Source organism: Podarcis pityusensis (genome assembly GCF_964106645.2).
Source record: "Podarcis pityusensis genome assembly, chromosome: 4".
NCBI classification, from domain to species: domain Eukaryota; kingdom Metazoa; phylum Chordata; class Lepidosauria; order Squamata; family Lacertidae; genus Podarcis; species Podarcis pityusensis.
Genome location: NC_138027.1, coordinates 83,905,906 through 84,130,215, shown reverse-complemented (window position 1 = coordinate 84,130,215; position 224,310 = coordinate 83,905,906). Strand labels below are relative to the sequence as shown.

Sequence of the window (224,310 nt, the reverse complement as noted above, 5' to 3'; positions counted from 1 at the left end):
ACTGCTGCAGTGTTTGAAACTTCCATTGTTCTAGGCACATTTTGTGACAGGGAATTTCGTCAGCATGAGCAGTTTCTGAGCTCTGGGCCCAGTACTGCGCCTAAGATTTCAGATTAAAACTGCAGAGTGGCAGCAAAGGAGGACCTTTTTCTGCCTCCCCAACTTCCAGCCAGTCTGGAGACTGGAGAAGAGACACTCTTAAGAGTATTAGGGGGTGGGCAGGGGAAGGACTAGATAATGTGAAAAATGAACATAATATTTTAGCTGCAGTTCATTCATTTTCAGCTTTGTATTCTTGTTATAAAAAAAGTGTGCCTAGACATTCTGTTGTTGCACCCATAACCTAGGTTTAAGGTGCCATTTAGCTCCTAGCTTTCATATCTCAGTGTGTAACACTGGGCTGCTGGCAACCAGCCTATAGTTGTTTACATCTTTCAGATCCAGGTTAAGTTTCTTCATGAGTGGCCTAATAACCACCCCCTTTTCCAAGGAGGAATTTACAACCTGCTGGACTTCCTCTTCTTGTTAGATGTGGAGGCAAAGGGTCAAGCAGACAGGTGGTGGACTATACATGGTCAGACACCTTGTTTATATCCTCAGGCCTCAGCAACTTAAAGTCACTCAGTAAAACTAGACCAGTCTGATTCTCTGGGTACCTCTACTGAGTTTAATGGGACTTACTTCCACATGAGTACAGGACTGTAGCCTTAGCTACCTGGTTATTTTCTAGCTTCTCTCTTCTACACGACCTCAGTTATGAAATGCATTAAGGCAAAATGATCATGAAATCTAAGACTTCTTGGGACCTAAAGTTCTTTACTTTTGTTTTTACAACACAGTTGCTTCTTGGAATGTTCTTAATAGACAAGAAAACCCAAGCAGAATTAGGAGGGAAGGCAATTTGTATGAAACACGCTCCTTAATTTAATGGGACAGAAACCCTGTATCCTCAAAGATGCAATACATGCTTTCTAGTGAGCATTAACAGCTAATCTGAGCCCCTCAATGCTGTAACGATGCAATCAAACAGCAGGTATCTTGTTTTATATTTTAAGAAGCAGTTTAAAGACTATTTGCAAATTCTAATGTGTGGAGCCCCAAGCTACAACAACTACCTACAAAGCATGGAATCAATGATTCATAATTTGGAAATAGGGATTAGTTAGATAAGTGTTTCTTCTGTTTTTGGCTGCAGTAACATTGTGGGACAAGAGTTGCTAGCTTGTTTCTCATCAATCTATGGAAGTGCAAGACTGACAAATGAGATAGCAGGCACTGCAATCCTGCCCTTAAAACAAGGAGAGCAATAGAGCAAATGTTATCCACTGACTTAAACAGTACATATTCACAAGTAGGCATGGTTAGGACTGCAATGTTAAGGTGCTTCCAGATGCTTCCTTTTCCCCAGTCACCACACATGAGGTGGTACACAACCACTGCACCACCCTGTGGCAGTGCTGCCGGCCACTGGGACTAAGGGGGCACAGGACAGAGTGGTGGTAAGGGCGGGTGAAGTACCATGCTTGCAGAGGTAAGCCTGAGTGGATGCACACCTGTACCTGTCACCACTGCAAACCTGGTGCTTCCCCTGACCTCATCTCTGCTCTGCCCCCTCCTAGTCCTAGCACCCCATATGGCCACCTCAGTTCAGAAGGCAGTGCAGTGGCTGTATTCCGCCGCAGCTGCTTGTGTAGCAAACGAGTCTTTGCACCTGCAAATAGGTTTTTTTATAAAGCATTTTTGGGGAGACCTTCTTCCTTTTTACAAGCTAATGTTTCCCTTCATAACTGGGGAGTGTCATGGGTATGCAGAAAACCCTTCTTTGTCTTGTTCTCCTGTTTTGACTACTCTGCTGTTTGGCAAGCGGCCACCAAGTTTGATATTATAATGGATGATGTTGTAATTACATGTGCTCATTTAGGACTGGCTCATTTAGGATTTAGTCCATTTGGTTCACTTAATTCATTTAGGGCTAATTCACATACAATTTTATAACCATTTGGCAAAAGACAGCTAAACTATGTGAGCTATTTCTGCCTAGATGTTAATTCTATAGCTCCCTTTCTCTTAAATAATTTTAGTTTGGTGTAGAGACAATTAGTTATCTTTATGTAGATCAGGGGTAGAGGACCTTTTAAAGTTTGAGGGCCACATTCCCTTCTGGGAAACTTTCCAGGGGCCATATGGCAGTGCTGGGTAGGTCAGAGGCAAAAGTGCACTTTTGTGTAGTAGGCTAGTTTTTACACACAGTCACACCCCTTTCTTTATCAGGATACATTCCAGTCAAGCAAAAACCCCCAAGGTGGGTCTAGAGGTACAGTCTGAGGCTATGACAGAGGAGGGTTTGTGACCTGGAGAGAGTCCTAAGACTCTATAGAAGTGATTCTATATGCAGAGAGAGAACCTATAGGAAGATAGTTTAACACAAACAAACTGGGGCAATTGAATTGGGGAAGCCATCAAAAAGCTACCTTGATCTCTTCAGGAGTGAGAACACTAAAAAGGGAACTCCCAACCATCACACAGTACAGGTAATAATTAGCAATGTGAGTGAGACAGGCAAGTGTGTTAATGGCAATGCTCATTTGCCTATGGTTTGAGTATTATAGCAAAACATATGATTGCATGCGTCTCATGTATATGAGTGATATGGAAAAAAGGAATAGCAAAACTGTCAGCCAGATTTTTCTTTGCTGTGAGTAAACAACTGTATATGTGTTTGCTCTGTGTGTTTGCTCTCTCTCGTGTGTGTGAAGTCTTCTGCTTTCATGCTCCAGGGATGACAGGCAAAGTAATTCTGAGTCTGTGCATAGAGCTGAAATTCACAACAGGTTTGTTTTGCTGATATCATAGATTCAGGGTGGCGATGGGGAAATAATTAGAATCTGATTTTCTAGTTTGCAGTTTCCTTTCTTATTCTTCAGTAAACAGATTACATAATTAGCAGTTGTGCTATCTGGAAACTGGGAATGGGCTTCTAATGGAAGAAAGCAAGTAGCAGTATTATTGTCTTTTAGCTGGTTATAGTTTTTCTTTTGTTTTTGCAACAATCTGCTGTGAATTTGCAGGTGTTCCATACTGTTCACAAATCAGAACAGAAAAACCACTACGAAGAACTGAGATATCATCACAAAGATTGGGATGGTCAACTGTGGTCACTACAGCTTTTATCCTGCACCTACATTTGTTCAGAAATCTGCAATGAGCCAGCCAGAGCATAAGAACAGCACTGCGGAAAATTCCTATGTAACATGAATGCTTGCCCATTTGGATGGCGTGCTGATATAGCTTTTTAAAGAAGAACTTTTTGGGAAGAACTGTAGCTCAATGGTAGAGTATCTGCCTTGCATGCAAAGGGTTTGAGTCTCAATCCTTGGCACCTCCAGGTAGGGCTGGGAAGAGACTCCTGAAACCTTGAAACCATGTTTGAAACCCTGGAGAGCCATTGCCATCAGTGTAGATAATTCTGAGCTAGATGGACTAGTCTGATGCAGTATAAGGCCACTGGCTATGTTCCTGTAAGTCTGGAGTCAGTATAAGGTGTTTTCAGTGTCTGTGTGAAGGATGCTGCTGGCCACCAGCTCCTCACCACTAGCATGTCCAGTGTCCACAACCATTTGTATATATATATTTTGTATGCATGCATAGTGTTCCACCACACAAGAAGGATCCTGGCTGTATTGCCAACACTTAGAAAGGTGGAAACTACAGGGCCTAGAATCTGATCTCTATGGAATTCAAATATACTACAAGATATTCAAAAGAAGAAATATTAAATATGGGAGGATAGCCAATTGAGACAATAAACAAACACCAAACAAATGTATCAGCTGTGTTGCAATGACAGAATCGTGCAGTATTTCCCCCACAGATGATAGAAATTTCAGAATGCCCTTTCCGCATATGTTCTCCTAAAATGGGTAAGTGACATATGCTATTTATCCCTGCGACAAGCAATCTCGCTTTACCAGTGCAGATTATCTGCTGGAAGAAAAGGTCACAAGAGTTCTGTTTTTGTGGCTCTGCAGTAATTTACTATAAATGGCTATTGTGCAAAGATATAAAATGAAGTGCTTATGATTATTTTCTTTAAATTACACTTATCTGGTAGATACCGTTTTCTTAAAAGCTGCCCAGGGTTGTGTATGGATAAGTGGATAACTTCAAGTTCATTCTCCAAACAAGAAATAAACACCTATACAGTGAGGTTCCTTTCAGGATATAAATAAGTACTCAACAAAGTTTTTAAAACTAGGTTTGAAATAATCAAGTTGCTTTCTATGGAATTACAATGGTGTTAAGTGCTCCTTGCTCTGACTTCTCTTCACACTAGAGCTAAACACAAACCATTCACTGAGTTTGGGTTTTTTTGGAAGTGTATTTCCCATTTCAATGATTTTCAGAACTGGCTGCAAACATACTTGTGTTGTTCTTACTCTGATTTTTATTGCACTCTTTCCCTTCCTATTCTTTGCTCACATAAAGTTGTATGTTACATTTGTACTCGGTGCATCAGGGTGTCCCAAAGTGGTTGATATTGACTCCCTGAGGTCAACGGAACTGACTCTTCAGATGCTCCTGGACCTCTTGGTGGCTTTCAATATCATTGATCATAGTATTGTTGTAAGATTGGGTGTTTGAACAGCAGAAGGTTAACGAAGCCAGGAGGAGTGCATAAACTTGGCCAACCCTGCTGACTATATCTTACAATTTTCTTTTGTTAAGAAGATCACTGGCAAAACAGTCAGCTGATGCTTTCTGAATGGCTAGGAATTATCTGGAAGGTCGCAGAAAGGTTGTTATGTGTACAGTGGTACCTCGGGTTACATACGCTTCAGGTTACAGACTCCGCTAACCCAGAAATAGTACCTCGGGTTAAGAACTTTGCTTCAGGATGAGAACAGAAATCGTGCTCCGGCGGTGCGGCAGCAGCAGGAGGCCCCATTAGTTAAAGTGGTGCTTCAGGTTAAGAACGGACCTCCAGAATGAATTAAGTACTTAATCCGAGGTACCACTGTATACCTTTTCCACCTTCCAGCTGAAGAGGATGTGATCTAGATTTGTGTATCTGTGAAAGGCAACAAAGGAGACAGACTGCAGATTTTAGGAGCATAGGATGCTCCTTTATACCAAATCAGACCACTGGTCCATCTAGATTTTTCTAGGCAGCAGCTCTCCAAAGTTTCAAATGAGTCTTTCCCACTCCTACCTAGGGATGTTGGGGATTGAACCAAGGACCTCATATAGATTAAACTACAGCCCTGCTGGTTAGGCTATGGCCCTCCTTGTTTTTGAGAGGCAGAGAGAATGAGCAAGGTGAGTTTACAGGGCTCTGTCAGCTACCAGAATCAGGGATGCAGGGTGTCTTCTGTGGAGGTATGATGTGGGGCAATGAATTTAGCTGGCTGTTGGGGTGTTTAAACCGTGTCTTCGCCTGTGCTCAACTGAAGGTGTTTCTGGTAGCTGGGTGAGGAATGATATTTGTGTGTGCTCTCACTCTCTCTTTACAGGGGCAGCCTGAAGCATTTTTGGCACCTGAGGCAAAAATCCCTGCTGCCACCCCCTACGGTGGGTGGACAAACTCCCCACCACACTGCCAGGTAGGGGAAAAGATCTCCCCCTCCTGCTTAGTGGCAAAGCTGGGTGGTGGTACTCAGGAGGAGGGAGGCGTTCCGCAGAGCTTTCCTGCTGGTCCATCTCTGCCCCTAGAGGCTGGGAGCAAAGCTAGGCCGTTGAATGGGGGTGCCTCCTCTGTCTGTCTCTCTACTATTGCAAATAGGATGCTGGACTAGTTGGGCCCTTGGCCTGATCCCACTATGTTCTTATGTTGTTTGACCTCTTCACCTACAATAAACCCTTATTTGGAGTTTTCCTTTATCCCTGCCTCCATTAGATATCCTACTCCAGTGTTTCCATGTGGCTGAAACTATTTAAACTGTTAAACGCTGCCAAGAGAAAGCTTGTACGTCTCTCAAGCGTGTTCTTGATATTCATTCTGCGTTGCTGCGATAGCAAAAAATCCCAAGCTAATTCTATTGGCAGTTAAACGGTTCGCTGATTCATAAAAAGCTTGTTTAAGAAAATGTTTGCTTGTGGCAATAATGGAAAAAAAAGGGCAAGTGTTCCTTTGAAACACAGCCCTGGGCACAGAGAGGGATGTTCTGTCTAGGGATAGAGATTGCCACTGATAATTGCCCATCTGCTTGAGTAGCCCTGGGTACTCGAGTGCAGAGCAACACAGCTTATTGTAGTAACACATTCATGAACTGCTAGACTAGCATGGACCAGGTAATGATCCAAGATGCACTGAGCATAAGAGACAAATGAGGGAATAAGATATTAGAAGAGAGAACTAAAGGTTTCTCTGTGGGCAATCCGTTCAGTTCTTGCTTGGGCATCCTTATTAGAAGCTGGTCAGGGTTGGGGAGTGTTTTCCTTTTCACTGGCCAAGAACATTGTCTCCCCCCCCCCCCCCATTTAGAAAGCTGCTCAATTCTCGAGTATGGAATAATGAAGGAACAAGCCACTGGAGACCTGGTGCATTTAGAATTTGCAATGCAGGCAGGGCACGGTGCCATTTTCCCACCTCACTGGGATTCATTTGGAGAGTCGTTTCCCACAGAACTGTCAGCCTGACACGTTGCGTGGCACCTACTTGCCCGGGTGTTTGTATAGGAAAGGAGGTAGGAAGCATATGAATCAGTGCCATGGCCTGCCAAGAACAACGAAGTAGGTACACAGCATTCGGCGGCGGGGGTGGAAAGAAAAATGCGACAGGACATCTAATGACCGCAGCGAGACAGGATCACTGGGGTTGTTAGAAGTGGGCACCCCGTGGCCACAAGTGACATCACCTCTGTGCCACGGTCTGCTTCAACAGAGAAAATCTGCTTCTCACAGCGAGAGGGGAAGAGTGCGTTAACGCCAATTTGGCAAATGAAGATGGACGTGTGGGTGAGAAGTTTGGAAGATTTGAAATGCAGGCATCCAAAGCCTTGTTTGCAGCAGATGCGCACTAAAGCTTCTTAAAGAACACTATCCAAGAGAAGGCACTGGGGAAATAATGGCTGAGAGAATGCAGCTTAAATTTCCAAGCCATGTGCTGAAATTCTCCGTGGACTCACTGGGGGGTAGATTACTAGACTGACTCTAGGCTAGTGAATGCCAGGAGTCCTTTATTTAAGAAGTGACGAAGAAGTTTGAGATTTAGCTGCTCCAGTGTGGAGCCTTGGGGAGGTGCACTAGAGTTGTCTGAGGCCTGGAGCTCATCACCTTTGAAATTAAAGGTAAAGGGACCCCTGACTGTTAGGTCCAGTCGCGGACGACTCTGGGGTTGTGGTGCTCATCTTGCTTTACTGGCCAACGGAGCCGGCATATAACTTCCGGGTCATGTGGTAACGCCGTTTACCTTCCCGCCAGAACGGTACCTATTTATCTACTTGCACTTCGTGCTTTCGAACTGCTAGGTTGGCAAGAGCAGGGACTTAGCAACAGGAGCTCACCCTGTCACAGTGATTCGAACTGCCGACTTTCTGATCAGCAAGCCCTAGGCTCTGTGGTTTAACCCACAGCGCCACCCGCGTCTTAGAAATTAAAATGAGCAAGCAAATAAACCCAGAAGCAGCTTGCAGTACACCTTGAGTGGTCACTATTCAGGACACAAAACAAATATCTTGATGAGGTGCACAAAATGGTTTGCATATCTGGACTGAGACAATGGCTTCCACAACAGGATGGTATGTGAACAGTATGAACTCGATAGGAACCTTTATTTTGGATTGCAACATTCTCTTTGGTTTTCATGCGTGTTCTGTTCCACGTTATACTCCAATGGTCTTTCTGATTTACGAAGACTGTTTGTGGCACATATCCAGGCAGGTGACTGAATTTCAACCATTTCCGTTCCCATAGTCATCATGACGCACAGGATGTGCTTCAGCTGATTATGGTCCTCCAGTGGTCACCAGAGTGAATTACAGCATCCAGCCAAGAAAAGTGCTATCTAAAAATGCCCAGTGACGATGTAGTTTTGTGACATTATGCAAATGTTTAGGAGTCGGACAAATTTTCTGGTTGCCAGCTGGGAAGGTGGGATAGATGGTACCATGCAGGTTGCTAATTCAGGTTATTCTTTCTGGTCTTATCTGATCCTCTCAGTTTCTTCTAGGCAGGCTTATTTGCCAGGCCTCAAATCTACTTGAAAAATGTGTCCTATGACCTTGGAGCTCTGTCTCCAATGAGTAACAGCTAGCAAGGAAGAAGGAAGTAAAAAGAGGCAATAGGAAGATCATACACCCTGCAGAAGACACAGGAGGATAAACCTGCAACCTTGGTAACTGTTATGACCAATTTTTAGAAGTCAGTGGCACCTTGATTTTTTTTTTACCCGTCTCTCAATAGTGGAGAATATGTTGTAGATTTTATAGCTTGACTTAACAACCTTCCATTTAAAAACAAGTGCTCTAATCATCAATTTAGGAGGTAGCAGTCTGCCAGGAAGCTAGTTCCAAGCAGTTTGTGTGCATTGCACTTTGTACAGTCCAAATGGCACATCTAGTAACTGCACTATAGTTTCTGGCAAATGCCGGCAAATGCATCATTATCTGGCCTTTGATACTTGAGACATATATATTTAGGACTCACCCTATTTTGTGGTTGTAAGTTGTTTAAAATTGTTTTCAGTGTTGTATTAAAACCAGGGTGTGCTGGTCCGGGGGGAGGTTACCGTGAGGCGTGGTCAGAGTCAGGTCCTGGGTCGAGGGTCTGGAGACTGTCCACCAAGGGCGAAGCGGGGTCCAAAGCAAGGAGCCGGGCAAGGTCGGGAACTCTGGAAGAACAGGTCTGGGTACTGGCAGAAACAGGTTTCCAACGACGTTGCTGCCGCAACCTGGGACCGGGCTGACTGGCCTTTATCTTCTCTGAGGCCAGGGGCGGTCCCGGCCCACAGGTGACCCGCCTCTCCTGGCCTTAAGGCGAACACTCCTCCTGAGAGAACCCAGTTCCCTCCGCCTCTCTACCCTGAGCCTCTGCAGCTCAGGAGAGGCGGGAGGGTTACTGGACCCAGGGGGAGGCTCACCTTCCCCTGACAAGGCTGGGAGAGGCGCACCTGTAGGCAATGGGTCCTCAATCACCTCTGGAGCCCGAGTGGATTCATCTGGTATCTGCTCCTGAGGATCCGGCACAGGTGCAGGTGCTTCAGATTCAAGGCCCTGCCCTGGCTCAGCCGGCCCTAGAGGCAGGGACTCCTGTGCAGGCTGGGATTCCTCCGGTTCAGCCTCTGAATCAGATTCCCAGGCCATCACACAGGGGGGAAGGTGGGTAATAGATAAAAACAAAGCAAAACAATGTGTTTGAAGGCAGAAACATAGTCTTCCAATTCAACCTTCATCCTGTCACTTGCCACCCCTCTCTGATGTGTGATACTGATGGGCATATTATGGGGCTAGTGGACACCCCTTATACAATCTTCATTAGCTGTTTGAATATCAACCTTCCTGTGAATCTTGGCTGATTTTTTTGGGATTTGCGTTATAACAGGAAAAAACACAAGGAGAAGAATATGGTGTAGTGATTAGATTATTTTAGGTGGCAAACCCATGTTCAAATCTCTGCTGGGTACTGATTAAGTTGGAGCAATCATAGTCTCACAACCTAACACATCTGAGGCACTTGTTAGGATCCTGAGAAGAAGTGGAGGGGAAATAGAAAAGAAAAGATGTGCCAATGGGAAAAAAAGGTCCCCATTTCCTGTCAGTCCCCTTTAAGATAGCAAGTGGGGAAACGAGATGTCCCGAAATCCAATAATCATCTGAATGACAGCTTGTATTTGGCACTACATAAAAAAGAGAGTTATTTTTTATATTCCACACTGCAAAAATAATTGAACTGACGTCATTACAAAAGCAGAGTCCTAATAGCTACATGCCTTTAAAGTTAACGTATGGTTAATGGCTGGGCCATCTTACCTCCTTGTCCTATTTTGTAGGTAATCTTTTCCATCAGTAATTGGTTCGACTAGCTAAGATGAGGGTGGCATTTCCAAAATGCCATCCCATTTATAGTTCAGAGCAGCAATGAAAGCACCGAAAATGTAGAGCTCTTTTCCTCTTATATCTGTCCTGTGGATAGAAGAAAATAAAGGGCTAACAGAAGAGCCGATCATTACATTATTTGGTATGCTTTTTTTTTTAAAAAAAGTTATGTACAAAGTGTCTAGAAACACTTTTACTCATTTTACATGCATGGCACTCAGTGAAATGCCAGGGGATTTGCATGAAAAATGAACTTGAGAGCCTGAAGTCAAGAGCACAGGTCTCAGTGTCGGTTCAGTGCCGCAACTTCTGATATGGTGACAGTTCTGGATGCCATTGCCAAGAGTTGTCCCTGGTGCGATATCGCTTATATTAGACATATCATGCAAAACCAGCTGGAGGAATCAAGTTTTTCAGCTCCATGCTCTGATCTTGAGCAGCAGACTTTTTGTGGGAAAGACAGCTGCCAATTGCAGATTTCAGTGGACACTGCATCAGTCTGCTCAGAACTATGCATATTGCCAACTATGGTAAGTAAAGGACTCAGGTGTTTTGTACACAGAACTGTATTTGCAAATTTGTATATACCCTAAAAAAATGAAAAACTGATTGAAATTCCCATAGAAAAAAAATGATGGGTCTCTGGAAACTCAGAATGAACTTGCAGATATTCATGGCACAAGTTCTTTGAGAGATATTGCTGGCACTTGTCTGTCTCGGGAGACAATGGAGTGTGCCTTTGGAGTCTCTGGGAGGACATGGCACAAAACGAATGCTTCAGATATGCTTCTAAAATGTCCTAAGTTGCTTTTGGAAATCTTGATATGTGAAAAATGCAAAGGTTCACAGAACGGTTATGTATCACTTTCGGTGCTGCATGCTTTACAGAGCTGAGACTGAAACCACTTGAACACTCTAGACTCATCCAAATTGTTAGGCCAATGTAACGAGGCAAGTGTTGCAAGTGGCAAACACTGGAGTGTGCAAGTCCTAGTTCAACAGAAATGCAACACTACAGAAATATGTTTTAACAAAAACCCTAGTGAAAAAAGTGAGCTAAAGTGAACAAGTGGAAATAATATATTTTGAAGTCATTGATACTGTATTTATTGAAATAAACAGGAGATTTTCTGAAAATGATGAAATAATCATTGCAGTGGCATCTGTTGCTGACTTGGATTTTGAGGAAACAAACCCACTTAGTTCCCCAGGAACCCTACTCCTGACAAAATATGAGTTTTCTCTGGCCAAAAACGTCTTATGAAAACAAATGTTTCAAAAAATCTACAAGCAAAGAGTGGCATTTGCAGATACATATCAACTTCTGGCTACTGAAAAGGCTTTTGCCTACAGCACGACCATCTGTGACTCACCATTTTCTTTAACCCAGACCAGCTGCAGAGACTTTTAGTGTTTAGCAAATAATAATAATATAATAATAATTTATTATTTATACCCCGCCCATCTGGCTGGGCTTCCCCAGCCACTCTGGGCGGCTTCCAACAAAATATTAAAATACAGTAAAGCATCGAACATTAAAAGCTTCCCTACATACGGTTTTTCTTCCATTTGAAAAAGAAAGGACAGCTAAACTGTTATTTTGACAAACTTACATTAATGTATCCCCCCCCTTTTGAAAAAGTGTATTGTGAGCCTATTATCTAGAAAGGGTTTATTTGCATGTTTCTCAAATATTTTACAAAATTAAGGACATTAATCTCATGGACTTCAAGAAAATTATGTATATTGTTCTCACAACCTCTCCCTTAAAACTCACCTTTGGTTGCATCCTTTAATGTGTTTTTATTCTGTTTCTTTACCTGTTGTTGTTTTGCACTGGTGTTGTGCGTTTTACAAGATTAAAACTGAGTTTCTGAGAAAGCAGATCCCACTGTTCTATCACTTCCTAGTTATGCCATAAGCTATTTTGTTTTATTACACCTTCTGATATTCCAGTTCAGTGTACTTAACACCCTTGTTTCTGATGAAGCATAAAGCATGCATCTCATTTAATTCCTGATGTTCACAATGAGTGTTCTGTTAACTCAGCTTTTATATAACCCATTATGTAAGTTAATTCTCACTTTGCACAGAGTAATATTCTTCTTTGCCAGTCACCAAGAAACGCTGCTTCCCAGCATGGCCTCAGGGCTGCACTAGTGCTTTCACAGTGAACACCAGCACCTTGAATGGAGCCTGGAAACAAACTTGCAGCCAGTTCAAATTGGGTAAAATTGGTATGATGGAATCAAAGTGTCTGGCACCTGGCTGCAGGATTATTAATATACTAGTTATGATTTATGGAAGCTTTCAAGTACTGGGTCACCACACTGAAAGCTTCCTACTAGTTCTATTCCACTGTCTACTCTCCTAAGTAAAATCTATGCAGTTTGCATTTTATAGGATTAAAAAATAATAAAGCAGTATACATTGGGAAAGAAAAGGCTGTGATGGCCTGGGACTCGGGCTCGGACTCAGAACCAGAGGGACTCAGTCTGCACCGGATCCTTTGCCTCAGGCACCATCTGAACCAAGTCTGGGGCCTGATCCTGAAGAGTCCCAGTCTGCACAGGTTCTCCTGCAACAAACACCAGCTGGGCTGAGTCAGGGGCCTGAGCCTGCCCTGGCTACAGATGCAGGGATTACCTCGTTGCCTTCCAGCTGGGCCATCACTTACAGCTGCTCCACTACCGGTTTGGTCAGGGGAGGCTGAGGTGGCCCCTTTGTCTAGTAACCCACCGACGTCTCCCGAGCTGCAGAGACTAAGGTCTGAGAGAAGGAGAGACCTGAGTACTCGCAGGAGGAGTGCTCGCTTTTGGGCGAAATGGGGAGGTGAGTGCCGGGGGATCAGGACCGGCCGCTACCCCAACAAAGATAAAAGGCTGTCGGACCCTGCTCCAGGTTGCAGGAGCAACATTGCTGTATGCTTGATCCTGCCCCTGTCTTAGCCTTGTTTCCTGCCTCGTGTCCTGCCGTGGCCCTGTCGGACTGACTCCTAGCGGAACCTTTGGATTCTGGACCGGTCCTGGACTGCGTTTCACGGGTTACCCCTGGGCCCAGCACAAAGGCTTTAAGTCTTTTGTGACTCGTATATGTAATGTCCAGGATCATGAGGATGGCTAAAAAGACATCTCTTTTAAGAGATGAAATCATGGCTCTGGTTCAGCAAGGCTAATCTTAGCTCTTATTGCTTGAGTACTTTCAAATCATATCCTCCAGTAGTTCACGGGTGAAAACAGGGATAATCTTGTGTACTTACAGCAGCGCCATTTTCACATCAAGGGCCAACTGCATATGTCTCCACTTCTCTCATTCTTAGGTGGAGAGCAGCTGCCTGCTATTTCTTTACTAAGGTCTGTACTTGTTTCTCATTCAGAAGAAGCTCATTAACTGATTGTAACTTTTTATTTTATTTTTTAAAAGTATGATCCAATTTAATGTCATGGCAGGCCTGGTTATAGTTAGTTTCAGCATCACAGCCAACCATATTATTTCTAAAAGATGACAATGATTCAATTTATGACAGAAACAGAGGCTTTACCAACCCTGCATAATAAGATACAGGACCACTCTCTCGGTAACTGTTAATATTATTATTATTACTTAACTTAATTTAATTTTATTATATTATATTCCACCCTTCTTCCAGAAGGAGCTCAGGACAACAAACACAAAATAGGTAAAACAATTAAAACATCTAAAACCAATTTCAATGCAGATGCAAACTTGGGAAGGTCTCTACCTAAAAGCTTTGTTGGCAGACGAAGGTCTTTTCACTAGATACTAAATCATATTTCACTAGATACTGTTATCATAGCGCTTCAAGAGAAAAGCAAATTTGGAGGGGGGGCACATGTGCGTGACAACAGAGGCGGTGGCTTGAGACAGGTACCTCCATAAGCCTTTTTTAAAAAAAAAAAAATCACCCTCCGCAATTCTATAGGGCTCAATTCTGCACCCAAACAGAAAACACTTTAGAAGGCAATGGTTCAGAGACAACTTTTAAGTTAAAAATTTTGCTCTCTGTGCAATATTAAAACTTACTTTGCCCCAAAGTTTGTGGGCCCTGGGGAAGGTGGGAAATGTGTAATGGTGCCTAATAGCAAGCCTAACTCCAGCGGAGGAGAAGCCTCAACATGTCCAGCCCTATCCCTAGACTGTATGGATCGAAAGCTTCCATGCAGAGCTTATTCAAAAATTGCAAGATGAGTTTTCTACCTTAGAACTGAAAATATAAAAATTAATAGATACCAACAATAAGGAGAAAAACAGCGGGAGAGGCCCTTGAGTTGATTCCGCACTCTCACAAGAGATATGGCTATTGCGTTTACTAATTCCTCCCAGAAGAAGAGAAGATTTTGGATTTGATATCCTGCTTTATCACTACCCTAAGGAGTCTCAAAGCGGCTAACAATCTCCTTTCCCTTCCTCCCCCCCAAACAAACCCTCTATAAGGTGAGTGAGGCTGAGAGACTTCAGAGAAGTGTGACTAACCCAAGGTCACCCAGCAGCTGCATGTGGAGGAGCAGGGAATCGAACCCGGTTCACCAGATTACGAGTCCACTGCTCTTAACCACTACACCACACTGGCTCAGAGAGATGCTCTGATGAAAGCAATCAGGGGAAAAGGTCCAGTGGAAATAGGATGCTGTGTTCATTTTCTGAATGACCTTAGTGCTGAGATTTTGAACAAAGCCACACATTCAAGCCAGCTTCCAGGGCTTCCCCTTCATGTTAATCACAAACATGGATGGCATAATACATAAAGCAACTGACAAGACAAAACTGTTTCATAATATTATCTTTACCGAATCACTCTCTCCTTTAGAATAATAATTGATCGAGGAAGATGCAGAAGATCTGCCTTTACGTATGCACCTGGGATGAATGGCAAGTGGCAACCACCACAAAATCTCTAACACAGGATAAATAGACCAAAACCGCTGAAACTAAAAACATCTGCATTATCAAGATTCATACATCCATATTTTTACAGGAAATGCTGAAAAACATTTGCTGCACCACAGTTCAAGATTGTGTTTGCATGATACGTTTCATTCTTTACTTATTGCAATATTGCCTGATTTACTGGCGCAGTAAGATTTAGCGAACCTTATTTAATCCCTTTAACTTTTCAGAGTATTACTGTTTATAGCTTGCAGGGTTGGGATGCAGAAATGGTACTCTTGGAGCCTATGTTACAGTCATGGCTGTAAAAGACATGCCTAGGCATTTGTTTTCCTCACAATTCGCAGGTCCATTGATGGTGGAATCCCCTTGTGGTATTTCTACAGAGCTGCTAATTTCTGGTTACTCCCACAGTGGACTTGGAAAGGGTATGGGGGTTAGTGGAGGGGGGTTACTGGGTTATGATTCTCATTTTTGTTCTGTTTCTTGCTGCTGTGCTATGGGAGACTTATAGACGCTTTGCACCGCTCGGTTCAGAGATGCTATCCAAAAAAAAATTCCCCTTGAATCCACAGGAGATATTAAATTGCTTACATTAAATGTGAGGGGTCTGAGGGATGTTATAATAGTGGAGGGTCTCTAACTAGTTAAAGAGTTGAAGGTCCTCTTTCTTCAAAAAACCCCAAGGTGTTAAACAAGATCCACAAGGCAGGTTTATTTTTGTTTCAGGCCAATGTGATGATAAACAGTTAACTCTGGCATCTATTTATGGTCCCAAATCAAACCAATATTCCTTTATGGCAAAGACCTTGAAAAAAACTTAATTCTTTCACTAAAGGGGAAATTATTGCAGCAGGAGATTTTAATATGGGCTATGATAATATGCTAGATAGTAGTTCAGCTTCTGAATCTAATAGTAGGTGAAAAGAAGATTCAGTAGCACTACCCAGGTAAGGAATGCAAATAATGTACTAAGTCCTATTTCTGGGAATGATGACAAGGAGGTGACCCGTGGATGCCAGAAGTGGTAAAGTCAATCTGTGTATAACCAAAGAATTTAATGGAACCATCCCAGCAGAAGAAACTTGGATACGCCGCATAACAGAGATGAAGGAGAATGAGAACCAGAGAGCGGCTGTTGAGGACAAGATAAGCAAAAACTTTTCTTACCTACAGACAGAGTCACAGTGGTAGCACATGGACCTCAGCCATGCCAAATCTGTACTAGCCATTGATCTCCTGAAAAATGGCAACAGCAAACAAGACATAAACAATAGTAACAAATACATGTGCCCTTGATTCAGTCTTATAAATATTCTGCATAGTGTATTGCAACAATCAAAAGTACAAGATTGTTGACAGCACAAATGGGTTTAATTTGGACAACATAGCATTAGCCATAGTGAGGAAGGGTGTGTCTGCTCATATATGTAAAATAGCAGGTGCTTTGTATTTGGCAAATATATTCCAATTGCCAAACCATTGCCAGGTGGTATTGTTAAAATCAGTTGTGAAATATTGGCTTGGTGCCACCATTGCTGCAAGGTTTTCCAAGTGTGAAAGAAAACACCAAATGTTCAGAAGCTGATTGTCCAAAACCAGCAAACGGCAGAGTACAACGGAACAGTACTCACTGTGCACCTACCAAGACTTGAAGTGAAAGACTAGTGATGTTACTGAAGTCACAAAGGAGAAACAGTTGCTGCAATCATAAGAAAAAGTCTATGGGAAGCGCTCCATGATATTGCAAAGGAGAATGAACTAGAAGTACACCTGTGAGAGGAACCCATCTGTGTGTAGGCAAGAATCTGCTTCAGTGTATTGTGCAATTTGGGAAGATACCAGTCCAGGTTAATACTGGTGACATGACTGATATACTTAGAGGTGATGTTGGTTTATTGGGGAGCCAATCAATCAGCATGAATGCCAGGGGAGACATCAACACCACAAGATGGCAGAATAGCTTTTCTTTTCATATATAGATAGATATAGATATCGATAGATATCGATATAAAGATATAGATATATATCAAAATTGATGAAACAAATCTATGAAGTCCAATCTATGAAACAAAGAAGTTATGTAATTATTTGACTTAACTATATATATATATATACCGTATATGTGTGTGTGTGTGTTTCACAAGTTAACTTCAAATCAAACAATTACATAACTTGTTTTATAGATTTGACTTCCCACCCCCACCCCCACAGTGTTTTTATTCAAATTCTTATATATCAAGCTCCTATTACAAAAATCCCTCTAATACAGTGGTACCTCGGGTTACAGACGCTTCAGCTTACAGACTCTGCTAACTCAGAAATAGTACCTCAGGTTAAGAACTTTGCTTCAGGATGAGTGAGTCCCCATTAGCTAAAGTGGTACCTCAGGTTAAGAACGGTTTTAGGTTAAGAACGGATCTCCGGAATGAATTAAGTTCTTAACCCGAGGTGGCACTGTACAATTATTTTATCATTTTTATTTCGCTGCTCGTATCTTGAATTCTGCCAGCAATTTCCTTTGATTATAATACTTTTTCAAATAGTCCACAAAAGGCCTCCACTCTTCTATTTAAAAAGTTCATCATTTTGGTTTCTTAATTTTGCTGTCAGCTTTGTCATTTCCACATAGTCCATTACTTTTAAAAGCCATTCCTCCTTCATTGGAACCTCCTTTTCTTTCCGTTTCTGTGCCAATAGTATTCTAGCTGCTGTTGTCTCACACGTTTAAATTAGGTAACTCTAAATCTTAAAAAAATACTTATCGAAATAGCGAATTTTGTCAAGGCATGTTAAAGCGCTCAAAATTAGAATGAAATTGGGGGGCGAGGGAGGGGGCAGACTGCTTTTGTGAAGAGATTTACTGCAGCTGTGAAGACTTCCAAATCTCTTCAGAGATTGCTTGCCATGAGGGAAAGCAATCTGCTTAGGCCACTTTTAATGCAGTCTCAACATAAAGAAAAGGGCTGCTCTGTAAATGGGAAGGGTTTCGAAGAGATGTGGGGAAAGAGGAGCAATGAAGACGACTTTCATTGAGCTTTCTCAACTCAGATGGCTTCACAGAAACAGTCTGTGGTGGCAGTTTCAGGCCTCCACACTTGCCATTTCTGCCAAGGACAGCTCCTTCTGAGGTGATTTGTTTGCGCAAGAGTCGAGAAAAGGCGGATTTTGATTTTACGATGGAGCTGGCGCAAAGCTTGGGTCAGCCATAGCAGAAGACTGCTGTCTATTTTTGATAATTCTCAAAATATTCTTTTTAAAGAGTTAATACTTTTCTTTGTCGTATGGCAGCTAGATTAATAAAAGCAAGATTCTGCACATAGCTAAGTCTGAGGGCATTCTTCACCCTCAGAACATTATGGACTATAGTTGTCATAGATATAGAACCTACTTGTCATTGATTTAAAATCCGGTTGTCCCACACTTGTTTCTTTTGTTACTATAATTGTCTTGTTTGTTTTACATCTATATGTACATTACACTTTGATGTTAAAAACTTAAAAGAAAACAATGGGTTCCATGGGGAATCAAATAGCACACTGTTGGAGCCGTAACGGCACATGGGAGAAATACAAAGATATAAGGAAGAATAAGTCATTATGCAATAAAAACAAACAAATCATTTGCCACCTGCTTATTTACAGTGTATAGAAACATACAAGTTTGGCAGTAAGCTTCCTGTATCCTTATGAACCTGGAATACAGAGATATTTTGGCAACTGAGCCAAGAATTATTTTCAACAGATGTTCCCAGTTAAAGCGTGCTATCTTCATGGAGACTCAATCAAAAAGTGTGTTATGATTTCCCCAATGTATTCTGTTTTCATTCACAAGCAACTTCAGTTGCTGAAAATACTTTTTAAAATAACTGACCTGTGTATATGGATATATGCATTCATATGTTTACATGGATTCTTGTATTCCTTATCAATTTTTAGAAGACTTTATTTCACTTGTAGTAAAACTTCATAAACATTAGCATCTATGTTTGCATTTGCCAGTTGAATCCAACATCTTTTTTATATTCATGTGAGGCCCAAACTCAAGAAAATAACATTGTAATCCTGCGTTGCCTGGTCCAGAAACTGCTGGTGCAATGGTTTGAGGTGGAAGAACTGGGTCCATAAATCTAATCTTCCCTAGCCATCTTTAAAAGGTTTCTGTTCCACGCCATGCCATGAACTGAGCAATCTAAGGTTGCTTTGTGTAAAGCCTAACAAATTCCCTTCTAATAACATATTTCCCAGTGGAGGCTATGAAAAAGATAATGATGGCAAAGATAGCAACCAAGTTGAGATACATGGAACATTATTACCACCATCGAGTTACTGCTTTTACAAACCAGTTTCCTGAGGCAGTATTGTGCTGTATGATATAAGGATTATTTCTGGTATATTGCTTCCCCTCCCGCCACGACAGAACATTCTGTTGTTATATATCTTATGGCAGCTATAAACAGGATTACACTTACTTTTACACAACCAGCAGTACTTCCAGAAGTATTTGTTCAATGTATTAAAGCACGGCTTCTTAGAAAAGTAAGAAAGCAAAGCCACAACAGACATTCTGAATGTTACTTGCAAAACAGTCCTAATTAACCAGTCAATGTTACAGTATCTCCAAAGCTTGTGATTGATTTTTCAGGGGGTTTTTATCCTAGTGCAAGAAAATGAATTCCTTCAGGAATCATAAGGACACAGTTATTTTAGTATAGAAATTGATATTTTGCCTTATCACCTCCATAGTGGAAGTGCCCAAAGCACCTTTGTGATGGAATGAATGGACTTTGGCCTGCACTGAGGGAGGAAAATGAGGTTAAGCAACCCAACTAAACCTACCCTTCCGTCACCAGTGCCTCCAGGGAGATATTTTCCACACTCCAAAATCTGGTTCCTCCTACTGTTTCATGACCTCTCGTAATAACAATAAAATATCAAGTTCTGCTCCTTCACAGCCTCTCATAATCATTTGCTTTTCTTTACCCTTCTTTATGGTTTTGTCTCCAAGTTCAGTGAGGGCAACTAAAAAACTAAAACAGACTAGACTAGAAGATTCTTTCAGGTAACTTTGGGACTTCTTATGAGCTGCAATATACCAAAAGAAAAGCAAAAAGCTGTGGGAAATAATTGTGGGTTTTTTTGTTTATAAAAGCCTTATACCTTTTTTGCTGAAGGTACTGTATTTGGGAAGATATCCAAAAAGTTCATGCTAAGGGCAAAGAGGTACCCCCAGCACGTAAAGGGTAAGGAGATTCTACAAGGAAACCATTCACTCATGCACAGGCCAGAAGTGTGAAAATATTTTCCTTCAAGCTGAACATAAATCAATAACCAGGTATGGTATGCAGGTCGGAATAAGAATGAACTAGCCCAGACAAAATATAGGACATGACTGTATCTTAATGTTCAGCATATCAATATTGTGCATGTAGATGGGTAGCTACAAAAGACAAATTTGACAGAATCAGGGGACCTTTTATGTTTTCTGTAAATGGAGATAGACTTTGCCGCCATTGCCACAGATTGCTTTACGGAGAGGATATATGCACATTTTGGCTCCTTGTTGACCTTTTTTAAAGGGCATAAGTGATATAAGAATATGCATGACATGTTAGTATCTGTTGTAGGCCTCTTTATTGTATATTGATTCTATGTCCCACCCCCCACCCCCGTACTCTAATGCTTCTTGTTTTGGTATAGTGTTCTATCCGTGTTTAAACTATTTCAATCAAACTATTTCAAAAATAAGAATGAACTAGCCCATTCACAATACCGGGATGCACATCAAACAAAAATGACTAGACAAAAAATAAAATTGAACCCCACCAGCCTAAAGTGGGGGAAATGCATGATTGCTGTTGCACAACTTCCTCTTTGGTTCATTTCAGCCTTAAAAGCCATCTCTCAGTTCACATAATGACTAGCAGCAGAGTTGCTTTCTAACTAACTAACTAACTAACTAAGCAAGCAAGCTTCCCTGAGGATTACAGTAAGTGCAGCAGAATTTCTATACAAAATACTAAGAAGCATGGAAAACGTAGTCCATTTAATCAAGGTCTTTTCTTTTTTTGGCCACATTGATTATGTGCTTTGTCTTGGAGCCTTTACTTTCTAAAGCCCTCTGTGCATCTGGCAGCATCACCAAGATCAGTGAGATCAATTTCTGGCAAAATATCTTACTGGTTATCATTAGGGCTGAATGTACCCCCTTCTACACACACAAGATTAGGCTTACCTTTTTTTGAGGTGGCTTAAAGTAAACCTGTTTCCAGCAGCAGCAATCTACCTTCAGCTCTGAGTTGCCAATGCAAATAGTAAATTTCCTGAATCAAAAGATAGCTATTTGTACCAAAGTGCTGCCAATTTTTCAACCAGCCCCTGTAGCGCTACTTCTAATGGGAGCTTAATCGGCAGGCATTTTGATATTTATGTCCAGCCTATGAAAAATTCACCTGCTGATTTCTTCAAATCACACTATTGGCTAGTATATTCTGGTCAGTTGGCAACATTCAGAGAAACAGCTCCCTGTTGGAACTTCTAACACATGTTGCTTTAGGGTTTGGCCTTCATCAGCAATGGTTGTGATGCGCTATTACTATAAGAAGAGCCAGCTTGAGTTCCAGGCATGTCAAGGCAAACAGGAAGCAGTACGGATTGTGCCAAGGGAATTGCAGGCTGGGGCTGATGGGAGATGTAGTCCACAACAGGACGACACCAGATTGGGGATGGCTGAGCAAGACCCATAGGCTCAAGTCAATGTCCTAATGCTGCTTACATTCAATCCAGGCTGAAAATGTGCTTTTAGCCTGGGTCCACTCTGTGTGGCGTGTGTGAAGCAAAAACCTTCTTTGCCATGCTGTGACTCAATCCACAGCTGGGAGGTTTTCCAAGCACATTTTGAAGCCAGTCTTCTGTTGCAAGCCTCTACTGTGTCTTTCAGGCCTGTGTACTGTGCAGAAGTTTAACAAACGAACATTTTCCAAACACGGGGATGAAATCAAACTTTCGCCACATAATAATTGAGTGGAACGGAGATGGTTGGCAAGATCAACTTGCCACGCTATTTAAAATTCTCCCAAACAAAGCAAACGTTAAAAGGTACAAAGTCGTGCATTCTATTATGTTCTCCCTAATCAAGATGCATTCTGGGAAGTGGTCAATCTTATTTACGATAAGAATATATATGCTGCTTAGATTTATTTAATAAGCAGCAACCAGTAATAAGGAAATAATAGGAAAATGATATACACCACAGCTTCTAGGGTCTTACATGCTTCAGCATTTATGGCAGCAGAGCCTGTGTTCAGGAACACAGGCTGCCCCTTCTCCTCTGTTCTTTCATCATATGGGAAGGAAATAACCCAGCCGAGCCACATGATATCCTTTGTCTAAGTGAAGCCCATCCAGGCTGATGATTAGTTGGGCTACTCATAAATAGGGATGTGGGGCGGGGAGGTGGGAAGCTGAATTTTGTTGTGGAGTTTTCCAACCAAAGTTTACAAAAATGAATATTTTAGAGGGAAATGTGCATGGAAAACAAACCAGTTTATATATTAGGAGAAAAATTGCCTGCATACAAAAGTGTGTCCATCAGAAGAAATTCACATGAAAACGCCGACCCATTTTCATGAGGACTCCTTTTAAAAAGTATAAATCCGTGAATTGCTTCAGAGAACTGAATTTAAGATTTAGAAAGCTGTAAAACTGAGGGGACTGAAACTGACAGCTCCTTCCATCCCTACTCATGAGCAAGCAGCTATTTTGCACACTGTAAAAATATTAACCAGAGACGGAAAAACAGCAGCCAGCTCAAAAGCTTAAAACAGTGTAGAAATAAAATCATACCCTGGGTTAGGAGAGAGAACAACCTGGCAGATCAAAACCAAATTAGGTGTTGGAGCTGCTCCTGACAACTGGCTTTGTCTTATACTCCTCTAGCCAAAATATCCTGGAATTCCTTTGCAAATTCTGAAAGAACAATTGCAAGGTTAATTGCTTGTCATAAATGTCACCCCAATTTTCCTGTAGGAGGGGAACTTGAAACAAAAGAAAACAGGGATGCTAAAGGACAACCAATCAGAGAGGAGAGAGAAAATGTTCAGTTTGTGGTGATGACAGGTAAGAAGAAAGGATGGTTGGGGCGAAATGGATAAATATTGAAAATGCCTTAACCCAGGCCCCAGAGAAGGATTGTGTTACATAAACATGGTTGAAATGTCCAGGTAAGAATGACTACAAAACCCTGTATGCAGATCACATATATGAAGCCCTAATCTTATTAGAACAAAGCTTTAAAAATGTTTTGCTATCATGAAGATAAAAGTTTTCTGCCTGTGTTTCTGCTTGCAGGAGTCCATTGTAAGGTAATGCTGGCCCTCTAGTGTTCAAAGGATGGAAATTTCCCATAGCAAAATTTAATTTTCACAAATCCAGAGCCACTCATACATGCACATCCTTCAGTGAATGACTCACAGCTGAACATGCAAACCTATATTGATCTGGGTGATATTATAGAGGGCCTTTTTGGTAGCAGCACCCTTCCTGTAGAATGCCCTCCTGTCAGATGCCAAAGAGATAAACAATTACTGTATACGATCTTCTGTAGACATCTGAAGGCAGCCCTTTATTGGGAAGCTTTTAATGTCTAATGTATCGTGTGTTCTTTATATTCTGTTGGAAGCTGCCCAGAGTGGCCGAGGCAACCCAATCGGATGGGTGGGGGAGAAATAATAATATATTATTATTATTATTATATAAATGCACTGGCTGTAGTATTTGGCCTGTTCAGTGACACGCACATTCAAGCAACCACTTGACAATGCAGTTATGAAGCAATGAATGCATGTGTGCTAACTCAACCACATATCAGCAGCAACTTGATCTTCAGCAGATCTACTCAGTAGAGATGCTACTGAACTCCCTCTTGTTGCTTTTTGGCTCAGAATGCAAAGAATGATGACTTATAATGCTTGCTTAAGACACAAGTCAAGCATTGCCAGCCCCTGAGTGCCTGAGATTTAAGGAAGCTCAGCTGAATTCTAGAAAAAGTTCCCTTTTGCTTTGCAAGACTTGAATAACGCAAGAGAAAGCTTTACACATGGATATCCAAGGCATGGAATTACACCAGGAAAGGGGTTACCCAAATGGCTTATTATTAACTCTAAATCCTGGAGATACAGACAACATCTGGCTGAATGTAAATGACAGGTCAGCATGATTTTCTGACATAGGAGCTTGAAGGATGTTTGGAGAAGAATTAAAAGGCTTAGTGCGTCGCCAGGCTGCCGACTCAGGAGCCAGCCAGGTGGGGGCCTCCAGCGCTTTGAATAGATGCTCAGCAGATGGCAGGTGCAGCTTTGTCCACAGAGGTGCAATCTCCTGTTTTCCCACCTCCAAACCTGCTGTAGCTTACAGTATTCCAGCTCTGCACTGTAGCAGATGGGGCCGGATGGTTGCTGTATAGAGATGGAGATGGGCTGCAGTTTCAGCTGATGGACACATGGGAGAAAGTCAGCTATAGGCCAAGGAGCAAAGCACAAACCCAAAGAGTTGCCTAAGATGAGTTTGCTGGATTTAGGAATGATGCTGCATTGTGTTACTGTCAGGATCATAATCTGGTACTCCTCCTTTGCGACCATGCCAGCTGGTAGGTGCTGCAGCAGAACAATTAGGAGTACCCTGGGAACTATGGTGCAGTTTGATATTCTTGATTTATGTTCTTATGGGGCAGGGAGCTCCTCTTTAGATGGCAATGTGCCTAACTTCAAAATGTAGCAAATCTACCCATCTGCGTTTGGAGCCCCCTCTACACATTTTGCTTCGTGGGGTTCAGAACATATTTCATTCATTCATTTATCTAAATGTTTATACATATCATAAATAACATTAAAGCGGTTTACAATATCTATACATAATAAAAACCATGTAAAAATTGAAAATTGGAGATAATCAACTAACCATTACAGATAGATGATTTTTTTTAAAAAATTACCTGCAATACTCTTGGTGGCATAGAAAGGTTTTCAGCACCTTTAAACAGGAGGTGTCTGATGAATCTCTGTTGGCCTAACATTCCGTAGGACTGGGTGACTCTGTTGACTGAAAAAGGAAACCCCAAACGACTGGCAAACTGCAGTAGCAAAATAAAATTGTGAAATACTGCCTTGAACCTGTGAATAATATGTAGCAAATCAATCAAGAATGAAAATGTGAGGAAAGGCGTCACTGGAAGCAACTGCCTTTTCTTGACACCGTATGGCAAAGGGCTAATGTTTGCCAGAGGTTGAAAAAGAACATTTACCATAGAAACAACTCAGAAAGGTTCTGCAATTCAGCACGTTATTGAAAGTTCAAGAAAACATATTTTATAAACCCAACAACCCTCCTGCTGTCAGCTTAGGTTTTTATTTTTATTTTTTTGTACAGACCTTAAGTTCAAATAGACAAAAAGGAAAAAGACAAAATGTTGTCCTCAAAAATGACCGGAGTGACATTTTCTGTAGATCTTTGCTGCAGTCTAGTTTAAACAACAGAATGCACAGACTTAAGAAAACAACATCACAGGGACTTCGACTTCTTCTTAATCTAAACAGTGAAATACACACACAGATGAGTACATCATAATGTGCTAAAGACCATAGCATTTAAAATAACATGTGGCCAAAGGGTAGACTGAGAATGGAAATCCTTCTATTGATTCAAATACATTTTGCATTAAAAGCAAAAGCAGGAGTAAAACCCAAAACAACTCTTATCATTCATTGTTGCTGGGTTTTTTCTTCGTTTTTGTCCATAAAGCTACTAAAGAACATGGACAATTTCCAGGTTGTTAAAGTTCCTGTTTTATTCATGAAATCTTATGTTTCTGGTGCGTCTTAGAAGATCCAGGCCAGGCCATGGTAGTGCAACATAATTTCCATAGGAAATAATGGTAGTGGCAAAGGTCCCATCCCAAGGTAGCTTTGGTTGGGAAGCAGATATAAAATCCTAAAAGCACTGTTGTTTGTATGAAGGTGTCAGAACCCTGCCATTCCCCCCTGCCTCTCACAATACATTTAATTGTATTGTAGAAGTAATAAGATGGCTATTATTCATCACTGTTTGGTCATGCTACCTGTATGACATGCAGCTATACTGAAGAAGTTCAGTGATTACTTTTAAGTGAAATCCAATGCTTGTGTGCTTGGAAGTATGACTCACTATATTGAGTGGGGCTTCTAGGTAAGTTAGCATACAATCGCAGCCTCAGTCATGCCAGAAAATGGCATTTTCTTCTTCTTTTATGACATTACAAAAATATGCTAAACGAATTAAGAACATGACTGAAGTTTGAAATGTTAAACCAACTCTTATATGCTGCACACTTGTGCTCAGTATTTCTTGAGTAACATAGAAAGTGGTAAACAAAACATACAAGGGAGTATTCCACTTGCTGGTAGTATTAGAAAATTAATTTGATGTTCGCTCCCAAACATCTCGCAAACTTTTATCTTGGAGTACCTATTATACTATTCTCAGTGCAAACGCAAGTCAATCCATTTTGTATTTATAAACCAGGCTATTTTAATTTTATATATGCAGTTGTATGGAGGTTATATATGCAATTGTATGGAGGCTGGGTGAGTTGCCTTTCAGAACTAGCCAAAATAGGTTCTTCATAAACTTGTTTGCAAATTAATTTTGCAAATACAGAACCAGAGCCACAAAAATGATTGATTTGTCTTTTTCTTCCTTTCCCCTGGACAGGTCATTTTTCCCTGTTGGTGGCTGGAACCTCATTACTGGGATTGCTCATTTTCTATTTAGCTGTTATAGGAGATCAGTGGCCAGTTTCCCTCTGACTTATTTTAAAGGTTTTTGCTACCTTTAATTCTCCCCTGGAGCTACTGTATCTTATGCATCTCTGTGTGGTATCTTGATGCATACTGAAATGTTATCTGCAGAAATTGTTTTATTTTTTTTAATTTAAAGGGATGGTTTTATTGTTTTTAGAGTTGTGCTTTATTCGGTTTTTAGCTTGTACACCACTTCAGTCGCTTCATGCTATTAAGCAATTTATAAATTTGTTTATTAATTATTATTATTATTATTATTATTATTATTATTATTTGCTCCTGCATGTTCTGTTTGCTGCCACTCCACACACAGGGTATCTTTAATTCAACAGACTTCCCATTTATCCAAGTAAACTGAAATTTAAAAACTGCCAAGTGTCTTGCTTCTCTAACATGTCGTCTGCATCCAACCCCTTATCAAACACAGTTTGTATCATAGTTATAAAAATTAAAAATGACACTTCCAGTGTACATAAGGACAAGGAACTTGATAAATGGCATAATTTATATGTCAGCATTGCATGACTAAGATACTTAAAAAATATAACAGTGATGTCCTTTACACAGTGAATTATCTAAACCAGGGGTTCCCAACTGTGGTCTGTTATTCCGGTGGTCCATGGCATGTCCACATGAACTTTTTATACTGATGCTTAATGGCATTTCAATTTCTTCTTTTATTTCTTATATTTTATTGTATTACAATAATAAAACAATATAAAAAACAAAAGAAGCAACAAGTGGTGCATGGGGGGGGGAGTTTAGGAACCACTGATCTAAACAATAAGGTTATTTAGTTTATTTAATAAAACTTATTTACTCTATAAGCAAGAGTAATCAAGCACAAAACCAGACTTTTGTGAGTAGGCTGCTTTTCTGGATGTGCTTCAAGTGATGTATAGGTGCTGCATCCTACATCAAAACACGTAGGACTGCACATAGGAGAATCCCAGCTTCTTCCTTCAACAGCCAGAGTCCTTAGTTCAGACAGCTACAAACACTTGTTTAGAAGGACCTACAGAGAGGAGACAATGAACCAAATCCAGGCTTTGACTGTCCTTGTTCCAACCTTAAGAAGTGATGGATGTTGATAGAGATTACAGTGCTCGAAACCTATTCAGCAGGTGTAAGGGCAGAACAGCTGTGCATTCATGTTCAGTTCTTCACAGTAACAATTAAAAATGATTATAAAACCCAATTAGTCATTTTCTGATATGCTAAAAGAAACTATCCTACATCTTGCATATTTTAAAAAAGCTAGCTATCTGCAAGTCAAAATCTGTATATTGTAAAAATGCTTTCATTTAGAATGAATTCCCTGCTGATCTCTACAGGCTGTTCATCAATATTAATACTGGTTAGGCAGAAGGCTAGAAAAAAAGAGCAAAAACAATGACATCGTACCCTATGTGATGATCATTTCCAGGCTAGGTTTAGTGTGGACTAGGGCAGAAGCAACACTTACACAAGTCCTCTAAATGCATACAGTGAAACTTCTCAAATATGAAACACTGGCTGCAATCAGGACTATTTCCTTAATTGTGTAGGATTGTACATGCCCTGTGAGGACTTGATTTCCCCCCAATAGCATCTTCCTTACAAACTATTTTGTTTATAGACAAAAGCAACACTCACAGTTAACAAAGAAAATTAATCAACCAATTGGCATCCATAAACAAAAGCACATAATAAATTATGAATAAATTGTGTTTGCCTGTCTGTCTAAAACAAAAGCTCTAATGTACTGAAACAATAAGACTCACAACATTTCCATACAAATATTTTCTTTGGGGTATTTTTTTGAGTTTCACAGCAAACTTCTCCCATACCACCCAAAAGAAAGTCCTCACGTCATCGCCTATATTTTTGAATTGTAAAGAACTGTGGCAGAATTGCATGCCCATTTTTTCGACAACAGCTATTGGTTTATAATCCCTCCCAATTTGGACCAAGCAACATCAATCCAGTTTTAAAGACCCACCAAATCTAAAAACCAGCTTGGGATGTGACATAGAGGGGCTGTTGAAAGACAGAAGGCCCTGCTGAGATCCGGGAGTTAAACTAATGATTCCTGGGTCTGAGGGAAAAACGAAACAAAACTGTCTTTGCTTTTTATGAACACTACCTTTTTTTGCTGTTTTCTCTTACATTAATAATCACATAAGGATTAAAAAATAAGTAAGTCGTATATCTTGTCAAGTTGAAGGCTTCTCTTGATATAAATGGTCAGTCAATAGGAACTGCAATTTAAAAACCAAGAAAACGATTTAATTCCAAAGGAATGTTGCATAAGTGTGATTTGAAATGGCATCTTTTTCCAGTCAGATATCAAGCAGGTCTTCACCACTCTCATCACTCTCCACAGTGAGTTGTCTTGTCCACCATTTCTTGACTTCTGATCCACAAGAAGCCACGTCTGACATGGGATTCATCTTGCACACAACAGACTTCATGGTTGTACGGCCACCAAACCGTAAGTTGACTGAAGACACTGAATGGCTTATTGGCTTTGGAGCTAGGGAATTAAACAGAAGACAACTTACTAATGCAGATATGTATCTCACTCTGTTATCTGGAGTAGTGGGGATGGTTCCATGCAAACCAAGAGCTTTTCACATTAAAAATGCATTTGAGATGCTCGAACACTACATTGTGTTGTAAATGCAAATTTACCTTGCATCCTACTTTGTTAATATACAGTAGTACAGAAGAGGAAAGAGAGCAATTTTTAAACCTTCAATTTATTTCAACTAGTTTAGGTTTCATGTACAAAAGCATTACAAATGTGGAAAAAGCAACAACTAATACCAAGTGCAGGAAAATATCCTAAGACTGAACTGATCTACTTAAAACAGCCCAGAATTGCAGCTTTGGCACACTTAAGACTCTTTATGTGTTCAGCACAGCAATGAAGCTCATGCTTAGCTTAAGTTACTGTTGGTTTTAGAGGCAGTAGCTATGTATATGGTTAAGCCTATGCAGGTCCATATTGCTTTGATGCTTAAAGGACCAAAAATTGCACACTCTTATTACTTTCCCTATGGACTTCCATTGTTAGGGACGCCATTGGAAGAGGTACGCCATAACTACTTTCCTTAAAATATATTTTGTTGAATGATTTACTCTAGCATATTTTGACCTAGGAGCTTCAGTTGGCTCCAATAAGTTGTGGATTTTTTTTAAAAAACAAATAAAAAACCCTCTGTATGTGTAAATAAATTAAAAAATTGTCCAGTAGCACCTTAGAGACCAACGAAGTTTGTTCTGGGCATAAGCTTTGGTGTGCATGCACACTTCTTCAGATACACTGAAACAGTGTGCATGCGTACTTCTTCAGGTACACCTAAACAGTGTATCTGAAGAAGTGTGCATGCACATGAAAACATATACCCAGAACAAACTTAGTTGGTCTCTAAGGTGCTACTGGACAACTTTTTAATTTATTTCAACTACATCAGACCAACATGGCTACTTACCTGAATCTAGAACCTCTGTATGTGTGTGTTTCCTCAATGGCATCCGGATCCTAGGCAGCATAGAATTATACTAACAATAATTCCCCCCCCCCCCCAGAATAATAATGGTGGTTGGCTTTGGATCACATTTGTTGTCTTACTGATCACTGAATTTGGAGTTACGAAATAATTACATTCTTTTCTCTACTCCTAGCCCCACCCCAGTCTTAAACACCGTGATGATTTTCCTTTCTTCTCCTGTAGCATGTGATTTGGCTAGCTTGTCTGAGAAATCTGGAATGACTGCTCTCTTCTGTTTCTAGTGTAGCTGTAGTCAGTCTGAAATCTACTGCTGCAGAATCCTCCAGTGAGGATGCAGCCCCTCTTATGGAACTTTTCTGAGTTCTATCAGTAAATAGAGCTCCAGGTTCCATTTAGAATTCTTTTTGGTGTCATTCATGACAATCTTCGCCTACCTGATGGCAAACGCCATTGTCCAAACTTCCGCTGAGGTTTACCACCATCAGTAGAGTCTTGCCGATATCCACCTCTGTCAGAGAGCGTTGGACTAAGGAGCTGTTGTTGACTACTCATCTGAATAGAACAAAAGAGAACAGTGTTTAAGTGCATAGTATCTGAAGCTTTAAAGATCTTTATTTTGTTGTTTCTGATTCATTAGAAAGAATTATGCTCATGGTATCTGGGAATATTTTAGAATACTTTATTCCGGAACACAATGAATATCCACCTCAGTCACTATGACACTGTTTACAGTGGGCTAATGAAGTAAAGGATGGCTGGATCTGATCCCAGTCATTTCGTATTGTGAAGACTGTAGAACTGGGAAAATGCAAAACTGAAACCACAGGCAAGGAGGAGGAGGAGGTGGTGATGGAGGAGGAGGAGGAGGAGGAGGAGAAGAAGAAGAAGGAGGAGGAGGAGGAGGAGGAGAAGAAGAAGAAGAAGAAGAACTACTACTACTACTACTACTACTACTACTATAGGGCTAGTTTCCTTAGCTCAGGATTTCAAAACAATGTTCTTCACAAAGTGACTCTTCTTTAAGTTTGTGTGTGTATCCAGCCACCCTAAAAGCTCTAGAATATTCCAAAGATGCTCTGCACAGGCACAGATTTTCCCATATTTGTGCCTGCACAGAGAACATGAAGAATCATGATTTATCTTAATCCACTGGCTTAGGCCAATACATTGAGGACCTGAGCATAACTGTACCTCAGGCTGTGTACTGTTATCCTGGTTATTAGCATTCATGTCTTCACTTGGTTGTGTTGTCTCAATGCTTGGTGGATTTAGGAAACGGCTAAGCTCCTGTTGTTGACTCTCTCGGAGACTATGGATAATGCTGCATGACTGCTGCTGTTTCTATAAAAAGATAATAAGTATAATTATCACTGGATCTTTTCAAACAAGTATTCTTCAAAAATTGAGATTTGCTCTTGTTTGCTCTACATTCCCTTTATATTATTCACAGTTACAGTGGACTTTTCCTTTGTAGTCATTTTCATAAAGCTGCTTACACCGTTTAATTTTATTTCAATCTGCTTTATGAGACTATGGAAAGAGACATTTAAAATAAAATGATCAGGGAGAAGAACTAAGCTTTTATAGAACTCATCTGGAGGCTATTGAAGTTAACTGGTTTCAGTGATTTTTAAATTAGACACTAGATAAAATTAACAAAGTGATAATGGAAACTCCCTTAGATAACTACAAAGTGTGACTTTCATGTTGTACCATTTTTATGTATCAATGACAGTGTGCAAAAAAAAAGAGGCAGAATGCATATATCCAACACTAAACATTATTGCGCTAACTGGAAAGATAAAGCTTTCTATGCTTGTTTGTGAGTTATAGGAAGAATTGGAACAAAATCCAAAATCAGAGAATTTTTTAGGATGGCACATTCCCCCCTTTTCCTTTACCAACTTAAAAGTGGAGTGTTTTCAGCGTCAATGAATACAAATCTGGAAAACAACTCTAATCCCTGCCCCCCAAGGGACGTATGTCTTTTTCCAGATTGGAAGAGAACATATTTTTAATGGTCCTCCATCAAATTTCAAATAAGAGAAAGCATTCTTTTTACAAGTATTTATTTGGGATCAGTGTTTTCAGCTATCATCATCGTCAACAACAACAAAATACAACTGAGAAGGAATTTAAAAACTTCATTTTCCGGACTTTCCATGCTTAAAGGCATGTCAAGACACTGTCACTGTAGACAGAAACAATTACCAGCTTTCCTTGCCTGAGTTGAAACTTGGTAAAGGGGCAGGGGAGGTAGGGGTTCTAGGACAGATGGAGGGCTGCTACCAAGTCATTATAAAACAAGTCAAAACTTGGAGCAGTGTTTAGCTTGGTTCATAATAGTGTGCAGATTTTTAAACTGAGGGAACCTGTCTTCTGAAACCCCCATTTCCAAAATATGCTGCCATCACTAATTGCTATGGTGATGTTGCAGTGGTCTCTGACATGGGCCTGGGTACATGGAAGTCATTAGGGTCAGTCACTCAGCCGTCCAAACTTTCCTTAATATTTCCCCAAGCAACCTGCTGCCTCCATTCACTGTTTTATAGAGAGCAAGAGGATTCTTCATTTATCTACTTGACTGTGTAATTTACAAGATGCATGTGGGGGGCAAAATCTGATAAACTACCAATTCTCCAGACCAGAAAACATTTGTAATTTACTAATCTAACCTAGTATTCCTGACTCCAAGCTTTGCACCAATGTACCAATGCCCCTCTCTGATCATACAGTCCTCATTTTTCACCTCACTCCTTTTAACTCTGACTTTCTCAACCAACTCCTGCCACCCATCATTCATATGATGGGTGCTTGTGTAATCTCACTGTATACAAGTTGTACAAGTGACAATAAAGTATTTCAATTATTTCAATTTCAATTATATCTTCACGCAACATTCCACCACACTCTCCTGATGTCACTCATCATCCTTCTGTTATAGTTATCTGCCTTTCCTTCCTCTTTCTCCTCTATTGTCCACATCTTAATTCTCGGCTCCTTGTTTCTTTTTTGATTATGTAAAGCACCAGTGACGCTGGCATAAAAATAAATAAATAAACAAATAAATAGCACACCTGTATTTTAAGCACTGCATGACTGAGAAGGCTAAGAAGCTTAAACAATGTTTTCCAAATAATTGACAGCTCTCTAGTACGAAAATAAAATGTAGCATGTTCTACACAACGAGGAAGGGTATGCTACATGCTTTCTGTTTTTTCCTAGTCAAACTTACTGCTCTAATGCGCTTCAAGCACTTCTTCAACCACATGCGGATAGTCTGTTTGGCTACTTCTTCTTCTATGGTGTATTCCAGTTGTTCCCTAGCAAGCAGTTCTTCCAGCTGAAGACTTTTTCTGATGTCAACAGATCTGTAGGAGAGCATGCTGGGGAAAAAATTATAATAAACAATAATAATAATAATGAAGGTTTCTTTTTAAAAATTGTTTTTTATAAAAGGAAAATAATAGCAGGTGTATCATATACTTCCTTTGAAAATAAGGTGTTTATTTTGCTCTTAAAGGGTCATCCGATGACCTGGGGATACATGGATTTATGATACAGTGAAAAGTGGCGAAGACATTATACAGCCAACCCCATTACAGAGAAGTGCATGTGCAATGAAAACAGGTTTCTGCACACAAGTATGTTCAACTGTGCAAGCTGCCCAAATCCTGCACTGGAGATATGCATCAGCATTCTCTGCTCTGACAGTACAGATTGGCTTTTTTGCGACTTCCTAAACCGGTGTCAGCTCTTATCATGATGCAGAAGTTCCCTGGATTGGGGTATTTTTAACAGGGAAAGTTCTTTCTTCCATGGAAGTGGTCATTGTTATATGCTAAATTTGCCTTCCTTGATAAAAAAACACACTTGATCCAATCAAGTTCACACAGCCAAAAAAGACAGCTGAAAGCTGCTGTTATTATATGATGAATATAGTAGTTTGAATTGGACTTCTAGATACACATTAGAAAAATCAGCATTGAGTAAAATCTGATATGCTCCTCAGTTAATATTTTCTATAAACCCTATAAACATGATTGTATTCAGGGCTTGTTTTCAGCTGGAACTCAGTTTTGGCATCTCTCAGGTGGGCATCATTGCCATTATAAGAGAACACGGGAGGCAAGTTCCAGCACCTCTTTTTCTAAAAATATCTGCAATTAAACTACAATTGATTTTGTGTGCCATCTAACATACCTCAGTACATCGTGGAATGTTACATCTCCCCCATTATGCAGCCTCTCCATTTCATAGCACATGTGCTTGAACAAAAGTTTGTCCTTGTCCAGATCCACCTCCAACCTTCCACGCAGCAACCTCAGCAAAAACTTGACTCGGAAGGTAGGAATCACTCCCTGAAAAGAAGGCAGAACTTCTCCATTATTGGTACTGGTCAAAACCTTCATGAGCTGTCACCAAAATAGCTAATGCTGCATGCATGGAGTGCTGCTTGTGCAACAGAACTTCCCTTTCCTCTCCCCATGTGTCCTTCAGATCTGTTTCCAGGGGGTTCTCCAACCCTCTGGAGCAGATTTTGAGGGTGCATAGGGAGATGTAGGGGAGAGGATAGAAGAAGAAAGTTATGCTGCGTAAGTGGATATCTGCTGTGCTATCGGGACACCAGTGTTGGATATGACCCATGAAGGAGTTCAGCCAAACTGTTCATTTTTGTAGATAGTGATCTATAGGTCAAGGGTGTAAGCCAGGGGTAGACAACCTTTGACCTCCCAGAAACTGCTCAATTCCAAGGCCCATTTGCCTCAACCAGCATGCCCTGTGGTCAGGAATAATGCAAATGTAGGCCATCAATATTTTGAAGGCCACAGGTACCCTGATTCTGAAGTAAATCTGTTAAGTTGTGGGTGAACATATCAGACAACACAGCGATTCTTCAGACAGCTCTTGTTTATTCACAGGCCAGAAAAGAACAGAACTGAAGGGTTCAGCCAGCCTGCTTATAGAGAGCTCAACTACAAAGCAACAGTAACAACTTTCTGTAACTATCCAATCACTAAACGTCACTTTCAATTCCTTATTTGCATATGCGGACCTGAGTGAAAACTATTTACAGTATTCCCCTGCTGGCCCAGGGTGAGAACTTCAGTACATAACAGAATCCATTCACAGTTCTGAAGCTCCACTGTGCTTGAGCACAAAGACTGAAGGGAACTGATGTTGGAAAGGACTCCTCTACTACCCCGTATAAAGTGAAATGGGAGCAGCTATTGCATTCCCTTCTGGAAAACTGATTTACTTCTCCTTCCTAGCAATTAATTAACAGAGCAGCAACTAAATAAGACTCGTGGAATTATAGTGAATTATGTTATTACCTCTCTTTTGTCATCAACCATGTTCCATATAATTTGGAAATGTCTAAGATCATTGTAACTTAAGAGCTGGTCTTCCTCCGTGGAATAAAACAGCGAGAAATTTTCCACAATTATAGCTACGGAAAACAGAAACATCTTTAAAATGACATGGGCATTAAACAAGGATATAGTCTATTAAGGAATTCATTTGTATTCATGATGTTGGCAAAAATGTACAAAATGCTATATTTATATTAATAGGTTTGCCTTTATTTAGACAAGTCAATCTAACAGTATTAGTTAGAATCTAATATGCTTCAATCTTAAATATGGAAGTGTTCTACTGGCTTCCGTGAACACTGAACAAACTCAATAAAAGCAAACCGAAAAGCCTTCTGCAGTGTTATTTTACATATGCACATACAAGGTAGGAATAATTTGTCTTCCAATAGACATCTTTTTACGAGTCAGCGTTCTTACTAAAACATATTTGCTCCTATATTGCTAAACCAATAACTTTATACGAAAAGAAATGGCAGCTAGGTTTTTCAAATGTTAAACAAGACTTCATTGTTTTATTGAAAGATTTCAAAAATTGGGTATGCTGATCTTCTAAGTACCGTATTGGCCTGAATATAAGCCTCACTTTTCCCCCAAATCCCGACTGTGAAAAGTTAAAGTGCAGCTTATATTCGCGACTTTACGGTATGCAGCCAGGAACGTGGGGCAAACAGCTCCAGGAACGCGGCAAAGCAATGCCCGCCCCGTGCGTAGTCCCCTGTCCTCTCCCCCAAGGCCAGGAAGGGAGAGAGCAAGGAAGGGGAAAGGCCGCCAGCAACGCAGTGCCTTCCCCCCCAGTATGCAGCCAGGAGCAGTGAGGAATGGAGTGGCTTATATTCGGGTATTTTTTCTTTTTTTCTCCCCCCCTTCCAATTTTAAAGGTGCTGCTTATATTCAGGTGCGGCTTATATTCGGGCAAATACGGTACTAATACTTAGAAAAGCATACTCCATATGCTGAAGTGAGGTCTTTCAGTGATGGCGCCTTCTTTATGGAATTTCATTTCCTAGAGAGGTCTACCAGGACAGTTGTTTAAAACAGATTCACATTCAGAAGGCTTCTGAAATTCCTGTCAGGTCTTTGTGGATTGTTTCAATGGTTTTGTTTGGCAGTCCAAAACTGATGCTACTTTTTAATTTTTCAGTTAGCTGATCGTTGCAGTCATGTTGCTAATTCAATTATTTTATTTATAGTTTTGTCCCCTCAGGGGCACCGAAGGCTAAATTATATATATATAGTACATATAATAAGTATGTTTGAAACATATACACTAATGGCTATTTGTGACTTACCCACAAGCAAATTTAGCATTATGTATGCAATGATGACATAAAATGAACAGAAATACATAAGAGCACCAGCATAGTTTCCACAATCTGTCTTCCAGTATGTTCTGTTATCTGGAGTACAAAAAGGAGGTTGAACCTTCAAAGGAAAATAATTAATTAATTCAAAGGGATATATGATTGCTTCTTCTTTTCTTTTCTTTTTCTTTTGCGACTAACCGACATATGCACAAGCATACACTTAAACGTTTGTATCACAATTAGGGAACAACGATGGCATTAACACGACAGCAAGAGCAGCAATAGTAACAACATTCTGAGGCGTATGTCAGGACAAGAGTGAGGGCCAAACTGGATGCAACAGCGGCATATCCGTGCGTTTTTGTTTTAAAAAAGATCTGCCCCTGTAATGTGGAAAGAGTGATGAAGGTCTCCATTTTTAACAGCGAAAGTGGTGCCCTGTTGCAGGGTACATAACCCCCCTCCCCCATGTCCATTGCATGCCTCCCTATCAAACCTTAACCTATTTTTCTCACAGCCAAAGGTGAAGAACCTATTTCATTTGTCTGACCTAAACTTCCTGCCATATCTCAATCTTTTCTATCTATATATTCACAGCTTTACTAAATAAACTGCCTCTACCCATATAAACCGCCCCGGACGCTGCATTCATCATCTGAGGCCTTCTTCGTGTGCCTCCTCCATGTGAGGTTCGGAGGGTGACAACAAGAGAACGGGGCCTTTTCTGTGGTGGCTTCCCAACTGTGGAATTCTCTCCCTAGGGAAGTTTGCCTGGCACCTTCATTATATATTTTTAGGCGGTGGGCTAGTACATTCCTCTTCAACCTGACCTTTGGCTGATTAATATTCTACAGCCTTTTAAATGTGTCTGTGGTAAAGGGAAGGGGTTTATTGTTTTGCTGTTTTGTTTTACTTATTTACTTGTTTTTATCCTCTATTTTATTCTGTGAACTGCCCAGAGATCTTATGAAGGGGGGTATATGAATCTAATAAATAATAAAAATATCTATCATGCCCTCCTTTAGCAGTCCTTTTACCAAAATAATAAGGCCCAAACACTTCAGCTTTTCACTGTAGATGTTACCAGCACCATGGCAGAAAGAGAAGCTGTGTTCCAAGCCCTTAATCTATATATGATTTGCAGCTGTAAGAGCTGGTGGTTTGAAATGAAAGCAGCACCAGTCCTGTGAATTAGCATTTACACACATCTGAGATGCAGGGGCAGATAAGACCGCAGAAAGAATTATATTAAATAATGTTTTGGCATTTATTGCAGCAGATCCAGTACTGGATTTAAAGGATAACAAATGTTTATCAGTTAGCAATATAGTCAACATATTCAGAAAGTCCCCCACTTGCTAGCAATTAATACAAAGATGGTGATATTTAGAAAGGCAAAATATATTCATACTTGTTGGCATTATCCACGGGTTTAAATGGTTATGCATTTATTCCTATAACATGTCAAATAAATACATGAATATTTGTGTGAATGACAGCTTAAAAAAAAAAAAGCACAGCACTGTTAAGTTACAAAGCTAGGCTGTTAGATATGCGGTGGTTTCAGTATTTATGTCTTGTTTTATAATTGTGTTCAATTTACCATGCAGTCATGCATTATCTTGTTCCAGTCTTCCCCAGTGACTATTCTGAAGAGTACAGTAATGGCCTTACCAGCTGATGAAAAGTTGGCATGCCTGTTTTTAAACAAACAATAAATTTTGTTCAGTGTGTGACAAGTGAAATTCAGCATTAAAAAACAGTAGATGTTGCGATCTTTTCCTTCTTTCCCTTACTTAGCTAGTCCTAAGCATTTTCCATGGTGACTATTAATTATAGTGAGAGGTTATATTGTGCCTGCTATATAGTAATCTACCTGATCTTCTCATTTCCAGAAGCCCAGCCTGCAAATTACTCCTACTACAGGAAATAACATGGGTACTTATACACAGAATGGGAGTAGAATAGTACAGCTGTTCATGCATTTTGTGTGCCCAAAACTAGACTGCACAAGCATGGATTCTGAGACCTGACCCAGAATCAAATTTCTTGAGAATCTCAACGATTCAACGAACATTCATGCTCAAACACAGCAATGCCACGATATCATTTACTTTCTGGTGGAGTAAAAAATGTCGTACCTGTTGATGTTCTCTCCATATTTTACAGTGCCAAATAAAACTACTCCTGCGAAAGCATAGCAAAGTAACAGCAGGAACATCCCTACTATGATGAAAAAGCTCTTGTACATGCTGACAACCACTGTCAGAAGCAGCATCTTCAGGGTCACCTAAGAGATAGAAGGAAAGCAATGGAAAATAACGTTTAATAATAGAAATGGGGCATAACAGTGACACAGCTGAGTAGTATTAGAAACCTGTAGCCAATGAATTGGCTGGTTAGTTCCACTCATATGTGACATCCAGCCCCTGCCATTTACTGCTTCCTGGCCCTCCTTGTATCCCTAGGATTGCCTGGTCACAATGCTCCAGCAACAATACAATTATATTTCTGCTTATATGCAGTGTTCAAAGCACAGCAGCACCGTTAGGGTCTAGAACTGACACACAGCAACCCTTTGCTCTCTGACCCATGGTGTTGAGCCCTCCTAAGGTACCTTCCTGCTTACCCTTCCTTTCCTCAGTCTTGACATCATTTGCTCCTCCTCCTCCTTGGCCCACTGACTACTCTGCATTCTTCCTTCATGCTCTTTACTCTCGGCTCCCTGCCCCTAGGGGAAGCAGGTGGCATAGTGGGTTAAACCACAGAGCCTAGGACTTGCCGATCAGAAAGTCGGTGGTTCAAATCCCCGTGACGGGGTGAGCTTCCGTTGCTCGGTCTCAGCTCCTGCCAACCTAGCAGTTCAAAAGCACGTCAAAGTGCAAGTAGGTAAATAGGTACCTCTCCAGCGGGAAAGTAAATAGCGTTTCCGTGTGCTGCTTTGGTTCGCCAGAAGCTGCTTAGTTATGCTGGCCACATGACCCAGAAGCTGTACGCCGGCTCCCTCAGCCAATAAAGCGAGATGAGCGCCGCAACCCCAGAGTGGGTCACGACTGGACCTAATGGTTAGGGGTCCCTTTACCTTTTACCCTGCTCCTAGCTTCTGGGACCTCTTTCCAGCCATCAGCCCCCCCCAACAAACCTATTCCTGTCTCTAGGGCATAGACTACCCAAATTGAACTGCAAATTTCTAAACTGCGCTATTTGCCAGGACTGGGATTGGGCAGAGTGACGGAACCCAGGGCGGGGTCAGGAGCAAGGGCAGTGGGCATGGGTGGTGTGTACACCTGTCATCTCATCGTTTTCCCACCCTCAGTACCATACTGCTTTAATTTGTTCATTGCAACAATATATAACATACTGAAAAGAATAAAGCAGCCAAACAAGCAAGCCACTTTTACTCACATGTTTCCCACAGATCGAGAAGAACCTGAAGACAATTACGCATGCCCCCATCATGTATGTGTAGGCATTCTGGAATTCAAACACAGAAGTTGTTTCTGCTTGGTACTACTTCTTAAATGGCAGCTTAAAATGCTAAGGACTATTGGCAAAATCTATTGGTGTTTCGCAACTTTCTGACTAGTTGCAGGACCTTAGCCAGACCTAGCAGAGTAAATGCAGTGTTCACGAAAGCAATTGGCAACTTGGCTGCAGGCAGGATGGACGAAGCATTAACCAGGAACTTGTTGTTAGGTGGACTATTTACAGGAACAGAACAGAACACGGATCTTTGACTAGCTCTCTCATACACTACTCACAACTCCTAAACTCAAACTTGTACAGTGGTGCCCCGCAAGACGAATGCCTCGCAAGACGGAAAACTCGCTAGATGAAAGGGTTTTCCGTTTTTTGAGCTGCTTCTCAAGACGAATTTCCCTATGGGCTTGCTTCGCAAGACGAAAACGTCTTGCAAGTTTGTTTCCTTTTTCGTAAAACCATTAATACCCAGGGTGCATTGCTTGAAGAGGCGCAGTTGCAACTTGACTTCGAGGAGCAACACATTGCACGTGGTGTGGTAGCCTTTTCTGAGGTTTTTGAGGACTTTGCTGATTTTTGAAGCTTTTCCAAAACTTCTTTTGCAGCTGTTTGGTAAGTTAAACTTTTAAAACTTTTTTGGGGGTTTTTGGATTTTGGGTTGGGGTGTTTGGAATTCAAGGACGTGGTGTTGGGGAGAGGTTTGCAAGAATCTGGGAGCTTGTGTGGTTTTTTCCTGCATTTTTATGATTTTTTGTGACCATTGGGGCACTCTGCTGTTTTTTTCCAAAAAAAATTCTGAGTTTGAATTTCTGTGTGGTGGGTGGCTGGGGGGACAGTTGAGGAGGGGTTTGCAAGAATCTGGGAGCTTGTGTGGGTTTTTTTTGAATTTTTATGATTTTCTGTGACCATTGGGCCATGTTGTTTTTTTTTAATTTTTTTTTTCTGAGTTTGAATTTCTGTGTGGTGGGTGGCTGGGGGAGCAGTTGGGGAGGGGTTTGCAACAGTTGGGGAGGGGTTTGCAACAGTTGGGGAGGGGTTTGCAATTTCTGTGTGGTGGGTGGGTGGCCGGGGGAACAGTTGAGGTTTTTGAAGACTTTGGTGATTTTTAAAGCTTTTCCAAAACTTCTTTTGCAGCCATTTGAGGATTTTGAAGACTTTGGTGATTTGCAGCCATTTCGTAAGTTAAGTTAAACTTTTAAAACTTTTTGGGGGGCTTTTGGATTTTGGGTTGGGTGCTTGGAATTCAAGGACTTGGTTCTGGGTTTGAATTCCTGTGTGGTGGGTGCTTTTGAATTTTTTGGGTCTGAATCACTGATTTTTATTTTTTTTCTGAGTTTACGAAGCTAGGAGCTGTGCTGCCATGGGACCCAAGAAGACTGCTGCAGAGGCCGGCGAGAGGAAGAAGGAGAAGGTGACGCTGGAAATGAAGAAGGAGATCATCCAGAAGCACGACGGTGGAATGCGTGTGACAGACCTCGCCAGGGAGTATGGCAGGAACCCATCTACCATCGGCACCATCCTGAAGATGAGGGAGAAGATCCTTGCAACTGATGCAGCCAAGGGAGTCACCAGGATCGTGAAGAACCGCCCAGCTGTTCTGGAGGTGGTCGAGTAGTTGCTCCTCATCTGGTTAGAAGAGAAGCAGCGTGCAGGGGACACAGTGACTGAGGCCGTGATTTGTGAGAAGGCCAAGGCCTTGCACGCAGACCTCATCCGGAAACAGCCAGGAACCTCAGGCGAGCCAGAAGTCTTCAAGGCAAGCAGAGGCTGGTTTGACCGGTTCAAGACGAGATCTGGAATCCATAGCGTGGTCAGGCATGGAGAGGCTGCCATTTCTGATGTTCCTGCGGCTGAAGACTTTGCCTTGGAGTTCCTGGAGGTTGTGAAGACGGAGGGCTACGTTCCACAGCAGGTCTTCAACTGCGACGAGACCGGGCTGTTTTGGAAGAGGATGCCCAAAAGGACTTTCATCACTCAGGAGGAGGCCAAGTTGCCTGGCCACAAGCCCATGAAGGACTGTCTGACCCTGCTCTTCTGTGCCAACGCAAGCGGCGACCTGAAGATCAAGCCCCTGCTGGTGTACCACTCGGAGAACCCACGGGCCTTCAAGAAACACAAGGTCGACAAGGAGCAGCTGAGTGTCATGTGGCGATCCAACAGTAAGGCTTGGGTCACACGTGTGCTGTTTGTGGACTGGGTCAATCTTGCTTTTGGCCCTGCTGTCAAACAGTACCTGCTGGACAACGACCTGCCGCTGAAGGCTTTGCTTCTGATGGACAATGCTCCTGCTCATCCTAAAGGCCTTGAGGAGGACTTGTTGGAGGAGTTCAGCTTCATCAACATCATGTTCCTGCCGCCTAACACCACGCCACTGCTCCAGCCGATGGATCAGCAGGTCATCGCCAATTTCAAAAAACTCTACACCAAGGAGCTTTTCAGGCGATGCTTCGAGGTGACTGATTGCACCACCATCACCCTGCGGGAATTCTGGAAGGACCACTTCGACATCGTCACCTGCTTGAAGATGATCACCACGGCCTGGAAAGGGATCAGCCAGAGAAATTTGAATTGCGCTTGGCGCAGCCTGTGGCCGGACTGTGTGGCACCAAGTGACTCTGATGCACCAGAGTCAACAGTGGTGCAGGACATTGTTGCCTTGGGGAGGACCATGGGCCTGGAGGTCACAGAGGAGGACGTCAGCGAGCTGGTGGAGGAGCACGACCACGAGCTGACCACCCAGGAGCTGGTTGAACTGCAGGCAGAGGCTGCGCAGGAGCAGGCCTCGCTGGAAGAGGAGGAAGCAACTGAGGAACAGTTGTCCTCCAAAGAACTGAGGGACATTTGCCTGAAGTGGAAGGATGTGCAGGCTTTTGCAGAGTGGAACCACCCTAACAAGCACGTGACACGTGACCTTGCGAACACTTTTGATACGAGGGTCATGTCGTCTTTCAGGGAGGTGCTGAAAAGGCGGATGAAGCAGCAGACCATGGACAGGTTCTTAAGCAAGAAGCAAAGAGTGGAAGAGGAACCTTCTTCGAGTGGTCCCCCAGAGTCTTAGAAAATGTAATGTACACTTTGTTGATTTTTAAATGTTTTTCCTGTCATGTTTAGAACCTTAATTTATTGTTCCTTCAGTTTTTGAAATGCTCTTTACAGTATGTGTGACTTTAAAGAGCACTTAATAAACTCTTATTGTACCAAATTTGGCTTTGTTTGGACTTTTTTTGACCATAGGAACGCATTAATTGGATTTCAATGCATTCCTATGGGATTTCGTGCTTCGCAAGATGAAAAATTCGCTAGACGAAAAAACTTGCAGAACGAATTAATTTCGTCTTGCGAGGCACCACTGTACTAACACACATTCCAGTTAGTAGGCCATTAATCATTATTCCCGTGAGAGAGCTTGACCAATCATGGAGCTGTCTCCATGCCTCTGTATCACCAGGCAGACTTACTCCTTCACATTGCCTTGGCTGTCGGCCAAACCCTAATTGACTCTGTGTGTGTAGCTGCACGTATGCAGATTCCCAACAAGGACTATTACTGTTTACATTTGATTGCATCTGATCTTTGGGTTGGGGGAAAGGGAGCGTTGATCAGTTTGTATCCCCCCCCTCTTTTGAATAAATAGTAAATAATAATAATAATGATAATAATAATAATACCGAAGCAGCTCATGAATTACATTTCAGGTATACAAACTATAATAGTCCTATGCAATCAGTTCTGACAAAAAAAAAAATGCAGTTTGCTGGAACTTACAGTTAGGGCAAAGTGGAGTATCACCCAAATGACTCCTAAAGACGTCACCAAGAGATCATAGCGATTTCTTCTGCTCTGCCAAAATCCAGCAGGTGACATAGCAATAATTTTCATGGTAACCTGTAAGAGAGGAATGTATATGTTATCACTTTTCTGTGAGCCATCATTCATTATGCCACCACACACCCAAAATTCTGCACTACAGGTAACTCACAACTTATGCATGTGTAACGTGTGCATTTTGCTTTATATGTTTGGCAAAAATGTATTATCCCCCCCGCCGCCAAAGGAGGCAGAAAGGGGACAATCACACCCTATATGTGATTGCTATCCACAGAATGTGACCCCTCATGAACGTTGAGAGTCACCTGTACCCAAACTGGGCGGTTATTGGCAAATCAGTATGAATCGGAACAGATTGAAAAGTAAAGCTGTTGCATGATGTCCAAAAGCAAAACTGACAAAAGATGCAATGTTGTAGAGTGGAGAAATTGTGAAATATATCACCTTACCTCAAGAACAAAAATGAAGGTGAAGACGACGGACATTGCTGCTAAAGGACCGGTAACGGGGTCTTGATCATCCCACTTATATAAAAGAAGAAACAGGGCTTTATAAAATATTTCTAAATTATTAAAAGAACAATAGTGCCTGCTGGGTCAGGCCAAAGGCCCATCTAGTCCAGCATCCCATTCTCACAACGGCCAACTGAATACCTATGGAAAATTTGCAAGCAGGAGCTGAGCACAACAGCACTCTCCCTTGCTGCAGTTTCCCACAAGAACAGTCGCCAGGGTTAGTAGACTTATCCTCCCTGAATCTGTCAAATTCTCTTTTAAAGCCATCCAAGTTGGTCATCACTGCCTCAGGTGGGAGCAAATCCCACAGTCTAACTATGCACTGTGTGAAAAACCGATTTATTTTGTTTGACTCGGACATTCCTATGTTCAGCTTCACTGGATATTCCCCAAGTCCTAGTGTTATGTGAGAAGGAGAAAAACTTTACCCACGTTCTCATCCCGTGAATAATTTTATATACTTCTATCACATTGCCTCTAGCCTTTTCTCTAACTCAACAGCCCCAAATATTGTATGCTTTCCTCACAAGGAAGTTGCTTTATCCTCTTGATCATTTTGCTTTGCTGTTTTCTGAACCTTTCCCAACTCTACAGTGGTACCTCAGGTTACATACGCTTCAGGTTAAAGACTCTGCTAACTCAGAAATAGTGCTTCAGGTTAAGAACTTTGCTTTAGGATGAGAACATAAATCGTGCTCCGGCGGCGCGGCAGCAGCAGGAGGCCCCATTAGCTAAAGTGGTGCTTCAGGTTAAGAACAGTTTCAGGTTAAGTACGGACCTCCGGAACGAATTAAGTACTTAACCCAAGGTACCACTGTAATCTACTGCTTTGCAAGATGTCGTAAGGAACAGGGCAAATACCTTAACAGATAACAACACAGACTGAGCCAAGACAAGCACAGCAATGGTTCTCTTGAAAAATGGATGTTGAGTTATATCATACATCTTGGCTCGAAATCCATCATTATCTGGGAAAAACAATTAAAAGTACACAGTTTAATAAAGTATATAATTCTTTTGTGTCACTCTCTATTTTCCTGAACTTTGTCTAGTTTGCATATGCACAATAATAAATCTCTTAGACCTTTAAATTTGGAACACTTTTTGAATTCAAATTCTGAACATCTGAAGCACATTTTGGGCTGAAGTTAATGCCCTTTCGCAAAATTTATAGGCACAGAACATTTTCACTTTACTTCACACAAACTCATAAGGGCCTCATGATTACAATTATAATGTGAAACCTACATTCCTGCGGAATTACGAATTCAAGTGAAATGGCTTTGATACCTGGGCGAGGTGGGAGATGAAGTGGCTGAGCTATCTTCAGTCTACTCTTGAGATCCTCCCATCGCCTCTGATCAACTGTCAGCAAAGCTGTCCCCTAAATGAACAAGAATAACAAAATCAAGTCACGTATTTGTTTATCAAAAAGCTGGTGTGTGTGTGTGTGTGTGTGTGTGTGTGTAACTGTACACGAATTTTACTATCCTATCTTTGGCCACCAAGAAATGGTTTGAACAAAAGCTTCTCATATTGAATCCAAAAGATACACCTGCCCTGGTACATATTTAAAAGATAATGGGGCCATAGTCCTGGCCCCACTCCTGAGCTTGGGTGGATCCCTGGCCCCACTTCTCAACATCTAGGCATAGAATATGGATGTTGAAGTTAAGGAAGCCTACATGAGAACTGGATACCCCATCGTACATTAGGACTTCTTAGGGAAGGGAATTCCAAAGCTTGGATGAATTAGATGAACATTTCCCCTGAAAATCCACTTGCCTATCCACAGAAGCAGGTCCTCAGTTAATAACTGGGGGAAGGTTCACACAGGAGAAGATGGTCCAGAAGATAGCAAAGCCTCAACCAGGCAGAGGGCCTTCTCAGTAGTGGTGCCCACCCTGTGGAATACCCTCCCATAAGATGTCAAGGAAATAAACAACTACCTGACTTTTAGAAGACATCTGAAGGCAGCCCTGTTTAGGGAAGTTTTTAATGTTTGATGTTTTATCGTATTTTTAATATTCTGTTGGGAGCCACCCAGAGTGGCTAGGGAAACCTAGTCAGATGGGCAGGGTATAAATAAATGATGATGATGATGATATCTATGACTTTATAGGATAACCCAGCATTCTCAATTGGGCACGGAAGTGAACAAGGAGCTAAAGCAATAGATATATACACTGTGCCACATTTTGTTCCAGCTGAAACTTGAGGATTCTACAGAGGTGTACCCAAGAATAGTCCATTATAGTAGTCTCACCCTAGTGCATTAGAATGCACTATCGTAGTCTAACCCTGGAAGTTACTAACTTCCAGGGCATATCAGTCTATTCCCATTGCATGTCAATTTCACAAGTGTTCCAATTCCATTTTGCCTTGCTTTGTGATTTGTTTTATTTATTAAAAATCCATATGAAAAATCCTTTTTACATGTGTTTTTAAACAAATATGTATTTAAATGTGTAATTCATTTCAATGCATTTCTAAACATCTTTTATCCCAAAATATATACTGCATTTCTTTTGAGACAAGAACTGTACCGTAACATTCTGAGAAGTGTGAAAAACAATAATCCACTGTGTACTCAGGAAGTACAAATTAGGTCAGTTCTCTTTAAAACATGGACTGAACGAAATTCTCCTCCACCTTTAGCAAGTGAATATGATGACTGTGGCCAGTTAAATCACCCCAGGAATGGGTGCAGTTGGCAGATGAGCCCAAGTTGGTATCGTTTTATACCTGCAATGTTATCTGAGAACTGCATGGCAGCACATGGGAGGTGCAAAGACAATATAAAAAAATTATTTCACGAGAAATAGAAAGCCTGCATTATTACCTTATTTTCATTGAAATTAGCAATGACGACTCCAACGAAAAGTGTTAGCCCAATCATACAGCCAAGAAATACAAAGACATGGATGTAGATGCCATGGATCTGTAAAGTATTTTTTTTTAAAAAAAAATGTTACTCATCTGTAGAAGAAGAAGAAGAAGAGTTTGGATTTGATATCCCGCCTTTCACTCCCTTTAAGGAGTCTCAAAGCGGCTAACATTCTCCTTTCCCTTCCTCCCCCACAACAAGCACTCTGTGAGGTGAGTGGGGCTGAGAGACTTCAAAGAAGTGTGACTGGCCCAAGGTCACCCAGCAGCTGCATGTGGAGGAGTGGAGACGCGAACCCGGTTCCCCAGATTACGAGACTACCGCTCTTAACCACTACACCATACTGTAGAAATTAAAGGAGGAATTAAAAGGTCTGACAAGTGCTGAGGTATATATACTCACGGGCCCCACACGATGAATGATAACATCTCTGACTTCAACCCATCCCTTTAAGGAAAGGACTTCAAATAATGCCAGCATTGCATTCCCAACGTTGTCAAAGTTAAAGTTCCGAGGGTTGGCCCTGTTAAAATATCACAGGGAAGGGTAGCAAAAATATATGCAGTCAAGCTCCCTAATTGTACTGAAAGAACTGACAAATCTCTTAGTAACACTAGTGAGTAGTTTAGAGCCAAACACACACACAGTCATGGAGACAATCATATACATTCCTGGGATATATATTTACATTTCTGATTCACTTATTTCCCTGGATTAAGTAGCTAACAATCAAAGAGGACAGTCAGGGATAAGAGTTCCATTTGACCTCTGAACACCTGGAAAAATAGACTAACAGTGCAATTTATGTACATCTGCTCCGAAGCAGACATGGTCAGCGTGTATAGGATCCCAGAAGATTTAAGGATGTGGATCCCCAGTGTCATATTTTAACCTCACAGCACACTACTACTAAGTGCATCAATATGTGGTCCATGGCACTGGAATATAACTGGAGGACACCAATGTATCAATGCAATAATATTATTTTTTAATTGTTGGATGCAATTTAAGTCTATTGATTACAATGCATCCACTTTGAGTATGACTTAGTTGAATATCAGCCTCTGCACTCAAGTCTTCTGTCTGTGCACTTTTCCTTATGGTAAATACATTTTCTTACACTGGCAAAATTGGTTCCTCACATTATTAGTGCTGTTGCTTAAAGTCTTTAAATTGCTTACACTTAGAGACTTGGATTCTGAAAGTATATGATTCTGCAAATATCACAGCATCACCAGCTGCTCCCATCACAGGGCACCGTTTCAATAGAATAGCATAGCACTTTCCCCTATCCACATACAGCTTCCCATGTTAAAATATTTGCAAAAATGAAACCTGCTTTAGAAACCCTGATTTCTAATATTAATGGAACAGAATGAAATAAAATTTCCACATACTAGTACTGGATGCTTCCTTGCAAGCCCCCTCACCAGGATAAATTTTACAATAGCATTTTGGAAAAGAATAGCAAAATGGCTACCTATGCTTACATTTGTAAAATAAGGAACAATTTTAAAGTCAGCACAATGGATGCCCACACTATATGTGGAAATGGCCATTACTTTCCAAGCACCTTCAGCCACAGACTCTACTATTAAGAAGAATCTCCCCTCTTATATCTTACGCCTTCAATTCATTGTGTGGGAATGGGGTCAACAGCGGGACAGAAATTCAAGCAGAAGGATCCAAGTATGATATAATCATCTATAAATTACTCTCTCCTTTCAAAATCAAAGGATCGGGTAACTTAACTTCCCTTGGCACATCTAACTCTTCTGACATTTAGGGATTTTGTCATAATATGCTTCTAAATCTATGTGGCTGCAGCTTAGAGGCCTACTCCCTCAATGACAAGGCAGAACTAATATATCCGGCATCTCTATTGCCGTTTTTATAGCCCTTGAAAATTGCATTGTCTGCTTCAAATCTTTTTATATGTGCCTAGGCTACATATACTCAGTTCCATCATTTTCTAAGCGTAGATAAACTGCTTAAAAACTTTGCTGCTTTTAAACAACCAGTACCATTATTTCCATTGTTTTTGCCATAATATTACTAAAATTATGTCCACATGCTCTCATGGTTGTGTGATTTACCACTAAAATCAAAGTGTAGGAAGGAGTACAAGTTAACTATCATGGAGCTAAGTCTTACAGTGTCCACTGCATATCTTAGATTACTAACTGAATCTTCAGAATAAATGCACAGGCCATAATATACCACTTACCAGACTCGAGGCACCCAAAATCCAGGCTTCTTTTCACCGGGTCTTAATTTTAGATTTAGATTTTTGGAAACACTTACATTTATTCGGAATATGCCATGGCAGTCTTCCTATAATAAACATAAAATAATGCTCATAAAAAGCTGCAAACAAACCAAAAAATATCCCGCATGACAAACACCAGGAAATTATGTCATAAAGTGAGCATAAGTACTGCTTTTGATTTAACTCAAGAAGTCAAATCCCTCATTAACCAACATCCCACTCTAGGCCGGCAAAGATAATACATTCATAAAAAGAGTATTGCTTATTTATTAGAGAGTATTGCTTATTAAAGAGAGAGAAACCTGTACATTTAGCAGAGTTGTACTTCCTTGACTGAACATGCATGCACTTTGTTGGCAACATCTGTTCAACAATAGCAATTACTTTCTTGGTGAGGTAGGGAAGGAATCCATACTCCTGCTTTTCCTCTCCACTCACTAACAGCTAAGCATGGGGCTATCTCATGTTTGATTCAGTATGCATTTTAAGCTGACTTGTCAGGGAACTGACATCGGAGCTAGAGGTGGAGGGGAGGCTCTCTAATGATGCTGGAGAAGGGCCCAGCAGGGAGAGAGGCAGCTCAGCAGATGGGGAAGCAATTCAGTGCAACACCAGGAATAAGGAGGGGCAGATGGGGGAATCTGCGAGAGGGCTCCCAGACTCTTCACCGGACACCAGCGGGGAGAGCACTGGTCCTCCGCTACCCACGCCCTCCCTGCGCAGAAGACTTCCGCGCAGAGAAAGTAGGAGGAGACTGGGTGTCAAACAACTTTTATGTTGGAAAAGGTTTAAGAAACGCCCACTGACGGATTCTGCTAGCGACTGAGGCAGCCACGAATTGAAGGGCTGTCCAGACAGAAAGGTTTAACAAGGCAACATAGCCAGGAGAGGCGGCAACTTACGCACGAGCAACCCCATACCATTATATGACTCTATCAAATTGAAACAATTATGAGAACCTTCAAAATTGCACTATTATCTGAAATTTTTGATGCAGTTCTCCAACCAGTGTTTTAAAAAATGCATATATTAGGGGGAAATGTGCATTAATATGAATATATTTGTGAAGAATGCATTATATCAGGAAACATACAAAAATGTTATATTGGAAGAAACCTGCACCTGAAAAAGTATATGTGTATGTGTGTGTATGAGACACACACACATACACACACACACACCACAAACTGCTGCAGAAATGTGTACAACTGAATTCAAGATTGGAAAAATGAGAAAATGAGAGAACCATTCCTACTAATAGCCTTCTTGGCAAAGCTGAGTGCATCCTCTGCTCACCAACCACAAATGTACACATTGCATACACTACTGCTGTGTGTGAGGGTTTCTAAATTGGGACCACAGAGCTGTTTCACAGTGGCAATGCAGGTCTGCCATTTCTCACACATAATGTCATATGTTGATCTCATGTGATGTATAGTCATGTTATCGGTAAAACCTCTGAGTGAACCATAAATTTCTGACACAATATAAAGCAGCTTCATATATACTTTTCCTTTTTTTGTACATTTTCTGTCATCCTTAAATGTCTCATAAACTTCCCCCACCCTACTCTAGAATGGAACCGCAGAAGCTAGTGGAATTTTGCCCATGTGCAAAGGAAGGAGATGCTCTGTACATGCTGAAGCAAGCAAAACTTGTTCTTACCCTTGCAATAATATGTGGATCGTTGCACTTAGCCAGCTTCCCAGCAAAAAGCTGAACTCCAAAGCTTGCAAAAACAAGCATCAATGTCAGCAAAAGAATGGAAACCTGTAGGAATAAATGAAAAGCAGTCCAACTTTATCGAAAACAGTCTTATATTCAATGTTTAAATCCTTTGTGGGTATCTTCTCTTAAGCCACCAGCCCTGACAACAGACTGGCACCAGTTGACCCCTGGACTGCATCTCCTCTTTAAGTCACATAAGGATAGTTTAGAGCAGGGGTAGGCAACCTAATGCCTGGGCTCCGGCTGCGGCCCAATCACCTTCTCAATCCGGCCCGTAGATGGTCTGGGAATCAGAACCCCAGTGACATGCCTCTTATTGCATTTAAATGCATTCCTCACTCCATTCAGGTAAATTTCATGACCTACATTTCATGCATGCAGCTAAACCTCTTTGCAATCAGAAACACAATCTTAAGAAGAATCCTGCTTCACACATTGATCAGCTACGTGTCTTTGGGAAACTCACAAGGAGGACATTCTTTTAAGTACACTTAGGTCGTCACAGCATGATAGAATACAAAGTTTTTTTGTAAGTGTTATGTACACTGCTTAGAAATGCCATGGATAAAGCGATATATAAATAGCTGAAATAAAATAAAAGGGCAATTTTGATGCATTCTCCCCAGCCTTTAACCAGAACTTTGGAAGGGCCCAATTATAGTATTTTTTTATTCCCCCTATTCTACGGAAGAGCTTATAACTAAATAGGTTTGGAGAGAGTTACCCAGTCTAAGAACAGATGGGATTTTAACCTGTTCTTATTAGGATGTAGTGAAATGCATTGACCATAAATCTATTGAACAGATACTGGTGAATGTAATACATTTGACTTTTAAATCTTTTATCGGAAGATTAACAAAATAAACAGTGCTCACTAGAAAGATTTCCTTGAAGCCGCTGAATAGTTCTCGGACAACCTTTCTCATCTGAGGCACCAACTTAAATATCCGAAGTGGCCGGAGACACCGTAGCACCATTAAGAGCTGAGCTCCTGACTTCGCAGGGACGTTTTGCGGCATCCAGCAGAGAAATATCAAGCTTACCTTTTGAAAGGTGGAAGAGGACATAGCCCAGGTATTTAAAAAAACATTTCACGTACTCATTTGCTAGCTTGGGCAGCTGAGGTTGAAAGTTAGTCTTAAAACCTTTTAAATAAAGTAAAATATCTCACACAGAACACCAGAATAAAATGCGATCCTAAGTATGCCGTGAGTATACCAAGTCTATAGTCCTACTGTGCTGGGGGCTGCCAAACCAGTGTTTGCACCAGCATAACACAGCTGCAATCCGGTAGGCAAAGCTGGAATCCTAAGATTAACATTACAAACAATAGTCGGCATAGTAATAATGACAGCAAGTCCCACAAAGGGAATGTCTTCTCCATAAGATCTAACCTAGCATCAATTTTAATGTGATTTCAGCACCAAGGAAATATCTCAGTATTTGCTAGGACATGTCAGCATTTAAGTAAGTTGCATGATTATAGTCTGTCTGTTCTACATTTCAGGATTCTGTTCTATTCGTTTCTTTTTTCAGGTTCTTTTTTTTGTTATAGTTTATTTCCGTTATTTTATTGTAAGCCACCCATGGAAATTTTACTGAAGGGCAACCCAGAAAACTTCAGTTTTTTTAAAAATCCCTGAATAATCACAATGATGCTCACAATGATGACACCCTCACATTAGGTACCAATTAACAAAGGGACGCAGGTGGTGCTGTGGTCTAAACCATTGAGCCTCTTGGGCTTGCCGATCAGAAGGTTGGCGGTTTGAATCCCTGTGACGAGGTAAGCTCCCATTGCTCTGTCCGTGCTCCTGCCAACCTAGCAGTTCGAAAGCATGCCTGTGCAAGTAGATAAACAGGTACCACTGTGACGGAAAGGCAAACGGCGTTTCCATGCGCTCTGGCACTTGTCATGGTGTTCCGTTGTGCCAGAAGCGGTTTAGTCATGCTGGTCACATGACCTGGAAAGCTGTCTGTGGACGAATGCCGGCTCCCTTGGCCTAAAAGGCAAGATGAGCGCCGCACCCTATAGTCACCTTTGACTGGACTTAACTGTCCAGGGGTCCTTTACCTTACCTTTACCTACCAACTAACACATGGCCATGATAGAAATGCCATGATGTTACACCAGCATGTGTTCAACACACCAGCATAACAGTGTGCCCTGATGGCAAAAGGCAACTGATCGGTAATCCTATTGCACTGGAGTAAAGGTGCAAGAAAGTCTAAATGCCTATTTGTGTACATTTCCTGACTGGTTGGCCATCTTGACTGCCAGCTTGGGCCTCAACCATACCCCAAATAATGGTCAAAGCCTGCAAACAGAGAAGGGAAGGGGCATTATTCCTCTCTTCTGCTGTAATTATTATCTGGATTTGTTGACCTAGCTTTTGTGAGAAACCTTTCTTTTGAGTAATAACATTTCATCAACACTTTCCATATTAAAATGGTATTTTGAGGGGTTGGAAGACATGTAAAGGTAAAGGGACCCCTGACTGTTAGGTCCAGTCACGGATGACTCTGGGGTTGCGGCGCTCATCTCATAGGGAGTTTCAAAAAGACTTTAATCTCGTTTTCTTGCAAGTGTGACCCATTGATGTCAACAGAATTTAGTTCCAAGATGTTCAAGAATTGGATATGTGTGTAGTTTTTTATTATTATATTATTATTATTTCATTTGGGATACATTGCTGTTACTTTCTGCGCTCCCAAATAATGGTGCAATGCAGAACAATACACGCTGAACTGAACTTTTCTAAATGTTAGAATTATTTAGAAATGGAGATTGAATGCCGTTTTTCTTCTTCTTCAAACAAAGTAGAAGAGGCAGAGAAGGATTTCTGAGAAAAGACCTCATTTTCTGACTGCAGACACGCAAGGCTTGAATACAAATTGATTGTGACAAATTATATTCATTATATCCGTGACAGTCTAATATCTACAAAATTTAATCAAGCTCACAATGTTTTCACTTAGAAGTCTTGTTCAGATATAGTGCTATGATTTTTTTTTAAAAAAACAGTCTTTTTTGATAATATGAACATTAAGTATTTATCTAATGCCATCTATACATAGTTCAATATTAAATATTTCTTTTATAAAAGAAATTACCATACTTTCCCGTCTATAACACCCCCATGTATAAGACGCCCCCTATTTCGGGGGACTGAAATTCCAGAAAATGGGGGGAGATGGCAAAAAGTTGTTGAGCTTTTTTGGGGGAGGATTGCCCAGAGTTGTTGAGTTTTTTTTAGGCGGATATCGCTCACCCCCACGCGTTGCAGTAGCCGCCTCCCGTCTGTCCCCTCGCCCGCAGAAGCTGCCAATTGCCTGCCCAATTGACACAGCGTCAGCCAATCAATACCACCCATTGACACAGCAACCAATAATACGCACAATAGCTGCTGACAGCTGCGGCAGCAACCAATCAAACGTCCACCCTGGGCACTACCCATGTATGAGACAACCCCCACTTTTTAGCATGAATTTTAAGGAAAGAATTTTAAGGAAAATAACCTAGTCTTATACATGGAAAAGTATGGTACTAAGTGACAAGGACTACGTTGCCATGAGGTAAGATAAGATTCGTATTCTAAAAGCTATCCCCAAATGTAATCTTTCCCCACATGTACTCATGTGCTGGGATCTGCTTTGCAGGCTCTTCTTCAAAATGCCCCTGCCAGTTGAGAAATATGAATGGCAACAAGGGAGATGAATTTCTCTGAGGCGGTGTCCTATTTATGGAACTCAGTCCTCTGGGAGGCTTGTCTGGCACCTACATTATCCTTTCAGGCCAAGTGCATAAAGCTGAATGCACACAAGTTAAATGTGAATAAGTTGTGAATCTGTTATACTAACAGTGCAACTGAATCATACATTTGCATATGCATTTCTTAAACATTTTCAGGTAAACAGGTATTTATGTACCTATGTACAACTGAAAGTACTTTGGAGTTTAAATGTAAACTGCAGGCAAACAATATGTACAAATTGTTTTTAATTTCTAGTGTGGATTCTCATTCTTATTAGATGAAATTATTTCCCCATAGTTTGCTTGTTTTTTTTAAATCAAGACTAGCACAGAATATTAGGCACGTTGGTAAAAAATGCCCGAAGAGCAAATACTTACAAGGTATATAAATATATCCATGACACCCCCAAAGTCTCTTATGACTGCCGTTGGAGTAAAAAACAAGCCATCAGCCATAATCTTCAAATTAAGTTCAATGCTCATGAATATTACAAAAACATATTCAGCGATCTGAGAAGCAAAGGGAAAACCAAATATTAATTACCCCTGAACTTGAAAACAATGGGTTCTTTTGTACAACAAATTACTTCCATATAATTACCTGAAGTGTTGGTGCATGCATCACTCTTCGAAAAGGAGATTCGAACATCATTGAAATGCAAGAGCATATAGTGACAATGATCATTACCCAGTCCAGATACGTAACCAATCCCAGCAAATCACTGCAGAATAAAATGAAGCATTCAGGAGTTTCCAATATTAATGGCAAATATCTATTCAACATATGGCATGGATGAGAAAGGTAAATGAAGAACATCTACTACAATTTTAACATTTTACAAAATCATTACAGTGACATATTAACAAACAGATATTTTCTAGAAAAAAATTAAGTTTAGAAATCATGCACACAGATATAGCAAATGTAACTGGACAAGTAGTAACATTTGTTTTTGTTTTTGTTATGCTTACTAAAGTTGATGATATTTGGTATTTTTCACTGCTCCAGTAACAGGGTCTGTTTTAGAGCTGTAACAGAGGAAAGATGTTTTCAGAATTTGCAGTTCAAGCTCTAAGAAGCCATGTAATTATGACACACATATGTCAGAGAACAGATTCCTGGATTTGTGTTTGAATTTAAAGCTTACTTAAGGTCATTTTGCATCAAGTTACTACTTAAGTTATTTCATCTATGGCATGCCAGGACTAAGAAAAAGTTCTTCGAAGTTCTTAATTCAATTACAGAAAGCTAACAGAATTCAGTATTAGTTTAGATCTTGGTTTAGTTTTGAGACAAGATGACAAAGGGATTGATGGATGTGATAGATGTTAAAAAAATTAAGAATGAAGGGATTCCACCCTCCCCCATAACGCGGTCATCACACAATGAAGCTGATTGATAGAAGGTCCTTGTCTGATAAAAATAACTCTTTAAAAATGGCTGCATTCACACATATTAGCCACAGCTTACTGTGCATGTGCCAGTTATACCTGCTTTGCTTCTCCCTGTTACAGCTGGGGAGAAATAAACCATGATCCCTGGCTTAGCATTTCATCCAAGCTAGGAATAGGTGCTTCAAGTCAAACAAACTACACGATAAGTCAAACATGGTTTGTTTCATTCACGTGCTAACAAGGCAGCACAAAGCACCCCAGGCAGACAGATAACTATGGTTTACCGTTACATGCAAACTGGACCAATATGTAATACATATGGAACTGTTTTATTGCAGCCATGGCAATAGCCACTTACTTAGTTAGATTTAAAAAACCATTACACTCATTCATGGAGGGTAGGCCTACTGATGGCTATTGGCTGTAATATCTAAATGGAACCTATATGCTCAGAAGCAACATGCCTCTGAATATCAGATGCCAGATTGCGGCAAATGACGTAATTGCTGGGAACTTTAAGAAGTCTAGGCCCAGGTCTAGTGTTATCTTATGTACGCATGCCCCAACAGTACCATGGTGAGCTTCCATGCTCACACCGTAAGTTTGCACTAACCATGTGATGTGGTACCAAAGTAAGGCCCTCCATTGCCATGAAATGGCAGTGGAAGAATTTGCAATGGGATGCCGCTGTGCTATGTGGTGACTGCTTGCAGGTGTTATAGCATAGTTTTAAAAGTGTCACCACAAGGAAGTGGCTGGAATGAGGATAAACAAATGAAAAGTTACTCAGCCGAACCCTATTACTTGATGTATGAGCTTGTGAAGTAAAACACAGAGCCAAAGCGGAAACACAAAGCTGCCACAAAACACTCAGATACATACGCGTTGAAGCGAGCTCGCACAACCACTCTGCAGAAATTTCTGAATCTGTGTTCACGGCCAACGATGAACAGAGGCTTATCAAAATAGGGGTGGTTCTCTCGTAACTCTTCTTCCTGGACTTTCCTTTCAAGAATGGGGGGGGGGGGGGAAGGGACTTGTAAGATATTCATTCACAGGCAAAGAAGTCAGCAGGAAGGCATATAAAGCATATATTTTGTTAGCTTATAGCAACAAGACCATTGTGGTGCAGTAGAGAGAGGGTTGACTGTGAGCCTTAGGAACCTTCTGCTCATCTGTGGCAACCACAGGATGGCTTTGGGCAAGTCCCTATCTCTCAGCCCTAACTGGCTGTGATCAGGAAAGTATATACTCTCTACAAGCGTGTATCAAAACCGCAGATGGCAAGAATCTTCTTAAAAAAGGACATTCGTCCCTTTTTCACACATTAGAGGAATACATCTAATGCCAGCTGTGACTGTTGGGTGCATCATCTGAAAGCATTCTTCTTGCTTCTGAAATACTGTTTTTGGCCCTAAGCAAATCTGTTAATCAACTGGCAGAATAATCCAAATATCTGATCTGTCATGCAAAAGTCTCAATGGGGTGGATATATCCTTCCACCCATCCCTGTTCAGTTTTGCCAAATGCCACCATTGTGGGGGTGGGGGAAGCCCCACCAATGAACAGCAACCTAATGCACCTGCTTAAAAGGTAGGGGGGCAGATGCTATGGCTGAAATGAGGTGTTTCAAGGGTGGGGCTGGGCCAGAACAAGAGCCAATGGATCCTTTGCCAAATCTGCTGCCACTATGAGCTAGAAACGAGCCCGAAATTGGCTTCTTTGCCTCACCAGCCTGGGACCTGGTGTAATGAAGGGGCATTTCACTTCTCCTTCTGCCTTCTGGCCTGGCTGGTGCAAGTGCCCCTGGCTGTACCCCTCTATCAGGCCTCACCACTACCAGCCAGGGGTTAGGATTATGACCTCAACCACTCAGATTATTAATTTATGAAGAAACTGGGGTACGGTCCTAGTAAATATATTCAATTTAAGAAAGCGGTAGAAATTTAAATTCCCTAAGTACCTTTTCATTTCTGCCTGTTCCTTCTTTTCTTGGATCATTTTTATCTCGCTGTCTTCTCTCTGTGCATTTCTGTACCTCACTGTATTAGAATGCTAGAAGAAGAAGCATTTTAAAAAAACAAAACAGTTCTGTATTTTACCACACAAGAACAAAGCAAGGCAATGCGGGTAACTGCATGTAGCTTATATTTTATTTTCAAAAACTATGGTACAATGAGAAGAGTTTCTTACTTAGTTTTTGAGAAAATTCACAACTTGATTAGTAATTATGTAGATTCTCCACTTTATACATATTAACCAGAGCTTGTCCAGCCAAAATGAAGCATCTTTACATCCCATTGATTTCAATGGAAGTGGTAGGCATAAACCTCTACCATACATATCAATGGGACTTGCAAGTGCTAGGCTTTATCAGTTCACAAATTAATGCACTAAAAAGGAACACTAATATTACAGTGTTACAAAATCGTTATTGTAGAATTTGTGATTTGTTATGACAATTGTTTTTCTTCAAGATATTTTAAATTCCACTCCATTCTTAATTTTATTTTGACTTACATCTTGCGTTAGAGTTTCAAGCGATTTTCCTCTGCTGATTCGCTGACTGTTGGAGCCATGTCTTAGTGACCTGAAAAAATAACACTCTTTTGGGTGACAGATAACTGAGATCAAGTGTCGATCCTTACGTGATTACTATTATAGTGCACCAAGACAGTGTCCCTTGCAATCAATTTTTCTTTGGTTGCATCAAAAGCTTTTAAATTTTCAGCCTAGTCTAATCTACTATCAGCTACTTTTTTCTCTTGATTTTTAAAATGGATGATCTGAATGTCACAGAAGCTAACTACATTTGAAATAAAAAGCATTTTCTCCCCTTTGTACGTCACACTGATTTATCATTGTTATTGTCAAAGAAATATGGAGATTAGTTATTTATGGAGCTTGGTTTTCATTTTCATCTGTCTGATATAATCCACCATATTGTAAAATGCAACAACTGTCTTTACCTGCGTTCTTGACGTATATGATGCTGGACACTCAGAATTGATCTTTCTTTTGCAGGCTGCCCCTCAAAGGATCCACTCAACATGCGCTGGCGTGTACAGGCCCTAGGGAAATGAGCAGCACTATGGTAGGTAAAATTAAAATTGTACGGCAACTAAACAACTCAGTAGTTTTTTTTTTTAAGGACATAATTCACAGCCCTGCAGGAGGAGATTGGCCAAAAGCAAAAAACAAAAACCCCTCAAAACATTCCTCTTCCACGCCTTTCTCTTTCTCAGCCATACATGCACAAGCCATTACTCAGAACAACAAGTCGTATAAAATAGTTGTCATCTGCCCCTATCCTCCTCACGCCTAGAAGTTTGGCCTAAAAGCTCTTCCTGCTTCGGCCAGGGCTACAGGACCAGAGGGACAGAGACATGGCTATTAGACAGGAGAACACCAGCCTCCCAGTTTGATGAATGGCTTCATGGAGAGGGAAGAAAGAAGTTGCCAGGTAATTTGGTCTCAGTCCCCTCCCATGTGTGTATGTGTTTCATGTCCGGAATTTGTTTTTCTTCATTTTCAATATGGATAAATGAAATATTTCAGAGATACCTCATGTTGGAACTCTTTGTCTAATCAACTCCTAAACAGTGTGCTTTCATCAGAGTGTTCAATACAGAGCAGTTACATGACCTCTTGTTCTCTCCTTGCCTTTCCATCCATCTCTCCTTGTTTCAACTTGCTCACTCCCTGATTCCCCTTCAAACTCTGGTGCTATTGCTTGTTTTACTTCTGAACTCCATACGTATTGTTACAAGTGTTAGCTTTTGTTAAAATACTTAATTTTCAAAGAATTCTTTTCTATTAAGGAAATACTTTTAACTGAAGTTTCCCCCTACTCCCTAAATATTTTTGTAAGCAGAAAGTCGTTTAGTAAGATTGTATTGTTAGAATCACTAGAAGACTAGTAATACAGTGTAGTTTAAGGCAGCAATCCTACCCCTCTGAACTCAATGGCTCCTATTCCTGAGTAGGTCTATCTTTGATAAGTTTTTGGCTACCTGTGTTTTATCCATGTTTGTTTTAATTTATATGAGCTGCCACGAGTCCCAGTTGTGGGGAAAAGGCGGTATTTAAATAAATTAAAGACTAAAATAATAATCCTTTTGGCATCCATCTGTTTTGGGAGACAATGGAGAAATGGACCTTTGGGGATGAAGTCAAATTGTTGGAAGGTTACAGAGCCTTCTGTGGTTGTAGAGACAGATATGGGAGAAACATGTTTAGTAATAGCTGGAGCAGATGAAGGTGTCTGGTTGTGCTGCTGCAGATGCACTGTGGGGTTCCTTCTCTCTGCGCTCCTCCCGGCGGTCATTCCTCCTCTGGTCACTTGTACAGATGCACAACCTAACTGCCAATCTCCCTGCACTGGATTCCCACACCGTGGGGTTGATGTTATGCCACTTTTGCAGACATCTTTGTAACACAGAGTTGGTCTGCCAACGGGCCTGGTGCCTGAAGCCAGCTCCCCTTGGGGATCCTGCCATCTTCCATTCTGTGGACATCACCAAGCCAGCACAGGTGTCACTGAGGTAGGAGTGTGAACATGCTGGGAATGTGAGAGCACAACTTGTTTGAGACTCTGTTTTGTCATGTGATGCCCCAAATCTTCCTGACATGTGGAAGGCGTTGCCTATGACTCACTTCCATAAAGCAGTGCATTCAATACACAAGCCTAGTGCACCTTCATCTTGGCACTGAATGTTAGCATTGCATTCTCCCATAACCTTTCAGAGAGGTGAGATATTGCTGTAGCTGCCTTGCCAATACACTGGTCCAGCTTAGCGTCGAAGGAGAAGTTGCTGGTTATGGTGGAACCCAGGTAGACAAAGTCATCTACCACCTCAAGAGTGTGGTCACCAATGCTGATGTGTGGAGTGCTGATGATGTCCTGAGCCAGGATGTTTGTCAGGCTGGTGGTAAGGCTGAACTCTCCGCAGGCTTGGGCAAAATGGTTGATGAGTCTCTGTAGAGCTTCCTCAAGGCTGCATCAACTGCAAACAACATCTCTCAGATAAGGACCTGCCACACTTTTGTCTTGGTGTGGAGATGTGCCTGTTTGAGCAGACCCCCATCGCTCCTTGAATGGAAGTACACACTGTCTTCAGCTGAAGGCATATGAGAGCAACAGGGAGAAGAACATGCCAAATATAGTTGGGGCAAGAACACAGCCCTGTTTCACACTGTTCTTTATAGAGAAGGTGTCCAAGGATGAACCATCATACTAGATGGTGCCGCACATTCAAGGAAGGACACAATCATCTTGTGAAGCTCAAGTGGGCATAGAAGCATTGTAGTACATTGTTTTTCATTGTAATGCACTTAACAATGCATTGGATTTCTGAATAACATTCTCTTATCTTTGACACAGTGAAACTATCTGGCTATAAGCTTGTCTGTTAAATATTTTCAAAGATACATTATCCCTTGGCTGTTAACATCCCGGCGAGCAGAAAAGGTCATTCAATTTCGAAGAATATTTATAGGACCAGCTGAGCAGCTGTTTCAAATACCAACAGACTGCCAAAACTGAATATATAATTCCAGCAAGGCAATAATGTTGTTTCCCAAACGTCATTGCAGACAGAACAGAGGTGCTTCTAATTTTTTTTAAAAAGCAGGTAATAACTGAAAACAGAACTTGTGTGTAAGATGTGCAGTTCATGTTGAGCACAGTAAAAATGTTAAGAGGAGCATTGTCTAGAACATATTGTGGCTTCTATCTATAGTGACAAATAAATGAACGGGCACTTTATCTTTTACCTCTCTAATAGCTAGAAACTGTTATAGTATTATGATGATGTTGGTTTTCTTCTGAGCACTATATTTTTCAGCAGACTTTGAAATTTGTAATGGAAGGTATTAAAAATCTGGATCATTATCCCAATTTTTTTTTTTTTTTTTAAAGCAATTTATTAGGTTTTACAATAAAAATAAACATAATAAGCAATATAACATTGATCTTAACATATTTTCACATTTTCTTTGGACTTCCTCACATCTCCCGCTCCCACTTTCATCGTTGTAACATTTGGTCAGCAATTTATCATCTTATTTAAATTCTTATATCCCTTCTATATTTCATAATCTTATAATTCTCAGAAGGAGCTAACTTTCACAGTCTTACTTATTTTCTTAAAAACTTCTAAATTTAGTGGTGCTCAGTTATTTTGATCTAGCATCTTATTTAGCATTCACTCAGATTACAATACTTTTGTAAATAGTTCTTAAATTTCTTCCAGTCCTCCTCAATCCTCTCTTCTCCCAGGTCACGGATTCTGCCGGTCATTTCAGCCAGTTCCATGTAGTCTATCAGTTGTATCTGCCATTCTTCCAGTGTGGGTAGATCTTGAGTTTTCCAATGTTTTGCGAGAAGTATCCTTGCTGCTGTTGTTGCGTACATAAAAAATGTCTGGTCCTTCTTTGCCACCCCTTGGCCGACAATACCCAAAAGGAAAGCCTCTGGTTTCTTAGTGAAGGTATATTTAAATACCTTTTTCAGTTCATTATAAATCATTTCCCAGAACGCCTTCACTTTAGGGCAAGTCCACCAGAGGTGGAAGAACGTTCCCTCGCACTCTTTGCATTTCCAACACTTATTATCAGACAGGTGGTAAATTTTAGCAAGTTTGACTGGGGTCATATACCATCTATAAATCATTTTCATTACATTTTCTTTCAGAGCGTTACATGCAGTAAATTTCAATCCATTACTCCACAACCTCTCCCAGTCCTCAAACATGATATTGTGCCCAATGTCCTGTGCCCACCTTATCATAGCCGATTTAACCGTTTCGTCTTGTGTATTCCATTTCAACAGCAAGTTATACATCCTTGAAAGTACCTTAATCTTTGGTTCTAGCAATTCTGTTTCTAATTTCGATTTCTCCACCTGGAACCCTAGTTTCTTATCATTTTTAAAAACTTCTTTAATCTGAGCGTAGTGTAACCAATCTCGCACTTTGTCTTTCATTTTCTCCAAACTCTGCAATTTCCAATTGTCTCCATCCTTTTCTAGTATTTCCCAATATTTTGGCCATTTAGCCTCCATATTGGGTCTTTTTCGGGCCTTGGCTTCCAAAGGTGAAAGCCACCTTGGTGTTTTATTTTCCAGCAAGTCTTTATATTTTGTCCAGACATTAAACAATGATTTTCTGACAATATGGTTCTTAAAGGCCTTATTTGCTTTAACCTTGTCATACCATAAATATGCATGCCATCCAAAGGCATTGTTGAACCCTTCCAAATCTAACACATCAGTGTCTTCAAGAAGTAGCCAGTCTTTTAGCCAGCAAAACGCTGCGGCTTCATAATACAACTTTAAGTCTGGCAGGGCAAAGCCCCCTCTTTGTTTTGCATCGGTTAAAATCTTAAACTTAATTCTGGGCTTTTTGCCCTGCCAGACAAACTTAGAAATGTCTCTCTGCCACTTCTGGAAGCACTCCGTTTTGTCCAAAACCTGAAGTGTTTGAAATAAAAACAACATCCTTGGCAATACATTCATCTTGATAGCAGCAATTCGGCCTAACAAAGAAAGTTTCAATTTTGACCAACTATCTAAGTCTCTCTTAATTTCTGTCCAGCATTTTTCATAATTGTCCTTAAATAGACTTAGATTTTTTGCTGTTATGTTTACCCCTAGGTATTTTACTTTTTTAACCACATTAAGTTCCGTCTCATTCTGAAACCGTTCTGACTCTGTATCAGTCAAATTTTTCCCCAAAACCTTAGTTTTCTGTTTATTTAGTTTAAATCCAGCCACCCGACCAAAGTCATTAATCAGTTGTAATACTCTTTTCGTACTGGGCTCTGGCTTCTGCAAGGTCAAAACCAGGTCATCTGCGAAAGCTTTTAATTTATATTGTTTCTGACCGACCTGAATTCCTTCCACCAACCGATCCCCTCTAATCATGTTCAATAGCACTTCCAGAACCGAAATGAATAACAAAGGGGAAATAGGGCAACCTTGTCGTGTCCCTTTTTCAATTTTAAACTCTTCTGTAACCACATTATTAACTATCAGTTTAGCTTTCTGTTCTGAGTATATCGCCTCAATCCCATTCTCAAAACCCCGTCCCACTCCCATCTCTTTTAAATTTCCCATCATAAATTTCCAGGAGATATTGTCAAAGGCCTTCTCCGCGTCTATAAAAATTAAAACTGCTTTTGTATTTATATCTGTTTGCAAAAGTTCCAAAATGTCAATAATGTTCCTTGTATTAGCAAACAGATGTCTACCTGGGAGAAAGCCGGCCTGGTCCTTATGAATTACTTCATTTAAAACTTTTTTAAATCTATTTGCCAAAATGTCTGCAAATATTTTGTAATCCACATTTAAAAGAGAGATGGGACGGTAGTTCTTAAGTTGTGTCTTTTCAGCTTCCGACTTTGGTATTAATGTGATGAACGCTTCCTTCCACGACTCCGGTGCCCTCTTCCCCTCCATAATTTCATTGCTGACCTCCATCAAAGGTTGTATCAAATAGTCTTTTAATGCCTTATAGTACTTGGAGGTCAGCCCATCTGGTCCTGGAGATTTGCCAAGTTGCATGTTCTGGATGGCTTGTTCAATCTCCTGTCGTGTTATTTTAGAATTCAGGATTGTCCTATTTTCTTGTGACAATTTAGATAGTCCGTTTTTTGCCAAAAATTGTTTAATCTCAACATCGTCTTGCGGCCCTTGGGTGTATAATTTTTTGAAATATCTCTGGAAACACTTTCTGATGTCCACTGGATTCTGAATGTTTTTTCCATCAACCTCTAAGTTTGTAACAGTATTTAGTCTTTGTCTTCTCTTCAACTGCCAAGCTAGCAGTTTTCCACATTTATTCGCCGACTCAAACGTTTTTTGTTTCATTAATTTAACCTTCCATTCAATTTCCTGATTTATCAATTTAGAATATTGTGTTTGATAAAGTTTAATTTCTCTCAGAGTTGGCTGTGACTTCGGATTCACTCTTAATTTCTTCTCTAATTCTTTTATTTTATCCAAGATCTTATCTTTTTTCTCATTTTGTGTTCTTTTCTTTACTGCATTCTGTTGTATCAAGAATCCCCTCATTACAGCTTTGCTTGCGTCCCAGATTATTCTTTTTTCCACCATATTGTTCATGTTTATCTCAAAGTAGTCCTTCAAAACTTTTTGGGCCTTCTTGGTAATTTCCTGATCTCTAAACAAATTGTCATTCATCTTCCATCTAAAGGATCCAGTTGGTAATAGTGTCATATCCATCTTTACTGCATTATGGTCGGAGCAGGTCTTTGGGCAGATTTCCACTTTTCTGACCTTAGGTGCCAGGCCTCTAGAAATCCATATTTGGTCGATTCTTGTCCAGGTCAGTTGGGCTTCAGAAAAGAATGTTCCCTCTCTTCCTAGTGGGTTCTTTGTCCTCCAAATGTCAATCAAATCCATATTGTCAGTCATTTCAAAAAAGGTTTTAGGTAGTCTGCCGTCTTTTGTAACATTTTGACTTTGTGACTTGTCCATGTTAGTTGATACGACCCCATTCATATCTCCCATCATTATGATGTTGTTGTAGTCTAGATAGTCCAGCATTGTCTCCTGCAACTTCTTGTAAAATTCCGATTTCCCTTCATTAGGTGCATAGATTCCTAATATCAGCAGTTTCTCTCCTTGATATTGTATCTCAATAGCCAAAATTCTTCCATGTTCATCTTTAAATAGGAATTTAGGTGACAGGCTCTCTTTTGCATATATCACCACGCCTCTTTTCTTAACTTTGTCCGACGATACAAATTCCTGGCCCAATCTTTTATTTATTAACACTTTTCTGTGGAGCCTCGTCACATGTGTTTCTTGTAAACAAATAATGTCCAATTGTTCTTTTTTTAATATATGAAATATTTTCTTCCTTTTTTCCGGAATGTTACAACCATTAATATTCCAGCTCAACAGTTGCAGAGACATCCTGAATTATCTGGTTATTTTTCAAGGGGTGGTATCTTGTTCTCAGGATCTTCAGGTTCCACAGGTGCTGATGTTGGTACTGGCGTTGCCTCAGGCCCAGAAGGTAGTTCAATTCTTTTTTGAAGGTCCTCTCCGTATGTAGACAGAAATTTGTCTCTCTCTTCCAGTGTTCTTACTTTAACCTTTCTCCCTCTAAAGGTAAAAGATATTCCTTGGGGAAATTCCCACCTGAATGGAATTGCGTTGCTCCTTAGTAGTTTAGCAAGTTCAGAATAGGCGGCTCTAAGATCCAGCAGTAGTCTTGGGATATCTTTATAGATTTCAATTCTTCTATCCAAAACCTCCAGTGATTTTACGAAATGTAGTCCCAAGATCTTATCCCTTTCCTCCTTTGATCTCAATGTTATCAAACAGTCTCTGGGCCTCTCCTTCTTTATGAATCTTCCAAGTCTGAAAGCTGACACGATTTTAAAGTCCTTTTCTTCCAAATTCCAGAACTTGGAGAATTCTTTGGTCAAAAACTCAGTTAGATGTCCTTCTTCTGCCTCTTGTAGTGATCTAATCCTCAAGTTATTCTCACGATTTCGCAGTTCTATCATAGAGAGATAAATCTGATGTTCCCCAACTTGTTTAGTGAGTGGTCTTACCTCTTGCTCTAAATTTTCTAATTTTTGTCTGGTGTCCTCAGCCAATTTCCGATTTTCTGCTGAGGCCTCCGTTAACTGTCCAATTGCTTGTGCATTCTGTACCACTTGTGTAGTTAATTTATTTAGACATTCTGTGTTTTTATCAATCTTTGCTGATTGCGCATCTACTTTCTTGTCCAAAGCTTCCAATTTTTCAAAAATTTTGTCTAGAACAGAAACAGATGCTCCTGAGGCCATATCTTCCAATTGTAACTGCTCTGCTTCGCCCTCTCCCTCCACTTCTGAGGGCAAAGTAGGTACAGATGATCTACGTGTCTGTGAGGCTGAGGTTAGAGTTGTTAAAGTTGTTTGTTTAGCTCTCCCTCTTTTTCTTGTGCCACTCATTCCAACGTTATCTGTCAGTCAAGGTCACACTGAGTTATTCCCATGGGAATGGAAAGGTCCAGAGCAAACAGACAACAAGGGAATCGAAAGTAAAATGTGCATGTAAAGTCACTGTTTTAATCCAATCCTCTAGAGGGAGCTTAAAATGTCTTTCAGAGTCTAATTTAATGTCCAAGAACCTTCAAATACAAATGTTTAGCAGAGTTTATAAATGGTCACTTTGTTACAGACAGTGCTTATTTATCTCCAAAAAGAATGTTTCAAATTTAAAAGGTCTCAATACCCTCAGATTGTTTCAAGTTCCAATATACAGTATCCAAATCTGCAGTAATGACAGCTCCCTTAGTGCTCAGGCAGCTCCTGACTCTGGGTTTCACCTTCTAATTTGTAATCCAATAAAAGGAGGAAAGTCAAATGCAAGTAAAAATCCCAAATCTTTAGCTTAAAGTCTTTACTTTAAGATGCAAGTTCAATAGATGCTTAGATCTGTAAAACTTAGGATCTCTTTCTTTCAGCCTCCACTCCTCCAGCTGATTGCTTTTTTCAAGTTCAATGGCTGCGGAAGACGGACTTCCTGCTTCCACGTCTCTCCGCTTTCAGCCAAGTTCAAGCCAATTTAAATTTTCCCTTTAAAGTCTCTAATTTCAAGTGACTCAGTCTTTTACTCACAAGTTAGTTGCTTTTCGTCCGAATCCGTAATTTAGCAGGAAAAGGGATCAGCGCTCACCGACAGTAGCAGCGCGGCTTCGCTCCTCAGGCTGTGAAGCAGCTCTCAGCGCCGCAACCCCCCTCCGCGCTCCGGAGCCCCTTACGGGGTTCCTTCTGCGCTTGGAGGGTCGCTCAAGGCGCCCACCGAGCCTCAAGACCCCAGGCTCTTGCCGCCTGGGGTTTTCCAGAATGGGTCTCCGCTTCGCCGTAGCGGACGACCCGTTGCCTGCGGAGCCTCCTCTCCCGTTCAGAAGAGGACCGCCATTGCCGTTCGCGCCGCCCCCGGAAGTCCCATTATCCCAATTTTTGTTCCTGGGCAAGCATGCCCTTTCCCAGGGGGAGTGGATAGGGACAGTTCCTAGATGGAGAGATGTCTAAGGTCTTGGGTTGTTGTGCTGTGATCTAGTGATTTGGGCATGCCTTCCTCAAGGTCTCTATGGGTTAGATTTGGAGGAGGGGAAAGTCAGAGCAGGCTCATGAAAGGTGGGGAGGTCGCATCATACTCCTAATGATTGCTGGATGTCCAGAGATTAAATTCATCCAATTGACTGATTCCAAATCAGATGCCTGGGAGGGGGTTTTAACTGCATCAAAGCTTTTAGGAAATACCAAACTTTTACATGTTACATGCAGACAGTCAGGAAAAAAGAGAGAGAGAGAAAAGAATTAGACTGGGAAAACTATTCAAGATGATTCAAATAAATCTGCTACTTGCAAATCAAATTAAGGGAAGCATCAAATCATCATTACCTAAGAATTTTGTTGATTGCAGTCTCCTTTTCCAGAAGGTTTCTTGCTCTAATGCTGAAAACAGATTTGCGGAGCTGTGAAATGAAAGGAAAAGCAGCTTTACCAATTGTGTATCTTGTCATGGGCCAGAATACTGATCTATTGAGCAGTTCATTTTGTGATGTCAAATGTCCTGCTATGGTGAACAAGGTACCTTTACTTATTTGGAATTTGCACCACCTATGGAGTCCTACCTTATAATTTTGGACCAACAGTTTTAGGGATACAGTTATGTGAAAAATAAAGGTATATTGTGAATATCTATCACTCCTCACAGATTACCCAGATAATTTTAGCTGGCTTAACTGTTTTACATTTCAACACTTGCCTTGCAAAAAATACTCTATCAGCTTTGTATGCATTATCTGAAAACACAGCAGGCTTTTTAATTGAGACTTTGAATGGCAAAATGCACCCGGATACATACATGCAAATATTTCTTAAGACTTGCATAAGAAAGTTTCATTCTACCTTAGATCAGAAGTTGCAAGGTCTGTTTCTATTTGGTGATATTAGAGCTTTCCTATTTTAAAAAAAATGCAATGCACTAAATCCAATTCTACGGCCACAGAATCTAACTACTATTACTAAAAAAAAAAATGATAATGAAAGAAGATCTGCAAAAAATTACCAGGATCATAAAACTGCTTAAAGCAACACAGATGGTTTTTAGTAAAAAGGAAAGGCAAAAACACATCTGCCATGTGGATGGCAAGCCAACTCATTTGACAACAACCCAGATGTTGCAGATGACAAAGACGTTTTCAGAAAATCTCTGTCTGAAAACATCACAATTGAAAGCTAGAATATAAGGATGAAGAGTACAAGCTTACTTTAAAACAATGTGAAAAATGCAAACGCATCTGGAGAACATAGTAGTCCATTCAAATATCACTTGACATATTATGGTTTCTGTCCAGACTTGTGGTGTGCAAAGTTCCACTCATGTAATTCTCCACCAGAAGAAGAGGGGTGGCAATGTTTGCAGAGCCTTCCTCTCTAAAGCTGCTCCAAAGAATTGGGAGAACAGCATAGGACTGGTGTGGGGGACTAGAAAGGGAAGGGTGAGATGGTGCTGTGCCCCCCATTTCCCAGTGGGAGCCCTTTTATTTGTATAGTGGCATGTCTGGATCTAGCCACATGCTTAGGTGCCATTTCTATCTACCCTTTCAGAGAGACATTTAAAATATAAATGTCAACACTATCAATACCAGTCCGTTGTTTAGTCATTCATGTCAATATGAGACTGTAGTTTGGTCTGCGCAAAGCTGTGGCTGATCACCAGTACACACAACCCAAGGATACAGCTGCTTATGTTGCATCCGGGTTGATATTTTCCTTACCTCAAGCTGGTGATTTAGACGGAATACCCCCAACAGGATTGTGCAGAAAACCGAAACTGGGGCAGAATGACTCTGCCCCGATGAGGACTTCTCGGAAGTAGCACAGGAATTCACAATGGTGGCTGGCGTAATGTTAAACTCATGCTTAGAACATGGTTAGCAGTTTGTGTGTTCGTACAGAGTAGCACAAGGGATGCGGGTGGCGCTGTGGGTTAAACCACAGAGCTTAGGACTTGCTGATCAGAAGGTCGGCAGTTCGAATCCCCGCAACGGAGTGAGCTCCCGTTGCTAGGTCCCTGCTCCTGCCAACCTAGCAGTTTGAAAACACGTCAAAGTGCAAGTAGATAAATAGGTACCGCTCCAGTGGGAAGGTAAACGGCGTTTCCGTGCGCTGCTCTGCTTCGCCAGAAGCAGCTTAGTCATGCTGGCCATGACCCGGAAGCTGTATGCCGGCTTCCTCGGCCAATAAAGTGAGATGAGCGCCACAACCCCAGAGTCGGCCACGACTGGACCTAATGGTCAGGGGTCCCTTTACCTTTACTGAGTAGCACATCACTGTATACAATTGGATGACATAAAACAGCCCTCACTGGTGTCAGATGCCTTTGGAGTTGTTCAATAGGTTACTGGTGGATTTGTGAAAACCTTAGCAGGGGCTTCTGCTTTTATGTGGCATGGATCATCTCACCTAATTGTATTCATTCATGTTAGACTGGTTCCACTCGCGAGTGTGACAGTGCCAACTATGCATTTTATTTGGCCAACAGCATCAATGCGCAAGAATGGCAGCCACAAATGGTGCACTGTGGTGTTTTTTCTTAATGGCAACTACTTTTCTCAGGCTGCCCCCAAGAATGGAAAAATGTAATGTCCAGCACGTTTTCGATAAAACCAATGGAAGCTGCTGCAACCATAGATAGCAGCTAAAGTAATGGTTAAGAAAACAAAATGGAAATAAATGGAAATAATGAAATTGATAGGAGAGGAATGAATGAATTACTGAGTGATTTTTAGTGAATGAATAACAAAACAAAAGTAAGAATCATGAATGAAATCAAATGGAGTAATCAGCTGATTTTCCCCTGGCATGTACCATACTAATTCAGACATTATGTTGTACAGTAAGTCTTATAGACCTATGTATTCATTGCACTTATGCTTCTATTATCCATATAATATTACTATTTTTAATGTAATCAGTCACAAAGTGAATGACTGAGTGAATGTTAGCTCTGCTTAACTGCTTAAAGCTATTGATGGCTATCTTAAATAAACAGGAGGTGAGCTACCTTCCAGCGGTCTTCCAGAAAGGACAACAGCATCCTGATAAGGCTGGAGATCCCTGTAATCATGATGTCAGCTTGCCTGTCATGCAACTTTGGACAGAGTAAAGAGAGAAAGAGGCTTGGCGGACTGAACTAGAGGGAAGAAAACTATGAGAACTTTGGATAAAGATAAACTTTTGGGCAAAAACGTCTGCAGCACCTCTGTGCATTCATTTTGGAGAAAATGAAAACTCGTGAGATGTTGGAATAAAGAAAGGGGGCACGATTCTCCAAAAGACCCTAGGGCCACCATAGTTAGAAACCTGCTTTTGCTCAACTCCTAAACAGCTCTTCTTTATTATTTTCTAGGTTCTCTGATTCGCGTTAGAGGAAATATAGATAGCATGCACAAAGGAAGCTACAGCTGTCAGCATAATTTTTGTGGTTGATTTCAGTGTTGTGTGTTTAATTAACATCTCCCATAGCTCATGCTTGTTTGTTCTACTGTGCACACAGTCAGGGTTTTTTTTAAGTTATTATTTCAAATCTGTGTTAGAGGGGAGAGATTTTGGAGAATGTTGGTGCATTTACAAGGGAGGTTGCTATGGTAATGGTAAGTATAGAAAGCCAGAATCAGTAGCAAAATGCAACCTAATGTTCTACCCACATGGGCAAATTTCTCACTGAGTATACAAAACCATCTTACACTGAGTCAGCCCACGCACTGCCCAACTTTGTCTGGCAACAGTTTTCAAAGGCATTCAGCAAAAATCTCTCCCACATCTATCTGACTAGAGGCTCAACTTATGCATGGGGGAATCTGTGCTCCATGGCATGGTACTGCAATCACCTAGACAGCATTTGGACAGATGTGCTATTATTCCCCCCCTGTTCTTCAGGTCCTGCAGTCCTGTATGAAATCAATGTATGGAATATAACTATTTGTTTAAAAAATGTGTTGATGGGAGACTGCTGCATGGGTTGGTTTGTGCATAGCTGTCAACTTACAGATTTGAAAATAAGGGACCAGCAGCCTCAAAAATAAGGGATCAGCAGCCAAAATAAGGGATTTTCCAAGCACAGGTATGTTCAACTTCTGAGCCCCTCCGAGCCAAAGGCAGAAAGCCCAGCCAGCAGCCAAGCGAAGCCTCAAGCGGTGGTTCCCACAGCGCAGCAACCCGGCAAAGGGGATGCAGCAAGGGAAACCACCGTCACCTCTCCGCTGGGAAGCGCTGAGCAAAGGCGAATCCCCAGGCAACGCAGCCAATTTGATCGGCACAAGGCATGCAAGCTCCAACCCCCAGTCCTTCTTAGACTCCTTATTGGGTGAGCAGCGCAGCCAAGCAACACCGCTGGAGCCTCCCTCCTCCCTGGCCGGCAGGGAGGGAGGGAGAGGAGCTGCTTCCTTTGAAACCCGGGAAATTTAAGGGACATCATCAATAAGGGACAGCAGCGGGACACAACGCTGGGATAAGGGACTTTCCTGCCAAATAAGGGACGGTTGACAGCTATGGGTTTCTGTGGACACAACACCAGCTACCCATCTCTTCCCTACACTGTGATGTCATCATGAAGTTCAGAATCGTAACAGAGCTTTAAAAGGAAACCCCAAATTAGCATCAATCAAAAGTCTAGGGTCATAATTACGAAATCTGTCTGTCACGTTGGACAATCAAGGTTCTATGTGCTTGTACAACTTTAGTTTATGATAGATATGGATATGCTGTTTACCTTCTGGTCAATGTATTTGTTGTCTTCAATTGCCAACCTTTTAGAATGGTCACATGAGGAGGAGGAAGCTGATGGAAGCCTTCTCAGTAAACAAGTTGTGTCTTGCTGCTGACGATCAATAAATTGCTTCATAAAGCTTTCCCTTAAGAGTAAAAAAAGGAGAGAGAAGGCTTTGAGGCAAAGCTCCTGGTTCACTTTATTTATAATTTGATAGTATCTGAAAAAATCCTGAATAGTCCATATGCTAGTACAAAAGATAAAATGAAAATGATACAAGGCATATTATACATAATGAATTTTGATTTGATCACTGAAGTAACATTAAATTTGTATGTAGCTACACGACTGTCTAAAAAAACCTTATGTTCTTCTTTAACCGTGCTTTCCTTTAAAAATTTATCATTTGTTTTGCACTTTACCTCTCTGTCTGATTCTGCTATGTGCTAAATTCCAAGTTTTAAAACCTCTGATATAATCCATAGAAAACATCCTTTCTCAAGAAAAAAAAAAAAGACATTTCAGCAGGAATTCAAAGAACACATTTATAAAAAAGGGTTTTGTTAGACCATACTTTGGATCAGCCAGATTCTGGTTTTCAATTTGCTTGTTCTAATGGGACAGAATCATAGCTAACGCCCCCCATTTATTTGTTTATTTCATAAAATTTATATGCCGCTTGATTGTGAAAAACAAATCCCAAAGCGGTTTACAAAATATATTTCAATTATGTCTTTCCTAACATTCTACTCATATAAAGCAGAATGTTTAAGCCTGTCACAAAGCCATAGCTTAATTGAGGGTAAGTATTAATGCAACTTCTAAGCATGAAATTTCAGATAAATGTGTTTATATTGTGCAGGGATTGCTATAGTATTTGGCAATGATTCTAAAAGACAATAGATGTGCTGTTCTAGCTTTCTTGTAAATTGGAAGACTCTTCACTCCTTTGGAAGCAAAACAGATACTCTTTCTAGGTTGGTTCACGGTACAGATAATGCACTGGTAGTGGGCAAACAAGCAAAAAGGGGAAGAAAATGAGTATAGGCAAAATATATGTGTATATGGTTAGGAGAGAGAAACAAAGAAACAAGATGCATCAGTATGGTTAAAGGGACCAAAATGTGATGTCTGTGATTCAAGTATTAAGTGTTTTGCAGCCATTTTATACTCATTTTTGGTGAAGGGGGGGTCCTGTTTGGGGAATTGCATTGGCCCCAAACCACCTTAATTTGGCCTTGTGGAACAGGATCAATTTCACATTCTTTTTTTTTAAATAAAAAAGACACACATTGGAGAAGAGAATCTAAAGAAAACTTCAAACCTATCTTAAAACACTTTTCACATTGCCAAGCACTTAAAGAGAGCTGAAAAGCGAAACTACCTTATTTTGGGGACTGTAAAATCCGAAGGGAGCTTGGAGATTTTTACCATTTGAGGTCTGTTAGGGAATTTTTCAAAGATCCGTAGGCGCAGTGGGAGCTTTTCCTTGGTATCTGCATTTGCCTCACTTTGCTTCAGCTAAATAAAAACACACACACACATAAACAAGATTAAATAAACCAGGAACAAAGTCTTGCTTTCCCCCCGCCCAAAGAGCAGCAAATGCAATCAACTGAAGAAACACAAGGTGGCAGTAAAGAACTACAGTTGAGACTTCTGTTTTGACATTAATTTCTTAGCGTTTCAGAACTACATGCAGTTAAAACTGCAAAAAGTCCTTTTCTTGAAAGATTTAAAATGCAAAGAATGTTGCAGTAAATATTTGTATTTCCTTTGTGTAGTTTTTCACAGTTCTCTCACACTCTACAAGGAAAACATACTTCCCTCCCTCTTATTAGACCTGTCAGTTGTAGATAAGTGAAATGTTGTATATATCAGTGGTTCCCAATTCTTTTGGCACGGTGACCCACAACTCCAAACTGACTTCATACGGTGACCCATCATTACACTGTCAGGTGGATTTTTTTTTAAAATAATATTTATTAATTTTCCAACCGTTTAATCACTGTCAGGTGGATTTTGGACATTAGGTCTTTACCAGCTGTCAGTTTCTTGCATTTTAACCGCAAGTTTGCCTATTACTTGAGACGCCCAAGCAAAAAATTTGCTTAAAGCTTTATTAATGTGGAATTTGTTTAAATATTTATAGTACTTACAAGGTTATTCATAGTTTTATATATGGGAATGTAAGAACAGCTACCATCTGATGGCAGGATATTGCTTCCCAAGTTATAAGAACATAGTTATGCAAGCAGTGTATAATGAACTATGAATATTTTTAGATTGCTTTATTCACAATAAAGTCCGTTCTGGCATGTATCAGTGGAATGGCCAGGCTTGCATATTGCCAACAAAGTAGATCAATGCAGGGCTTGATGGTTGTCTGACATAATCTCAGATCATTATTAATACACAGGGGTAAATATATTATTTCTTATTTCACCCAAGTAAACTTCAACTCACCTTTGGCTTAACTATTCACTAATCCTGGTGGCAGATTTGACGATGGTTTGCCACAAGGTGTCTTTGGCCACATCAGGAGTGAGCTATAATAGTCTTTCAATTTCTTATACAAGCACCCTGTGGAAAACTGTCCACAGCCCACTTCTGACCCACAGGTTGAAAAACACTGGTATGTATCACATACTTAGCCAATGAGAAAAGATATTGTCTGACTGCACAATATAGATGCTTAGCAAACCATATTTTCTTCTTTGTATGCCTCCTCTGCAAGAGGTCTGAAGGGTGGCAACATAAGAACAGGTATTTTCTGTGGTGATTCCCTGCTTGTGGAATGCTATCCCCAGGGAAGCTTGCCTGGGCGCCTTTGTTACATATCTTTAGGCACCAGGAAAAAACATCCCTCTTCTCCAAGTCCTTTAGCTAATTAAACAATCAATTTTAATTTTAAATTTTAAAAAATCAGACTTTTAAACTGGAGGGTATTTTGTTTGTTTGTTTTTATGGTATGTCTTGTTGTGTTTTTATATTGTAAACTGCCCTGTGATCTTTGGGTGTAGGGCAGTTTAATAATAATAATAATAATAATAATAATAATAATAATAATAATAGGACTAGGTTTGTCTCCAAAGACAGTCCTCATGTAGAGAGAAGTCACTAAATTTTTAGCAGACCAAGCAATCTAGCGTTGGAGTTCCTTGCTGATCCTTAGGGAAATGCCACTCACTGCTAATAAACTTGAAGGCAATATAGGTGGCTCAGAAGTTCAACTTCTGCCACTCAAGGACAAAGTAATTGCTATACCAGCTAACCCTGGAGTATATTTGGGGAAGAAAATGGGGTTGGAAGGAGGTAAAAGACAAAACAGCACATGCAGAAAAAGACTAAAAAAGAATAGTGGGTCCTTTGCTATTAGGTTAGGTAAAGGTAAAGGGACCCCTGACCATTAGGTCCAGTCGTGGATGACTCTGGGGTTGCGGCGCTCATCTCGCTTTATTGGTTGAGGGAGCCGGCGTACAGCTTCTGGGTCATGTGGCCAGCATGACTAAGCCACTTCTGGCAAAAGCAGCGCACGGAAATGCCGTTTACCTTCCCGCCGAGTGGTACCTATTTATCTACTTGCACTTTGTGCTTTTGAACTGCTAGGTTGGCAGGAGCAGGGACCGAGCAACAGGAGCTCACCCCGTCGCAGTGATTCGAACTGCCGACCTTCTGATTGGCAAGCCCTAGGCTCTGTGGTTTAACTCACAGCGGTTAGTAAACCACTAAGCAGGTTCCCGGGACAATCCTAATGAAATGCCTCTAAACAGGTCCCTAGACAGTCGTGCTCAGAAGCCTAAAGAAAGGGTAACCCACCCAGAGGGTCCATGGCACCATTCACATAACAAAAACGACCATAGAAATATTTTTTCTTTTCTTTTCAAAAGTAGGGGTTCTATGGCTTGACTTTTGAAAAACCGAGAGTCCGTAGTACTTAGTAAGTGGGAACCATTGCTCTATGGGCATTGATGGGAAAACTCCTTCCTTAAACAAGCGCTGATGGCTGGTGGCAACTAGCTAGAGACACACCCCATGTGTTTGGACATCGGTTGGAAAGAAATGGTTTGTTTGGCAGAATGTAGCTAATAAAGGAGAAAGAAGTCTTAGCACACCCCCAGGCCAAATGCAGAAGCTATCTTCTTTGGGGACGACAACTTGTTATTTAAAAACATAGCCCTTTATGGTAATGACTGCTCACTTCCCCACACTCACCATGCATATTTGTAAATAAAAACAGGTATCCCAGTGTTATAAGAATTTTAAGGTCTTATATATAGAAAATAGATGTTCATAAGTGTACCAAGCAAACACATACAAATATGTAAACCACATGTCTGAAACCCACAGAAAAGTCCTGAAACTATTTTCTCTCTCCCAAAATGACCTCAAATATTTCTCTGCAAGGTTGAAGGAAATGAGAAATCTCCCCATTGTCTCTTTCACAAATCCTGTTTTAAGGGCACATTTAAGATATGAATAGAGTGTGTCCCTGTGACCTGTGACCTGGATTCAGGAATTGAGTAGTTATCATAACAAAAGAGTGGCCAGGATGCCCAGGTAATCCAATCAGGTAACCTGGCAGACAGGAAGAAATAACACACCCAGATTCCCGCCCCTTCTCTGATGTATTAAGGGGGTGGTCTCCCATGGACTGCAAGAAGATCAAACCTATCCATTCTTAAGGAAATCAGCCCTGAGTGCTCACTGGAAGGACAGATCCTGAAGCTGAGGCTCCAATACTTTGGCCACCTCATGAGAAGAGAAGACTCTCTGGAAAAGACCCTGATGTTGGGAAAGATGGAGGGCGCAAGGAGAAGGGGATGACAGAGGACGAGATGGTTGGACAGTGTTCTCGAAGCTACCAGCATGAGTTTGACCGAACTGCGGGAGGCAGTGGAAGACAGGAGTGCCTGGCATGCTCTGGTCCATGGGGTCACGAAGAGTCAGACACGACTAAACAACTAAACAACAACACTTGGGTCACAGCCCTTCTGTGATGTATGTATGATGTTTCTGGGGGTGGTCTTGGACCTCAGGGCAGGCAATTTAAAATGTCTTTATAAGGGGTTGCACGCATGGCTCAGGGTCCCCCTCCCTCCTGTGTGTGCGTGGGGGGGGGGGGAGCATCCTGTTGCTACAGCTTTAATAAAGATCAGGCTTACTAGCTGCTTTGCTTCTCAATATTCTCTGGTTGGTCTCTGTTATTTTCTCCTACCAATAGAGAACCTACAAAAGGACTCTATATGGGCTCTTGGGTACCCCATAAGGGAAAAGGAGCAGTTTTTTCCTCATAACACCAGAAATGCCCCAAGGTTCCAGCAACCCCACCTCAGAAGGAAACCTAACCTAGCCAAAGGCTGCCCCCTAAAACTTTCAATCACTTGGGAAAGTGGGGCAGCCACCGAACTATATACTGTAATTAGATTTCAGCACAATCACCAGGACATCTGATGGAGAACATCTAATCACAGATAAGGGCTTGAGGGTGTCTGAAGGGCAGGCACTTGCTCCTGCTCTCAGCCTCCCATGTGGAAGGATAATGACCTCCGAATAGCTATCGCTGTTGCAAACAAAGGGCCCCATGCACTGAAAACACTTTGGAGTTTGAGTATAAACAAAGGGTGCAGATTAATGATAGTGCAGCGCGCTGAAGGAAAGGAGTCCTTTAAGGGCATTGCAAGGGCCACAATTATGTTCAACCTTATCTTTGCTAATGAATTCCGAGGGCGGAAGCAGCATAGTAATGAGAACGGCTTGATAATAGATCGGGGGATGCTGCAAACACCTGCGAGAATCAAAACCAGAGCGGTGGTTTGAAGATCATAAAGCAGCAGCGGCGAAAAGGTTCTTTTAACCAAAAAAACTGCACAGTAGTATTTGGGTGGTAGGGGAAGGGAAGACATCTGGCATGCACTGAAGAAAGGAACATGACTTGAAAGGAGCTAGGAAAACCCATACAGCAAACAGTTAAGGTGGAAGCGTGGGACAGGGGGACAGGCTTGGCAAAAAAGTTTTACGAAAAGGCAAATACAAGGTAAGTTTGCACCGTTTAACATTCATATTGTAGTAGCAGCCTAACAGCTCTGCGGCTCTTAGCAATGCGGGAGGACATAGAAACCATTTGCAATGGTGGCAGCTGGACCCAGGGAACCAAAATGGCTAGGAGCTCCACGTGCCCAAGGGAGCTTTGGACATTGTTCTGTCTTGAATAGAAGTCCAGCACATTACATGGCAAGGCCAAGAAAAATGTGAAAAGCAGGTATTTGTAGTATGGCTGGTGAGGGCTGCTGCTCAAAGAGTCGAAAATCTTAGTGGACATACTGAAGCCCTTTGCGCATATAGCTGAAGGAGCTATTTGGACTGGGCCATCGACTTCTGAATGCCACTTTAAGGCACAGAAACATGGGATTAAGTGTACTGGGGAGTTAGGACTGTAAATCACAGACATACAAAGAGTGAGCCTGAGGGGAAAACAGAATATAGAATTGTGCATCATTAGGGTAGTGCAGAAGTATGTAGGCTGGATATATACTTGAAGAGGGGCTTTTGAATGCTAATATAAAGATGGCTTCTGAAAGAAGGTGAAAGTGAGAGATAGCTGCATGCTAAAATTTAATAAGTCATGGCTAAACCTAGAATGGGGACGTGGGTGGCGCTGTGGGTTAAACCACAGAGCCTAGGACTTGCCGATCAGAAGGCGGTTCGAATCCCCGCGACGGAATGAGCTCCCATTGCTCGGTCCCTGCTCCTGCCAACGTAGCAGTTCAAAAGCACGTCAAAGTGCAAGTAGATAAATAGGTACCGCTCCAGCGGGAAGGTAAACGGCGTTTCTGTGTGCTGCTCTGGTTCACCAGAAGTGGCTTAGTCATGCTGGCCACATGACCTGGAAGCTGTCCAATAAAGCTGTCCAATAAAGCGAGATGAGTGCAACAACCCCAGAGTCGGCCACGACTGGACTTAATGGTCAGGGGTCCCTTTACCTTTACCTTTAAACCTAGAATGAATGGCTCATTTTGGGGGGCTTTCTTCCCACTACTTGATGATGATGATGAATCACAGTCACTGTGGCAGCCTAAGAGATGGGGCAATCTTGTCCTTCATACAAATGTGATACCACAAAGTGTCTGAATGAGAGCCGCTGTTAAGAAGACGTCCCAAACGACAGCATAATAGAAAGGTGTTGACAGATTTTCATATGAGCAAAAAAGAGAGAGAGAAATTAACATTTATTTTGGAGCCTTGTAGCTAAAGAGAGGAGAACAGGCAAGGGGTTACATAAAGACATCTTGTGGAAAAGAACATAGTGATTAATAACATGTTAAAAAAATATTCTAAACTCAAAGCCATTTTGCAGTACATCTCAACTTCCGCCGTGCTGAGATAATGCTACCTACTGGGCAAAGCAAGGCATTTAACTTCACTTAGTGACTCCAAACACATTTTGGGGTAATATTTCCTCTGCATGACACACACCTTCTTCAACATTCGCATTGTTCCATTTGTAGAAAATGCTCAAACTGTTCTACCTTCCCAGCCCACAATGGCACCTGAAGTCAAAACTGACCCCAATTCTCTATCTATCATCTATCTATCTATCTATCTATCTATCTATCTATCTATCTATCACTTCCCATCACCAATAATTACTCCCTTTGCACTCCATGTATACTCTAAACGAGTTGACGTCTAGTGTTGCAATGCCCTTATGTATGTGTGTAATTTAAGGGAGTTCAGTTTAAAAACAACCCTGTATCTCAGGATGTGCTTAACAAGGGGAAATAGCAACAGGTGCCTCAGGAACTTTGGCTAGTGGGAGAGGGATATGAATACCCTGGATCAGGGTGGTCAGCAACATTTGACACCTTCCCCCTTTAGCCATTGTGCTGCCTTCCCAAATCTTGGTATGTGAGGTGCTGGACATCTGACAGAATCCTCCCTCCTCCTTCCTAAAGCCTAGTTAGTGCTTTCCCAGTTTTGGGAAGAACATGGGAGGGTTCTAGTACCCTGCCAGAGCCTTGTGCCTCCTTCCTAAAGCCCAGTGCATCAGTTACCCAGCTTTGGGGAGGCAGCGTGAGGGCTGGAGGAGCTCTTAAATTTGGCGTCACTTCCCCACCCACTGGGTTCCAGGTTCAAGCACTCTTGCGGCTCCCTTGGTCTGAGAGTTAATGGCACCACAATTTTAAAAGGATGTTGACAATTTGGGATGTGTGCAGAGGAGGGTGACCAAGATGATCAAGGGTCTGGAAACTAAGCCTTATGAGGAGTGCTTGAAGGAGCTGGGTTTGTTTAGCCTGGAAAAGAGGAAGAAGAAGAAGAAGAAGAAGAGTTTGGGTTTGATATCCCACCTTTCACTCCCCTTCAGGAGTCTCAAAGCGGCTAACAATCTCCTTTCCCTTCCTCCCCAACAACAAACACTCTGTGAGGTGAGTGGGGCTGAGAGACTTCAGAGAAGTGTGACTAGCCCAAGGTCACCCAGCAGCTGCATGTGGAGGAGCGGAGACGCGAACCCGGTTCCCCAGATTACGAGACTACCGCTTTTAACCACTACACCACACTGGCTCTCAAAGCTCTCAGGAGACTGGCTCTCAGGAGACTGAGGGGAGTTATGATAGCCATCTTCAGATATCTTAAGGGCTGTCACATGGAGGAGGGAACATGCTTCTTTTCTCCCTCTCTGGAGTGTAGATCTTGAACCAATGGCTTCAAGTTGTAAGAAAGGAGATTCCAACTAAACATTCAGAAAAACTTCTGACAGTCAGAGCTGTTTGGCAGTGGAACAGACACCCACGAGAGGTGGTGGACTCTCCTCCCTTGCAGGTTTTTAAGCAGAGGTTGGCTGGCCATCTGAGATTCCTGGTTTGCAAGGGGTTGGACTAGATGACCATTGGGGTCCCTTACAACTCTATGTTTCTGTGATTCTATGATTCTAAGTACCCCATATCTTCTTTTCACAATGTCCAAGGGGCTGCGAAAGGAAAGTGGTGATGGATTTTTTTCTTCACCTAACTTGTCTTAGGATCCAAATCTCTATGGAGGTTGAACAAGGAGAAATTTATGACTTAATAGCAAAATAACTACTTTATATTGACATAGCAATTTAAGTCTAACTATTCAGAACAAGGACTCAAAGGGGGAAGTGCATGAGGAAGGCAAGTATTAATGCTGGACGGGGTCATTAAGAATCCCAGTGCTTGAGGCAATGCTTCCTAATATGATTTCATAATTTTTCTACATTAAATTTGAGTCACTGACAAATAAATATCTTTGTTAAATTATGCTTTTACTGGAATTAAGGCTCTTTCTGTGCTGAGGGAGAGAGGGGGCAGAGGAGGACTGGAAAGCTGCAAGCTGAATTGAGCCAGGGACCTGCTTGTGATATAGAAATTTAATCAATTATTGAATGAATGAATGAATGATGTCTGAGTTATGCTTGTTGCTATTTGAACAGAGCTATGGGGGATGCGGGTGGTGCTGTGGTCTAAACCACTGAGCCTCTTGGGCTTGCCGATCAGAAGGTTGGTGGTTCGAATCCCTGCGATGGGGTGAGCTCCCGTTGCTCGGTCCCAGCTCCTGCCAACCTAGCAGTTCGAAAGCACATCAAAGTGCAAGTAGATAAATAGGTACCGCTCCAGCAGGAAGGTAAATGGCGTTTCCGTGAGCTATGAGAAGCAGCTTAATCATGCTGGCCACATGACCCAGAAAAACTGTCTGCGGACAAATGTCGTCTCCCTCGGCCAGTAAAATGAGATGACCCAGAGTCGTTTGCGACTGAACTTCAACTGTCAGGGGTCCTTTACCTTTATGCACCTATGCATGAAATACTCACTGCAACCCTAGATACTCACTAGGGATTAAGATATTGTTTCTGTAAAGTTTTGCAATCCTAAAAATTGCTGTGCACCTCACCGTCTATTTAACTAGTCTAAGGACCGTTACAATGGAGTGAATTTTGTAATCTTCATACTACATAACCTGTATGAGAGAGGATTTTATGAGATTACTGCATTGTGTGTAGCTATATTTGAATTCATGGTGGCTTCCTTTTGCTAACTAAACTAAGCCTGATACCTATCAGTCTTGCCAGTTGTTAAAACACACACACACACACACACACACACACACACACACACTATTTGCAAGGATCAAATATATAATGGAAAGTTGTCCCCCCCTCCTTTGACACTTTCTTTTTTTGGGTATTTCCTATTTGAAACTGCTTGAAGTATAGTCTCCAGATAGCCATGCTTGGTAGCAGCTATGTGATTATGTTTAAAAATACACCCACGGAACATACTCAGTGCTACAGAAGAAATATTATATAAAAAGATGGGGTTATCCCAAAGTCATTCACCTCAGGATACATTACAATGAATGAATTGCAACTGAGAATGAGATCCGTATGCAGCACAACCTCTGGACACTTCCTGCAAATGTACCTTGAAACTTCTGTAAAATCTCCAAGGATAAATAAACTTATTATTACCTAGTTTCGAGCATTTTAATGCTATATGCTGGTGAAAGAGAGCAATAGGAGAGGGAAAAAAAGATGAAAAAGCAAACACACATTCCAAATTGCAGCACTGTAAGACCATTCTACTTTCTCAGTGCATAATCAACTAACACACCCACTTTTGCTGTATCCTGTATAATGTGGCAAATGGGAATTTGAGCACCTCACCGTAGGGACGATGCACAAGGACCAGATGTGTATAGAGGAAACTCCTACCACTTTGGGAGATATGAATACATTATCCCTCCCTTCCCACATTTCACAACTTGTATGAAAAGAAGAAACAGGAGTCATTAGCGTCTGCTTTGTTTACGCTTGTTTGTAACACCAGAAACCACCCCATATGTAGATACTGTGGGAGGAAGCCAATTGTGTTGCAGTAACCAGAAGAAATTTGACGCCCTAATGTTTCAGTTCGGCCCCTCCTCAGCAATTCAACATGATTGGTGGCAACAGATGAAAGTCTCCAGCTGATGTGTTAATAGATTAGCAAGTCAGATATACCAAAATGAGAATTAATTGAACAGATCTCTTGGCAAATTGGGAGGGGGGTGGTTATAAAGTGCTGGTGTGCTGCCTGCTGATGGCAGACCCTGAAAAGTGCCTCTACCATGAAACAAAAGGGCATAAATCATTTCATACAAATATGTAGCCTTCACAGAAGCTCATCTCAGTGTGAGCAGAAGGAAGCGAGGATGGTCAGTAGCAGAGGAATCCTGCATGTAAAAGAATACATGTGGTAAGAGGTGGGAAAAAGTAGTCTGAACTTTTTCTTTTTAAAAAAATGCTTTATAAGTCCAAAAGCATAGCCAATAAAAGGCTGATCTGACTTAAAGCAACACAGTCGTTCTAAACTGTGGTGGGCATGGCTTTGAGGTGCATTTCCTGAATTATGAGGCATTGCATTTGAGGGAAGACAAGATGCGTTGATAACACTTTTGTCTCACATTAGATTCTCTCTTGGTTCATATATTGGCTGATAGTTGCCACTTGTGTCTGGACAGGGCTTTGAGGCTTAAGTCATGTGTTTGGGTTGCCTAGAGCAAGCCTGTGGAATTATTAGATACATTACAGTATTTACATTTCTGGAGTTTGTTGTTGTTGTTGTTTCATTATATGCTAGTAAAAGAGACATATAAAACACATTATGCCACCCCTGTCTGCCCACATAGAATCATAGAATTCTAGAGATGGAATGCAGGATGGGGTAGTTGTTTCTCAGGCTCCCATAATGCATGAAATAATCCACCTTGCTGTCCTCCTTCAAGCTCCCCTTCAGTTCTTCAAAAACCTGGCAGGATGTGAGCTAGAGCTAAGCTACAGTTTCTCAGAAGACGTTGCTCTGAGAAAATTTCTGAGATGTTTCTTTTTCGTCATCCCTTTGAAAAGAAGGCTGCTTAGTAGAATTTTCTCCAAATATTGTCCATAATTTTTCTGGGTTGGCCGTCATTTCCATGTTCTGGAATGCATTCAACCAGGGACAGTGAGGAGGGTGCAAAAGGATGGCCAGGATGCCAACACAGTTGTTGTGCTGCTGCCACTTACAGTTGTGTGGCAGGAAGGGGTAACTTAGTGAAAAAGATAGACATTGTGCTACTGCCAGTGCTAATAGTAAGACCTGCCTCAATAAACTATTGGGAAAATTTCACCTCCCCATGGAGAAAATCAATGTGGTGAAATTGTTTCCCCAATTTCTTTGCCCTCAAGTAGGATGGTGAATTTTGAGAAACTGTTTGCACAAAGGTAACGGTAAAAGGTAAAGGACCCCTGGATGGTTAAGTCCAGTCAAATTTGACAATGGGGTGTGGTGCTAGTGTTTGCCCACAGTCAGATTTCCAGGTCATGTGGCCAGCATGACTAAACTGCTTCTAGCGCAATGGGACATTGTGACGAAAACCAGAGTGCACACAAATGTTGTTTACCTTCCTGCAACAGTGGTACCTGTTTATCTATTTGCACTTGCGTGCATTTGAACTGCTAGGTTGGGAGAAGCTGGGACAAAGCAACAGGAGCTCATCCCATTCTGCAGATTCGAACTGCTGACCTAATGATCTGCAAGCCCAAAAGGCTTGGTGGTTTAGACCACAGTACCACCTGCATCCCAAAGCTCTAATATGGACACTCAACTGGTTTGGGGTGCTAAGTTCATTTGGCTTATTTAGCTAGCCATCATGCAATAATACCAACTGGAGGTACTGTAAATCGGGTCCTCCCTTAAAGAGGGCACGTATTGCGGTGAGACCTGGAAAACCAACACCCTGTGTTGTGGGTGGGTACGACTGGTCAGCCACAACACCCGACTGGTAGGTCCCTCGAAGCTGGGTACAATCTGGCCAATGGGACACAGTTCAAATGGTTCGAGGGATCTATTTATGCCCATGCACGTGACCCAGAGCTTCCTCTTTCGGCGCGTGCATTCAGAACACCCGCCCACCTCTCCCTACTTTTAGGGCTTGTTGTGCTTGACCTTGCTATGCCATCGTGTGTTGTCTGTCATTGGGACAGGGGCATGGCAGGGCTTTCCCCCACTTGGTTGATTGGCTGTTGCCATTTGGGTTTCGCCTGCTGCGTAGCAAATCTTCACAACTTGTAAGGTTGCAGATAGGCTCTGGTTCAGGTGAAAGGGATGGGAGAACGCTCTCGCCATCCCTATGTGAAGGGTATTCCGTTATAGGAATCCAGGGACTTGATGGTTTGGTCAACCCCTGAGAGGAGGTTGTGCCCGTGCCTGAGTCCAGGGGGAGATTTGGGTGACGGAGTTAGCCTGTTCCTGGCTTTCCGCTTATCCAGGTGTTCACCCTTAGATGACCTATGCTGGAACCCTGGGTCAGCACTACCTGCATGGCAGGGGGCTAGTCAAACCAGAGCCTATGCAACCAGTCACTTTCTGTAAACAATAAAGTTGTGGCCTAAATTCTGCCAAAAACCAAAACCAAAATTTTGAGTCAAGTGTGAATTTATTTAGGGGGCAGGTTTCTGGGTCTGAACACGCAATGTCTAGTCTCTGTGGAAGCTAAGTATTATTCATGTGGCACTATCAGCATACACCACACTTTACTGAAAAACATTAAGTAAGCAACAGGCCCTTCCCTCAAGGAGTTTGCAGTCTCGCACATTATTTAAAAGATTTTTTTTTAAAAAAAGGGAAGTAGAATAGAAGTAAGTCTGGGCTTAAAATCAGACAAAATATCAACATAACATTTAAGAATTAATAAATGGAAAGCGTACAGCTGAAAAACATACAAGTCTAGTGGCTCGCAAAATGTCTCTGTTGCCCGTTCCCTTCTTATCAAATAACATCAGAATCAAGTTAGGAAAGAAAGGGGAAAAGTGAAGAGCAGCTTATGACATTTTGATTGGTGGTGTTTTGCCCTGAAATACACTGCTTATGCTACTAGCCTAGAGGGTATCTCGTTCTGCCAGGACTCACATGTTATTTTTAGAGCAAAATAGAATGTAGCACATTTCAGGAATTTTAAACTACCTTCAAGGCACTGGTTGAACTTTCGCAGACATCTTGTTTGTATTAGTGAAGAGAAACAAACTGTAAAATTACTTTCCTATGAAATACCGGTAGGTATGCACTGCGTATTTTAATTAGAAACAGCTTTTAGCACAACAATTTCCTCTTTGCTAAAGAGTCCAATGATTTTTTTTTAAGGATACATGTACTAGCAAATGCTGAAAGCTAGATATGAAATCGGAATTTGCTTTTGGCTTCTTAGCTGTTCTTCCTGGAGTAACGGAGAGAAGGTGGTCTGTGTGTGTGTTGGTGGGGAAGGGATAATGGAAGATAAATACTCCACCCATATATCCACCCATATATAATTATGAGGGTGTTTATCACGTAGTTATGTAAGGCAGTTTTCCATTTTAATATACTCAGTAGATTCGCCTAGTCTTTGTGAAAAAAGTTAAATATCTGGGTGTAAACTTGTCGGAGAAAAACTTGAATTTATATAGATTTATATATAGTAGATTTATATAGTGGATTCATTTATATAGTAGATTCATTTTAGTACACAGTACTAGGACTAGGTGAGAGAGGGAAGCAAATCAGACAAGTTAGTAACCTCCCCTTTCTCTTTTCAACTTCAACTTCATTTTTCTCTTTTCAGCTGCAACACTACAAGTCAATGCCATAATTAAAATTACCTTTATTGGCACCCAGTTCTGCCCACCACTAACAAAACACCTCTTCCAATTCAGGTTTTTTACTATAAGGAAAGCTGTGTCGGCATTAGGCAGGATGTACTGAAGTTGCGGGCTTGTCTCACTTCCCCTTTTCTCAATCTCTTATGGCTCCCAGCAAGTGCGTTTGACTGATATTCTTCAGAAAGTTCAGAATAATGTGCAGGTGTGCTCACATCAGTAGAACGGAAAATGCAGGAGCTACCTTATTCCAGTTTAGACTATTAGTCTGCCTAACCCAGTATTGTTTACTCTGGCTAGTAGCAGCTCCTATCATTTGCATTTTCCTATCACCTGATCCTTTTAACGAGAGGTATCAGGCAATGGCCCTAGGGGCCTTCTGCATGCAAAACACACCCTGTATCACTGAGCTACTGCCCTATCACACTATCCTAAATTCCCCACCCAGATTATCTCCCATAAAGGCACAGAGAAGGCTGAGAACTTTGAGCAAAGGACTACAGCGCGTTTTCTCACACCATTCTCTCCAAAATCGATCCCAGAAGCACCAGTAGGTGCCACTACAGTAGTGTTATGTGTCCATAACTGGCTGCAGAATAAGGTGGAGGGGAGGTGTTGTAAAAACGCCCTGGGGTGCCCCTGCAGCCCCCGAACTCTGAGCTTCCTCCGGTATGCGCAGCTCTGGAAAAGGCATTCCCCTTCTTCTCCAGTGCGCTTCAGTGACATATACCAACTGGTATATGCACACTAATCTGCTGGCATAACACGACATCGTAGAGCTAATCTACGTATTTATTTACACACTACATACAAAGGAATCATTGCATCCTTTCTCTCCAGCTCTGAGAGAACAGACAGGACAAAAGCAAAAGTAAAAGTAAAAGTACAGTGTAACAGTACACATAGCGAAAGAGAGATCTTCCGTTCCCACACTTTCCCAGACACCAATCACATCTGCAGCATCGGAGGCATGGAATCCTAACAGAGAAGGCTGAGATCTTTGAGCAAAGGACTGCAGCATTCTCTCCAAAATCAACCCCAGAAGCACCAGTAGATGCCACTATAGTAGCGTCATTTGTCCATAACTGGCTGCAGCGTAAGGTGGAGGGGTGGGGGCAGGACATCGCACAATGACAGTAAGAATGGCTGAGGGTCCAGTGAATCCTGGGCTGGTTCAGGCCTTCTTTGCCTACAGAATGAACCATTTGGGGGGACTTTCAGTGGCTGCCATCAGCAGGCAGCCCACTAACCATATTCCCACCCACCTGTATGTTCATCAGGCAAAAGGTAGAGGTCAGTGATGGAGTGATACCTGCATCACTCTGGCTTGGTTGGAGGCCAACTGGCTTAGCTGGGATAGCTGGGTGGAGGAGCCCCTCTGCCTAATCAAGTGCCCCCCGCCCCCCACCAGCCTGGCATAAGGGTACTTTGGATTGCTCTGCCCTTATTGAATTTGCCATTTTTACCTTTAAGTGTGATCATGATTTGTTTCCAGTGCAAAAGCATCCTGGTGAATAAATTAAAGCCCAGAAAATTTAAATTTATGGCATATAGGATAGGATTAGCAAGAAAATGCTTAAAGAAGAAGAAAATAGGAAGCTGTGATCTCACATAGTGTCTTCATTTACTCTGTATACAATCACATAAAAAATCCACCACCAGCAGCAGCAGCAGGAATGTCTAGCAGCATTTATAAAAATAGCATGTTCTTTCACTAGCTTTTATATATATATATTTAAAAAAGCAGTGTAAAAGAACATTTTTTATCTAACGCTATTATGGCTTTTTGCACTGCCATCAGAAACCACATACAACAACAATTGAAAGAGCAACAGCAAATCTCTTATACTGATCTCTGCATGTATTTTAACACCTGGAGAGTGTTTTAATGAAATGACAAAGTGCCAAGGTTGAGGCCAGGAAGGGAAGAGAATATCATTATTATAAATGTCGAAATACTTAAGAGTTCATGTTCCATACTGTCAGCCTGAGTTTTTGGACACCTATGGTAGCCAAAGTAGGATATGTGGTACTTCCCAAGTATGCAATGAAAAGAAATTATTCTTTTAAAAAACATGTTGCAGTTCTTTCCCCCCTAATAAATCTGTATGTTTTGCTTTAATTTTGCAGCTTCTATCCAGAAGAACGTTACTCGTGTGCACAAATTGATAGTTTATAGAGAAGTGCTCTTTAAACACTCATTTACATTTTGAGTTGGGCATAATAGTTTTGTTTTGGAAGATTCGGCCATATATGGCCTAAACTCAGCATTTCTTGGGCAGCTTTGCTTCCCATAAATTATCATGCTCTAGAACAATGGATGCAACCTTGTATTATATGCCTTCTTTAAAGGGAGCGCTATTCAATGTTTGCCCACATTGTAGAAAAGCATCCTGGAAAAGGCACAACAGTAGCATCGCAACTTATATTGTGAGAGGGAAGACTATAATGTTTCTAAAGCCATTCAGACTGTGTTGAATGCCTTCAGGCTGCTTTCAAGGTTGAGCAAAGAATTGTAAGGCACTCCATGTCCTGAAAAGTGCTTAATTATCATGAATAATTATTAGCAAAAGCTTCCCCCGTCCCTTACACCCAGGGGTAGCCAAGAAGTGTGTAACTCTACCACTAAGATAAGAGGTAGGCTTGCCATGCATAAAATTATTTTCCATATCATTGAGTTCCAAAGCAACTCATTTGCTTCATTGACTTCATACACTGAGAATGCAATATTATACATGATTGAGCGTGGGTAATTCCCACTAAATTCAGTTTGGGCTTCTTTCCTAGGTAGTAGGATACAGTGGTACCTCAGGTTAAGTACTTAATTCGTTCCGGAGGTCCGTTCTTAACCTGAAACTGTTCTTAACCTGAAGCACCACTTTAGCTAATGGGCCCTCCCGTTGCTGCCACGCCGCCGGAGCACGATTTCTGTTCTCATCCTGAAGCAAAGTTCTTAACCTGAGGTACTATTTCTGGGTTAGCGGAGTCTGTAACCTGACGCATATGTAACCTGAAGCGTATGTAACCCGAGGTACCACTGTATAGGATTACAGCCTGAAGAGGAAATAGCATAGACCTCCATGAAATGGCAGATCACACTTCTAACTCTTTGGATGGGTTGTGATATGGATGGAAGTGAGCTTGTCTAATAGTTGCTTTTGTCTATATGTCTCTTCATCCTCTTTACCTTGATTCTCATGGAGGAGGAAAGAGGAACGGAGCAAAGGGCATCAGAGGAAGAAACACAGATATACAAGCAGGGCTCTTTTCTTTTTCAACCAGAACTCAGTTCCGGCACCTCTCAGGTGGGCGCCATTGCCATTGTAAGAGAACCAGGGAGGCGTTCAAGGTGAGTTTCGGCACCTCTTTTTCTAGAAAAATAGCACTGGATATAAGGCCCTCCCTATTTTTACCCTTCCTCTTCTTTATTCCTCAATTTCACTCTCAGCTAGTTTCCTTTGTCTGCCTGTCTGCCATCTGAAAGCAGTGGGGCCTGTTTATTAAAGATTTTTGTACTTCCGCAACTTCAGGTCACCTCTGAGGATGTTTATATATTCCTTGTTTTTCCTCCGTGGCCCCCATTGGGCTGCCTGGTTGCTGGCATTCATGAAATGAGTTTGCTATTTAGAGGGAGTGAAATACCGAATGGGCATAGTTGGAAGGCACATTATTATTGATGGCTATGGTGCGCTTTCACCTGCTGTGACATTGCACTGGTGAACAGAGCCTCATGCTCAATCCTACACAATGTTGGAGCACAGAATAATTACAAGTCAATTTTCAACGTGGTACAATAATCAGGAAAGCAAAGAAAGCAATCATTAGACTTTAAAAGATAAAAGCAGTAGTGGGGAAAGGCAGGTTTGTAGCATCTTATCTTTGTTTGAGGGTGAAAAAAACCCCAAATTTATTAGCCAAATGGGGCAAACTGTTCCCCGACGCACATGAACACAGAGAAAAATGACAGATACACGAGTTGGTGACAGGCAGAGCTTTTCATTCATTTCAAACAATACATTTGCAGCAAATAGTCAAGCCCTCTGAGGAAACGTATGGTCATAGGTAGCATAGCACATCAGTTGCAAAATTGTTTTCAGTAATGAACATCTGCAGTCGAGTCATAAATATGCAGTGGGAAGAGAGAGATTGGCAGATGTGTGAAGTTGTGAGAGGGAACTGATCTCTCCCAAGAGAATATTCCTTTGAAAGCATAAACTGAACAGAATGTGAGATGCAGGAATCATAAAGGAACAGAAGAGATAGATTATGACTCAGGAGATCTGGGGAACCCTTCCCAGTTTTATTAAGGGTTTCTATAGGACACAGGAATGATTTCATGGTTTTTATCCATGCATTCCAAATGCTTAAGTCTGCTCAGAAAACCCCCACCCCACCCCAGCACCTACAGGTTAGGCTAGAATGTCTATGTATGATGAGAGGTTTGGGGAAGGGTTAGTGTTTGTGAATTCTTTAGAGTAAATAGAGTAGGACAAAATGGTGTCAGTAAGCGTCCCACTTATATTGCGATCACTTTATAACTAATAGTGCAATCCTACGTATGTCTGGACATTTCTCTAGTTTGACCATGTTCTGAAGGTAAAGGTAAAGGGACCCCTGACCATTAGGTCCAGTCGTGACTGACTCTGGGGTTGCGGTGCTCATCTCGCTTTATTGGTTGAGGGAGCCGGCATACAGCTTCCGGGTCATGTGGCCAGCATGACTAAGCCACTTCTGGCGAACTAGAGCAGCGCATGAAAATGCCGTTTACCTTCCCGCTGGAGCGGTACCTATTTATCTACTTGCACTTTGACGTGCTTTCAAACTGCTAGGTGGGCAGGAGCAGGGACCGAGCAATGGGAGCTCACCCCGTCGCGGGGATTCGAACCGCCGACCTTCTGAGCGGCAAGCCCTAGGCTCTGCCACAGCGCCACCCACGTCCCTGAATGTTATAAAGACAGACAGGCAAACTTTCTAAGTGTGGTAGGAGTAAGTAAGATTTGCCATATATTTTCCATCCAGAACACCATGTCCAGGAGCGGCCAGCATAATGGAGGAAAGACCCACCATTCCAACGGTGGTGTTGCTGCCATTTATGGGACACAGTGCAGGGGCGAGGTTGAGGCTGTGTAAAAACAATGGCAGAGCCAACCTGGCAATCCCGCAAGAGTGTTGCCTTCTTGCTGTCCCTAAAACCATCTAGGTATGTGGCAGCAATGACGTAACTCGGAAGGTGGCTCTGTAGCAGCACCACACCATGCCCCCCCCCCCCAAATCCAGCAAGCGTTTTGGCATACAGCAAACGTATGTAGAAACCATGCCCACCAGAGGGCAGCCTGAAGATGGTTGGGCAGCGTCCCATTCTCCCCGATGGAGCAGCCTCCAGTGAGGTCTACCACCTTTTAGTATCTGTGTTTCTTTACCCCACTATACAGAGTTTTCTCAATATCCCCCAGCAGGGGTGCCAACTTGAATAAAATAATCAGTCACAAGACACACACATGCCATTTGAAGGGCAATGCCCATCAAGTTGGGGGGGGGGCTATCACCTTCTAATATTTTATTGAGGGGATGAAGGGACCTCAGCCCCTAGGAGTTGACTCCTATGTCCCCCAACCCCTGTCAGTTCTGCCTTCTGCATTTCTAGGACAAACCCCAATGTCTCGTAGACAATGTACTCTCTGACGCACATTGGGTACAAGATGCAGTATCTTTTCAGCCGGCTCCATGGCCCTTTAAGAATACAGAATCTCTGCAAATGTTGACACTCATTATCATGCAATGTTTCCATTCCATTCCTATTACAGTCCTCTTGAGGCTTCCAGCCAAAATAAGGCCAGTTATAATATTAGCAACAGGCGTGTTTTTTCTTTCAACTGACGAAGACTTCAGCTGAACTCTTTTAATTTTAATGAAATATTTTGTGTGCTTTTCTCTAAAAGGAAATGAGGTCCTAAAAAGTGAGTTAAAAAACAATAAGACGCCGACAACAAACTCCTCTCCTGGGGATATAAGCTCCAAAGTGTGCAATTCTGTTTCTATTAAGTCAATAGGAATTTCTCCACTGATTTCAACAAAATAAAATAATTTAATCACCATGAAACATCATTATTTGCTTTCCTGTTTGTAACAGATATTTAGAAAGCTTCTGCAATATAAGTTACTTGCATTTTTATAGGTCAAATAATATGGAGATATATAAATGTGATAAATAAATAAGTAAATAAATAAATAAAAATCTTCCCACAGAGAATGAGATCAGATATATTGCTAATTTTGCCAGTAAACTGAAAGACTACAGTCATGATTTTTGAATGAATTTCTTACATTTTTCATATCGGATTCATAAATACCACTATGCAACTGAAATCAACTTCCCAAGATTGTGAAATCAGCATTTGTGAAAGAAAAGTCTTCACCATTTATGGAGGATAAATGTCAGAGGACACAGTATATATATATATAGAGAGAGAGAGAGATTAGAAAATGGCTTACTTAAAAAAGCAAAGCAAAGCTGGATGCTGCAGAAATGGACGGTGACCACAGCTGCATTTCGTATTTTGTGAACTGCTTGTGCTAGGCTGAGGCTGAACTCCTCTACTTATGTGAAAGTAAGCGGAGTTAAAATCAGTCAGACTTTCCAAATAACAATAGCTGGGATTGGGCTACAAAAGGGGAGTTCCTTCTGTAGGAGTTCATAAATAAATGTGCTATACAAAGAGATAGGTGGGCACAAGTCAACAAGGAAAACCTGGATGACACACTTAAACCGTAGAAACATTTCTGCCAAAATCAATGAAATTAAAGAAGGAGAGGGAGAGGGAGAATGCTTCATATAGCCAGTTGGAAGGTAATACCTTTAAAAACAGGGAATTGTTCATTGGAGTGACAATAGCAAGGGTCCACAACTATGTATTTACTAACCACATCTGGATGAAGGGACATGGGACAGTATTGGGGTTACCTTCCCTCCTACTTCCTCTTAAATCACAGTTTTCCTGCTTCTTCCCATTCTGTAGGAAGAGTCTGACAAGCCAAGTTCCATTAGATAAATAAAGTAGTCATTTAGCCCAAACCAGAAAGGTCCTGTCAGCATCTCCCCTCCCCCAGTTCTCTGTTTAGTAGTAGCAGCAGCGCACAGTGCTTCTAACTTACTATCACAATTTGTAGGCCCCAGGGACCAGCACATATATTCAGAAGGTGTGTGTGCCAAGTAATTGTTAACACTTAATCTGAAGTATCTAACACAAGTCCTCACTTCCTGCTCTCTGCTAAACATTGTACTTGACCCTGGGCCACCACTTCATATTTTTCCAGTGACTGCTAAGTGCCCACAATGTTACTCAAACAGCAAGGGCTTTCAAGTAGGACTGCCATTTTTGTATGTTTTTCATTAGTGGGTAGTTGAACTTGGCTAATTCTGTGGTGCTTGACATCTCCTTCAGAGAACAACCACAGAACTGTAGTGCAGGTCATCTCCCTGGAAACAACGAATAGCATTTTTTTTTTTGCTAATTAGAATGTATTCCTTCCCAGCAGTCATTCATTCATATAATTGTAGAGTTGGAAGGGACCCCGAGAGTCATCTAGTCCAACCGCCACAATGCTTTCGCCTCAATCTTCGTGGCCACAGCAGATGGAAATGAAAACAAACAGGCAAACTGCATTTTGTACAAGGTGGTGCAGCTTGAATTGGTATGCACAAGGCACTTCTGAAGAATCAGCACACAGCAAATTAGCCGGCTATCTCCTGGAGTTCCATTTAGCTTTTTAATTACAGATGGGGAATAGTATTTTCCCCTACAATGATACAAAAGCCATTTCCATTAAGAAAATGGGCATGAAGGGAAAAGCAACAATAACACCACACTGTTTCTCTTGTTCTTGTGGCCAACTTATAATGGAGAAGTCAAAAAGTCACCGAATTAAAAAACAAAACAAAACCACATCCCCTTCTTTCTGCTTTATCTACCATGATAAGAAAACCAATATTTCAGTAGAATGTTCACAACTGCAATCAGCACAAAGCCAGGAATTCCATCATATTTACCTCAAGGGAAAACCTTTTCTCACTGTGTCACTTAATCGTCTGGACAATCTTCCATTTCAAAGGAGCAATTTCTTAACTTCTTTCTTTCTAAGCATGCCTTTTAATGGAAATTTCCAGATATGATGTTAATTACATTATGGGTGGAATGTAGAAAAAAGTCAGATCTGCAATACAACTGCTCCATTGGACAGAGACTAATAACTAAAAGGTTTGCACCAACTTGGGTCTCCAGCTGGTTTTGGACTACAGCTCCCATCATCCCTAGCTAGCAAGACCAGTGGTCAGGGTTGGTGGGAATCGTAGTCCCAAAAATAGAGATCCAAGTTTGGGAAACACTGGTTTACAGCAATCCTAACCTAAAACAGCTAGTCAGCAGCAGCAGCAGGGGCCAGTTCCTGCAACAAACCTAGGTGTCTGTTCTGTCCCCATATCCACTCAGGCAAAGCTATTGCAGTTACTAACAGTGTGAGTTGCAACATCAAGGGCTCATTCACTTGTCCACCTTTTAATGTGTTTTAGGCTATCAACCGCTAGCAACAACCTTCTGTTGGAAGGACCAATAGGGCAGACCCTATACAAAAGAATGAATGCACACAAATCTGATACCATAAATGGCAACACACAGAAATAAGAAAACTTTCAAACCTACCAGGCCACTCTATCACTGGCATCAAGACAGTCATTCTTGAACTGCAGGACTTCAAAGAGAAACTCCCGCATGAAATTGCAGCTTATCAGGAAGGTCAGTTCTATTCATTTGGGCCTCAATAAAGACAATGGGTGACACCCAACTCAGTCATACTCAGAGTAGACCCACTGAAATCAATTCATTTCATTGTTTTCAATAGGTCTAATCTGGTTATGACTAACACTGGATATCAGCTGTTTTTCCTGTCCTACTTGATGTTTTAATTTACTCAGCAATGTTAAGATGATTGTGTTATCATCAAATACTGCCCTTGAGAAAATTAAAAAAATGTCCAGTAGCACCACCAACACGGCTACCTACCTGAATCTGCCATTGAGAAGTCACTGTGCTTATTCTGCATACATTTTAATTGAATTCTCACAGGCTGTACAATTTCCATTCATTGCCATGTAACCTCAAACACAAACATGTATCAATATATCTATTTCCTTTACATGGCTGCTAAGGAGTATAGCATCAGATGCATTATTATTATTATTAGGAATTTTTTTTATATAAAGAAGATTGTATAATTCAAATTCCCCCAATACTATCAAGGTACTTAATTTTTCACCTGATAGAATGGCTTAAATACCCTCAGACTTATGGATTTCTGTGGGACACAGAATGAACGGCAGAATAATATGTGTAAAGTTGCATAAAATGGATAACAAAACATATTGAAAGAAGTTTCTTTTATATAGAGAAAGAGAGGGACAATTTAAGCCACAGAACAAGATAGCATTGAATAGACACTTTTGAGCCATTTGCATAGTACTACTGAATTTGGAAGGAGGTTCACAATATGCTCTTTTACACACTTTTTACACACCGCTGCAAACTAAGTGTAGTGCCATGACTGCTTTCATTGCTGGTATGGCAACAGAAGCATATTGGTAAAAATATTACTGGTACGCAGCTTTGCATGTGCAGCTTTCTGCGTGGTGATGGTGTTGAGTAAAGAGTGCATCTGCTAAGTTCAGAAACAAGTTTCTAGATTTTACGTACAAACATAAGGCATGAAACAGCCATCTTTTGTATCCTCCACACACATTCCAGCATGTATTGGGATGTACATGCATGTACATTGCCTCTCCCAAATGACCATTCACTGTGATGTCCTCTTTTGCGTCAAAATGGAGTGCATCAGGACCTAGGACCAGACTCAGCAAACCCAACACATGGATTCCAGCTAGCGCAACAGGCCTCCCCCCCCCCCACATGGCCCCCACAGCTCCCCTAAATCTGGTCTGGAGAGTCAGGAAAACTCCCAAAACAGTACGCAGGGGAGGGAAGGGGAAAGCATTCTGTCAGGCAAGCAGAAAGTAAACTATATAGGCATTTTAATTAGTTCACATTCTCGAAAAGGTGGTTGACATCTGCATTTTCCTAGAAAAATGAGGACACAATATTGCTTTGTTGCAATTAATACCCAACATGAAAAAGCTTACTTGCTTAAGTTTCTTTAGATCTTCATCAAGTTCCAAGTTGTCCAAAATAACAGCAACAAACAAACTCAGCAGAATCTACAAAAGGATTTCAAAAACAGAGCCCAATATTAGAAGCAGATAATGAAAGCCTCCCTCTACCAAATAGAAAAAATAACTTTGTCAGTGACAACACGTAAAAGGGGCTTCCTTTTCTCTTGGATCCTGGGTGTGCCAATCACAGAAGTAAGATTTATTTTATGTACATTACATTTTGCAGTGTTTGGTTTCACACTTTACCTCTAAGGTCTGTTTTGGGTTATGTTTTGTAAGGAAAGGCAACCAGTAAGTGCAAATATAATGATGATGATAATAATGATGATAATGGCTGATTCCTTACAAGGGCAAAGTACCTGTTTGGAGAGAGATCTGCATGGAGTTCAATATATAGGACATGGATGGTTTGCATGGACTTGCCAGTCCCCAAATGGCTCTGCTGTGATGCCTGCATGTGCTGAGGAGAAACGAGCTCTATGGAGATACGCCCAAGATGGAGATGGATTGTACTAATTAGTTGGCTTATTAACCAGCACCATTTTCTGGAGTTGGCTCTTTACAAGGGACTAGAACCACCAAGTCACCATGCATCCAATTCACAGTGTCTGCTCTAAAGGATATCATAAAGGTAAAGGTAAAGGGACCCCTGACCATTAGGTTCAGTCGTGGCCGACTCTGGGGTTGTGGCGCTCATCTCGCTTTATTGGCCGAGGGAGCCGGCGTACAGCTTCCGGGTCATGTGGCCAGCAGGACTAAGCTGCTTCTGGCGGACCAGAGCAGCGCACGGAAACGCCATTTACCTTCCCGCCGGAGTGGTACCTATTTATCTACTTGCACTTTGAGGTGCTTTCGAACTGCTAGGTGGGCAGGAGCAGGGACCGAGCAACAGGAGCTCACCCCGTCGTGGGGATTCGAACCACTGACCTTCTGATCGACAAGTCCTAGGCTCTGTGGTTTAACCTAAAGGATATCATGGGCAACTAAAAAAAAAAAGTATGCTAAAAGATGTGCATTTATGAAAAATTTGTTCTTCCTTGCCACCAAATGGTGCTCAAATTTAATAATAATAACTATTATTATTATTATTATTATTATTATTATTATTATACTTTACCCACCTGACTGGGTTTACTAATAATATAAATGCTATTAAATACAATAAAATAGCAATTATGGAACATTTTGGATTGCATTTTTTTTACAAAAATGTAAATATTTAGCTCAACTCTGTTTCAGACTGTGGCCCTAGCTAGAATGATATTGAAAAGCTGTGCCTGATATTATCAAGGAATTGTGCAGTAGCTGTGAAATACGCTGCAGTTTAATCTGTGGTTATTTCCAGTCTCTATAGCTGAGAATGATAGACACACAATGGAGATTTTTTTTACCGAATGTCAAAAACAAATCTAGAACATTATCACAAAAGAACAGTTAAACCTCAGCTTATTATTTGTTTAACTTCTTCCATTCCCTTCTGGATTTTAATAATAGACTTCACTTTGAACACAGTTTTTGTTTTTCAAACCTAAACTCCATTCCAGCTTCTGCTGTGAAAGCTATTCATTCTCTCCAGCTCTCTACAGATCCAGCTCCAAGTGCATACAATTAGCACTTTTGAGCTTTAACCCGCCTTCTCATTGTCATTTACTGCAACCTTTTTCTGCTCTTTTATCCACTTGTCATTGTGTCACCATATATTCTTAGGGCTTCACTTCCCTTCTTCCCCTCTTTTTTAAGAAGTGGAAATAAACTGAACCCCGTTTAGTAGTGTGGTGGGGTTGGTTCTGTTCCTCAAATAGTGGTGGTGCCACCATTATACAAATGTAATAGAGAAGTGGCAAATCTCACTGCAATTGCATCGTCTTGCAGTGTGTGTGTGTGTGTGTGTGTGTGTGTGTGTGTGTGTGGTTTTAGGAGGGGGGGCAGGTGGACTGTACTATGAAAACTCAATATGCATTCCAGATGTAGGGTCTGCACTATCTGAACCAGAGAGGGAAAGGAACTATCACTCCATCATGCAGCTGCGGTGAGTTTCATAAAAGCTCCATCTCCTTCATTGTGAAGTGAATTGCAGAAGACAACCAACTTCTTTAAACCACTCTAGAGTTCTGTTGGAGTGGAACCAACCAGTTATTCTTAGGAACTTGGGGTAGGGGATGGGGTGGAGTATAGGATTTATTTAGGGACTTTGAGATCCCTGAAAAACTGCTCTGCTGGGCCCAAGGGTAGTCCCACATGGAGCACATTGCAATAAGGCTTGAGGTCACCAGTGACCATAATCTGTGAATCATGACAGCTAGAGGGAAAGTACAGTGATGATCGGTGTAGGTTTCTGCTTCACTGTAGTCCCCGATTTCATTGTGAACTGTGACAGGTACCCTGTCTTCTCCTGCAGAGCAATGGGTCTGTTAACAAGAAGGTTGGTGGTTCGAGTCCACCCAGTGACGGCTGTGGGCAGCATTCCTGCATTGCAGGGGGTTGGACTAGATGACACTTGGGATCGCTCCCCAACTCCACAATTCTATGATTTCATGATTGTAGGTAGCATCTGCAATATTATATTATGAAAAGGAGTATGGTCGTGTTTACAAACAACTTCCTGTGCTAGTGCAAAGACTGGCCACCATAAGCTGCAGGGCTGAACTTCATGTTCCATCAAATAATTAAAACAGGGGAAATCTAGACACAAAGGGGCAAGCTTCCACCTGCGAAACCATGCTGAATACTCATTTGCCATTCTGTGTGCCTAGTTTACTGTGCTACCTGTGAGTGCTTCCATACCAAAAACAGTATGGAGAGCCAGTGTGGTGTAGTGGTTAAGAGTGATAGACTTGTAATCTGGGGAACCGGGTTCGTGTCCCCGCTCCTCCACATGCAGCTGCTGGGTGACCTTGGGCTAGTCACACTTCTTTGAAGTCTCTCAGCCCCACTCACCTCACAGAGTGTTTGTTGTGGGGGAGGAAGGGAAAGGAGAATGTTAGCCCCTTTGAGACTCCTTCGGGTAGTGATAAAGCGGGATATGAAATCCAAACTCTTCTTCTTCAATATGCTACAGGGAGGCAATGCAGGGCAAAAGTAGATGCTATACTGGCTATTGCTTACTCCCACCCCATGCTAGTTGAGTTAAAGGGAATGCGGGAGTAGAGAGAGAATCACCTGCGGGAGACAATACTGAGCTAGATCAACCAGTAGTCTGACTCAATACAAGGCAGCTTCCTCAGACAGTTGTAAAATCTGATTTCTCCTGTGCCTTGTTTCATCCACATATGAGCACGAGCAACATTTCAGAAAAGTAAATACATGAAACAGCAAGGCATACAACATACCAGGGTAGCAAAAAGATGATAAAGTATGAAGTAGATAGCGACAACAGGTGCCCACATATGCCCAACAGCATTAAGAGTTTGATCCATGACATCTACCCAGCCTTCCTGTGTAAGGATCTGGAACATGGACATAAAAGCCTAAAAGAGAACATAATCAAACACAAAGCTCAGTTGGGCACGCTTTATCGAAACAAGCGAATAATATCCTGAACCCAATATCCGTGTCAGCAATTGCATGCAGCAATCATAACCTTGCTAGCTAAAATGTGGGTGGAGTTTGGTTTCCTGCTTGTAAAAATGCAATGGGTCACTATAAGACTGTTTTCAGTGCCTCAGAGTTCTGCTTGCTAAGATTCCCAGCTACCTTAGTCTACTCCTATATGCTGTTGTGATATTGCAGGCATGCATTTTCACCCAGAGCACATGATAATCCTGTATGCATGCTGGTTTTTCCTCATCATCAGAAGCAAACATGTAGTTGAAAGGAAAGGTGGGCTGAATCTCTCCATAAAACCCAAGGAGAACACTGCACATGAGTAGCTGAGCTGTAAGTTCTTTTTAAACGCCACCTTTAAGCACCTATCCCCTTTCTGTCTATGCCACTGCGTTAGGTCTTCACTAGGACTCAAGGTCTGTATAGTTAAAGCTATGGTTTTCCCAGTAGTGATTTATGGAAGTGAGAGCTGGACCATAAAGAAGGCTGATTGCCGAAGAATTGATGCTTTTGAATTATGGTGCTGGAGGAGACTCTTGAGAGTCCCATGGACTGCAAGAAGATCAAACCTATCCATTCTCAAGGAAATCACTGGAATCACCTGAGTGCTCACTGGAAGGACAGATCCTGAAGCTGAGGCACCAATATTTCACCACCTCATGAGAAGAGAAGACTCCCTGGAAAAGACCCTGATGTTGGGAAAGATGGAGGGCACAAGGAGAAGGGGATGACAGAGGGCGAGATGGTTGGATAGTGTTCTTGAAGCTACCAGCATGAGTTTGACCAAACTGCGGGAGGCAGTGGAAGACAGGAGTGCCTGGCGTGCTCTGGTCCATGGTGTCACGAAGAGTCAGACACGACTAAAGGACTAAACAAGAACAACAACAGGACTCAAGCCTTTAGCCCAGCACTCTAGAACTCCCTACAAGTAGCGGTTTTGCAGGAGCTGCATCTGTTACTGTTTTATCAGAGTTTATCATTATGCTTCTATTGATACTTTTACTGATCTTGTTGTATTCTGTATGTTCTATACTGCCTTGATATATCTTATGAAGGAAGAATTTATATGAATTTTTCAATAAATGCTAAAAAAAATAAATATGTCCAATATGTTGAAGTTTCATCACTCGTAGATTTCCTCAGATATGTCTCCCTCAGCTTTCTTATACCCATTCATTTGCATAGAGGCTACATTCAAATAAGCTCTTAACTATCAGTGGCCCTGATCCAGCTCTCATCATGAGGTATGAACATGCAACTAGTTGTGTGGGAATATGAATGGGGGATGTACTTTCAGATACACACTGGAATATGTTTCTCATTCTAAGCAAAATAGCAGTGGTCGGCTGCATCCTCCCCCGATACACATATGAAGAGTATCATATCTATTTCCAATTTACACCCACAATTTCCAATCCAGAGTGATATTGTCAGGGAACTGCCATCAGTGTCCGAGGGAGAGAGCAAGCTCCAAAGGGATCCCAGAGAGCGTCCCGGGAGTGGGAGAGGCAGCCCGTCTTCTGGGGAGGAGAATCAACGTAGTTCCAGTGGTGAAGGGGGGCAGATGGGGGAATCGGCGAGGCGGTCCCATGACTCCTTGCCGGGGACCAGCGGGGAGAGGAAGGGTCCTCCGCTGCCTACGCCCTCCTTGCGCAGAAGGCTTCCGCGCAGGGAGAGTAGGAGGAGACTTGGCGTCAAAGAGCTTCTTTGCTGGAAGAAGTTTAAGAAACGCCCACTGACGGATTCTGCCAGCGATTGAGACAGTCACGGGCGAGTGGCTGCCCGGAGAGGAAAGGTTCACTCAGGCAACCCAGCCAGAGGTTGGGACAAGCTTACGCACGAGCAACCCCTAGAACCATTACAGATATTCAGACATAAGCCTGCTTAACTGGGTCAGGGTGACAGTGTACATATCTTGTTCATGGTTTATTTGATCTTTTCGGCATCTCTATATCATTTATATCTCAATAGCTTAGAAAGTGTAGCAAGTTTCACTTAAAATGAAACTTTCCTCTCTTCTTTCTTAATGCCAAATAAATGGCATTCATTTTCTACAGCATCACATTTTAGAAAGGACAAATGTGATGTTAAAACAAAAAAACTAGACAACCGTCTCCATTTAAGAGAAAACCAAACCTTCCATTTAAAGCATGCTTCATTCTAATGTTACTCCATGTAAATCTTTCCTATTATTAAAGTTCTCTGTATCGGAAAACACCAGTTTAAAGAAAATGCTAAGGCAGTATACAGTGATTTTAAGTTCAGCAAGTAGCAATCTTTCTTTCAGAGCAAGATATTTTTAGTTGAAAGGTACACTTTTCACCATTTATGTTAAAATGAATCTGAAACGCAGCTACCTAGCTGACAGAACCAACAGCTGTGAAAATGAGACCTGGAGGTTTATGCAAATGGAGGAATTTTGAATTAATTCATGTTGTGTGGCTGTGTGGTGGAGGCTTCAAGTTCCTTTTGATCCCCCCCCCCCCTTTTGAAGATTAGTTAGAGATTCTGATACTGGTAATCAACTAGAAATTATTTCCAAAATACAATATAAACCGACCAATGCTAAAATGCATTAGAGACCACTATTTTTGGTCCATCCATCAATCAGTGTTAACATCGTCCAGTATTAAGGTCTGAAATGGTAGCATTATACAGAGTTCTCCCATTCCACAACATTCAGTGCAATCTGTCTCATGCAATACAATCCTGCCTGATGTCATTACAGGTATCCCCCCATTTAGGCATGTTCACTTGAAGAGCCTCAGCAAAGCCTCACTGTGCTTCTGGCTCATGAGGAAACCCTCCCCAGAGCCCAAAGAAGACATTTTCTGGGCTCTGGGGAGGGTCTCCACAAGAGCCGGAGGGGCAGCGGGCCTTGCCCCATAAGTGCAGGTCTTCCCTCAAAAAGCATTTTGCTCAACTGTTGAAACTCTAGTTTCTCATCTGTACCAGCCAAGCCCTATGAAATAAATACAATTTCTCATGAGAGAAAGCAGCCAATTTAATTGCAAAAATTCAAGGTAATAAAATGTTCCATATTTTCTTTAGTTTGGACATGACTTTGCAAGTGACAAATCCAAGAAAAGGAAGGAAACACACTTGAAGAAGTTCATTTTAGAGGCTCACACTGACCTGAAAACAAATCTATCAGACCACATAAGAAGACAAAAATGGTCCAGAGAATGCTGTGTTTGGTAACCATAGTGACCATAAGCTTCTACTTATTTACTGTTTGTCAGGTAACCATGTGAAAGCATGCAATTTAGAGGCATTAGGAAATGAAGGTTGTCTGCCTTTTCTTCCCCTTTCTTTCAAAAACCCCACAATGTTCCTATAGCGCTTTTGCTTTTTTTTTTTAGTTCTAGGCTTTTGATTCAGCGACATTAATGGACATAGTAATCAATAGTTCCCATTTGGCTCAGCACAGTTGCTTTTCAGCATCTAGGGAAATGGCAGAAAGAAAGGTACCATGTCAACAAGCAACTGCCATTTTTTACTTTTGCTCTTGCTTAGTGCCAAGCAATACAGGACAGCAAGAGGGTATGCCAACAATTGGCTTGTGGATATTGGGACACTTCACGTATTCACTTTGTATGACATCTTAGCGCTGCACAGTATCAATCTATCATCACATCACACAATATGTGCAGAAGCTTCTATTAGCTGAGACAACTCTTAAGGAAGTTTCTGGCTTCGATTATATTGGCATGTCTGGTTTAAAAATTCCCCCTTTTTTGTGTTTGAAAAAGAACCCTTCACTTGAACTTATTTTAGTCAGAGTATCCAGAATTATAAAACAACGTATTTTGCCTCTCTCTTTCCATTCTACATTTTCTAGATTGGGAGCTAATGGGTTGTTTATCAGTGACATTTAGTTGGTTCAAAGGGCCTGACTAGAACATTTCCTGACATCACCTGCACCTCATTCTCTGTTCATCCCAGTACATTTTAACACTTTGGCTGGAAAATCCCATGTCACCACATTCAGTCGTTTTAAAAGAGCCCAAACTAAATAGCAGCGGATTTCGCCATCTTATTTAACCTCATGATCAGGCCAGTCCTTCTCACCGTAACTGTTATGCGTCTTGTTCACTTTAGCTATAGACTGGAGCATTAAGTTATGACAGCTTGTGAAAACATGGCCTGGATGTCTTGCAAAGAGTCTAGTCTACAGGTTCTGACATTTTCAACCCCCAAAGCCTATTTGGAAGGACTGAAAATGATTGAGGCCTAAGAGGCACAAAATGGCCGTGCAGGGCCAAAGATGGCGGCATAGTTTGTTCTAAACAGGTGGCAGTTACTAAGATTGCTTTCTATGGATGTCGTATTTCTTATTCTGATCGAAGGACACATTTCTCACCCTGAGTTACAGCTCTCCTTGTTTATTCTTCTGTGTTTACACAAAAAATGGAAGGAAAGCAATCTGGATCTTGCTACTGCTGTCCTTGTCTCTGAAGCTAAGTGCCTGGATGATCAGTGCCTGATGGGATATCACTGGGGAACTACTCTGAAAAATCTGGAGAAAGGGGCAGGGGAAAAAGTGGAAGAGATCTTACATTACAAATGAATGAGCACATAAATATGTAAGGTTTTTTCCCAACACCAGCATTGCACTAGTTGAACTGGTATCAGCTCACACTATGAGACTTCCCCTTCCTTTTACCCTGCTTGATGCCACCCTTTGAAATCTGCTCTTGAGTTTTGGAGGACCCTCTGAAGCAAATCTGGGGTGTGTGCAAGGGGCTGTAGAGGGATAAGGGAAGGAGTAGTTCTATTAAGGGAGTAAAGCCTGTTTGTGCAGCGCTGGACACAACCCAACGACTCACAGAGCAGTACTTCTAAAGCTATTTTTAGAGTTGTTTTGGGGTCCAGAAGGCAGCACAGGATTTAAAAACTAAATGAAGTAAATAATCAAAAGGCATTACACAGCCTTCGACAGTACATTCCACAAAGCAACAGAAACGCGCAACCCCCCCCCAACCAACACACAGGAACAACATGATCTTTACCCACACCTTCCAAACAGCTGGCGTTAACAAAGCTAGAATTAAAAGAAAAAGGCATTTGTAAGAAAGACGACAGAATCATAGCTGATTGCTTGCTTGCTTGATCGGTTGGTTGTTGTTTTACACTTACCCTTGGAAATGTTGTAAATCTGTCTAGTTCTTCCACAAAACAGAACATCTGCAAACTGATTGCTGACATTACAATTAATAAGCTGGCAGTAAATACAACTAAACTCCCAAGTTTTTTCCCGGGTCCAAAAATCTTATACACAAAGTCTTCCAGAGCAGGAGAAATCTTTATAAGTCGAACTACCCTGAGCACCTGCAAGAGGAAAGGAAATACGTTATTGATCTGACTGTAGGGTGTCAAATGGGTATAACACAGAAGGTTCTATTTCAAGTAGGCTTCTAGCATTAAGTACCATGTGTTGAATGGGAAAGTAACAAATGTCCTGGTCCATTGATTTCCTTCAGGTTTTCTATTGCTTCTTACAGCATATTGTTACAGCACGTTAATTTAAAAAGGGTTAGTGAGGCTCAAAAAGAGCGAAGTATTGAAATACAGGACCACAGATCAACTAACCATTGCTTTGATCTTGAAAAGCCATATGTCACTTCTTAAGTTCTATATATCAGTGTGCTGCAGGCATAGGCAAACTTGGCTCTCCAGATGTTTTTGGGACTACAACTCCCATCATCCCTAGCTAACAGGACCAGTGGTCAGGGATGATGGGAGTTGTAGTCCCAAAAACATCTGGAGGGCTGAGTTTGTCTATGCCAAGGGGAGGGTGTACAAGATTTCATGTGGTTTAGGCTCATATAATATTATCCTAAATGTCCCATCTTCACCCCAAAACACAATACTCTGGTTAATCATGGCTAGTGTAGTTACTTAAAAATAAAGATTTTTTTAAAAACGCACACACACAAAAAGATATATTTGAAAAACACTGCACCTTAAAACAAACAGAAGCATTGACGTGGTCAAAATGATCAATATTAGTCATTCCTTAAAATTTAAACTGAAACAAAACGGACAGTAAGCAACTTGTACAGAAGAGAATGATTATGTTACCGCACTGCGAGCACATCGGTTTTCTTTTTCTTTTTTTGCAAATGTATCTTCAGTTTAAATGCAAGTATTTATTTACAAAAATCAGCCTCACCTCCTCTGAAAAGCGGACGGTGCCTCAGGGTTTAAACATTTTGGCAATATTTCAGAAATAACTATTTCCAAGACATAGAACTATTGTGTCAAAGTTCTAGAGTGTCCTTGTTTGTTTAATTATATAACGTCCCCCGCCCACCAACAGTTGTTTGGCTTGGGACGGAAGTTTCCATCGGAGCAGCTCACTGAGACAGTAGCACAAAGGGTATATGCCAAGGTCCTGATCCAGTTCAACCCTCAACTAGAGCCAGGGCTTTCTCGGCTGCGGCTCCAATCTGGTGGAACGCTCTGTCACAAGAGACTAGGGCCCTGCGGGACCTGACATCTTTCCGCAGAGCCTGCAAGACAGAGCTGTTTCACCAGGCCTTTGGTCAGGGCGTAGCCTGACCCCCTCCTCTGGCAATCTGCACAGAATTTTGCTTAATGGTTGCCATCAATTTGATTTTAATTTGATTTTAATTAATTTTATAATGAATGTTTTTAGAATGTTGGATTATTTTAATTGTTGTTAGCCGCCCTGAGCCCAGCTTCGGCTGGGGAGGGTGGGATATAAATAAAATTTATTATTATTATTATTATCCTGATCCATGACAACTATTTAGAGTAAAGTGGGGTGGGGGGGGGGGAGAGGAGAGGAGAGAGGTACAGCTATCTTGGGGTCCCTTCCTTGGGGTCTCTTCCAACTCTATAATTCTATGAACTTTCAGGGACACATGCTTAGTTTTCCTTTTAGCACACCTTCTTCCTTTTTTTCATGCTTCCTCTCTCAGTCCAGGATATAAAATCCCAATTTTTACACCTACTGGTTACATCTTGCATGTTTACGAAGTGTTCCGGAAAACTAAAGAATCCTCTTGTTGCTGTTTTTGGGGGCCAGCAGAACAGAAGGAACATCACTGGAACATCACCCTGCAGTTATGCAGAGTTGAGATTCTAGGACAAATACATAGGAAGGTGTTTTGTTTGGCAGACAAATTAATGAGATGTTTAAGGATGATACGAAGAAAAATGGATTTGGAAATACCAAATCAAAATTTGAAATTCAAATATTGAATAGCAAATATAAAACATTGTCAAAAATGTATTAAATATTGCTGGAATGGCATCTGAAAGATGAAGAGGTAAAGTCAGTAATGATTCATTGGGCTAAAGATTTTGGTTATAATATAAAGTTAGAAGATTGGGAAAAATTATGGAAAGAAGGAATATAATTTACAGCGTGTAATGCCTTAAGAGAAAATGTGATAAAAATGATGTATGGATGGCATATTACACTGGTGAAGCCAAACTCTATAGGGTAGATAATAAATGCTGGAAATGTAAGGAAAAAGAAGGTACCTTTTATCGTATGTAGTGGGAATGTAAGAAAGTGAAATGCTTCTGGGATATGATATATAATGAAATTAAGAAAATGTTGAAATATACATATATTAAAAAACCAGAGGCTTTTCTACTGGGAATTGTAGGTACATACATTAACAGAAAAGATACTAAGCTTTTCCTATATGCAACAACCACAGCAAGAATTTTATTAGCACAGAAGTGGAAACAAAACGAATTACCGACAAAGGAAGAATGGCAATTGAAGTTAATGGAGTATGCAGAACTGGCCAAAATGATGGGAAGAATCCGAGAACAGCGGGACCCGAAGTTCATCAAGGACTGGACTAAATTTGTAAATTATTTGAAAGACAATTGTAGTCAATCAAATACGTTGGTAGGACTGCAAGAAACTTTGTAATGAAAGGTATAAAAATCACTGCCGAGAAGAATAAGAAAATATGATGCTTTGATGTTTTTGATTTGAAAGCAATGGTTAAGTAGTGAAAATGCAAAAATCTGAAATGAAAGATAGAAAATCATAAGGAAGGTTTGAAGGAAGTCATGGCCAAATAGTATAATATAAGAGGAGAGATTGTAATGGAAAGCATTATTATAAAATTAATAAAAATGATATGGCAAAAAAAGGAAGGTGCCTTGTTTGGAGCAAGACCATTGGTTGGTTTTGTCAACAGTGACTGCCAGCAGCTCTCCAGCATTTCATACAAGACATTTCCAGCCCTACCTTGAGATACCCAGGATTGAACCAGGAGCTTCTGCATGAAAAGCATTTGCTCTACCTATGGCCCTTCCTGGGACATATAAAGTAATCACACAGCAATAATTGCTTACAAATATTAAATGGAATAGGTGGAACATGGAGTGAAACTGCTCTTGCAGATCCTCCTTAGGTGTTAAAAAAGTTTTGTTTTCGTTTTAGATTTTGAGCAGTTTTCCATTTAACTGTTCTGGTACAGGTGCCCCTGCCCCCTCTTAAATTGCCTTAATTGACATTTAAGTAGTACATTAATCTTTCCAGGAACTATTCTGCTAGTCCATTTGTTTTCATTAAGAGAGAAAAGGGCAGGGCAATCTTCAAAGTTCTTTACTTCCACCCAGTCCCTACATTTACTCATGTGCATATGGCTCTGAACATCCGATGGAGGCATTTTGAGTCCTGTGCAGTTCAGTGAAGCTTGCATCATTAAGGTAGTGTGAGGATCGACTTACACTTTTTTCTTTTCTTTTTTAATTGGTGCATTGGCTGTCGGGGCTTTAAATCTTGAACATTTATACCTTGTTGGGGAAAAATGTACAGCAACACTGTTCACGATGCTAAAGATCATCCATGGAATGAATGATCGTTTCATTGCAGGATATGACTTTGTGATATTCACTGCAATTTTTAACTTCGTATTGTTTTGCCCTACCAATTCTCCAATGAACTCAGGACAGCACCTATTTTCCCTGTTCTCAAATTTTGTTGTTTCGTCGTTTAGTCATGTCCGATTCTTCGTGACCCCATGGACCAGAGCATGCCAGGCACTCCTGTCTTCCACTGCCTCCCGCAGTTTGGTCAGGCTCATGTTTGTAGCTTCGAGAACACTGTCCAACCATCTCGTCCTCTGTCGTCGTCCCCTTCTCCTTGTGCCCTCCATCTTCCCCAACATAGGGTCTTTTCCAGGGAGTCTTCTCTTCTCATGAGGTGGCCAAAGTATTGGAGCCTCAGCTTCAGGATCTGTCCTTCCAGTGAGCACTCAGGGCTGATTTCCTTAAGAATGGAGAGGTTTGATCTTCTTGCAGTCCATGGGACTCTCAAGAGTCTCCTCCAGCACCATAATTCAAAAGCATCAATTCTTCGGCGATCAGCTTTCATTATGGTCCAGCTCTCACTTCCATACATCACTGCTGGGAAAACCATAGCTTTAACTATACAGACCTTTGTTGGCAAGGTGATGTCTCTGCTTTTTAAGATGCTGTCTAGGTTTGTCTTTGCTTTTCTCCCAAGAAGCAGGCGTCTTTTAATTTATTGGCTGCTGTCACCATCTGCAGTGATCATGGAGCCCAAGAAAGTAAAATCTCTCACTGCCTCCATTTCTTCCCCTTCGATTTGCCAGGAGGTGATGGGACCAGTGGCCATGATCTTCGTTTTTTTGATGTTGAGCTTCAAACCCTATTTTGCGCTCTCCTCTTTCACCCTCATTAAAAGGTTCTTTAATTCCTCCTCACTTTCTGCCAACAATGTTGTGTCATCTGCATATCTGAGGTTGTTGATATTTCTTCCGGCAATCTTAATTCCGGCTAGGGATTCATCCAGCCCAGCCTTTCGCATGATGAATTCTGCATATAAGTTAAATAAGCAGGGAGACAATATACAGCCTGGTCGTACTCCTTTCCCAATTTTGAACCAATCAGTTGTTCCATATCAGCCAATAAGGTCTCCGTTTTCCAGAAATGCTTAAGAGGTATTTGTTCTGGACAGGATAGTCCATAGTAACCGATTTACAAAAGAATCTGCTTGGAAATGAATGAATGGTTGGGTGGAATGTCCTTTTAGCCCAATCTGGATCTTACTGTTATCCATCCAGAGCGATACTACTTCTGCATTTTCAGCCTGCAGGATTCCCCACCCCCATTTCTGGCAGTGTTCCCCTGACCCCCCAAAAGGCTGGGTCCAAATGCCACAGAATGCACAGCTAACCCAAACCTATCTTTCATTGCTGGGATGACTCAGCACTAGCCCATGCCAGCTTCCAACTTCAGATCACATTAATGCAGGACGCAATTCAAGCAAAGTAATCACCTTTAAATCCTTTTATTTCAGTGGGGAGAACTAAGCACATTTTGGCTGCATCGTGCCATGCAGGAATACATAAAACCCCCCAGTGTGGAGTAGGAATACTAGATTTCCCCCCTGCTTTTCCATTTTGTACACAAGAGCACACAAATTGTGTTGTAAAAAAAAAAAGATTACCTCTTTGCAGTTTGCAAGGTGAATGGCAGCCCTAGTTGTAAGCAAGAGTGACTGATGCATTGAAAATAAAGGAAAAGCTAATAAATATTGCAGTCTCTGGTGCGCAGCGTGGAAGCATAGGAAGGTGAAAAGTAGGTCTGGCAGATAAATCAGGGTGTGTTTAACATGGGAATTCCTTTCCCAACTACCTCTTTGCTGCTTGGCTGGGGATATTGTAGACCTGTCACCATAAATATTAGAATGTTGGAGGATTTGCCTAGCCACCGCAAGTATCTAGGTGAACATAATCTTTCGAGCCAGTTGATTTAGAGATGTGTTACATCACTCCCTAGGAATTTGATTGCTCATGGATACGGTGGATTTCTAACTGTCACACTGGCACAAATGGTAATGCATTTTGCAACCTCCCCTGTCATTTGCCGGTAGGAGACTTGGATTGCAGAAGGTGACCTAAATCTTTCAGTGTGGCAGATGCTCCTGATTCAGAAACATATGCATCTTTATCTTTACACAGTAAATTTAATGAAGAAGCTGGCTGTAAGAACAGTTTTGATAACAGGAGCATTCTTTATTTAATGATGTGCCAGGATCTCTGCGATGCTGACTGACTGAAGAATCATTCCTAAAGCACTTTCAGACAGGTGTCCTTTTTTGTGCTTCTTCCAAATATCAAATAAAAAGGTCACAGTTGTCTTGAAGGACTCGGAGCATGTCCGTGGTTAAAGGAAAAGCCAACAGTGCCTGGCTTAGAATTTACTACGAGGATTTGCCTAACCACTGGAGCATCTGGGGAGATTAGACACAGAGTACTAACTCCCTGATCTTTACTGCTGCAGGGGGTTACGATAGGAAAGGCCCCTGCTGTATTTAGCTGAGCAGGATGCTACCACCGGTGCAATCCCCATGCTGGATCCAGACACAGCTGTGTTTACCTGGTACCGGCAAAATATCTATCATCTATCTATCATCTATCTATCTATCTATCTATCTATCTATCTATCTATCTATCATCTATCTATCTATCTATCTATCTATCTATCTCTAATCCACAATGAAAGAAGTCCAGGAAAGAAGTCTCCCTTGAATGATCACTTGCATTCACCATAGGCAAAATGTAAGCAAACGACAATAACCTGGGCTGAAGAAATAAATGGCAAAGTGATGCTAAGAATCCATCTTTGTTTCCAAGTTAAATGCATTTATAATTAAGATGTATGTGTGTGTGTGTGTGTGTGTGTGTGTGTGTATACACACACACTTAATAAATGAGTCTGAAAGCTCACCGGGGCAACCTAAATATTTCACAGGCAAGGATATACCTATTTATTTTTAATCTTCATCCGTAGCTCAGTCGGTAGAGCATGAGACTCTTAATCTCAGGTTCATGGGTTGGAGCCCCACGTTGGGCAAAAGATTCCTACGTTGCAGGGGGGTGGACTAGATGATTCCCAAAATCCCTTCCAACTCTACAATTCTATAATTCTACAACAGTTTCCAGTAAAGGAACATTTGGGACACAATGCAAGGGGAATCTGGGTTGATGTTCTATTTGCTCAGGCCCCATTGAAACAGGAGCTCTGCAACAAAGATTTATTCAGGATTGTCATTCTTTGTTTTATGCTTGAGAAATCTAGCTTGCCACACAAGTAGTCTAGCCTGATGCTTCTGACTGCAGTCAGCTCCGGAAATTCCCATTTGTTGAAATAAAGAATCCTTATATGTTCCAAGGATGTTTTGATGCTAGCACATATTTTCTGGATGGATTTTGCAGATCATCACCAAGTGAATAGGGGAAAGCTGTTCAGATTTCCATAATTTCAGAATACATGGCTCTTTTCAGTTGACTGGACCCCGTTCACAGTTTTAAAAAGATTTATCTGCACTATTCATTATTTACCCTTTATGTATTATTAATCACTTGCCATTCATTTCAATTTGTTTATCAATAATGCATGAGGGCGAGTTGAGTTTTTTTCATTTTTAAAAAAGGAAATTCGCCGCCTCATTGGCTATGGTTGAAAACTGCAATTTTCTATCTCCAGAAATCATTGTTTTGGCTTAGCTCACTGAAACCATATTCTCTGAATGATATTTTTCTCATGCCAAGTGCCTGTCGAACCTGCAAAAGGGTTGCAGCTGCCTTAGCTGGCAAATGAACAAGCAAAAACAAAAAAATTGGTAGCAAGAGTTGATTGTGCAGTACTTGAGGACCGAAAGCTCCTCACCAAAGAATTGCCTTGTTAATTCATGTATGCCACAACAGCAGCAAGAATACTTATTGCAAAGTATTGGAAGACACAAGATCTACCCACTCTGGAAGAATGGCAGATGAAGGTGATGGACTATATGGAATTGGCGGAAATGACTGGCAGAATCCGAGACCAGGGAGAAGAGTCAGTGGAAGAAGATTGGAAGAAATTTAAAGATTATTTACAGAAATATTGCAAAATTAGCGAATGTTAGAATGATGTTGGATTGAAGTTAAGTGGTTTCTAGCTGTAATGGTATAAAAGAATATGAAAGAATTGGATTTTTAACAGGTAAAAATTTAATGCTATAATATATTAAGATTAAGGATCAGGATAAAATAAGGAGGGAAAGGAATTGCTGAACTAATAAATTGAACTGGAATACAAAAAAGGGAGGTATGAGGAGGTCCGAGAAACAAGCAAATGAAAGATAAGTGACAAAAAGATGGAATTGTTTTTAACTGTTTTTTATTTTGTATTTTTTTTCTTTTTTCTTTTTTCTTTTTCATTATGTAATATTGTGAAAATTTTAATAAATATTTATATATATAAAAAAAGAATTGCCTTGTTAATTCAAATAAACGAAGGGCTCCCTCCCTTGCTTGCCCATTTTCTGCCAGTTCATTCCCAGTTCCCAGTTCATTCTGTTTCCAAGCACCAACTCAACCACAAATCGTTTCCTCAGTTTTCTGCTTCTCAGGCCATTGCCCATGTCATCCCACATCCTTTGGTCACCTTTCTGCTGACTGGAATCCCTAGTCCATTTTTAATTTAAGTGCTGTGAAGTTTCTTCAGAGCCACTTCTTTGCTAGCTCCCTCTTGCCTCAGTTTCCTGCCTCCCCAGCTCTTTTCCTCAAGTCTCATTATCCGCCTATACTTCCTTCAGGTTCATCATTCTCAGCCATGCCCCAGTCCACTGCCTACTACTACATTGTCCTCCCTCAGTCTCCATGCTTTCCAGTTTAGCACAGGGCTGTGAAATGGTGCAAAATGTTAGGATCACCAACAATTGGTTTACGTAGAGCAAAAATGAGTCTGGTCATGCAACTCCCATGTTATATGCAATGCAGCTTAAAATTCTGAGCCGTTGTATACTAGCTCAGCTAATCAGTGTAAGAGATTTCACCTTCACAAGCACAATTCAATATAGATTCTCCTTTGCTCTGAGAATATATTCCAGGAACAATGTAGGGATCACACAGGCTCATAGGTTATGCTAAATAAGCTTTCACATTGCCAAAAGAAGTCAAATGTAGGGGCTTTCAGTGTCATATGCTGGCCTACTTTCTGCACAAAACCTTCAGTCCAAACCTGAAGACTATACATATACAAAAGAGTTTCAGTTAGATTTTTTTATCTTCATGACCTTCAAATAAAAAAGTACTGGAGCACAATGCAGCCAAAATAGGTTTTTTTAAATATAAAAAAGTCCACTGACTTGAGTAGAAAATATTTTAATGCATGCTTAACTCTCCCATTTTAATCATTGGGATTTTAAAGTGACTGCCTTTGTAGTGTTATGTTCAATGTGCACCAACAATCTGAAGATGTATTTGATTTTCAGGCAGACAAGAGAGCTAGAACCTCTCCAAACTAGTTTGTGGGTGTGTTCTGTAACATGCCATCAGTGCAGTAGTGGTGGACTTATATTGGACTGTACAAACATCATTCCACTTTATGAGTTGTTCTGTGATGCTGCCCCAATTGCCATTTTGAGTAGTACACTTGCATTATAGTGCAACAGAAGTGGGGTTCCTTCCCTCCTCCACTCGAACATGAAAAGTTACAAGATTTCAGAAGAAAGCTCCAAGTCATGGGTAGGCAAACTAAGGCCCGGGGGCCGGATCCGGCCCAATCGCTTTCTAAATCCGGCCCACGGATGGTTCAGGAATCAGTGTGTTTTTACATGAGTAGAATGTGTCCTTTTATTTAAAATGCATCTCTGGGTTATTTATGGAGCATAGGAATTCATTCATTTCCCCCCCAAAATATAGTCCGGCCCCCCACAAGGTCTGAGGGACAGTGGATTGGCCCCCTGCTGAAAATGTTTGCTGACCCCTGCTCCAAGTCATGCATCTACTGTAATCAAAGCAGTATGTCCACTCCAAAACCTTTGCAGTACAAACAGTATTCAAAGCGGAAACACATATAATGGTTCTGAAACCATCATGAGCACAAATAATTTTGAATGCACAATAAAAATGACAGTTGGAGGGGCGCTTGTTTACAGGGCTTAGAACTGTGACAATGATATTCTCTGGAGCTTTGGAAAGCTCTTGTGGCACCCAATTGGATGTGAGTAATGTATGGCAGGGTTACCATTTTTCATAAAGTGAAAATCCAGTCACAAAAGTTGTTGAGCTTCTTTTGCAAAATCTCCAAAACAAATTAAGTTTTTATGCTTTTTTTTTTTACAAAATTTGCCAAAACAAACCACCCCAACACTTCTAATATGGGCTGCCATATGCCCAGGTTTTCCCGGATATTTTAACCAATTTTCAAAAGTTGCGCTGAGGCGCTGTTTTTGATCAACAAATCCCAGGTACGTCCGAGAAATTCCGGACGTATGGCAGCCCTAATGTATGGGCTACTGTTGAAAGCAAACAGATTTATATTTCCTCCACTTCTATCCTTCATAACATCTGGCCAGCTGAACTATCTGAGATGACAACATGGTGCTGCTGTGAGTTTCCCCAACCTCAACCCCATTCCCATTCCATGTCAGCCATTTGCAGTCCAAGGAAACTCAAAAAGCACTCGCATCCTGCCATACATTTAAGATCACTAGCACAGAGGGGCAGAAAGAGAGAGGAGACTCTTCTATCAACAGCAGCCACACACTACACATCCAATCTAATTTTACCTTTATAAAGTAGGTAAACTGGCTATTTTCCAATGAATCTGAAACATCAATGGAACTTACTCCTACCTAATCATATGTATGATTTCAAATCAGATCTTTCCCGTATAAACTGTACCTGAAAATATGTAAATTGTGAATGGTAGAGGTCTGGATAAATATGAAGAGTAGTTCCAATAACCAGCAGCAGCTCAAATTTGTGCAGAGATGAACTGATGTAGCCAGTAAATCCCAGGCACCAGATCTTCAGAAGAGCTTCCAGATCAAACAGGACCGTAAATGCAACCTGGGGGAACATATAAGAAGGGGGTGAAGTCTTCGGATCAGGCATTCAGAGATCTCCCAGAAACGCTTCTTCAATTCCCCTGGGGCAAGTTCAGAGCGATCAGATGGGTAAATCGTGTCCTCATCACGTGTTGCGGTGAGATCACTAAGATTGGCCTCACTTGTTTGTGTGGGTGGGATCATTGGATAGCCACAACAATCCGATTGGGTCCCTCGTTGCTGGGGCAATTCTGGCTAATGGGGTTGATAGAATTTGCAGCTGGGGGACCATGTTGCGTTGAGCTTCCTCTTAGCGCCTCGTGCATCGGATCCCCCACCCACCCTCCCTATATTTAGGGTCTTGCTATGACCTTGCTATGCCGTCGTGGGTCGTCGGCAGGGGCAAGGGCCCGGTAGGAATTTTCCCATTTGGCTGATTGGCTGGTGCCACTTGGGCTTCGCCTGCTGCATAGCAAATCGTCACAACTTTGTAAGGAGTGGTGGTTAGGCATTGGTTCAAGGTGTGGTGGAGGTGAGGTTGTCACACCTGCCCCTCCCAATGTGCGAAAGGGTATTCCGTTAAAGGAATCCAGGTGCTCACCAGGCTTTTGTCCGATCCGCTTCTAGGGGTTAGGGCCACACCAGAGTGGCTGGGAGCATTTTGGGGTGAAGTTGTGTCTGTGGTAAGACCAATGCTCCCCCAGTCTGTTTACCCTTCCTGACTTCTGCCGGTGTCCCATTGTCAGTGCTGCCCTGCCAGAGGTGTAGGTGCAGCTAGTCGAACCAATGCCTAAGCAAACCAACTCACATTCTGTAATCAATAAAGTTGTGGCAAAAATTATGCCAATAACCTTAAACTAATATTGGTGTCAACTGTGTCTTTCTTTGGGGGGGTCTTGAGGTCTTCTCTTCACATGCAAAGCATTTTAAAGAAAAGTTAGCTCCTTAGAAAGCTTTTGAAATATGTTTTTGCTTATTACAGCTACCGCTGTTGTGGGGTTTTGTTTAGTGTTTCATTTATACGGCCTTTGCTCTCATATCAAATCTTGTTATCCTGTCAATATTTAAAGTAAACAAAGGTGGTTTTTTTACACAGACCTTTATCTCAAGTAATTCGATTCATATTTCTGCCCAGTATCTGTCACGCTTCACGCAAAAATACAGGTATACATGGGTGATTTCACACATCAAGGTTTACACAAACTACTGAGGGTTTCTTTTGCAACTGCAGTGTGAGAATGTATGTATGAGAAACATACTGTGACACATCAGCAAGGGAACATCTAGGTGATTTCCTCCAACTAGATATAAGAGCCTGTTTACAATCACCACTTCATTTTTGTCATGGTTTTACTGATCTCTCTCCTCTACCTCTTCCCTCTTTGTCTTTTTAGTTTGTAAGCTGCTTTTGGATACAAAATTTGTATTTGAAAAGCAGGATAAAATATGACAAGCAAAACAATTTCTGCAAAGCAGTCACTTGACACATGAACGCTATGCATCAAAAATATATCCATGTAAAACAAAACCCAAAGAAACATGGAAATTTTTTCAACCCCCTCCTCCCACATAAGCCCTCCAAATGTTACCTATCATGGTGAAAGTGTGTTCTAGAACGATGACACTTTTCCCTGTTCCATTATGAGAATATTAACAATTACAGAGTTAAACCTATTTCAGTGTGTTCCAAAATTGTGTGGGCTGGATGATTTGCATTTTATATGCTTGTCAAAGGAGCTCAAAACCACTAAAGGTTTGCATAACATTTTGTTAAATTTAAAAACACCTGACTTTTTTTTTTACAAAAAGACTAGAGATAGGAGTATCATTATTTACAAGAGAAGACTCTGAATCCAAGTTGGCACCCCTGGTGAGTGTTTCAGTAGTTCTTGTTAGCCATGTAATAAAGGAGACCTTGACACAGCAGAGAGTGGTGAAGTGGTAACTCGAACAATTGCAGTTCAGCATGCTGTCACCTCTTTTTGTGCCAGAATAGCTATGCCTCTCAGGAACTATAAAAGGTGGGGATGGGATTGTGGAAGCGGAGTGTGTGGGATGTCACCCAGAAGCACATTTTCCACCCAGCCTACAAGAACGCCCTAGGAGACAATCACCCTATGCACTCCAAATTGTTCATGTTTGAGCAGGGTAGTGTTTGATGTGCCATTTTCTTTTTCTGTTTGAAAAATGGCAGTGCGTAAGACTCTGTACTGTAACATATATATTATTATCGCTACCGCTCTTTTTAATGCTGTGTCCCACAAAGCAAACTGGGAGTTACTGAAACAAAGCAGCGGCCTCTGTATTGTCTGGGAGCTTGCTAGGAATGCAGTTATGCAAAGTGCACTGAAACGGGCAATTAAGAAAACAAAACAAAACATGGTCTGACAAAGGCGTATAGTCAGGACCTATGGAATACCAAGGGTGTCAACAGGTGCGTTTGTGTGAATGAGAGGGAAGGGTGGCAGTAGAATTGGTCCGCTAGCAACTAGCAAATTATCATATTCTGCAAATGAGCGTTTGTATCGGGGCAATGTGCAACGATGAGGATTTCTCTGGTGTTACTTGCTGTCGTTCCCTCTTACAATGAAAGTACTGTGTGTACTGACCGCAAAGATGCTCCAAGAACAGAACCTATTTTCATAGAATCATAGAATTGGAAGAGACCACAAGGGCCATCGAGTCCAACCCCCTGCCAAGCAGGAAACACCATCAGAGCACTCCTGACATATGGTTGTCAAGCCTCTGCTTAAAGACCTCCAAAGAAGGAGACACCACCACACTCCTTGGCAGCAAATTCCACTGTTGAACAGCTCTTACTGTCAGGAAGTTCTTCCTAATGTTTAGGTGGAATCTTCTTTCTTGTAGTTTGGATCCATTGCTCCGTGTCCGCTTCTCTGGAGCAGCAGAAAACAACCTTTCTCCCTCCTCTATGTGACATCCTTTTATATATTTGAACATGGCTATCATATCACCCCTTAACCTTCTCTTCTCCAGGCTAAACATGCCCAGCTCCCTTAGCCGTTCCTCATAAGGCATCGTTTCCAGGCCTTTGACCATTTTGGTTGCCCTCCTCTGGACACGTTCCAGTTTGTCAGTGTTAGGTTAGTCTGACATGACTTATTTTTCAGAAATCCATGCTGACTATTGGTGATCACAGCATTCCTTTCTAGGTGCTCACAGACTGTTTGCTTAATGGTCTGCTCCAGAATCTTCCCTGGTATTGATGTCAGACTGACTGGGCGGTAATTATTTGGGTCCTCTCTTTTCCCCTTTTTGAAAATAGGGACAACATTTGCCCTCCTCCAGTTTGTCGGGACTTCGCCTGTTCTCCAGGAATTCTCAAAGATGACTGCCAGTGGTTCTGAGATCACATCTGCCAGTTCTTTTAATACTCTTGGATGCAGTTCATCTGGCCCTGGAGACTTGAATACATCTAAACTAGCCAAGTATTCTTGTACTATCTCCTTAGTTATTCTGGGCTGTGTTTCCTCTGCTGAATCATTTGCTCCAAATTCTTCAGGTCGGACATTGTTTTCTTTATCGGAGAAGACTGAGGCAAAGAAGGCATTGAGGAGTTCAGCCCTTTCTGTGTCCTCTGTTTGCATTTCACCATCTTCTCCTCTGGGTGACCCCACTGTTTCTTTTTTCTTCCTTTTGCTACGAACATACCCATAAAAGCCTTTTTTGTTGCTTTTAACCTCTCTAGCAAGCCTGAGTTCATTCTGTGCTTTAGCTTTTCTGACTTTGTGTCTACACGTGCTGGCTATTTGTTTGAATTCCTCTTTGGTGGTTTCCCCCCTTTTCCATTTTTTGTACACATCCTTTTTTAATCTTAACTCAGTTAAAATTTCTTTAGATAGCCACCCTGGCTTCTTTAGGCACCTTCCATGTTTCCGTCTCATTGGTATTGCCTGAAGTTGTGCTTTTACTATCTCCCTCTTAACAAACTCCCAGCCATCATGAACTCCCTTTCCTTTTAGTATTACTGTCCATGGGATCTCACCCAGCACTTCCCTAAGTTTTATGAAGTCGGCTTTCTTAAAGTCAAGAAATTGAGTCCTAGTATGCTTGGCTGCTCCTTTCCGCTGTATAGTAAACTTCAGAAGAGCATGATCACTCGTGCCTAATGATCCTTCCACTTCTACCCCACTAACCAGGTCATCACCATTGGTTAGGACCAAATCTAAAATGGCTGTTCCTCTTGTTGCTTCTCCCACTTTCTGGACAATGAAGTTGTCTGCAAGGCCAGTGAGGAATCTGTTTGACCTTATGCTCTTGGCTGAGTTTGACATCCAACAAATATCCGGGTAATTGAAGTCCCCCATTACTACTATCTCCCTTCCTTTTGCATGCTTGGCCATCTGTTCCAGGAAGGCATCATCTATGTCCTCCGTTTGGCTTGGGGATCTATAGTAAACTCCCACAATGAGGTCACTGTTATTCTTCTCTCCCTTAATTTTGACCCAAATGTTCTCACTTTGGCTTTGAGGTTCTAAATCTTGGATCTCTTCACAGGTATACACATCCCTGACATATAACGCCACTCCTCCTCCTTTCTTGTCTGGTCTGTTTCTCTGAAATAGATTGTATCCCTCCATTATTACATTCCAATCGTGGGACTTATCCCACCAGGTTTCAGTGAGGCCTATTATGTCATATTTAGTTTGCTGTACCAAGAGCTCAAGCTCATCTTGTTTATTTCCCATGCTTTGCGCATTAGTGTACAGACATTGAAGTCCATTAATCATTCCCCCGTGTCTCTTATTTAAGGATTTTTTCCTCCCACCACTAGGTCTGCGTGCTGTTTGCTCCATTTGGTCTATGACATTTGGATGATCATCTTCATCAATTGATAGACTCCTACCTTCAGGAGCATTGTCTCCCTCCCCCACATTAGTCAGTTTAAAGCCCTCCTGATGAGGTTTCTGAGATTTTTGGCAAAAACATTCCTCCCAACCGTTGTGAGGTGCAGCCCATCGCTTGCCAGAAGTCCATCTTCAAGAAACTGCAGTCCGTGATCTAAGAATCCAAACCGTTCCTGTTTACACCATTTGCGAAGCCAGCTGTTCACTTCCACTATTTCCCCCTCTCTCCCTGGGCCACGTCGTTCAAGTGGGAGGACAGATGAGATGAGAATTTGTGCATTTAATTGCTTCAATTTCCTGCCCAGAGCCTCGTAGTCTCTTTTGATCTTCTGCAGGCTATTGCTTGCAGTGTCATTGGTTCCCACGTGAACCAAGAGGAAGGGGTATTTGTCAGTGGGTTTTATGATTCCTTGCAGTCGTTCAGTTACATCTTGGATCTTAGCCCCGGGGAGACAGCACACTTCCCGAGACATCTTGTCAGGCCCACAGATCACTGCTTCTGTTCCCCTCAGTAGGGAATCCCCTATCACCACTACACGCCTCCTCTTAGGTTTGGTCGGGGTTCTTCCGTGAGCTGTCCGTTCCAAGGTCTCCTGCACATTCCCTGAGGACTGACTTTGCTGCTCGTCTTCATATACCTGATCGACTGTAATGAGGGAGAGATCCTCAAATGGAGTCCGCTCTTCGTCTTCCATGCTAGGGGAGAGGACCTCAAAGCGATTGTGTATTTCTAAACAATCAGAGCGAACCCTGGGCCTCCTACTTCTTTGAGTCACGTTTCTCCATATATCTGGCTCCTGTGTTGGTGAACTAGCCTCCTTCTCAGGGGAGTCCCCTGTCTCCTCCGTGGTGGAGACGGTGTGCTCTTTGCTTCCAAGAAGAGCTCCAGCTCTCTAATTCTTTGGAGCGTAGCTACACGTTCCTCCAGTTGGTGGACTTTGTCTTCTAAGAGGGCAATCAACATGCAATTGCTGCAGGTAAAGCTGCCTGCAACCTTTGGCAAAATGGCAAACATTGCGCAGGAACCGCAGGCGACTGCAGCTGTTCCCTCCCCCTCCATCTTGAGAACGTGTCATTGGGGGTGGCTACAGCGGTCCTCCATCATAAAAAGCGTGAAGACAGGACAAATAACTCCCCCCAAAAAAACCTAGGTCTCCCCCAACAAACGTTTGAGACTAGCTCCCCTAAATTTAAAAGATGGATCAAACTGTGTGCGCCGCTAGGCGCGCACCGCAGCCCCGCAAGCTCTGATAAGCTCCTCCCACAGCTAATCACCTGCCTCAACAGAAACCCTGCCCCCTCTGACCTTTGCACAGGGAGAGCAGCTAATCAGCCACAAAGAAACACACACACAAGAAAACCCTTTTTGCTCCTTCTTCAGCTGCTGCCCTGCAAGCTTTTCCACCCTTTCCCCCCCATCCTTGACACCAGAGTCCACATACATACATCCTCACTGTCGTAATGAAGGGCATTTGACTAGTAATTAAATAACTACGAGTGGTCCGTCTTCTTCCGGGATAAGGGGAAAATTCCACATAAGCAGAAAGTACCTAGGCTGTGCATTTACGTCATGAGAACATGAAAGATCTGTTAAATATTGCTACTGACTTAGGTGATATTGGTGCAGGGGAATTACATAGGCCACGATTAAGGAATAAGTGAAGTACATTTTGAAGCAATAAATATTTTCCCGCACAAAAGCGGTTTCCTGAAATTAGCTTAACTTTGTTTGTGGTGTGACATTATTATTATTTTTTCCTTTTAAGAAAAGAACCAAGGTATGATTTTACCCAACCCCTATGTTTACTATACTCCTGTTATGAAAAAATAAAATAAAGAATGGGTATGGCCTGCTGATGGTACCCTCCTGTCTGAGCTCATTATTACTGTGAGTTTGTGTGAGGAAATGTTCTTTCAGAAAAGTGCGGGGCAAACTTGTCAGTTGATGAAAGAAAAAAAAGAAAAGAACAAATCGGTAAAGGATTCTAACTGCGCTTTAAGAGTAATAATAATAATAATACAAAATGGCACACTTTCAAAATTGGTTGACATTCGCCTGGGCTCACTTACCTTTTTTATTATTGAGGGAAATCTGTGGCAATTTCAAGGCACTCACCTCTGCAAGGTAGAATTCATCGTATTGGCTCTTAAAAGTCTCTCCCTTGTAATAATTGCTAGCCGCAACAATGACATCTACTGCCACCATGCTCAGGATAAACATATGGAAAACTGAGGACCTCATCATTCTCTGTAGAAAAACAAAGCAAAAAAACCATGTGGATTCTCTCCTTTAGGAAAATAAAAACTTTTTAATCACATGCAAAAATTATGATTATCCACACTGACAGATGCAGAAACTAGGAGTACTGAACCTAGAAATCACCATGAAATTTCTTTAACTATAACCTCCAGGGTGCCACAGGTCCAAGGCACATCACATGCTCCTCATGCAGAATGTCCTAGGTTCAGTCTCTGGCATCTCCAGAATGATCAAGGGGATGGAGCAACTCCCACATTAAATTCGATTCTTGCAATGCATTAAACGTAGGGCTTCTTCTGAAGGTGGTTTGGGAACTTCAGCTAGCGCGGAATTCAATGGCCAGGTTGCTCCCTGGGGCAAGGTGGTTTGAGCATCTCTCCATTGTTGGGAAACTGTACGTGTAGTTACTCACACAGAGTCAATTAAGGTTTGGCAGACAGCCAGAAGGCAATCTGAAGGACTAAGTCTGCCTGGAGATAACAAAGACATGGAGACAGCTCCCTGATTGGTCAAGCTCTCTCAAGGGAGTGAAAATTAATGGCCTACTAACTGTTAGTTCAGAGTTCGTGAGTTCAGTAGTTTTGTGTCAGTGTAGGAGTTGTGAGTCGTGTCAGAGAGAGCTAGCAAAAGATCCGTGTTCTGTTCCTGTAAATAGTCCACTGTATATAATAAACTCCTAACTACAAGTTCCTGGTTCCTGCTTCGTCTATCCTGTCTGCGGCCAAGTTGCCAATTGCTTCCGTGGATTCTGCGTGTACTCTGCTAGATCTGGCTAAGGTCCTGCAATTAGTCAGAAAGTTGCGAAACACCAAATAGGTTTTGCCAATATGAACCTTCCCACACCCTGAGTTCATCCTCTGAGGCCCTTCTTCGAATGCCTCCTCCACGAGAGGTCCAGAGGGTAGCAACACAAGAACTGGCCTTTTCTGCAGTGGCTTCCGGGACTGTGGAATGGTCTCCCTGACGAGGTTCGCCTGGAGCCTTCATTATACACCTTTATGCGTCAGGCAAAATCATTCCTCTTTAACCAGACCTTTGGATGACTGACATCTGATGCCCGTTTAAAATGTGTTGGGGGAAGGGGTGGGGTTATTGGGTTGTTCTTGTTTTTATTTTTATTATGCATTTTGTATCTTTATATTGTGATTCACTCCAGATTATAGAACAGATATTTTTAGGAGTAGCCATAAATCTCAGTCAAATGCATGTTGGGTACACACTTTGATTACAGTCTAGTCTAGCGCTGTAGCCAAATTGGACTGGCTACATCGCACTGATAATGTTTTGCTCACTACATCATCGCTGGCTGGAATCATGCTGTAAGGAAAATGAAAACAACCCTGGAGAAGCAGCAGACAGGAAAACCTAGCTGGCTGTGAACAGACATTAAAAACATTGGAGAAATACATTTTGTTTCCACCTCTCCCCCTACCCCCTGCTTCGCCACGAACAATTCCCATGGGGGAAAAGAAATCAGCATATTTATTTGAATTCTGGCCCAGCCACATGCAGTGTTCTAAGGCCTACATTTGTTCCATTTTGAACATTTTATACTAAACAATTTTTAAATGCATTCATCGGTTGGGGAAAAAACTCACTCATTTCGAAACCCCTGAGCCAATTTTGCTCTCACATCAGTACTATGCCACCCAAGTGGAATGTGTGAACAGAGTTTGTTCTTTGGACAGAATGGAATCAAACAATATTTTGAACAGTTGTCTGATCAGCTGTGTGCCACTTGGATTTCAGAGCTTATCAAAGCACGCACTGTGGGAAGCTATTGTAAAAACTTGAGAAAAGAGGTGTTTTGCCAGGTGTTGTTCATTCTGAAATTACTGAATTTTTCTAGTGCTTCAAAGAGCCTCTTAAACAATATGGGGAGGAGATGAAAGCAATGCTCTGGTGTAAGTGCCAGGAATCTATATGATAGGGAAAAAAACCTGTACAGTATCAATACTGAACTACAGATTACCTTCCCTGAGCCCTCATCAACATAAATAAGGTTATAATTAGAGGCGCACATATTTGTATAGTGTCAGTGCAATGGACGGAGACTTACTCTGAAAGAACAGCACAAACCATGTCTACTCAGAAGTAAGTTCTGTTGAATTCAATGGGGAGTGCTCTGAGATAAGCAGAGTTAGAATTGTAGCCTGAAGTATCAAATAACAAGTTTTCTGATACTATGGCACGTCATTTATTAATGCGAAAAGCAGGGTGACATTGTTCCCTGTCTGGAGGACATGCGGCAGATGATTAAATGTGCAATATCCCCAAAAGTATATGTCAACCTGTAATAAGCCACTTTTAATAATCCGAATGCTTTGAGAAATAAATAAGGGCATCTACAATGTGACCAAACTAGAAATTCATAGAAGGGGAGACAGTCTGCCAAAGGTTTGTTTAATTTAGGCAGGGACTGCAACTGAAATAGGGCATGAATATTTGGAGACCCATGACCTCAATTTTAAGCACAGCTAGAAGGTGGTGAGGAAGTTGGATCAAAACCCTGTCCCCGAGTGCTCCGTCTTCTATGGAGCAAATGAAAACCTCCCCAGGGAAATAAAGCTTGAATCGGCTTAAAACAGCTGGAGTAAAACAGATCCACTATAATCCAGAATGTCATGTAGATTCTGGGAATAATAGGTGGATTTTATTTTATTTTGAGCATTTGTATCCCACTCTTCGGCCAGAAAGGCTCTCAGAGCAGCTTTCATAGAACCAAAACACGACAGTCCCTACCCACAAGTTGCCAATCTAAAAGAACCCAATGAATCTAAAATACAACACAACGTTCTGTGAGTGGGTGAGTCTTCTTACTAAAATTAATTAGAAATCTTGAGAACTGACCGTTACCACATTTTAAATATGCTTGGAGTAATATGGGTCAGAACCCAAATCAAAGCACAATGCTTCTAATCATGGAGTTCCATGCGGTTCGTCATCTACTACCTTCTAAGTTGCTCAATCTTCTTCCAGCTTTCAGAAGGGGTAGGACAATATTTTCACCAGTTCCTTCCAGGTCTGTATTAACAAGGCTTTTACATCACTGCCTTAGTCTACCTTGAAGAATGGTACCATCTACGTAGGCTTCCAAAAGCTGCGTCATCATTATGTCTCCCCCCCCCCCCCCATTTTGTCTTGAAACAAAGACCAGCTCATTACACCCTCTTTGTGTGTTTTTAATCTATGCTCAGGACATCAAATTGTGTCTAAAAGTCTATGAACTCTTTATACCTTACCCTCTGTGTTCTATTTCTTATATTGCATCGCATCTTTTCTTTTGACATTTGTTTTCAAACAGATTTTGATACACATTGATATTTCAAATACATATAGCAGGTCTGGGTGAGCAATTATTAGAAAGATGAAGCTGAAGATTTGTCTCTTAGTGTTAACAAGACATATTTTAGCAATGTGAATTCTTGTTTTCCTGCCTTCCATGATTTGATTACATCCATCAATAATTTGTTCATGGATATATGAATTTCTATATCTTTCCCACAATGCCATTATCTGTGGGTGACATCCAATAATTTCCACATTTGCCCAACAGGACTTCCCTTTCCTCTCCTCCCATTTGAAGGCTCCAAAAATCTGCTCCAAAGGGTCTCTCAACCCTTTAGAGCAGATCTGGGGGCAGAATAGGGGTGAGGAGAGGAAGGGTAAGTCTCCTTCTGCAAATGGAAGTACATTCATATGCCCCTGAATATTACTCTATACTTATTTCCTTGCCACTTTATTTCTGTATTTATCTGCAAACTTCTAAATCAGCCAAAGGAATCACAAAGGCATCTGCAAAAGGAAATGCAAAATACTAGTGTCGGCAGTGAGGCTGAGCTTCCTAGGAACTAGAGTGGCTGAGACAAGATGGAAGGAATATCAGAAAAAAGCATCATGGCAGAAAAATAAGAAGAATCACAAAGGCCTTCTTGTAAGAAAATGGAACAAAAACAGCTCAATATTGTGCTGCTATTTATCATGCTTACATGACTCTAGTGATTTTGATGTCTACACCAAAGCGGGGAGTATTTTTCTAAGGCTTGCCACTCTGGCTTTGAGTACAATGCACACGTGGTGCTTGCTTGGCTAGTGTACTACTGGTGCTTTTAGCAAGAAATGCGGAACTTTATCGTGACGTTTCCTTAAAAATGAAAACACATTTTTCTCCTTCACAAGTTGCAATTTAAAATTGTGCAGAAAGTGGTTGTTTTTGTTTGTGTGTGTTTTGGTACAAGAACCGACACCCAACTAAGTCTTACTCTAAGCAGACACACTGAAACCAATCGGCAAATCACTTAGGTCAGGGCTGTCCAACTCCCAAGAGACTGCGATCTACTCACGGTATAAACAAACTGGCAGTGATCTACCCATTGTCACTGGAGCCAAAGTTGTTGAGCTTTTTTCTTTTTGCTGGGGGGTACAAAGGTTGATCAGGATCGACCAGATACATCCTGCGATCGACCAGTAGGTCGCGATCGATCTGTTGAGCAGGCCTGACTTAGGTCAATTTATTTCAATTGGCCTCCTCTATGTTTGACTGCTGGATATCACTCTATAGCGGATGCATTCAACATGGTACCCTCCAGATCTTGTTGGACTACAACTCTCATCATCCTTTGATGCTAGCATCATCTAGAGAGCACCACATTGGCTATTGCTGCCCTGGCTCTCACTACTTCTTACTTTAAGTCAGAAAGAATTAATTCTTTAAAAGCAGAAGGTCTTGATGCAAAATACCAACACTGACTGTGCCTGAGCTGCAAAAAGGTAAGAAAGTGCTCTTTCATTGTCAGCTGCAAAAAGAGCGCGAGGGAGAGAGCGCTAGTAACTAATACCTTTTCTTGGTAGGTACTTATAGGTAAATACTAAAAATTGCCCAGATACCAAGATCGCATTTTAAACCAAATGTCAGCTTGTAAACTAGCAAGAAGATCGACGTCACATCATTGTCTCTAGGACAATAAAGTTCCCAGCCTTTCAACAACCATAATTTGGTTCCAAGAAATCTAGAGAGTGACAGGTATATGATAAAGGAAACCTAAAAATACAACAGAGAGTTCACAACAGCAACACATTTAGATGATTATCCATTCAAGCCTTAAGATTGCTGACCAATCATCACCTTCAAAATACAAACTTTTCTGTACTTTGTTGAAATTACAAAGTAAAACTTGAGTAAGTTAAATTATCGATTGACTGCTTTCCTCTTTTGCTTAGCAACCACATTTAGCACCTCAGAACGAAAATTATTCCTGCACAAAAAGAGTACAAATAATGCAGGTTAAGTACTCTCCTGGTGTGAATGTATGAAAGGTAGGCTTGTTTTCTGGCTTTGTCCAATTCATTGTAGCCATTGTCCCCTATGCGGTTTTATCAAGAATGCTTAAATGGCTATCATCAAATAGCATTTGAATACACTGTAATCCTGGTGCACAACTAGGTTTTATCAGGGTCGCTGCGCTGAACTGAGGACAGGATGATGAAGAGTCTGAAACATGAGCTGTTCTCTACCAGAAGAATTAGACACCATTAGATTCCCATTCTTCTCAACATGAACAGCAGCTGAGGCTTTGGCAGAATTCCATACGCTGATGCTCCTTTGATTCCTATATTGTCTGAACCTTGGCATTCACACAAGGAGTGAGCAGACAGGGTGTGTAATCTGGAAAGATCTCTGGAAGAACCTCTTTTGCCTCTCTGGGAGGTTCAGGACAGAGGTGGTTTTAGGGTGGTGTGCCCACTGGGTGCCAGACTGCAGGGGGCACCAAAACAATGCTGTAGAATGGGGTGTGAGAGGCAGGGGGTGCAAAACTTTAGCGTTTAGAACTTTTTTGCTTTTGTGTCTCAGAAAGCACACCATACAGAAAGAAGAGCCCCACTGGATTCAGCAGCCTTCCTGGGGACCAGAATGGGCCTCGGGTTTGACAGCTCCCAATCATGTTGCCCTTTTTATAATTATATGTCCGTTTTGGATATCTTCCCTGCTTTATTTTTATTTTTTACTTATTTCATAAAATTTGTACACCGCTTGATTGCAGAAACCCTCAAAAGAGGTTTACAAAAATAATAAAACACTAAGATTATTGGTAAAAACGACCACAAAATTAAAACCAGCAAAGAAGTAAAAACACATAAACATTTTAAATATTTGTATATATATCTCTTCCATTGTGCCAGTGAGATCAGAGTGTTGGACTTGCGTTCCGTTGCTGAGCTGATAAAGCTCATCCGGTGATGATTAATGACCTGAGCCTTTGATAAGGCTCCAAGCACGTTTCCCCATTACGCAGAGTATACAGCAGTGTGCGGAAGGACGAGACAGTATGAGCTACATGGCTAAAGAGTTTTATTCCTAATTACGCAGACAGAAAAGAAACATCCTCTCTCTGTGAGAGCAGAGAGCAACTGAAACACAAAGGAACAGGAAACCAGTAAACATCACATCCGTCTCCCGTGAGACTTCCAACAGTATGGAAAGTCTGGAATGCAAAACAGAGTCTTGTGACTCCAAGCACTGCATAGTGGCACAAACAGAAACTAACACAGAATAAGTCCTTCAATCTGAAGGTGCCTCGTTAGCATCCAAGCATATGTACCCACTAGAGAACACTGTTTAGTTACATTTCTTTTGTACTTTTGCAGAATTTTGTTTTCTTTTGTCCTGGAAATAATGAAAAGGATTTGCAAAACCTGTTTGCCAGAGGCGAAAGTAGAGTAAGTAGACAAACAATGAGAAGCGACTGATCCGTTTTCTTCTTCTTCTTCCCCAAAATGGCTTCAGTGCTCTGACAAAGCTGTCTTCCGTCTCAATGGCCTGGCTGGTGAATCTGGACAAAATGTACACTCTGTCTTGAGAAATATTTCTCAGCTGGTACTTTCCTCAAGCAACCAATATTTCCTAATTTAAATTCCTTTTTAATACTCACACCTGCTCCCATCTCAGTATCAGGTGAATCACAGTGTTCATAATATAGGAAACACATAATTTATTCACTGCTTCCCTTATTTGTACGTTATCGTAGTAGTCACCCAAGTGAAAAATCTAAATGGTCCCTTACAATCACTACCACTTGGACTGGACCTCATTTTTTAAGGGGCACAGCGGTCCCTACTTTTTGCTGAAGTGGTAAGGCTGTGCCTGGGCTGTGTGGGAAGTAAGAGTCAGGGAGGACATAGGAGGGAAGATGGGAATGCTCACTTCCCCAAACCACAGTTTGGAGGATGGTCATGAAAGCAGCCATAGTATCTGTGATGGAATGGTAACTTTAGAATGCATAAAGCAGACTATAAGAAGAGTCACTTCTGCCACTCCTGTGGCAATGCATTGTGGAAATTCAGAGTATCAAAGACTGTATCCCTACCCTACACTCAGCTCTCACCTGTAGTGAGAGAAGCTGTCAGCATGTGAAAGCAGCCGCATCCTGGGAACAGTTTTGACAAGTTGGCTAAACCAGGTGAAGGTAGCTGATGGGTCTCAAACCCTTGGTGAGTGGGGTGGGCCAATTCCCCACCCATGGTGTAGACAGCGCTGAACTAGGTGGACTGGGCTATCTTCTTATGTTCCTGACTGAACCATCCTGGTTTGGAGGGCTCTTTGGAGGGCTCAGGAGTGGACCCATCAAAATTAATAGACTTAGCTTAGTCATGTTCATTAATTTCAATGTTGCTCCCTCTGAGTAAAAATTAGTTGAAAACCACCCACTCAAACCAGTTTGCTGTTCAGGCATTTTGGAAACAATGATCTGAATAGACAATGCATGTGAAATGCTTGAGCTCATTGCTGAGTCCAACCCTCTAAACCATGGTTGGGGGGGAACTGTAAGAAAGCTGCCAGCATCTTCCCCCATAAAAATGAATCTTACACCATATATGCACAGGTGTCAACATATGTCAATAGTTGGTGACACAAACTTTTGGATAAGCTTTGGGGCCTATGTATAACGATGTTTTATGGATGGTCTCTAGGCTAATTCATTCATATAGCAGCGCTCCTGAATGTCTTGTACACAAATGTCCTCAGGTTAGAACTTGTGCACATTCCTATGGAGGAGAAAGTAACAAGTCAATGTTACCATAAATACAGGCATACCTGTTTAAATATGATCGCTGTGATTCATTCAGGTGAATCTAAAATGTGAATCCAGGTATGTGGAACTACCTATATTATACCATTAATAGATATAACCACCTATTGGATTGACTTTTTAAATAGACTATTAATGTTGACTGAAAGATATGTAATATTAATATCCATCAAGTTATTGAACAACATGGGAGTATTTTGATTGTTTGAAAATCAATTGCGTGTGTGCAGTGAAAAGAATATTAATGAAGTTACCAAAATTTTGTTACTGTTATCAACTGCAAAGTATTTGAATCAGAAATCCCTCACCTTTTCTTGCTTTGCTTAATTGCTATGCCTTTCTTTTGCAAAGCTTAGGACAAAATTTGCATATAAAAGTAGAGGGTGCTTTGAGATAATCAAATGCTCCAGTAGGAAGAAAATGATCAGATGATTAATTTGTATTAATGAAGATTCGGGGGGGGGGGGGTAGATTCACAGCCTAATCTCTAGCAGAACAGCTGCTGTGGAAATAAATAGGCTGAAGATGACAAATGCCTGAATCTCCATGCAACTGCTAGAATCTGGTATGAACAGCAGTGGATAGATCTCTCCATAAATGCAAGAAGACTCTTCTAAAATATACAGAACTAACCATTGTTATGATACTAGGGTGGGTGTTTAAAAACTGAACACAGGGAAAAGGGTAATGCATACACAGGCAGGACCACACTGAACAAAATCTCATCCACCACTGAGATAAGAAGTGACTCCTTATAAATAAAAATGATAGAGCACATTGCAAAATCGATTGTACTAGACAGTAAATTGTACAATCAATGTAAAATGTCAGGATCCAAATTCACAATATTGCAGTTTTACCTCTCTCTCTCTTTTAAGAACATTACATGATTTTAATTTTTTTATAGATGTAACTCTTCCCAGACAGCAAATTTATTTTATTTTAAATATTATCATAAATTTTCCAGAAAATACCTTTAAGCCACAATCCTATAACTATGTTCCAGGAAGAAGGGTTAACGCAACTTACTTCTAAGCAAACACACCTAGTAAATTGTGCTCTTAATTTAGTATTTTTTCTATCACAGTAGCAGACATCCCTTTGCGTAATGTTGTCTTGGCTAAGCAGGTTGGGCTATCGATCTGACCCAAAATAAGAGTTGTCATTTTAAAAAGATTATGGAGCCCGAATACACAGTCTATGGACGCTGTGGTTGTGATGGTCCTTCTCCTAAGACACTGCTCACCTATTCTCAGATTTTATGATGTCAGTATTGCCACATCATGGAGCCCTGCAGGACCATATACAGCTTGTGATTTGTGTTAGCATTATATGATGTTCCCTAGGCCACAAAGTTAGGATATGTGCAAAACTGGAATTCAATTGGTTTCATCTACAAACTTCTAATAAATTGGTATTTCAGCTCTCAGCAATGTTCTGGTAGGAAAAAACTACATAAAGTAAATAAGGAAACATTGTCAAACTATATCTGCGGTCCGTATGTATGTTGAGAGTAATGATTCACATACACGTAAATGTGGGCTGAAAATTAAGCTGGTTGTGTGATGGTGTAATCAAATGAGTGCTTAGCTGAAAGATTAGCAACCTCAATGTTCTGATCTGGATGTAATATATCTTGGTTTATTAACCTGAGATGTGCATCATAATTCAACTTGCGAGCTCTGCCCATCTGTGGCCCACATGGGTATATTTACCAAAGCAGGAGTGCCAGCTTGGCACCACGACAGTGGGTGCCCTGGCCAGTGGGTGCCATGCAGCGTGCATGGCCCTGGTGCTGAAATTTGTGGGTGCCTGACCCCTTCATGGGGAATTTTGTGGGTGCTCAGGCACCCAGTGAGCCCAGGGGCCCAGCACCTATGTACTAAAGTTGCCTGTTACATATAAACTGAGAAGGATGTACACAAGCTTCAGAACAAACCAGGAAGAAGGAAATGGGCAGTACACTACAGCATAATATCTGGCTCCCAGATAATACTTGCACTTTGCTGAGGCTCAGTTGCCTATACTCAGTGGCACAGGGAAGTAGAATGGGCAGAACCCTAAAATGGGTTTGGGGCTGTACTTTTCCATGTCATATGGCTGGAGATAAGTACCTTGCACAACTGCCTGCCTCATTATTGGCCTATAATACACATGCCTCTCTTATTTATTTATTTGCAAATAAACTTACATCCATTAAAAATCTCAATCAAGTTTATCATATTAAATATTAGATATCCCCCACTCTGTGTATATGCATTTCCTTTCTCTGTCATAGATATATTATTACAGTGGTATCTCAGGTTAAGTACTTAATTCGTTCCGGAGGTCCATTCTGAACCTGAAACTGTTCTTAACCTGAAGCACCACTTTAGCTAATAGGGCCTCCTGCTGCCGCTGCACCGCCAGAGCCCGATTTCTGTTCTTATCCTGAAGCAAACTTCTTAACCTGAAGCACTATTTCTGGGTTAGCGGAGTGTGTAACCTGAAGCGTATGTAACCTGAAGCGTATGTAACCCGAGGTACCACTGTATATAAAGTTTAGTTTGTCTTGCTTGGTCTAATTCAAGACAAATTTTAATCCCCCCCCCTTTTTTTTAGTTCCAGGAGCTCCAGTATTACATGAAGGTAAGCAAAGGCTGTTCCATCAATTTCCTGTACAAAAACAGGAACTTTATATAAATGCTGGAGTGCAGGAATAATTCAGGACTGTGGCAAAATTATTCCCTCTAATAAGGTTTATTGGGCTAATTTTGATCTGTAACCCAGCTTCAAGAGCACTGTTTGAAAATGATGATGCTCGGTGAAACATTCTAATCAGATCATATTATTTGTTTGTTGTTGTTTAGTCATTTAGTTGTGTCCGACACTTTGTGACCCCATGGATTAGAGCACGCCAGGCACTCCTGTCTTCCACTGCCTGCCACAGTTTGGTCAAACTCATGCTGGTAGCTTTGAGAACACTATCCAACCATCTCGTCCTCTGTCATCCCCTTCTCCTTGTGCCCTCCATCTTTCCCAACATAGGGTCTTTTCCAGGGAGTCTTCTCTTCTCATGAGGTGGCCAAAGTACTGGAGCCTCAGCTTCACGATCTGTCCTTCCAGTGAGCACTCAGGGCTGATTTCCTTTAGAATAGATAGGTTTGATCTTCTTGCAGTCCATGGGACTCTCAAGAGTCTCCTCCAGCACCATAATTCAAAAGCATCAATTCTTCGGCGATCAGCCTTCTTTATGGTCCAGCTTTCACTTCCATATTTTAAGCTAAATGTTGTTGGACTATAACTCTCGCTATCCCTGACCATGCTGGCTGGAGCTGATGGGAGTTGGAGTTCAACAACATCTAGAAGGCCACAGGTTCCCCATGTTTGCTTTTTTTTATTTTAAAAAAGAGGATTCTAAAACCTGATCCAGACCTCTTAGCTATGGTTAAATGAATATGCCATACCATTTGCCTGTAATTACATTTTAAAGTTTAATTTGAACATTTACTATACAGAGCACTGAATGACCAGAGAGAAAAGTCTTATAATGAAATTTTAATTATACTTATTTTAATAAAATAGTGAAATTAGCAAACATAATCCACAGCCTAGTTAATGTCAAAGTTCTTTGATTTCAGTCATTTTAATTCCACTGAGGTCAACGAGACTAAAATCAGCTACTTTATCAAAATAATTAAAGTCACTGCGCTGGGATCATACTTAAGATTTTTTTTCTCCTTTCTGGTAAATGTTTCTATTGAAGCTAACTTCAAAGGATTTTTTTGGGGTAAAAAATAATAATAATATCAGCATCAAACATACTTTTCAGGCCACAAAGTAAAGCTCTTCAGACAGCTCTGTTCTACATTTGCGATGTGAAAATTGTTAATTGCAAATTCCCGAAAGAATCAGAAAGATCTCTTGGGAGAATTTTGGGGCATACTGCATGATATAGTGATATGAAACAGACTCAGAGAGGTTTTTCTTTTTTTTTGGGGGGGGGGGAGCTGCTGCTGCTACAAAACCCTGTTCCATGAGGACACAAGGAGAAGGGGACGACAGAGGACAAGATGGTTGGACAGTGTTCTCGAAGCTACCAGCATGAGTTTGACCAAACTGCGGGAGGCAGTGGAAGACAGGAGTGCCTGGCGTGCTCTGGTCCATGGGGTCACGAAGAGTCGGACACGACTAAACGACTAAACAACAAATTGGTGGCTGAGGTATGTGTCTTTATAGTGTGCTATGAGACACATGTAAAAAAAATTTCATATATTCCTGCATCATTGGGAAATCAAACAGAGAAAGACTTGTAAAAAATAACAACAAAAAACTCCCTACTGCAGTGGAACATAAAATAGTTCATGAAAGTGCAAATGAATGTCGGAAGAGTGAGGCATTGTTGATATATCCCTAGATGGGAGCTGTAGTCAAACGATAGTTGAACAACAACAGGTTGGGGAATACTGGGTTTATAAGGACGACATTTCCCTCTCCCTTTACAGGCCTCACTCATCTGAAACTGAGTGAGTTCTGACACTAAGGAGGGACAAGTTTGGGATAGATACCCAGTTTTTTTGTGACATTAGGTCTACTATAAAAACGTCAGCCCATATTCCGCCCCTCCCCCCCTTAATACAATCTACTCTGGTAGAATGAGGGTGTGTGTGCATTTTTCAAAGCCTTGGATTCTCTTGGGGAAATGATCTGAATTTCCCCCAATTAAAAATCTCAGCCCATCACCCCACAACCACCACTTTAATGTCAAAACGCAACTCTGGAATGTAATCTGAGCCTTGTTGCTATGGTGTCATTTCGAATACTCACATCTCTTTTCTATAGAAAATTCTTAGTATTGTACTGAAATAAAAACAAGCCCACATTTAAAAGAATGTCATTTCAAAGAAATCAAGGCAATTTTGCTACCTCCTCTACTGGGGAAAAAAATAAATAAAGCAGAAAGGAGATATGTAGATGGGGAAGGGGGGGAATGCTGAAGGAGGATGCATAATGATTCCCCAAATCTGGCAGTTTTACTTTATAATGCTGAACACAGTTTATATACACAAAGTAATCAAACACAGTTTTATACAGCTGCAGAAAATTGAAGGATTTCCTACTTTGCTGGGGTAGTGGTGGTGGAACAACTATACTCCCAATTCTCAAAAAGCTATGAAGACATAAATTACACATCTATTAGGAGAACTATGTATTAAATAATTTCAGAATGTATGATTATGTCTACAATGTGCACCTTACACTTAAGCCTCTATACTTGACTGCTGTACATTTGATGGGTGGCCTCAGGTAGACTGGGGGAATAGGGTGGTGGTGATCCACAGTGGTAGAATGGACTTCACAGGACTTCAGTCTGCAGGTAGGGGAAACATAGTATTTTTGACCAAATCCCTGCATCATCATCATCATCATCATCATCATCATCATCATTGTTATGTTTAAAAAACCCTGCAAGCAGAAAAGTAGCACACAAGGGAGTTGACTGGCCTGGATCTTCCATCTCAGTTGCAGCCAGCACCCTCCCTACAGAGATATCAGTGCTGCTTATTGAGGTGGTGTGGGGGCAGTGACATCAGAGCTGTGAAGCACTGGTGGAACTGACCTTCTACTCTCATTGGTGCACCTGCACAATGAGGCTTTTGCAAACCACATTCAGCCTGCCATGGTCCTCCCCTGGTCTGCCAAGTTGTGCTGGGCCATTGGAGGAATTGCTTTGGGACAAACTGCTTTGGGAAGGGCTGAAGCTCAATGGAAGAGCACCTGCTTCGTTTTCCCTGTGGTGCAGCTTCAACTTCTTAAACTGTTTCCCATAATTGTGAGGACTGGAAACATGGGGCGAGATTTGCCCAACAGATCCCATCAGCAGAAGCCCTGGGCAAGGACCTCCACTTACACAATGGGGTTTCCACCCTGCCCATCCCACTGCACTCCTGAAATTGGCTCTGGGGGATCTGGAGAACTCCCGGAACAGCCCAGCGGGATAACGGGAGATTGTTCCATCTGACAAACTGCAATGCTTGTGCTAACTCAAAGTTCATAACAGCACAAAACAGAATTCCACCCGTGGTTGACATCTGTCTGACCCGACAGACGACGGAGCAGTGTGCCTTTGAGGGTGAGGTCAAACTGTTGGAAGGTTACAGCACCTGCTGTGCTGTAGAGACTGATATGAGAGAGACATGCTTTGCAACAGCTGGGGCAGATGAAGGTGTTCGGTTGCGCTGCTACAGATGCACCATGGCATTTCTTCTCTCTCTGCTCTTCCCGGCGGTCTTTCGCCCTCTGCTCACTGCTATGGATGCACAATGTGACTGTCTCCAAGCAATGCACTGATCTTCATGCCACGTTTGCAGACATCTTTGCAATGCATAGTTGGTCTGCTGATGGACCTGGTGCCTGAAGCCAGCTCCCCGTACCACATGTCCTCAGGGACCCTTCTACCTTCCATTCTGTGGACATGACCAAGCCATAGATGCTGCTGAGACAGGAGAAAGAATATGGGCTTGGGAGAGCACACCTTTGTTTGAGATTCTGTCCTGCCATGTGATGCCTAAAATCTTCCTGATGCAGCACATGTGGGAGGCTTTGAGGCATTGCTCCTGACAGTTGTAAGTTATCCACGACTCACTTCCATAAAGCAGTGTGCTCAGCAGGGAAGCCTTGTAGACCTTCATCTGCCTTGCCCATATGCTTGTCCAGCTCAGTGTTGATGGAGAGGTTGGAGGTTATGGCAGATCCCAGGTAGACAAAAGCATCTACCACCTCAAGAGGGTGGTCACCAATGCTGATGTGTGGAGTGCTGATGATGTCCTGACCCAGGATGTTGGTCTTTGTCAGGCTGATAGTAAGACTGAATTCCCTGCAGGCTTGGGCAAAATGGTTGATGAGACTCTGTGGAGCTTCCTCGGTGATGCAGGACTGTAAAGGCTGCATCACCTGCAAACAATATCTCTCAGATAAGGACCCGCCACACTTTGTTATTGGCGCAGAGATGCCAGGTTGAACAGACCTCCTATCTCTCCTTGAATTAAAGTACATACCGTCTTCAGTAGAGCTCAAGGTCTAAGAGAGCAACAAGGAGAACAATATGCCAAAGAGAAAGAATACAGCCCTGTTTCATACCACTCTTTGATTCCATACTCTTTAGAAAACTGAGTTTCTCAGGAACCTGAACACTGAGCATGATTGCAGTTCTGTAGGAAACCAAGATGCTGTAACAATGAGGTGTACCAATCAGAATGTGCATTCTTAGTTTTAGAATTCTTTTCACTGGTGGATTAATTCACTGGTTCTGCTGGCAGTCATTTGCAAGCTATCTTTTCAGCTAAACTGATGTCATGGGCCATAGGAGTATTCAATAGAACTATTAAAATTAATGTATAATTTTAATTTCTTCTACAAAGCTTGATCTGTGGGGTTAACTAGGTCCACTATTTCAAACCCCATCAAACAGGCATCTAAATTGAAATGTAGGTTTCACTCTCTCTCTCTGTAGCACAATTATAGCAATCAAAGCACACTGCTGACTAAAATGATCGCCTCAGTGAGACACAACTGATGACAGATTTGGATGAAATGGAAAGCCGAGGAGGCACAGAGTAAAATTGGGAAGTTGCTGATACTTTCTTTAAAAAGGGAGAGAGCTATGGTGATACTTAAATGAGCCTTATTTCTGATTATGTATAGGACTGTGATGCCAGCATCCCAGTATCATTTATTGATTGCTCCATCCATCCAATCAATCAATCAATCAATCAATCATTTAACAAATTTGTATACATTTCAATGGAAAACCCCATTCTTCCCAAGGCAATTCACAAGTTACACAATACAATTCAGTTTAACACTGTTTAAAACAACCAAATAATTTTGGACAGTATTATATGAAAAGACTGTTAAAAGTCAAGGAAAAGACACAACAGTTCACCATAGTGCAAAACTGCTCAAACTGGGGCTAAAGAACCAATTACGCAGCTTAGAACATAATTAGCAACTAAAGGCCACGATAAAAATATGCCCAGAGGTTGTAAACATCAGCCTGTTAGTGCTGTAAAAACACAGAATTCAGAGTCGGATGGAACCCCAAGGAAAACAGGAGCTAATTCTTGATGCTCTTTAGTATCTTTTCTACAAGACTTGCCATATGGCCTTGGAAAATCTCTTTTAAGTTTCCTCAGCTCCTCATTACTTGATTATTTAAGTTGAATTCTCCCGATGCAAAATTATAAGAGCACTGATTCTTCTCAACCCTAGGAGTTGGCAAGGGCAGTAACCTCTTCCCACAGCCACAACCATATAGCACAACCCAAGGTGGGGAGGGGAGAGAGAGAGGGATGAAAGGTGGTTAAACTATGTAAGTTACAGAACAGTGAGGCAATACCAATGCACAGTCAAAAGCACACATCATAATTCCCAGAAAGCAAAAGCTTTCATTCCCTTCAGTTTGCAAGGCCAGATTAAGGAAGCCAAAAATAATAAAAACAAAGAATTGTAGTGTTGGAAGGGACCCCCAGGGTCATGTTAGTCCAACCCCTTCCAATGCAGGAATTCTGCCCATAGCAGTCCCTGGGTGGGCTTGAACTACCAGCCTTCTGGTTAACAGTCAGACGCACAGACCCGTTGCACCACTGGAGGCCTATTGCATAAAATAGCAGATGAAAGTACAAAAGAGAGTTCCATTTCCACCTATGCTTTTCTGTTTTGTTTATGGATCAGAGACATCAGGCATTTTGAATGGACAGTGTTATGATAAGAATGAAGATGTTATTAATAGAATAGAATAGAATAGAATAGAATAGAATAGAATAATTTATTTATACCCCACCCATCTCTGGGTCGTTTCCAACAGAATATTAAAAACACGATAAAACATCAAACATTTCAAACTTCCCTAAACAGGGTTGCCTTCATATGTCTTCTAAAAGTCAGCTACAGTGGTACCTTGCAAGACGAATGCCTCGCAAGACAAAAAACTCGCTAGACGAAAGGGTTTTTTGTTTTTTGAGCTGCTTCGCAAGACGATTTTCCCTATGGGCTTGCTTCGCAAGACGGAAACGTCTTGCAAGTTTGTTTCCTTTTTCTTAACACCGTTAATACAGTTGCGACTTGATTTCGAGGAGCAACTCATAGAACGCGGTGTGGTAGCCTTTTTTGAGGTTTTTAAAGACTTTGGTGATTTTTGAAGCTTTTCCAAAACTTTCCCGACACCGTGCTTCGCAAGACGAAAAAAATCGCAAGACGACAAAACTCGCGGAACGAATTAATTTTGTCTTGCGAGGCACCACTGTATAGTCGTACCTCGACTCCCAAACGCCTTTGGAGTCGAAAACTGGAAGCAGGTGTTCTGGTTTTCAAATTTTTTGGGGGGAAGCTGAACATCTGGTGCAGCTTCCACTATCATTTCCAGCACGCCTGCACAATCAGAAACCAACCGGAAGCCGTGCCTTGGTTTCCAAATGTTTTGGAAGTCGAATGGACTTCTGGAACGGATTCTGTTCGACTTCCGAGGTATGACTGTAGTTGTTTATTTCCTTGACATCTGATGGGAGGGCTTTCCACAGGGTGGGCACCCCTACCGAGAAGGCCCTCTGTCTGGTTCCCTGTAATCTCACTTCTCACAGTGAGGGAACCACCAGAAGACCCTTGGACCTCAGTGTCTGGGCTGAACAATGGGGGTGGAGATGCTCCTTCAGGTATACTGGGCCGAGGCCATTTAGGGCTTTAAAGGTCAGCACCAACACTTTGAATTGTGCTCGGAAACGTACTGGGAGCCAATGTATGGCTTTCAGGGCTAGTGTTTTGTGGTCTCGGTGGCCACTCCCAGTCACCAGTCTAGCTATTCCAAAACCACTACCATAGGCAACCCCGTATATAATTCTAGAGCCCAGCTGTGCCCCTTTCCTTTCATGTATGAACTTACATCATATTTTGAACTGTTTGGGTGGAATTACAGGATCTCTGACAGGCCTGAAGGCTATTCTTTCCCAACTATGCATGCCCTGTTTGGGCATTACCCCACTTACATGATTAAGAATCAAGGGAAGCAGATAGGCCAACCACCATTCACATGTAGGGGAGGCATTTTGCAGAGCTGAGCCTATAAGTGGAGAACCCTGCATGTTCAGGATACCAGGCACCTCTCTACAGAGGTCTCTTGGTGCTGAGTGAGAGATGTTGGAAGGAAGTGAGGTCAAACCCTAGCTCTCTGGTGTTCATGCTGTCCATGGGAGAGCTAGAGAGATCCCTAGAATGCAGTTTGAAAAGCAATTATAGATGTTAAATTGTACAACTAGAGTATTTAAGATCTGATTGTACTCTAGTTCAGGAAACATGAGAAACTGAGAGTTGCTTCGTCTTTGTATGGAGAAAATCAACCTTCCTTTCGCATGCTAGGAATTTTGTAGCCGCCCCCCCCCCCCAATAAATCATGGAACACTATTCTGATGTGTAAGAAATGGCAAACATAGTTTGATCCAAACACAATAAATAAGCACAGTATGGAGATAATGATAGTTGGCTAGTTAGCATTTCCTCTTCTCTATCATTAGGTGAAAGCTATTGTTTTCAAAGGACTACACAGGTGATTTGAAAGAAACTCCCTGTTTATTATTTTTAGGTTTGTGTTATGTACTGCTTTCATTTTATTTGCACAGATTCATAGAATAGTCTGCAATCTTCAGGTGGAATGGGGTCTGTTGAACTTCAGACAATGTGTATTTTTATTTATTTATCCAGGCCCTGGGTGAAATCATTTTATATTAGTGGGCAGAGATTGCCAGGGGAACTGTTAAGGTATATTGGAAGTTTCTGGAACACAATAAAAATGAAGCAAGTTGGCCCCATGTTACCTCTCTGGAAAAATTCCATAAAAAAACACCAATAAACAAGTTGGTAGATTCTGTCTTACAGAGCCCATTACTTCTGAACATCAGCTTAATCTAACTATATAGTGGCACAGACATAGCACAGGTGAAAAAGATTGGAATCAGAGCAAGCCCAATGAATTTCAGAACTGTTATTTGTTGTGAAAGGGGAAGAGTAATTTCAGTCTCCCCTCTACTTCTGCCATAATAGAATTCTGAAGAAAATAGAATGTTATCTGGTCCTTACACTCTCTCCTCAAACTGAGGACTCACCTCTCACTCCTTCAGTCTATCACAACGTAGCTGAATCTTTTCCAGCTGTGCTGAGCATGTTGTGCTGCCCAGCTTCTGGAATCCTATGCTAGCATACTGCAACTTTTTACCTCAACATAGTATTCCTTGTCATATGTGCAAAGTGTACACACTGTAATTCAGTCAGTCAAAATCACAACATCTTCTCTACTGCTATGTTACTTTCATTATGAAAAGCATGAGGTTTTTTTTTAATGAGTACCCTGCCAATTTTTGTTGTTGTCAAACGACAAGTTTTGATGCAAAACGTGAAATTCGTGGAAATTTAGGCTCTGCCCAAATTTCACCTTTACCCTAAAATACTCGAGCTATAAATAAACCAAGTCATTTCAAAATGATTTAAGCACTTAGGTGCCACCACATTTCACAAATCAACACACAAAGAGCCGAAAACGATGAACATAACTCTCCTACAAACCCTTTAACCCCAAAATTCAGTTCAAGACTATTCATTCCCATTGTAATTCATATGGCATTTCTGGAGATAAATGACTGGGCAAGGAAGACATGCAGACACTGGCACTAATCCAGGTGATAAGTAAAATTACTAGCCGTTACAAGACTGATACAAAACTCCCTGGAAAGGCTGCTCGATGCCTTTCTCCATGTCTTTATCATGCCATGCATATTCTACACATGTTATAAAAAAAGAATGTATATTCAGCAAAAGAAACAAAAAAAAGGGGGGGGGGAGAAAAGTAATAATGAATACCCCCCTGTTATTTTGGACTCTTAACAAGAGTAGAAACAATGAAACAGAAAGCATGCCTTTCGCACAGGATTAAAAGAATGTGCTATTTCCTGCAGAGTTGGGAAAGAAAGCCTCTGAAACCTGGCACTTAGGCTAACTGTTTCCATGAGACAGAGAACTGCACACAGTGTAACAGCAGGAGCAATTTATGGTACGCAGGAAGAAACCAGAAGTTAAAATACGCTATACCAGAGACAATAGCAAGAGCAAATAACTTATCCAGGCAAGTTCCCAATAGGAAGAAAGCACATAATTAATAAGAATTAGCTTGCACACTCGCAAACCTCCTGGATGCCATAGGCAACAAGAACATACAGTGGTACCTCGGGTTACATACGCTTCAGGTTACAGACTCCACTAACCCAGAAATAGTACATTGGGTTAAGAACTTTGTTTCAGGATGAGAACAGAAATTGTGCTCCGGCGGCGCAGCAGCAACAGGAGGCCCCATTAGCTAAAGTGGTGCTTCAGGTTAAGAACAGTTTCAGGTTAAGAACGGACCTCTGGAACGAATTAAGTACTTAACCCGAGGTACCACTGTAGTCTTAGGAATATAGTCAGATTCAGCGACAGCTAGCGACCCGCCCTGAAAATATTAATTACCTGCAATCACATTTTCCATGATGCATTCTAAGGAAAAAGACCCATCTTTAGAATGAAACATGAAATATATTTGTGCAGCTGACTGAAGTTTTCAGGGAAAACAAATGATCGTTTTAATTAACTAAATAAAGCTGCCTCGTTATGATGGATAGATGCATGTGGATAGAGGGCCTGAGTTGTGGAAGGGCCCCTGGAGGGTGAGACATAAGAAAGGGAGTCCCAGCTCCTATGTGCAGCGCAGGTTTGACCCAATTGTTCTTCAGAAGTCAGTGTCAGCCACTCATGTATACAGAAGAGAGCCAAGGGATGTGGGTAGGGGCAAAGTCTGCTTCCTGCCTCTGATGGCTCTCGCGACTAGTGAGGGGCAGGTTTTACTCAGTCTCAAAGCGACTCACAAGCAGCTTTCTCAGACATGCTAGGGTTATGTTGGGGACTGTTTTAACAGAGACATGACTCTGAGGGACAGAAAGAAAGTGTCCACCCTCACTAGCACACAGGATGCCCCCCTCCCCTAAGACATTTCCTCTCAATAGTTGCATGTGCAAAATTCCCAGTCTGCTCCACAAACTCCTCTAGATTTAAAACAGTTTGGGGTGGGGTGGGGGAGAAATGTGAAGATTTGGCCCGCGAGAAAGTTAAAGTTCATGAAACCACCCATTAGTATATATAGGGTCCTACCTCCAACAGAGCAGAGACACAAACATTGGAATTATCTGCTATTGCCCTTGTATTATGGAATGCCTAGGCCCCTGTCAAGTGTGAAGCAGCAACCATCAGTTGCTTCGGATGTCCTGTAAAGGCTAACCTTTTGCACAGGCTTTTTCTGACCCATAAGATTGGACCCTGCTTTATTTATTTGACCCCCCCCCCCCAATTCCTGTTTTATTTGCTTTTATTTGTCTTTACGTGCTTTAACACTGGTGTTTTATTGGTTTCTGGTTGTATTTTTGTTGTAATGGTACGGTTTGCTTTGATATTGTACATTGCTTAGAGAGTTTAAAAATATTATGTGGCTTACTGATGCTTTTAAACAAACACATAAATAACTTATTGAAGAGCTCTCAGGCCAAATCTCCAAGCTGCTTTTTCACTTTCGTGCAATTTCATTCCCCCTTCTTGCCCACCCACCCCCTCCCCACCGGTACTGTATTACCTTGGCTACCACCTGTAGAACAAAAGCTGAACCAATGATTATCAAGGCTATTTCCAAGAAAACACGTAGCAGGTTATTAGAATACTGTAATCCTGCTGGGTTTGTGCTTTGAGGTGCCCCTGCTTCATCAGTGACCATTATTTCCTACCATGCAAATAAAAGCAGAACCCGCTTTGTCAGGCTGTGAATGCATTCGCTTCTGTAAGCAAAGTTTCCTGCACGTACGCACTGTTTCTCTCTAATTTGTGTTTGTATATGGCTTGAGCAAAGAAATCATGCAAAAGCAAACACTAGAAAAACATTGTCAGCGTGCATTAGTTAAGACTTCGGCCTTGTCTCTGACAGTTTTCTAGCACACATCTGAGGCAATTTGAGGCCGTTATAATGTGCATCTAACCTGCAGGTGCTCTAGGGACACCCAGAAATCTCGTAACCACACAGTCCTTGATAGAAAGGAAATTGCAGCTGACACAGGTGCAATGTTCCTTCCTTTCCCTGCTCGCTGTAACGCACCGCACAGGCCTGGTATCACCATGTCTTATCCACTGGCAACTACTGAGTCTACAACACAACAGGAATGCCCACTGCTATGCTGATGGTAATTTTCAGCTACTGCTCTGATCTTATGGATGCAAGTGGTAGTGTTAAGCAGCCACCATTTTAATTTACCGTGATACCTACTGCACAGAATCATGCCCTTGGGGATCCATCATTTTAATTCTAGTGGGGTCTACCCTTTTAAGTTATCACCATTTCCCAGAATGATGCTATATTAAGGGCATTAGGGAAAAATTAAAAATATGGTTGGTTGGAATTTGGAGCATTGTAGGCAGGAACAATCTGAAGAGGAGGACATATCTTACCCAGGAGGCAAAGAAGCTCTCTAGAATTCTTAATCTCCATGCCACAGATGCTCTCATGCTGTTTCCTACCCCTGCTTTAAGAATAAGGTTTTATTGAGTACAGTATTTCCAAAACTGGGCGGTATTCAGATAGGTTTTACTGAGAGCAGACCAACTGAAATGGATAAAGATGAAGTTAGCTCCATTAATTTCAGTGGGTCTACACTGAGTAATTTTTTCCCTATATGCTCAGTAATACATTTACAGCTGCATGCTGGAACAATTCACAAGAATTATCAGGTATTTTATTATCCTGTATCAAATTTGAACTGGTACCTTAAGAAATGTCCTCATCACCACAAATGTCCGGAACACCCCCCCCCCCAAGTTTTGCAGTTGTTTGTTATAGTTTTGGTTACGTCTTTATGAAAATAAAGCTTTACTATTTGACCCATTTTTTTATTTTCCCATTTTGAAATGGAGGTTTGGGGTATTTCAGATATGTACCTGCATTGATTGCAATATGAATTTGTATTTGCTGACATCACTTTGGAAATTTGTGTTCCTAGCTGGAAAGGTTCCTGACTGGCCTACATTCAGGCTTGGACCCACCCACGAAGGAACAACAGCCAAGGATATGTTTCTTAGGAGATTATGCATCTTGATCATAAGCAGAGACATATTTCTTGGATACTATGCTTATTGATTGAAGAATGAGCCCGCTGGACAGTGTGCACAATTCTGCCAAGATAAACATATAATCTGGGAGACTATGCATATTATCTGGAGAATATACAAATATACACTCCTTTCCTAAGACCTGTTAGAAATTATGCAAAGTGCACAGAGTGCGCACAAAACCCTTTAAAACGTGAACATTCCACAAGCCTCTTTTGACAAAAGGTATTACCTCTTCACAAATGGATTGTGTTAAGTTGTGGGTGAACATATCAGACAACACAGCAATTCTTCAAACAGCTCTTATTTATTCACAGATCAGAACAGACCTGAACTGAAGGGTTCAGCCAGCCTGCTTATATAGAGCTTCAGTGCAACGTAACTGTAACAACTTTCTGTAACTATCCAATCACTGAACGTCACTTTCGATCCCTTATTTGCATATGTGGACCTGAACTATCTACAGTATCCCCCTGCTGGCCCAGGGTGAGAACTTCAGAACATAACAGATTGCGTGCACATTCTGCTTAGGCAAGGTGAACGTATAATTGGACTAACTGTTGTGCACATGAGCCATTCATTTCACATTACACCTAACACGCACAGACATATGAAAGGTACAACAAATCTGGCAAGTAAATACTAAATTTAGAGCTGTTTCTGAGTTTCCGTTGTGGTCATTTTCCCACTTGCTGTCTATATTTGAAAAGAAACATTCCCACTTGGTTTGTTGCACTGGTATCTTTGTTTTTTAAAAAAGAATCATCAGCAATGCCCTACCTGCAAACATGCTGGAGCTCTGCCCTGAGGCTTATTCACATCAACATCTACTAGCTGCCATCCTCCTGTAGCATCTTCATGAAACATCTGGAGGGGGGGAAACACTTGTCAGAAAGCACTTGTCAGAAGCGATTTACGTGTTCATATATACAAACAAAACTAGTGATATGTTTGGGCTTTAACTCTATTGTGCCTAGTCTTGCATTTCAACTAGCACTCCTTTGAAAGAAAGCTATTCCTATTGCAGGGAATGCAACTGAGAGTCCATTGCTTTCATACTGTAATTATAGAATTTCCTTCCCAGGAAGGCATTCCTGACTGGTTAAAACCTCTCCTCCTAGCTTCTGAATTTTTGGCTTATTTGGTTTGCTGCAGTGTTTTGTACTGACTGATATTGTAAAGTTGACATTTTTATTTTACCCCCTTTAATTTATTTATTTTTAAAAAAGAAAGAAATTGCAATAGCAACAATGAAAGGAAAGAATTAATAAGAAATCAATAATTAAAGTTCCCACCATTGTAGGAATAGAAACTAACATCAGGGAAACTAAGAGCAGCTGCTCAGGGTACAATTAAAAGTTTATTTGCCAAAAGTCCTCCTGCTGCAACCAACAGGAAGCAATACTATTAAGCAGGAGCTGCGAACAGGAAACTCTTAATTAACACTGGAAAAGGACCTTTATTGAATGAGACTTTCTTGCAAGTAAATGTTATGGAAGAATCTTCGCCAAAGTGAAGATCATTTTTAGATAACACTGCACTATGTTACGTGTTCTGCTGTGTGGAAACTCTGTTTTAATTTCACTTCCAGATAATTACAAAAAAGCAATGCCTCAAGGGATTCAGGAAGGAAAGCAACAGGATTTTGTCTGCCACCGACATCTATCTCCGGAGAGCTTCGGATTGCAAATTGTAAACGTTGTTTTAGTGAATTACAGGGATTGGCTTATAGAAGAATTTGGATTTGTTATCCCACTTTATCACTACCCGAAGGAGCCTCAAAGCGTCTAACATTTTCCTTTCCCTTCCTCCGCCGCAATAAACACTCTGTGAAGTGAGTGGGGCTGAGAGACTTCAAAGAAGTGTGAGTAGCCCAAGGTCACCCAGCAGCTGCATGTGGAGGAGCGGAGACGCGAACCCGGTTCACCAGATTACGAGACTACCGCTCTTAACCACTACACCACACTGCCTCTCTCTCATTACAGGCAATGAACCGCACAGGCTTTGAATTCAAATGCTACATTTGCATCCTACACCTAAGTGTTTCAATACATTGGTAAGTACACAGTAGGACTAAGCAAGAATTCACACGTCTCAAAGTGAATTTTAAAAATTAGCAACGTCTACCTGTGTCGTAGCTGTCGAAGTCGTACTGCTCCTGGATCCCCACATCTGTTGGAACTGCACTCGGATTTCAGCAAATGTCTCAATGATGACAGCAATAAATACATTCTACAAAAAGAATTAATATATATGTTTAAAAACAAAGGTTTACAGTGAAGCGCAGAGGTACAAGCGGTGGGTGGGTGGGGGAGTCCCACTCAAACATGCTTTATATTCTGATCAGGTGTGTGTCTGATCAGGTCTACAGTACCTTAACAAGCCAAGCAAGGAAGAAAATTAAGGTGATGAAATAGAAGTAAGAGCGCCATCGGGGGAAGCTGTCGATTGCTCGGTACATCAGGAAGACCCAGCCTTCTTGAGAAGCAGCTTCGTAAACAGTAAAGATGCTTGTACCTGTAAATAGAAAATAAAATACATATGCAGTGCAAATTAAAGGAAGCATTTTCAAATATCAGCAGTCAACACCCCTTTGCTTCACTTTCCTTTCTTGCCATTAAACATCTACACAAAAAAAGAGAGCCAACAAGAGTTTTCTATTATTTTTAGGATTAGCTTTCAACCGTTGCAATATTACAAAGCAAAACATTTGATCCCTGAAGACACATGCATGTATGTGTGGGTGTGTTCAAAGCGCATAAATAGCCATGACCAGAATATGCCCTTCTTCCTAAGTCAGTGGTATCTATGTGTGTGTGTTTGAGAATAATATGCAATTAATGTAAAAGCAATCATTACACTTTGTGGCACATATGCAGTTGTTTGCCACTACCCCAAAATGGCAGCACAAACTTTCTTTTACAGCTGCTAGAATTTTCTAGTACAGTGGTGCCTCGCAAGACGAAATTAATCCGTTCCGCGAGTCTCTTCGTCTTGCGGTTTTTTCGTCTTGTGAAGCGCGGCTATTAGCGGCTTAGCGGCTATTAACGGCTTAGCGGTTTTAAGAAAAAGCAAACAAACTCGCAAGAACCAGCAAGACGTTTCGTCTTGCGAAGCAAGCCCATAGGGAAATTCGTCTTGCGGAACGACTCAAAAAACGGAAAACTCTTTCGTCTAGCGAGTTTTTCGTCTTGCGAGGCATTCGTCTTGCGGGGCACCACTGTAACTGCAAAACTAAGGCACATATAATGAATTAGATAATGTACATGCATTATTTTATTTGCTTGTCTAATGGTCCAACTTTATCAGCTAAGTTGCCAGAAAAGTCCTTGTTAAGAACCAGTTACATCAATGATGCAACATCAGTTATGGATATGCTTGTGTTAATATCACTGCTGTGTCAAAACCGAATTCAGGGCATTTCACCAATGGAGAAATGTGGATTTTTTTTGCAGTTTACCAAGAGAACAGTTACTCTCCCACCCAGATGCAAGAGAGTTGCATGACGCAATATTGAGAAAGAAGAAACAGTGTGAAAGAGGCAAAGATAATCCTACAAATCCTACAAAGTTTATCCCATCATCACAGAAATGTCACAAATCTATATGTCTTAGATTTGTTTAGCAAAATTATACTCCACTCATTCTTCAAGTCCATCATACTTTTTGGCCACATGGACACATTTGCAACTGGAGAAACTGTTTAGGACTCTGTAGAGACCAACCCAGGCCCTGCTTCCTGAACTGTGGCAGAACTGGTATAGGTTCTGGGCTTCTTCTACTATAAGGAGTCAACCTGCAAGATGCCCTTGCCTCCTACTGGTGGGAGAGGCAATCCCAAAGGGTCTCAAACACTCTCCTTACTCTATCAGATAATAGAGTTCAGTATTATGTCAGAACACTAACCTTCCTTTTCCTCAACTGCATTTAATCAATTAGATATTTCATCTAATTGCCTTAATTTAATTTAATGTTGCATCTTTTCCTATACATTTCAGAATCAAAAAGAAAACAAAATTTTAGGCCCTGATGCGTCTCCCCTGTGTACCATTGAGCCAAAAAAGGGGATCTATTTAGTTTATTTTTTAAATAAAAAGCAACATCTCTACTGGCTTATATTGCAGTGGCTAAAACATGGTCTGTGGGCTCCCCTATCTGGCCCCAAGGCAATTACTGATGACTCCCCAAGGCCTCCAACAATTTGGCAGTGGCTGATTTATACACACACATACACACACACACACACACGTGTATATACACACATGCACACACACACACACACACATATATATATATATATATACATACATACACACACACACACACACACACACACACACTGTTTTCTTATGTTTCTCTTCTTTCCTCTCTCTGTCAACACCATGGAAAGCTAAGCACCTCTTTGGCAGCACTGAATGAAGCGCCTCTTGTCTCTCTGCCGCCGCCACTGAGGACAGATCAAGAGTGCTCCAGAAACTAGAAGAAACACTCTGATCTGCTATGATGTATCCGAAGCCATTTCCAGCACTAGGAAAAGGTTGAGAGGAGTCCTTCCTCTTTTGGAAGTTCTCCCATTCTGTTGTCAATGGCTGCACTGGGGAAAGGAAAGGCGCTTTGGTGTGGGGGCAGTTGTATCATTCTTTCTCTCTGCTTTCAGCTCAGTGGAGGTCCACACCAGAAACAAAACGTCTGGCATGCGTTGGGGCCAACAGCATGTACCACCAAGCACTGACCACCACTGAACAGAGACCATCTGCATATCTCCGTGCATTTGTATGTATGTGTGATATACATACACGTGTGTGTGTGTATATGTGTGTGTCCGATATGCTTTTCTTACTGGATGTGTATGTACACAAGAGTCTGAGTGAAAGCGGACCACTTTGATCACCCCAACTTTTTCTTTGGCTGCACCCACCATTGCCTGCGGTCCTTGTTAACGTTGGCCAACAGGGAATTCAGCCATCAGCCCAACAAAGGTAATTTTCAAATTACATCCGGATTTTAAAACCTATAAATCATATCCCCCCCCCATTCTCTTCTCCCATGTTTCTTTTTAAATCACATCATTTTCGCTTACATTCCCCTCCCCGCCCCCCGCCGCAACCCCCCCCATGCAATCTTAAAGTTAATCTTTCCTCTTGTGGCAACAGCCTCTTAATGTTTCTGTCGAGAGCAATTAAAATAAATGGTCCCAAATTGACATTTGTGATATGAAGTATTACTTCAGGATGGAGGATGTGATTTGGGACTGGTGGAGCGTTAAAAGCATGCCATAAAGTGGCTGAATAGTTGTGCGTCAGAATGCCAAATCAAAAACCCTCTGCAAGTATTCCGACATTCTGGAAAATATTTTCTTTAATGATGACATTTGAAAAACAGTGCCTGCCATTTTAGAACAGGAGTTATTATGTTTTCAATATCTCCTACTCAGGCCTTGCTTCTTTTCATTCTCATGATGTCCTTGCATCTACTTAAGGAAGCTGTCTGACTAAAGGGGGGAAAAATATGACAAACATCTATTGTGAAGGTGAAGCATCCCTGTAATGGTACCCATCTATTACAACCTGTCCATCAGTTCTACTTCTGTATCCTGGGGAAGGGATGGAAATCTCTCACCCCCAAACTCATCATATTGTTTGAGCATAATTAAATATGGGAGGTTTTATTTCTGGATATGTAGGCAGACTTTGAAGCTTCAAGGTTTTAATTACTCTTAATTATGGTGTCAAAGAAATCACTAGGGATTTTTACTGAGCCCTGCAATCCTCCTCCTTCTCCTCTCAGATGAAGTTCAACAGCTGTTATAGAGTTACAGAAAAACAAATGCAAAATTGGAAAGCTTGGACATTCAAACACACGAGAGAGAGAGTGAGCAAGGGAGAGAGAAATCGAGGCTTGGGCTTTCCCACATTTTAATTAAAGCAACATACGATGACAAACTGCATAGATTTTAAATATTGGAATGAAAGTTGTGTTCAGGTACATAACAGGTGCGAGAGGGCTCATCACTGCTACTGCTTCTATCGCCAGATCCCTTAGCACCTTCGGATATTACAAAAATATTACAGAGAAACTTGCGAAGGCCACCATTAAATCCCTCTCTCCCCAAATCAATCATAAACATATAACTATTTCTAGAGCACTTTCAGCAGGTTTGTGAACTTCTGTGCTGACCTCTTCCTGGTTCCCTTAACAGCAGAAACTATATAATAGAGAGTTCTGAAAACTTCTTGTTTCAGGTTACCTCTGTGACATGAACAACTTTGCTTGTAAATTTTTAAGTGTACTGGCTGGTGTCAAAGGAACAGTAACAACTAATAAAAAGGTTAGCAATGGTTGCCTGTAGAGCACTTTTATATTTTCTGCAGCTTATATGCACACACATCTAAGAGTCTTGATTAGGCAAGACCTCCCAATGTGCGCCTGAGTGTTTTAGATGCATGTCTGTCATTCATACTTTGGCCCAGTTTACACACAATGATAAACCATTGTTTAATATAAGCTATGGTTTAATGGGCGTGATCATTCTTCTCCTCCCCAGCTATTGACTGTGCCAAATAAGCCTCTGGGAGGTCTGAAACAGCTGTGTAAAACTGCATCTGCTGCAAACCTGACTGCGACATAAATTAGGGATCTGCTCTCAGTGCGCCAAGTTAAATCTTTAAAGAAGCAAAACAAAACATATTGGCCAAGATATCAAAATAAATACCTAGCAACTAAAAGCCTGCTTGCTTTTGTTTTTCTAACTGCCCATATAAATGAACAGACCCACCCAAACTTTCCAACCTGGTAACCCCATAACTGTCCTGGGAAAACCAGGACATCCCATTTTGTATGTGTGATCTCGCCCTGACAAAAGCACTTTTTCTGAAGTGGCAAACTTGCTTTGTTCCCCAAACATGTGTTTTTGGGTGCCATGCTCTCATGCAAGACCACAGCCCTGAAAAAAAGCTCATGTTGGGGACCATGACCTTGTGCAGGTCACGTGACTCGGCCAGGAGTGCAGCCTGGAATACACACATCCCAGTTTCGGGACTGCCCTGGAGATGATGGCAATCATTGCATACATGTTGGCAATGAGGACATGTTGGCAATGATTTCTAGATTTGATGTGGCAGCACTGATACGGCCCTCCCATCTGCAAAGGAAAACTGAAAATCTGATAAAGCCATTCTAATTAGAAATAAAAGTGGCACATTAAGAAAGACTCCATGCTGACTCCTCAATGTGTGTGGAAAAGCACTGGGAGATGGCAGCAAGCAACACAGGGGGGCATAGTCTTTTCAATGTACGGTACTTTCATTTCTCATATGGTTCATATTCTGTGGGAGAAACTATTCTAAAGCAACTGCAAATTTGTGCTCAGGCCTGAGGAAAACAAAGCTACAAAGCCATTTTAATGAAAAGGACATTCAATAACTGCCCTGGGTAAAATAGGGGACCCGATTCCCTCAATAAAACCCACATTAGCCTCAAAGGATATGAGGAAGCAAATGATTTAACATGGTTTCCTCCTATAAGAAAAATGAATATAATAAAAGCAGAAAATTTCACTTGGTCTTTGCTAGCTGCGGGGGGAAAGAGGGTCAGATTATTTTCTCTGCATCCTGACATAGATCAAGTGCACCACAGAAAAGTATAAAATGAAAACCAAATGTGCACACATGCTAGATTTCTTTAGAATACAAATATTCATACCCTTTGGATGTGTTTTTTCACACCCAATATTAAAGCAAGATTGCTATTTAACTCAGGAAGCGATATGAGTAGAAAAATAGTGGATAGATGGTTAGGGGGGAACAGGACACAATGGAATTATTCACGGTTTGTAATGTGTTATACAAAATAATTGGTTTTGAAACATGTACATCTTCAGGAGTGTTTGGTTTAATAATTCCTCACTCACATCTTGTGCTTTTACAACTTTTTTCTACTCACTAGGGTTCATCAGCGTTGATGGAAAATAGTGAACAGACATTTACCACACACCAATCCGCACGACACATTTTCCACAACAAACATTTAAGCCGTGATTCTGTATTACGAAATGGAGCTCTGAGTTTCATCCCCTCTCCTTCCCTGGCAAACAAAGATTAGAAATTTCCAGTTTGTGCCTAAAGTTTGTTGTTTCATCTAGAAGAAGAAGAAGAAGAGTTTGGATTTGATATCTCGCCTTTCACTCCCCTTCAGGAGTCTCAAGGAGGCTGACATTCTCCTTTCCCTTCCTCCCCCACAACAAACACTCTGTGAGGTGAGTGGGGCTGAGAGACTTCAGAGAAGTGTGACTGGCCCAAGGTCACCCAGCAGCTGCATGTGGAGGAGCGGAGACGCGAACCTGGTTCACCAGATTACGAGACTACCGCTCTTAACCACTACACCACACCTTGGTTTGTGATCACTTATAAACCAGGATCACAAACCAAGCTCTGTAATCATGGTTTGTAGGGAACTACAAAACATATTTTGCCTATTTAGATAAATGGCGAACTGTGGCTTGCCACAAAGAGGCAACAAAAGTTTATAATCTCGGTATACAAGGGGAAGAGGGAGAGGGAGGGCAAGAAAGAATGAGTACTGGGCTCACATGCCTTCTCAGAGACCAAATCATGGCTTGGTGTTATGTCAAAATCCAACATTACTAAAGGCAGTATTATTATTATTATTATTATTATTATTATCAGTAGTATTAGCAATCAAAAACAAAAGAACAATACAAAACGAACACTTAAGAAACATACTTTTTCATCTAGCTTGAATGACGACACCAATGAACAGAACAATTCTAAATAAATGGGAAGATTCCTGTCTGAGAATACTGAACCACCACAGCTTTCCCTCCCTCTCTTCCTGCCATCCCCACTATTTTCTTTCCAGTAAATTGTTATCGCTTTGTCTTGTGCTCTTTCCTTCCTAGCGCACAGGATAACCTTGGGGATAATAACTGCTTTGAGGTTATATCCTGGGGAAGGTGACAGAGTTATATTTAATTTCCTTCCAAAGTGAGAATGCTGAGACTTCCTCTCTTGACAGACATTTTAGGCCTTCCCTGCGTTGCACATGACAAAATGGAGGTTGAAATTTCACAAATGTATTTTCCATCAAAGGGGGTAGAGGTGGGAACTATCTCTGAAGTAGGAAACTTAATTTCAGAAGAAGAAAAACAAACAAACCAATGACCAGGACTAAGAGTCTCAAGTATACTGGCATCGTCTTAGATTTAAGTTCCTAAAGGGGAGTAGTGGGATCTCTTATTTATAGGATTCCTTTTCAGAGGTAAAATAGAAGAGACTGGACTTATATAGCTGCCCATTTTGGCAATTATTTGGGAAAGGAGAAACCCAGGAATTAATGTGGCTTAATTAATTAGGAATGATGAAAAGAGAAAGCCAGTCACCTAGGACGCTACCCCTGCTCAAGTTGCTAGATATTTTGTTTTTTAATGTTTGATGTTTTGTTGTGTTTTTATATAACATTGTAAGCCGCCCAGGGCGGCTGGGGAAACTCAGCCAGATGGGTGGGATATAATTTTTTTTTAATAAATAAATTAAAGATTATTACAACTGAAACTGCTAGACCCAAATGCATTATTTGCTCTCCCTTAATAATCTAATTGAAAAGTAAAGGGGCCAAGCATTATCTACTAACTAGACTTGACATTGTAGACCCAGGGTATTGATATTCAACCAAGTTTCACTTGCAGTACACCAACTGAACATGACTAAGTTAGGTCCTTTAATTCCAATAAAGGTAAAGGTAAAAGGACCCCTGACCATTAGGTCCAGTCGTGGCCGACTCTGGGGTTGCAGCTCTCATCTTGCTTTATTGGCCGAGGGAGCTGGCGTACAGCTTCTGGGTCATGTGGCCAGCATGACTAAACCGCTTCTGGCGAACCAGAGCAGTGCACGTAAACACCGTTTACCTTCCCGCTGGAGCGGTACCTATTTATCTACTTGCACTTTGACGTGCTTTCAAACTGCTAGGTTGGCAGGAGCAGGGACAGAGCAACGGGAGCTCACACCGTCGCGGGGATTCGAACCACCGACCTTCTGATCGGCTCTGGGGTTTAACCCACAGCACCACCCGCGTCCCTTTCATTCCAAAAGGTCTACTCACTAATCCTACTTTTGGGAATGCTAATCTGCCATACAGCTATGAAACAGGACTTAAAGTGGAGGAGAAATAGCTAATGAACCTATCCCCTTCTACCATTTCCCCCTCTGCAAGCCATCCCTGAAGCTGGATTTCGTCTGGCTAAGAGTGATTCCAGACAAGAAAACAGAAGTAGATTTAGGGGAGCATGACTGGTTCTGCTGCACTGGGTGAGGGGCTTCAGGGAGATCACAGAGGATGCTGCAACTATGAGGCAGAATGAAAGGCAAGGGGGAGGCCACCAAATTTTGGTGTTGCACAGGACACCAAAGTATTACCTCGGCCCCCACTCCATCACACTTCATTGGTTTGAGACCCCAAGGTCCCGCCACTGAAGAGAAACATGGATGGGTGATGCAGTTACAGAAGCAAACACATTAGAGGACCAGAAGCCTCCAGCACCCCATTTTTGCCTGTCAAATTATCCCTCTCCTCTCTGCTTTATAACTCTGCAACCAGACCTGTGTTTTTCAAGGCACCTCTAGTTGGTACTTAAGTTCCAGCTGCTTCTTTCTGTATTTCTCTTACACTAATTTCATAGTGCTGGGTTGCAGTAACGAGGCTAGATACAAATCCCACGCTATTTGAAAGCTGAGAAAATGTTTAATGCTTGGGTTCCGCTCCTCTTGAAACAGATAATAGCACCAGCTGAGGGAATATCTGCAAACTCCACTTACTGCCTGATTGTCTAGCAAATATCACCAAATGCTTGCAAAAATGGAACTGTACTGTGGTGAATAGACCCAATTGTTATTAAAATACATGCAGCACATTCTGACGTGCAATGTGGTTGACAGCCTTGATCTTATTTTTCATTAAATCAAGGAGTCACAGCCCAACAGTAGAGCACGTGACTTGCATGCAAGAGGCTATGGGTTCGGTCCTTGGCATTGCCCCTTAAAAAAAATACTAGCTAGCAGGTATGGCAAGACCCACCTCCAAGGCCTAGAGAGCCTCAGCCTATCAGAGCAGATGGTTCTGTTAAGCAAGGTGGTTCAACCTTCTCACTCATTAAAGGTGCCATCAGATCAGTATTACCCCCCCACCAACCACACCTCATTAGTAGCCTCTGTAAATGTAAACGTTATAGATCAATATGCTCTATACCTAGGCCCCTTCTAAAGAACCACTTGAAAGCTGCATCAACATGTGCCTGGGCCCAGGCCAACTAATCCTGTCCTTGGTGTTTCACATGCCAGCATGTCCTGACCCCCTGAATAGTTTGGTTGCTGTCAGGGACCATGCTGAAGAGGGCTGTGGCGTTTGCCTCCTAGGTGGATCATAAGGAAAGGGTTAAATGAGTGTGATGTGATTGGCCAGTGGGAACCCAAGGGGAGGAGTTAGAGTTAGAGTTGGAGTTGTGTGGAAGTTAGTTGGGAGTTGGAGAAGGAAGAGGGAGGATAAGTCTGTGGGTTGGTCGAGTTGTGTTGCGAGAGAGTGAGAGGAACTGTTAGGTGGAGTCAGATAGATAGTTGGGATAATCAGTTTGAAGTTGTTAGGAATGTATAGGTCAGTAAAGAAACTAAGATTAAGAAACTGCCAAGAAAAATTAACTGAAACCTTAAACTTGTTCATGCTTATAAAAATAAACTTGATTATTTGTTAATGTTAACAACTGTCTGGACTCCATGTGTACCCGAGAGAAACGGGTTGGTGGCACGGGAAAGCAATCACAGTGGTGGCACAGGGATCAATAGACCGTCAAACGTCCGGGGACCCTGTGTGATCGCCACAAGGGCTGCACTGAGGAAGAATTGGGGAGCCACCCCCTTCTCCTGATCCTGAATCTTCCCAGGAGCAGGAGGACAGTCTAGATTTGGAACAGCGGTTTGCAGAGGGACACAGTTCAGAAGGCAGTAGCTGGGAAATACTGGATGGGGAACAACTAGCAGAAGAAACTCTAGAAGAGAGTTAACAGATTCACCGTCTCTGGATAGTATCCACCCCACTTCCCCAAAGTCACAGAGGCTACAATCTCAGATTACAAGACACACGAGTGATAATAGGGACGGAAGGGGGAGTGACCTTAATTGGGAGCACCGCCATTCTGGTTAGACACTTTCTTTTGTTCTTCGCTGTGTTTATTAAAGAAACTAACTGGTAAGAATTTCCTTTCGTTTGATCTGCTCATTTATGGCCACGGGGGAGGAAACTGACTCCCTGAAGCCTGACAGTTGCTTAGAGCATGGTGGTGATAATGCCAAGGTTGCAAGTTTGATCCCTGTATGGAACAACTGCATTGCAGAGGGGTGGACTAGAGGATCCTCAGGGTCGCTTCGAAATCTACAATTTTATGGTTCTATGGGTACAGCAGTACATGTGAAGGCTTCCATGCAACCAGGGGTGACAAAGCTGCAGGCATGGACAACAGGGAGTGGGGCAAGCTGCCATGTGCCACATTGAGGGCAGGGCGAGTCAGCCTGGTGTCACTCCCAAGTCACACGACAATACAATGTTTGGCCCATTCTAAAAAAGGGCTATTGAATTTTGAAGTACTGCAGTGAATTGATATATGGGCAGCAGCATTTATTCAAATCCCATACAAATTGACTGGTGTTGCTTTTTTCTGCGGAATCTGCAAAGCTTATGATGGGTGCATTTATATTCAGAGCTATTTTTCTAGAAAAAGAGGTTCCAGAACTCAGCATGACCACCACACTTATTCGGCTATAATGGCAATGGCGCCCACCTGAGAGGGGCGAGAACTGAGTTCCAGAGAGTTCCAGCTGAAGAAAAGCCCTGTTTATTTTTTGCTGTACACCATCCTGATATTTTGTATGAGGGGCAGGCTCTCTCTCTCTAATATTAAGTATATTCTGCTGAGCTGAATGTTATATTTAATTACAACAGAAAATTAAAACATAATAAGATATATTCCACAAGGTTTAATCTTAGGCCAGCACAGAACAGCTCAAACGCTGTTGTCAAAGGACATATGACTCTCTAGAGAAATAAAATAAAATAAAATGCCGCTCTCCTCAACACATAGCTTTTAAAACTTCTTGAGTGCCACTAGGTGGCGATCACGTTCTTTATGCACAAAACAGAATCCATGCCAGTGTTTTAAGATAAATAGAATGGGGTTAATCATTATTCTTTTGGTGTTTGGGACTGATGCCCGATCTCTCCTTATGCACTACAAAATTATTTAGAAAAGTTTTCCTTTTTTTAAAAAACCCCTCAATGTGTTGTGAAAGTAGTGGGTTTTGCTTTTTTGGAAATATTGAATTGCCCACAGCACGCTGTACCATATTCTACCATGGGCGTGGTGGGTGGTGAAGCAGCATTGCGTGAAATCTCTTACAATCACTAAACATTTTCACATAACAAATAATAAACAGCATTGCCTTGAGAACAACCACCATGTTCTACTACTATATATGGTAAAAAGGTCTTTTAGAGATAGGCTGGCAATACACACAGCCACCATAGTTCTGATAAGACATTTATGTCGCTTGGGTGCTAGCAAGAGAAGATACGAAAATTGTTCAGGATGAGCGACGTTTCTGCCAGGCCCTAATACTGAGAGTAATCATCACTGCCTAAGGAAACAGGGCTGAGGGATGTTTGCAGCGGCCATTTCTGCTATTGGCAGGACTCTTGCTGGTTCCCAATGCATCCCTAATATGTACTGTTGCTTTTTGGGGTTTGGGGCCAAAAAGCAGTATATAAATAAACTGTCTCATAGTATGCAATGATTCCTTGCACTGTCTGGGATGAGGGAAGAGAAGAAAATAGAGGTTTCTTCTCTATATCACTTCTCAGAAGAGCACATTTCGTTATCACCACTGGGGACATTTTGTTTTCTTAAGCTTTCCATAACTTTTCTATTCCTACAAATTTCTTCAGTTCTCCATAGCTTTTCCATTCTTATAAAGCCATATGTTATTTTACAAAATGAGACCCCACAGCTCAAACAGCTCCCCCACCTTCTCATACATATCAGGATGTTTTTCTCCCAGATGCCCTATGGATGTCATGCCAGACCACAGTAGGGGATTAGCAGTGGTCCAAGATTTTGATGGGTGTGGGCAGGGGCGCAGCCGTCTTCACTCAAGGCCCAAATGTCTGGATGTCCACTTTATCTTATATAGATCTGCCTGAGTGTTAAGATGCGCGGAGAAGGCCCTGCTGGCAGTTCTTCCACCACGAGAACCTTGCAGGGTAGGAGTGCAAGAGACGGCTTTCTTGTGGTGGCCCCCAAATCGTGGAATGCTCTCCAAGTCAAAGTACATCTGGCCCCCTGCTTTACAACAGCAGGTTTCAACACATGCTTTTTGCCCAAGACTTTTGGTTCTTCTAAAACAAATTTATTTATTTGGTTTTTCAAATTAAAATTTTACACAGAGATATCAAACATAAATCATAAAAACAAGATTCCAAGGAATCTCCTGGACTTCCAGCCTCCCCTTTGTGGGTTGCAAAAGACTTTTGGGAGTAGAGGATGAGATCTGAAGTTCCCTTGCCAAACTGCTTTTGCTGACAGTGGTTGTTATTTATAATTGGTTTTGATTGTTGGCTTTGCAATGCTAAACTCAACAGAGTTTTATTCGTTGTCCCAAGTTATGTGTAATGTACCCTGGCTGGGACAACTTGGTGAAAGGCAGGCTATACAGACATATATGTATATTATTTATTTCCTATAATAGTAGCTCCAAAGTGGACAATTTGTATTGGAGAATCAGCACAAACGGAAACAGTTAAATTCTCCCACGTACTGTGGCAGCAGTTGAAATTAGTCTCCCCATCAACTACTTTTGAAAAATGAATGAATAGACCGAGCAGGAGATGACTTCATCCTAGCTACACAAAACTTTCCTCATTTGAACATCCTAGCACAGGGGTCACCAACATTTTTGGACTAGTGGGCACAGAGATGGTGCTGGGTACCACTCACAAAATGGCTGCCGCGTAAGAGGCATGCCATAACACAAAATGGCTGCTATGAAGGAGTATGGCATAGCACAACATTAGAGAAACAACCATTCTTATGTCCTGTTGGCCCTTATTATGGATCTCTCTCTCTCTTGAATACAGACGCACAGTTATGCTATTAACTGACTAATAACAATAGGAACCATTCCTCAGTACCAGAAAAATACATACACAACTGTCATTTCGCAGAAATCTCTTATAAGGCATCTCCATATTTTGCTCCACAGCTTTCTTTCTAGGAGGACTAGAGACTTGCTTTTTCAAATAAAAGAAAAGAAAGCTTGGAGACTGAGGCATTTACCCAGGGACACCACTGGAAGCCTCCATCGGCAGGTTGGAGGACCTCTGTGCTATGGTCTCCTCTGAAACTTTCCAACATACCAACACCCCTTTTCTGAACTGTGGGGCAAGCACAACTGGGGCCATGCTTAGGCAATGTCTGTGACCGGAAACAGTTTTCGTACCGTTACCAAGAATTACTTGAAAATGTTTTCCATGCTTCAATCTCTGTGTCCGCTTATATTTTACAGCAGCACCATCTCCAGGGCTTTTTTATTTGCAGTGATATTTTTGGCCATCTTGCTTCAGCGAGCATTCTCTTTAAAAGAAATTGTTATTTTGTCAGGCAGCTCGCAAATAATCCCAAAGTAAAAAAGGACTGGAAAGTATCATGCCAGTTGATGGGGGGAGGTTCCTGTGTGGGTAAATAGTCAATACTCTCCCCCCCCCCCTTTCCCTGGTGCTAATATCCCCTCATGCATCCACTGGCAGTTTAGAAAAGAAAAGGATTCAGTGAACTGAAGAATTGTTCACACCTTTCATGCTGCACCATCTGGATCGTTCGCACAGAATAGCAAGGAATGCAAAATATGAGGGCATTTTCCCTCTAAATACTGTGCAGAGCGCATATGCTAGGTAGATGGAGAGAAAAGGCTTCAGTCCATAAATTGCTTATTTTGTACCACCTGCTACTTGGGAGGAAGGATTAAAAAAGGGAGGGGGGGACAGAGCAGGATAAGACGATACGCCAAAGTGCTTGCAATAAAGGGTTCTGTCAAGTGGGAGAAGGAGGGAGGAGATGAAGGCGAAAAGATGAAACCCAGAAAAGAAAGCAAACCTACTATTGGTCTGCCACAGCAGAAGAATATGAGGAAGCTCATCAGCTTCTAGCCATTTTTTTGGCTATATACACAGCTAAAGGGCTGCTGAGGGGACGAGGAGGGACTTGCAGCAGTCCATGCAGGGAGAAATCCACCTAGGACAGATTATTTAAATCAGCCTTTGGGGACCTGGTGCACCCCAGATGTTTTGGACCTGATTTTCTACTTTCCTTGGGGAGAGTAAAATATGCTTGTTATTTGTTGGCTGGTTGTTGTTGTTTCTTAAAGGCAAGCCAGGTCTATCACAGCACTCCATCTCCAACAGATATACTATGGAAGTTTGAGGTTTCGTAATTTTCCTCCACTTTGCACAAAGGACCCAGGATAATTTACAATGCTAATACATTCACCATTTCAACAGCAAAGTTAATTAAGAGCTCGAATATAAAAGTGCACTTGTTTCACATTTCCATGTCACCGATATTATGGTTCTTCATGATTTCTGGCCCTCCCCCAACCAAGCTAATTATGCCTAGAACAATACAGTGCTGGCTCTTTTTCACACATCTAAGAAGAAGCAGAGGACTCTGCTAGAAACTTCCTTTTTTCCCTGACAAGTATCCTTGCTTAACAATTCTTCATAATTGCTATTGGCGATAGCTATGATCTCATGAACCTAATTACCCAGGAGAATAACAGTGCTTGCTGTTATTTTTAAAGGTTCCTGAATATACATATATATATTTTTAAAAAGTCTTTTCAATTACCATTTATTCAACAGGTTTGCTTTGATTAACCCCCTGGGCCCCTGTTCTGGGACGACAGAACAGATCATATTTCAATATAGCAGTGTCCTTAAGATCTGATATCGAAGAGCACACCAGTTTTTTAAAAATCTCTAGCTTTGTAATCACCATCATATTATATAGATTTACTGGTGACCCTTAGGCCGTGGAAGAAATTTGTCTGGTGTGTGTGTGTACATATATGCCATGATTAATGTACTAATTATCTAATCATATTTGAATATCTGCATTAGCTATTGCAGTTATATTACTCATTGTATTCAAAAGTAAAACCTTTTAGCACAATATATTCAATTCAGAATTGATGACAATGGAAGCATTTCTTTTCTGGGATTATGATTATGATTATTAATCAGTTAAAGACCTTGTGAGAGACTGACTTATTTATTTAGATATAAGACGTGGGAACCAAGTGATTAATAGAATAAGCGAAGGGGGGGGGGGTCCAATCACAAGTAATTTAAGTCACTTTCAGTAGAATCCTAGGCATTTTTACTAAAAAGGGAAGTTTGCTGTGTTCAGTGGGGTTCACTCCCAGGAAATTGTTTTTAGGATTGTAGTCAAGAGGAACTTCTCTGTAAATCATATTGAAAAATGAGTAGTGCCATTCCTATTGCCCAGTCCAGGGGGTGGGTGTCAAGTTTGAGAATGTTTACCAGGATCCCAAGGAAGGCTGACCACTTCAACAGTGAAATCACTTTCACGTTCCAAGGAGTACCAAAAAGTGTCAAGAACAATGAGTGATTTCTCTTTCCATGTTGTGCAACAGATTAAGGAGGTCCAGGAGCCCCTCTAATCTGAAACTGGCACTGCTCTTGCACAAATCCCATTCATTACAATGAGATTGTTCAAGATCCAGTTCTTGGTGGAATAGCTCAAGTAAAAATGCCCTGCATAGTCTCTCTGGAAAAAAACTCAGGTGCAAGCTAAATTATACATATACCCACTTATTTTTAATAGAGCAGATTGACATGGAGCCCGCCTGCAATGTAGGTTTAACCACATTGTCCTCACTATGTAATAGCGAAATAAATCATAGGTGCATTTTAACAGGTTACTGAAATTCTGGGCAGGATTTTTGTACACTGTACAAGTGAATTCATTCTACTAAACCACAATTCTGTAGAATGTCCTAGGTATAACTATTCCTTTAGAGTAATGGATATATTCATGCAAGTCACATCATTTTAGCATCGCCTGGGGGGAAATTACATTATTCAGGCTTATGATCTGGTGAAATAGACATGCATTCATATGTGCACATTTCATGAGTGATCTTCAGGAACTGAGGCTGAACATGCAAGGAAAAGGTATATACAACATAAGGAAATGATATATACCACAACTTGGCAGCCCTGCTCACTGGGTACATTCGCTTCACCCACAATCATTCTGTGTTGAGAGGAAATTTCTGAAGGAAGCTTCTACATGCCCAGAGGCCTCATTCAGACCTTTGCACAAAGGAATGTGACTCTTGGGGCAAGGAGAGAAGGTTTGTTACCCCTGCATTAGGTCATTTATTTCCCCCCAGCATGGGACCATCGGACCCTCAGGTCAGCTCATGACAACACAAACAACAAACTAGCACACTATATCCTTTTTAACACACACACAGCCTTAAAACAGCAAGAGATAGCTCTCCATCTTAATCGCCTAACACTTACTGAAGTAAAAATGTGCTTGCCAGTATCTAGAGCTGGCTTGGAAAGCCTCTCTGGGGAAGAAAATCCAAATATGGAGTGTTCCCTATCCCTTGTCGCCACCGATTTGACTTCAGATGCTGAAAGGGTTCTGAGCAGAGCTTCCTCTGAGAATCTTTCTGTGCAGCAGTCTGATAACAGGGGAGACATTTACAGAGGTAACTACAGTCAAGGCCATTTAGGACTTTAAAGGTTACGGAAAAGCAACATGCGATTACTGGCAATCATATGCATGGGAATGGTACTCGGGAGGGATGGAAGGAAGTGCCCTTTCCGTGGTGAGATGGGCAGAGGGAGGCCTGAGTTGCCTAGGCAACTAGCTCTCCAAAAACAAGGTCACAGGCGATAAACTATATCTGAAGATTCATCAGAATCCCATTTGTTTACGCTAACCAAGTCTCAGGAGCATGTATTTCTCATTCGATTAGTTGATGACTAGTTTTAACAGAAGGGTCTGTGATAAATACATTTGGATTATATCTTTTAGAAGGTAGAGTCAAGAATGGCCTTTCGACAGGGACGAGAAGACATCTTTTCACTTTGTACCAACGAAAAGCCCTGCTTAACATTTTGAAAGTGATGACGCATTTTATATTAACAACACACATCCGCCCATTGCGATGCAGAAGATTCCACATGTTGCTGAAATGTATGAAAATGTCTATGTAGATATGCAACCATCCTCATGAATTGGCTGAATGTATCTTCTAATGAGGATGGAGACACACTGCTAGATGTTGTGTGTAAGCAGAGCTAGAATGAAACCATTAGCTAGTCCTAATAAATGAATGACAGTTTAGAAACAAAACAACAGCAATAACAAAAGCCAGTAGGAATTCATTTCTTTCAAAAGAAAAGAAGAAGAAACCAACAGTGTGTTGTTTGAAGCAAGCAAATGTGAGAGGTGTTTAATCTGGAGACATTTCTGCTCTTAAATTAGAGCAATACTAAAATATTGGAAAAATATGTTGAGCTTAAAATCAATGGGTGTAGTGATGGATGTCACTGTCAAACAGAAAACCTGAATACATATACAGAGCTTTGGGAAAACTCACGTAATTCACTGTTTTTATATATATATCTGTCAGTCAAAGAGATTCAGTGTCTACAGCCTAACTTTTTTACATGTCTGACAGAGCTAAGGTGATGTCACCTATTGTAAATAAAAAAGAGCATTTATGCTAGATATGCAGATAGTTTGCAAAAAAGAAAAGAAAAAGAAGTTAGCCAACATATACCATTTCTGTCAAACTCTCTGACTGCAAGATAGACACAGATATATAAATAAAATAGTAACAGCCTTCACTACAAATGGAATGGCGGGACAAATAATTGAAACTAATGCAGATAAACTTTTTGAAGTAGTTCATAGTCTCATATAAAGTACGAGCATTTTGCTTAAGGGACATCAGTTAAAAAAAATACACACTGAGGTCCTGTAGGAAGCAACAAATATATTCAAGCATCTTCTCCAATAATCTGTCAAGTTGCTGACAAACAACCAAAACACACTACATTAATGTGAAAGTTTTAAAGTGTGACCCATTAGGTCCATTACTAATTTTAAATAGCAGTCATTTGGTGCAAACTATGCATTTTTTCCATTAATTGTCACTTTCCCAAGAGAATTCTTACTTCTCCAATTTTAGAGAGAGGAAACTTTGCCAAAAAAACCCCCAACCATTAATAATACCAATACTAATAATGATAATAATAATTTATTATTTATATGCCACCCATCTGACTGGGTTGCCCTTCAAACACAGTAAAACATCAAACATTTAAAAACTTCTCTATACAGGTCTTTTCAAGGCTTATATATTTTAAATGTGGGGATCTTGGGTCTCTAGCATTTGGCTAAAATGAGCAGATTTGTTTCTTGTGAAAATAACTTTTTAGAGCTTTAGCTGCTAAATCATAGAACATCAGTTTCTTCCCACTCATGTAAGAATGTTTCTCATGCTCAGTTATATATAGGTTATCAAAACAATTTTGTAAAGACCAGAACTGATAGATTTACCAGTTGGCTGTTTCTTAAAAGAGAAAAGCCAATGCCTTTGGCAAGTGGTTTCTTTAAATCTGCCAGATAAAATGGGAAGAGCATTCCAAGTCCCAACATTCCTGATTTAAACCTCGCATTTAAGCTTGTCTCCTTTCAGTAGGAACACTTTTGATCTTTCAGAAATGCAAAATATTTCAGCACACCCAGGAGAGGAATTTTCCCATATCTACTCCAGTCAAATCTGAACTCTGACTGTTCTTGGATGCAATTTCTACATTTGAAAAGTTAGCATCAACTTCTGACCTTTTATGTTTCTTCATCTATGCCTTTAAAGAAAATTTTCTTGGGTAAGGAATCAAACAGTTCAATATGTCAGCACGGCTTAAGAAAAAGCTGTTGCATATAAATTTATCTGAATTACATTTTTAGTCAGTATGCAAAACAAGTTTCCTCAAACTACCATTCAGAATGTCTCAAAATAAATCCGCTCACTTAAGGAAAGACTCTAATATTGATTACTTGGCTTTTTATCTACAGGAAGATATCTGCTTGTTGATAAAAAGGAGTGTGAAAATGTGTCTCAAAATCAATGGAGCCTCCCCTAAAAGTTCACAGCCCTGGTTCTTGAGAAAAAGCTGATGACTCTTAAGAGCAAAAATAGTTATAATAAAAAAACAAAGTGAACTCCTGAAGTATCAATAAGCAACCTGCATGTATAGGAGACATCAAACTGTGTTCATGCTTTATTTCGGTCTCTCTCTCTTTCTCTCTTTAAATTACAGCTAATAGCTTTATGCACTTGCCCAGCTGGAGCCTTAATAGACTGAAAAACTTCAATTAATCAAGGTAAACCCACAATTTCCACAAAGAGTCTCATTCACTAGTACTGAAAATAGGAATTTGGAAGATAAACATAGGGCAGAGACATCAGAGGGGCTTGCTGTAACAAAGGTTGAGAGTCTGAGGGCATCCCTGCCAGAGTTCTGTGGCTTCTAGGGCTTAGTTGGAACCATAGCTAACCCATTTCAAACAGCAGGAATCAACTGTAGAACATATGAAATGGAACACTGGTCTGCATTGTAGCTCATGTTCTAAAGGGTAGATGTCCAGCCCCTTCCAAGGATGGGGAACCTCTGGACCTCCAGATGTTGTTGGGCAACAACATCCATCATCCCTAACCCTGGGAGCTGGAATCTAACAATATATGAAATCCCCCAACCCTGTTTTCCATGCTGCTATCTTAAAAAGCAGAGACATCACCTTGCCAACAAAGGTCTGTATAGTTAAAGCTATGGTTTTCCCAGTAGTGATGTATGGAAGTGAGAGCTGGACCATAAAGAAGGCTGATCGCCGAAGAATTGATGCTTTTGAATTATGGTGCTAGAGGAGACTCTTGAGAGTCCTGTGGACTGCAAGAAGATCAAACCTATCCATTCTTAAGGAAATCAGCCCTGAGTGCTGACTGGAAGGACAGATCCTGAAGCTGAGACTCCAATATTTTGGTCACCTCATGAGAAGAGAAGACTCCCTGGAAAAGACCCTGATGTTGGGAAAGATGGAGGGCACAAGGAGAAGGGGACGACAGAGGACAAGATGGTTGGATAGTGTTCTTGAAGCTACGACATGAGTTTGACTAAACTGCGGGAGGCAGTGGAAGACAGGAGTGCCTGGCGTGCTCTGGTCCATGGGGTCACGAAGAGTCGGACACGACTAAACGACTAAACAACAACAATGTCTACCTAACAGGGAATTTGGAGACAAGATTTCTATTCTGGGGGGTGATCCTTGAGGAAATGGAAATTTAACAAACACTCCAGACCAGATCACTTTCCAAGCACGTCCGTTAACTTCATAAAGGCTGGCACTGCAAAGGAAGTCCAGCCTGCTGGTTCATACCAGCCCCGATGTATAGGTTCTACATAGCACAAAGGGAGCATATCCTCCCACACACCAGAGGTGAAAATACAGACACATTTGTAAAATATATTTTTTAAAAAAACCTTAGACCTGACGACTGCTGACCAAGAGGCTCTGCCCCAGTTGGTCATTATTTATATTCTTACATTTACTGCATGGTTGAGACAAACTGTGTATGCCCTTCCCATCTGATCACTGCGCTCTTTCCTATCCTGAGTGCTGGCAAATTATTATTATTATTATTATTTACTATTTACAAAGCAAAAGCAGGGGCAACAATGCATGTGGAGAAACTTGAAAAATACTTTTTCTTCTCCGCTGGTATAGGATAAGGTAAAGGTAAAGGGACCCCTGACCATTAGGTCCAGTCGTGACCGACTCTGGGGTTGCGGCGCTCATCTCGCTTTATTGGCCGAGGGAGCCGGTGTACAGCTTCCGGGTCATGTGGTCAGCATGACTAACCAGAGCAGCGCACGGAAACGCCGTTTACCTTCCCGCCGGAGCAGTACCTATTTATCTACTTGCATTTTGACGTGCTTTCGAACTGCTAGGTTGGCAGGAGCAGGGACCGAGCAACAGGAGCTCACCCCGTCGCGGAGATTTGAACCACCGACCTTCTGATTGGCAAGTCCTAGGCTCTGTGGTTTAACCCACAGCGCCACCCGCGTCCCTCTGGTATAGGATAGTTACTAACAAAAGGCATCCAAGAGTCAGTGAATCTAGATAAAACAGATGTGTCACAACTCAGCTTGTGGCTTTAATAAATAAATAAAAAAGCTGACAAACTATAAGTCTTTCCTTTTCATTGCCTGCCTACGATAACTATGCATGTAACTGAAAGCATGCACTTTCCTACTAATTCTTCTCTGAGAAAGGCATTATAAAAGTTTACCACCCTTCTTGTGGAAATGTTTTTTGGCTTGAATTGGCTTTCATCCTGCTGTTTTCTTGTTTTATTTAATTTTCATTTATGATTACTATATCATGTCCGGGCTCAGGGCTTTTCCCCCCAGCCAGAACTCACCTCTCAGGTGGGTGCCATTGCCACTCTAAGAGAACGAGGGAGGCCCTTATGCAATGTTTCTTGAATTGACAGTATTCTTAGGTTCATTAATTTATCATTCAGAGTTCTAAATTCCACTAGCATATTCGGACCTCTGTGAGATTTTTAGTACTAATGATCGTAAAATCTGTTTTGTCCAACCCTGATCTGGAAAACAGGAAGAGGGGATGTATGGAAAATTAAAATGGCAGTCTTAACCACACGACCTGCACATTTAGTCATTCATATCCCAGGAAGCACCCCTTTGTTCCAGAACCTATAATCCAGTCAAGGCACAGCAAATGCAGTGCTCAAAAACACATAACTCTTAATTAATTTCCTGATTATGGGGCAATTTTGTTTGTTTTGTTTTTTGTCCAGAGCAGCACTTTCCAGGCATTCTCTCTCTTCATCTTCATTAAGGCTGATGGCTCTAATGAGCTTCCATTTCTTCTCGTTTGTGTGCCTACTTGTATGTTTTCCCCCTGATTGTGGTAATTTACCCTCTTTAAAAAGTTGTCTGCTCTCCTGATGAGCTTTCTGCAATACCGGGAAGCAGATATGGTCACTGCAAAGCATATACTTGTCTCACCTTTCCAAAGAAATTAGACAAAAACTAGTTGCTGCTCTAACTATGGACTTCCCAGGGGTACATAGAATCATAGAATCATAGAGTTGGAAGAGACCACAAGGGCCATCGAGTCCAACCCCCTGCCAAGCAGGAAACAAAACATCATAAAAGAGACCTACATGGGCTGTGCCCAACACAGGAAAAACAACAGACATTACAGTGTCAAAGAGTTAAATGTAATTGAGAAAAGAATGTGTTTCAGAAAGATGTCCTAAACCTGAGACAGACAGGGTTGGGAGGGGGGAGGTTGTTTCTCATTTTTCCAATCTTAAGTTCAGTTCTCCACATCAGTTTGTGATGTTTTTTAAAAGCTCTTACAAAAATCGACCAGCATTTTAGCACGAAGTTCTGTTAATGTACACATGTGTGTATGAATTTTCCCTTAATATAAACATTTTTGCAAAGCAACTTCCCCCAACAGAATGCATTTTTGTATGTCATTTTCACAAATATATGCGGCAACACTTTGCATAAATGAATATACCGATCAAGATGGGCCTATGAACTGACTTGGTACAAGACAGCTTCTTATGTTTCTACGAAATGTTGCAAAGGGCAGTGGAAATCCAGACTGCAAATTATCATTAGACTGGCTGAACAGCTTATATTTCTTCCTGGGAAAAACTAATTATCTCTCACATTTAAGTACTGTTAACAACTAAGCCATCATATCACTGGCTAAAATACATTCTTTTGCAGGATAGCAATGACTGAATGTATTCCCTGTTCCTCTTTTCATCTAGGAAATTAGGGATGAGGCTGTCAGTCCCGGAAGATCTGCATTCTACCTTGCTGGCCTTTTCCACCTGCCCTACAAGGGAGGGGCCCTGACTGACTCCAGCTACAAAAGCTGAGGCTGCTGAACAGACTCTCAGGCTGTGGTATTGCTGGGCAAGGGGGAAGCTGCTGCTGTTATTGATATTACTTTTTTGCATCTTCATTTTTAGATCTTATACTGATCAATGTGGAAATTGTTCCATTATGGTTGTGTGCTTTTTGATTTGTTGTATTTATTGCTTTTGGATACTTTTGTTATGTATGTAATTAGGTAAACCTTTTAATGTTATAAGCCTTTTTGAGTATGATTAACAATGGAAAAGTGGCATACAAATTACATGATGATGATGATGTGATTTTAAAAAATCACCCAGACGAACTGTGATAAGTCCACCTCTGAGCAGATTAGGATGCACAGACTCCTCATTTGCACCTGGGCACCTTTTTAAATAATAATAATAATAATTTGTAACCTGCCCATCTGGCTTCTGTGATGAGTATTCTTGATTTGTGCAATACCTAATTCCAGTTGTGACACTGCTGGCTTAATAAATAGATAGCTACAAATACCTTACCAAGGTGTTCTGACAAGGAGTCATTTATTTTATGAGCAGTGACAAAGGAAGGTAACTTTTTAAATTAAAAAAACAACAACAAACCACAAAAAAATCAGGATATACAATCAGCATTTTTGTTTGTGCTCATCTGCAGAAGGGGCTGAGTTACACAGCTCAGACAATACAGCAAACAGAAATGGCTTGTCTCAGCATTCTTTGGATTAAATGTACTCAATCAAGCCTACAGACAAGTCTATTAGATGCAGCAGAGCTATTACAGTGCGTGTAAAACATTTATTTCATTGGTGTATGTTGGAATAGATGTTTCTAAATAAGGCTCTGTACAATGTATGGTTGTGCATTACTCTGGATTAAGAATAGGTCTTTGGAACCATTAATCCAGAGTAATGCATTTTTCAAAATTTCATCTGTGTTGCGAAATTCATTCTCTGCACACGCCTATTATTTCCCAATCATTTACACTGAAATAAACATTCATGCAGAATTCTGCTGCTTGGCTGCAACCAGGAGATCCACTCTCTATCTTTAAATCGATGGATGGAAGGAAGTGGGAAAACAAAGTAGCTAGTTTCTCACCTGCACTCCATCCCTTTTGAAATCCAGGTGTAGGAAGAGTAAATCAGGGTAGAAGGGCAAAAGAGGAACAGACAAAAGATGGTGGGGCTGCTTCATCTCCGCGTTCATTGGTCAATTTAAAACTAAGCAAACTAACCTCTAGTATGCAACCTGGCAACCTTAATTTTATGATCAAAGTCCTTTCATGACCAGACTTCCCCATATTAAAGGTCTGATTACAAACAAGGAGACAGGAAATAAGACAAACTTGGAAAGCAGCATATTCCAGCTGAGATTCTATTATTTATCCGGTGACATTCAATACCAAATGGTCTGGAATGCCAATGGAATTTCTGTTCCACTGAATCCTGTTTAACAGCTGTAGAGTTTTCTTTTGACTGTCACTACAAGGCAGCTGTACTAATCTATTCACATTAGTTTCACCTGACTGCCTTGTTTAATGTAGGCATCAGCTAATTTGGGATCAGCATGGCAATCAATTAAAATTCTGGGGTATGCTCTGAAATTTCTCAACTTTCCCAACTCCCCAAATTTTCATATTTGCTGAAACATTTTGCTTTATTTTGGGTAGTACCCCTTCATACAGTACAATAAGCCTGTTTACATAAATTACCTTTTAATAATAATTTTAAAAAACCTACGTTTGCTCACTAAGTACTCAACTTAAAATAAAATAAAAGAATGGATAGCTGTTACAGCTGCTGTGCCAAAACTAAGGTGCTCTATAGAGTGAGAACATCTCTACTGAATTAAATTATGTACTTAGAAGCTTTAATGCTTGGTTATAATCATTTAAAATGGAAGGGTGGGGAACGTGGATGCTGTTCTGGGTTAACTTTGTCTGTTATAAAAATGGGCCAATGAACGGGAGGGTTTTTGAGGGGGGGGACAGAGAGCTGCTTCTTGAAGACATCAGTGTATGATTCTCCAGGGACCCAGGAAAATGCAGAGAAGACAGAGTACAGTTTTGCTAAAATAACTTTAGTATCAGGGAGTTCCTACAAGGGAGGCCGAAGAAAATCTTTTGTGGCTGCTTAATCAGCCATGTGTACGGAAAAAGAGTGTTAAGTAAAACCTGTGCTGGAGTTGGTCCAGGTTCTGATACATTAGAAGTGCTAGGGAAGAAATGGAATGGACTTCTAAACATTACCTTAGTCTTCTAATAAAGATCCAAGCAGCAGAGAATCAGAAACAAGCCCAATGTACCACATTATTTCAGCACTGAATTGGCTTCTTTCCCTCAAACAGTACATAGGAACATCTCATTTTACACTCAAACAATTCTGTGAAATTGTTGTGTCTTCTCCAAAGCCACTAAGCAGGTTCCATGGCTGCACAGAACTTTGCCCACACCTCCAGGTTCTACCAACATTTCAGTGGCTATGTATCAAATACTTATTTTTAATATAACTGTTTCTAGAAACCTCATGTTATGTTTCTAAAGTACACAGTACAGGTACCTGCTTAGACAAATGAAGTAGCCTTCATGTATGCATGTAGGCATAGATTTCTCTGTTTCCTACACAAGAGTTGTAAGAATTGACAAAAAATACTGATTCTTAAACATCTTTGCAACATCCCTCCCAAAGCAACACCAACTGAAATCAATGCTCAACCTTAAATAATGACAGTTTGTCGCTGCGATGGCTTAGTACTTTTGATTTTGTTCTCATCACCTCTAATTTAATATGTGGTTAAGCTGTTGTTGTTGTTTGACAATCTAACCCGGGATAGCATTTGTATTAGTCCTTCCCACCTCAGATACTATTATTTAAATCAACCATGTCAATGAAAATTTGATTATCAATCCCATTATGTATGTATCATCAGTGCAAAGAATTTCTGAGCAGGAAGACTGCTAAGAAGGAATCAAATTCTAGTTTTCATGGGTCAGCACCAACATACTGCCATCACACCTTACTGGCTCTATCACAGAATTAAAGAGTTGGAAGAGATATTGGAAGTCATCTAGCCAACATCTTGCTCAATGCAGGATGCAACTATAGCATCCCTGGCAGAAGTCCAGCTTCTACTTAGGCACCTCTAGCAAAGAAGAGCCCACAAGCTTTGTAAGCTGTCAGACAGCTCTTTCTGTTAGGAAGCTTCTCTTTTCTGAAATCTGCTTCCCTATCACTACCATTGGTTATAGTCCTGCCTTCTGGAGCAACACAGAACCATTCTGCTCCATCCTCCATGCAACAAGCCTTCACATTTTTGAAGATGGCAGTTCTTCTCAATCTTCTCTTGTCCAGGTGAAACATACTTTAGCTATTTCAATCCGTTCTGCATAGAACTTGGTTCCCAAACCCTTCACCATGCTGGCTGCCTTCCTCTGGACACTATCTTGTGTTTTGTATTTGCCTCTGTCCATTATACCTTACAGACTCTCTATGAAAACACACATTTCAAAGCACCTGTTTCAAGTAACTATGCCCACTACTCCCATCCTTCCTAACTCATCTGAAAGATAGTGACAAAACTGGGTGTTTCAACTGTTCCTCCGCAAAATTTGCAGCAATTATTTTAAGTTGTCATAGGTAGTGTTCTTCCAGAATGTCTGTGGAAGCTGATGAACAGTATTTCCATAATTAATTCAGTAATCCACAGGAAGTCAGGGAAGGAAGGTACTTTGGTTCAACATCAGGAGAGAAAATATATGCTAGGCATATATTTGTACTTATGGGGATTTTTTTTCAAAAATCATACACGCAAATTAATATTCTCAATAATTTTTTTTAAAAGGATGTTTGTAGTTTATGACTAGCTAAAAGGATTCTGGGGCTAAAATGCCAAAAATGTTGGGGACAATCATGTTTTCAGGGCACTCCGCTATCAAGGTGCCATCACAGATAAGGCTCTATCCCGTTACAGATGGGTAGCCGTGTTGGTCTGCCATAGTCGAAATAAAAAAATTCCTTCCTGTAGCACCTTAAAGACCAACTAAGTTAGTTCTTGGTATAAGCTTTCGTGTGCATGCACACTTCTTCAGATACACTGTATCTGAAGAAGTGTGCATGCACACGAAAGCTTATACCAAGAACTAACTTAGTTGGTCTTTAAGGTGCTACAGGAAGGAATTTTTTTATTAAGGCTCTATCCCATGTGACCTCCTGATGAATTTTCTCCTGTGATAGGGCACTGAGAAGAGACTCCCCTCTGGACCTGAGGATCTTAGAAAGCTGAAAAAGGGGGAGGCATGTGTTCAGTTATTTGAGTCCCAGATTATTGCATGTGGCCCACATTATCTATGCAATTTCAGCTCAGTAATGTCCCAAATGCTGATTCAATGGGGCACTTTCTGCAGCAGTATAAGCTGCACAAAGTATCACAAGGACCTCAAGTGATGTTTAAATTCAGACATTATCTATTTGTGATATAAGGCGTGACCAAGGAGGAAAGGCAACCACACACAACAAAGTAATCCGTGAGCAAGGCCTCTTCTGAACCACATTGAGGAAGAACATATTTAAGAACAAGCAGCCACATAAAAGAATTTGTCACGTCATAATACAAGCAAGCAACCCTTAAGAGACTACTGGTGTCCTTGAAACTGACTCTATTTTAGACAGTCTATAAAATGAAGGGGGATGTAATAAATTAAGTATAATTAAGAGACTGTATCAATGTAATAAAATACACCACAGGATAGAATATAAGAGAAGAAAAATTAAAGACAGATAGTCGAGGCAAAACAGAGGTATTCACTTGTAAAACAGGAGATATTAAAGCTGTGACAGGATTATATGAATAGTTCTTTATCTTATCCCCAGTGTAAATCAAAGTCCCAAACCTTCAGACATTTTCCAGTCACAAATGAAACAAAAAAAACAAGCCCATGCTGGATTCATCAATCTGAATGACACACTTTACAGGCCGCAAACAAGTGATTAAATAAATCAGCATGGGGTTGGCTGAGTTGAAGTGCAGTATAGACATGAAGACATTTAGGCCTTAAAATAATGCCGAGGAATACGAAGAGAAAAAGCACAAACTTGTGTGATGCTCCCGCACCATCCCACCACCTTTATCTTTACTGCGTCAGACTCGGGAATATTTATAGTTGGTGAATCTGATTCAGTGGTCAGGAAACAAGGGTTGTATCCCATGCTGCCATTCCACTTGCGCAACAGAGTTTCCTTTTCCTATCCTTAGAATCATAGAATTGTAGAGTTGGAAGGGATCCCAAGAGTACAACCCCTGAAATGCAGGAATCTCAGCTAAATGGTCATCCAACCTCTGCGTAAAAACCTTCAAGGAATGAAAGTCTACAACCTCCTGAGGGAGACTGTTCCAACCGTCGAACAGCTCTTAGAGTCAGAAAGTTTTTTCCGGGTGTTTAGTCAGAATCTCCTTTCTTTTAACTTGAAGGTGTTGGTTAGAGTCCTACCCTCCAGAGCAGGAGAAAACAAGCGGTTCCTTTTTCCTTCCCCTGCATCTTCCCCATGCATCCTCATAATCTGCTCCAGAAGGTTGGGGGGCTCTCCGGAGCTGATTTGGAGGGGCACAGGGAGCAGACGGGAAAGTTTCCTTGTGTGTCACTGATTTCTCAAGTAGCGTCTGGCTGAGATATAGAGCTCCTGGGGCATCGCCTTCCTTCCCTCTCATTTGAGTTTGTATCATAAACATGCTTTGGAATCTTTACACAGCCGAAATGTGATGCCATACTTTGAGGTGCATACTGCCTAGTTGGACATCTTCCTATGAATGGCTGTAATCCGCCATCAGTTGTAACATTTTTTTTTTCATAGCATGAAGCATTATGAAAAGGTCTTAGTAAACATATCACACACAAGTTGCAAAGCAGGCAAGCTTGTCTTCCTCTTTAGTGCTGAAGAGGATCATTAGATCAGAATCTTTTGAAGGCCAGTGACACTATGCCCCGGAAGTGTTGAGGGCATAGCAGCACATTTTGCAAATATCTTTCTATGAACGGAGGAAAATACAAAAGTCCTTTTTTACTTTGAAATCTGGCCACCGGCCAAGGTTGAGGGTGCAGGCTGCTTGCAAACAGAGTGACCCCAAAAGCTGAACTGGTACGCTTTGCACAAAATGATAGCTACGAAAGGGCAGGGGTGGGAGAGGATAGTTCTGCTAGGTCACAAAAAAATGTTTTGAAAATTCTGGTTTATAAAGGAATATTATAAACCTGTGGGGTGGTAATAATAATAATAATAGTACTTGTTGTTGTTGTTAAAATTCTGGTTTATAAAGTAATATTATAAACCTGTGGGGTGGTAATAATAATAATAATAATAATAATAATAGTTGTTGTTGTTGTTGTTGTTGTTGTTGTTGTTGTTGTTGTTGTTGTCATTTATACCCCACTATCTGGCTGGGGTACTATTGATCCCTAGTACAATTTGATGTAAAGGAACATGAATAATTTGTCTCTCATGAAATTAGATAAAATATTTATTTTTCAACCCTTCCCCCGCCCCCCAAAATGTTGTCAGAAAAGCATTGTCAGATATTATGAGCAAATAATAAGTTTAAATAGCACTTGGTGGGAACACATCAACCTCTAACACCTTAAGGCCTTGCAGTCAGAGAAGACACACTGCAGCTCATCTGAATGTACAGATGTGTACATCTGTAAAGGGGGGAAAAACAACCCCAGAAACGTTCTTCAGAATCTAACACCAAACGCTCTGAGTGCCTTTGTCAGTAAACCTTTAGGGAGGAAAGCTACTTTAACAGTCCCACAATTCTGCCAAATCTACATATGCTGAATTATGTTCTGTGATATATCTGAGGAAAACAGGCTTCAAAAAGAAATCAGCAAATACAGTATTAAGGAATATAGTCCACTGGGTTGTGATTACTTGTATTAGCTAAACCCAGCTCTGCAGTTGTACAGACTTCATCTGCCCACAATGCTAAGCCAAACCACGGCTAAGTGTAAATGAGCACATGTCCTGCTAGACAGTTGTGGCCATTTCACTCCTCCCTGCTCCTGTTACTCTGCCAAAGCATGGCTTAGTGTCAGGTGCAAACCCAGGCTCAGGCTTTGTTTCTCCCAAACAAACCATATATGGTAAACCGAGAATATTCTTGATCACAGCTTGGCCGTTTGGTTGGAGTGAATAAAGCCATGAGCCCAAGTTCCCATGTGATGCCAAAACATGGTTAGGCTCCTAGTAGTAAAGCAAGAGCGGAGGAGGAGCAAAGCTGCCATGATTTTCTAAACATGCAGCAGAATGTTTCTCCCTTCATGTAAAGCTTAAGTTTCACTGAGCGCTATATTCGAACCAGTATGTAGCTACATTGAAAATGTAATCACATGGTCATGCTCACCTGACCTATCCTTTTTCTTTCCTGTCTGAGTTGCTTTTCATGTCCTCTGTAATATACTGGTCTTTGAATCACCTGCTGAAAACTCTGAAATCTATGCAAATGCAGTCACATACTTAATGTACGAGGGCATCTTTCTGAGAAGTTAGCTCCATAATGCACGCAGTCATCAAAATTATTGAGCTTAACTAGACTCGATAATAATACACCAAAGGGCAGAGAAGGGAAGGGAGATGAGATGAAATACGATCTGAAATATTAGGGCACCTGTCACATGTCAGTTATTCGTTTATTAAAGAGACTCTCTGTAGAAAACGCAAGACTTTTCAAAGGGAAAAGGAGCTCAGATCAAAAACCAAAGCAAAAAAAGTAAGAACTTTACATACCCCAAGTCTGATTATCCAAACCACACACATGCAAGCAAACAAAAAGGCTGCTTCTATATGAAGTGCATACTGAGCAATCATCTCGATTTGTTTTCAAAAAATTGCTGAGGTTATACAATGTCACTGTCAAATGGTTGTTATGCTACATTTCCCACGGTAGTTTTCTGTCACTTTTTTTTAGCGCACTGTCTGTTTTTTAAAAAAGATTTGCTGCATCCTCTTTTGCTATACAGTGGTACCTCGGGTTACAAACACTTCGGGTTACGCGTTTTCAGGTTGCGGACTGCGGGAAACCCGGAAGGACCAGAAATGGTAACTTCCGGGTTTCGCAGTTCGCGCATGCGCAGATGCGCTAAATCGCGCTTCACGCATGCGCAGAAGTGCCAAATCGCGCCACGCACGTGTGCAGATACAGCGCTGCAGGTTATGAACGCTGCGGGTGGCGGACGTGCCTCCGTCACGGATTACGTCTGCAACCCGAGGTTCCACTGTAGTCATATTATTATTGTTTTGCAGTGTACCTGCTTCCTTTGCCTTTGGTTATGAAGGTGCAACCCTACTGCACAAAAGGCACCTACCAGCATCTACCTGAATGTATGAAAAATTTGCATGAAAGAGTAACACTCCGGAAGTGCCAGGAGAGGGGCAGGTGTGTCTTTTTTACACTGTGTGTTTCCCCACCAACCTACTGACATCTGCATGTGAATGTTCTAACCATATGGACTTTTGTTTAAGCACATGAATTTGTGCTTACGTGCGCTTTAAGGGTAATTTCTCGTACCATCTTTTCATTGCTGAACATTCATGCTTGCGAAAGTAACACAAGCAAGTCAAATCTTTTTAATTAAAGGGCCAGACCATAACGTGACATCCCCAAGCTACAGCTCTGTATCTTTCCTACTTTCAGGGCAAGGAAGTAGCTGGGAGGATAGGAGTGACTTTAGTAGAAAGGGACTTGAGGAGAAAATGTTAAGAAGCCAGCCCCCTTCCAGACTTGAACAAATTGCTGCACTTTGTCAGAGAAAACTGCATGCGACTGAGGTCACAGAGGGTGTCACCCTTAGCATATCAGGACATGAATAGCATTAGATGGATTTCAAAGACAATGCTCCTAAAGCAATCGCCAACTGGAGGAAGAGTGCAAAAGATCTATCAAAGACAAGGACAGTCACCACATCAACAGCCCTTCGCCCTACACATTCACAAACTGTCTATTGCAAGTTCCTCCTAGATGATTTACAAGAATCTAAAAATAGGCTTTGATAATAGATTTTAATCAGATAAACAGACCTATCTCATTAAAGCCACTGTAGCCCAGCTCTTGCCTGCTTAACCCTAGTTCTTCAAGGTCCAAGCATTCAAATCCTGGGGGGCACTGGTAACCTTCTTCAGATGGTTTCGAACAGTGTGTATCCGGAATTGCTAGATTATTCCAGGTTATGTTTCTGTTGACATAAAAAAAGAATGTGTTAGCGCAACCTGAGAAACACAAACAGTGAAAACAGCAGTGGTAACAGTTCTCCCCAAATAAATTTACATTTGTGGTAAAAAAATATGCAACAGCACTGTCTTAGAATGGAGAGTTAATATCTGGCGGTAGGGGACATCTGTCTGCTAGTACAATGTGGGAAAGAGAATCTCTGAAAGGATTTGTCAAAATGGTTGCTGGAGTCACTGCAGTCAGAGGCTCTTGTGTTAAAATATTCTAAATCAGTGTTTCCAGGAACCCCTGTAACATGTTTCGGTATCTGGCAGAACCCCAACGCCCTCTGCCTCCCCCACAATCTCACAAAAGCAAAATCAGATAATAAGCAATTTATTTAACAAGTACAAAATTTTGCATAAGGATACTGACAAAACACGTTGGAAAACAATGTCTTAAATAAACACTAGAGTTTTCTTCATAAGAAATTGGCACCTGTCCTTTATAACATCTTGTACAAGTCTAGTACGATACTTCATATGAACAAAGATAATTTCCCAGATGCTGAAATTCTTTGTAAACCCTGCAATTCAGATTCTGAAAGTGCAGATATTTGCGTTTTGAAGCTAAAATATGCAGAAGTGACCCAAAGTTACACAACAAAATGGTCCCTGATACAAAGGAGTGCAGAATGTATTCATCAGCTAAGATCATGACTACTCATCTCTAGCTGCCTATTTAATGGTAGCTCTGATACTGTGACAGGGATGAAACTTGCACACCTCAAATGCTCCTGGAGTTCTGATAACTTTATATTTTAGCTGTCTGGCAGAACTCTGTTGTATCTAGTTGATGTGGGGTAGATCGCAGTGAGTTTCTTATGCTAATCTGATGCTGGATCCTCCCTCTTCAGTACCATCCTTGTAGTTCTGGCCTTCATTTTCTTAAATATGCACATCACTGGCCCACACAGAAATATCACAGCAAGCATAAAGATTAGCTGACAGGTTATAAACGAGAAATAATGGTGAGCTGTACAGCTCCCAAGTGAGGAGCAGTCTGATCCCGTTCTCTGAGGAATTAGCTCTGGGAGCTAGGCTCTCTGTTTTCATTAAGAACCTGGGAACAATGTGCACTCTGCGTTATCAAATTCACACATCACCATCCTCTGAAAGGAGCAATGGCTCAAGAGAATAGAGAGAAGCTCTGGAATGATCAGAAGAAGTTATCCCTCAGCAAATTGAGATTTAATGTAGGGCAATACGCTGAAGGAGAATGAGAGGAAGTAAAGCTATTAACATGAGTCAGCTATTCAGGCAGTAGTAGTACTGAAACAAAAAACAAGAAGAGACAAGTAATACTGGGCTGGGATGATCCTATTTCTTTTGCTGCTTTCATATGTTCCTCTCCATCCAAAGGAGGAGCAGGAACATTTTAGCACAGTGGTTCTCAAAAGGTGTGGCATGCCACATTGGTGCGGCAAGAGAGGATGGCAAGTGTAGTGGGAAGATTCGAGGACAAGTTTAGTGTAGTAGAGTACATAGTATCAAAATACAAAATACATACAACCTGAAAAAGTATTTATGCCTTTCTTCAGGAGGATTAGCTATTTTTTTAGTTCTCCACGACATAGTGTTGTGAATGGGGATTTCCAACTCTGACAAATATGAAGGATCAAAAAGAGAAAGGTTTCTAATATAAACGAGATTTCCTGGCAAAACAAAGTTCACACCTCTCATTGAGTTTGCATACATGCTTAAGGTGCATATGTAAGAGGCTCGTTTATAATTATATTTTGGGAATGATTCATGTCCTTATGCATCTGCATTTGGGAATGATTCATGTCCCACAGCTGTGCGATATATTATAAATCAGAGCTGTCCAACTTCCAAGAGACTGCAATCTACTACCATTATAAAAAACCTGGCAGTGATCTACCCATTGGATTGACCAGAGTTGTTGGGGACTGCTTAATGCTTCATCAAGGTTGTTGAGCTTTTTTCGGGGGGGGGGGGAATCCCACGATCAACCTGTTGGACAACCCTGTTATAAAGCACAGGTAGGAGTAGTTTCTTTTTGCTTTCCAGCGTACTTCTTATCATTAAGAAACATTCAGTGTGGTCCAGAGGAAGAAGTTTGAGAACCACTGTTTTAGCATCACAGTAACCCTGTTTAGTAGGTCCAAATAGTAAAAGCTATGGTTTTCCCAGTAGCGATGTATGGAAGTGAGAGCTGGACCATAAAGAAGGCTGATCGCCGAAGAACTGATGCTTTTGAATTATGGTGCTGGAGGAGACTCTTGAGAGTCCCATGGACTGCAAGAAGATCAAACCTCTTCATTCTTAAGGAAATCAGCCCTGAGTGCTCACTGGAAGGACAGATTGTGAAGCTGAGGCTCCAATACTTTGGCCACCTCATGAGAAGAGAAGTCTCCCTGGAAAAGACCCTGATGTTGGGAAAGATGGAGGGCACAAGGAGAAGGGGATGACAGAGGACGAGATGGTTGGATAGTGTTCTCGTAGCTACCAGCATGAGTTTGACTAAACTGCAGGAGGCAGTGGAAGACAGGAGTGCCTGACGTGCTCTGGTCCATGGGGTCACGAAGAGTCAGACACGACTAAACAACTAAACAACAACAACAACCCTGTTTAAGGGAGTCTGAAAGCAATGATGACCCAACCAAGGCCATGTAGTAAAGTGCCTACTGATACAGATGACGAGGCTTCAGCGCAAAAGAGGAATTTTTAAAAAATAATTTTTAAAAATAATTTTTATTAACAGGCCAATCACATCACATTATCCAAATCACATTAATTCCAAATTATACAGCCAATTTTTAAATTTTGTTGGGGGTACCCATACATCAAGCTCCGAACGAGTCCAAACATCACTTATATTGCTGCTTTAATTAAACAATTCTATCCAGTTCAATCCAGATAGTCCTTTATTACTTTCTTCATCTTCTTGTTGTTATCGTATATTCCTTTCTTTGCGATCTCTGATTAATCTTCACAAGCAGATTAAAAACAGGCATCCTCTGTGTGGGTTTTGTGTTCTCCAAAGATCATATCACTCAGGGACATCCGCCATTCCACGCTTCCATAAAAAATTAATCTTCGGTATGTCCTTTAATTTTCTCAGGCTTGCCAAGTATATCAGGAGGCTCTGTCAGGTTAAAATCACATTCCTTCTCATTCCAATGATCCTGATTCTCCTCCCCCTGTCTTTCTTTCTCAGGCAAGCCTGTCTTAGCAAGACGCCATTTTACACTGCGTCATAAAATTTTCCTCCGTTCTCATTGTTTACCATTCATCTCTTTAGCTATAATCCACTCCACACAGTTCTTAAATTCCTGCTTGTGGTTAGTAAAACGCAACGATCTTATTTCTTTCTGGGGTGGAGGGTTATTAATATCACATAGTGCAAAGGGGAAAAAAGTTTCTTCCTCCACCCCACCTTCATTCCAAACATACAGTCTCTTAATGGTGATTCATCAGAAGATTTACTTATCCATCCGTCACTCCCGGTCACAGAGATCCATTAATCAGCAGTCTTATCTCCCGAGCATTGCTTGATGTATGTGCTTTAGCTTCATTCCAATCGTATGTTTCCAATTATAATTCCGAGATAAAGCTAACCAGCGCGCGCTGATTGGAATCGGCGTCAGGAAGAGCTGACCTCATCGAGGGCTCGTGCCAAGTGACCGGCACCCCCTTCTCTCGGATCCTGGGGTGCATTGTGGACACTGCTGGCAAGGCAGCCCCCCCATCTCCTTGGGGGAGTAGGAAGACTGCATACTTCCCATAGCAGCCTTTTAATTACCTCGTATGGGTCAGAGAGATGTTATTGTCGGCCATCTTCCAATGCGCCACCTGGTGGCCCCCCAAAAGAGGAAATTTGATGTTGTACCTGGTTACGTTTCTTCTCATAAACTATTATAGGGGAAGGGCAGTGGAAGAATCATAGAATTGTAGAGTCGAACCCCCAGCAATGCAAGAATGTGCAGCTATCCCATATGGAGACTGAACCTGCAACCTTGGTGTTATCAGCACTATGCTCTAACCAACCAAGCTCAGTGGCAAATGGTCTCTGGTTCAATCCCTGGCAGGGCCAGGTAGGGCTGGGGAAGACTGCTCCCTGGGCTAGATGGACCAATGGCCTGATTTGGTTTCAGGCAGCTTCCTGGGTTCCTAACTGTTTAGGATATAGGAACATATCCTGCTTTGCATGTAAGAGAATCGGTGCAGTGCAGGAGACTAATACTGAAGAAACCCAGTTTCAAATCCCTACTTGGCAATGAAGTTCTTAGGGTGACCTTGAGCCATTCACTACCTTACAAATACAAATACAATGCAGTGGAAATACAACAGAGGAGGGGAGGCATTGTATGTTTCCCTGAGCACCTTGGAGAAATGTGGGAACGATTGTCCTAGCAATCAGCATCATGGATTTTGTTTGTTTGTTTTAATCACCATACTGTACCTGTGGTTGTAGTCTTAGGTAAACTAATCAGGAAGCAAACCCCAGGAAAACCATTTTTATTTATATATATTTTGTCTGAATTTCACTTTAGGAAATTCTGCACCTGGCGGTTTTGGATGTAGGGGGGCTACTTCCAAACAAGTTGGGATTTAGACCTTCCCCCCTAGATCCAAAACCACCAAGGGCAGAATCTACAAAATGGTTTTTCCCCCGTTACACAAATATAAAGAAGAGACGGGGTTTTTTTATTTTGCATCAAGGAAGCCTACTAAACAACAAAATAGTTGTGGGGGATGGTGGAGGCCAGTATAACACAGGGCAAAATAATATCTGCCTCAGAAGAAATGGAGTTAGATAAGTAATTATAACAACAGGATAATGAGTGTGAAGAATGCTTAGCAAGAAAGAGATTCAGAATCCTCTCAAGGGAAAGGGGAGGGGACCTGGCAGCAAAAATTAGGACAAACAGAAGCAACTAGAAAATGCAGCACTCAATGTTGGTTTGGTTTGTTTGTTTTAATAGAAAAAAATAAATCTTGTTAGCAGCTGAACAGTTGGTTCGACTCTTCTATCTTACTGACATAAAGATTCAGATTTTCACGGAGCCGATTTATGTTTGTTTTAAAATCAAAATGTTCTTGCTTTCAAGCTGGGGGAGGAACAGAGCACTTTCCCTTTTTCATATGTCCAGCAGTTGTTGCTGGTACGGCCTTATCTCAGCACAGTCACTTTTAGGTCACAGTGAAGAGAGCCTGCACCCAAACGGATACTTAGAACAAGAGAATATATTTGCCAAAAGCTGAAGTAAAGGCCGTTTGTCTATCGGCCAGGCCTCCACACCCTTGTTTCTCAACAAACCTTACAGCAAACTACAAGGGAAAGTGTCAATAAACTCCTACTCCAACCCACCCAGCTCCTCCTGCAAAACAAGGAGTCGCCAAGCAAGTGTGGGCCACAAATCATGGTGGGCGGGCTGTGTTTGGCTTTGCAGAGCAAGCAAGTACTCTGTAACAAATACAACAAAGTTTATAATTCAAAAAAATAAAAGAAAAGCAATAGAGTGGGCTGCACAAATAAAACCACCAGCCTTTCAAGCATGCAAGATGTAATTACAGTGGTACCTCGGGTTACATACGCTTCAGGTTACATACACTTCAGGATACACACTCTGCTAACCCAGAAATAGTGCTTCAGGTTAACAACTTTGCTTCAGGATAAGAACAGAAATCGGGCTCCGGCGGCGAGGCGGCAGCAGGAGGCCCCATTAGCTAAAGTGGTGCTTCAGGTTAAGAACAGTTTCAGGTTAAGAAGATTGGAAAAAAATTAAAACATATCTTCAGAAATACTGTAATATAAAAGAATGTTAGAAAAGGTTGGAGAAGAATATTAGACCGTATTGGCAGACAGAGTATAATGGTATAAGTAAATATGAAGTGTAAAATAAAAGATAGAGGAGAATTAAATATTTTCGAATGTCAAAATAAGTAAATGAAAAGAAGGATAGAAGGATTTGCTGGAGATACGATTTGAACTAGAATACAAAGCAGAGAAGTGAGAGGAGGTCACGGAAATAAGTAAATGGGAATACGGTTCTAATGATTTAACTTGATTATTTTTTTTTTCTGTTACTTTTTTATTGTGACTTTTTGCCTTGTGTATTTTTCTTTGTATTTTGTGCTTTTCTTGTAGGATGTATGTGATTTGTAGGATGTATGTGATTTGTTTTCTCTTTTTTTTTTTTACTTTTTTCTTTTTCTGTAATCTTAAAATTGGAATAAATATTCTTTAAAAAAAAAAAAAAAAAGAACAGTTTCAGGTTAAGAACGGACTTCCGGAACGAATTAAGTACTTAACCCAAGGTACCACTGTATATTAACTGAACTGGGGAGGGGCTTGTATTGGTCTGTGTTCCCAGAGCAAAGATCACAGTGGTTGTGCTCTTCCCATGCTGCTGCTGCTGCACTACCCAGAGCTAAACTATGGTTTGGCTTAGTGTTATTGATTGATTGATTGATTGATTGATTGCCTTTCTATGCTGCTTTTCATTCAAATGAATCCCAAAGCGGCTTACAAACAATAAATAGCAATAACATGTCTGAACCAGGGCTCGTGGTTTGTCTCACTGCAATCGAATCATGAGCTGCAACCAAGATTTAGTGAGCAAGGTTGTGTTCATTGTCCTGGGAATGACTAGGTTGGCTCACTCATACTAACCAAGCCATGGTTTGACTGAGTGTTGTGTGCAAATTGAGTCACTGACTCACAGGAACCCCAAATTCCAAGCCGGATCCTATATTTAGAAGAATTTGTTTGCAGTTCAGTGTCTTGCTAGAGGAACTCTTTCCTTGTGATTTCTCCATTTCTAGTTCAGGTCCAAACAGAAGGTCACTGATACGAAGTTTTAAAAAAATCATCATTTAGACTTACCCTGGCTTTGTATCATTTGTTACACAATGATACGTGAAAGGTCCGAACATCTGAACCCCCAGAATTCCATACAGAAGCAGAAAGAACAGAAGGAATATTGAAACACTCCAAATTTGTTCACCTGAGCGCCTAACGAAAAAGGAAAGTGATATGCATTACATGCAAGTAACCTGACAAGTTCAACGCCAGTAGTGCAATATCCCATCCATATGTGGTAGATGAGTGGAGAATAGCTTTGTGGCACAGGGGATATCCATACTGTGGTTTAGCCCTTTGAAATGCATGGCTAGATTAAAGGAAGCAAGCAGTATTAAAGGGAAGATAAACTGGGTTGGGAGGTGGTGGAATAATCTGAAAAATTGCAGGGCAAGTCTTGGGAATTGCATAGAAAGGAGGGATGCATGTCCGATTTTTTCATAGCAAATAAGAGTGTCCATGTAAGGAATTGCAGACCTCTTCCCTCACTGGTTTCTTACTTCTCTGTACCTTCTCTTCTCAAGCGCCTTTCTCCACACTTACCTAGGCTGAAAGTAGAACTTGTCCAAGTCAAAGACAAGATGGCACACATACACACATCCCAATAATATATATACCTGTAAGGGCAATCAAATCTGTCTCCAACACTGATGACAGGGTATCATCAACCACAGCACCTAAGGATGCTAAAAGGGTGCAAGACAGGCCACAATGGCACTCATCACTTTACCCTCCAACACCTTACAACCACTACCTGCCCCTTAGCAGCTGCTGCTCTGAGCTGGCTATCCTATTATCAAATGGTACAGCTGGCTCTGGCTGAAGAGAGGTTAGCAGTGAGTGTAGAAGGTGTTCAACATCCCTCCCCCAAGCACCTGTTTTGCAGGTAAAAACAGATCCCCTAACCCTCATCCAACATGTCTTGTGGAACTTCTACCTCATGTGTAGTTAGGCCTACAGCAACCCTGGATTTTCAGGGCTCTCTGATGAGTATACCCCATACAACTGAATGGTACAATTACCATATTTTTTGCTCTATAAGACGCACCAGACCACAAGACGCACCTAGTTTTTGGAGGAGGAAAACAAGAAAAAAAATATTCTGAATCTCAGAAGCCAGAACAGCAAGAGGGATCGCTACGCAGTGAAAGCAGCAATCCCTCTTGCTGTTCTGGCTTCTGGGATAGCTGCGCAGCCTGCATTCGCTCCATAAGACACACACACATTTCCCCTTACTTTTTAGGAGGGAAAAAGTGAGTCTTATAGAGCAAAAAATATGGCAAATCTTAAGTGGTGCCCTCCTCCACTGTCTCCTGAGACAGATGGATGCCAACTTCAACTTCAAGTGTTCACCTGAAAATTGTGGTCTGTGGAGAGGTCAAAGGAAAAGAACTTCAAATAGAAGCTTGGGCTAACTTCTAATACAGGGCATTCATTATCCCAACATTCATAGCAGCCCAGAACTGATGGGAGAAATTGGATTAAAATAATATTTATCAAACTTTATGAAATCTTTAAAAATGTTTGAAAAATTGGAAGACAGAAAGATGGGGCTGGAACTTTGTTTTTATATATGTAATTTTCTGGAATTTCTTAAGCAATCCTGTGACATTTCCCCAAAAATTCACAGTTTGTATTATATATTTAATAGAAATTAAGAAGAATATGATTGCATGTTTAAAATAATCCCAAACAACACAATGCCACTGCCTCCCCATCCCAAGTATTCATATACCATTGTGTCTAGATTTAGCAAACAACTTACTTTAAAATGTTGGTTATCCTGGTTCTTGGCAACTCAAAGCGGAAATAGATCCGGAATGCTCGAATCATAATAAGCGGCCGTGGGATCCTCAACATGCCCCAAGGTGACATTTGATCAACTATATCAGCTATTTCAAACACCTAGGAACAAAAGAACGTCTTTTTCCTTCTGATTTTTTTTCCTGAGCATACTACTGTTCTTTGTGCTGTTTTCTAAAGTTTGCATTGTTTTGCATAAATATTTCCAGGGCAATGTATTTTCAATGGCAATCTCCTTTCAGCGCTTGTTCCCAGTTTAACACCAGTTTCTGAAACAAGACCCTTTCGGAAACTGATTTTATAATACAAGTGACTTATCCCGGAACACCAAATGTCAATTATCTCATTCATGAAAGTGAAACTAAAAGGGAGGGAGGTTTGAAATAATCTACCAGGGGCAAAGGAAAAATGCATATTAAGCTGAAACACTCAAGCAGAGAACACAAAGCCTCTGGTGGGATTCCTATAGGACCTCTTCCAGACCAGGTCTGGGTTGGAGAGAGAGAATTGGGTGGAGACAACAGGAAGTGTTCAGGCTTCCTATTCTAGCCATATCTAGTATGCAGCACTTCATACAAGCCAAGTAAGGGGAAGGATCTATTGAGCAGAAGCAGGAGAGATTGTGCCCTTAGAATATTTAATAATAATTTATAATTTATACCCTGCCCATCTGGCTGGGTTTCCCCAGCCAATTTAAAAATTGCAATCCATTGATTTATCAAAGTTTGTAATAAAGTATGTGCACCACTCCTGATGTAAGCATTTGAGTACTGTATGAATTCTTTCCAATGATTTTTCCCCCCTGTGGTGGCTCCCTGGTTGTGGAATGTTCTCCCCAGGGAGACTCCCAGGTGCCATCACTATATGTCTTTAGGCACCAGGCAAAAACATTCCTCTTTACCCAGGCCTATGGCTATCGACAAGGCACCTCTGATATGCTTGAGAGGTTTTTCAAGGGACATGGATAGCTGCAGTAGGTAAAAGGAAAGGAAGTCTTCCTTCTGTGAGTGTCTTTCTATTAACTTGCTTTAGGATGCAAGCTATTATTTTCATTTTGTACTCAGCTGATTATTATGGTGGTAACCATGGGGTCTGGCGTGGAAAGCACTGCTATGCTGCAGAAAGACCACTGCCCCAAACACTGGACCTGAAGATAATCTTCCTGTTTGGTCTAGCTCTGAGGAACGGGACCAACTCTACTGCAGAAGTCTTGGTTGTTACCAGAAGTGTGGCCTTCAAGAGTGTTTTTATTTTTTCACTTAAGCTGAGGTGAGGGCTTGGCCAGAGATAAAGGCTGTATTTCTGCACTTATTGTAATGCAACATAATTTACCTGTAAAACTAATGACACCCAAAGACAAAATACCATGAATCCATCAAACACACACCAGCGGTCCTTCACATAGGAAGTATCCCCCTAAGAAGAAGAAAAATGTAAATGGAATTATACGAGTTGTGTTATTTCATGTTTTTAAATTATTTCTGTTATTTCACGTTTTTTAAAACAGAATATTTCTAACACAGTGAAGCAAAAGCAACATCCTAGCATCTGAAATTCTATGTCAATAGTTGCTGATTCTATCCAATAGAGAAAGCTGCAAGATTAGCAGCCTTTGAAGGATCTCCTTTCGGTCTTCTCACAAAGAACAGCTTTACAAAGCGCACTCCATTTATAGCATAAATGGGTTTTTTGTCTGACAGGTGTTCAAAACAACCTGTAGTCATTTATCACAGGTGTCAATGGTCAGTATTTATAAGTTGTGCCTCCTGTTTCTTATACTGAACAGAATTGGTTTGCAACCAGTGCATTTGGAATAAGAGGAATGCTTTGGGTAAAGCAAAATGGAGAGAAATAAGGCAGGCTTCATCTTGCTTTTCCCTGATGCTTTATATAGCCACCTGCAGTCCACCTGACAAAATGTTTTTGAGGCACAGCTCTGGCTATGAACATAACTGAATTTGCTCATTATAGTGCTCAGTTAACCACCCTTTCCCCTAGTTCTCATCTCCTGGTAGCTTTTCTCCTTTGTTGGGCACAAAACTACATATACCTATACACTTCAGCAAATGGGTGCAGTTGCATCCTCATCAAGTTGCCTTTTCCGTTGATCAAGAAAAGACTGATCATCTGCAAGTACTGGAAATAGTTGCTATGGGAGCCTTTTTCCTCAAGGGTATCTTTCTAAAGTACCTTAAAGTCAACATCCAGGACATCAAATCTGGTTGCCTTGCCATACAACAGAGGCCAAAGCAACTTGCTTTATGGGCATTGTGAAAATTACAGGATTAAGCAGAGGTCTTTAAAGACATTTATAATACGGGGCGATAGCAAATCCCTTCAGCCAATAGAATAATGGAGGCAAAGAGGGAAGAGGAGAGAAAGTAAATCATCTTTAAACACACAAACCATGAGATAACACACCGCGGCCGAGTTTGCACATAACACAAAGCCTAACTATGGCTTAGCGTAAACGTGCAAGTTTGCAGATTTCTGAGAGGTATCACAGCTCTTTTGCTCCTACCATGGTTCTGCTGTTGTTGCTGCACTGCGTGTCATCCAAACCAGGGCTTGTGGTTTGCCTTGCTCCAGTCAGTATAGCTCACAACATGACCGGTGCAGGAGCAAAGCAGCCACAATCTCCCTTCCCAAAACCTGCACATTTGCACTAAGCTATGTTTTGGCTTAGCAAACAGAGTCTATGCCGCTGAATACATAATGCTAGCAATGGCCTAACCATGGATAGGAAGCTGGGAGAATGCTCCAGGCTCATAGGTTCACTTCCTCTCATGTGTAGAAATTCCCTGGCTAGAATGGGTTTATAAATAGATAGGTCGATAGATTGAGAGACAGATCGATAGATAGATGGCAGAGGTTTAAGTCTAACGGTGCAATGCCTAGGCTTTAACCAGGGTGTGCAAACCAGCTTCATTCTATCCCTATCTTCAAATATTCAATTAACAGTTCAACATGATGAGAATTAGCCATAGCTAGCCCCATCACAAATGTAAGATACCACCATAGTTAACACTGAACGAGTAAGATTCAGGAATTCACAAAGATGAAGGGAGGGGAGGGGAGAACAGATCTATGGCATGTTATTGATCACTTAACCATGGTTTACATATGCTCTTGGGCTATTTCAATTTTTTAACAGAAACAATATATTACTGCAACAATGGTGGTGGTAAGACACATAGCCCAGAGGTTTATGACTGAATTTGAGACTTCTTTTTTAAAAAAAGAGTATGTTTCTAGTCATAACGACTGCAAGCAAATATAAGAAAATGTGACAAACATGGCTCACTATTTTAAAATAATCCAGAAGTCAATTAAACAAACAAACAAACAAACAAACAAAGCACAAGGAATATAATTATTTCTTCAAATGTTACAGTCAAGATTATTTCGTTTTGGCACCAAAACCTGGTTTTGAACCCTGGAAATCAACAGAAACTAGAATCTTGGGTCATCACAGCTGCATTGTAACTGCATTGGAAAGAGGTATGCCTTCATATTTGATTCTATCCTAAAAGTGAAATACTGTGCACCATACCCTCTTTTTCCCCAGTATGTGAATTTTTGAGCAAACATTTCCACTGTTCAACGATTTATAAACTAAGGTCCCAATTAACAAAGGGTATTTAAAGAAAAAAGTCACCCCTGGGTCCTTGGAATGAAATTGCTTTCCTTTTCACATGGGTGCCTGGTTTCTGTACCTCCTTCACAATCCTGGAAAGGACTAATTTATCCTCCTCCCATGCAGAATTTAGAAGCTACAAACCCAAGGACCAGCCACACAGAAATGATTAACTTACCTACAAGCAGCAATTGAGTAGACTTACCATAAAATGCATAGTGCTACTCATTTGCACAGTACACTTTCCTGCTTATGAAACCATTCAAATAATTCTTAGTCTACAAAAAAGTAAGATCTGAATTGGTTTTCAGGTTCACACTGGAGACTGTGTAAGTGGCAGCACAGAAGTACAACTCATCTGTTCGATACGACCTGATGTCACAGTTTGTGGAAAATGTTAATGATGCATAAATAAGATACACAAATTAGCAATGCCCTTCTGGCTCATTATGAGTTGTCACAGCAGCCTTTAGTTATGAGCAAATGGCTATAGCAAACTGTGTGTGGGTTTGTACTAGTCTGAAAGGGAGAGGAATTACCCTGTACAAAGATAGGTCCACATAGTTTTGGAAAGTCACAAAATAAAATAAAACCACCTCTTATTTCACAAATATGTGGTTAACTTTTCAAGAAAGCTTCCTAAATTCAAGCATAGTATAAGTTCTCTGTGTTACACTGCCTGGCAAATTTAAGGTGCCTTTAGCAGATTCTTCATAGCGTTCAGCAACCAGCATCCTATTTTCTTACAATACGCAGGGCCGCTGGGGAAGCAGAAGTCTTAACAGCTGAACTAAATCATTTGATGGTACCAGTTTAATGAAGACTGATGGCTCCTTCTCTCTTGATTGCCTGAATTCTTTAGATATGTCATTTCTGCCCTGAAGCAACAAACTATATCCAAAATAAAAAAGGTTCTGTCTGTGCAAGAGGACACCCCACCGTTTTTTACTGTGTGTGAAGCGTCCCATCTGATTTGTAAATGTTTTACACAAGAGCTCTGACCTTCACAGAATTGGAGCCCATGAATAATAATGGAACAGTCTTAGAAATTCATGCAAGGTGGAGCAGCACAATGCAGGAATCCTCACATAACATTTGCTGAGGGATTTTTCAAGTCTCCATCCTCTTCTGGCATTACTTATTATTATTTTCCTTCTAATTATGGAACTGGAACATGGAAGGATCATTAGCGGAGATAATGAAGGCCATGCAAGGAAGGCAAAACCTGAACTGTGCACTGTTTGCTTATATGCAGTTCACTATGTAGACATGCAATCTAGTATCCGAGGCAAGATTCAGCTTTAGACAACACTCTGCTGTCAACTTTATATTTTTCTTAAAAGACTGCTTCTGGCTTGCATGACTTCAGTATGTGAAGCTCAGAAATCTGTTAGAAAGGCCTGAAAAGGGGTTAAGAACAGAGGGGCTGCAGTGAATTTTCTTTAACTTCCTTTAAATCTCCTCCATTGCCTTCTTCTGCTTGATATTCCCTTGAATATATTGGTCAACAGCCGTCGGGTTCCATGCTCCTTTTCCTTCTCTTTGTGGGCAATGGCAGAGGGAGGGGGCAGGAAGGTCAGCAGTCCCCCAAACAAGGAGCTCGTCCCTCACTTGTCCCACCATTGCTAGACTCCTGTCTTTAGCATATATCATGATTTTTCTTTCAGAGATCTTAACATGTGGGACACAACTTGCCCACCTAGAAATACTCTGTGTGCCCCACAGAGTATTTTTTTCTGGTGTTGCCACTGCTCCCATTCAGTTCCTGCCTGCCTGCCCCACAGTTTCAACACTTCTTCTTCTTCTTAAGAAAGCATAATCTGGACTTCTTTCATGCAGTTGTGGCCCATTTAGTACCAAGCACTCACTGCCATCGTCAGAACTACCTATGCACTGCCCACCAGCATCAAATTGCAAAAGCAGTCAAAAGCCTGAATCATGGAAACAAAGTGAATTATGCCAAGCTCAGCAAATGGCCTCAACTTCCAAAATTGATCCTGATTTTGGTGGTCTGTGGATTTGTGTGCAGAAGAGATGCAGCCCGCTCTATGGTTAATTTTTCAAAAATTAACCACAATTTCCTCACAATAAACTGGGATAGTAACTGCTGCTGCCTTTGTGAAACAGCTCCTTGTTCAGTCTCTCATACTCACATATAGAGCAATACCCACAAGCTTACATTCCTAAACAATTATGATTTCAAATGCATTGGAAGGTTGTTTTCAAAGCAGGAATGGTTTTGAAAAATTATTATGGAATATGCATTTCATGTCCTTTGTAGGAGGGCAGGTGCTGGAATTCAGTACCCATGAGAAAAAAATCATAACTGTATATCCACGATGAAGGGATGGGGGGGGGGGTTTAAAAAGGGCTAATGTTTATGGCATGGAACTGTGCAACAAAATACAATCTGTTTTAGCCCCCATAAACTTTAGTTATAAAACTCCCCTTTGGCTTTGACAGACAAGCATATTCTGGTTTTAACTCTCATAAGGGAAAATATCCCCAAGTAAGGTGAACTTGTTCCATCTTACCTTGAACATCTGAAATGGCTGTGGTGTGGTTAACCTCCAACCTTTTCCCAACTCCATCTACAGAAAAAAGGAGATTACCTCCATTCATGAGCTTTGCACATTAGCAGCGTTATCTGTCAATGTACCAACGCGAGAGAGAGAGAGAGAGAGAGTCTCATGCCATGATATATGTGGTCTGCAGGCGCTAAACCTCACTTCAGCTTTATAAACATATTGCAAAGTGAAAGTGGGTGACCTTTCCAAGCCAAGAAGAAACATCCCCCCCCCCCATTTTCTTATAGCACATTTAAGCTTTTTTCCTTCTGTTGCATCCAAGTACCCTCATATATCCCAAACGGGGCATGTGCCCTTTGATGTTATGTTGTGCTACCTCTGGCCCACGGTTATCTGAGTTAACTGTCAGGGCCAAGCCCTCCAGTCCTTCTCCATTGTTGCTGTTTAGCTCTCCTTCCCATCTGGTCCCTTGACCACTTATGGTGCCGGTGCTAGGAAGTTGCCGCCATTGTGACTATCCCACAGTGCCCCAGAGAACCCAATTTAGCAGGGTTCAAAGTCAAGGAGCGCCTATGGGCACACAGCTGCTTTCCCTTTTGGATGGTGCTAGTAGTGGCCAGCCTTACGCAGCCCTCCATGCAATTATAGCCATATGGAGAGGAATGCGGAGAAATGGCTTCTGAGATCATGGGCCAGGGCACATTATGTCACTTCTGGAGAAGGTTCCATAGCTGAAAGGGTAGGCCCTGACCATGAATTGTCCAGACAAAAGGAGGTTACACCTAACATAAGCTGTTAATGTAAGAAGCCTTTTAAAGAACTTGGAAACAATCTACTTGAACGAATACCTTTCTCTATACATTCCTAGCAATGTTTTTAGCTCTGCTGGAGAAGCCCTGCTAACTGTCCGTTTGTGGCACCTGTCATAAGAAACGGGGCATTCAGTGAAGCAGCACGTACTCTGAGGAATTCACTGCCTTTGTATATTAGGGTAGCTACCATGGTTCATGGTGTTTCTGTGGCCCAAGATGCTTGCATGCCACCTAGTATGAGAACAGCACAGTAAATGAAATCAGTCAGGTTTCAGGTGGAACTCCTGATTGTGAGCTCTATGAGAGTTCTGCTGGGTATGTTCTTCTCATTCCTTGTCAGTAAACATGCAGCAACACTCATCTTGCACCCTAACACTGCGATGTCCCAGGTTTCCTTGAGGTAAAGACAGGAAGTCAAGGCAGGGAAATGCAGATCACCGCAACATAAGAAAAGAATGGATGGGAGAATCTGACACAGGGATACTAGCGGCGGAATCCTAACTCCTGCAACATATAATTCAGCTCACAATTATAACGGGAATTGTATCAAAACAGCTACACTAGTGGCCAAAATTGTGGAAACGTTTTGGAGAAAGTGTACTGTATTTCCAAGGTTTCATGACTCATAACACCACTTCTTTTGGAGTAATACCACAAAATTATACATCAATGGAAAGATAATTTAAGGAAGAATATAATGCAACAAGGTTTGTTCAGTTATCTGTATTCTATCAAATGTTATAGCCAAATAAACAGAAAAAGGAGTGTTTAGAGAGCCAATCCGGTGTCATCTTGTTTTGGCAATGATGGCTCATAACACCACTTTTTTTTGGAGTAATACCATAAAATAATATATAAATGGAACTTTTGACACAATACAGATAATTGAACAAACTTTGTTGCGTTACATTCTTCATTACCGTACTTTTCCGTCTATAAGATGCCCCCATGTATAAGACGCTCCCTATTTTGGGGGGCTCAAATTTAGGAAAATGGGGGAGTCGTTGAGCTTTTTTTTGGGGGGGGGGGAAATGCCGAAATGAATATCACTCACCCAACTGGCAAATGCTAACAATCACAAGCGGGGCAAGCCAAACTGCCGAAGTAAAAAACCCTCATCTAATACACAGAAAGGTACGGTAAATTATCTTTCCATTGATATATAATTTTATGTATTACTCCAAAAAAGTGTTATGAGGCATCAAACCTTGGAAATAAACTTTCTCCAAAAGGTTTCCACAACTCCGACCACTAGTGTAGCATCTTCTATAACTGCAGTGTATAGTTTCTTATTTCCTCCCTCTCCTCGTATGTGCGAGTGTGTATATCCATCTATTGCCTCAAAAGCAGATTGCAAGGTCCTAAAAACAAAGGAAGAGAATCAAAACTAAAATAATGACAAGTACCAAAACCCTAACTCAGTCCCTAAAAAAACTGGAAGAAGGCTCAATCTAGAAGATATCATAGTTCAGTGGCAACATTTATGTTAAGTTCCCAGAAGAAGAAAATAATATAGATGATTACCCAACCAATGCCTGCTATCTGAAAACAGCTGGCCTTTGCTACAAAGCACTCGTCAGTCTTCTCTATTGACTTTTAGCCAAATTCACCTGGGAGTAATTTGCTCCCAGCTTGCCTTTGGCCCTAGCTGCTCACAAATCATGAAAGGTTTGTTGACAGGCTGGTCAACAGCTCATGCTGGGAGCTACTAAGCTGAGATTCATCTCCACTCAATACTCTTGTGTGTTCTTAATTTGCACCTGTATTTTTCTTTCCTCTGCCTTCCTTCTGCTTGTCTTTAAACCTGTTTCTCAAGGGATTGAGAACCTGTGCCCACCCAGACATTGTTGGACTACAGCTCCCATCATCTGGTTATGCTGGCAGGGACTGGTGAAAGCCACAGAATTTCCATCACTTAATATGTAATTTGTCCTGAATTCCTTTCTGGTCCATTGCTTGCATGCCTGCTGCGGTTCCCCAGGCCTCCTCTTTACATCCTGGTCCCAGACCTTCATACTAATACCACTCAAAATATAGTAATTTGCCTGAAAAAACAATACCCTGACAGTAATTGGAAACACTCTTAAGCAGCTCCCAAGAAGGCATTTTCTAAAATGGGATGGTGAACTGCATAAAAACACAAAACTATTTTTAACCATCTCCAGAGATGTGTTATTCCAACACAATATAATATGAAACATATGTCAGTCTATGCAATATAATACAAGACACACACACACTAAACCTGGCTACTATTTAAAAAAAACAACAACAAAGTAAAATATATTAAAAGAACATTTTAAAGGCCTGTTGGTACAAAGGATTAGGAAGCAAAAATATTTTATTCTCTAAATAAAACCAATTAGCAAATAAAATAATAATAATTCCCACAGTTCATAAAAGAAACAATATGAGCCAAATAAGAGGCACACAGAATAATTCAAATGCATTTTATTTTTCTGTGGAGTACACCTAGAACTTGCAAATGGCCCCACTGTGCAAAATCCAGTAATTTTACACCTACGAGCGCAAAGTCTTGCCAATATAACTCCAGTAATCAGCAAGAACATTCTAGTGTATCAGGCACCACAGAGATGTAGGATTAGCAAAATGGGAGAAGACAAAAGGAAGGGGAGAAGGGGGTTAGCTGAAGCAATTAAGAAAGGGAGAAGGGGGCTGGAAGTTAAGAACCGAAGGGTAAGCATGTAATTTGGCTAAGGTTATCAATCATATTTGCTATGAAAGGCATCACAGTAAGAGACTGTCAATCACTTCCATGGTGAAAGACACGAGAGGCTCTGAAATTACCATTCAAGCATTTGACAGGAATAACAGAAAACCCCCCTGCAGCTGAATACAAAGATCCAAAAATTCAAGTTAGAACATTAAGGGAGAAACCTCTGCTGAAAACTAATTTAAAAATTCTGCTTGGAATTTTGAACTGTTTTGTGGCCTTCCTTCCGCTAGAGACTAAATGAAGTTTGCTTAGCACAAATACAGGAATAAATTTGGTGGAATATATATATGCATACCTTGCCCTGTGTTAAGCAGATGCTAAGAAAAGAGTATTCTATAACTTTACTGTGTGGAGAAGAATGAGTCACACCTAAGCTCCATCTACTGATACCAAGTTTGCCTGTGTAGTAAATGAGTGAATCGATGTACAAAGGTCAGTTAGTTACTCCTGAAGGCTATTATTCCCCTCTCCAATTTTCTTGTCCCAATCAAACAACAAAAGATTAAAAAAAACCTTCTTCCCCACCCCTTGTTTGCATATTTTATTTTCATAGTAGGGGTATCAGTAACACTGCGTGCACCCAAAGTTGGGTTATATAATTCCACATCATTCCTCTACAGTGATACCTCGGGTTACATACACTTCAGGTTATATACGCTTCAGGTTACAGACTCCGCTAACCCAGAAATATTACCTCGGGTTAAGAACTTTGCTTCAGGATGAGAACAGAAATTGTGCTTCGGCGGCGCGGCAGCAGCAGGAGGCCCCATTAGCTAAAGTGGGGCTTCAGGTTAAGAACAGTTTCAGGTTAAGAATGGACCTCCAGAACGAATTAAGTACTTAACCCGAGGTACCACTGTACTTGCCTCAAGCCTTCAACAAACTGCAAGCTAAACGGCCTTTACTCCCTGCCCAAGCTTCCTCGGTACACAAAATGCTTAACAATTGTGTTTTTCCTGACCATGGTAAGCATTACTTATTTACTCCTAACTTATAAGGAAGGACTGGCTGGAGGACAGAATATAAAACTATGGCTTTGCAGTGAATTCACAAAGCATGGTTTGCATTAACCATGGTTAAGTGTTACAACTATATTGAGCAAACCATGGTTAAGTCTTATCCCTGCCTCTTCAGCCATTCTGCCTAAAGATGGCAATAGGGTCTCATTACATCTTCTTATTAGCAACTTCTGAGAACCAGGACTCAGTTGGCTAAGCCAAGACCCAAACAGAGAAGAAAGGGGATATTTTCCCCAGGCCCAGTGTTTCAACCTAAGCTGAAAGCTCATTAACATGGGAACAAAATGGAGGCTAAACTGTAAACAGCAGGTCTTGCTTGTGGATATTTATGTAAATTGATTTCCCTGTGCCAACATGGGATAATGCCCCTATCTCCTGGCTTTCTGGAGAAGCATGCTTGGTTTGCCCATCACATGATAAACCAAACAGGTTGGTCACAAAGAATGGCAGGCTGATCCCCCAAACTAACCTGGAAACCTTTTCCAGATAGGAAGGCCTGAGGGTCTGGATGAAGAGTTCCTTACACCCCAGTAACTAGCACATCTGAAGGGGCCACAAGCTCCCCACCCCTCTTTTGTAATGTATTTTCCAGTGCTGCAAACAATCCTATATTTAATAGCACCTCCGGGACTGGAAAGCATGGTCTGACTAATCTGCATTTTTGCTAAACTATACCTTCTCCTCCCCCCTCCCCCTTTTAGTATTTACACCCTCCCCCAATCAGGAAGAAGCAAAGGAAGAAACTGAGCACTGCAGGTGAACCAACTTGTAAGGAAGTGGGCGGGAAGGTATGCTCTTATTCTAAAGGAATTCACATTTAGCAGATGGTGAAGCTGGAAAGACTCTTCTTGGGGGAACAGCAAATTGGAGAGAGGCTATTTCCAGGTTGTGAAATTGTCTAGGACACTTTTCCCCCTGGTGCGTAACTATTCACCACAGTATCCAATGCTATTTTTAAGCATTATTTATTTATTTTTGCTGGCTCTGCGGTTATTCCATCAGCTCTTCGGCTCAATCCTGCCATTGTACTTGTTTTGTTTTTAAGCAGCAAAATTCTTCAGCAAATGTGGATGGCCTCCCCCGCCCCAACCTCCTTCTTTAAGGGTGTTCAACAGAAATGTCTAGCTATCAAAGACCTGATGCAGGGTTCAGCAACTGGTGCCCTCCCCAGTTAGCAGCACAGAGGCAGAAAGAGGGAGCAGGGGTGAAGCAGCAGCCTATGGAAATGGGGTTTGTGAAGAGGTCACTTCTGAAGCTGGAACAAATGCGCACAGAGCAAGCAAGAGAAGAGAGAAAACGCATTCAGAAAACAGACTCAGCTGAGAGGGATGTCAGGCGTCAGAGCCAAACAGAGCTGCCAACAATTGCTTTGGGAACAGGAACTGAATGAGTGCATTAAGCTTAATCTATCCAATTCCCCACAAATCAATACTTGCCAAGTGATACCTGGGCATCCATTGAGGGCCTGGGGTGTGTGCAGGCCGCACCCCAAATACATATGCTTCTGTTTCTGTAAGGGCGGGGTCTCCAGCCATGCTAGAGGCACACCTCTCTCCTGGCCAGATTCCCATTTTGATCCTCAGCTGGCCTCATACAGATTGAATGAGTTTGGAAATACAACACAGATGTTTAAGCAATAAATGACCCAACCCATGCCCATATGCAGGGAGATCCCCATATGGTGTAACTAAACCCTTCTTCCTTGCTCACCCAGCCCTGCTGGCATGTGCCTTGGCACAATACCAAGCAATTATGGGGAAGAAGATATCATTCCCCCACCTTACTAAAACTCTCCCCATCCAGAAGCTACTTGATGCTGCGGACGGTATAAAAGACAAATTAAGGTTCTGGTCAATGAGTGTTTGCCAACAAACAAACACCAGGCATTAGAGTAGGGATGGCGTCTTCCCAGAACTCTCCACAAGCCACACCCTTCACTGCTCCTAAATAAAAATAAAAATACTAACAACAATAAAAATAATTTTATTATTATATATATCAAGCCCAGCTGGCTGGGGCTCTGGGCAGCTTCTAACACATATAAAACCATAACATTAAAAACTTCCCGATACAGTACTGCTTTCAGGTGTCCTCTAAAAGTTGTGTGGTTCTTTATTTCCTTGACACCTGGTGGGAGGGCATTCCACAGGGTGGACACCACCACCGAGAAGGCCCTCTGCCTGGTTCCCTGTAACCTCACTTCTCGCAGTGAGGGAACTGCTAGAAGGCCCTCAGAGCTGGACCTCAGTGTCCAGGCTGAAAGATATGGGTGGAGATGCTCCTTTGGGTATACAGGGCCAAGGTTGCTTAGGGCTTTAAAGATCAGCACCAAGGCCTTGAATTGTGCTCGGAAATGTGCTGGGAGCCAGTACAGGACGGGTGTTATATGGTCCCGGCAGCCACTCCCAGTCACCAGTCTAGCTGCTGCATTCTGGATTAGTTGTCGCTTCCAAGTCACATTCAAAGGTAGCCCCATGTAGAGCTTATTGGAGTCCAATTGGTTTTGCATGTCTAGAATGTGTCCTTGAACTATGAAAAAGCCTCTTCTGGACAGAGAGGGGTGTGTCAGTGTGTGTACAGAGTTGCCTTTCATACATAGGAAAGAAAACTGAATTTGTTGCTCTGTCCACTTTTACATCTGGCCCTTCCCATGACTGGCATATGGCACTCAAGCAACTTCCCAGAAGGGAATAAAGCCCTCAGGTTGAAGAAACAAAACAAAACAAAACAAAACAAAACAAAACAAAACAAAACAAAACAAAACAAAACAAAACATTCCTCGCCCCTGATGTACAGTAGAAAAGACTGGAAATCTAAAACATGAGAAATGTTCCTGTGACACAAACTTAAGGTGAGGCATCCATGGAGGGAGTAGGGAATACAAAACTTCTTATTGCCTGTTTTCTCTCGAAACTAATCATCCATTTGCCACAGATACCATATTGGAAAGTATCTGCCAGCATGTGCTGGAGCAGAGTTTTGATGGGGAAGTAGAAGCCTGTAATTGTACAGAGATTATGGGAATACAATTCTCATATGCTCACTAAATGTATTTATTGTGGTACTCTGACTTAAGTGCTCTGGCCACAAACATACGAGCTGCTCTTAGACTAGAGACATGTTGCTGCAGCTCTCTGTTTCCCAGCTGTAAAATGGGACCAATGTCCTCTCAATAAATGCAGAACAGTATGCAGTGGTACCTTGGTTCCCAAACGCCAAAAACCCAGAAGTAAGTGTTCCGGTTTTTCAGAAGCCGAATGTACAATGCAGCTGTCAGCTATTGTTTCTGGGGTACCTGCACCAATCAGAAGCTGCACCTTGGTTTTCGAACATTTCGGAAGTCAAATGGACTTTCGGAACAGATTTAACTTTGGCGCTTTTGTTTTTGCTATTTATTTTGGATTTCTGTTTCTGAGGCTTTTTTTGGTTAATTTGTTTTTGTGACTGTGTGGGGCCCAGTTCGGCTACTGATTGATTGATTGATTGATTATGTGACTGCGGAAATGGATAAAAGCCCCCCCCCCCAAACAATGACTATCATCAGTGCAGGGAAGAAAAAATAATAATTTTAATTTTCATCATCTACAATACTGTCTTATTTATTATATAGTACAGTACATTGATTATTGCTTTCATTTTATGGATCAATGGTCTTGTTAGATAGTAAAATTCATGTTAAATTGCTGTTTTAAGGGTTGTTTTTAAAAGTCTGGAGCGGATTAATCCGTTTTGAATTACTTTCTATGGGAAAGTGGGCCTTGGTTTTGGAACGCTTTGGTTTTGGAATATACTTCCAGAACGGATTAAGTTTGAGAACCAAGGTACCACTGTATATGCATATACTGCTTTATGTATTTGACTTTCTGTGTAGCAGGTGGCTTGCTTCACTACTTTTGTCATCTAGAGCCATCCTGCTCGGCATGTTCTTTTAGGTCCTGTTGTCTAGTTTGGAGGGTGGATTGTGCTGGCCCACCATCGCCCATCAAGACAACAAAGCTTTGCCTCTAGTCCCACCCACTCATGCAAAAGAAAGTGCCCCTATTTTCATCTGTGAAAATATTGAGTGGTATTGTCAGTTTATCTAGGAAGCTTGTTGATAGGTAAAGGTAAAGGCACCCCTGACCATTAGGTCCAGTCATGACCGACTCTGGGGTTGTGGTGCTCATCTCGCTTTATTGGCCGAGGGAGCTGACGTACAGCTTCCGGATCATGTGGCCAGCATGACTAAGCCGCTTCTGGTGAACCAGGGCAGCGCACGGAAATGCCATTTACCTTCCCACCGGAGCGGTACCTATTTATCTACTTGCACTTTGATGTGCTTTTGAACTGCTAGGTTGGCAGGAGCGGGGACCGAGCAATGGGAGCTCACCCCGTTGCGGGGATTTGAACTGCCGACCTTCTGATCGGCAAAATCTAGGCTCTGTGGTTTAACCCACAGCGCCAACCTTTCTTAAAAACACACACAAACACACTTATTGCCAGTTAACAAAACAGGGGAGTGCCTCCTCAGCAGGAAAGGCTATTCAACTGGCACGCCCACCACGACTTCTGGCTGCCCCTTTCTCTGCCCCACATAGGTGGGGTGGGCCCTTGGGAAGGGCCCTATGGGAACCTGCAGTTGTTTCACATGCATTCACTTGGATGCAGAACACTGATCCCTTTTGAGCATGTGCAAAGGATCGACCCCTCCAGGAAAAGCAAAGCGATGCCCATGCACTTCAGGCTTATTGCGGAGTTTCTGGTGTGCCCCAGCAACTGCACTTAAGCAGTGCCGCAATATCACTTGATTGATTAGATGAGCAAGCACCTGCAAACCCATCTCACAAATCGTTCTTACAGAACATTCTGCTGTGGTGAAGTCATGCACATGAAACCCTGAATTCACGAGAAGTGAGATAGCAGAATGTGCAAAAGTCATTAAAATATTTGCCGCAAGGATAAAAGGTGAAAGTAAAACAACAAAGCAGCTGGAAGATTTTGGAGAACCAGTGCAAAGCTCTTTCTAATACGCTTCCATTATCCCACCCGGGATGGACCACCACATTTTATACGAAGCCTCTAGACAATCTCTTCTGGGCAGCCTTAGTCTAGTGCAGTGGTTCTTAACCTGTGGGTCCCCAGATGTTGGTGGACTACAACTCCCATCATCCCTAGCTAGCAAGGTCAGAGCTCAGGGATGATGGGAGTTGTAGTCCAACAACATCTGGGGACCCACAGGTTGAAAACTGCTGGTCCAGTGTATTACAAAAGGTACCAAAGAACTGAGGTGGTAGAGCATGAGACCCTTAATCTCAGGCTCATGGGCTCAAACCGCACATTGGGCAAAAGATTCCTGCATTGCAGGGGGCTGGACTAAATGACCCTTGTGGTCCCTTCCAACTCTACAATTCTATGACCCATTTCAGACTGCAGGGTGGAGTTGACAAAAAGAGCTTCAGGCTGCTACTGCTATCTAGAAGTTCAACACAGAGGAAGGGCCACAGCCCAGGGGCAGAACTTTGCAAGCAAAAGGTTCCTACATCCGTCCCTGGCACCTCCAGAAGACTCGTTTGAAACCCTGGAGAGCTGTTGCCAGTCAGAGCACACAGTTCTGAGCCGTGTGGACCAATGGCTTGATAGAAGGTTAACCTCCTATGAATTCCAGGCACAGTGTTGGGATACAAGGCTTGCCAAGGGAAGCAGACACCCATTAATGAAAGATGCTCCTATTCTGCACAGATGGCAAGATAGACATATTCTATTAGTTCAATAATATCTGGATTTTGACACATTTGCCTAGCCTACATCTATTCCTCACCCACAAGCAGACATGCAACTCACAAATGCATAGCTTGCATCTTCAGCATGTCATCATCGTCCCCCCCCCCCCATTTAATACTAAGCTGGTGGTGCTGGTTTTCATTTTGACCAAAGCACATGGGCAAGGGAGGTCCAACTCTTTCCTCCCAAGCCACGACCCCAATGAAGATTGCCTTCCATGCTCAAATAGCTTTAGCGGGCAGATGATGCTCCCACTGGCATTGTTCTAAAAATGCAACCTTCCCCCCCCAAAATTCATATGCACACCGGGAGTCAAAGTGTAACTAGCATCACAATACGTGCTTGCTTTTAAAACTTAAAATAACAACTACGTAATCACAACCAGGCTTGTGTCTACAATGAGTGGAAATGAATCATTTTTACCCTTTACCTCCACAAAATGATCCAGAAAAAATTACCCCCCCCCCCAAAGCAGCTGTTTGGCATTGGAGAGAAGCAGCTGGGAGTAGATTTAATTTGGACCACTGCTGGGGGGGGGGTTTGCTGATCTAAATCCCCCTTCCTGTGTGCCACAGTCTCAGTCCTGATTTCCCCTCCATGACCCTCACTTAAAGTTTTTAAAAAGCACACATTTAATGCAAAATGTGGTTTAGCTAAGAGAGAGAGGACAGAATGGACTCCTTTTAAGAACAAGTAGAACTAGTCAAGAGCACTTTTATGAATGACTCATACCATTCTATTGGCTACTATTGTTAACCCTAACCCTCAACAGCTTGACACTATCTTATTTGAAGGATTGCCTTACCCCCTAAATGCCCACTTTGATCCATGGAACTTGTACTTTTACAAGCTCCATGCAATATTTGGTCTATACTTGCAAGGAATTGATCTTTTAGTGTGGCAGCACCCATGCTCTGGAACTTCCTGGCTATTAATATCAGGCAAGCGCCTTTGCTGTATTGTTTTTGATACCTGCTAAAAGCCTTTTGTTTTGTTTTGGAAAGCCTATCCTACCCGGATGAGGAATTTTATTATGCCCACTTGTGATCTCCCAAAGTTTGTTTAAGATGTCCACTTTGGGAGGGTTAGTGTGGCCAATTCTTACTACCAGCGAAAGGTAGGAGTTTTTTTTCTTTCTGCAGACACTTTGAAATGTAGATTCACATGGATTTCCCTCTTAGAAATGACTCAGAACCTGAATTTGGCAAAACTCTGACTGCTAACCCGTCTGCTGTATCTAGTTTGAACCACCTGCAAACACATGAATGGAGCTCCACCACAAGAGCACTACATCTCGGTCCAGGTAAAGAAAAAAATACGAGCTAGAAATTTACTTAAATGTGCATGATTTTATCAAGGCTGTAATATCAAACTCACTTGAGGCATAATTTGGGTAATCGTGATACAGAACCTTTGTGGGGGGCGGGGGGTACTAAGCTTAAGCAGCTCTGATAATTAAATATATATTCATTTCTCTTATTAACTGAATTTTATTCTTAATACACCCTTCAAGTGATCCCAGTGTGGGATGCATCAAATATAAAATCAAACTAACGAAACAATTATTCAAGTGCATTAGAACAATATGAACATAACATAACATAACATAACATAACATAACATAAAACATAACATAACATAACTACTTCTCCTTACTACGAAAGTCAGAAGCCTAATACATTAAGAATCCACATAATTAAAAGCCTAGCTAAAGAGATAGGTTTTTAATAGGTAAAGGTAAAGGACCCTTGACAGTTAAGTCCAGTTGCAAACGACTCTGGGGTTGCGATGCTCATCTTGCCTTACTGGCCAAAGGAGCCGATGTTTGTCTGCAGACAATTTTTCCGGGTCATGTGGCCAGCATGACTAAGCCGCTTCTGGCAAAACCAGAGCAGCGCACAGAAACGCCTTTTACCTTCCTGCCGGAGTGGTACCTATTTATCTACTTGCACTTTGACGTGCTTTCGAACTGCTAGGTTGGCAGGAGCTGGGACCGAGCAATGGGAGCTTACCCTGTCACGGGGATTCGAACTGCCGACCTTCCAATTGGCAAGCCCTAGGCTCAGTGGTTTAGACCACAGTGCTGGCTGCCACCCAAGTCAATCAATGTTGGTGCCAGATGGATTTCAAGAAAAGACTTTCCAAAGAATTGAAAGACTACAGCCCAAACTGTGGGGTTTGTTGTAGTAGACTAAGGTACTACAAGGCCTTTTTGTTGATCTATATATTCAGTAACCTTTTAAACAGTGTCTCAAAAGATTAATATACAATATTCTGACTGAAAGTTGGCATATTATCCAATCTTTTTATATAACGTCTTATGTACACACACACACAGTCCCTCTTTTATAAACACCAACATGAAACACATACACACACACATAAAGTGATGGGAGGGGAAATGGTAAAATACAGTAAAATAATAGAATGGCCTAGTATCCTGATCCTAAACTTTATTATTTAATCAAATAAATAATATTTGTCAAATAAATATGCTCAGGACTTTTGTCAAATAAATATGCTCAGGACTGGAGTTTACAGGACGACATCGAATCTTAGTCATTCTCAGAGGAGACCCACTGAAGTCAAAGAACTTAACTAATTGTTAATATAATTGTTCAGTTTTCAGTTTTAGAAATTTAACTGCTTGTTTTACGTTAATCCTACTAATGAATTTAACTGTATACAAAAGCTTTTCAAATATTCCACAAATTTTCCCCATTCCTTGATGAAATTTGTTTCTTCTGGTTCTCTTATTGCTCCAGTATGTTTTGCCATTTCGGCATAGTCCATTAATTTAGTCTGCCACTCCTCCTTGGTCTTCTTTCCATTGATTTTAATGGGTCTATTCCGGGTATTACTTAGCAAGATATTGCCCAACGTGATTCAACATAGGCTTCCCTCAGATCCATGATGCTTTCTTCCAGCTAATTTGTTTAGGATCAGGACCTAATGTACTATTTCTCGTCTTCTTCTTTTTTTAAATAAAAAACACACACGTTAAAAAGTGTTTGAAAAGCTCACCTTGACTATGCCACGGATGTGCATCTTTGCTATCATCTCTGCTGTGTAGAGAAACATCAGTAGCGTATCTAGAGCAAAGGTCACATATTGAAGAGGAGGATAATGTTCAAAGGTCTTTGGGGTGTTCATGCAGACCGAAATAACGCTGATGATCGCACAGATGCGTAGTAAAGAGTGCACCCACTGAAAAACAAGAAGCAGTGACAAGGCTTTCATCACCTTCTTTAACAGTACAAATATATGACATTTAACTATTCTTTTTAATGAGATCTCATGACCTACAGCTTGGAGCAAACTTTTCCATTCAAAGAGGGAGAGAAGAAAGCGGTTTATTTCTCTTTTGTGCGAATCATTCAGATTCTTGCTCTGCGCTGTACCATTTCTTTCTGCCTGCCTTACCACCATCGCCGCTGGAGATTAGAAACTATTTTCAAACAAAGAAAACGTGTAACTTTTAGAGTCTATACTTTATCTGTTATTCTCTCACATTCCTGCCAGTTTTTTTCAGAAAGGCTTAAGGTATCCAAACTTTAAGGCAGGCTTCCTCAAACTTGGCCCTCCAGATATTTTTGAACTACAACTCCCATGATCCCTAGTTAGCAAGACCAGCGGTCAGGGATGATGGGAACTGTAGTCTCAAAACATCTGGAGGGCTGAGTTTCAGGAAGCCTGCCTTAAGGCATCGAACTAAGATATACTCAAGAGTAGATTCACTGAATTGAATGTGCTTACATTAGTCATAGCCATTATTTTCATTGGGCCTAGAAGGACTGACAGTGAACACAGTCCAATGTATTCAGGAATAAATAATTATAAAAGTGCTAGTTCCACACTCTCAGAACTTTAAAATATAGAAAATGTGGGAAAATATTATTCAGCGACATTCTGGACATTTCTAACTTCAGCATTTGATAACTGCTTTACCTCATATTTAATAAAATCTGTTTCTAACAGGGCAAGTCTGTACATATCTACTGAAACGTATGCCACCCCACGTAGCTGTCAACCTTTCCCTGTTTTTAAGAGAAATTCCCTTATTCCGAATAGGATTCCTCGCAAGAAAAGGGAAAAGTTGACAGCTATGGCCTGATTTCCTTATCAACGTTCTATGGAGAAGAAAAGCGGGATTGAGTCTTTAGCTACCCTCTTTGAGATCAACCGGGACATAGCCTAATTCCCCGTCACACTCCTTTTCCACAGTTTTTCATACGTTCACTCATTTATCCATTCAAGACTCTGGAAGTCCAAAGGCAGTCAAATTTATGTCACAGAAAATTTTCAAGCATCTGTAAGACACACACATACACACATATTCTGGTGAGAGCAATTTAGCAACCCCTTGAATTCAACGAGCACGTATTTTAATCTCTTATATTGAAGTCAATGGGAATTAACAGGACTATGGCTTAATCAGGCTCTTATATAAAGGGTTGAGACTTTAAAACGTTTTTTAAAAAACTTACTGGTTTGTTAATCCACAGGATATCAGCGTTGTCTGACAGAGATTCATCGGGACCAAAGTCTGTCACTGGCTGGGCCTCTACCCTTGAGCTCTGTTTTCTTTTAAGCATACTTAAATTAGCTTTGGTTATCTAAAACTTTGAAATTCCCTGCAAAAGAAAAGAACATTATCATGTCAAGAAAAAAATAAAAGCCGCTTGACCACCTTAAAGAATAAATTAATGCTCTGCCCAAACTAGACAGGAATTTCTGGTCAGCTTCACTTCACTTTCCTCCTGCTCCCACAATCTAGCCTCCAAGAAATTAGGAATTGCTTAAAGGTAAAGGTAAAGGGACCCCTGACCATTAGGTCCAGTCGTGGCCGACTCTGGGGTTGCGGCGCTCATCTCGCTTTATTGGCCGAGGGAGCCGGCGTACAGTTTCCGGGTCATGCAGCCAGCATGACTAAGCCGCTTCTGGCAAACCAGATCAGTGCACGGAAACGCCGTTTACCTTCCCGCTGGAGCGGTACCTATTTATCTACTTGCACTTTGATGTGCTTTCGAAATGCTAGGTTGGCAGGATAGGAATTGCTTAGTATATCTCAATTGTTGAAAAGTTCAAATGGGTTCTTGATATAATCAAAATACCCAGACCACTTACAAACATGAGCAACAGTGTTAATTATTAAGACAAGTAACTTAAAATGCATTGAATAGTATATGTATTGGATGTATTAAATAGTTTGTGTGAAATATGCAGCATTCAAGGATGTATATGGAAACCATGGAAGGGGAGGATGAGAAGTCAATGGATAAAGTAATTTATGATCTACCGTATTTTTTGCACCATAACACTCACTTTTTTCCTCCTAAAAAGTAAGGGGAAATGTCTGTGCGTGTTATGGAGGGAATGCCTACGGGTGGCATGCCTATGGATTTTCCTCCTCTAAAAACTATGTGCGTGTTATGGTCGGGTGCGTGTTAATACGGTATGTTAAAATTTGAATTGAAAAAAAATATGTTTAAAATAACCTTTTCTAAAAAACCAGAAGCTTTTCTTTTAGGAATTGTAGGTGTCGAAATTCCAAGTGACCAGATGAGACTTTTCATGTATGCAACTACTGCTGCCCGGACACTACTAGCCCAGAGATGGAAAGAGGGTGCAGTCCCTACCAGAGAAGAATGGCAGATTAAACTGATGGACTATGCAGAAATGGCAAAACTGACTGAAAGAATTAGGAATCAGGAAGACCAAAATCTCAACGTGGAATGGGGAAAATATACAATTTACCTAAAAAAACCCACAATTGTAAATTAAAATTATTAGTAAATTAAAATTATTAGTAGGGTTGGAATGACGCTTGTAGTTAAAAGTTGGACTATGGTTTTATCGGAGATTTAATACAATTGGACTAACAGAGAAGATGCAGGAGAATAAGTTAACATAAGGACCCACAAAAGGGGAGGAGGGAAGTCAAAGGAAACTTAGGGAAATTGTTTTGTTTGCTTGATTATTGTTTGTAAATCTGAAAATTTAAATACATTTATATGTGTGTGTGTGTATAGTATTTTTTGTGTGAAAAATCAATAAATAATATATATTTTTTTTACAAAGGGCAATTAAAAATAAAAACAAAAACCCTACATTTCTAGTTTCTGGGGGAGATAAGCAAATCTAGTTAAAGCCAATTCTCCATCTGTAGCTTACATTTAGAATGAATGCTGTCTATATCTTTTTTTTTTTTTTAAAGCATAGCAGGTCAGCACACAGTCATGGATTTATTAATATAATGTGAAGTCCTTTATTAAATTAGCAAGTACCATCTTTTCAACATGGTTGAATACTTTTTTCTCATATGTTTACTGAAGCAAAACCACAATATAAGAGAGGTTTTTTAAAGCGACAAACCTAACAAATCAAAGGTGCTAATTTTAGATTTTTGCCCATTATTCTATTCTCCTACATTCATTTTTCCCTTTTGCACACCCCTGAGACATCATCAGTCAAATGCTTACCCACGTTTCTATATGCACTCAGACACAAGATGAGAGCTACACCCTGCCAAGCATTTTGTAAGAGGAAACATAGATATACTTGGTTTACATATTAATTTGAAGGTAAAGATACTTTTTTTCTGCAACACTGCAGAAAGATACTTTTTTCACATTCTGGCAGAATACGTTTGCTCTTTTGTATCACCACAAAAAATCACACTCCCAACATGTTTTCTTTAAAAATTAAGGAAGCTGGCAAAACTGTGAGATTCTGGTTCTCAACCAGGAAAAGAGTGCTGAATAGATACACTGGCTAGTGATCAGGCTATTAGGTAGGAATCCAATGCATACCAAATACTTGCACACAGTGAGAGGATATAGTTGTTCAACTATATGGGTGAAATCCTAACCATGGTTGCTGCCCACTGAGGCTTAATGGAACAACAGGAGCAAATCCAAATCACTGCCGAGTGTGTCAGCTGGGGCAGAAGGTGAGGGGGCAGGCCCCAATTGAGCCCAATGGAACTGTGTGACAGTAGCAGGGTCAACTTGCGATCCAATAGATCCTGGGCCGGCAGAGCCCCACCCTGGAACCTCACATTTCTGCTCCTTGAGACAAAAGAAGAACCCTCTGGCAGCGCTTCCTTGGTTATTATTGGTCACAGCTTGTGATTAGAATGGAAAGGGCAAAACTACAACCTCAGGTTGAATTCAAGATGTCAGATGGCAAGGGTGGTTGCTCACGAGTAACCAGGCAGGACTCCAACCTGTCTTTTACAGGTTTTATTTTGGTGCAAACTATTTACAGTGCACAAGGGACGCGGGTGGCGCTGTGGATTAAACCACAGAGCCTAGGACTTGCCGATCAGAAGGCTGGCGGTTTGAATCCCCGTGACGGGGTGAGCTCCCATTGCTCAGTCCCAGCTCCTGCCAATCTAGCAGTTCGAAAGCATGTCAAAGTGCAAGTAGATAAATAGGTACCGCTCTGGCGGGAAGGTAAACTGTGTTTCTGTGCGCTGCTCTGGTTCGCCAGAAGGGGCTTAGTCATGCTGGCCACATGACCTGGAAGCTGTACGTTGGCTCCCTCAGCCAATAAAGCGAGATGGTCCTTTCACATCTTCCCCACCGGAGGTGGGGTTTTCCTCATCACGAGAAGAGGAACTGCTTTGCAAGATTTTCGGAGGCTCCCTGTAACACAACTGCCCCTCTGTTTCCTGCCCCTGTTCTGATGGCAGTTCCCTGACACAAGACTTAAATCAGTTGTAACAATCTCAACTGAGTTGTGACTATCTCAGCTACTCTGAGCTCCTTTTGAGGAAGATGTGAGGTATAAATCTAATAAATAATAACAATGAAGTATTCCAAGTCAATTAGTTTCCATGAGTCTAAGGCTCAGTTGGATGCAATCTTCTATACTTAATTTGTGAAACTTAAATGTGGCTTATTAGTATCTCTGAGGAGTTCCGTGAGCACCACAAAAACATGGGTGCTGTTCTTTTATTTGTTGCTGTATTGTTTTTTATACAGATTTATGTTTTTGTATTATTGTATTTAATATCATATTGCAAGCTGCTATAGAATGTGTTTTGAAGAACGGCATATAAATGCTCTTAAGGATCACTTCCCTATTTTTGGGCATAACAAATAAATGCTACAAATCACATTTAGGTGGTCAACAGCCCCAGATTTCCCTACATTTTCTAATATTCGTAAAAGTTGTCTGGAACTGTCCACACTCACATTTTAGCACTCTACATTTCAAATAATCACTGCAACATTATACTATCTATGAAAGATAAATAGAAAATGTATGTGTGGGCTATTTTGCAATATGCCTTTGGGGTCCCTTTTTTCCAGAATCAACTTCTGTATCAAGAATGCATGAAGCTAGATCATGCATACTTTAAAAAAATAAAAAATGGGGAGGGGGACTATAAAAAGGCCATGCCAATTTGCTTTCTCTGTCAGCAGAGGCATTTTCTCTGCACAGCAAGAATCAGAAATAAACATTAATTTGGGCACACTGCCATTGCTTAATATGTAGGAATGCAGCCTCATTTTTGTTAATGTGCAAATCAGAATATCACTCTTTCAGCTTATTTTTAGAAGCCAGAGAAGACGATGACAAAGAAAAATACCTGACCGCCACCCCCCCCATAAAAAATTCTATGAAGATTTTCAAAAGCTTTTAAAGGGGGAGAAATGCTTTGGGAATTTAAATCAGAGCAATATAAGTCAGTGCATTGAGAGAAAGGACACACTCTGAAGAAGGCCAATGCAATGACTAGAAATAACACAAATAACTATGTCACCCAGCCTTCCTTTCAAAAAATATTAGCTCCATCCGCTCAAGTGGAAGAGCCACCCCCTTTTCTTCATATTATTATCAACCATACTGTTTCTTTCTCCTTCCAGATAGAGCTACCTCTTTTTTTATTTCTTTTTTGGCCACCAAAGATATACCTTAATTATAGGCCCTGTCATTGTGCGTGCAAACAGGCAACAGTGCCATTCTCACCATCTCTTCAGTCCTACTGAATTCAGTGGAGCTTACTTCGAAGTAAGTAAGTTTAGGATTGCAGCTTTGGTTCTCTGAGTGCCAGTCCTTATCAACAGGCCTGGGGGGACGCCAGGCTTTGCAGAAGCACAAAAGAACCCTCAGGGACAGGGGAACCCTGATGTTATGTACTGAGTTGAATAGGATCCAAAATGCAGCAGTCTGATTGGTCCTAGAACAATAGGATCCAAAATGCAGCAGTCTGATTGGTCCTAGAACAATAGGATTCAGAATGCAGCAGTCTGATTGGTCCTAGAACAATGCAGCAGTATGATTGGTCGGCAGGAGCCACCCAATCCGGCTCCAGATGGAAGTGAATCCACAACCTGATTGGCCTACAGGAGAATTCCGGAATTAGCAATGCAGCCCATTGTGTAAATAATGTATATAAAGCAGATACTTTGGGGAAACATTCATTCCTCCTCACCACTATGAGCTGAATAAAGAGCATGAAATCCACTCTCGACTCTGAGTATATTTCACCTGAGCATGCTCAGCAGCCAATTGAGGCTAAGCATCTGCTGAAGAACTGAGAACTTGAGAGAGGAGGAATGATAAAACACAATACCTGGGCAAAGGGTAGAGCAGCATGCTCCCATGAACCCCAAGACATTATGTGCCTGGAAGGGTTTCCACAACAGGAGACACAGTTCCACATTGCTCTCTGAGCTAAATCTTTGATTTAGACAAGCAGACCTTCCAAGTGTCCCTATTTTCCAGGGACAGTCCTGGATTTACAGAAGCCGTCCCGCTTTCTCGTTTCATCCCAGAATGTCCCGCATTTTCTTAGGACATCCCTATTTTCATCAGAGAAATGTTGAAGGGTATGGATGAGGAAATTCAACTCCCCACCCCACGGCTTGGTTTTCACAACCAAGATCTAGTGGCTTCAGTAAGGATTTCTGCATGGATAGCTCAGCTGGTGCTAATAATGCCAAGGTTGCAGGTTCAATCCCAGTATGGGACAGCGGCATATTCCTGCATTTCAGGGGGTTGGACTAGATCAGAGGTGGCCAACTCCCAAGAGACTGCGATCTACTTACAGAGTTAACAACTTGCAGTGATCTACCCCACTTTTGGGGGGTTCAGGTCAAAGTTGTTCAGCTTTTTTAGAGAGGAGGAAAGCCCCGTTTTCTTGCGGTTCAGATCAAAGTTGGCGAGCTTTTTGGGGGGAGGAGGAAAGTCCATTTTTTAGGGGTTCAGGTCAAACTTGTTGAGCTTCTTTGAGGCAAGCCAGCGATCTACCAGTGATCTACCAGAGACATCCAGTGATCTACCTGTTGTACGTGCCTTGACTAGATGATCCTCAGGGTCCCTTCCAACTCTACAATTCTATTCTTCTGCTTCTACTAAGATCCTATTAAGATTGTTTCTGCGTCATGTGAAAATTGTGCTTTGCAATTTTTGACTCTGCAGGAAAGGATGTGACAATTTGCTGCTGGCAGTCAGTTCCCATGGCAGCTTAAAAAACAAACTGGGGAGTGGGGGGCAGGAGAGAAAGGAAGGAAGGGGAAATAAAATTGATAGGAAGATAGTAGGTACATATCCAGAACTACCCCTAATCAGCAACCATGGTTGTTGCTTTTTGAATAAGAATATTTTATAACTGAACAATTCTGAAGATAGCAATAAGGTAATGAGCAAATAAAAGCTAATTATACCAAAAGGGCATGTGCTGCCTTTGGGTCCTTGTGCAAATCTCATTTTAACCCAGCGAGAATACTGCTGAGGAGTGGAGGACCATATGGCAACGTAACTCAATTCTCTCTACCAGAAAACCTGAAATAAGCACATACACAGTTACATGGCTTGGTTTTCTGACTCTGCATAGCTTGAATGTAGCATATAAAGGTTGAAGCGCAAAGGGAAGAGGCAGTCCTATATAAGGAAGTTTTTAATGTTTTAAAGTTTTATTGTGTTTATTTTGCTGGAAGCCGCCCAGAGTGGCTGGGGCAAAGCAATCAGATGAGTGGCATATAAAAATAATAATAATAATAATAATGGTATTGTGATTCTTTTTTTAAAAAAAACAAAGAAACCCATGTATAATAATTTAGACACCCTGCTGAAATGCACTCCACTCAGTCAATGAACACTAAAAATAGTATAGCAGATCTAAGCAGTACTGTATTGTGAAAGCACAGACGATGGGGGCGTATGTAAACACTTTGGACCAGGTCTCCACAGAGAGAGCACAGTAAAGCTAACTGCAGTGTAGTGATTAGAATCATAGAATCGTATCATTGTAGAGTCAGAAGGGACCTCAAGGGTACTCTAGTCCAACCCCCTGCAATGCAGGAATCTCAAATAAAACATCTATGACAGATAGCCATCAAACCTCTGCTTAAAAAACTCCAAAGAAGGAGAGAGTCCACCACCTCTTGTGGGAGTCTGTTCCACTGTCAAGCAGCACTTACTGTCAGAAAGTTATTCCTGGTGTTCTTTTAACTTGAATCCATTGGTTCGGATCCTAGCCTCTGGAGCAGGAGGAAACAAGTTTGCTCCATCCTCCATGTGTCAGCCCTTTTGATATTTGAAGATAGCTATCAAATCTCCTTTTTACCAAGCTAAAGATACCCAATTCCATGAACAATTCCTCATAAGGCTAGTTGCTGCTGACGCATAAGAACATAGTGATGAATATGCATGTGAACAGGGCCTACATGAGTGTCAGACAAGGCTAGGGGAACCCTAGGAGTGACAAGGCTAGGGGAACCCTAGGAGTAAAAACCATTCCCTTTCTCTAGCGAACCATGGGAACTTCAGTTCTGCGGGAAGGTCTAGGAATCTCTGCTCTCAGCATTCTCCCCAAACCACAAATTTCCAGGTGTTTTTTTGTTTTTTGGAAAAAGCTCTGACACTAAAACTGGTATAAAATTAATATTAATTTGAAGTTGTACATATGTACTTACAGGGTGTTTTTAAACAGAAGGCTTAACACCATGTCTGAAATGCAAATGCACCACATGTTGACTAGAATATACATTTGGAACTGGGTTTTTCTGATCCCAACCCCCCCGCTGGGTTAATATTGAACTTCGTGTAAAAATAATAGGGAAGAAGCTCACAGGTATTTCAGCCTTGCATGAAAATGCTCTTAGGGCACAGATTCTCCTCATGCTTAACTCAAGGAAGTTTGGAATTTTTAATTGGGGGTGGAGAACTGATACTGGGGACACTTCGTTCAAGAGCTTTAGGTCCCTATGGCTCTCTCTCTTCTGGGGCTCCCTAACAAGGGTGGCATCTGGGGATATAACCTACAGAGCTTTTTTAAAAAATGGGGGACAGCCTATTCAGGTATTACCTTGGCATATCAGCCTTTAACCTTTGACTTGTGTTACCGTCTCAGTATTTAACCTGTTTACCTATGTTAGTTTAACTAACCCTGTCCCCCCAATATTTAGAAAACCTAACTTTCATTTTATTTTTTGCAATTTTATTTCCCCTCAAAAGATTATATACAGTGGTACCTCAGGTTAAGTAATTAATTTGTTCCGGAGGTCCGTTCTTAACCTGAAACTGTTCTTAACCTGAAGCACCACTTTAGCTAATGGGGCCTCCTGCAGCCGCTGGAGCCCGATTTCTGTTCTTATCCTGAAGCAAAGTTCTTAACCTGAAACACTATTTCTGGCTTAGTGGAGTGTGTAACCTGAAGCATATGTAACCTGAAGCGCATGTAACCCGAGGTACCACTGTACTTGCGCACACCTACTTAATTTTTTTTTTAATGGTCACATAATTGAGCTGGGGGCTGAGACCCAATGTGTTGAGTGCCTCATATCATGTATGGGGGGGGGGGCTACCTTCTTATTGAGTTAGAATACCGCATGGGCCCAACAACGGTTTGTAGTTTTACATGCTTGCCCCCCAGAGCGGTCAACTGCTTCCCCCAGATCTTTGGCTGACATCACCAATGATGCCAAAGGGAGAAGGCCATCTTAGTAGACTGTTGGAGAGGCAAGAAGGCCCAGGAAAGCCTGTGGATCTCCCTACAGAAACAGACCAGGCCTATCTTTTGGGAGGAGGGCACCTGTGCAAAAAAAAGGGTCACTGGGCTCTTTCTTCCCCCACACCCTTTCCTATGCTTCCAATGTGGCTTTGAAAGCCTTTCCTCCCACCCCCTTTGAAGGGCAAAGGTTTCCAGCCAGTTCTGGGCTCCTTTTCCTCTGAGGGCGACAAAGGCCTCTTCCTCACCTCCCCAGCCATCCCCTCCTCACCGGAAGGTGGAGAGCAGCTGCCTGCTTCCCGCGCCCAGGTGAAGCCCTGACCGAAAACAAGCCCAGGAGGCCTCCTCCTCCTCCTCCTCCTCCTCCGGTGCAGCTGCGCCAGCCTTGCCTTCTCCTGCTTTCCCCGCACCCGCCAAGAACTGCAAAGCCCGTCAGCAGGAAAGGAGCAGCCGCCGCCGCCGCCACCACACGGTATAATTATTATCGGTAGCATTATTGATAAAAGGGGGAGGGGAAAGAAGCAGCATCATACCATGCAGAGAAGCAACCCGACCGCCGCTGGGAACCTACCGCCTGCCTCTCCCTTCATGGCGTGATTGGAGCGGGATGCTCTGGCCACCCTCCCCCCCGCGAGCTTATTTTGGTGATGATTCTCGGGGGTTTGGAGTTGTCCGCCCCGCGTCGCCGGTGCGCAGAGAGGGCGTGACCCGGGAGGGGTCGGGGATGGTGGGAAGGAGGAGGAGGAGGAGGAAGAAGAAGAATAGGCGGTGGTGGCGCCCGGCAGCGAGGAGATATGGGCGAAACGGTGCGAGCAGGTTCCTTCTTGCTCGCTGGCGCTGCAGCCTTGCAGTCGCCCAGCAACAGCTGTTCCCCGCGAGCATCCACCGGCGCACACCAAGCAGCCGGAGAGGAGGACGACACGCGCGCACGGCGCCTCCTGCTACGGGCGGGGAGAGGGCCGGCGCCAGGTGGGCTGGGAGGCATCGGTGGCATGCTTTTCGCTGGGGGGGGGGGGTGTCCCGAATTTCCTTCGCCTTCCCCTCCCGTTGAGACCAATCCTCCTCCTCCTCGCTGCGTCACGCGCCCCCACCCCACCGCGCTTTGGATGGCAGGGAGAGTGGGGATGGCGCCCAATGGCCCCAGTTCCTCCTTTCCACCAGAGAAAGAAGGTCCAGCAGCACCACGCGAGGAGGAGGAATTGTAGAGTTGGAAAGGACCAGGAGGGTCACTTAGTCCAACCCAGTGTGGGACTCGAACCCACGACCATCGGTGTTGGGGGCAGCAGGGCACCAACCTGTCCTGTTGCAGAACCAGCGGTGCCAACTTGAATAAAATATTGGGGGGTCCCAGGTCAGCCTCACCCTGCATAATCAATCACATGATTTTGGGACATTTGAATGGCAATGCCCCTAGGAGTTGGCTCCTGTGTCCAGAACCAAGCAATGGGTCAGTTTGCAGAAGCCATGCCTGCCTCTGTCGGGTTGCCAATTGTGTTGCCAGAATGCGCCACAACATCATCTAAGTGACCTTAGCGAGCGTTTCAATTAAAATATTCTGATTATTTCTACCATTTTTATTGATTTACTTGATTGAGGAGGAGAGCTACCCTCCTACCCCCCTGGCTACGCCCATTCCCAAGACCCTGAAGTCTCATGCTCTAGACTGAACTTTGTCGCAGGCCAGGAGGAAGAAACTGAGCAGGTGCCGCTTACACTGGCTTTGCCCTCTCTTGGTGGCCCAATATGTGGCTGGCGCCCGGTGGAAATGGTTGGGTGGAAAGTCTGTAGGCCGAAAGGGGGTGCAGGCAGAGCCAACCCATTTCAGTTTGGTCCCCTGGTCAGAGGAAACTGATCAGAACACTAGGCCGATTGTAAGTGAGAAAGCAGATGGCAAGGTGCTGCAGGAAGACAAAGGTTCTTAGAATCACAGAATTGTAGAGATGGAAGGGACCGCCGGGGTCACCTACTCCAGCCCCCTGCAATGCAGGAATCATAGCTGTCAACGTTTCCCTTTTTTTAAGGGAAATTCCCTTATTCCGAATATTATTATTATTTCCCCTTGCAAGAAAAGGGAAAAGTTGACAGCTATGGTAGGAATCTTTTGTCCAACGTGGGGCTCAATCCAAACCCACAACCCTGAGATTAAGTCTGATGCTCTACCAACTGAGCTATATCAGCACATAAAGGTAAAGGGACCCCTGACCATTAGGTCCAGTCATGGCCGACTCTGGGGTTGCGGCGCTCATCTCGCTTTATTGGCTGAGGGAGCTGGCGTACAGCTTCCGGGTCATGTGGCCAGCATGACTAAGCTGCTTCTGGCGAACCAGAGCAACGCACGGAAACGCCATTTACTTCCCGCCAGATCGGTACCTATTTATCTACTTGCACTTTGACGTGCTTTCGAACTGCTAGGTTGGCAGGAGCAGGGACCGAGCAACGAGAGCTCACCCCGTTGCAGGGATTCGAACCACCGACCAAGTCCTAGGCTCTGTGGTTTAACCCACAGTGCCGCCCGAGTCCCTATCAGCACATAGTGGGGCAGAATTTTCTACTGTTCCGTTTCACTGGATGACCTTGGTTTTTCATATTACGAGAAAGTGTGTGGGAGGGGAACCTCTCCAATTTGTCACCATGCATAATTTTATGTACCCCCCCTTACTTGCCTCCTCACCCTCTAAACAAATGCCCCCAATATCATAAACAACTGTAGTATGTAGCTAGTGGAGTCAAGCCTTCAGCAAGGTGTAATATTGTGTGGTGGAGGGGAGAATTACAATAAGTGTGTCCCTGTTCTCACCTGCAAAAATCTGGGAGGTACATAAAGGTCATTTCATGCATGGCATTTCACTAACGTGGGTTTCATTGATTCTGAAGCTGGCCTTTCAGTGTGGTCATAGAACATTCTTAGTTTATACAGTTGCATAAACCACAAAACAACCATACCGTATACAAGTCATTTGTGTAGTGTATGTGTTTAAAAAAATGTCCCTTGTGTTCAACAGAACCTGATTTAGATGGTTAAAATGTACAAAGGCTTGTGTGAATTTTAGACACTTCTCTATTTTTGCCACATAGACATATGCTAGCAATGGCAATCCTTGCAATGAGTTCTGAAAGCATGTTTGCACACAGCAAATTAGTTCTTCTTCACAGGGGATCATTATGGCATGTTTTTCATCACACAGGTACACATGGCATGTTCACATAGCAAAACAGAAAATTTTCACATAAACACCCTGACAGCATACATGGGGTGTACGTTCTTTTTTAACTGTACCCATGTGTGCAGACACATGGTATGTAGGGTTTCTGTCGCTTCAATATTTGAGTAGAAGAAAGAATCTTTTGTAAACCTACAAAAAGCAGTATTCATGCAAGGAAAGTAAGCAACATGCAGACCTAAATGTTCTCAGTAATAGTAATTCAAAAGGACACAAAGCAGACACTGATTCTTGCTTAAACTGAATTAAGCTTATTCCATTTTAGCTCTACAAACTGGATGAATAGGCACTAAAATGGCAAATGTGATTCAGCATAGGAAAATATAAAGTTATGCAC

The 224,310-nt window shown here is 41.6% G+C and overlaps 1 protein-coding gene and 2 long non-coding RNA genes across 10 annotated transcripts; 1 reads left to right on the top strand and 2 right to left on the bottom strand.

The window, feature by feature from the left end:
- The first annotated feature begins 2,396 nt into the window (after positions 1 to 2,396).
- Positions 2,397 to 8,695, top strand: LOC308475954. The gene is made up of 4 exons (XR_013985577.1): positions 2,397 to 2,531; positions 5,511 to 5,600; positions 6,482 to 6,683; positions 8,158 to 8,695. It is a non-coding gene; the product is annotated as an uncharacterized lncRNA (long non-coding RNA).
- Positions 8,696 to 18,871, bottom strand: LOC308475958. The gene is made up of 4 exons (XR_013985582.1): positions 18,415 to 18,871; positions 16,110 to 16,747; positions 9,966 to 10,118; positions 8,696 to 8,827 (listed from the first exon to the last, which is right to left on the bottom strand). It is a non-coding gene; the product is annotated as an uncharacterized lncRNA (long non-coding RNA).
- A 6,452-nt stretch (positions 18,872 to 25,323) lies between these two features.
- Positions 25,324 to 221,746, bottom strand: NALCN (sodium leak channel, non-selective). Of its 8 annotated transcripts, XM_081002886.1 has the most exons (46): positions 221,324 to 221,746; positions 212,276 to 212,422; positions 210,813 to 210,995; positions 197,467 to 197,523; positions 192,628 to 192,711; positions 191,258 to 191,397; positions 189,517 to 189,645; positions 182,475 to 182,629; positions 150,667 to 150,809; positions 150,420 to 150,524; positions 149,073 to 149,159; positions 124,864 to 124,995; positions 117,734 to 117,901; positions 107,175 to 107,366; positions 101,822 to 101,959; positions 98,463 to 98,537; positions 74,996 to 75,132; positions 73,615 to 73,756; positions 71,908 to 71,994; positions 69,237 to 69,310; positions 59,777 to 59,878; positions 59,328 to 59,397; positions 58,771 to 58,862; positions 57,690 to 57,812; positions 56,385 to 56,441; positions 56,014 to 56,134; positions 55,791 to 55,922; positions 52,534 to 52,701; positions 51,596 to 51,700; positions 49,889 to 49,995; positions 48,064 to 48,184; positions 47,617 to 47,715; positions 46,065 to 46,158; positions 45,636 to 45,742; positions 44,709 to 44,783; positions 44,197 to 44,316; positions 40,357 to 40,425; positions 39,093 to 39,241; positions 38,555 to 38,648; positions 36,937 to 37,069; positions 35,606 to 35,721; positions 34,473 to 34,630; positions 33,505 to 33,655; positions 31,461 to 31,610; positions 30,704 to 30,821; positions 25,324 to 29,287 (listed from the first exon to the last, which is right to left on the bottom strand). In XM_081002886.1, exons 2-46 carry the CDS (start codon positions 212,381 to 212,383, stop codon positions 29,094 to 29,096), a joined length of 5,361 nt encoding a protein of 1,786 aa, XP_080859012.1. In that variant the 5' UTR covers positions 212,384 to 212,422; positions 221,324 to 221,746; the 3' UTR covers positions 25,324 to 29,093. The 8 variants fall into 8 exon arrangements, with proteins under 8 accessions (XP_080859012.1, XP_080859014.1, XP_080859013.1 ...); XM_081002888.1 differs by lacking the exon at positions 71,908 to 71,994; XM_081002887.1 differs by lacking the exon at positions 197,467 to 197,523 and having other exon boundaries at positions 221,324 to 221,745.
- Positions 221,747 to 224,310: the final 2,564 nt, after the last annotated feature.

Coding starts and splice junctions, on each gene's coding strand:
- NALCN (XM_081002886.1), bottom strand. CDS start 212,383: ATGCTTAAAAGAAAACAGAGCTCAAGGGTAGAGGCCCAGCCAGTGACA. Junction 34,631..35,605: donor TGGTTGATGACAAAAGAGAG/GTAATAACATAA, acceptor CCTTCTTTTCAG/GGAGTGATTCCTACCTTCCG. Junction 29,288..30,703: donor ACAATGGCGTTTGCCATCAG/GTAGGCGAAGAT, acceptor TTAATTCCCTAG/CTCCAAAGCCAATAAGCCAT.